Genomic DNA, 288,358 nt, shown 5'->3' on the forward strand with positions numbered 1-288,358 from the left:
TCAATTTACAGAAGCAAGGAGAACTTCAAAGAGCTAGTCAGGAAGCAGCAGGCGAGGGGCTGCCTGGTGTGATGCAAAGACAAACGTTGAAGTGAAAAGGACAACAAAAGGGTCAAGGACTGGAGATGGCGGCATTCCCAGTGACACACCACATCCTCGTTGCCACAGCAGGCCTCAAGTAGATCCTAGGCTTGAAAGAGAGGAGACATTCATGAGTACAGTGGAAAGAAAAAGTCACGATTCCAGAAAAACTCAAACGGTGGCTTGTTGATTACTGGGGCATAATTACCTGGCTAAAACAAGCTCCTTCGTCTATCTGTCAAGAAGAATGTGGATTCCATTCTAGTGCGAGCGTGTTTCCAAGCTTAACTCAATCTGAATTGATGCATCCCCATGAATGTAGGCCACCAGGACCACTGTCCATGCGAATGGCCAGCCAAGAATAATGGAGGGTTTACCATGCCCTAGTTCAGGGGACCTAGCTGACTTAGGTATCAAATCTGTGTCTCCTGTCACTCCTGCTCCAAAAACGGTTCTGTGCCGTCTGACACTTGAAGGACCAAGTTTATTGTCTCAATGGTCTTCCTCCTTGTGACAAAATATTGAGATCCTCAACAAAACAATGCAGGTCTGGATGCTGGGTCTTCTGCTGTTGCTGGCAAATCTTGACCAACTCTTACAGCTGGCGATGCCTGACAGCACATCTAACCCACAGCTAGGTCGGGGAGAGAGCAGACGCAGTCGTCAGGTCAGGTGGGAGAAGGAGGCAGAGGCAGCGCGAATCTCTTAACAACGGTGTAGAAGCAGGACAAGAGGCATAAATTCCCAGGAGGCCGGGAGAATGCTATGCTTTCGTGGGCCTCTTCTGTAGGAAATGAAGTAGCTAGAAGTTGCAATAGAAGACAACCAAATGACAAACCTCACATATTACAGTGGTTGGAATAGGTTCCAGAAAGCAGAGTCATCAAGCCCATGGCTATCAATTTACAGAAGCAAGGAGAACTTCAAAGAGCCAGTCAGGAAGCAGCAGGCAAGGGGCTGCCTGGTGCAACACAGCAGACAAACGTTGAAGTGAAAAGGACAATGAAAGAACCAAGGACTGGAGATGGCAACAGTCACAGTGAGACACCGCATCCTCGTTGCAACAGAAGGCCTCAAGCAGATCCTAGGCTTGAAAGACAGGAGACATTCATGAGTAGAGTGGAAAGTGAAATCATGATTCCTGAAAAACTCAAACGGTGGCTTGTAGATGACGGGGCCTTAAGTACCTGGCCAAAACAAGCTCCTTCATCCATCTGTCAGGAAGAATGTGGATTCCATTCTAGTGCGAGCCTGGTTCCAAGCATAATCACATCTGACTTGATGCATCCCCATGACCGTAGGCCACCAGGACCATCGGTCCATGCGATTCTCCAGGCAAGAATAATGGAGGGGTTTACCATGCCCTCGTCCAGGGGACCTTGCTGACCCAGGGATCAAACCTGAGTCTCCTGTCACTCCTGCTCCAAAAACGGTTGTGTGCCATCTGAGCCTTGGAGGGCCAAGTTTATTGTCTCAGTCGTCTTCCTCCTTGTGACGAAATATTGAGATCCTCAACAAAACACTGCAGGTCTGGGTCCTGGGCTGTCTCTGGACGCTAGCAAATGGGGCCCAACACATACAGCTGGCAATGCCTCATGGCGCATTTAACCCATAGCTTGGTCGGGGAGAGAGCAGACGCAGTAGTCAGGTCTGGTGGGAGAAGGAGTCGGCAGCAGCAGCGAATCTCTTATTAACGGTGCAGAAGCAGGACCGGGAGCATAAATTCCCAGGAGCCTGGGAGATGCTGTGCTTTCGTGGGCCTCTTCTTTAGGAAATGAAGTAGCTACAGGTTGCCATAGAAGACCACCAAATGTCATACTTCACACATTGCAGTGGTTGGAATAGGTTCCAGAAAGCAGAGGCCTCAAGCCTGTGGCTATCAATTTACAGAAGCAAGGAGAACTTCAAAGAGCCAGTCAGGAAGCAGCTGGCGAGGGGCTGCCTGGTGCGACACAGCAGACAAACGTTGAAGTGAAAAGGACAACGAAAGGACCGAAGACTGGAGATGGCGGCAGTCCCAGTGACACACCGCATCCTCCTTGCCACAGAAGGCCTCAAGTAGATCCTAGGCTTGAAAGAGAGGAATCATTCATGAGTACAGCTGAAAGTCAAATCACGATTCCTGAAAAACTCAAACGGTGGCTTGTTGATGACGGGGCCTTAAGTACCCGGCCAAAACAAGCTGCTTCATCTATCTGTCAGGAAGAATGTGGATTCCATTCTAGTGCGAGCCTGGTTCCAAGCTTAATCACATCTGACTTGATGCATCCCCATGACCGTAGGCCACCAGGACCCTCTGTCCATGCGATTCTCCAGGCAAGAATAATGGAGGGGTTTACCGTGCCTTCGTCCAGGGGACCTTGCTGACCCAGGGATCAAACCTGCGTCTCCTGTCACTCCTGCTCCAAAAACGGTTCTGTGCCATCTGAGCCTTGGAGGACCAAGTTTATTGTCTCAGTCGTCTTCCTCCTTGTGACGAAATATTGAGATCCTCAACAAAACACTGCAGGTCTGGGTCCTGGGCTGTCTCTGGACGCTAGCAAATGGGGCCCAAGACATAGAGCTGGCGATGCCTCACGGCGCATCTAACCCATAGCTTGGTCGAGGAGAGAGCAGACGCAGTAGTCAGGTCTGGTGGGAGAAGGAGTCGGCAGCAGCAGCGAATCTCTTATCAACGGTGCAGAAGCAGGACCGGGAGCATAAATTCCCAGGAGCCTGGGAGAGTGCTGTGCTTTCGTGGGCCTCTTCTTTAGGAAATGAAGTAGCTACAGGTTGCCATAGAAGACCATCAAATGTCATACTTCACACATTGCAGTGGTTGGAATGGGTTCCAGAAAGCAGAGGCCTCAAGCCCGTGGCTATCAATTTACAGAAGCAAGGAGAACTTCAAAGAGCCAGTCAGGAAGCAGCTGGCGAGGGGCTGCCTGGTGCGACACAGCAGACAAACGTTGAAGTGAAAAGGACAACGAAAGGACCGAAGACTGGAGATGGCGGCAGTCCCAGTGACACACCGCATCCTCCTTGCCACAGAAGGCCTCAAGTAGATCCTAGGCTTGAAAGAGAGGAATCATTCATGAGTACAGCTGAAAGTCAAATCACGATTCCTGAAAAACTCAAACGGTGGCTTGTTGATGACGGGGCCTTAAGTACCCGGCCAAAACAAGCTGCTTCATCTATCTGTCAGGAAGAATGTGGATTCCATTCTAGTGCAAGCCTGGTTCCAAGCTTAATCACATCTGACTTGATGCATCCCCATGACCGTAGGCCACCAGGACCCTCTGTCCATGCGATTCTCCAGGCAAGAATAATGGAGGGGTTTACCGTGCCTTCGTCCAGGGGACCTTGCTGACCCAGGGATCAAACCTGCGTCTCCTGTCACTCCTGCTCCAAAAACGGTTCTGTGCCATCTGAGCCTTGGAGGGCCAAGTTTATTGTCTCAGTCGTCTTCCTCCTTGTGACGAAATATTGAGATCCTCAACAAAACACTGCAGGTCTGGGTCCTGGGCTGTCTCTGGACGCTAGCAAATGGGGCCCAAGACATAGAGCTGGCGATGCCTCACGGCGCATCTAACCCATAGCTTGGTCGAGGAGAGAGCAGACGCAGTAGTCAGGTCTGGTGGGAGAAGGAGTCGGCAGCAGCAGCGAATCTCTTATCAACGGTGCAGAAGCAGGACCGGGAGCATAAATTCCCAGGAGCCTGGGAGAGTGCTGTGCTTTCGTGGGCCTCTTCTTTAGGAAATGAAGTAGCTACAGGTTGCCATAGAAGACCACCAAATGTCATACTTCACACATTGCAGTGGTTGGAATGGGTTCCAGAAGCAGAGGCCTCAAGCCTGTGGCTATCAATTTACAGAAGCAAGGAGAACTTCAAAGAGCCAGTCAGGAAGCAGCTGGCGAGGGGCTGCCTGGTGCGACACAGCAGACAAACGTTGAAGTGAAAAGGACAACGAAAGGACCGAAGACTGGAGATGGCGGCAGTCCCAGTGACACACCGCATCCTCCTTGCCACAGAAGGCCTCAAGTAGATCCTAGGCTTGAAAGAGAGGAATCATTCATGAGTACAGCTGAAAGTCAAATCACGATTCCTGAAAAACTCAAACGGTGGCCTGTAGATGACGGGGCCTTAAGTACCCGGCCAAAACAAGCTCCTTCATCTACCTGTCAAGAAGAATGTGGATTCCATTCTACTGCAAGCCTGGTTCCAAGCTTAAATCACTTCTGACTTGATGCATCCCCATGACCGTAGGCCACCAGAACCCTCTGTCCATGCGATTCTCCAGGCAAGAATAATGGAGGGGTTTACCATGTCCTCGTCCAGGGGACCTTGCTGACCCAGGAATCAAACCTGTGTCTCCTGTCACTCCTGCTCCAAAAACGGTTCTGTGCCATCTGAGCCTTGGAGGACCAAGTTTATTGTCTCAGTCGTCTTCCTCCTTGTGATGAAATATTGAGATCCTCAACAAAACACTGCAGGTCTGGGTACTGGGCTGTCTGCAGATGCTAGCAAATGGGGCCCAAGACGTACAGCTGGTGATGCCTCAAGGCGCATCTTACCCATAGCTTGGTCGGGGAGAGAGCAGACGCAGTAGTCAGGTCTGGTGGGAGAAGGAGTCGGCAGCAGCCGCGAATCTCTTATCAACGGTGCAGAAGCAGGACCGGGAGCATAAATTCCCAGGAGTCTGGGAGAGTGCTGTGGTTTTGTGGGCCTCTTCTTTAGGAAATGAAGTAGCTACAGGTTGCCATGGAAGACCACCAAATGACATACTTCACACATTGCAGTGGTTGGAATGGGTTCCAGAAAGCAGAGGCCTCAAGCCCGTGGCTATCAATTTACAGAAGCAAGGAGAACTTCAAAGAGCCAGCCAGGAAGCAGCAGGCGAGGGGCTGCCTGGTTGGATGAAGCAGACAAGCGTTGAAGTGAAAAGGACAAGGAAACGACCGAAGACTGGAGATGGCGGCAGTCCCAGTGAGATACCGCATCCTCGTTGCCACAGAAGGCCTCAAGTAGATCCTAGGCTTGAAAGAGGGGAGGCATTCACAAGTACAGCTGAAAGTCAAGTCACGATTCCTGAAAAACTCAAACAGTGGCTTGTTGATGACTAGGGCCTAAGTACCCAGCCAAAACAAGCTGCTTCATCTATCTGTCAAGAAGAATGTACATTCCATTCTAGTGTGAGCTCAGTTCCAAGCTTAAGTCGTATCAGACTTGATGCATCCCCATGACTGTAGGCCACCAGGACCCTCTGTCCATGGGATTCTCCAGGCAAGAATAATGGAGGGGTTTACCATGCCCTCGTCCAGGGGACCTTGCTGACCCAGGGATCAAACCTGTGTCTCCTGTCGCTCCGGCTCCAAAAACGGTGCTGTGCCGTCTGAGCCTTGGAGGACCAAGTTTATTGTCTCAGTCATCTTCCTCCTTCTGACGAAATTTTGAGGTCCTCAACAAAATATTGTAGGTCCAGATGCTGGGTGGTTGTGGTCGCTGTCAAATGGGGCCCAAGACGTACAGCTGGCAATGCCTGACGGCGAATCTAACCCACAGCTGGGTTGGGGAGAGAGTAGGGACAGTAGTCAGGTCTGGTGGGAGAAGGAGGTGGCAGATGCAGTGAATCTCTTATCAACAGTGCAAGAACAGGACCAGGAGCATAAATTCCCAGGAGGGTGAGAGACTGCTGTGCTAGCATGGGCCTCTTCTTTGAAATGAAGTAGTTACAAGTTGCCATAGAAGACAACCAAATGACATACTTCACACATTGCAGTGGTTGGAATGGGTTCCAGAAAGCAGAGTCCTCAAGCCTGTGGCTGTGAATTTGCAGCAGCAAGCAGAATTTCAAACAGACAGTCAAGAAGCAGCAGTCGAGGGGCTGCCCTGGCCAGAAGCCTGGTACGATGCAGCAGACAGAAGTTGAAAAGGACAAGAAAACAACTGAAGACTGGAGATGGCCACAGTCCCATTGAAACACCGCATCCTTGTTGCCGCAGAAGGGCTGAAGTGGATCCTATGCTTGACAGAGTGTAAACACTCATGAGTAGAGCTGAAGTCAAAGTCACGATTCCTAAAAACTCAAACGGTGGCTTGTTGATGACTGGGGCATAAGTACCCGGCCAATACAAGCTCCTTCATCTATCTGTCAAGAAGAATATGGATTCCAATGTAGTGCGAGAGTGTTTCGTAGCTTAAGTCACATCTGACTCGTTTCATCCCCATGAATGTAGGACACCAGGACCCTCTGTCCATGCGATTCTCCAGGCAAGAATAATGGAGGGGTTTACCATGCCCTTGTCCAGTGTACCTTGCTGACGTAGGGATCAAACCTATGTCTCCTGTCGCTCCTGCCCCCAAAATGTTTCTTTACTATCTGAGCCTTAAAGGTCCAAGTTTATTGTCTCAGTCTTCTTCCTCCTTCTACTGAAATATTGAGGTCCTCAACAAAATATTGTAGGTCTGGATGCTGGGTGGTGTGGGGCTGCTGGCAAATTGGGCACAAGACGTACAGCTGGCAATGCTGATGGCACATCTAACCCTCAGCTGGGTCCGGGAGCGAGTAGGGGGCAGTAGTCAAGGCTGGTGGGAGAAGGAGGCTGCAGCAGCAATTCTCTTATCAATGTTCTGGAAGCAGGACCCAGAGTCTAACTTCCCAGGAGATGAGAGAGTGCTGTGCTTGCATGGGCCCCTTCTTTATGAAATGAACTAGCTACAATTTGCCATAAAGACGAATGTTGATTCCATTTTAGTTCATGCATTGTATGTAGCTTCAGTAGTGTAAACTCTTTGCCACCCCTTGGACCATAACTCAACACGCTCCTCTCTGCATGGTATTCTCCCTGCAGGAATTCTAGAGTAGATTACACCATGCTCTGCTCCAGAGGATCTTTCTGACCCATGGATGGAACCTGTTTGTCCTCTAGCCCCTGCTTGAAGGCAGATTCTTTACTGCTAAGCCACCAGTTAAGCCCTCCATTTTACAGGATTATACAAAATACAGGAAATCTTGAAGAAGCATAGATAATAAGGAGTATGCAATCAATGAGTTTTGGCTGGGATAAAGATGTACTTCAATGTGATGCTGGACACTCAACTGCTCTACAAATTTGAGAGGCCACATATGCTGAGATCCTTGTCGACTGCCCTGATGCATCCATGTCCCAGGTGTACAGGGCCTCAAATCTCCTGAGATTGTTTGTAAGAATTGGAGCAGTGTTGGCCTATACATTTCTGGATGAGAAGAGCCTTGCTTTATTACTTAATGAATTATCTTCATGATTTCCTAAAATACCATGTAGAGAACTCTACAACTTTATTGCCACCAATTATGCAGTTGCTCTCCCTGAGTACCATTGGAAAGCTGTGTGAGGTGCTTAAACCCAACCACTTTTGATTCTCTTTAAATACATTTTGTGTCTTAATCCTCTCCTGTACAAACAATGTACTTTGTAAATGTTCATGTACAACAAAATTTGTTTGTTTTGTTTGATTTTAAATGTAGAAAATAAAAGGAGTTACAGCTCCTTTTGTCGTTTCAAAGTTTCTACCATTGTATTCAGTGATAGACAACAGAGAGACAAACTGTCGAGTGTTTTATTGCTTAGTTGAGAAAGCTGCTTTTGAACGCTGGCAGTTTCTATTCCTTTGACACTATGCACTTTTATAATATGTGCTAATGCTGTATGACATAATACTCTGATTCCTAGTGCCAAATGTTCAGTTCAGTGTATATAACTGAACACACTCATGTATTTCTGCTCTCCCCATTTTTTCTGGTGCTTAAAGTAAAAAGAGCCCATCCTTTGCGAGTCATCCATCCATGTTGTCTGTTAGGCATTTTATCTTTGCTCAGATTGTTGAAGAACACTGGCTTGTTTCATAGTTTATATATTTGTGCCTAATGCATATTTTAACATGATAGACTCAGTACATTGTGAAGCTACAGCTTTCTGGAAAACTTAATCTTTTAGAAACTGTTTTTCAGGCAGTCCTAAAATGGTGGAGGCATAGGATGGAGAGACCACTTTCTCCCCTACAAATTCATCAAAAGAACATTTGAACGCTGAGCAAATTCCACAAAACTACTTCTGAATGCTGGCAGAGGACATCAGGCACCCAGAAAGGCAGCCCATTGTCTTCGAAAGGAGGTAGGACAAAATATAAAAGATAAAAAGAGAGACAAGAGAGGTAGGGACGGACATCCGTCCTGGGAAGGGAGACTTAAAAAAGAGAGAAGTTTCCAAACACCAGGAAGCACTCTCTCTGGTGGGTCTGTGGCGAGCTTTGGAATCTCAGAGGGCAAATAACCGGGAGGAAAAATGAATAAATAATTAAAACCCACAGATTATGTGCCTAACAGCAACTCCCAGTGGAGCAGCAGCCCAGACGCTCACATCCATCACTAGCAAGTGGGGGCTGAACAGGGAGGCACGGGCTGCAGTGCTCTGGGTAAGGACTGGGCCTGAATACCCCAAGGATAATCTGAGGGAACTAGTCAGAGATAGCAACCCTGATTGTGAGATAACAATCCCGCGAAAAGGCTTAAACTAAGACACCGCCAGGATCCCTCACAGAACAAAGGACTGAGCAGAACTAGCCGGCTTAAGACTGGCCCATCCCCCACTGGAGACATGCAGGCGAGGAGAGCCAGAGCTGGAAGGGGGCAATCACAGCCCCAGAGAGGCATCCTATACCAAACCGCAAGCAGACTTCCTTGTAAAATCAAGACTTCTTGGGATTCTGGACAGTCAACATCCACCAGGAGGGTCTCAGGCAGAGATCAGCTCCCCAGAAGAGACACATGGTACACCTGAGAAGGCGTGCTTGTTGTACACCCAGAAAACCAAGGGACTGGGACGGGGGAGGCTATAAGCCGCAGCCTTCAACTGGGGGCAATTGTGCTAGCCAAGCACCTGGTCACCTTAGCTGCTCAGACCTGGGACGGGCACAAAACGCAGGCCCAACCAAGTCTGCACCTTTGTGGAGTACCCGAGAACCTGAGCGGCTTAGACCTGGGAAGTGCATGCAAACCAGGGCCTGCATCAGACAGTTCCCGGCAGAACAAGCTAGATGCTGAGCAGTGTAGACTGGGAAACCACACACGCCATGAGTGGGGGCAAACCCAATGCAGCTCAAACACTGTGAGCACATGCCAGTGATATTTGTTTGCAGTGTTCCTCCCTCCCCACAGCACGACTGAACAAGTCAGCCTAAAAAAGTGACCACCACTGTCCCTGTTGTGTCAGGGCAGAAATTAAGACACTGAAGAGACCAGCAAACAAGCTAAAATAAACAGAGGGAACCGTTCTCGAAGTGACAGGTGCAATAGATTAAAACCCTGTAGTTAGCACCAACTACATAGGAAGGGGCCTATAGACCTTGAGAAGTACAAGCCGGACCAAGGAACTATATGAAAATGAACTGACCCCACACGGTCCACAACAGCTACAGAAAAAGTCATAGATAATTTTTACTATTATCATTTTTTAAATTTAAAAAATATATATTTTTAAGTCCCCTATTACTCCATTAATTTTCACTTTATAACCTACTATTACCTTGCCAAAAAAAAGACCCTAAAAATTGATTTTCAGATCTAAAAATAAATTTTTTCTTTAAATTTCAATATATATATATATATATATATATATATATATATATATATTTTAGTCATCTAAACTCAGACATAAAGTTTAGGGATGATGAAGAGTAACACAGTCCATCCCATATTCAGTTCTCCTCTGACCTTCTCTGCATGATTAATAAACTAATGTATTCTTCACAGATATCCATAGCTTTGTTAATATAAAGTTATCTTACTACAAATGTTTCTAAAAATTATGTTTTAATGTTAGTCATATGATGTTTTGGGTTTCCCTCTAATTATGGTTTGTTCACCAATTAATTCTTTGCACAAATATTTCTAATATATGACTACTTTTCCCAATATTGGTACACTGAAGCTGGCAACCAGTGTCTCAGAGGACCAAGGCTACATCTACTGGAAGCTATTACTGGCAGAGTGATTTTCTGGGTGACAATACTGCATCAACAAACATGCATATTAAACAACTTTAGTTCAGAAGTCACTTGCGGATATATCACTATTCTACCATAAACTGGTGACTGTCTCAACATCCTTCTTATGGGGCAGAATTAGCTGGAAGTTAAAGCTATTAATGTATAATTTTAAGAATTAATTCTTCAACATCCTACTTTATGTGCAGAGTGACAAATTTCATTGTTGTAGAAAATTTTATCATATATTCAGTTCTGAACAGTTCATACGGAAGACAGGCATGAGTGACAAAATTTTTTTTTTTTTCATAGGGAGATCCTGTTTTGTTGTATTATCTGATCCTGAAACTCAGGGACCCTTGGTGGCAGCTGAGGCAGATAAATCTTTCAGAGAGATATGCTCCAGGTTCAAGGAAACCAAATGATCTCTGTCTCCTGGGCCAGTGTCATTACAGTATTGCTAAGTTCTGCCTGCTCACACCTCTTTCATATGAACTGTTCAGAACTGAATATATGATAAAATTTTCTACAACAATGAAATTTGTCACTCTGCCAGCTTGATAAATTGTAGTCCCAACTGGCAGAGCCATTTGCCTTGCAGTAAGCACAAGATGACAGAGTTCTTTTCTCCACATCCTCTTCAACACTTGTTATTTCCTACCTCTTTGATAATAGAATGCCAAAAGTTGTGAAGCAATAGCTCATTGTGGTTTTCATTTGTATTTCTCTAATAATTAAGGATGTTGAACATCCTTTCATTTGCCCAATGAACTATCATATGTCACCTTTGGAAAAATGTTTATTCAGGTCCTTTGTCCATTTTTAAAACTTGGGATTTTGTTGTTGTTTTTGTTATTCACTTAAATGTGTTCTTTATATATTTTGACCTTTGAGTTCAGTTCAGTTCAGTCGCTCAGTCATGTCCGACTCTTTGCGACCCCATGAATCGCAGCACGCCAGGCCTCCCTGTCCATCACCAACTCCCAGAGTTCACTCAAATTCACGTCCATCGAGTTGGTGATGCCATCCAGTCGTCCCCTTCTCCTCCTGCCTCCAATCCCTCCCAGCATCAGAGTCTTTTCCAATGAGTCAACTCTTTGCATGAGGTGGCCAAATTACTGGAGTTTCAGCTTTAGCATCATTCCTTCCAAAGAAATCCCAGGGCTGATCTCCTTCAGAATGGACTGGTTGGATCTCCTTGCAGTCCAAGGGACTCTCAAGAGTCTTCTCCAAAAACAGTTCAAAAGCAATCAATTTTTTGGCACTCAGCTTTCTTCCCAGTCCAACCCTCACATCCATACATGACCACTGGAAAAACCATAGCCTTGACTAGATGGACTTTTGTTGGCAAAGTAATGTCTCTGCTTTTTTAATATATTTTCTAGGTTGGTCATAACCTTCCTTCCAAGAAGTAAGTGTCTTTTAATTTCATGGCTGCAGTCATCATCTGCAGTGATTTTGGAGCCCCAAAAAATAAAGTCTGACACAGTTTCCACTGTTTCCCCATCTATTTCCCATGAAGTGATTTTTGCCATTAAATCTTATCAAATTTATGATTTGCAAGTATTTTCTTTTAGTAGGTTGTCTTTTGATTATGATTTGGTTTCCTGAGCTGTTGCAGAAACCATTTAATTTGCTGCAGGTTCCACTTATTTATTTTTGGTTTTGCTTCCTTTGCATGAGGAGACATCCAGAAAGGTACTGCTAAACTGATGTTAAAGAATGTACTCTTTATGCTTTCTGCTAGGAGTTTATGGTTTCATACGCCATATTCAAGTCTTTAGTTCACTTTGTGTATGGCATGAGGTAGCAGTCTTCTTGTTTTCTTATTACTCTATAACTCGTTTAATTTTGTGTTTTCTACCATTTTATGTTAGTAGTTTTCTATGTTTTTCTCGGTTTCCTCTTTTTTTGTGTGTCTGTGCTATAGATGTTATGTTTTGTGGTTGCCATGAGGTATTTTTAAGATGTCTCCTAGACAAAACAGTCCTTTTTCTGCTGATAGCATCTTATCTTTGTCTGATTTTCATCCTTTTTCTCTTCTCCCTTTTATGCTCTTATCTCACATTATGTATCCGTTTTTGTTTTGATTTTATCAAATTGCAGGTGTAATTATTTTTTACTGTCTTTTCTCTTTAACCTTCATGCTATAATTAACTGCTTAACAGCCCATTCTAATATGGAGTTGAAAATGTCCAATTCTATCACCTTATTCAAAGCTTTATGTGCCTTTGCCTTTTTGTTTCAGATAGAAGAGCTGGTTTCAACATGTCTTGTAAGGCAGGTCTAGGGGTTGAGAAACTCCCTCAGCTTTTGTTTTTCTGGGAAAGGATTTTATTTCTTCTTCATAGCTGAATGGCATCTTGCTAAATAGTGTATTGTTGGTTGACAATTTTTATCTTTTAGTATTTTGAGTACATCATTCCACTCTCTCCTTGACTATAGAGAAATCTGCTGATAGCCTAATAAGAGTTTCTTTGTAGGTTACCATTTTTCCCCCATGGCTGACTTTAAAATTCTGCCTTTGTCATTGACTTTTGATAGTTTTAATATATCTTGAGGAAGGTCTTTTTGCATTGAGGTAATTAGGTATTCTCTTGGTTTCGTGAAATTCTATATCCTGTTCCTTCCCCATATTTGGGAAGTTCTCACCTATTTTTTCTTTAAATGAATGCTGTTATACTACCTTCTACCTTTCTCCTTCTGGGATACCCATTATCTTAATTTTTCCCTTTTTAAGAGTTGGGTAGTTCTCATATTATTTCTTCATTTTTTTAGATTTTCTTTCTCTTGTTTTATGTGGGTCACTGCTAGAGTTCTACCTTTGAACTCACTGATTCTGTCTTCCACATGGTCTTTTCTATTTACAATGCTTTCTATGCATTATTCATCTCATTTTGGAGGGTTCTTCAACTTAATAATTTGGTACTTTTTTTTTTTTTTTTTTAGGGATTCACAGGCACCTCAGTGGTCAAGAATCCACCTGCCAATGCAGGAGACACAGGAGATGCAGGTACGATCCCTAGGTCAGGAAGATCCCCTAGAATAGGGAATAGAAACTCACTCCAGTATCCTTACCTGGGAAATCCCATGGACAGAGAAGACTTGTGGGATGCAGTCTATGGGGTCACAGAGTTGGACACAACTGAGCACAGTTCAGTTCAGTTCAATCACTCAGTTGTGTCTGACTCTTTGCGACCCCATGAATTCCAGCACACCAGGCCTCCCTGTCCATCACCAACTCTCGGAATTCACCCAAACTCATGTCCATCGAGTCGGTGATGCCATCCAGCCATCTCATACTTTTTTGTCCCCTTCTCCTCCTGCCCCCAATCCTTCCCAACATCAGAGTCTTTTCCAATGAGTCAACTTTTCGCATGAGGTGGCCAAAGTATTGGAGTTTAAGCTTCAGCATCAGTCCTTCCAGTGACTGATCTCCTTTAGGATGGACTGGTTGGATCCCCTTGAAGCCCAAAGGACTCCCAAGAGTCTTCTCCAACACCACAGTTCAAAAGCATCAATTCTTCAGTGCTCAGCTTTCCTCACAGTCCAACTCTCACATCCATACATGACCACTGGAAAAACCATAGCCTGGACTAAATGGACAACTGAGCACACATTCTGTTTAAGAGTTTCGGTTTCTCCTTCTGTTAATTTTATTCATGATCTGACTGAACTGCCTTTCTAGGTTTTCATTCTACGTTTTCTTGTATATCACTTAGTTTCTTCATGACAGTTACTTTGAATTCTGTTATCAGTTACTTGGCAAAATTCCATTTACACCGCTTCTTGGGAACTGTCATTTTCTTCTTGTGATACAATGTTAGTGTGGTTCTTCATTTTACTTGATGTTGTTCCTCTGCTGATGCATTTGAAGTAATGAACACCTTTCTTCCTTCTCTTCCTCTCCTCCTTTTTCTTCTTTCTTGATTCTAAGAATTCAACAAGTTAGTATACCTCTGGGTATACCTGAGAATTGAAGCTTTTCAACCTACAAGGACTCTTTCAGAGTTATCTCCCCTCAATGTTGCTGATTGTGCCTCTGGAGTCACAGATGCCTTGCCGCTACTGGTGTAACTGGCACTGCTGCCTGTGGCACCAGGATGGTGGGAACCTGTACTGGATCCAGTATCCTGTGTTGTATACTCTCCCATCATGAGGAGGGGTGGGGAACCAGTGTCAAAGGTGTCTCTGCCTTGACTAGGGTTGTTAGGTTCATGGCTGCCACCACTGTAGGTGGTATTGCAGAGCCAGAGTCATAGGTGCCTCTATGGCTGATGGGACAGGGTCACAGGTTTTACTGCCCTATGTTCAGTTAGTTCCCTGTGGCTGTGGACACCACTTCAGCTGAAAGGCTGGTTATCTGTGTGTTGCCTTCCCTGATGCTACTAGGTTCTCTGGGGCTACAGGCTCAGCCACTGCAGCTGGGGGCCCAGGATAACAGGCACTGTCTCAACTGCTCCACTTGTTCTACCTCTTCTATGTTTCCACTCCACCTACCTGTAGATGTACAGATGTGTAGAACTGTCCAGAATCCTGGGTAGAGGCATCTTTGTTGAGTTATAGCTGTTTTAATGGTTATAGACTGAAAAGGAGAGAAAAAGGGAGCATTTCATGATGCCATGATATTGACATTACTCAATAATTCTTTATTAATATTGGGTTAGACAAGAAGTTCATTTGGGTTTTTTCCATAAGATGTTAGTTAAATTCAAGCTTTTTCAAAAATTATCTTAAAATTCTAGCTTAAACTGAATACATTGTAAGTGAGAAACTTTCAAGTTACATTGATACTTTAATCACCTGCTTTCAATCACTATCGTTCCTAGTTCCTTCTAACTATAGACATAACTTCTTCATATTTACCTGAGGCCTCTCCAACGTGATTTGGACACCAACAATTCTCAGCCTTGTATTTTTCAGAATTTGCAAATCTCAGCTACTACAGGGAAGAAAATTATATTGTAAGAAAATAAGACTGTGTTTCTTTCTCAAGGCCCTGATTTCGTAACTATTTCATTCATCTAATAAGTGAAAATATATTTTCCAGAAAATGATCTTACACTTTGTTTTATAGCTAAATTTATATATAAGACCTCAGATTAATTTAAGCCCTCAGATTCATCTAATTTAAAAGCTGTTTTTTAGGTTAATAAACAAGTCTAAAGCAAACAAGTCAGGTAACAATAACAAAAAGACATGTAAATGCATTCAGTGAGGTATATTAATCTGTATTTATCTTTTATTTTTTGAGGTTTTGTGATTTTTATTTTTACTGAAGTACAGTTGATTTATATTAGTTTCACGTATATAACATTCAATATTTTTATAGATTATATTCCATTTACTGTTATAAAATATTAGCTAAATCCCATGCACTGTACAATATCTTTGTAGCTTATTTGTTTCGTACATATTAATTTGTATTTTTCAATCCCATATCCCTGTCTTGCCCCACTGTTAACTACTAGACTTTTCTCTATATCTGTGATTCTGCTTTTATTTTTTCATTTACTTCATTTTTTAGATTCCACATCAAATGATAACATACAGTATGTGTCTTTCTCTGACTTATTTCACTAAGCATAATACCCTTCAGGTCCATTCATATTATTGCAAATTTTCACTTTTTTAAGGCTGGGTAATATTCCAGTGTATAATCTTAATTATATAGATTCAAATTTTACATCTGCATATAACCTCATAATTACTACCCTTTTCAATTTATTATTCCATACAGTTCTCTTATGTCTCATTTTTATATTTTTTCTTTTAATATAAATTTATTTTAATTGGAGGTTAATTACTTTATAATACTGTATTGGTTTTGCCATACATCAACATGAATCCGCCACAGGTATACACGTGTTCCCCATCCTGAACCCCCCTCCCTCCTCCCTCCTCGTACCATCCTTCTGGGTCATCTCAGTGCACCAGACCCAAGCATCCAGTATCATGCATCGAACCTGGACTGGCAACTCTGTTCTATACATCTGTGTCTCTTTTGCTGTCTCACACACAGGGTTATTGTTACCATCTTTCTAAATTCCATATATATGTGTTAGTATACTGTATTGGTGTTTTTCTTTCTGGCTTACTTCACTCTGTATAATTGGATCCAGTTTCTCGGCTGTGCCTCACAGCTCGCAAGATCTTAGTCCTCCCAGTGTAAAGTCCTAACCACTGGACTGCCAGGGAATTCCCTCTTATGCCCCTTTTAAATCAATCACCCACTATACAGCCAACCACTGTTCTTATTTCTGTCACCATAAATTTGTTTTGCCTCTTCTTAAATATTATGTAAAAAGAAATCAGAGTATGTACTAATTTGTGCATAGTTTGTGTTTGGTTTCTGTCAAATAAGTTATCTATGATATTCACTGATAGTAGTATGTATAGCGGGAATTTTATCCTTTGTAATCGATGTGTTCATAGACCAGAATTTATTTAATTCTATTCTTGATAGGCATGTGGTTATTTCCAGTTTGGGTATATTATAAACTACTTTGCTATGAATTTCTTATACTTGCATTTCAAAGTACAGGCACGTAAGCACTTGTTTCTCTAGGGGTGGGATTGCTGTATTGCATCATAAATAGGAATATTGTTTGCTTCAGTATCTAGTGCCAAGATAGGTTTCCCTCCCAAAGTGTTTGTACTATTTCCAACAACCAAAACAGCATAATGAGAGTCCCAGTTTTTTTTACATCTTAACCAAGTTTGGAATTGTCAGCTTTCTTAATTTTAGCTATTTTGGTATGACTGTAAAGATACCTCACTTTGTTTTTATTTGCTTTCCCCTAGTGAAGAACAATGCTGGTCACCATTTTGGAAAAATGGAACCAGAAGCAATTAGATATCACTGCACACCTATTGAAATGGATAAAACTGTAAACAAGAAACTTAAAATACAAAGTTTTGGAGAGAATGCAGAAAAACAGAAATGTCACACACTGCTGGTAAGAATGTAAAATGTTATAATCATTTTAGAAAACAGTTTGGCAGATACTTATGAAGTTAAATAACCACATAACATATGTCTAGCAATCCAAATCCTAAGGATTTTCCAAGAGAAATGTAAATTATGTTAATACAAAAGCTTGGACATATATATAGAAGTTTTATTCAAAAATTTAACCGAACTGAAAGAACTTAGATGCCTTTCAAAAGGTGGATAGATAAGCCTTATTACATACATGGAATGGAATGTTCCTTAGCCATAAAAATAAGGAACTAGTAATTCATTCAATTTAGATAAATTTTAAATGTACTTTGATAAAAGAAGCCAGATCTAAAAAGACTATATGTGATATGATTCTATTTATATGACATCATACATGGCCATAAGACAAGTTATAAATTTATTATAAGTATACAGTCTGATTGCAATGGAATTTAATCTCCTACTAGGGGAAAAAATCCAAAAAATAGACAAACTTTAAAACTAAGGAACATACTTCTACATAACCCATAGATAAAGTCAGTAATCACAGTAAAATTAGATAAGTTATTTAAATGAGTAATAACGAAAGAAATGAGCATTCAGGAAAATAAATATCTAGAATAAATTATCTAAGTCTCCAACTTAAGAAGCTATAAAAATAATTGTTCAGAAATCTAAAGTAAGGAGATGGAAGGGGATAACAAACTACAATCAGAAATCAAAGAGGGACTTCCCTGACAGTCCAGTGGTTAAGAGTGTGCTAAATGTAGGGAGCATGGGTTCCATCTCTGGTCAGGGAACTAAGATCCTACATGCTGTCTGTAGAACACAGCCAAAAAAAGAAATAGGGAACAGTACAAAAAAGTTTTAAATTGAAAAAGTTTTTGAAAAGTTTAATAAATTGCCAAGAATCCACATGCAATGCAGAAGACCTGTTCGATGCTTGGGTTGAGATCCCCTGGAGAAGGGAAAGGCTACCCACTCCAGTATTCTGGCCTGGAGAATTCCATGGACTGTATAGTCCATGGGATCCCAAAGAGTCAGACATGACTGAGTGACTTTCACTTTCACCTCACAAATCCTTAAAAGAAGGACCAACACTTGAGTGAATGTGGATTTTCACTACAGATCTGGGATATATTAAAAGTATGGGTGGTCAGAAAAATGGGGTACTACAAATTTCCAAGACCTGTTCTCCCTCTGGAAAAACACAAAACAAGCAGGGCTCTCTGAGCCATCTTTCTCAGATTTCTGGAGAACACTCAAAGGTTTATAGAAACCAAGTGAACACTCAATCAGAAAAAAACATCCTCCAAAATTATAGAAAATTTTATTTGTATGTTTACTTTTCCCCACATTCTTCTGGTGTGGAGTCAGTTTTGGTCTTGAAGTGGGAGCATGCTAGTTTCCAGTTCCTTCTCTTAAACCAGAGAGAACTGGCTGATCTTATTTGCAGATTATTGTATACATCTGTTCTAACATGTTTAGGGGATACCTGAAGCAAAGCATTCATTTCTATTTCTCCCAACTCAGGTCACAGGTGGGATAAGTAGCAGGCACCTCTCATAAAAGCTGCAAGAGGACAATAAATCCACAGAAACCAGAGGCAAGATATTATGGGCAGAGACATACAACAGACCACCTAAGGAACTAGAGTGAGGCTTTTTGTGGAATTAGGATGTTCAACACCAGCCATATATATGGCTGAGAAAACTCGGAAAGCTGAGATACATGCTCAAAAAGGACTTGAGTAGACATCAAGCTTTCATGTTGGGCTCCAGAAAAGAGGCAATTTGCAAAGACTAGAAGAGGTAACTGAGTCTTTTTGTTTCTTTTTCTTTCTTTCTTTCTTTTTTTTTTTTGGTTTGTTCTGTTATAGCTTGTGGCATTAAAAAAAATTTTTACTAAAATATTCCCTAAATGTAAGTTATGAAAATAGAGACTTCAGTGATTACATTCAGTAAGAAATAGCCTTTGTAAAAATGGTCTAGCAAAGTCCCAAATGTTAATACCACAGTTTAAGTAATTTAAAAAATACCACAGAAAATCCTGGAGAACTGGATGTGAATTCCAGTGTTACCACAATGTAAGTGTCAAATTCCCAATCTGAAATAACACTTAATGCTGAGCAAAAGATGAAGAAACCATCCCTAAAAAAAATCCATACTTTAAGCCAGCCATTGTTGATTTAACCTTGATGAGTTCTAGAAACTTTTCTTTAAATTTCAAAAAAATCTCCACCTTCCTTCTGGTACATAGCTAAATTACCTGAAAACAATTTAATCTTTCAGGACTTAAAAAACCAGGACAGTGGTTAGTAATTAGTCATCAGATTAGTAATCAGAAATAGTAATCCAGACTTCAGCTGAACCCAATATCTGCTAGCCACAGATTTGTCAAACCCTGAGACTATAAAAGATCCCAAACCATTGTTGCCTTCAGAGTTCTGACCCTAGAGATTCGCTGCCATGCTGCTGAGTGACATCACCTATAAGCGCTCTGTTTCCCTCCCCTCTGTGAGTCCCCTATCCCTCTTCTTCTGAGCAATGATCCAAAAGTTTCTGGAAGGTTCCCTACTGTGAGAGACTTCCTATCATAAGAAATCTTATCAAACCACCACCCAAATAAATCTCTGCTACAGCTACCTCTTGTCTTTCCTAGGAATCATAAACTAATTGATATGACTACAGGTGTATATTGAACTGATTAGATTACATTTCATCAAATTTAAGACATTGTCTGCCACTATTTCTTCAGTAAGTTTTTTTGACATTTATCTCTGTTTTATCTTTGAGGATGTTAATTACACATGTAATTGACTTTTTGACCTTGCCCACAGCTCACTGATTTTCTCGTCATTTTATGGTTTATCTTCTCTTTTATAATTTGCATTGAATATCTCCACATTCACAAATCTTTCTGTATCATCTAATATGCCCTTAATCCATTCAGCATATTTTGGAGTTTTTATCTGTGTAAATTTGATTTATGCCATGCTTCCCTGGTGGCTCACCTGGTAAAGAATCCACCTGCAATGCATGAGACCTGGGTTCGACCCCTGGGTTGGGAAGATCCCGTGGAGAATGGAAAGGCTACCCACTCCAGTATTCTGGCCTGGAGAATTCCATGCACTGTATATAGTCCATGGGGTCACAAAGAGTTGTAAACAACTAAGTAACTTTCACATATCTTTCATGTCTCTAACTTCTTCAAGACTGAAATTATAATCATCATTATGTCCTTTTTTGCTAATTCTAAGCACTGTGTCATTGTGTCATTTCTGGATTGGTTTCTGTTTATTAATTTCTGTTCTCATTTGGGATATACCTTCCTGTTTAATGCTTTTTTTTTTAATGGCATGCCAGCCATTGTGGATTTAACCTTGTTGAGTTCTAGACACTTTTAATTCCAAAAAAATCTCCACCTTCCCTTACCTGAAAACAATTTAATCTTTCAGGACTTTCTTTTAAGATTTATTAGACAAAACCAGGACAGTGGTCAATCTTCGGCTAAGTATTTTCTCTCCTATGGAGGTAAGACTCATCATCTGTACTCTACCAGTGAGCCATGAATCTTCATGAAGCTTTCCAGTTTGGCTGAAAGAAACAGGCATTATTCCTGGCCCTGTATGAGTTCTAAATGCTGTTTCCTCTAATTATTTTGTATGGTTCACTTCTGGTCTTGGGTCACTTCCTCAGAAGCATATGCTCATGAGTTGACTGAGTTTAATAATTGAATGAGACCTTCTGCAGTGATCTGGAGTTGCTTTTCTGTGTTACTCTCTTCACTCTTGAATTGTGTCCTGCAAACTCTAGGCCTTTTGTGTCCCATTGCATAGCCTGTTTCATATACTCAGTGCAGAAGGTTCATTGGGCTTGTCTGACTTCTTTTTCCTCAGTTTCCTGGAAATCTTCTCCCAAAAGCTGGTACAAATATAGCAGTGTATACATGTCGATCTCCAGCTCCCAACATACCCCTTCTCAACGCCACCTTTCCTCCCTGGTAACAATAAGTCTGTTCTCTGAGTCTGTTTCTGTTTTTTAAGTAAGTTCATTTGTACCATTACTTTTTAGATTCCGCATATAAGGGATATATCATATTTCTCTTTCTCTGGCTTCACTCAGTATGACACATTCTAGGTCTTTCCATGTTGTTGCAAATGGCATTATTTCTGTCTTTTTAAGGGCTGAGTAATATTCCATTGTATATATGTCCCGCGTCTTCTTTATCCGTTGTTGTCAATGGACATTTAGTTTGCTTTCATGTCTTGGCTATTGTAAACAGTGCTGCAGTGAACACTGGTTTCCAATTATCCTTTCAGATCATGTTTTTCTCTGGATATATGCCCAGAACTGGGATTCCAAGACCATATGGTAGCTCTATTTTTCAGTTTTTTAAGGAATCACCATACTCTACCAACCTAGACAGCATATTAAAAAGCAGAGACATTACATACACTGCCAACAAAGGTCCTCAGTCTAGTCAAAGGTCTAGTCAAAGCTATGGTTTTTCCAGTAGTCATGTATGGATGTGAGAGTTGGACTATAAAGAAAGCTGAGTGCCAAAGAATTGATGCTTTTGAACTGTGGTGTTGGAAAAGGCTCTTGAGAGTCCCTTGGACAGCAAAGAGAACAAAGCAGTCCATCCTAAAGAAAATCAGTCCTGAATATTCATTGGAAGGACTGATGCTGAAGCTGAAACTCCAATACTTTGGCCACCTGATGCAAGGAACTGATTCATTGGAAGAGACACAGATGCTGGGAAAGATTGAAGGCAGGAGGAGAAGGGGATGACACATGATGAGATGGTTGGATGGCATCACCAACTTGATGGACATGATTTTGAGTAGTCTCCAGGAATTGGTGATGGACAGGGAAGGCTTGCCATGCTGCAGTCCATGAGGATGCAAAGAGTTGGACACAACTGAGCTACTGAACTGAAACTGTTCTCCATAGTGGCTGTACCAATTTACATTCTCACGACTAGTGTACAAGGGTTCCCTCCTCTCCACACCCTCTCCAGCATTTATTGCTTGTGGAATTTTGGAGAATAGCTATTTTGACTACTGTGAGGTAATTATCTCATTGTAGTTTTGATTTGCATGTCTCTCAAAATTAGTGATGTTGAACATCTTTTCATGTGCTTACAATCAGTTCAATGTCTTTTTTGGAGAAGTGTCTATTTAGGTCTTCTTCCTATTTTTTTAAAAGTATTTATTTATGGCTGTGTTGAGTCTTCATTGCTATGCATGGACTTTTCTCTAGTTGTGGCAACTGGGGTCTACTCCCTAGTTGTGGTGTGTGGGCTTCTTGTTTCACAGCACAGGCTCTAGGAACAAGGGCTTCAGTACTTGTGGCACATGGGCTTCACTGCTCTGTGGCACATGGGATCTTCCTAGACCAGGGATCAAATCAGTGTCCCCTGCATTGCAGGGCTGATTTTAACTACTGAACTACCAGGGAAGCACTTCTGCCAATTTTTTGATTGGGTTATTTGTTTTGATGATGTTAAGCCACATGTTTGTAACTTCCAGAGACTAATCTCTTGTTAGCCACATCATTTGAAAATATTTTCTCACAATTTGTGGGTTGCTTTTTCGTTTTGTTTACTGTTTCCTTTACTTTGCAAAAGTTTTTGAGTTTAAGTAGGTTCCATTTGTTTATCTTTGTTTTTACTTTCATTATTCTTGAAGATGGATCAAAAAAGATATTGCTATGATTTATGTCAGAGAGTATTCTGCCTATGTTTTCCTCTAGGAGTTTTATAGTGTTGAATCTCACATTTCTGTCTTTAATGAATTTTGAGCTTATTTTTTGTATATGATGGTAAAGATCATTTTTTTTTTTACATGTAGTTTTCCAGTTTTCCCAGCACGATTTGTTGAAAATACTGTCTTTCCATCACTGTGTAGTCATGCTCCCTTTGTAACTGATTAGTCGATCATAGGTGCCTGGGTTTATTTCTGAGCTTTCTATCCTGTTGCACTGATCTATATTTCTGGTTTTGTGCTGGTACCATACTATTTTGATGACTATAGCTTTGTAGCCTAGTCTGAAGTCAGGGAGCCTGATTCCTCCAACTCCCATTTTTTCCCCCCTCAATATTACTTTGGCTATTTGGGGTTTCTGTGCCTCCATATAGATTTTAAGATTTTTTTTTGTTCTAGTTCTGTGAAAAATGCCCTTGGTAATTTGATAGGTAATTTTCTTCTAGTTCAGATTTTATATACAGTGTTTTAATTATAGCTTCATTTGGATACTCAAATTTTCCTTATTATTTTTCATCCCATGAGTCATTTATATAAATGAGTGTTTTACATTTTTTGATTTTGGAAAATATGGCTGTATTTTGCTATCAGCTTCTAATTTAATGTGTTGTTGTCCATATGGTAACAAATCTGGTTTGAGTTTGCTCTGTGGCTACTAATGGAAGTGTTCTATGAATTCTAATTCTGTAAATGGCAGTTTCAGTTTCTGTATTAACTAAATTACAAATTTTATTATTTGTATTTTCCATAAACCTTGCTATTTTAAACTGCACAATGAATAAATCATTTGGAAATTCACATTAAATCTTCATATAATATTTGTAGATGTATAACTTCCTGTTCATAATCAATTTTATCTTTATATATTTTAAGCCTATATATATCACTGAATATAAACAAGTTCATAGTTTTAATAGCTTGTTAGCACTAATTAATAATCACATTCTGAGTAATGCTTTTCATTCATGTTTATTTTATCTGATATTAACATCAGGACCCTGTTTCTTGTTATTTGTAATTATTTGTTATGTGTTTTTATATAATTTCTTTCACATTTCTATGATCTCATAGTTTAAGTACGTGTATTTTAAATAATATGTGTGCTCAGTCACTTCACTTGTGTCTGACTCTTTGTGACCCCATGGACTGTAGCCCACCAGGTTCCTCTTTCCATGGGATTATCTCAGCAAGAATATTGGAGCAGGTTGCCATTTCCTCCTCCAGGGATTTTAAAACTCAGTTTGATATTTGTTGAGTTTCAGATACTGATTTGTTACTGTATAATTATCCTCTCCCCTTATTAAATTTTTAACCGAAGTTCTTTAAAAAAATTTTTTTTTATTGAAGTGTAGTTTATTTATAATGTCATGTATGCTTCAGGTAATACAGCACAGTATTTCAGTTGTATATATTTCTTTTATCAGATTCTTTTCCCTTAAAGGATTATTACATAATATGGAGTCTAGTTCCCCTATGGTATAGAGTAGGTCCTTGGTGGTCATCTATTTTATACAAAGTAGTGTTTATATGTTAACCTCAGCCAAATTACTTTATCTATTTAAGTATTCTACATTATATTTTTTTATCATTACTTTCAATATTTTAACAAGGATACTTTAATTCTTTTTACTGTATCTACCATCCCATTTACAATAGAAATACAATAGGATTTAACTCCAGGCATGTTCTACCTGCATCTTGTTTGTTATACTTGTCTAGATCAGAGATTCCCAAATGTTGTGCTTGGGAAAATGGTATGGTTAAGAAATCTATATAAATGTGTTGAGAGATCAATACCATAGGTACTCAGGGAGGCCAGAAACATTAAGAATCCCCAGCCAATCACCTCAGTTTATGAGAAACCTTGATGATTTACTACAGCATGACATATAGAAATTACCACTATCTACTGTTCAGGTGTGTGCAAAAATAATGTAGTTTATAGCATTGAATTTTACTTTTTCCATTAACCACTTATACTTGTCTTATCATTACTTACTTTTTATAGGCAAGACATATAACAAATCTACTCAATATATTTATTATTTGTACACCACTGTTTCTTGCATCCTAATAGATTTGCTTCCATTTTTATCCACCTGAAATATGTCTAATAGTTCTTTTAATGATAGCTTATGAATAATAATTTTTATACTGTCTATAAAATGTTTTGATTGATCCTAATTATTGTTTAGTTGCATACAAATTGTTGTTGAATAGGTCTTTTTCCTCAAAACCTTAAAATTAAAATTTTCTTCAGTCATTTATTTCAATTTTTCTGTAGTAAGGAGTTTGGAAATTAAAAGGAGCTGATTTTTCAAAATTTAGCTCTTAGTATGTTGCTTCTACCTAGTTCTCTCCATCTGCATCTTCTTTCAGTATATACTGACCTTTTTATTTATTTATCTACATCTCTTAAATATTCCTTCATATTATTTTTAAGCGCGTTGATTGTTTTTCATTTTAAGTAATTCTATTTTTCATTTTGCTGATTATATTTTCAGGTATGTCTAACCCAATATTTGACCAGTTTCTGTTGTTTTGTTTCCACAATTAACTATTTCAGTTCTATGATTTTTTATTCTTTTAAAAATTACAGTATCTAAGACCTTCTCTGAAACATTGGTAAAAGTGTTATTCTGATTTTTTCTAATTAATCTAATTCTTAGGGCTTGTTTCAGTTTTATCTATAAGCTTGTTTCTGTTTTACCTATAAGTTCATGTTTCTTATATCTTCATCTGTAAGTCTTTTTGAGCCCTATGTTGAAGCTGTGTTCCTCTAGATGAAATTTGCCTTTGTTTTAACCAGTTCCATGGGGGCAGTATCAAACTTGGACTTGTTTAGAATAAATTCTCTATTTTAGTTTTCTCAGACAAAACAAATGTTAATTCAAGACTGCATACTGGCATATGGCCTTGAATTAATTCTCTCTTGCTGCAAAACAAATCTCCCTAAAACTTAGTGGCTTAAAAAAACATGCATTCTTTATCTCAGAGTATATTCATGGTTTAGGAATCCAAGTACCCTGCAGGTGAGTCCTCTGTTTGAGAATTGCAGCCTCAGATTACAAGGCTGCAATCAAGGTGTCAGCAGGGGCTGCATTCTTATTTGATGATGTGATTGAGCAAAGATCCACTTACAAGTCCACTTACATAGTTCTTGGCAGGATTCAATTCCTCAAGAGTTGTTAAACTGATAGCTCCTCACATCTTTCCAGGCTGTTAGTCTGTACTTCCCAAGCCTTAGCATATTGGTTAGTAGATCTCAGTATATTGCTTAGTATATTGTCTGTTTGTCTCTCTACAAACACATACACTCTCTCTCTTAAGGCAGTGTTATTATGGAGAACTCTGGTACCATTTTTGGTACTGAGTTGTTCAAGAATGGAATTTGAGTTCTTTGACTTGAGAGTTTCTGGAATTGGATTCCTAACCTCAGTAGATTTATAGATGCTAATGACTATTTCTGGTAGTAAAGAGAGCACTGACAGTCTATGATCTAGCAATGCAGAACATTAGAACTGCTTGATCCTAATCAACCACTTAAAAGCAAGGAACTAGGTGAGTGTGTATATGATATTTTGAGCAGTTTTGACAAACTAATATAGGGAGACTGGCTGCTTACTCCTAATGTCTCTGAACAAATTTGGGAAAAAAAGAATGAGCTCAAGGATTTGAATTCTGAGTTCAAATGCCATATAATTCTACTGCTTGTATCTCTGAATCTTAAATCTTGTATCTCTTAAGGAGATATACATCCTGTAGTTGCTGGAAAGCAACCCCAGAATCTCATCTGCATCTAGCTGTATTATAACACAATTTAAACTCCCAGCCTCATAGGATGATTATGTTAAAGTGAGAGAATTGATGGGGAAGGACTAGGGCCTTGAAAGTTGGAATGCAGACATATAGGAGAACACTGATGGAGCTGGGGACATGGAGTCCTAAATCCTAATGAACCTTCTTTGCCATTGGGAGCACCTCTAGTGTAGTTATTCTATAAAACAATGCTGAATCTTCTCAAGACACCCGCACCACTCCTCTCTGCATCTAGATCTGTAACTAGACTCAAGTTCCACCAGGCTTCTGAAGGTAAGGTGTCAATACAAAGTATGACCCATAAGAATTTGTGCTATACTCCAACAGAACTGCTTGCATTTTCAAATTTGTGTAGTAATGGATACTAAGGAAGTGGAATAATGGTGGGAGGAACATGAAGTTGTACAGACTAAATTTATATATGTAAGCAGAATCACAAAGCAGAGATTCTGCATTTAATGGTGCAGTATCAAAATTTAGAAAGGGCTCTGTTTGGCTGAATCATGGATCAAAAGACGTCCCACCATGTTTGAGTTTGAAATGCTAAACATGACTTACCTTAATGTAGAGGAAGCAATTCAAAGGCATAGGGATATTGAAATGTTAGAATGGATTTGTCATATAAGAACTACTCATCTACAGTGGGAGGGTCTAAAAGGCATACCTTTCACCATGACTAAGAAAGAAACTTGGGAGGGGAGCCCAGTATCCTTGAAAAGTCCTGTGGTCTTCTCTGTAGGCCAGACCTTTCAGTGGGAAATGCAATCAGTGAATTGGGAAACCTAAGTGCAATGGGAGTACTAAGATCCCAGGGTGACAGTGTCATGTGGTGACACTTAACCACTAAAGGCAAGATGGTGTGGTTACCATACTGGACAGTTGAGTCAAAGCAGCAAACAATCATCTGATTTTCACAGACCCATGACACTGGCTAGTTGATCATGACTTCTGTAGACCTGTTAGGAAGGCTACTCAATTATTACTTGATCTTATAGTCATAAAAGTTCTAGATCAAGTAAGCAAAAGTCTAACTTAAATCATAAAACAGAGTCTTAACCTCAGGAGACCTGAAATGTCACTGTGGTCCACCAAAGAGTAGGGGTTTATGGAGGTAAAATAATTTTACCTCATTTCATCTTTTGGTGGGCTCAGTGATCCCTGAACTCATCCTGTTCTGGAATGCAGAATTGGAATAGAAAACTTCAGTAGCTGGAATAATCCCCATATTGGTTCCCTGACCTGTGCAGTGAGGGATGTTATAGTAGGAAAGGCCCAATGGGAGCCATTAGAACTGCCTCTATGCAGCAAAATAATAATGAAAAGCAATGCTGCACTCCTGAAAGGACTGAAGAAGTTGGTGCAACAATCAAGGACTTGAAAGATAAGAAGTGCTGATTCCTACCACATCCCCATTATACCTGCTTAATTATCCTGTGCAGAAGAGAGCTGATCTTAGAAAATGACAACAGATTATTTTAAGCTTAACTGGGTGGTGACTCCAACTGCAGCCTCTGTACCAGATGTGGTTTCATTGTTTGAGCAATTTATCATATCCCCTGGAACCTTGTATGCAGCTACTGATCTGGCAAATGCATTTTTATCCATCCCTGTCAATAAAGATCAGCACAAGTAGTTTGCATACAACTGGCAAGGCCAGAGATGTATCTTCTCTGTCCTAATGCAGGGGTATATCAACTATCCAGCCATATGTCATAATTTAGTTCACAGGGATATTGAATGCCTTTCCTTTCCCCAAGATGTAACACTGGTCCATTACATCAATGACATTATGCTGATGGGACCCAATGAGCAACCAAGAAGAACTATTCTAATCTTACTGTTCAAACATTTGTGTGTCAGAAGGTAAGGTTTAATCCCACAAAATTCAGTCTTTCTACCTCAGTAAAATTTCTAGGAATCCGGTGATGTGGAGCATGTCAAGAAGGATAAGTTGTTATATCTGACTCTCCTACAACCAAAAATGAGGTGCAATGCCTAATGGACCTCTTTGGATTTTGGAGAAGAAAGTCCTGATTGGAGTGTTTTTCTAACTTATTCAGTTCAAATCAGTTCAGTCGCTCAGTCGTGTCTGACTCTTTGCAACCCCATGAATCGCAGCATGCCAGGCCTCCCTGTCCATCACCAACTCCCGGAGATCACTCAGACTCACGTCCATCGAGTCAGTGATGCCATCCAGCCATCTCATCCTCTGTTGTCCCCTTCTCCTCCTGCCCCCAATCCCTCCCAGCATCAGAGGCTTTTCCAATGAGTCAACTCTTCACGTGAGGTGGCCAAAATACTGGAGTTTCAGCATCAGCATCATTCCTTCCAAAGAAATCCCAGGGCTGATCTCCTTCAGAATGGACTGGTTGGATCACCTTGCAGTCCAAGGGACTCTCAAGAATCTTCTCCAACACTACACTTCAAAAGCATCAATTCTTCAGCGCTCAGCCTTCTTCACAGTCCAACTCTCACATCCATACATGACCACAGGAAAAACGATAGCCTTGACTAGACAGACCTTTGTTGGCAAAGTAATGTCTCTGCTTTTCAATATGCTATCTAGGTTGGTCATAACTTTCCTTCCAAGGAGCAAGCGTCTTTTAATTTCATGGCTGCAGTCACCATCTGCAGTGATTTTGGAGCCCCCCAAAATAAAGTCTGACACTGTTTCCACTGTTTCCCCATCTATTTCCCATGAAGTGATGGGACCGGATGCCATGATCTTCGTTTCCTGAATGTTGAGCTTTTAAGCCAAATTTTTCACTCTCCACCCTAAAAGCTACTATATTTTTGTGCGGCTCTGAATAAAAGAAGGTTTTGCAACAGGTCCAGGCTGCTGTGCAAGCTGTTTTGCACTTTTGCAATATGATCCCTCAGGTCCAATGGTGCTTGAAGTGTCAGTGGAAGACAGGGAGGCTGTTAGGAGCCTCTAGTAGGCTACTATAGGTGAACTGCAGAGAAGATTCCTTGAATTTTGGAGCAAATGCCACCATTTTCTGTGGATAATTACTTCCCTTTTGAGGAGAAAGTTATGGGCCTGCTACAGGGCTTTAGTAGAAAATGAATACTTGGTCATTGGCCACTAAGTTACCGGATAACCTGAGCTGCCCATCTGAACTGGGTGTTATTTGACTCACTGCACTGTAAATTTGGGCATGCACATGAACACTCCTTCATCAGGTGGAAATCCTATATATAAGTCAAGCTAGGCAGGTCATCAAGGCACAAATAAGTTACATGAAGAAGTGTTTCAAATGCTTCTAGGACCCCATTTCTGCTATACTACCTTCTCTCTCTCTCTCTGCCTGCTTCTTGGTCTCATGGAGGTGTTTCCAATGGTCAGTGGACTAAGGAAGAGAAGACTTGGGCCTGATTTATAGATGTGTCCACATGATACACAGGCATCGCCTGTAAGAGGGCAGCTATAGTGCTTTCCTGAAGGATAGTAGTGAAAGGAAATTTTCTGATTGGGATGAACTTCTAGCATTTATTTCACCTAGTAACTTGCTTTTCTCAATAACAAAGTGAGCCCCAGTATCACATCAAAATCTTTGCTTCTTGTGACTTTATGCTCTGCTGGCCTAGAGTTCTTAGCTCCCAAGGGAGGAATGTTTCCACCAGGAGAAACAACAGTGTCCCCATTGAAATGAAAGTTAAGAATACCACCTGGTCATTTTTGTCTCCCTATGTGTCTGAATGAACAGGAAAAGGAGGGAGTAACTGCTAGCTGGGGTGATCCTTTCTGACTACCAAGGGGAAAATGGACTACTACTCCACAACAAAGGCAAGGAAGAATATGTCTGAATATGGGAGATCTTAGAGTATTTCTTAGTGTCACCATGCCTTGTGATTAATGTCAATAAAAAAACTATAATAACCCAATACAGGCAGAACTACTAATACCCAGAATCTCTTGGAATTATGGTTTGGCTCCCTCCCCTAAGTAAAGAACCATGGCTAGGTGAAAATTAAAGTGTTAGTTGCTCAGTTGTGTCTGACTTACCCTATAGACTATAGCCTGCCAGGCTCCTCCGTCCTTGTGATTCTCCAGGCAAGAATACTGAAGTGAGTTGCCATTCCCTTCTCGAGGAGATCTTTCCAAACCCAGGGATCAAACCCAATTCTTCTGCATTGCAGGCAGATTCTTTACAGTCTGAGCCACCAGTAAAGCCTATGACCAGGTGAAGGGCTTGCTAGAAGCATAGGGAATACATAATGGACACTGGAAAAATAAGGAGAAAATAGCCATGACAGTTAAAATCTGACAGTTAAAATCTTCACTTCTTCTTATTTTGTTAGGACACTTGTGTGTGTATCCTTATCTATCTAGCAATTGTTTTCTCTCTTTTATCTTCTTATGTTACACATAATATGTAGATTTTATCATAATATTTATAGTTATTTAAGTAACAGGATATCAAGGACATGAGTAACCATCACTCAGTAACTTTACCTCCCCTATTTGTGAAAGATTTTATATGTTTTCAGTTATACTCAAGATAAGTTATATCATATTAGGTTAAAGTATTACCTTGTATTTGTCTTTTGCATAGAGATTAAGTATGGTTTAAGGTTCTGAATAGGTGCCATATTGACAAGGGTTAAATTTGCCATGGTTAATTGTATGTGTCAACTTGACTAGGCCACAGGGTACCCATACATTTGCTCAAATAATAATATTCTGTGTTTGTCTCTGAGGATATATATATATATATATATATATATATATAAATATATTTGGAGATATATATATATATGTATTTGGAGATATATATATATATATATATATATTTGGCCATGTCATGGGGCTTGCAGGATCTTAGTTCCCCAACCAGTGATCAAACCTGGGCTACAATAGTCAAAGTGTTGATTCCTAACCACTGGAGCAGAAGGGAAATCCTTCTGAGGTTATTTCTGAATGAGATTAACACTGAATTAGTAGAGTTAGTAAAGCACATTGCCCTCCCTAATGTGTGTGAGCCTCATCCAACCAACTAAAGATCTCAATAGGACACAAAAGCTGAGTAAGAGTGATCCCATCATGCCTGTGCTGAGACATGGATCTTTTGTGCCTTCAGTCTAGAACTGAAAAATCCTGCTGACTTTCAAACTAGAATTTTTTTTTTTTAATTTTATTTTATTTTTAAACTTTACATAACTGTATTAGTTTTGCCAAATATCAAAATGAATCCACCACAGAGCATCAGCTCTCCTATTTAAATTTGTACTGGAATTACACAATCAGCTCTTCTGGGTCTCTAGCATGCCAAAAAAATAATCTGAGTATATATATTTCTCATTCATGTATGCTCAGATGCCCAGTTGTGCCTGACTCCTTGTGATCCCATAACTGTAGCCTGCCAGGCTCCTCTGTCCATGGGATGTTCCAGGCAAGAATACTGGAAAGTTGGGTTGCTAATACTGGGAGTGGGTTGCCATTCCCTTCTCCAGCGATCTTCCTGACCCAGGGATTGAACCCATGGCTCCTGCTTGGCAGGTGGATTCTTTACACCTGTGACACATTGTAAGCCATACATATATCACAGATATCTAGAGATATAGATATCTATAATATATATTACACTATAATTATATATTTATACTTGAATATGTGTGTATATAAACTGATTTTGACTTTGTTGAGTCTATTGACTCTAGTGTACACAGTGCACTTAAAAAAAGGCACTTGTTTCAGAAATCTGAAAAAGATAAAATTTAGGCAGACAAATGGGATTGATGAAATATTTTATGTGCTTGATTGTAATTATGGTGGGAGAGATACAAGCATGCTTAACAGTTGATGGCTGAGATAATACATAGAGAGTGATAAAAGAGAAAGGAAATGCATAGGATAATTAAATGTGTCAGATATCTAGAAGGAAGGATATCATGTCTCAACAGATATTGAGGGACACTACTTTTACCTTTAACAACTGGAAAATTGGAAATTACCATCAACATATAAGAAGCATTTACATGTATGTATGTATATATGTGTGTGTATATATATATATATATATATATATATATGTGTGTGTGTATATATATATATAGAGAGAGAGAGAGAGGAAGCCTAGGTATTGATAAAATGGCTGGATTAGGTTGGGAATTATTTGTAGTTATCTGCTTGTAGAATTGCACAATAATAAGTAAGCAGTGCATGGTGGAACTCCGTGATGGCTCAGAAGATAAAGAATCTGCCCGCAACGCAGGAGACCCAGGTTCGATCCCTGGGTCAGGAAGTTCCCCTGGAGAAGGGAATGGCTACCCAATCCAGTATTCTTACCTGGAGAATCCCACGGACAGAGGAGCCTTGCAGGCTACAGTCCATGGGGTTGCAAAGAGTCAGATATGCCTGTGTGACAAACACTCACTTCAAGCAGTGCGTGGTATGTAGTATTTCATCGATTCATCCATATTACTATTTCTATTAGTAGTTGGTTCCCTTTTATTGATAAGGAGTATCTATTGTATTCAATGGAGATAACACAATTGGGTCAACCATCTGTTGATAGATATTCAGAATCAGAGTATTAGAAATAAAACTGATATAAACATTCCTGTTGAGTCTTTATTAAATACCCAAAAGCATTATAAAAAACTGCCAAACTGCACCATCAGTGGCAGCAGCCATGTTATCATTTGTGGAAGATTCATTTTATGCTATAATGTTATACATTTTAAAGAAATATTTGGATTCAATCCTTGAGATAATTATTTGATTGATATTATCCTATTTTTCCAATAAGGAAACTCAGAGAAACAAGGTCATTGCCTAAGGTTACATAGTTGTGAAGCTGGGATATGATTCTAAGGTGCTTGGATTCTAGAATCTGTATTGTAACAAGAACATTCAACTAGTGGTGTTCCTGGCTTTAGCTTTTGATGTTTTCAAGATTTATTAGTAAATCTAGATATTAAATTTTTCTGGAGGCTGCTGGTTGGAACCAGTTACTTGGCAAATTACTGAGTCTAGGAAATTGTAATGACTGATTTTCTTTAGAAATAAAGTTGCTGGTGTAGAAAATTATTGTGTACGCTAGTTGCTTCAATCGTGTCTGACTTTGTGTGACCCTATGGACTGTACCCCACCAGGCTCTTCTATCCATGGGATTCTCCAGGCAAGAATACTGGAGTGGGTTGCTATGTCCTCCTCTAGGGAATCTTCCTGACCCAGGGATTGAACCTGAGTCTTCTGCATTGCAGGCAGAATCTTTACCACTGAGCCAATAATTATTATTAACTCTCTTCTATGTAGAGTTCAAGGAGTGAACTGGCATATTGCCTTAGAAACAACTACATAATACTGTATCTTCTTTTGAGAGCCAGTAACTCATTTAACTAGAATAAGAATAGCTGTGAGAACCACTAAATAATGAGGTCTACTCCGTGGTTTTCCACAATGATATACATGCACGGATTCAAACAGAAGAGAAGGGGGTCACCTTGTTCATAAGTGATCCATATACTTTGATCAAGAGCACAATGGTCACATGGGAATTTCTTGGTAAATCAAAGAGAAAATTTGTCTTCACAGTTAATTAACAGAACCTCCTAAGTAAAAATCGTTTATTTGGGTGATTTTTATCACTTGTTTACTGTGCTAGAAGTTTTTCAACTACATTTTGAAAATTTTAATATGAAGTAAAAATTTTGAGTACTAAATGAAATATTTTAAGTGCAGTTCCTTAAATTGCTCATTGCATTAGCATTATTACATTTTAATGAGAAAGAAATCAGTCACAAAGGAAAATGGCATATCAAAGCAATCTGCATTATTTGTTAATTCCCAAGCCAAATAATCATGAGTCCTTTTCCGCATTCTTTACAAAGTAATTAGAATGAGAAATTGCCTGTGTTTCTCAGCCTAGTTCACAATCTTACAGCAATCCAGATAGGATGATGATAATTATTTAATATGAATTAGAACCATTAGAGTGCTCAGATTTCTTAAACACTGTTGTTACATGAAATAGCCAGGAATAATGTTGTAATGCATCACTCCCCAAGAAAATGACCCAGCTCTTCTAAAGAAACCATCTCTGCATATGCCACTACTAAGTAGTTGGCAATCTAACATCTACCCCGTGTGGTTAGGTGACAGAGAGAAAATTTTTTAAAATATTTACTTATTTAGCTGTGTAGGATCTTAGCAGCAGCACATGAGGCCTTCACTGCATCATGCAAGATCTTTCACTGTGGTGCATGGACTGTCTAGTTGTGGCACAGGGGCTTGTAGTTGCAGTGTGCAGCCTTAGTCGCTCTGCAGCATGTGGGATCTCAGTTCCCAGACCAGGGATCAACCCTCATCCCTTGCAAAGCAGGGCAGACTCTTAACCACTGGACCATCAGGGAAGTCCCTAATCTTATTTTGTTTTTAATTTAAAAATGTGTACTGGAGTATAGCTAATTAACAATGATATGCTGTGTTACTTTCTGCTGTAAAGTGAATCAGTTATATATATATATTCACTCTTTTTAAGATTTTCTCATATAGGATGTTATAGAGTATTGAGTAGAGATTCCTTTGCTATACAGTAGGTTCTTATTAGTTATATATAGTAGTATACATATGTCAATCCCAATTTATCCCTACCCCTCCTTTTCCCCCTAGTAACCGTAAGTTTGGTGTCTACATCTATGACTACATTTTTGTTTTGTAAATAAGTTCAAGTCTACCATTTTTTAAAGGATTCCATTATGAGAAATATGTGATATTTGTCCTTCTCTGTCTGACTTCATTCAGCATAAGTACCAAGGTGTGGGGGTGGGGGACACATGGTTTGGGAGTTTGGGTTTAGTGGATGCAAACTATTGTATATAGAATGGATAAACAAGGTCCTACCATATAGCACAGAGAACTATATTCAATATTCTGTAATAAACTATAATGGAAAAGAATATAAAAAGTTTTGATTTGCGTTTTTCTAATAAGTAGTGATTCCCTAGAGAAGGAATAAATGGCAACCCACTCCAGTCTTCTTGCTTGGGAAATTCCACAGACAGAGGAGCCTGACAGGCTACAGTCCATAGACTCACAAGAGTCGGACACAACTTAGCGACTAAACAATATGTATATATATACACATGCAAAATATAAAAAGCTGAATCACTTTGCTGTATAGCAGAAGTTAATAACACTGAAAGTCGACTATTCTTTAAAAAATAACTTGAGAATTCCCTGAAGGTCCCAATGGTTAAGGCACCATGCTTCCATACTGCAATAGGCATGGGTTTAATCCCTGGTCAGGAAACTAAGATCCCACAGACTTACTACAATAAACAACAATATTTTATATACCATCTGTGTTGTGAGATCATTCTTTTTACCTTTTCAAAGAAAAATTTGCTTCTTTTGGGAACAATCCCCTTTTCTGACATCTACCCTATTCTCCATTGCAACAATTAAGCATACTAAAAATTAAGAGATGATTCTTTTTTTTTCTTTTCAAAACAATAAAATCAAAACAAAATCCTAACATTGATGGACCTTGAGTATATGATGCTAAGTGAAATAAGTGAGACAGAGAAAGAAAAATACGATATGGTTTCACTCCATAAGTGGAATATAAAACCAAACAAAAAATAAATGAAGAAACCAAACAAAAATAAACATGTAGATATAGAGAACAGAGTAATGGGTATCAGAAGGAAAGGGGTAGGATGAGTGTTGGATAAGTGGATAAAGGGTGTCAACTGTAGGGTGATAGATGATGGAAATGTTTTTGGTGGTGAGCACACTGTAGGGTATATATAAGTAGCAATATATATGTTGTATACATGAAACTTACATAATGTTATACACCTGTGTTATTTCAATAAAAAAATCTTTTGAAAGGTAGAGAAAATCTAAATATTACACAAAATGACTATGAAATCAAGCAAAACAGAAATGGCATTTTTTAAAAGAATAATAAGATGTGTAAATATATGCTAATCTATATCGAACATTTCCCATGAAAATGCAAATAGGCAAAGATTAGAAAGCCTGAATAAATGAATAGCCTAGAACACTTTTTTAAAATGATGAAATTAGGCTCAATGCATTTGACAAACTTTTTAAAACATGGGTGCTTCCAAAGTTTCAAAAGAGCAGGTTATTTCAATTCATGTTACTTATTTTTCAATGTTTCATTTTTTAACGTATTAAAAAAACAAATTTTGAGGTAGTTAAAACATGGCATATGAGCTCCACCCTTAGTTTTCAAGGCCCCCTGCCCTTCACAGTAATGCCACTGATCTCTTTTATTCTACTTAATAGATATCCAAAGTATTGTATAAACCTATCCTAACACAATAAAATTTTTTAGTGATCACTTTTTTAAAAAGTTAATTTCAAAACAATCTCAACTTATAAACGCCAAAATCTCAAAGTAAGCCCCAGAAAAATAAATATCGAAAGAAATTGAAAGAAATACTACAACACTGACTAGTACAAACTGAGGTGTTAAAAATAGTATTATATAATCCTTCACTTCATTAGATCAAGGAAGAAAATGGACAAACATATGGTCAGATATTAAATACTGAATAGGTATTTGATTAAAAACAGCACATTTCCCTCATTTAAAAAATGTCTGGGAATAATAAAAAGTAAACAAATAATAAAAGGGCTTTTACTATACTAAAACAGTACTTAATCTAGTACTAATAAAAGGATGTCTCTAATTTCTTCTATTATTTGTTATATTCTGTATATTGCCACCATGTTCAATAGCATTAGGTGATCAGTTCAAGATAGTGGACTGAGCATACACTTTCTCCAAAATGCTTCGTAATAATAATGAGGCATGAAAAATTAATAAATTGGTAACAGCACTATAGCATGAGGAATAGTATTATCAGCAGACTAGAAACTGAGGAATTTATCAAAAATATATGAGCCAGAAAATATTAGATGGTAAAAGAAACAAGTGTCAAAAGATGTATATATACACACTCACACACACACATATATATATACACACAGCATTTTACTAAAGACACACATAGTCTATTTTTTAAATGACAGCAGCAAAAATGGCAAATGATCAAAATCTGAAAGTCTACATCCTTCCGCAAATAAAGTGACAAAACTATCAAATTTTTTTGGATCTGTAGACTTTTAAACCAAACTTTTTTGGAACTGTAGATTCTAAACCAAAACTTTTAGCACAGAGGTGAACACTTAAGAAAATATAGCTGAATCTTAGCAAAAGAATTTCATGGTGTTCTCAGAGTATATGTCCAGTAGTGGGATTGTGGGATCATATGCAGTTTTATTCCTAGTTTTTAAAGGAATCTTCATACTGTTTTCCATAGTGGCTGTATCAATTTGCCTTCTCACCAACAGTGCAGGAGGGTTCCCTTTTCTCCACATCCTCTCCAGCATTTATTGTTTATAGATTTTTTGATGATGGCCTTTTTGATTGGTGTGAGGTAACCACACTGTTGTTGTAATTTGCATTTGGGTGATGTTGAGCATCTTTTCATGTGTTTACTGGCCATATTTATGTCTTATTTGGAGAGCAATTTTCCTCCAATTAAAAACTCGATTTAAAAAAAAAGAACTTCATGGTATTTTGACTCATCCTGGTAACCATCTCCATCTCTTCAGTATGGCAATGGACTCGAAGACAATAGCTGGGATTATCAGTACAGGTATAATCCCTGTACTGATTATACAAGGAAAATTATACAGGGATACTGAGAGACCAAAATGGACCATATTCTCAAAAAAAAAAAAATGTGATTGTTAGTTTTGACTCATTTTATGGGTCTCTGAAGGACTGTATCTATCACAGGACCTGTCTTTATTGTGCCTAACAAAACTTTTTAATGGCCAAAGCAGCTACCAAGGGGGAGGAGACATTTGTCAAAAATATTTAAAAGCAAATGTATTAGCTGTTACTTCTTGAGTTAACTAATACCAGTGTGGACAAAAACTAGCCAAAATCTTGAGCAATAAAGCTAGGGAAAAGAGAGGCTTTGGAATTAAGGACTTTGAAAGGTTTCACATATTCCTGGAAGTCTAAAAGGTCATATGTATGCCCAGGGCTGGGTACATGCTCATATGTGAGAAGGTTCTAAGCACCTACCTATTGGTAAACTTCAGGGCTTGTGCAAATATGAATTGATGGTTAAGACAGAATTGTAAACTCCTTGCTGAGCACTTAAAGTATGCCTCAACACTCATGCAGAGTCAAGCTCGAGACATTTAGAAAATCTCTGTTCAGTAATCAGCTCACCACTAATGGAAAAGGGGCTTCAGTAGTAAGATAAAACAAACAATCTAGAATTTATGAAATTTGTTCATAAAATCACAGAACAAAACAAAACACGACTGCAACAAGCATCAACAACAAACTAGAGAAGAGAGGAAAATCTGATTTCCAGAAGTGCCAGATTATCATAGTCAAAATACCCAGCTTTCAACCAAAATATAAATACTGCATGATTACAGTTTAATGAGGTATCTGAAGTAGTGAAATTCATAGAAAGTAGAATGATGCTCACCAGGGTTTGAGGGGAGTTTTTTTTCACTGAGTATACAATTTAAGATTTGCTATATGAAAATTTTCTGGAGATGTTTCACAACAATATGAATATACAATGCTACTGAACTTAAAAATCGTTAAGATGATAAATTTTGTTACGTGCTTTTCACCATAATAAACAAATTTAACCTTTATTAGGTGCTACAAAAACAGCAAACTAAACAAAGCAAGCAGAAGGATGGAAACAAAAAGTACTAGAATGTAGATAATTCAAATAAAAAATAATAAACAGCAGAGATAATCAAAACAACCAAAGATTAGATTTTTTAAAAGATTGCCAACATTAATAAACCATTAGATAAAGTGAAAAAGAAAAATGGAAAAGTATGGCATTACTAAAATTAATGGAACGAAGGTATGAATGTTACTACTGAATTAACAAAATGGATTACAAGGTAACATTATAAATATTTGTATGTTAATAGAGACAACCTAGATCAAAAGGAAAAACTAAACATGCAAACTACCAAAACTGACTCAAAAATAGAAAATCTGAATAGACCAGTAAAAAGTAGAGAGATTCAAGTAACAAAAATCTTCCAATATAGAAAAGCCCACGCCTATATCATTACATTTATAATTTCTACCAAACATTCACAGAAGAGTATATGCTAATTCTTCATGAAACTTTCCAGGAATTAAAAAGTGAATACTTGCCAGCTCTTACTATGAGGTTGTAATTACGCTGATACCAAAATTACACACAAATACCAAAAGAAAGTACAACAAAAGACTAATGTCTTATATAGATGCAAAATTCACCAACAATATACTAACAAACCAAACCTAGCAATATATAAAAGAATTAAGCACCGGGATCAAGTAGAATTTATCCCAAGAATACAAGATTGATTAAATATATGAAAATCAATTAATACACCAGAATAATCAATTAATCGATTAATAACAAGAATCAATTAATAACCAGAATACACTCAGAAACATATCTCGATAGAGACAGAAAAAGCACTTGACAAAAATCCAACATTCCTTTTGATAAAGAAAATCCTTTTAACTAGAATTAAAAAGAAACTTCTTTAACATGATAAACAGCATCTATGAACACTCAGTTAACATCACTGTAATGAAATAATTAAGATCCATTATAAGACATGGACGGAGAAGGCAATGGCAACCCACTCCAGTCCCCTTGCCTGGGAAAATCTCATGGACAGAGGAGCCCGGTGGGCTGCAGTCCATGGGGTCGCTATGAGTCAGACATGACTGAGCGACTTCACTTTCACTTTTCACTTTGATGCATTGGAGAAGGAAATGGCAACCCACTCCAGTGTTCTTGCCTGGAGAATCCGAGGGATGGGGAGCCTGGTGGGCTGCCATCTATGGGGTTGCACAGAGTCGACCATGACTGAAGCAACTTAGCAACAGCAGCAGCAGCATCAGTCATGGACGCCTGTTCTCACCACTTTAACAACATAGTAGAAGTCTAACCATAAAAATTATGGAAGAAATGAAATATATATAGGCTAAAAGAAAGGACTGAATGTACCTCTATTCACAGATGCAATGATCTTACATGTAGAAAATCCTAAAAACACAAAAATTAGGAGAGCTAATAAACAAGTTCAGCAAATTTGCATGGCACAGAATCCACATCTAAATATGAGTTGTATTTCTGTAGAAGAGCACTGAATAATTCAAACGTAAAGTTAAGGAGATGAATCCATTTACAATAGCATTGAAAATAATAAAATACTTGAATACTTTTAAACAAGGAGGTGTTAGGAGCTCAGCTGAGATGGAAAGAATTGATCTGTCAGTTTTCAGAGTAGCCATATAAAGCAATAGCTGAAATGAAAGTTAACAGTGAAATCTCACGTTGTGATGGAACAAGAACCTAGTCTAATAAAACACTGAATTTCCCCTGACTCTTTCTTCCCCATGGAATGGCACACTCATCAAGGCTCAGGTGGCCCAGCAAAGACAAAGGTGTGATCCCATTCTTGAGGGACCATGGCACAAAAGCATCCTTCAGTTTTGTGGAACCAATGGCCATGGGAAGGAAGAGAAGGATGGGTAGCAGTAAAAACATTCTGAGTACTGAGTTAGAATAAGGAAAAGTGTCTTTAAGGTTTTCTACTCTTTCCCTGATAAGGAGATCTTGATAGAGATACATATAGAAACCTCAGCCACTGGCCTCAGATAAAGATACACCTAGGAATGAGGACACTTGCCAGGGAATGCAAATATGCGAAGACCACTATCACAGGCCAGATGGACTTGAGTCTTTGACTGCAATTTCCCTCAGATTAATTCACTGGCTGTGCATGAAGTCTGGTGTGGGGAGGGCAGCATTCTCCCCATGAAAACTGCCCAATAAAACCTATGTAATTACTATGGTTGGTCATCAAAACTCACACAAAGGCTATTGGGCAAGAGCCAGACTCGTCAGGATGTTGAAGACATATATACTCAAAACAACAAAACATTACTGAAATAAACTAAAGAAGATAAATAAATAGAAAGCCATCCTATGTTCATTGCTTGGAAGAATTATTAGTAGTAGTACAGTGCTACTACTCAACAGAATAATCTTTAGATCAGTGGAATCCCTTTAAAAATACCACGTCCATATCTTTTCCATAAATGAGAAGCAGATGCTATGGGCCATGTGCCACAAGTAGAGAATCTCTGCACTTCAAGGAAAGATCCCACATAAAGCAACAAAGATCCTGCATGCCACAACTAAGACCCAACACAGCCAAATAAATAAATAAATAGAATAATCTCCTTTTCTCTCCATCTTTTCAAATCCTAATCATCTTTTAAAGATAAATTTGTATGTATGTGTTTATTATTATATGATGTAATTTCTTTCAGATATTCCTTACGATTTGCTTTAACTGGCCTTGTCTAACTCCTTTTGCTGTTGTCTACCCCTGCTCTGACTCTCAGGCCAAAAACTGACATTTATGGGACCTATATGCTCCTGGATACCCTTAACCTTGAAGGATGATGGTTCCTATCTCTGACCAGTTTCACATAGTAGTCATTCTTTTGGTCAAATTTCCTGTTTCATAGTGCTTTGTATTCTTTCTTATATGTGGAATTCCTAGGTTTAAAAATACTTTATAAATTCTGTCTCTCACACATACACAAACCCTCCTAACGCTCTTCTCCTTCACTCTCCTCCACATTCATGTTCTCTTCCCTCCTTCTCCCTTCCATCCCTCTCTTAAGAAAATAAAACGTTTAGGAATGGAAAGGGGGAAAATACAATACTTCCCCTCACCTGTCTCTCTCTCTTCTTCTCATTTTTGAAGGTTTTTCTTAGCAATTTGACAACTCTGCCTTAAAGCAAAGACTGAATCTGTTTATAGAGGGAAAAAGTCATGCAAATGTATTAGTAACGTTCCAACTTGCAATCTATGGCAGACAAAAATTATTCACTGTGTAAATATTTTTTGTGATTCTGAGAAAAGTATTTTTATAAGACATATTAAGGAACACTGAAAAAATGTAACCATACAGTCTGCACATATTTATGAAATCCAAGCACATAATGTCCTACTAACAGGCAACAACAACTGTATTAAATAGATAAGAGGAAATCAATTGAAGCAAATGAATTTTTTGTTGAAAATTGAACTGCCAACATGACCCACATTTGTACTATAATATAGATGTTCTATACATATAGTCATATTATTGTTACTCTGCTTTATTTCCATCTTAGCAGTTAACACTTTCATAATGTATAATTTGTATATCATCTGTTTCCCTGCTAAAATATAAGCTGTATGCATGCAAAGGATAGTTGTTCTTCACTGTTATATCCTCAAAACCTAGAAAAATGTCTGACTCATAGTTTCCACTCATTAAATAAATGTTGCATGACTGAAAAATGAAGGAGAAGAGGTAGTCCTTGAAAGTTAAGATATACTTTAAAAATCTTAAAAGTATCTTCTGATATGCTTTTATTAATTTTCAGAATACCTATCTGATACCTGTAATAATTAAAACACATATTTTTAATGGCACTGACAAACTACATTATGAATAATAAAACATGATGAACACAAATTTGCCTGCTTCTGGGCCACTCAAACTGGTACTTTATAATAATTATGATTTAGAGTAATTTAAACTAAATAAACCAGCATCATATGAATTATACCAACATTTGGGTGGTTACCCACTCCAGTATTCTGGCATGGAGAATTCCATGGACTATATAGTCCATGGGGTTGCAAAGAGTCAGACACAAGTGAGTGGTTTGCATTTTTACTTTGGGTTTATGAAGCAATAACACTAATAGATATTATTTTAATCACTTATTTTGAACTGCAGGGCAAAACATAACTTTCAAAGGTAGTTTTTTGGTTTTTCTAAGAAATTATTGAATAATTAAAACTTTCAGAGGCAATCCAAGAGAATGAAGCCAATTTTTCATACTATATAATAATACTTAATGCTTTTTTAAAAGTTCAAACTTGTAAGCATCCTACCATTGGAGGTAAATCTCTGCAGATGAAGTTGGAATTTTTGGTTGTAACTGTATATGTACATTATTAGAGCTTTGTTTGCTGTCAAACTGTGACCTTTTTATAATTCAGAGTCCTTTGATATAATTTTCAATTTATATGTAAAAACACTATGTTCTGATAGTAGATCAGTTCAGTTCAGTCGCTCAATCATGTCCAACTCTTTGCGACCCCATGGACTGCAGCACACCAGGCCTCCCTGTCCATCATCAACTCCCGGAGTTCACTCAAACTCATGTCCATTGAGTTGGTGATGCCATCCAACCATCTCATCCTCTGTCGTCCCCTTCTTCTCTCGCCTTCGATCTTTCCCAGCATCAGGGTCTTTTCAAATGAGTCAGCTCTTCGCATCAAGTGGCCAAAGTATTGGAGCTTCAGCTTCAACATCAGTCCTTCCAATGAACATTCAGGACTGATTTCCTTTAGGATAGACTGGTTCAATCTCCTTGCAGTCCAAGGGTCTCTCAAGAGTCTTCTCCAACACCACAGTTCAAAAGCATCAATTCTTTGCCACTCAGCTTCTTTTATAGTTCAACTCTCACATCCATACATGACTACAGGAAAAACCATAGCCTTGACTAGACGGACCTACCTTGATATAAATGAAGGAGTCTATAATCTATTTGCTTTAAAACTGTTACTTCAAATGAAAGTAATTTTAAATAATCTTCCATGATTTTTTAATCAGGTACTTCTACTTGAGATCATCAATAACTTACACATAAATAGTTATACTAGTAAATTGACAAAAATATAAGCAGCAAATATTTTTCAGGCATTTGAAAACAGTGCATGACTATGATCCATGAGAAAATCAAAACAAATGAGATGAGCCTTTCTATTGTCCTGATTTTCTGCCTCAGGGCATTTATTTGACTCTGGCTGAGAGAGGGGAAACTCAAGCAAAGGACTGATGTCTCATTGAGCAAAGGAGAGAAGAAACTGTAATTCACAGAATAACATCTGTGTAACACTAGATCACAATCAGGGGAAGATAAGAAAGGGAATTTGTGGCAAGGGCCAGCCTTCTCACACTGGTATACCGGGTTATGTATGCAGTATATCTGTGGAGATGTTGAGGCAGCAGGAAAATATGAATTTTTAAAATTTACGATAAAATATGTACATATTCTATTGGTTATTTAGAAACTGAACTCACTGTCTTGACAAAAATAGGTTAGAACAAGTGCTAAAATATATATATATATATATATATATATATATATATAATGTACGAAAAGCAGCGTAACAATCCACAGAGAGCAGAAAGAATTTGATTTACAAAGTTAACACATTAGAATAAGTACATTTTCAGCAAAAAATAATGAGACACTGAAAGAAAAGAAAGTGTCGCTCATTCACATATGTGTAAAAAATTAACAGAAACTATACCTCAGGAAGTCCACCCACTTAATAGATAAATAATTTAATTAGCTATTACAAATATATTCAAAGAACTAAAAGGAACTGTGAAAAGCATGTATCAACAAAGAGACAATATCAGTAAAGATACACTAATTATAAAGAAGAGCCAAACAGAGATTCTGGAGATGAAGTGTACAATAAGTAAAATAAAGAAGTTCACTACAGGGTGACAACAGACATCTGATCAGGCAGAAGAAAGAATCAGTGAACTTGAAGAAAGATCAAATGAGATTTAGCTGAGGAGCAAAAAAAAATAATGAAAATAAAACAGAGCCTAAAGATATCTGTGGAATACCACTGAGTATACCAACATGCACATAATGGGAGTTGCAGAAGAAGAAAGGGAGGAGAAAAGGTTAGAAGAACTATTTGAAGAAATAATGGCTAAAAGCTTCCCACATGAATCTATGGATAAATCTATACAAAGCTCAAAAACTCCAAAGGATAAACACAAAGAGATCCACACTGAGACACGTTATAATCAATCTGGCGAAAGAAAAAAACAAAGGAGAGAAGTTCAAAATTAGCAAGAAAGAAGACATTAGTTATATACAAGAATCCTCAGTAAGATTAACAGCCAATTTTTCATCAAAAACATGAAGGCTATGAAGAAGAAGGACGACATTTTTAAAGTGCTGAAAATAAAAACACCAATAACAAACCTGCCAGCCAAGAATTCTAGATATGGAAAAAGTATACTTTAAAAATTAAGGACAAATTATGACATTTCCCTATAAATGAAAGCTGAAGTTTGTTTCAGGTACCTCTGTACTGTAAGAAATCCTAAAGAGAATTCATCAGGCTTATGTGAAAGGAGACCAAACTTTAACTCAAAAGCATATAAAGAAATAAGAACTCTAATAATGGTAAAATCACAGGTAAATATAAAAGTCTGTGTTATTATGTTTTTGGCCTGTAACACCATTTTCTTTTCCTGTATTATTTAAAATGCAAACCAAACAATATTATAAATCTCTGTTAATAGAAATACAATGTATAAAGATGTAATTTATGGCAGTGACAACATGAAGCAAAAGAAGCTGTGTAGAAGCAGAGGTTTTGTATACTACTCAGGCTAAACTGCCATGAATACAAATTAGATTGTTATTAATTAAAAATGTTAAATGTGATCCCCAGAGTAATCACTATATACTTACAACATATACAGAATTAAATGCAAAGAGTAAAAACAATACACTTAAAATATCAACAGAATACAAAAGAGGGCAAAAATGGAGCAATTAACGAAAAGAAAAATATACAAGGTAAATAGAAAATAGCAAAATGGCAGAAGTAGTCCTTCCTTATCAGCAGTTATTTTAAGTGAATGGATTGAAAACATCCTTTGAAAGCCAGTGGTTGGTAAATAAACAATATCCTAGTCTATAAGACTTTCACTTTAGCTATAAAGGCACAAATAGACTGAAATTAGATTGAAAAAGATACCTAATGAAAACAGTAACTAAGACAGCTGTGGTGTCTTTACTAGTACCAGACAAAACTGAAAATAGACATTGAGATAAAAAATTGTTATGAGACAAAAATAGGACATTATATATTGATAAGAGTTGATCCTTCAAAATCACATACCAAGTATAAACTATATAAATTTAACAACAAAGCCTCAATATATATGAAGTTAAACTGACACCTGAATGGAGCAATAGAAAAGTTTCATTGGAGAAATCAATACCCACTTTCAGTAACGAACATAAGAACTAGACAGAATATCACTAGGTAAATAGAGGACTTGACCAATATTATATATCAACTAGACCTAACAGATACATATATACATGCACTCCCTCTTATCCTCAAATAGCAGAATATATATTCTTCAGTAGTGTACATTGACCTTTCTCCAGGGTAGATCATAAATTAAAACTCAAAATAAATATCAACAAGATTAAAAAATAGTGAAGTGAAAAAAAAAAATTTCTCTGACCTCAGATATGCAGATGACACCACCCTTATGGCAGAAAGTGAAGAGGAACTAAAAAGCCTCTTAATGAAAGTGAAAGAGGAGAGTGAAAAAGTTGCCTTAAAATTCAACATTCAGAAAACTAAGATCATGGCATCTGGTCCCATCACTTCATGGGAAATAGATGGGGAAACAGTAGAAACAGCGTCAGACTTTATTTTGAGGGGCTCCAAAATCACTGCAGATGGTGATTGCAGCCATGAAATAAAAGATGCTTACTCCTTGGAAGGAAAGTTATGACCAACCTAGACAGCATATTCAAAAGCAGAGACATTACTTTGTCAACAAAGGTCCTTCTAGTCAAGGCTATTGTTTTTCCAGTAGTCATGTATGGATGTGAGAGTTGGACTATGAAGAGAGCTGAGTGCTGAAGAATTGATGCTTTTGAACTGTGGTGCTGGAGAAGTCTCTTCAGAGTCCCTTGGACTGCAAGGAGATCCAACCAGTCCATTCTAAAGGACATCAGCCCTGGGTGTTCTTTGGAAGGAATGATGCTAAAGCTGAAACTCCAGTACTTTGGCCACCTCATGCGAAGAGTTGACTCATTGGAAAAGACTGATGCTGGGAGGGATTGGGGGCAGGAGGAGAAGGGGACGACAGAGGATGACATAGCTGGATGGCATCACCGACTCAATGGACCTCAGTTTGAGTGAACTCCTGGAGTTGGTGATGGACAGGGAGGCCTGGCGTGCTGCAATTCATGGGGTCGCAAAGAGTCGGACACGACTGAGCGACTGAACTGAACTGAACAATTGAATAACACTAGAAATAAAGGAAGAAAGCTGGAAAGTCTACAAATAGAACACAAATAACCAATTGGCCAAAGAAGTGAACACAAGACGAATTACAGAACACTTTGTAAAGAAAATAACAAAACCACAACACAGTAAAAATTATGGGATGCATCAAAATCAATGCTGATAATAAAACTTTTAGCTATAAAGGCCTACGTTAAAAAGGAAGAAAACTCTCAAATCAATGACCTAACTTTATACCTTAAGGAACTAGAAAACGAAGGGCAAACTAATTCACAGCTAGCAGAAAGAAGGAAATAATTTAAATTATAGTTATATAAATAAATAGGCAACAGGAAAACAACAGAGAAAAATCAATAAAACCAAGAGTTTTTAAAACATAAAATTAATTTTTAAGATATTTAGTGAAACTGACTACAAAAAGAGAGAGCCTCATATGACTAAAATCATCATACTAATGAAGTAAGTCAGAAAGAGAATGATAAATACCATATGATGTTACTTATATGGGGAATCTAAAATAAGACAGAAACGAAACTATCCACGAAATCAAAACAGAATCACAGAGAGAGCAGACATGTGGTTGCCAAGAGGGAGACTGAGTAGGGAAGGACAGATTGGGAGTCTGGGATTAGCAGATGCAAAGTATTATATATAGAATGGATAAACAACAAGGTGCTAGTGTACAGCACAGGAACTATATTCAAATTCCTATGATAAACCATAATGGGAAAAAAATTAAGAATATATGTGACAATCACTTTCCTGTCAGAAATTAACACATTATAAATCAAATATACTTCAGTTTAAAAAAAAAATAGTCACTACTATTGAACTTACAGGGAAAAAAAGGACTGTAAGAGAATGATAGTGACATATGTAAGCCAACAATTTTAAAAATAAATGAAATGTACAAATTCCTAGAAACACACAAACTACCACAATTGTATACACAATGTATATACTAAAACAGAAACAGACTCACAGATATAGAAACTAGTGGTTAAGAGTAGTGTGAGGGAAGTGAGAGGCACAAAATAGGTGTATTGGATTAAGAGACACAAACTACTGTGTTTAAAAAGTAAGGAACAAGAACATATTTGTACAGCTCAAGGGAATACAGCCATTATTTTATACTAACTTTAAATGGAGTATAATGTATCAAAAACTGAATCACTATGTTTTACACCTGAAACTAATATTTCAAATCAACTATGTTTCAATTAAAAAATACTTTAAAGTAAATGTAGGGGGGCAGGCTCAAGCTGCCTGAGGAATCGGACGGGAAGATCACTTCCCTCCCCCAGCAAATTCATCAAAAGATAATTTTAATGCTGAGCAAATTCCACAAAACAATTTCTGAACACTGACAGAGGACACCAGGCACCCAGAAAGGCAGCCCATTCTCTTTGAAAGGAGGTAGGACAAAATATAAAAGACTAAAAGAGAGACAAAATAATTAGGGACTGAGACCCATCCTGGGGAGGGAGTCCTGAAAGATGAGAAGTTGCCAAACAGCAGGAAATCCTCTCACAGGCCGGTCTGTGGGGAGTTTTGGAATCTCAGACGGTAACATAACCAGGAGGGAAAAAAAACCAAACACACAGTATAGCCGCCTAACCGCAACTCCTAGCGGAGAAGTAGTCCAAATGCTCACATCCGACACCAGCGATGAGAGGCTGGACAGGGAGGTGCGGGCTGCATGCTCAGGGTAAGAACCAGGCCTGAATGCCCTGAGAACAATCTGAGGGTACTAATGTGAGATAGCAACCCAAACTGTGGGATAGCTAGAGAGAAAAAAAAAAGAGAGAGAGAACTTCCCCGCAGCCTGGCCTGCTCACAGAACAAAGGATTGAGCAAATACCAAAGGAGAGCTAGCCTGCTGCATACAGGCCCCGCCCCCAGTCACCAGAGGCAGAGAGGCAGGAAGACACACTATAGACAGAACCAGAAGGCAAGGGGAAATCTCAGCCCCAGAGATTGGCATCCTCCACCAAACTGTAACAGGCTCCCAGTTGCTAGGTCTTCCTGGGATTCTGAATGGTTGACATCTGCCAGGAGGGTCAAAGCCTGAGATCTGCTCCCCAGAGGAGACACACAGCACACCTGAGACAGTGCTCTCACGGCACACCCAGGAAACTGAGTGGTGGGGACCGGGGAGGTGATTAAGACACATGGCGCACCTGGGACAGTGTGCTTGCCAAGCACCTCATCAGCTGAGCTGCTCGAACCTGGGAAGGGGACAAAACACATGCCCAACCCAGTCTGTGCCTTTGTGGAATGCCCAAGAACCTGAACCTGAGCAGCTCAGACCTGGGAAGTGCATGAAATACAGGGCCAACTTTTGACAGTACCCCTGCAGAACAACCTGGAGCCTGAGCAGTGTAGAATGGGAAAGCACAAGCCGCCATGAGCTGGGACTAACCCAGTGTGGCCCATACACTGCAAGCACTCTTCACACACGCCACTGATATTTGTTAGCAGTTTTCCTCCCTCCCCACAGCACAACTGAAAAAGTGAGCCTAAATAAGTGACCACCTTCGCCCCCTTCTGTCAGGGCAGAAATCAGATATTGAAAAGACTTGCAAACAGAGGAAGCCAAAATAAACAAAGAAGAAGGAACCTCTCTGGAAGTGACAGGTGCAAAAGATTAAAACCCTGTAGTTACTATTGACTAAGCACTGGAACAACAGACTGGTTCCAAGTAGGAAAAGGAGTATGTCAAGGCTGTATATTGTCACCCTGCTTATTTAACTTCTATGCAGAGTACATCATGAGAAAAGCTGGGCTGGAAGAAGCACAAGCTGGAATCAAGATTGCCGGGAGAAATATCAATAACCTCAGATATGCAGAGGACATGACCCTTAGGGCAGAAAGCAAAGAACTAGAGAGCCTCTTGATGAAAGTGAAAGAGGAGAATGAAAAAGTTGGCTTAAAACTCAACATTCAGAAAACTAAGATCATGGCATCTGGTCCCATCACTTCATAGCAAATAGATGGGTAAACGGTGGAAAAAGTGACAGACTTTATTTTTGAGCTCCAAAATCACTACAGATGGGGACTGCAGCCATGAACTTAAAAGACATTTGCTCCTTGGAAGAAAAGCTATGACCAACCTAAACAGCATATTAAAAAGTAGAGACATTACTTTGCCAATAAAGGTCTGTCTAGTCAAAGCTATGGTTTTTCCAGTAGTTATGTATGGATTTGAGAGTTGGACTATAAAGAATGCTGAGGGCTGAAGAATTGATGCTTTTGCACAGTGGTGTTAGGGAGGACTCCTCAGAGTCCCTTGGGCTGCAAGGAGATCCAACCAGTCCATCCTAAAGGAAATCAATCAGTCCTGAATACTAATTGGAAGGACTGATGCTGAAGCTGAAACTCCAATACTTTGGCCACCTGATGCAAAGAACTGACTCATTTGAATAGACCCTGTTGCTGGGAAAGATTGAAAGTGGGAAGAGAAGGGGACGACAGAGGATGAGATGGTTGGGATGGTGTCACTGACTCAATGGACGTGAATTTTAATAACTCCGGGAGTTGGCGATGGACAGGAAGGCCTGCTGTGCTGCAGTCCATGGGGTTGCAGAGTCAGATATGACTGTGACTGAACTGAACTGAAGCACTGGAAGGGGCCTATAAGACCTTGAGAAAAAGTACAAGCTGGAACAAGGAACTATCTGAAACTGAACTGACCCCCACATTGCCCACAACAGCTCCAGAGAAATTCCTAGATATATTTTTACTATTATCATTTTCTATTTTTTTAACTGTAGGTTCTTTTTGTTCTTTTAGAATTATTTAATTGGAGGTTAATTACTTTGCAATATTGTATTGGTTTTGCCATACATCAACATGAATCTGCCACAGGTATATACATGTTCCCCATCCTGAACTCCGCTCCCTCCTCCCTCCCCATACCATCCCTCTATTACTCTTTTAATTTCTTTTTTATAACATACTATTACCTTGCAAAAAAAAAGACTATTTTTAATCAAATTTCATATACATATTTTTAATAATTTTTGTTATTGATTTTGTTCTCTATTTTTAATATTTATATAATATTCTCTATTTTAATTTAATTTATTTTTTAAGAGTCTAACCTATGCTCTAGATTTTTAATCTTTGCTTCTTTGCATTTGTTATCAATTTTGCACTTTTAAGAATCTAATCTTCAGTATCCATTTTCACTTAGGGGTGTTATTTCTGGCTTGATTGCTCTCTCCCCTTTTGTCTCTCCCTTTTCTCCCCCAGGTCACTTCTATCTCTTCCCTCCCCCTTTTCTTCTCTACTAAACTCTGAATCTCTCTGGGTGTTCCTGGCTGTGGAGAACACTTAGTGAACTGATTACTGGCTAGATTCGGCTCTCCCCTTTTGGCTCCCCCCTTCTCGGCCTGGTCTCCTCTATCAATCCAAAACTTGAGAACACCAGAAAACTCCTGATTCCAGGGAACATTAATCAACAAGAGCTCATCCAAAAGCCTCCATACCTACACTGAAACCAAGCTCCACCCAAGAGCTAACAAGTTCCAGAGCAAAACATACCACGCTAATTCTCTAGCAACGCAGGATCAGAGCCCTGAGCATTAAAATACAGTCTGTCCAAAGTCATGCCAAACCCACAGACACCCCAAAACTCACTACTGGACACTTCATTGCACTCCAGAGGGAAGACATCCAGCTTCAACCACCAGAACACAGACGCAAGCTTCCCTAACCAGGAAACCTTGACAAGCCACTAGTCCAACCCCACCCACAGGAAGCAACCTCCACAATAAAGAGGAATCACGAACTTCCAGCCTGCAGAAAGGGCACCCCAAACAGCAATCTAAACAAAATGAAAAGGCAGAGTAATATTCAGCAGGTAAAGAAACATGATAAATGCCCACCAAACCAAAGAGGATGAGATAGAAGTCTACCTGAAAAAGAATTCAGAATAATGATAGTAAAGATGATACAAAATCTTGAAAACAAAATGGAGTTCCAGATAAACAGCCTGGAGACAAGGACTGAGAAGATGCAAGAAATGTTTAACAAGGACCTAGAAGAAATAAAAAAGTCAACCAGTAATGAATAATGCAATAACTGGGATCAAAAGCACTCTGGATTGAACCAACAGTAGAATAACTGAGGCAGAAGATAGGATAAATGATGTGGAAGATAGAATGGTGAATATAAATGAAGCTGAGAAGAAAAAAGAAAAAAGAATCAATAGAAATGAGGACAACCTCAGAGACCTCTGGGACAATCTTAAACGCCCCAACATTTGAATCATAGGAGTCCCAGAACAACACAAAAAGACCATAAGAAAATACTCGAGGAGATAATAATTGAAAACTTCCCTAAACTGGGGAAGGAAATAGCCACCCAAGTCCAAGAAAACCAGAGAGCCCCAAACAGGACAAATGCAAGGTGAAACACCCCAAGACATATATTAATCAGAACAACAAAGATCAAACACAAAGAGCAAATATTAAAAGACTCTGTTGGAGAGGGTGGGAAGATTTGGGAGAATGGCATTGAAACATGTAAAATATCATATATGAAACGAGTTGCCAGTCCAGGTTCGATGCACGATACTGGATGCTTGGGGCTGGTGCACTGGGTGGGTGGTGCACAGAGGGATGGGGAGCACATGTATACCTGTGGCAGATTCATTTCGATGTTTGGCAAAACTAATACAATATTGTAAAGTTTAAAAATAAAATAAAATTAAACTAAAAAAAAAAAAGAAAGGAAAAAAAATACTGAACATATAGTAAAAAAAAAAAAAAAAGCAGCAAGGGAAAAACAACAAATAACACACAAGGGAATCCCCACAAGGATAACAGCTGATCTTTCAATAGAAACTCTTCAGGCCAGAAGAAAATGGCAAGACATACTTAAAGTGATGAAAGAGAAAAACCTACAACCCAGGTTACTGTACTCAGCAAGGATCTCATTCAAATATGGAGGATAAATCAAAAGCTTTACAGACAAGCAAAAGCTGAGAGAATTTAAGCACCACCAAACCAGCTCTTCAACAAATGCTAAAGGATCTTCTCTAGACAGGAAACACAGAAAAGGTTTATAAACTCAAACCCAAAATAAAGTAAATGGCAATGGGATCATACATATCAATAATTACTTTAAATGTAAGTGGGTTGAATGCCCAAACCAAAAGACAAAGACTGGCTGAATGGATACAAAAACAAGACGCCTATATATGTTGTCTTCAGGATACCCACCTCGAAACAAGGGACACATACAGACTGAAAGTGAAGGCTTGGAAAAACATATTTCATGCAAATGGAGACCAAAAGAAAGCAAGAGTAGCAATACTCACATCAGATAAAATAGACTTTAAAGGCTGTGAAAAGAGACAAAGAAGGACATTACATAATGATCAAAGGATCAATCCAAGAAAATATAATAATTATAAATATATATTCACCCAACATAGGAGCACTGCAACATGTAAGGCAAATGCTAACAAGTATGAAAGGGGAAATTAACAGTAACACAATAATTGTTGGAGGCTTTAATAACCTACTCGCACTTACGGATAGATCAACTAAACAGAAAATTAGCAAGGAAACACTAGCTTTAAATGATACAATGGACCAGATAGACCTAATTGATATCTATAGGACATTTCAAAACAAACAATGAATTTCACCTTTTTCCCAAGTGCACATGGAACGTACTCCAGCATAGATCACATCCTGGGCCATAAATCTAGCTTTGGTAAATTCAAAAAAATTGAAATCATTCCAAGCATCTTTTCTGATCTCAATGCAGTAAGATTAGATGTCAATTACAGGAAAAAAAAAAACTACTAAAATTCAAACATATGGAGGCTAAACAACACACTTCTTAATAACCAACAAATCACATAAGAAATCAAAAAAGAAATCAAAATATGCACAGAAACAAATGAAGATGAAAACACAACAACCCAAAACCTATGGGATTCAGTAAGAAGCAGTGCTAAGGGTCATGTTCATAGCAATGCAAGCTTACCTCAAGAAACAAGAGAAAAATCAAATCACCTAAATTTACAACTAAAGCAACTAGAAAAAGAAGAAATGAAGAACCCCAGGGTTGGTACAAAAAAACAAATCACAAAAATCACAGCAAAAGTAAGTGAAAAAGAAACAAAGGAGACTATAGCAAAAATCAACAAAACTAAAAGCTGGTTCTTTAAGAAGAAAAATAAAATAGAGAAACCATTAACCAGACTCATTAAGGAAAAAAAGGGAGAAGATTCAAATCAACAAAATTAGAGATGAAAATGGAGAAATCACAACAGTCAACACAGAAATACAAAGGATAATAAGAGACTACTGTCAACAACTATATGCCAATAAAATGGACAACTTGGAAGAAATGGATGAATTCTTAGAAAAGCATAACCTTCCAAAACTGAACCAGCAAGAAATAGAAAATCTTAACAGACCCATCACAAGCATGGAAATCAAACTGAAATAAAAAGTCTCCAACAAACAAAAGTGCAGGACCAGACGGCTTCACAGCTGAATTCTATCAAAAATTAAGAGACAAGCTAAGACCAATCCTACTCAAACTCTTCCAGAAAATTGCAGACGAAGGTAAACTGCCAAACTGCTTCTATGAGGCCACCATCACCCTAATCCCAAAACCAGACAAAGATGCTACAAAAAAAGAAAACTATAGGCCAGTATCACTGATGAACATAGATGCAAAATCCTCAACAAAATTCTAGCAAACAGAATCCAATGATATATTAAAAAGCTCACATATCATGACCAAGTGGGCTTTATCCCAGGGATGCAAGGATTCTTCAATATTTGCAAATCAATGTGATATATACCACATTAACAAATTGAAAGATAAAAACCATATGATTATCTCAATAGATGCAGAGAAAGACTTTGACAAAACTCAACATCCATTTATGATAAAAACCCTCCAGAAATCAGGCACAGAAGGAACATACCTCAACATAATAAAAGCCATGTATGATAAATCCACAGCAAACATTATCCTCAATGGTAAAAAATTGAAAGCATTTCCCCTAAACTCAGGAATAAAACAATGGTGCCCACTCTCACCACTAGTATTCAACATAGTTTTGGAAGTTTTAGCCACAGCAATCAGAGAAGAAAAAGAAATATAAGGAATCCAGATTGGAAAAGAAAAAGTAAAACTGCCACTGTTTTCAGATGACATGATCCTCTACATAGAAAACTCTATAAAGACACCACCAGAAAATTACTAGAGCTAATCAATGAATATAGTAAAGTTGCAGGATAGAAAATTAACACACAGAAATCCTTTGCATTCCTATATACTAACAATGAGGAAACAGAGAAATTAAGGAAACAATTTCATTCACCATTACAATGAAAAGAATAAAATACTTAGGAATAAATCTACCTAAAGAAACAAAAGACCTATATATAGAAAAGTATGAAACACTGATGAAAGAAATCAAAGATGACACAAACAGATGGAGAAATATACCATGTTCATGGGTTGGAAGAATCTATGTAGTAAAAAACAGTATACTACCCAAAGCAATCTATAGATTCAATGCAATCCCTATCAAGCTGCTGCTGCTGCTAAGTCACTTCAATCGTGTCCGACTCTGTGTGACACCATAGACGGCAGCCCACCAGGCTCCCCCGTCCCTAGGATTCTCCAGGCAAGAGTACTGGAGTGGGGTGCCATTGCCTTCTCCCTCCTATCAAGCTACCAAAGGTATTTTTTTAGAGAATTTAACAAATAATGTCACAATTTGTATGGAAATACACAAAAACCTCAAATAGCCAAAGCAATCTTGAGAAAGAACAATGGAACTGGAGGAATCAACCTGGAGGACTTCAAACTATATTACAAAGTTGCAGTCATCAAGACAGTATGGTACTGGCACAAAGACAGAAGTATAGATCAGTGGAACAAAATAGAAAGCCCAGAGATAAATCCACACACCTATGGACACCTTATCTTTGACAAAGGAGGCAAGAATATACAATGGAGAAAAGACAATCCCTGTAACAAGTGATGCTGTGAAAACTGGTCAACCACTTGTAAAAGAATGAAACTAGAACACTTTCTAACACCATACACAAACATAAACTCAAAATGAATTAAAGATCTAAATGTAAGATCAGAAACTATAAAACTCCGAGAGGAAAATATAGGCAAAACACTCTCCAACATAAATCACAGCAGGATCCTCTATGACCCACCTCCCAGAATATTGGAAATAAAAGCAAAAATAAACATACAGGACCTAATTAAACTTAAAAACTTTTGCACAATGAAGGAAACTATAAGCAAGGTGAAAAGACAGCCTTCAGAATGGGGGAAAATAATAGCACACAAGGCAATTGACAAAGAATTAATCTCAAAAATATACAAACAGCTTATGTAGCTCCATACCAGAAAAATAAATAAATCAAATAAATAAAAAAATAAATAAATCAATCAAAAAATGCGCCATAGAACTAAACAGACATTTCTCCAAAGAAGACACACAGATGGCTAACAAACACATGAAATCACTCATTATCAGAGAAATGCAAATCAAAACAACAATGAGGTACCATCTCATGCCAGTGAGGATGTCTGCTATCCAAAAGACTACAAACAATAAATGCTGGAGAGGGTGCAGAGAAAAGGGAACCCTCTTACACTGTTTGTGGGAATGAAAACTAGTACAGCCACTATGGAGAACAGCGTGCATATTTCTTAAAAAATTGTAAATAGAACTGCCATACGACCCAGCAATCCCACTGCTGGGTGTACACACCAAGGAAACCAGAACTGAAAGAGAAACATGTACCCCAATATTCATCACAGCACTGTTTACAATAGCTAGTACATGGAAGCAACTTAGATCTCTATCGACAGGTGAATGGATAAGAAAGCTTTGGTACATAAACACAATGGAATATTACTCAGCTATTACAAAGAACACATTTGTATCAGTTCTAATGAGGTGGATGAAACTGGAGCCTATTATACAGTTATGTAATTCAGAAAAAATACACCAATACTGGATATTAATGCATATATATGGAATCCAGAAAGATGGTAATGATTAGCCTATGTGCAAGACAGCAAAAGAGACGCAGATATAAAGAGCAGATTTTTGGACTCTGCGAGAAGGCAAGGGTGGGATATTTGAGAGGATACCATTGAAACCTGTATATTACCATATGTGAAGTAGGTCCCCAGTCCAAGTTCGATGCATGAAACAGGGCACTCAAAGCCGGTGTGCTGGGACAATCCTGAGCGATGGGATGGGGATGGAGTGGGGTTCAGGATGAGGGACAAATATAAACCGATGGCCTATTCATGTCAGTGTATGACAAAAAACATTACAATACTGTAAATTAATTAAGCTCCAATGAAAATAAATTAATTTTTAAAAAGTAAATGTAATAAGGAGCACAGTAGAAAAATGGATGCTACATACTAAAGATTGAAATGGTGAAGCTGAAAAATACGAACTTAAATGAACCATTTCACTGCATAGACATAGCAGAACTACAGAAACTGTGAAAGCATAGATTAGTGGCCTTAACACAAGTCAATAAAAACTTCAACACTGAAGCACACAAAAAAATTAATGGGAATGAATTAACATATTTTCAGTAAATTGTGAGACAATATCGAGCAATCTAAAATAACAGGCAACTATAGTCACAAAAGAAGGGAATAATGATAATAATAAAATAAAAATAATCATATAATAATAATTTGTTCGTAATATATAAGAATACAAATGAAAATTGGACAAAGAAAGCTTTGGAATATTACAAGTTAAGTGGTAACCATCTCACATGAAGATAGACTGTCTAATGTGAGTGAAAGTCACTCAGTCATGTCTGACACTTTGAGACCCCATGGACCCTACCAGGCTCCTCTGTCCATGGATTTTCCAGGCAAGAATACTGGAGTGGGTAGCCATTCCCTTCTCCAAGGGATCCTCCCAACCCAGTGATCAAACCGCATTACAAGAGGATGGATTCTTTACCATCTGAGCCATCAGGGAAGTCCAACAATAATGGAGTGGGTAGCCTATCCTTTCTCCAAGGGATCTTCCCAACCCAGGAATTGAACTGGGATCTCCTGCATTGCAGGCAGATTCTTTACCAGCTGAACTAAACTTCAAGATGAATACTGCAAAGATTAAATAAATGATGATATATAAAAATAAGAAAACAGGAAATAAATGAAATGCCAAAAACACTCAAAGAATAATCAGGAAAGTAAGGAAATAATGGAAAATGAGGTCATAAATAAATAAGACACTGGATTAAAACAAACATTTCAACATTTAAATGATTCTGTAGAGTAAATGTCCTGAATATATGTGGTATAAAAGAAACATGGTAATTTTAAAGGCAAAGATTCCTTTAAAATAAATGGATCGAAAAATATACAGCATGAAAATACAGATCTACTAATCACAAGAGAGCAGAAATGGCTATAGGAATTACATTTCAGTATAAAGGATATTAACAGTCACAAAGAGGGACATTTCATAATGATGAAGGAATTCATAAAAATGACATTAAAAAACTAGAAGAGATGTACTTAATACCAGCTTAAAATTAACATAGAATAAGCTGACAAAACTGAAAATCCACATTTTGTACTTAGAGATGTCAATATTAACCCCTTGGGCTAACTGACAAAATTGACAAAATTAACTGACAGAAGATCAATTATGTCGATTCGTGTTGATGTATGGAAAAACCAATACAATATTGTAAAGTAATTAGCCTCCAATTAAAATAAATTAAAAAAGATCAATTATAAAAGAATTGTACAACATGACTTAATTCCCATTTATGAAATGTTCTCCTCAATTATATCAAAATAAGTATTATTTACAAGTGTATATGAAACATTGACCAAGACTGACCATATGTTACACCATAAACCTAGTCTCAATGACAAGAAAAGGACTGAAAGAGCAAATATTCTCCACTACAACGGACTCTAGTGAGAAATCAATAATAAAAAGATATTTGGAAAACCCCCAAACATTTGGAAATTACAAAGTATGAATCTAAGCAAGCACAGAAAAGGGGAAATATCAAAAAGAACTTAGAAATTATTATGAAATAAGTAATGAAAGCACAGCATACAAACATTTATCGGAGGCAGCTGGAGCAGGACTGAGAAAAAAGTATTAGGTTTAAATGTATATATTAGCATATGACAGTGTTTAAAACCAATAACCTTGACTTCTATAACTTAGGAAATTAGAGAACGGATAATAAATTCAACAAAACTAAGTAGATGAAAAGAGACAAACATTCAAGTGGAATTTAATAAAATAGAACATGGACAAAAAGTGGAGAAAACTGAAAAAACCAAAAGCTAATTATTTGAAAACAGTAATATTACAATTAATAAAACTTTATTGAAAAGATGATGTTAAAATGCTGTACTCAATATGACAGCAAATTTGGAAAACAGTGGCACTGGACTGGGAAGTCAGTTTATATTGCAATCCCAAAGAAAGGCAATGCCATAGAATGTTCAAACTACTGCACAACTGCACTCATTTCACATGCTAGCAAAATAGTGCTAAAAATCCTTCAAACTAGGCATCAGTGGTATGTGAACTGAGAACTTACAATTGTACAAGATTTAGAAAAAAAAGAGGAACCAGAATTAAATTTCCAATTTCTGTAATTTTTGGATCATAAAAAAGCAAGGGAATTCCAGAAAAACATCTACTTCTGCTTCACTGACTATGCTAAAGCCTTTGACTGAGTGTATCATAACAAACTGTGGAAAATTCTGAAACAGATGGGAATACCAGACTACCTTACCTGACTCCTGAGAAACCTGTATGCAGGTCAAGAAGCAACAGTTAGACCCGGACATGGAACAATGGACTGGTTGCAAATTGGGAAAGGAGTACACCAAGCCTGTATATGGTTACCTTGATTATTTAACTTCTTTGCAGAGTACATTGTGCAAAATGCTGGACTGGATAAATCACAAGCTAGAATCAGTATTTCCAGGAGAAATATTAATAACCTCAGATATGCAGGTGACACCACTCTAATGGCAGAAAGTTAAGAGGAACTAAAGAGCCTTTTGATGAGGGTGAAAGAGGAGAGTTAAAAAGCTGCCTTGAAACTCAACATTCTAACAGTTATGTTAAGTTTAAAAATAAAATAAAATTTAAAAAAAAAAAAGAAACTCAACATTCTAAAAACCAGGATCATGGCATCTTGTCCCATCACTTCACGGCATTCAGATGAGGAAAAACAGGAAACTGTGACAGATTTCCCCCCCCTCCTCCCTTGGGCTTCAAAATCATTGTGGGTGATGACTGTAGCCATGAAATTAAAAGGTGCTTGCTCCTTGGAAGGAAAGCTATGACAAACCTAGACAGTATACTAAAAAGCAGAGAGATCACTTTGCCAAAATAGGTCCATATAGCCAAAGCTATGATTTTTCTAGTAGTCATGTATCAATGTTAGACTTGGACCATAGAGAAGGCTGAGCACCAAAGAATCGATGCTTTAAAATTGTGGTGCTGGAGAAGACTCTTAAGAGTCCTCTGGACTGCAAGTTCAAACCAGGCAATCCTAAAAGAAATCAACCCTGAATATTCACTGGGAGGACTGAAGCCAAAACTGAAGTTCCATTATTTTGGCCATATAACGGAAAGAGTCGACTCATTAGAAAAGACCCTGATGCTGGGAAAGATTGAGGGCAGGAGGAAGAGGGCAACAGAGGATAAGATGTTTGGCTAGCTTCACTGACTCAACGGACATGAGTTTGAGCAAACTCTGGGAGATATTGAAGTATGGGAAAGCCTGGCATATTGCAGCCCATGGGATCGCAAAGACCCAAGTCTTTGTGGTCTCTGCGATTGGACTTAGTGATTGAACAATATATAGTTAAATTAGATATATGATCCAAATATGATCAATAAACAGAAAGGTAGTCAGACAATTGATACAGAGTGAGAAAGAATTCAACTTTACTATGTTACCATTATCAGGAATAAAACATGGGAAAAATTGTTTTATAAATTTCCCACTCTTAAAAGGAAAATAAGATACCACTATGAACAATAGTGGGACAATAAATTTGATGAGTTTCATTAAATAAACAAATTTTTTAAAAATACAGCTTACCAAAGTTCATCTAAATAAAAACTCTGGGATTTATATATTAAAAAAAATAATTTTTTATAAAAATCTTTCATATGTAGAAAACTCCAGGTCATGATGATTTTGCCAGTAAATTCTAGCAGATATTCATAGTTGCCATAATGTTAAATATTCCATAAATTCTTTCAGAAATTAGTTGAAGAGAAAATATTTCCCAATACTTTTTTAAGAGAAGATTTTCCTGATATAAATTCCAGACAAACAAGTAAGAAAAAGAAAACTACAGGCTATTATCCCTCATTAATAAAGTTGCAAATTGCCTTCCTATGTTATTATTTAACTGAATAAAAAAATTTTGAAAATACAATATATATGAGAATATAAGGTTAGCTTAATATGAAAAAATGTAACATACAATATTAACAGAGAAATAATACATTTTAATCAAATAATGCTTAAAAAGCACTCAATAAAATTCAAAATCTATTAACAATCAAGCAAAACAAAAACTTTCAACACATAGAAGAGCAACAGAAGAGATTTTCTCAGCCTGAAAAAGGGCATCTATAAAAAACTTATGGAAATTTCAAACTTGATGGCAAACACTGAATGCTCTTTCCCTAAGATCAGGACCAAGACTATGTTATCTGCTTTCACCATTTCCATTTAGCATTTTACTGAAGGGCCTCTTAGTGAAATAAGGTATGACAAAGAAATAAAAGGCATACTGCTAGAGAAGGAAAAGGTAAACTCTATTTATTCAGAGATGGTATGAGCACAAATATATAGACCATCCTAAGGATTCTACAATAATCTATAAAAGGTGGTAAGTAAATTTAGCAGAACAAGGCCAATATCAAATTTTATTTATATATGCTGTGAACAAAAGTTAAAACTTAAATTGTGATATACAATTTCATTAAAACCATCATCAGTTGGAAGACTCAGTGTTTATAAAATAAAATTGCCCCCAAATTGACCTACTGATTTAATGTGTTCTTGATTAAAATCACTGTGACTATTTCTGTAGAAATTTACAAGGTTATTCTAAAAGATATATGAAAATGTATATAATGAAAATCTATAATATTTATTAAAACAGGAGAAAAAATTTCCATCCTTGGTGAAACGATATTTCTTAGAAAAGAAACAACGAACATTAAAAAATTAAATTAGACCATAAAATTAAAAATTTATACTCTCCATAATCCACTACTAAGTAATTGGAAAAACAGTCAGAAACTGGGAGAAAATATTCATAAGTCTTACATATGACAAAAGATTTCTATACACAATGTATAAAGAGCTCAACAACTTAATAACAAAATCCAGTATTTGTTTAATGTCAAAATACTTGAAAAGACATTTCACAATATGCACGTGAAAAGACATTCCAATATGCATGTGAAAAATTCTCAATACTTTTAGAAATTACAAAGTGAAAATTCACGACAACAAAATACTCACTGAAATGGTGAAACTATAACCATTCCAACAGCACTGTATCCTCTGGGATGTGGAGCAATAGAACTCTCATTTACTGCAGAAGTACAACCTGCCAAAGTTGACTGAATATGAAGCAGAAAATCTAAGTAGCTCTGTATCTATTAAATAAATAAATTTTGTCATCAATATCTTCACACAAAGAAGACTCTAGGCCAAGATTATTTTACTCTAAATATTACACATTATGGAATGTGTAAAATGGGAATGTAAAACTTCAGAAAATATTTTTAGCAAATTCTTATAAAACCTCAGTATGTTACTGATTAAATTTAGAATTTAGTGTAATGTCCAAATTTCTTTCTTTTTAATATGACAACTTTATCTTCTGTCAAAATTTAGCTGGAAATTTTTGGAGCGGGGATTTTTCTTATAATAAATTCATAGCTGTTTTTGAATATTTTGGAATGGTATTTGTTGTTGTTTGGTCGCTAAGTTGTGTCTTACTCTTCAGTGACACTATGGACTGTAGCCTGCCAGGCTCCTCTGTCCATGGGATTTTCCAGGCAAGAATGCTTAGAGTGGGTTGCCATTTCCTTCTCTAGAGGATCTTACTGACCCAGGGATCGAACCTATGTCTCCTGCATTGACAGGTGTATTATTTACCACTGAGCCACCAGGGAAGCCCAGAATAGGTATCAGAGCCCTTAAAAAGAAAGTCAGTGTATACAGAAATTTGCAAATATACAAGAAATGCTTTGTGTATTCCCTACCCATGGATTCTATAATAAAATGCATGAACAAACCCATATTTTAAAGACTAGCCAAAAATAATCCATTGATTTTTTTAAATTTTTTGTTTAAAAAGTCACAAATAATTATTAAGAACACCAAATCAATGTTGGTATCCTTTCTTATGCTTAAGAAATATTTTATATCTCATTATCACAAAACATATCTCAATTCTTGACAAAAAGAAATGTGCTAATGTCCAAAAAGCCATATATTTTACAGGAAAAAACTGCTAATGGGTATGGATTTTTTTTTTTTTTACAATAAAGCAAATGTTCTGAAATTAGATAGAGGTGATAGTTGTACAACTCCGTGAATATACAGTTAACCCTTGAACAACATGGATTTGAATTGAACAAGTCCACTTATATATGGAATTTTTTTAATAAACAGGTGCTATAGAACTACACTATCCTTGATACAGAACCAGGGATACAGAAGGCCAATAGTAAAGTTATACTTGGATTTTCAACTTGGGGGAACATTCAGCAACCCTAACCCCAACATTGTTCAAGGGTCAATTGCAGTACTAAAAAATACTGAATCATCCACTTTAAAAGTTAATTGATGTTATGTGAATTACATCTTAATACAGCTGTTTTGTTAAAAAAAAAAAAAAAGAATTCTTCCCAAACTGAAAAAGATAAATGTGCTAATGTAAAACTGCTAATTGAATAAAACTATTATTTTTTTTAACAAAACAGCTGTATTAAGATGTAATTCACATGAGATGATGCAGTGAAAGTGCTGCACTCAATATGCCAGCAAATTTAGAAAACTCAGCAGTGGCTACAGGACTGGAAAACGTCAGTTTTCATTTCAATCCCAAAGAAAGGCAATGCCAAAGAATGCTCAAACTCTCACACAATTGCACACATCTCACACGCTAGTAAAGTAATGCTCAAAATCCTCCAAGGCAGGCTTCAGTAATACGTGAACTGTGAACTTCCTGATGTTCAAGCTGGTTTTAGAAAAGGCAGAGGAACCAGAAAACAAATTGAAGACATCCGCTGGATCATGGAAAAAGCAAGAGAGTTCCAGAAAAACATCTATTTCTGCTTTATTGACTATACCAAAGCCTTTGACTGTGTGGATCACAATAAACTGTGGAAAATTCTGAAAGAGATAGGAATACCAGACCACCTGACCTGCCTCTTGAGAAATCTGTATGCATGTCAGGAAGCAACAGTTAGAACTGGACATGGAACAACAGACTGGTTCCAAATAGGAAAAGGGAGTACGTCAAGGCTGCATATTGTCCCCCTGCTTATTTAACTTCTATGCAGAGTACATCATGAGAAACCCTGGGCTGGAAGAAGCACAAGCTGGAATCAAGATTGCCGGGAGAAATATCAATAACCTCAGATATGCAGATGACACCACCCTTATGGCAGAAAGTGAAGAGGAACTAAAGAGCCTCTTGATGAAAGTGAAAGTGGAGAGTGAAAAAGTTGGCTGAAAGCTCAACATTCAGAAAACTAAGATCATGGCATCTGGTCCCATTACTTCATGGGAAACAGATGGGGAAACAGTGGAAACAGTGTCAGACTTTATTTTTCTGGGCTCCAAAATCACTGCAGATGGTGACTGCAGCCATGAAATTAAAAAAACGCTTACTCCTTGTAAGGTAAGTTATGACCAACCTAGATAGCATATTCAAAAGCAGAGACATTACTTTGCCAACAAAGGTCCGTCTAGTCAAGGCTATGGTTTTTCCAGTGGTCATGTATGGATGTGAGAGTTGGACTGTGAAGAAGGCTGAGTGCCGAAGAATTGATGCTTTTTTTTTTTTATTTTTATAACTTTACAATATTGTATTGGTTTTGCCATATATCAGAATGAATCCACCACAGGTATACATGTGTTCCCCATCCTGAACCCTCCTCCCTCCTCCCTCTGCATATCATCCCTCTGGGTCGTCCCAGTGCACCAGCCCCATGCATCCAGTATCATGCATCGAACCTGGACTGGCGACTCGTTTCATACATGATATTATACATGTTTCAATGCCATTCTCCAAAATTATCCCACCCTCTCCCTCTCCAACTGAGTCCAAAAGACTGTGGTGTTGGAGAAGACTCTTGAGTGTCCCTTGGACTGCAAGGAGATCCAACCAGTCCATTCTGAAGGATATCAGCCCTGGGATTTCTTTGGAAGGAATGATGCTAAAGCTGAAACTCCAGTACTTTGGCCACCTCATGTGAAGAGTTGACTCATTGGAAAAGACTCTGATGCTGGGAGGGGTTGGGGGCAGGAGGAGAAGGGGACGACAGGGGATGAGATGGCTGGATGGAATCACTGACTTGATGGACGTGAGTCTGAGTGAACTCTGGGAGTTGGTGATGGACAGGGAGGCCTTGCGTGCTGCGATTCATGGGTTCGCAAAGAGTCAGACACGACTGAGTGACTGAACTGAACTGAACTGATTATCTCAAATTAGTAGCACAAAAATGACTCTTCGATTTAACCCCAAAGTAAGAAGTAAAGATCTCTACCTTCCATTTTATAATACAACAAAAGGATTTAACAACAGTGATGTTTTTTCAGATAAGAGTCCTAGCACTGAGTCAAAAACACTGGTAGATATTCAAAATATCACTTGTATGATTAAAGAAATATACACATTCTCTGAAAGAGGTTGAGTATAAGGCTCCTCACTCACTTAAGTGAGATAAATGATTTCTTGTTGTTTAAATGCTGAAAAGGAACAGTGACAGATGCAAGAGCCTAAAAAAAGAACTAAGTGATTGAGGCTAACTGGAAGCCTTTTAGATGCTTAACAAAGACAACTGACTGTGTAGCTAATACAAGTGAGTACATTAGTAGAATATGCTTATACATAGAACAAAATTGAAGGAGACCCCACTTTGATTCTTGGGTCGGGAAGATCTCTTGGAGAAGGGAAAGGCTACAACTCCAGTTATAGATTCACTGCATGGAAAAATATTTTCCAGAATTATGAATTAACTAACAGGCTAGAATTCTTTTTTTACATACTTATGAAGTATATAATGAAGGACTGCAGGGTATTTTGCATAGCTTTCATTACTTTACAATTGCTGCTTTCTAAAATTCTCTTGTTCTCACATTTTGTTGGGGAACCCAACTACTGATCAGTAGAGTCACCCAAGAAATAGCAATAGTTGGACATTTCTGAATTTTTCCATATTGCCTTTTTTGTTATATTTATACTTGATTTTGAAGGATTGCTTATCCTTGTGTCACTGCAAGCAATCAATACCCAGTCATTATGTAACACATCAGTTTAGTTCAGTCACTCAGTCGTGTCCGACTCTTTTGACACCCCATGAATCACAGCACTCCAGGCCTCCCTGTCCATCACCAACTCCCGGAGTTCACTCAAACTCACGTCCATCAAGTCAGTGATGCCATCCATCCATCTCATCCTCTGTCGTCCCCTTCTCCTCCTGCCCCCAATCCCTCCCAGGATCAGGGTCTTTTCAGTGAGTCAACTCTTCGCATGAGGTGGCCAAAGTATTGGAGTTTCAGCTTTAGCATCAGTCCTTCCAAAGAAATCCCAGGGCTGATCTCCTTCAGAATGGACTGGTTGGATCTCCTTGCAGTCCAAGGGACTTTCAAAAGTCTTCTCCAACACCACAGTTCAAAAGCATCAATTCTGTGGCGGATTCATTTTGATATTTGGCAAATCTAATACAGTTATGTTAAGTTTAAAAATAAAATAAAATTAAAAAAAAAACAAAAAACAAAAGCATCAATTCTTCGGCACTCAGCCCTCTTTATAGTCCAACTCTCACATCCATACATGACCACTGGAAAAACTATAGCCTTGAGTAGAAGGACCTTTGTTGTGTAACACATAATGGTATTTATTATACAACAAAGCCTGAGTTTTTACCAACTGTAAACTCCTAGAGTTAGGTGTCTCCCTATTAATCCATTCATCTATACCATGGCCTTTTCTCTCTACACTCAGCAGATTCATAAGGTTATTTCCCTTTCGTGATTTTACTTTCTTACAGTATGAAATGATGATAGTTTATAAAAGGAGACATTACATTTAAAAAATAATAATAAAGAACAGGAAATCAAAGCTAAAAGAAACAGCAGCTCTAATTTACTTCTCTGTGAGAGTCTCAGGTCTCCTTAAGTATTTTCCTGTTTTGGCTCTTCAAATCCAGCCTAAGCGAAAATGAAGAGGTATAGTAGATGTTGTTATTACACACATACATACCGTTTCCAAAGACTTCTGTAGGGTAAAGACCAAAAGGAAGCAAAACAAAAAGAAGATAAAAAGGGAGAGCTCGGTTCAATCCCTGGTTTGGGAAGATCACCTGAAGAAGGGAATGGCAACCCAGTCAAGTATTTTTGCCTGGAAAATCCCATGGACAGAGGAGGGCCTGGTGGGCTACAGTCCATGGGGTCGTAAAGAGTCAGACACAACTGAGTTACTTTCACTCACTCACTCAGAACAAAATATTCTCATTTATCTGCAATATATAAATTTCAGATTTACAGGAAGAAATAATTTTTCCTTTTCTGCTGAAAAATCACTGATATAACAGATGGATGGATAAACTTAGGAATCTTTTTATATAACTATATATCAATACCTACCTACTTCTCATATACATACCATATTATATACAACAGACAGAGATATCTATGCAACATACAGATATATGTATATAAATAGGCATACAGATACAGCAGTACATATATAGTTGTTATTACTGTTTTATAGAGTCTATTTCCGATAAACAAAATCAGATTACTTGGTAAAGGAAATAAAAGATAGCCAATGAAAGCATTATGTTACAAATTTAAAATGGAATACACATAAATGAATTTTTTAAATGCATGAATACAAAAATACATAAATATATACCTCTTTGTGAGTGTTAGTCTCTTAGTCAGGTCCAACTCTTTGTGACTCCATGGACTGTAGCCTGCCAGGCTCTTATGTCCATGAAATTCTTCAGGCAAGAATACTGGAGTGGGTTGCCATTCCCTTTCCCAGATCCACCTCTTAAATGTACACATACCGCCTGGCACAGTGCTGAGTATATAGTACATGGCTGTTGACACATTATGACACTTGCTATGTTTAACATCTTCTTAACACCCATGTATGACTCTTACTGTATATTATTTTGAGTTCTAAAGATGTACAGTTCTTACTGGATAGGTTAACTCCTTTTTGCCTTTAAAATGTCAAACAAAAAGGCCTGTTTCCTCTGGCCAAAGAACTTGCAAAGGGAAAGCATAGCAGGGATTTAATGGGAATACACATACCCAGCAGCAATGCTGTCACTGTGCCCAGAACATCAGCAATAACAGAAACTGTGCAGGTGAACTCATCCCCTGCTCCAAACCTGGCAGCAGCAGATTGACACCTGTTTCACTACCAGCAGCACCTGCAGACCTGGTGTCTCCTGATGCTCCAGCACCAGCAGAAGATGACCCAAGACAGAAGTCTCCTGAAGAAGAGAAATCACTCCATCACACACAGTGATGGAGAAATATCTAAACCCAGCATCTCTCAGGCTTCTACCCCATGGCAGTTAGCCAGTGTTGGGTACTCCCAACCTTCCACTAAGTAGCAGACACTGCTGCCTCCAACTTCTATCCTACAGCAAAATTTGACCCAGGAAGTTTCTTCTCTTCCCCAGAAGCATAAGTAAAAAGAGTGCTAAACCCATTATTACCAGATTTCTGAAACAGACTAGGGGAGAAACCTACCACTACAATATTTAGAATTTCTGAAAGGTCACCTAATATCACACAGCTGCTCAAAGAAGTGACTTCCATCACACAAGTTATCAACAGGAATCTAGCAGGAATTCAAGTGGAGTCAAAAGAATGAAACAAACCAAGGTAACATTGAAGGGCTGCTCAGTGGCACTGGAGTGGGTGGCTGTGCGGCAGTGCTGGAGCAGGGCAAGAGGAGAAGGGGACGACAGAAGGTTGGATGGCATCACCAACTGACTGGACATGAGTTTGAGTAAACTCTGGGACTTCTTGATGGACAGGAAAGCCTAGCATGTTGTACTACATAGAGTCATAACAATTCTGACAAGACTGAACTGAAACTATGGCCCCAGGTAAATAACAGGGAGGGAACACAGCTCTACCAATCAACAAAAAATACAGTTCAGTTCAGAAAATTGGATTAAAGATTTACTGAGCATGGCCCCGCCCTTCAGGACAAGAACCACTTTCACCCTCAGTCAGTCTCTCCTATCAGATAGCTTCCATAAGCTTCTTCTTCTTTTCCATCAGAGGGCAGACAGAATGAAAACCATAATGACAAAAACTAACCAATCTGATCATGTGCACCACAGCCTTGTCTAACTCAATGAAACTATGAGCCATGTCGGGTAGGGCCACCCAAGACGGACGAGTCATGGTGAAGAGTTCTGACAATACATGGTCCACTGGAGAAGGGAACGGGAAAACACTTCAGTATTCTTGCACTGAGACCCCCAAGAACAACATGAAAAGGCAAAAAGATAGGACACTGAAAGATGAACTCCCCACGTCGGTAGGAGCCCAGTATGCTACTGGAGATCAGTGGAGAAATAACTCCAGAAAGAATGAAGGGATAGAGCCAAAGCAAAAACAACACCCAGTTGTGGATGGGACTGGTGATGGAAGTAAAGTCTGATGCTGTAAAGAGCAATATTGCATAGGAACCTGGAACGTTCAGCCCATGAATCAAGGCAAATTGGAAGTGGTCAAACAGGAGACGGCAAGAGTGAAAGTCAACATTTTAGGAATTAGCAAACTAAAATGGACTGGAATGGGTGACTTTAACTGAGATGCCCATTATATCTACTACTGCGGGCAGGACTCCCTTAGAAGAAATGGAGTAGCCATCATGGTCAACAAGAGTCCAAAATGCATTACTTGGATGCAATCTCAAAAATGACAGAATGATCTCTGTTCATTTCCAAGGCAAACTATTCCATATCAGAGTAATCCAAGTCTATGCCTCGAACAGTAATGCTGAAGAAGCTCAAGTTTTATGGTTCTATGAAGACCTGCAAAACCTTCTAGAACACCCAAAAGTTATGTACTTTTCATTATAGGGGACTGGAATGCAAAAGGAAGAAGTCAAGAAATACCTGGAAAAACAGGCAAATTTGGCCTTGGAGTACAGTATGAAGCAGGGCAAAGGCTAAGAGAGTTTTGCAGAGAGAACACACTGGTCATACCAAACACCTTCTTCCAACAACACAAGAGAAGACTATACACATGGATACCGCCAGATCGTCAATAACGAAATAATATTGATTATATTCTTTGCAGCCAAAGATGGAGAAGCTCTATACAGTCAGCAAAAACAAGACGGGGAGATGACTGTGGCTCTAATCACAAACTCCTTATTGCCAAATTCAGACTTATATTGAAGAAAGTAGGGAAAAACATCAGACCATTCATGTATGACCTAAATCAAATCCATTACACTTATACAGTACATGTACGAAAGAGAGTCAAGGGATTATATCTGATAGACACAGGGCCTGAAGAACTATAGGCACAGTGCCTGAAGAACTATGGATGGAGGTTCGTGACATGGTACAGGAGGCAGGGACCAAGACCATCCCCAAGGAAAAGAAACACAAAAAGGCAAAATGGTTGTCTGAAGAGGCCTTACAAATAGTTGTGAAAAGAGAAGCAAAAGGCAAAGGGGAAAAGGAAACATATACCCATTTGAATGCAGAGTTCCAAAGGATAGCAAGAAGAGGTAAGAAAGCCTTCCTCAGTGATCAATGAAAAGAAATAGAGGAAAACAATACAATGAGAAAGACTAGAGATCTCTTCAAGAAAATTAGAGATACCAAGGGAACATTTCATGCAAAGATGGGCTTCATAAATGACAGAAATGGTATGGAACTAACAGAAGCAGAAGATATTAAGAAGAGGTGGAAGAATACACAGAAGAACTGTACAAAAAAGATCTTCATGGCCCACATAATCATGATGATATGATCAGTCACCTAAAGCCAGACATCCTGGAAAGTGAAGTAAAGTGGGCCTCAGGAAGCACCACTATGAACAAAGCTAGTGGAGATGATGGAATTCCAGTTGAGCTATTTCAAATCCTAAAAGATTATGCTATGAAAGTGCTGCACTCAGCACTGTTTATAATAGCCAGGACATGGAAGCAACCTAGATGTCCATTAGCAAACGAATGGGTAATAAAGTTGTGGTACATATACACAACAGAGTATTACTCAGCCATTAAAAAGAATACATTTGAACCAGTTCTAATGAGGTGGATGAAAAACTGCAGCCTATTATACAGAGTGAAGTAAGCCAGGAAGAAAAACACCAATACAGTATACTAACCCATATATATGGAATATAGAAAGATGGTAACGGTAACCCTGTATGAGAGACAGCAAAAGAGACACAGATGACTAGTCTTTTGGACTCTTATGGGAGAGGGAGAGGGTGGGATGATTTGAGAGAATGGCATTGAAACATGTATAATATCATATGTGAAACAAATCGCCAGTCCAGGTTCAATGTATGTTACAGGCTGCTTGGGGCTGGTGAACTGGGATGACCCAGAGGGATGGTATGGAAAGGCAGGTGGGAGGGGGGTTCAGGATGGGGAACACGTGTACACCTGTGGTGGATTCATGTTGGTGTATGGCAAAACCAATACAATATTGTAAAGTAATTAGCCTTCAATTAAAATAAATTTATATTAAAAAAAAGAAAGTGCTACACTCAATATGCCAGCAAATTTGGAAAACTCAGCAGTGGCCACAGGACTGGAAAAGGTCAGTTTTCATTCCTATCCCAAAGAAAGGCAATGCCAAAGAATGCTCAAACTCTCACACAATTGCACTCATCTCACACGCTAGTAAAGTCATACTCAAAATTCTCCAAGCCAGGCTTTAGCAATATGTGAACCGCGAACTTCCAGATGTTCAAGCTGGTTTTAGAAAAGCAAGAGGAACCAGAGGTCAAATTGCCAACACCCGTTGGATCACTGAAAAAGCAAGAGAGTTCCAGAAAAACATCTACTTATGCTTTATTGACTATGCCAAAGCCTTTGACTGTGTAGATCACAACAAACTGGAAAATTCTTCAAGAGATGGGAATACCAGACCAGCTGACCTGCCTCTTGAGAAATCTGTATGCAGGTTTCAACAGTTAGAACTGAACATTGAATAACAGATTGGTTCCAAATCAGGAAAGGAGTACATTAAGGCTGTATATTGTCATTCTACTTATTTAACTTAAATGCAGAGTACATCATGAGAAATGCTGGGCTGGATGAAGCACAAGCTGGAATCAAGATTGCCGGGAGAAATATGAATAACCTCAGACATGCAGATGACACCACCCTTATGTCAGAAAATGAAGAGGAATTAAAGAGCCTCTTGATGAAAGTGAAAGAGGAGAGTGAAAAAGCTGGCCTAAAACTCAACCTTCAAAAAACTAAGATCATGGCATCCAGTCTCATCACTCCAGGGCAAATAGATGGGGAAACAGTGACAGACTTTTTTCCTTGGGCTCCAAAATCACAGCAGATAGTGACTGCAGCCATGAAATTAAGAGACATTTGCTCCTCGGAAGAAAAGTTATGACTAAGCTCGACAGCATATTAAAATGCAGAGACATTACTTTACCAACAATGGTTCATCTAGTCAAAGTTATGGTTTTTCCAGTAGTCATGTATGGATGTATGGAGTTGGACTATAAAGAAAATTGAGTGCCATAGAATTGATGCTTTTGAATGGTGGTGTTGGAGAAGACTCTTGAGAGGCCCTTGGACTGAAAGGAGATCCAGCCAATCCATCCTAAACAAAATCACTCCCGAATATTCATTGAAAGGAGTGATGCTGAAGCCGAAACTCCAATACTTTGGCCACCTGATGCAAAGAACTAACTCCTTGGAAAAGACCCTGATGCTGGCAAAGATTGAAAGCAGGAGGAGAAGGGGACAGCAGAGGATGACACAGTTTTATTGCATCACCGACTCAATGAACATGAGTTTGAGCAAGCTTTTGGAGTTGGTGATGGACAGGGAAGCCTGGTGTGCTGCAGTCCATGGGGTTGCAAAGCATCGGACACGACTGAGCAACTGAACTAAACTGATTATTTAGTATTTCTCTAATATATCAAACATCTAGGTTTCTTCAGGGATAGTTTCTGTTGATTGCTTTTGTTTCTTATGTATGACATATTTTTATTTCTTTGCAGTCTTAAGCAAGTTTTTATGGAAAGCCAGGTATTTTGACTATTATAAAGCAGAACTCCTGTGGTGATAGTCTCTCTTCTACTCAAGCTCTGCTTTTGTTGCTTTTTGTTGTTTTGTAACTTTTTGAATTAATTCTGTAAGTCTTTACTCTTGGTTGGCCATAGAAGTCTTCAATTTATTAGCTTTCCAATCAACTTCAGATACTTCCTTAAGACTCCTGGAAGCAAAATCTCTCTTGGGTTTTGTGCAAAGGTTCTTTGTGCAAGCTGAGCCACTCTTTTAATGCTCAGCTGGGAAGTAACACCTCTGCCTCAATGTTCACTTCATGTTTGCACAGACCTTCAAGGTCAACCAGAGATGAGAGCTTAGAGTCTTCTCAAGTGTTTCCTAAGCATGTTCACAACCCTGGTCTTGTTATTATCCTCTAGATTCTCAGAAATATGTTAGAACTTTTAAAAGCCCTTATGTAATCTTTTTCCCCAACATTTCTTACAAAGTTTTTTGGTTACTCTGTTTTTCTCAGTTGTTATTCATCACTTTAAACATAGGTGATTCAAATATTTGTCTGCAAAAGTTTCAACAGACATCCCCATATAGTGATTGAGCACTGTATCAGCTCTGACTTGGGCAAAGTAATACTAATATTTTCATGTGGTCTTTCAGGGAACCACCAGCAAAATCAAATAAAAACAAATCTTTGAGACTAAGTTCCATTTTTCTCCCTCCAGTAATGTGACTGTGTGTTACTTTCAATGATACTTATGCGGAGTGTAGGATCAGACTAGACTGAATTTAAACTCTTTAAAGCTCACTGTTCTTACTGATAGTCATTTTTCTTAAATGGATCACTACAAGGTTTTGGTTAACATTCGAAAGTTAATTCTGTTTGCTTTGTTTATTTTCATTACTTTTAAGGATAGGCAGATTTTCAGAGTTCCTTATAGTACCATTTTCTCTGAAATATCCTTATAAAATGCATTGTTTATAGAAATGGAAAACTGACTAGCATGTGTTAAGGTAGGGTAGAGGAAAGGATGTATGTGTATGTGTTTGGTTATTAAAGGGCAACATCAGGGATCCTTGTATTCATGGAAACATTCTGTATTCATTGTGTTTGTAGGCAAAAAAAAAAAAAAACCTACGTAATTCTAAATATGAATACACATTAATATGTACTGGTAAAACAAGAAAATTTGAACAAGTCAGATGAATTTTATTTATGTCAATATAGTGGTTTTGGTATCGTACTATAGTTTTGCAAGATGTTATCACTGAGGGGAAGTGGGTAATGTGTGTTTCTATGTTTTATGGTGTCTATGTTTTATTTCTTAGAACTGTGTTAGAATATACAATTATCTAAGAATTCTTAAAAGTTTAAGTAAAAAGCTAATGAGGGAACTGAGCTGCAGGAAAGATAGACCAAAAAAAGATAGTTTTCTGAGGAAAGTAGTTTCCATCTTTTTTGGGAATGGTTAAATAAGTACACTTGCTGGATCTATGCTGTCCAGTACTTCAACTTCTGAATATATTCAATGGGTGATTTTATAAGGGAGCAACTGAAAATATATCAATGATGAACTCTTTCTTGGTATGTGATTATTCATTCACTTCACATAACACTTTCAATAAAAAATATATGGGAAGAAAAGCAAAAAATAAAGAGAAAAAGAAAAGGATAGCTATTACCAAAATTCTGTGAGGCAAATATACTAAATTGGTCAAAACGGAGAACAAGCACTGAAATAATTTAATGGTTTGCTTTAGTAATGTATTTTAAGTTCCTTTAAATGTTTTTCACTTATTGTTGGCTCTTTCCAATTAAGATTTTGTCTTCAGTATTAGGATTTGTCCTTATGTCTCAAGTGAAGAGTCTCACATACCCTGTTGACAAACAATGATCTTAGTCCTGTGGTTTCTGCTTATAGCTTTACTATTATTTTATTGGATAATTTCTACTAGTCATTTCAATTGTTCTTGCAAATTTCTTTGGAAGTATGCTTTTATTAGTTTGAAAGTTTTCTATCCCTTGCTGTGTGAAAATGACTCTTGCTGTGATTAAATGAGGAGCAAAATGTCACTCACGGCAGGTCTGGTGGCATTCAGTACCCTTTCATGCAGAGTAAATGGGACTGGTGGGCTTTCTACTGAACATTATTCCTGGACTCCTCAGAAAGAAGCAGACTGTGTGAACTCTACACAGATGGGCTCTTATGCCTTTTCAGAGAAGAAAGAGAATTACTTTCCCTTTGGTTGACAAAGTTGAATAGCTCCAAATTATTAACATTAGTCACTTTTACAGCTGTCCTAGTTTCTTCTGTGTGTACTCAAGCACAGATATTTCTTTCTTATGTTTGTCCTGTTATACCTTATGCTGAACCACAGCAACCAGAAAATTGATGGGAAGACTTGTAAGAGAAGGACAAGACCAGGAATGGTCTCATGGGATAAGAATTTATTTTTCTCTCTTTCTCACACACACAAGCTTGTGTACATGCTCATTGCTTTGTGTGTGTGTGTGTGTGTGTGTGTGTGTGTCTGCCAGTATAGTGCTATATATGACTGGATGTTTAGTAGTGGTGCTTTTTGTTTTTGCTATCAAACAGGAGGCTTTTTTAATATAAATTTATTTAATTGAAGGCTAATTACAATATTGTATTGGTTTTGCCAAACATTGACATGAATCCACCACGGGTGTACATGTGTTCCTCATCCTGAACACCCCACCCCCACCTCCCTCCCTATCCCATCCCTCAGGGTCCTGCCAGTGCACCAGCCCCGAGCACCCTGCATCATGCATTGAACCTGAACTGGAGATTCGTTTCACATATGATAATATACATGTTTCAGTGCCATTCTCCCAAACCATCCCACACTCACCCTCTCCCACAGAGTCCAAAAGACTGTTCTATACATCTGTGTCTCTTTTGCTGTCTCATATACAGGGATATTGTTACCATCTTTCTAAACTCCATATATATATATATATATATATATATATATATATATTAGTATACTGTATTGGTGTTCTTTCTGGCTTACTTCATTCTGTATAATAGGCTCCAGTCTCATCCATCTTATTAGAACTAATTCAAATGTATTTTTAATGGCTGAGTAATACTCCATTGTGTATATGTACCACAGCTTTCTTATCCATTCATCTGCTGATGGACATCTAGGTTGCTTCCATGTTCTGGCTATTATAAACAGTGCTCTGATGAACACTGGGGTACACGTGTCTCTTTCAATTCTGGTTTCCTCAGTATGTATGCCCAGAAGCGGGATTGCTGGGTCGTATGGCAGTTCTATTTCCAGTTTTTTAAGGAATCTCCACACTGTTCTCCAGAGTGGCTGTACTAGTTTGCATTCCCACCAACAGTGTAAGAGGGTTCCCTTTTCTCCACACCCTCTCCAGCATTTATTGCTTGTAGACTTTTGGACAGCAGCCATTCTGACTGGCGTGAAATGGTACCTCATTGTGGTTTTGATTAGCATTCCTCTGATAATGAGTGATGTTGAGCATCTTTTCATGTCTTTGTTAACCATCTGTATGTCTTCTTTGGAGAAATGTCTGTTTAGTTCTTTGGCCCATTTTTTGATTGGGTCGTTTATTTTTCTGGAATTGAGCTGCAGGAGTTGCTTGTATATTTTTGAGATTACTTCTTTGTTCATTGCTTCATTTGCTATTATTTTCTCCCATTCTGAAGGCTGTCTTTTCATCTTGCTTATAGTTCCCTTTGTTGTGCAGAAGCTTTTAATTTTAATTAGGTCCCATTTGTTTAGTTTTGCTTTTATTTCCAATACTCTGGGAGGTGGGTCATAGAGGATCCTGCTGTGATGTTTGTCAGAGAGTGTTTTGCCTATGTTTTCCTCTAGGAGTTTTATAGTTTCTGGTCTTACGTTTAGTTCTTTAATCCATTTTGAGTTTATTTTTGTGTATGGTGTTAGAAAGTATTCTAGTTTCTTTCTTTTACAAGTGGCTGACCAGTTTTCCCAGCACTACTTGTTAAAGAGATTGTCTTTTCTCCATTGTATATTCTTGCCTCCTTTGTCAAAGATAAGGTGTCCATAGGTGTGTGGATTTATCTCTGGGCATTCTATTTTGTTTTCCATTGATCTACATTTCTGTCTTTGTGCCAGTACCATACTGTCTTGATAACTGTGGCTTTGTAGTAGAGCCTGAAGTCAGGCAGGTTAATCAACCTCCAGTTCCATTCTTCTTTCTCAAGATTGCTTTGGCAATTCAAGGTTTTCTGTATTGCCATACAAATTGTGAAATTATTTGTTCTGGTTATGTGAAAAATACTGTTGGTAGCTTGATAGGGATTGCATTGAATCTATAGATTGCTTTGGGTAGTATACTCTTTTCATTATATTCATTCTTGCAATCCATGAACATGCTATATTTCTCCATCATATTTGTGTCCTCTGATTTCTTTCACCAGTGTTTTGTAGTTTCTATATATAGGTCTTTTGTTTCTTTAGGTAGATATATTCCTAAGTATTTTACTATTTTTGTTGCAATGTTGAATGGAATTGTTCCCTTAATTTCTCTTTGTTTTCTCATTATTAGTGTATAGGAATGCAAGGGATTTCTGGGTGTTGATTTTATATCCTGAAACTTTACTATATTCATTGATTAGCTCTAATAATTTTCTGGTGGTCTTTAGGGTTTTCTATGTAGAGGATCATGTCATCTGCAAACAGTGAGAGTTTTACTACTTCTTTTCCAATATGGATGCCTTTTATTTCTTTTTCTGCTCTGATTGCTGTGGCCAAAACTTTCAAAACTATGTTGAATAGTTTTAGAAGTGAGAGTGGGCACCCTTGTCTTGCTCCTGATTTAAGGGGAAATGCTTTCAATTTTTCACCATTGAGGATAATGTTTGCTGTGGGTTTGTCATTTATAGCTTTTATTTTGTTGAGGTATGTTCCTTCTATTCCTGCTTTCTGGAGGTTTTTTTTTTTTAAATCATAAATGGATGTTGAATTCTGTTAAAGGCTTTCTCTGCATCTATTGAGATAATCACATAGTTTTTATTTTTCAGTTTGTTAATGTGGTGTATTACATTGATTGATTTGCAGATATTGAAGAATCCTTGCATCCCTGGGATAAAGCCCACTTCACCATGATGTATGATTTTTTTAATGCGTTGTTGGATTCTGATTGCCAGAATTTTGTTAAGGATTTTTGCATCTGTGTTCATCAGTGATATTGGCCTGTAGTTTTCCTTTTTGTAGTAGTGGTGCTTTTAGTAAAAGGAAACCATGAAAGAGAAAAGTGGAAAAACTAATTCACTGTTACATCAAATGTTAAAGGATGACTAATGACTATAGGGTCATACCTAATTTCCAACTCCAAGTTTTATACACCATGTTATGATACATTCTGTCAAAACAGATCCAAGTGATAGTTGAGGAAAGCCATATAGTCTTGGGCACATTGTAAAATCAAAACCAAGTGAAATATTCAAGCAATATATTTGGATAAAGAGATAATACAATTTATCAATCAACTACTGCTTCAGATTTATTAACATTCATGTTTATCTAATTCTTAATGACATTTTCAAAATAGTCATATCAGCTGAATGGTCTAAAATGGTTTCTAATTTTGCAAAATTGTCTTTTCTAAATTAAAAAAAATTAGCTAAGAATTTAGTCAAAACAAAATATGTAAAACACACTACTCAAGAGGCTACAAGCTGAAAACTAATAGGTTTAAAAAGGGTTAAATATATTAATAAACGACAGTCCTTTTTTTCTTTTTAAGAAATATTTTTAATTTATTTGGCTGCACTGGGTCTTAGTTGTGGCATGTGGGATCAAGTTCCCTGACCAGGGACTGAACCCTGGTCCCCTGCATTAGGAGCCAGAGTCTTAGCCACTGGGCTACCAGGGAAGTACCTGATCAAAGTACTACCCAATCAATGATATTTCTGATGGTTAGCAAAGAAAAATATCTGTTGTTTATTCTTGACATTTGAATATAATGTCATAACTGGCAACTGAATAGTTATTCATTATCCATGTTATGGGATAAAAGTTAGGAATAAAGAGGTGTATGTTGGTGAAGTAATCTTTTGTAGCACATTGAACTAACATTCACTATCATTTCTTCCATGCTTGTTCTTGCCATGTATTCTCTGCCCTATTGAGTTTGGTCATGGCCATGCAGCAATTGCTGCATGTGAACAAAAGCTTTAAAACCCATTGTGGCCTGTGGCCTTCTTGCTTTCAATCATTAAAAGATATGGCCCTCAATCATTAGAATACGATGTCCAAGATAATGGATACATTAGTGCAAATTTCTGAATGGAGAAAAATGCAGAGACACGTGTTCTCAAACCTAACTGAGCCCAGCACAAAAGGCCCAGTAAAGTCTAATAAGGCCAACATATGCTAACAAAACTCCAGGGAGCGCAACAGAGTAACAAGGTACCTTAAACCCTAAAGTAACATAAATAAGAAATGCACATTTGTTTTTTTTTTAAGCCCTGAGTAACAAGGGGCTGTTTGTTAAGCCAAGCAACCCAAAGAAAACATGTAACAATAGCTGGACTAGGGCTTGTAGGGTCAATTCAGTCAGGCTGGTTCACGGATAATAATCAATTGTTACATTACAGGTCATCAAAATGGAAGAAAATCCAAAACTGATATGCTCATAAACAATTTTGTCAGGACACATTTAGATAACTATGAGAGAATTAATGAGTGACAGCACTTTGTCCCATACTTGTAATGGCCAAAGAGTAATCAATAAACTTGATGACAAAAAATTTGATAGAATAAGAAAAATATAGTTCATGAGCTGAGCCTATATTTGTTCTTAACTGTGAATTGTAGATTAGGACACAGGTAATATGCCAGACATACTGCTCTTAAGGAGTTAGAAACCAAGTTAACTTCATTTCTAAAGAAGGGTTGATACTTAAAGTCTAAAAGAGATGATGATTATCATTACAATTTTAGATACAATTTCTCAAGATTGATTATTCAAATATTCACAATTTCTAAAATTATTTATATTACAATAAGGCACTCAGTGTTTATGAAAAAATGAATTATTGGCATCTTTTATTTTTAAACTATATGAAGTTATTACAACTTTAATCTCTTTTCTTACATTTTTAAACATGCCATGCAGAGTGTCCAGAAACCATTCTAAATAAACAGCTTTAGAAATCACAAACACTGGGGAAAACAAACAAACAAAAAAAAGCAAGAAAACTACAATGATAATGAAAAGGTCAGTGTTTGGAAAGGCTGCTAAATAATAGGTGAATGGAAATTTAGCAACAGACTATGCCCAAAATCACAATGCTAATCTCTTATCAGTGTGTAGCCTTCAGGACTTTTAAAGTTAGAGATGAATGCACTCTTAGCAAGCAGTAGAAGGCTTATCAGGTTATCTAAAATCCATCAGTGCCATGTAACAATAACCTTTATTTTGGTATTTACTTTTTAAATCTGTCCCACACTGCTTCCTGGCTTTGAATTTACTTATGAATCCAACAGAGACTGTATCCAAAGCTGACTGTTACAGATAATTCTGCTTAAATGGACAGCGAGAGATTGAGAGACTTTCAACAACTATTATTGATACTGGACGAAATACTGATGAACCTCTATTTCAAAAGAATATTAAGAAATGTATATGTCTAAGACAAACAAGTGGGAAAATCCAAACCCAATCACAGAATCACACAAATACAAAGTCATAGATTGAACCTATAATTCGGTGACTCATTCATCCATTCATTTACAAAATAATTAAGACAGCCTGCCTCTTGAGAAATCTGTATACAGGTCAGGAAGCAACAGTTAGAACTGGACATGGAACAACAGAATGGTTCCAAATAGGAAAAGGAGTACGTCAAGGCTGTGTATTATCACCCTGCTTATTTAACTTCTATGCAGAGTACATCATGAGAAACGCTGGGCTGGAAGAAGCACAAGCTGGAATCAAGATTGCCAGGAGAAATATCAATAACCTCAGATATGCAGATGACACCACCCTTATGGCAGAAAGTGAAGAGGAACTAAAAAGCCTCTTGATGAAAGTGAAAGTGGAGAGTGAAAAAGTTGGCTTACAACTCAACATTCAGAAAACGAAGACCATGGCATCTGGTCCCATCACTTCATGGCAAATAGATGGGGAAACAGTGGAAAGAGTGGCAGGCAGACTATTTTTTTGGGCTCCAAAATCACTGCAGATGGCGACTGCAGCCATGAAATTAAAAGATCCTTACTACTTGGAAGGAAAGTTATGACCAACCTAGATAGCATATTCAAAAGCAGAGACATTACTTTGCCAACAAAGGTCCGTCTAGTCAAGGCTATGGTTTTTCCTGTGGTCATGTATGGATGTGAGAGTTGGACTGTGAAGAAGGCTGAGCGCCCAAGAATTGATGGTGTTGGAGAAGACTCCTGAGAGTCCCTTGGACTGCAAGGCGATCCAACCAGTCCATTCTGAAGGAGATCAGCCCTGGGATTTCTTTGGAGGGAATGATGCTAAAGCTGAAACTCCAGTACTTTGGCCACCTCATACGAAGAGTTGACTCATTGGAAAAGACTCTGATGCTGGGAGGAATTGGGGGCAGGAGGAGAAGGGGACGACAGAGGATGAGATGGCTGGATGGCATCACTGACTCGATGGACTCGCGTCTGAGTGAACTCCGGGAGTTGGTGATGGACAGGGAGGCCTGGCGTGCTGCGATTCATGGGGTCGCAAAGAGTCAGACACAACTGAGCGACTGAACTGAACTGAACTGAGTACTAGTCATTGTTTTAGATGAAAGGAATACAGAGGTTAAGAAGACAAACAAGTCCATGTTCCATGCAATACATTTCTAGTTTAAAAGACAGACACAAAAAGCAAACTAATTAACTGGCTGACAGTTGATAGCTGTAAGATTCAGTAAACAAAGCATGATGACTTAGGAAGTGAGTATGCTACCTAAAGACCAAAAAGTACTTTGATGTCTGGTCTCCAGTTCATCATGAAAGGAGTTTGGAAGTTATCACTCCATACTAACCAACAAATAAAAAGCTGAAAAACTGAAAACCAACAACTCTTTTCAGATCTAAGAACATCATAATTTTTCAAGCAGATATCCATGAGCAGAAACATAAATAAGAACCAGTACTAGGGTAGGAAAACTTAAACTCAAGTTTGAAAATGGCTGGAGGTTCACTGTAAGCAAATCTGAGAGTTGAAAGCTGCCAGTCTTAGGGGGGCATTCCCACACTTGAGTTTTACTGCCAGATCAGATCAGATCAGATCAGTCGCTCAGTCGTGTCCGACTCTTTGCGAGGGACTCTCCTAAATTCTCACAGTTATGATGAGAGAAAAATTTCCTCATGATTCTGGTGGGCAGAGGAGAAAATACATTTTTAGAAACATAACAAAGCATTCTTTTTTCTTAACAAAGCCTACCCTCAAAAGAGAAACTATTTTAGTAGAGTCCAATCTCTTGGAGTTTTATCAAAGCCTAACTGTGACTTCCCTGGTGGTCCAGTGGTTTAGACTCCACACTTCCAATGTAGGCGGCACAGGTTCGATCCCTGGCCAGGGAAGTTCTGCTTGCTGTACACTGTAGCTCCCCAAAAGAAAAGGATAGTAACAGCAACAACAACAACAAAAAAGCATAACTGACCTGGGGGAAAGGAAATATCCAACTCCAGAATCTTGCTTTGCAAGGGGGGAAAGGGAAATAATGCCAGCCCCATAATCCATTCCATTGAACTGCCTAAAGAGGTGGGAGAATGGAAGCACTTTTGAACTACACAGTCCAGGGGCACAAGCTTACTAAAAGACTGAGAGATAATCACAGGACTATAGAACACTTTCTTTCTCCCTGCACCTTACCAGCATTATTACTGAAAGTCCATTTACCACAATTTTTTAATATAAATTTATTTAATTGGAAGCTAATTACTTTACAATACTGTACTGGTTTCGCCACACATTGATATGAATCCACCACAGGTGTACATGTGTTCCCCATCCTGAAACTCCCTCCCACCTCCCTCCCCATACCATCCCTCTGGGTCATCCCAGTGCACCAGCCCCGAGCATCCTGTATCATGCATCGAACCTGCACTGGTGATTTATTTCACATATGATAATATACATGTTTCAATGCCATTCTCCCAAATCATCCCACCTTCGCCATCTCCCACAGAGTCCAAAAGACTGTTCTATACATCTGTGTCTCTTTTGCTGTCTCATATACAGGGATATTGTTACCATCTTTTTAAATTCCATATATATGCGTTAGTATACTGTATTGGTGTTTTTCTTTCTGGCTTACTTCACTGTGTATAATAGGCTCCAATTTCATCCACCTCATTAGAACTGATTCAAATGTATTCCTTTCAATGGCGGAGTAATAATCCATTGTGTATGTGTACCACAGCTTTCTTATCCATTCATCTGCTGATGGACATCTAGGTTGCTTCCATGTCCTGGCTATTATAAACAGTGCTGCGATGAACACTGGGGTACATGTGTCTCTTTCAATTCTGGTTTCCTCAGTGTGTATGCCCAGAAGTGGGATTGCTGGGTCATATGGCAGTTCTATTTCCAGTTTTTTAAGGAATCTCCACAGTGTTCTCCAGAGTGGCTGTACTAGTTTGCATTCCCACCAACAGTGTAAGAGGGTTCCCTTTTCTCCACACCCTCTCCAGCATTTATTGCTTGTAGACTTTTGGACAGCAGCCATTCTGACTGGCGTGAAATGGTACCTCATTGTGGTTTTGATTGGCATTCCTCTGATAATGAGTGATGCTGAGCATCTTTTCATGTGTTTGTTAGCCATCTGTATGTCTTCTTTGGAGAAATGTCTGTTTAGTTCTTTGCCAATTTTTTTTTTAATGTACTACATAATGTCCAGCTTTCTATAAACAACTACATACTAGAAGGCAAAAAACACAGTTTTAAGAAACAGAGCAAACATCAGGACCACAGACAAATATGAAAAGAATGTTGGAAATATCAGAGAAGCTATTTAAAATAACTATAATTAATATGCAAAGGTCTGTAATAGAAAAATTAGACAACACACAAGAGTAATTGAGTAATGTAAACAGAAAGATGGACATTCTAAGAAAGAATCAAATGCTAACACTATAACAAGAATGAACAATATCTTTGATACATTTATGATATTTATGGACACAGTAGTAAGAAGACTCTCAGAACCTTATGTCAACAGAATCTTAACAGAAAATCGAAAAGAAAATTGACTGAAAAAATGGAACAGAATATCCAAGAACTGTAGGAAAACTACCAAAGTTAAAAGATATGGGTAATAGGAAAACCTGAAAGAGAAGAAAGAAAGGAACAGAGGAAATATTTGAAGACATAAGAAATATTTAAATAGAGCTGATAATTTTCCCAAATTAATGTCAGAAACCAAACCATAGATCCAGGATGCTAAAAGAACACCAAACAAGAGAACTGCTTAAATAAACTACATCTAGGCATATCCACCGAGTGCATCATGAGAAACGCTGGGCTGGAAGAAGCACAAGCTGGAATCAAGATTGCTGGGAGAAATATCAATAACTTCAGATATGTAGATGACACCACCCTTGTGGCAGAAAGTGAAGAGGAACTAAAAAGCCTCTTGATGAAAGTGAAAGAGGAGAGTGAAGACGTTGGCTTAAAGCTCAACATTCAAAAAACAAAGATCGTGGCATCTGGTCCCATCACTTCATGGCAAATAGATGGGGAAACAATGAGAACAGTGTCAGACTTTATTTGCGGGGGGGGGGGGGGGGGGCTCCAAAATCACTGCAGATGGTGACTGCAGCCATGAAATTAAAAGATGCTTACTCCTTGGAAGGAAAGTTATGACCAACCTAGATAGCATGTTCAAAAGCAGAGACATTGCTTTGCCAACAAAGGTCCGTCTAGTCAAGGCTATGGTTTTTCCAGTGGTTCATGTATGGATGTGAGAGTTGGACTGTGAAGAAGGCTGAGCACCGAAGAATTGATGCTTTTGAACTGTGGTGTTGGAGAAGACTCCTGAGAGTCCCTTGGACTGCAAGGCGATCCAACCAGTCCATTCTGAAGGCTATCAGCCCTGGGTGTTCTTTGGAGGGAATGATGCTAAAGCTGAAGCTCCAGTACTTTGGCTACCTCGTGTGAAGAGTTGACTCATTGGAAAAGATGCTGATGCTGGGAGGGATTGAGGGCAGAAGGAAGAGGGGACAACAGAGGATGAGATGGCTGGATGGCATCACCGACTCAATGGACGTGAGTTTGATAGAACTCTGGGAGTTGGTGATGGACAGGGAGGCCTGGCATGCTGTGATTCATGGGGTCACAGAGTCAGACACGACTGAGCAACTGAACTGAACTGAACTGAGGCATATCCATGATATTCAAAACTTCAGAAAATCAATAATAAAACTCTTGAAAGAAACTGGGGTGGGAGTAGGGAAGAGTCCTTACCTAGAAGAACAAAAATAAGAATTATATCTCATTTCTCTTTGGGAATCATGCAAGCAAGAGAATGGAGTGGATATTTAAAGTTAAAAAAAAAAAGTCAGAATGCTGTATCCTGCAAAATTATCTTTCAAAGGTGAAGGAAGAATAAAGACATTCTCAGACAAGTAAATAATTAAGAAAATTCACTGCAGTACATTTGTTTCACAAGTGATGTTAAAAGAATTTTCTCAGAGAAAAAGAAAATAATATGAGTCAGAAACTTAGATCTACATAAAGATAGAGCACTAGAGAAAGTGAAGATAAATAAACTATTTCATTTTTCTTATTCTTAGTTAATCTTAGACAACAGTGTTTTCAAGATAATAATAGGCGGGATTTCCTGGCAGTCCAATGGTTAGGACCCCACACTTCCACTGCAGGAGGCACAGGTTTGATCCCTGATTGAAGAACGGTGATCCTGCATGTTTCATGGCCAAAAAAAATAAAGCAATAACAGCAACAAATTTAAATGAATTACAACAATAGTATAAGGGATGGAAGAAAGAAATAAATATGGTACTTGCACTACCTATTAAGCAGTGTATTTAAATTTTGAAATGGAATAGTCATAAATGTACATTTTAAATCTTGCACTATAAAAAAGTACTGTTAATATAAAAGAGATAAAGTGGAATTGTTCAAAGTACTTAGTTAAAATCACAAAAGACAGAAACAGTAAAGATAAAATAAGAAAGAAAAGATCAACAATAGAAAACAGTAACAAAACAGTAACATATGTTAAGAAATTAATCCAACTACATCAATAATCCCTTTAAATGTCAATGGTCTAATGCACCAAATAAAAAAGAGACTGTCAAAGTGTATTAAAAAACAAGGCTCAACTCTATGTTGTCTACAATAAACTCACTTTAAATACAGACACATACATTAAAAGTAAAAGGATGGAGAAAGATATATTGAATAGTAAGATACACCAATCAAAGGAAAGTTATAGTATCCATATTAATTTCAAATAGAGTTTCTTCAAAGCAAAAGAAATTATCAAGACTAAAGAATGACATTACTTAATGTTAAAGGATCAATTCTTCAGGAAGCCCGAACAATTTTTGATGTGTGTATCTACCTAAAAACAGCATCAGATGATATGAGGCAAAAACTGCTAGAACTGCAAGGAGAAATAGATGAAGTCACTCTTTTAATTGGAAACTTCAATACTTCTCTATCAGTAATGTACAGGTCTACCAGACAGAAAATCAGTAAGAACATAGTTGAACTGAACAGCAGTATGAGTTAACCAGATTTAATTAACATAGACTATTTCATCAAATGACAGTAGAATGCACATCCTTCTCAAGATCACATGGAACATTCACTATGATAGACCACATTCTGGGTTATAAAACATACCTTACCATATTTAAAGGCGTAAAAGTCCTACAACATATACTCTCAGGCAAAAACTGGAATTAAATTCAAAATGAAAACCACAAAGATAGCTGGAGAATCTCAAAATACTTGGAAATTAATCAACACAATTCCAAGTAACACGTGGATCACAGAATAAGAGTAATGTAAAAATTTGACCTAGACAGCATAAAGCAGAGACGTTACTTTGCCAACAAAAGTCCGGCTAGTCAAGGCTATGGTTTTTCCAGTAGTCATGTATGGATGTGAAAATTTGACTATAAAGAAAGCTGAGCGCCAAAGAACTCATGCTTTTGAACTTTGTTAGAGACTTTGGAGAGTCCCCTGGACTGCAGGGAGATCCAACCTGTCCATCCTAAAGGAGATCAGCGCTGAGTATTCATTGGAAGGACTGATGTTGAAGCTGAAACTCCAATACTTTGGCCACCTGATGTGAAAAACTGACTCATTTGAGAAGACCCTGATGCTGGAAGAGATTGAAGGCAGGAGAAGAAAGGGACAACAGAGGATGACATGGTTGGATGGCATCACCGACTCAATGGACATGAGTTTGGGTAAACTCCGGAGTTGGTGATGGACAGTGAGGCCTGGCGTGCTGCAGTCCATGGGGTCGCAAAGAGTCGGACACAACTGAGTGAATGAACTTAGAAAAATGAAAACATAACTCATCAAAATTTGTGTGAGGCAATGCTTAGAGGGGAATTCATAGAATTGGCTGTATATATTACAAAACAAGAATGAGCTTAAAAACCAGTAATCTAAGTTTCACCTTTAGGAAACTAGGCCAAGAAGAACAAATTATATCCAAAGTAAGGAGAAGAAAAGATTTAGTTAATAAATTAGTGAAATTTAAAACAGGAAGTCCATAGAGAAAATAAAACCAAGAGTTGACTCTCTGGAAAGATCAATAAAATTCATTCAACTCAGCCAGGTTAACTAAAAAAATAGAAGTACTATCTGAAATGAAAGGGAAGACTTCACTAAAAACTGCATGGACATTTAAAAGACATACAGGAATATGATCAATAATGCTATGGCCACAAATTTGATAACCTAGTTAAGTAGACCAATTCCTTTAAAGATAGAATCTACACTGGCAAAGACTGAAGTCAAAAGAAGAAGGGGACAACAGAGGATGAGATGGTTGGATGGCATCATCAACTCAATGGACATGAATTTGAGCAAATTCCAGGAGATACTGAAGGACAGGGAAGCCTGGCTAGCTGCAGTTAATGTGGTCACAAAGAGATACAACTTAGACACTGAACAACCAGAAAAGCTCACAAAAGAACTGCACAATCTGAATTGACCTGTATCTATTTAAAACTTCAATTAGTAAACAATAACCTTCCAAAACAAAACATCAGAGCTAGATGGGTTCACTGTTGAATTCTACCCAATATTTAAGGTGGAAATTCTAATACTCAGCAGTTTCTTCCAAAAGACAGAAGAGGGGCTACTTCCTAACTCATGTTATGAAAGCACCGTTACCTTAATATCAAAACCACAGAAGACAATACAGGAAAAGAAAAGTACATAGCAATAACTCTCATAAACACAGATGGAAACAAAAAAAAGAACCTCAACAAAATATTGGCATATCAAGCGCAACAATATATAAAAAATAGTTACATGTTATGATGAAGTTGGATTCATTACATTTGTGTAAGGCTGGCTTAACAAAGGTAAATTAATGTAATATTTCACAGTAACAAGCTAAAGAAGAAAAACCACATGGTTACATAAAAAAATTTTAAAAAATCACAACAAAGTCCAATGTATAAACTAGAAATAAAGGGGAACTTTCCCAACATGACAAAGAGTATCTCAAAATGACAATGAACATCTCAATATGCCAACATCCACAAACAGTTAATATATTGAATGGTGAGAAAATTGAAGCAAAACCAAGGCAAGGATGTCCTCATTTACCATTTTCAACATTGTCTAAGAAGATCTAGCTAATGCAGTTAGAAAAGGAAATAAAAGGTATATGGCAAGGAAGAAGCAAAACTTGTCTTTGTTCATAGTTGACAAAGAAGCAAAACTGTCTTTGTTCACAGTTGACATGACTGCCTATGTAGGAAATCTAAAAGAATTGACAAAAAACTAGAACTAAAAACAATTAATGTAATTTAGGGATATAAGGTTGATATACAGAGCTCAGTCATTATCCTAAATACCAGCAATAAACAAGTGGCATCTGAAATTAAAAACATAACAACACACTAAATCATCATTCTCCAAAATGAAATACTTGGTTATAAATGCAACAAAATAAATATAAGATCAATATGTGAATGGCAAGAACAAAATGAAAAATGAATTGAGAGATATTCTATGTTCATGACTAGGAAGACACAGTATCTTCAAGATGTCTTTCAAATTTTATCTATACATTCCATGAAATCCCAATCAAAATCCAAGGAAATAATTTTTTGGCTATTGACAAATTTATTTTAAAATTTACATGTAAAGACAAAAAGAAACAGAAAAGCCAACAAAATCTTGAAGAAAAACAAAATGAGAGTATTAACACTATACAACTTTAATACTTAAGTATAAAGTTATAATAATAAAGACAGAGTGGCACTGGTAAAAGAAGAGACAAAATATATCAATGGTATAGAAAAGAGTGCCCAGAAGTAGACTCTTAAAAATATGGTCAACTTACATTTGAAAAAGGAACAAAGGCAATGATAGAGGAAAGGTAGTCTTTTCAACAAATTTTGCTGAAACAACTGGATACCTACCAGCAAAATCATGAATCTAGACTCAGACATTACACCTTTTACAAAAATCAACTAATAATTACTCAGATATCTAAAATGCAAAAAGTATAAGACTTCTAGAAAATAACGAAAAAGTCTTGCTAACAGTGGAATTGGTTATAAATCCTTAGATACCACACCAAAGATGCAATCCAGGAAATCAAGTATTCAAAAAATGGGCTAAAAAAAAGATATACAACATCACAAGTTATTAGAGACATGCACATAGAACCCGTGACATATCAACTCATAGCAGTCAGAATGGCCATCATAAAAAAAATCTACAAACAGTAAATGCTGGAGAGGCTGTGGAGAAAAGGGAACCCTCCTATACTGTTGGTGGGAATGTAAATTGGTACAGCCAATATGGAAAACAGTACAAAGGTTCCTTACAAAACTAAAAACAGAACTATCATATGACCAAGCAATCCCACTCCTAAGCATGCACTGTGCTATGCATCGTCACTCAGTCATGTCCGACTCTTTGCAACCCCATGGACTATATATATAGCCCACCAGGCTCCTCTGTCCATGTGGATTCTCCAGGCAAGAATACTGGAGTGGGTTGCCATGCTCTCCTCATTCCAAGGCATATATCCAAAGAAAATCATAATTCAAAAAGATAAATGCACCCAAGTTTACTGCAGCACTATTTACAATAACCAGGACATGGCAGCAACCTACATTTCCATCAGCAGAGGAATGGATAAAAAGTATGTGGTACATATACACAATGGAATGTTACTCAGCCATTAAAAAGAATGGAATAATGCCATTTTACAGCAACATGGATGGACCTAGAGATTCTCATACTGAGTGAAGTAAGTCAGACACAGAAAGACAAACGTCATATGCTATTGCTTATATATGGAATACTAAAAGAATGGTATAAATAAACTTATTTACAAAGCAGAAGTAGAGTCATACAAGTAACTTATGGTCACCAGAGGATAAAGGAGGGGAGGGAAAAATTGGGATAGTTGGGCATATATTGGGATAGTCGGGCATATATATGTACTATCATATATAAAACAAATAACTAATAAGAACCCGTTGTATAGCACAGAGAACTGTACTCAATACTCTGTAATGGCCTATACAAATGGGAAAATAATATTTTTTTAAAAAGTGGATATATGTATATGTATATAACTGATTCACTTGCTTTACACCTGAAATGCACACATTGTAAATATACTATACTCCAAAAATTTTTAATAGGCAAAAAATATGAACAGGCAGCTAACCGAAGAAGATAGGTGACAAATAAGCATGTAAAAACATGTTCATAATCACACGTAATTAGAGAAATGAAAATTAAGACAACAATGTGAAATCACTAAGACTTATAAGAATGGTGAAAATTTAAGACACTGGTAACACCAAATGCTGGGGATGACATGGAGAGAAAGGAAGTCATTCATTCCTAATATGAACGCAAAATCCTACACCTACTGTGGAAGACAATATGGCAGTTTCTTATAAAACTAAATGTACTGTTACTATATGATCCAACAATCATAGTTCTTGATAATACTCAGTTCAGTTCAGTCGCTCAGTTGTGTCTGATCTTTGTGACACCACGGACTGCAACACGCCAGGCCTCCCTGTCCATCACTAACTGCTTGAGTTTACACAAACTCATGTCCATTGAGTCGGTGACGCCATCCAACCATATCATCCTCTGTTGTCCCTTTCTCCTCCTGCCTTCAATCTTTCCCAGCATCAGGGTCTTTTCAAATGAGTCAGTTCTTCACATCAGGTGGAGTTTCAGCTTCAACATCAGTCCTTCCAATGAACATTCAGGACTGATTTCCTTTAGATGGACTGGTTAGATTTCCTTTCAGGCCAAGAGTCTTCTCCAACACCATAGTTTAAAAGCATCAATTCTTTGGTACTCGGCTTTCTTTATAGTCCAACTCTCACATCCATACATGACTACTGGAAAAACCACACCATTGACTAGACGGACCTTTGTTGGCAAAGTAATGTCTCTGCTTTTTAACATGCTGTCTATGTTGGTGATAACTTTTCTTCCAAGGAGCAAGTCTCTTTTTATTTCATGGCTGCAGTCACCATCTGCAGTGATTTTAGAGCCCAAAAAAATAAAATCTGCCACTGTTTCCACTGTTTCTGCATCTATTTGTCATGAAGTGATGGGACCAGATGCCATGATCTTCGTTTTCTGAATGTTGAGCTTTAAGCCAACTTTTTCACTCTCCACTTTCACTTTCATCAAGAGGCTTTTTAGTTCCTCTTCACTTTCTGCCATAAGGATGGTGTCATCTGCATATCTGAGGTGATTGAGATTTCTCCCGGCAATCTTGATTCTAGCTTGTGCTTCTTCCAGCCCAGCGTTTCTCATGATGTACTCTGCATATAAATTAAATAAGCAGGGTGATAGTATACAGCCTTGATGTACTCCTTTTCCTATTTGGAACCAGTCTGTTGTTCCATATCCAGTTCTAACTGTTGCCTCCTGATCCGCATATAAGTTTCTCAAGAGGCATGTCCGGTGGTCTGGTATTCCATCTCTTTCAGAATTTTCCACAGTTTATTGTGATCCACCCAGTCAAAGGCTTTGGCATAGTCGATAAAGCAGAAATAGATGTTTTTCTGAACTCTTGTGCTTTTTCAATGATCCAGCAGATGTTGGTAATTTGATCTCTGGTTCCTCTGCCTTTTCTAAAACCAGCTTGAACATCTGGAAGTTCACGGTTCTTGCGTTGAGAACCCCATGAACAGTATGAAAAGGAAAAATGACAGAATACTGAAAGAGGAACTCCCCAGGTCAGTAGGTGCCCAATATGCTACTGGAGATCAGTGGAGAAATAACTCCAGAAAGAATGAAGGGATGGAGCCAGAGCAAAAACAACACCCAGTTGTGGATGGGACTGGTGACAGAAGCAAGGTCCAATGCTGTAAAGAGCAATATTGCACAGGAACCTGGAACGTTAGGTCCATGAATCAAGGCAAATTGGAAGTGGTCAACAGGAGATGGCAAGAGTAAAAGTCAACATTCTAGGAATCAGCAAACTAAAATGGAGTGGAATGGGTGAATTTAACTCAGATGACCATTATATCTACTACTGCGGGCAGGAATCCCTTAGAAGAAATGGAGTAGCCATCATGGTCAACAAAAGAGTCCGAAATGCAGTACTTGGATGCAATCTAAAAAATGACAGAATGATCTCTCTTCGTTTCCAAGGCAAACCATTCAATATCACAATAATCCAAGTCTATGCCCCAACCAGTAACATTGAAGAAGCTGAAGTGAAACGGTTCTATGAAGACCTCCAAGATCTTTTAGAACGAACACCCAAAAAAGATGTCCTTTCATTATAGGGGACTGAAATGCAAAAGTAGGAAATCAAGAAACACCTGGAGTAACAGGCACATTGGCCTTGGAGTACGGAATGAAGCAGGGCAAAAGCTAATAGAGTTTTGCCAAGAGAACGCACTGGTTATAGCAAACACCCTCTTTCAACAACACAAGAGAAGACTCTCACCAGACATCAAGATCAACTCTGTTCAAATTCAATTGGAAAAAAAGTATTGAATAACTTAAGCCCCAGGGTATTGTATTATTGAAAACAATAGGGCAAACCACTGGTAATTACTGGAGCTGGATTACTCCCAAACGAAACAGACCACTGAACAGAGGATACCAGGGACAAAGAGGCAGGGAGTCATACTAAAACAACGGTGCATCTCAGTGTGATTATGTGGGTCTCTCTCATGCCTGGGGGAAATATACATCATTGAAATGGTCCACCAAGTCATTAAATACATAATAAAACAGAAACAAAAACAAATTCTGGAAAGGAGTGGAGGGGAATTTTTATCCACAGTTGCTATATTATCTAAAATACCCAGTTTTCAATAAATTATGAGACAGGCAAAGAAAAAAGAAATCATGACTCAACAGAAACTGCCTGAAACAGTTATTTTAATAAATACTTCAAAGTAGCTAATTTAAATATATGCAAATAATTAAAGGGACTCATGCTTAAAAGATGTAAAGACAGTTTGGATAACGATGTTTCATCAAATAGAGACTTACCAATTAAGAGATGGATATTATAACAAAGGAACCAAATGGAAATCGTGGAGTTGGAAATTATAAGAATGAAATAAAAAATTAACTAAAAGGGCTCAATTGTAGAATCTGATTGTAAAAGAAAAATCAACAAATATAGATTGATAGCCATTATACTATCTAAAGAAGGGAGACCACAGGATGAAGAAAAATGAACAGAGTATCAGATAAATGAGGCAATAATACAAGAGAATAAATGTCCATTTCTTCTCTATTCTTAACTCATATAATAAACAAAATGTATACAACAATATATAATTATACTGTTGGACCTATAGCACATAGAAATGCAATATATGTGACAATACAGCAAAGGAGTAAATGAAGGCAAAGATGCAATAAGTAAGGAAATGATACTAAATGTTAACTTAAATACACAGGAACCAATAGAGAGAATCCAAAATGGTAAATAGTAAGTTAAATATAACAAGTCTTATAAATGTGTATCTCCTCTCCTTTATCATTTTCTTTAACAGACATGCAATTTTCAAAAGTAATAATATCCCAATATACATTTAGGTTTGTAACATATATAGATGTAATTTGTATAAAAATAAGCACAAAAAGGGGGAAAATGGAATGGAGCTAAATAAGAATGACTTTCTATATCCCACTGAAATTAAGTTAGTATAAACCTAAAGTAGATTTGAGAATTTAAAATGCATATGGCACAACGTAAAGCAACTATTTATAAAATATCATGTATGAAACGAGTTGCCAGTCCAGGTTTGATGCACGATACTGGATGCTTGGGGCTAGTGCACTGGGACGACCCAGAGGGATGGTATGGGGAGGGAGGAGGGAGGAGGGTTCAGGATAGGGAACACATGTATACCTGTGGCGAATTCATTTTGATATGTGGCAAAACTAATACAATTATGTAAAGTTTAAAAATAAAATTAAAAAAATAAAAAAGCCTCAAAAATATAGTCAAAGTTTTTAACGGAATCAAAATCTTTAAGTAGAAAATATTCACTTAATGCAAGAAAAGTACTGAAGGAGGAATATAACAACAAAAAAGACTTGAGATATAAAAAAAACAATTAAATGTTAAACATAAATTCAACTTACAAAGAACAAGATTAAATGAGAAAGTGAAAGTAGATTAAATGAGGCAAAAAAGATGGAGAATGTTAGACTATATTAAAAATTAAAAAAACATATTCAACTATATGACACTACTTAGACATTTTATCAAGACATATTGTAGCCAAAGATAAAATTGAGTTGGAAATAAAAAGGTGGAAAAATATGTATCCTGCAAAGAGAAACTATAAGAAAGCTGGAATGGCTAAACTAATTTTAAGTTAAAATAGATTTAAGAAACAAAATTATTATAGGAAATGAAAAAAAATTTATAATGAGAAAAGTGTCAATACATTAGAAAGTTATAATGATTATAAAAATATACACACTGAACAGTAGGGCACCAGAATACATAAAATAAAGGTTGACAATTGTGGGGAAAATAGACTGTTCAATAAAAGAGACCACCCCATTTTCAATAATGGATTAAAGAACAAGGCAGAAGATCAGTATGGATATAGAAGACTTAAACAATCAAGTAACAAGAACTAGACTTAACATGCACCTGTTGAGCACTCTACTCAACAACAGCAGAACATTCCTCTCAAGTGCACATAGAACATAGGGTAGATCATATGCTAAGCCATGAAACAAGTCACAGCAGAGTTAAACTGAAAATTAATAATACAAAGAGATTTGAGAAATTCATACATTTGTGGAAGCAAACATTCTACTCAGTAACAAACAGGACAAAAAAGAAACCATAATAAAAATTATAAAATGCTTTGAGATGAAGCAAAACAAATCACAACAAACCAAACCTTAAAGGATGCAGTTAACATAGTGCTCAAAGGTATATTTAGAGCTGTACTATATTAAAAACGAAGACAGATCTTAACAACGTAATCGGTCATCCTCAGACGTGTGAAGAGGAAGAGTGAGCTATACTCATAACAAGCAAAGGTAGAAAATAATAAGGATTAAAGTAGAAATTAAAGAAATAGATACCGGAGAAACAGTAGAGCAAACTAATGAAACCGAATCTTCGTAATTTGAAAGGACAAAAAAGATGTACAAACCTGCAGTTTGATCAAGAAACAAAGATAAAGACTCACAACTAAAACCATATATGAAAGAGAAGACAAAATAGTGACTTAATAAAAATACAAGATTATTATGAATTAACACTATGAATAACTGCATGCAACCAAATTTCACCAATGAGGTGAAATGGGAACATTCTTCAGTTGTCAGTTCAGTTGCTCAGTCATGTCCAACTCTTTGCGACCCCATGGACTACAGCACGCCTTCAATCTTTCCCAGCATCAGGGTCTTTCCCAATGAGTCAGTTCTTTGCATCAGATGGCTTAAGTGCTGGAGTTTCAGTTTCAGCATCCTTCTTAGAGAGGTATAAACTATGAATACTGACTTAAGAAAAACCAGAAAATCAGAATAAAATATAATGAGTAATGAGAATGAATTAGTAAAACTATTTTTTAATATGAATTCAGGCAGTACATCATCTTCTCTGAATCAAGCTGAAAGTAATTTTATGTTTTTCTAATTTTCACTTGTCACTTTGTTCATTTGCTTTGCAGAAAGTTTTATTTTTAAAAATGTAGCTGGAGTAACTAACGGAAGCATTGCTTAAAAGACAGATGATAAATACAAATGATTCTGTAAGGTACCAACAGTAACAGAAAAATCCTAAGATCTGTATCTACTAAAATGCACAATATAAAAATCTTTTTCTTAGCCCAATGTATGAATGCAATTTATATGCAATCATTTTCCTGTGGAGACTGGCTGCATTGTTTATTTGCAAACAATAGTGATGTGTATTCATCCCTTTCATCTGTGTTTTATTCATCTTTGTTTCTCTAAGTTAATACTGAACTGCCAATAAATATATTCAAGAAAACTGAAGTAATCTGTTTGCTGTCTATATATGTATGTTACTGAAATGTTAGAATAATGATATTCTCTCAGTTCTAACTTGTATACATTGTAGACACTTTGTAGCTGAAAAGACTTAAAATAGTGATGAATGAAACATGTCTATTCATATAGCTTAAGGGAGACAATCTAATATTATTGTCCAGTTGCATAATGGCCTTTACCCTTTGGAGCTACATAGGTTGGTCAGTTACAATTCACTCATTCTTCTCAGGTAACGATATTTTAGAATTATAAAAATAACTGTAAAACTTTTGTGACCCAGTAATTATATAATTAAATATTTAAAAGAAAGGAGTTATCCAAATCTACTTGTGCCTATGGCAGTCTATTAAACTCTTTTAATTTCAAGGTTAAAGCTTTAATAATCACAATCACATCAAACTTGTTCTCTAAATATAATTTAAGCATTCCAACAAGTCATAAGACCTTCATATTTTTTACAAAGCAAGTTCAACCAACATAATAATTTAGTGATATAAGCAACCGAAATAGTGAATTCAGTTTCCTCTTAGAATTATTTAATTGATTGAGAAATATACAGAGAAAAGCAAGCTATATAGTTTCATTGTTCTTGTGCGCTTTTCACATTTAGGACTCTAATATGGTAACTAAAAACATCGAGTAAATTTAGCAAACCATCACAAGTGGCATATTGATAAAAAGACACTGTCCTTGTTCATACAACACTTACAAATAAGCAATATGTTTGTTAATTCACTGACCTTAAAGAGGAGGTAAGAAAATATAATAATATTTGGATCACTTAGAGTGTAGAGTATAAGGTAAAAGATTTTTTTACTCCGTATCATTCTATATGTGATTCAGGTCTATATAAATGATCAAATAACCAATTTTATTTTACAGTTAAAGTGGTAACTGTACATCTTCTTAAAAGTGCTTTTCAGCAGCATGCAAACAAGCATTACTTTATTTTATTTAACCTGCCAAAATCTGACATTTACACTTCATTTCATTAATTTTTTTTCAACCTTTGGAATCAGAATAGAGAGGTTTAGTTGATTTCTAAGCTGCCTTCTTTTGTGAAGGCCTTTCTAACAAAGAAACCAAAAGTTTACAAAGATAACAGATGTAGCTAAGTGCCTTTTGTCCTGACATGCTAAAATTTTCTCTTCTGATCGCCTGGAAGCTGAAGACTTCAATAAAAAACAAACAACTGTTCTCATTTGATTTTGATTATAAATCTATGAACAGTAAATTATTCTATTCATTTCTCATTTATGATGATCAGTAAATTATCCTAACAACAATTACAATTCTATTTATTTTTCATTTGAGAATGATTAGGAGTGAGTGGCTATTAAAGAGCCTTTGGAAGGTGTCAAAAATGGAACTTATATAATTTTACTGTGTTTATTCTCATCTGCAATTACCTTAGGTATATCTGCTCTTATACACACACACACATATTATATATCTGCTGGGGTTATCACTTCAGTGAATATTGGCCCAACAGTCCTCATATAACAACAAAAAAATACCCTCATAAACTATCCATTTTAGGTTATTGTTGAACTAAGTACCAAGGAATGATCTCCAGTGGTTATTAGGTAGTTATGTGTCCAGCTCAATCTAATTTCTTACATTTTAGTATCAATTCTACCTTGGCAACAAATATCCAGCCAGCAAGTTGTGACCACTACTAGTTTTGTGTGGTCACAAGACTAGTTATCCCCAATGGCATCTGAGTAGAAGTGATCTGTGTCACTCCCAGGCCAAGGCCGTTAAGAAGCTAGTGTGTTTTCTCCATGTTCTTTTTTTCTTTCTGGCCACCTGAAAAGCAATCTCCTGGGTAACATTAGAAATTGAGTTATAGAAAAGGCAGAACTGACAAACCTGAAACTTTCCTGGACTCTTAGGTAAGCATGAAATGAACTACATATTTATTGAGCCAGTTCATATTTTAATATTTTACCATGGTCTATGGTGGTTTTTAAGTCACTAAGTAGTGTCCAACTCTTTATGACCCCATGGACTGTAGCCCACCAGGCTCCTCTGTCCATGGGATTTCCCAGGCAAGAATACTGGAGTGAGTTGCCATTTCTTCTCCAGGGCATCTTCCCGACTCAGGGATTGAATTCCTATGTCCTGCACTGACAGGTGGATTCTTTACCACTGAGCCACCAGGGAAGCCCTTCCATGATTTAGCCTACTCTAACATATGGCTCAAAAGGTTTTTTTTCCCCTTTAACCAAATTGAAGCTACAAAACACTATTCTCTCATCATCACCCATCTCACAATAGGTATTGTTTTCAGCCTATAGTCTTTTTCAATAGCCAGCTGCAATTTGTACTCAGTATAATGTGTAGGAAAGTATGTATTTCATGGTGTCAGGAGACTTCATTTTGAACCCCACTTTGCATCTTTCTAGTTCAGTAATTCTAAACCTTTGTGACTCAGTTTCCTTAACTGTTTAATAATATATAATTCACAACTGTATGTGAGTTTGTCTGTGTCTGTTGTGTGAAATAACTAAACAAGGTAGTATTTATGAAAGTTTCAAACACATATTAGATTACTTTCAAATATTTAATAATATTTTATTAATTGAATATGAAAATATTATTTAAATAGTATTAATATTTAACTTAATTTATTAATACTTAACGGATTTTAATAAGAAGATGGCAATAAAAATAAGCAGACATTAACCCAAGATTTAGATGGAGAAAATGAAATCCAGAGAATTTAACTCACCAGCATTGGTGAAATTAAGGGGAAACTGTCACTTTTACTTCACCTATGTTTTAGTAGTCCTTTTTCAGTGAAACTGAGTAATTATTAGGATTAAAGTAAAGACAATGTAAACACTTCTTGTAAATTAAAACATTGAACTATTCATTGATTAATGAAACTTGGGCAGCTTAACGAGCTATTTAAAGGGAAAACGGAATTTGTAATATTATAGGTTGGCAGTTGAAAGTAAAGATTCAGTTAGATGCATAACTCTGTTTTACCATTATCTGTGTAATTTTCAGTAAATTCTTTAACTCTCTAGATCTCAATTTCATGATCTGCAAAAAGCCCACTTCTGGGTATACATATGAAAGAAATTAAATCAGGATCTCAAAAAGTTATTACCACACCCATGTTCTTGCAGCATTAGTCACAGCATGCAAGACATGGAAAGTGTCCATCAGTGACAAATGGATAAAAAAATAGAATATATACGTACATGTACATATATACATATATATATGTGTACACATACAGTATATACATATATACACCAGACTATTATTCAGGAATAAGAAAGAAGAAAATCCTGCCTTTTGTGACAACATGGATGGTACTTGAGGGCATTATGCTACGTAAGTTAGAGAAAAACAAATACTATTGATCTTCCTTATATGCGGAATCTTAAAAAAAAAAAATTCTACAGCTCAAGTAGAACAATGGTGGAAGGGTGGGGGAAACAGGGAGATGTTGGCTAAAAGATACAAACTTCCAGTTATAAGCTGAGTAAGATATGAGAATCAAATGTACAGTACAGCAACTACAGTTAACAGTACTGTATTATATACTCGAGAAAGTTGCTAAGAGATTAAATCTTAAATGTTTTCACAACACATCAAGAACCTGTAACTATATGAAGGGATGGGTGTGTTAAGTAACCATATTCTGAAAATTATTTTGCAATAAATGTGTGTCAAATCATCACATTGTACACTTTAAAATTACACAGTGTTACATATAAATTATATCTCACCAAATCTGGGAAGGGGGGTCAATTTTCCACACAGTACCTAACAGTCAGCAAGCATTCATATTCATATAAAAAGCATTCTATTCTCATGTGCTTCTGCCATTTCCTTCTCCAATGCATGAAAGTGAAAAATGAAAGTCAAGTCACCCAGTCGTGTCCAACTCTTGATGACCCCATGGACTGCAGCCTACCAGGCTCCTCCACCCATGGGATTTTCCAGACAAGAGTACTGGAGTGGGTAGCCTTTTCCGCTAATGTGATGGGTCTCAGCCAATTTGTTAAAAGACTTACTGAAACAAAATGTTTGTGTGAGACAACTTGCTCTTTGGTTGTCACTAGGCTGGGACATTGATCTTCTCTGGCCTTGGACTCAGACTGGAACTTATACCATCAGTTGTACTGGTTCTCATATCTTCAGATTCAGACTGGAATTATACTATTGACTTTCCTGGGCCCCCATCACGTACTATAGATCTTGAGACTTCTCAGTCATCATGACAGCATAAGCTAATTCTTTATAATACATCTCTCTCCGTATATATATACAGAGAGATAGACATATAGATACATATATATAACAGATATAGAGATATAAATATATAATCTGTAATAAAAAGAACAGTAATTATCCATGGTGTGATCTGGCAGTAAAGACACACAAAATATAACCATTTGATATTCCTAGTCAACCAATTACAAGAAGCGAGAAGTTGGGTGACTATATATGATATTATAAAACATCTTTAGAAAATTAAAGAATAGAGCCAGATTGAGTGGCTTTTCCTGTCATTCTCTAATGTCAATATAGAGAATGGACAAAGAGACAAGGAAGAGTTCAGTGATTCAAACTTCAAGCTCAAGAATCACATAAATCAGGGGTCCCCAACCCCGGGGCCATGGTCCAATACCAGTCGGTGGCCTGTTAGGAACCAGACCATAAAGCAGGTGGTGAGCAGCAAGCCATTGAGTGAAGCTACATCTGCCACTCCCCATCACTTGCATTACATCTGAACCATTTCCGGGCCCCACCCTCATTCGTGGAAAAATTGTCTTCCAGGAAATTGGTCCCTAGTGCCAAAAAGACTGGGGACCGCTGACATAAATAATCTGAAATTTTCAATGTGTGCCCTGAGGTAAACCACTACTGCCTATAGCCTGAGGGCTAAGATTGCTAAAATTCAAAAACAGAACTTCACTCTGTGACTAGCTAAATTACAATGCAAATTGGACTACCACCTCACAGGGTTTTCTATTGTTAAAATGAAAACACTGGGATTGGGAAAGAACTGTGCTGTACCGGGACACTGATCTTCTCTGGTCTTGAACTCAGACTGGAACTTAAACATACCTTCATACTCAGACTGGAACTATACAATTGGCTTTTCTGGGCCCCCATCATGTACTATAGATATTGAGTCTTCTGACGTCATCATGACAGCATAAGCTAATTATTTATAATACATCTCTCTCTCCACACACACATATATATTAGATGGATAGACATATAGATATATATAATAGATACAAATACATATAGAATCTATAGTAAAGAGAACAGTGAATTCTTTAATTTAGAATGAAGATATATGGGAAAACTCATATGGATGAAACTCAGGACACTGAGACCCTAAATTTGGTTAAGTTTTTGCCAGTGGAAGAGGACTCCCCACTCTGACTATTGCAGGAAGGGGGACCCCTTCCAGGACCTGAAAAGTGGGCTCTTGTTTAACACTCAGAAATGAACTGTCCAAGGAAATACACATGCTGACATAGCAAGAGATTTTACTGGGAAACGGTGCCCAGGCAGAGAGCAGAAGGGTAAGGGAACCCAGGAGAACTGCTCTGCCATGTGGCTTGCAGTCTCAGAGTTTCCTGGTTGTTTTCAGCCAATCATTTTGCCTCAGAGTCCTTCCTGGTGGTCCATGCCTTGTTCAGCCAAGATGCCAGCGTGAAGGATTGTGTGAGGTAGTTGGACATGTGGTGTCACTTTTTGACCATTTCTCAACTCTCCCTGTTGGTGGTGGCTTATTAGTTCCATGGACCTCCTGTCATGAAACAACTCATGCAAATAAATAGTTACTATGGTGCTTGGTCATGGTGGGCAATTTCAGTCAGTGTGCTTCCCCTAAGACCGTAACAGTTTCCCCACTCCCATTGGGAGAGGTCTCTCCATCACTACCTGAGGGGATTAACTTCTCCTTGACTGAGGAAATTGCATTGGCCTCCTTTGAGACAGGTACCCTACAATACAATGCTTATTCTTCTCAGGATCCACCTTTACCAGCCCTCGCTGCCTCTAGACCTTTAACTAGACTCAAGTTTTAGCAGGTCACTAAAAGGGACGACAGAGGATGAGATGGCTGGATGGCATCACTGACTCGATGGACTTGAGTCTGAGTGAACTCCGGGAGTTGGTGATGGACAGGGAGGCCTGGTGTGCTGCAGTTCATGGGGTCACAAAGAGTCAGACACGACTGAGCGACTGAACTGAACTGAAAGATGAAGTGTACTTTGTGACCCATGAAGATGTGTGCTACACACCAAAAGCACTGCTTTTCTGATACATACTGACAGATCTCAGGGACATGTGTGAGAATGGATAGAATATAGAGGTGTGGGATGATGGAAGAAATTTAATATTGGATAAGGCAGGATTTATTAACATGGGCTCACTAAGTAGAAATTTTGCATTTGATGTTGTAGCTCAGGGAGTTAGAAAGGGCCCAACTGGTTAGTTGGTTGGCTGAAACACAGACCAAAAAATGGACCACACTGAGTGAATTAGAAAAGTCAGATCTGTCTTATTTTAATGTACAGAGAGGAATTCAAAGCTTTAGGGAGATTTGAATGTTAGAGTAGTTACTTAAGACCTACTTACCTACACAGGTAGGGTTGAGAAGACACACCTTTCATCAAAATGCTGAGAAGCAAATTTCTGAGGGGGGTTTCAGTATCCTTGAAGAGCTCTGTAATTGCTCTTCTATGTAGGCAAGACCTTTTCATCGGACTACAGTCACTGAATTGCTAATCTAAATAAAATGGAAGTAACTGGATGCCAGGTGGCAAGAGTCAACATGCAGCAGTTGGCCACCAAAGGCAAGGTAAGTATTGTTGCTATAATGGACAGTAGAGACAAAGCAGCAATCAAAATAGTCTGAATTATGCAGACCTATGATGCTGTCATGGTGCCTGTAGCATCAAAACAGCATCAAAATAGATTGAAGCCTACTAAATCAATCCAGCCACGTAGCAAAAAAATTCTAGGTTAAGTTAACAGAAGTCTAAACTGGATGATAAGAACAGAGTTGTGGTTCCTAAGTCAATTCCCAGTCTTGAGCTATTTTACATACCCAGAATTCCTTGAATGAAGAACAGGCCAGGTCCCCTTGGGGGAGGATACCAGTACACTACCAAAATTATATACCCTGTTTCTCCCTGCCCGTCCCAAAGGAACCAATGGCTTGTTACAGGGTAATTGAATCAAAACTTTTGTGGACTATAAGACCATAGGTCTCAAAGAACACTAATTTGTGGGGACGTAAATCATCACTGCAATTGACCATTCAGAGTACAGGATTATTATGATCAGCTGACCAGTGAAATTTTATCTCTGATCCATCTCACAGTGGGTCCCAGTGGATGCACAACTGGAATAAACACTCAACAGCTGGCAGAATCCTCATATTGATTTCCTGACCTGTAATATGAGGGCTACTGTGGTTCAGCTCAGTTCAGTTCAGTCGCTCAGTCGTGTCCGACTCTTTGGGACCCCATGAGTCACAGCACGCCAGGCCTCCCTGTCCATCACCAACTCCCGGAGTTCACTCAGACTCACGTCCGTCGAGTCGGCAATGCCATCCAGCCATCTCATCCTCTGTTGTCCCCTTCTCCTCCTGCCCCCAATCGCTCCCAGCATCAGAGTCTTTTCCAATGAGTCAACTCTTCGCATGAGGTGGCCAAAGTACTGGAGTTTCAGCTTTAGCATCATTCCTTCCAAAGAACACCCAGGGCTGATCTCCTTTAGAATGGACTGGTTGGATCTCCTTGCAGTCCAAGGGACTCTCAAGAGTCTTCTCCAACACCACAGTTCAAAAGCATCAATTCTTCAGCACCCAGCTTTCTTCACAGTCCAACTCTCACATCCATACATGACCACTGGAAGAACCATAGCCTTGACTAGACAGACCTTTGTTGGCAAAGTAATGTCTGTACTTTTCAATGTGCTATCTAGGTTGGTCATAACTTTCCTTCCAAGGAGTAAGCGTCTTTTAATTTCATGGCTGCAGTCACCATCTGCAGTGATTTTGGAGCCCAAAAAAATAAAGTCTGACACTGTTTTCACTGTTTCCACATCTATTTCCCATGAAGTGATGGGACCAGATGCCATGATCTTCGTTTTCTGAATGTTGAGTTGTAAGCCGACATTTTCACTCTCTTCTTTCGCCTTCAAGAGGCTTTTTAGTTCCTCTTCACTTTCTGCCATAAGGGTGGTGTCATCTGCATATCTGAGGTGATTGATATTTCTCCCAGCAATCTTGATTCCAGCTTGTGCTTCTTCTAGCCCAGCGTTTCTCATGATGTACTCTGCAAAGAAGTTAAATAAGCAGGGTGACAATATACAGCCTTGACGTACTCCTTTTCCTATTTGGAGCCAGTCTGTTGTTCCATGTCCAGTTCTAACTGTTGCTTCCTGACCTGCATACAGATTTCTCAGGAGGCAGGTCAGGTGGTCTGGTATTCCTATCTCTTTCAGAATTCTCCACAGTTTATTGTGATCCGCACAGTCAAAGGCTTTGGCATAGTCAATAAAGCAGAAATAGATGTCTTTCTGGAACTCTCTTGCTTTTTCCATGATCCAGCGGATGTTGGCAGTTTGATCTCTGGTTCCTCTGCCTTTTCTAAAACCAGCTTGAACATCTGGAAGTTCACGGTTCACATATTTCTGAAGCCTGGCTTGGAGAATTTTGAGCATTACTTTACTAGCATGTGAGATGAGTGCAATTGTGCGGTAGTTTGAGCATTCTTTGGCAAGAGTAAACGTCGACCTTCTATGAATCAGCAAACTAAAATGGAGTGGAATGGGTGAATTTAACTCAGATGACCATTATACCTACTACTGCGGGCAGGAGTCCCTTAGAAGAAATGGAGTAGCCATCATGGTCAACAAAAGAGTCCGAAATGCAGTACTTGGATGCAATCTCAAAAACGACAGAATGATCTCTGTTCATTTCCAAGGCAAACCATTCAGTATCACAGTAATCCAAGTCTATGCCCCAACCAGTAACACTGAAGAAGCTGAAGTTGAATGGTTCTATGAAGACCTACTAGACCTTTTAGAACTAACACCCCAAAAATATGTCCTTTTCATTATAGGGGACTGGAATGCAAAAGTAGCAAGTCAAGAAACACCTGGAGTAACAGGCAAATTTGGCCTTGGAATACGGAATGAAGCAGGGCAAAGACGAATAGAGTTTTGCCAAGAAAATGCACTGGTCATAGCAAACACCCTCTTCCAACAACACAAGAGAAGACTCTACACATGGACATCACCAGGTGGTCAACACCGAAATCAGATTGATTATATTCTTTGCGGCCAAAGATGGAGAAGCTCTGTACAGTCAACAAAAACAAGAGTGGGAGCTGACTGTGGCTCAGATCATGAATGCCTTATTGCCAAATTAAGACTGAAACTGAAGAAAGTAGGGAAAACCACTAGACTATTCAGGTATGACCTAAATCAAATCCCTTATGATTATACAGTAGAAGTGAGAAATAGATTTAAGGGACTAGATCTGATAGAGTGCCTGATGAACTGTGGATGGAGGTTTGTGATATTGTACAGGAGACAGGGATCAAGACCATCCCCATGGAAAAGAAATGCAAAAAAAACAAAATGGCTGTCTGGGGAGGCCTTACAAATAGCTGTGAAAAGAAGAGAAGAGAAGCAAAAACCAAAGAAGAAAAGGAAACACATAAGCATCTGAATGCAGACTTCCAAAGAATAGCAAGAAGAGATAAGAAAGCCTTCCTCGGTGACCAATGCAAAGAAATAGAGAAAAACAACAGAATGGGAAAGACTAGAGATCTCTTCAAGAAAATTAGAGATACCAAGGGAACATTTCATGCAAAGATGGGCTCGATAAAGGACAGAAATGGTATGGACCTAACAGAAGTAGAAGATATTAAGAAGAGGTGGCAGGAATACACAGAAGAATTGTACAAAAAAGATCTTCATGACCCAGATAATCACTATGGTGTGATCACTCCCCTAGAGCCAGACATCCTGGAATGTGAAGTCAAGTGGGGCTTAGAAATCATCACTACAAACAAAGCTAGTGGAGGTGATGGAATTCCAGTTCAGCTGTTTCAAATCCTGAAAGATGATGCTGTGAAAGTGCTGCACTCAATATGCCAGCAAATTTGGAAAACTCAGCAGTGGCCACAGAACTGGAAAAGGTCAGTTTCATTCCAATCCCGAAGAAAGGCAATGCCAAAGAATGTTCAAACTACGGCTACTGTGGTGGATTAGGCCAAATGGAAGTCACTAGAAGTAACTCTACCTAGCAAAATAGTGAGCCCTAAGCAATGCCACGTTCGTGGAGGAATTACAGAAATTAGTGCCACCATAAAAATTTGAAAGATGTAGGGGTAGTGATTTCCACCACATTTCCATTCAATTTTCCTATTTGGCTATACAAAAGTCATATGAATCTTGTAGAATGACAGTGGTCTATTGTAAGCTTTACCAGGTGGTGATTACAATTGCAGCTGCTGTGCCAGATGTAGTTTTATTGCTTGAGCAAATTAACACATCCCCTGGTACCTGGTTTGCAGCTACTAATTTGGAAAATGCCTTTTTATCCATCCCTGTCCATATAGTCCATCAGAAACAGTTTGCTTACAGCTGGCAAGACTAGCAATATACCTTTATGTTCTATTTCAGGGATATAGCAACTCCCTAGCCCTATGCCATAATTTAGTTCTCAGCGATCTTGATCACATTTTCCTCCAATAAGATAATGAAACAAGCAGGACCCTGTGGGGCTCCCGAGCACAAAAGCCTTTCTGGGTCCCCCATTTCTTAATTACAGGAAATAGGCTTCATTCAACTTTCAGGACCTCCTCTGAGGCATGTTCAAACAGTTGCTAATTAGAGAAGGGAGGGGATGTGGGACAAGTACAGCCTTGGGGGCAAGGTCCTGGTTCCCCAGCAAGGAATATACATAACAATATCTTTGAGCTGTTTTGCAAATACTGAAACCCCCACCAGGTGAGAGAGGTTAACTGTGTGCTGCCCACAAGCACACAGACCCCAAACAGGTTGGAACTAGAAGTTTGGTGATGCTGACTCCCACTTACCTCATTACCAACTCATCAGAACAATGTCCATGAGCTGATTATACCCTCTTTGAACCATTGATATAAAAAGTCCTACCTCCTTCAGGTTGGGGGAGACAGTTTTGAGGGCATTAGCCCACTGTGGCCCTTTTTACTTGGCAAAACAATAAAGCTATTCTTTTCTACTTCATCCAAAACTGTTTCTGAAATTTAAATTAGGTGTGGGGGTACAGAAGCCAGATTCAGCTTCAATATCACATCTATTCATGACATTGATGACATTATGCTTACTGGACAGAGTTATCAAGAATTAGCTATTTACTTAATGCTAAGATATTTGCATGTCAGAGAGTGGAAAATAAATCCAAAAAAATGTCAGGGCCTCTTTACCTCAGGGAAGAATCTAGGGCAGTGAGTTAACAGGCATGCTGAGACATCCCTTCTTTTTTTTTTTTTTTTTAAATTTTATTTTATTTTTAAACTTTACATAATTGTATTAGATTTGCCAAATATCAAAATGAATCCGCCACAGGTATACATGTGTTCCCCATCCTGAACCCTCTTCCCTCCTCCCTCCCCATTCCATCCCTCTGGGTCGTCCCAGTGCACCAGCCCCAAGCATCCAGTATCGTGCATCGAACCTGGACTGGCAACTCATTTCATACATGATATTTTACATGTTTCAATGCCATTCTCCCAAATCTTCCCACCCTCTCCCTCTCCCACAGAGTCCATAAGACTGTTCTATACATCAGTGTCTCTTTTGCTGTCTCGTACACAGGGTTATTTTGCTGTCTCGTACACAGGGTGAATCATTTATACTGAATATTTTGTCCTCTCAAAATTCGCATGTTGAAATCTAATCCCCAATGTGGTAATATTTGGAGGCAAGGTGATTAATAGCTGATTAGGTCATAAGGGTGGAAGCCTCATGAATGGGATTATTGTCCTTTTAAGAGAGACCCCAGAGAATTCCCTTGCCCCTTCTTCTCTGTGACAATACAGAGAGAAGATGGCTGACTATGAACCAGAAAGTGGGTTCTCAACAGACACCAAATCTTTCATCACCTTGAAGCTGGACTTAGCGTCCAGGGTAATGAGAAATAACTTTCTAATGCTGATAAGCCACAGAGTGTATACTAGTTTGTTATATAGCTGCCTGAACTATGACAGTGAAGGACAACTGTTGCATCTGACCCCTTCTATGACCAAAAAAGAGGCACAATGACGAGTAGGCCACTTTGGATTTTGGAGGCAAAATGTTCCCCATTCAGGTGTCTTACTCTGGCCCATTTGCCAAGGGACTTGGAAAGCTGATAGATTTTGAGTGGGGCTCAGAATGGAAGAGAAGTGGCACATAGCTTCCCAGTTGGTGCTAGTGATAAAGAACCCGCCTGCCTATGCAGAAGACAAAAGAGACATGGGCTCAATCCCTGGGTTGGGAAGATCCCTGGAGAAGGAAATGGCAACCCACTCTAGTATTCTTGCCTGAAGAATCCCATGGACAGAAGAGCCTGGTGGACTGCAGTCTGAGTGGTTGCAACACGTTGGACAAGACTGAAGAAACTTACCACTAGCACAGAACAAGAGCAGACTCTACAACAGGTCCATGGTTCTGTGCAAGTTGCTCTGCCACTTGGGCCATATGAGCCAACATATTCAATGGTGGCAGTGACAGATAGGGATGCTCTTAGGGGTTTTTGACAGGACCCTATAGGTGAATCATGAGGTAGGCTCTCAAAATTTTGGAGCGAAGTCCTGCCATAATTTGTGGATAACTACTCTCCTTTTGGAAACAAGTTCTTGACCTTTGCGACTGCACCTTAGTAAAACCTGATTGCTTAACTAAGATTCAACAAGTTACCATTCTAATTTAACTGCCCATCATGAACTAGGTGTTATTTGACCTATCAAGCCAAGAAGTTGGGAATGCATAGCAGCAATCCATCACTGAATGGAGATCAAATACAGGATTGGTCCAAGCACGCCTTGAAAGCATACATAAGTCACATGAAGAAGTAGCCCAAATGCCCATGATTTCCACTGTTGCTACACTGCCTTTTCTCTCCCAGTCTGAATCTATGTCTTCATGAGGAGTTCTCTACAATCAGCTGGAAGAGGACAGAAGACTAGAGTCTAAGTTACAGATGACTGCATGATATGCAAGTACTACCTTAAAGTGGACAGTCTTGGCATTACAGCCTTTTTCTGTGGTATCAATTGAGGAGAGTGGTGAAGGGAAATCCTCCAGTTGGGCAGAACTTCAATCATTACACCTAATTATTATGTGAATAAATATGAACTCATGGGCTGTGGCAAATGGTTTGCCTGAATGGTGTGTAACTTAAACACATTGGAAAATTAGTGACAAGAAACTCTGCAGAAAAGGTATGTGGATATACCTCTCTGAACAGGAAACAACGGGTGTGATGGTTAAAAATCTGTCTGCCAATGCAAGGAATATGGGTTAGACCCCTGACCTTGGAGGATACCACATGCTGTAGGCCAACTAAGCCTGTGCACCACAACTACTGAACCCACACTCTAGAACCCGTGAGCTCCAACTACAGAACCCACGAGGCACAACTACTGGAGCCTGTGCACCCCAGAGCCTGTGCTCCACAAGAAAAGCCACCTCAATGAGAAGCCTGTGCACCACAATGAACAGTAGCCCCTGCTCACTGCAACTCGAGAATGCAGCAATGAAGACCCAACACAGACAGAAACAAAAAAATTTAAGTGTCCATACCCATGTGCCATGTGAATTCTCACCAAAACATGACCTCAGCAGAGGAGAATTTTAATAATCAAATGGATATCATAACTCATTCTATGAATACCAGTTAGCTTTTTCTTCTAGTTACCCTGTCACTGTCCAATGGGCTCAATAACAAAGTAGCTATGGTGGCAGGATCAGGATGATAAGCATGCACCAAGGCTGTCCTGGCTATGGCCACTGATGTGTTTAATCTGCCAGCAACAGACCAAAACTGAGTCCTCAATGTGGCACCATGCTCTAAGGCATCAGCAAGCTACTTGGTGGTAAATTGATCACATTAGATTTCTTCCATCATGGAAGGGGCAGCAGGGCATACAATCATACAAAAAATTTGCTAGTGGGTCACTAGAAGTAATAGTCAATGGTACCATTTTCATCTTCTGATTCCTGGATCAATGAATCCTGCTTGAGAAAAACAGCACTATGTACTGGACGCCAATTCAAAACACATACACCACATCCTTGCCTCAGCCTTGCAATACTATCACCTCTCTAGTACTGTAACTGTGTCTTCAAAAGACTGTTCCACAGTTCTATTTCAGTTGCTTCAAGATGGTAGCGAACATGGTAGTATCAGTGAATTCCATGAGCATGGACAACTGCCACATTTCTTTTGCTAATAAATGAGTTCCTTGATTATAAGTAATGCCATTTAGAATACTACAATGCTGGATATGGCATTAGGTAAGTTCATTAATGGTTAAGTCTTTGGCAGAAGAATTATGTGCAGGGAAGGCAAATATATTTGTTCATGGTTATTCAATGACAGGAATCCTGCAGGAATCAGCCATTGATCACTTTTAATCTAGGACACATAAATATCCATGAAGAATACAGTTACACAGACACATAAATATCCATGAAGAATACAGTTACACAAACATTTTCAGATTCTACAGTGACTGGAATCATGGAATCAGTGGTCCTCAGCTGCTTTAGCTCTCTAGGCATATATATTTTTGTCTTCATCAATCAGCTCTCTGCCAGAGAAAATGTATGGTTACATTTTTACCCAAATTATCCCACTGTTTAAAAGGCAGCTATTTAAATAGCTTGATTTATGTTCAGTTTCAGGACTTCAGGGCATACTTTGAGCTGGGTACGTTACTATGTTAGTACTTTATTTTATGGAACTTTTCTCTGGGGCACATTCACCCAATCATCCTCTTGGAGAATCTGGAAGGAATTTGGATGCTGTTGTAGAGAATGCAGCAAGAACTAGTGTTATTCATGCTGCCTGCTTTTCACTTCAGTTGGTTCAGCTGCTGATTAAAAAAAATGTGAGTGGGACTTTGGAATAAAGACAAACTGAACATAAAGAAAGATGACTTATGTTGTTATTATTGTTTTGCAAGAGACACACATTTGCCTATTACTAAAACTACCTTAACTGAATAAAATATTTGCATTGGGTTGTGCCATTTAATAGAGTTTTTAATTGTAGTAGATGTATTTTATATCTCACATACTTCTCAAGCACAAGTTTGTACTATAAGCTCACAGAGTATATAAATACATAGGGTATTTCAATATAATCTTTATATTTTTGACTCATTTATAATTGTTAATGGAATCTGGGTCAATAAGACAGTTATGGAGAGAATGAATGCTGTGCTGTGGTTTTCTAAATTTGCATTGTTCTTTCTTGAAAACTGATCACTTCCTTAGTATAGCACTGAAATATTGTGGAACAAATTGAAAACAGTTGTTGGAATGCATAGCTCACTTAACCATCTGCCTTTGCCTGGTGGTGTGACTTTCCCACTTGACACAAATAATTAATAATTATTAATCTTTTACAAGCTTATAAGGACAAATTTAGGTATCATTATCCTCACTAATAGAGGAAACAGCCACAAACACATTGAAAGTAAAAGGATTAAAAATATATATCATGGGAAAACAGTCATAAGAAATCTGGATTGGCTATTTTAATACAAAAAAAAAAAAAAACCTGTAAAGGTTAGAGATAAAATGAGGCATTTTAGAATGATAAAGTTAATTAATCAGTAATATAAAACAATTACAAATATAAATGCACCCAATAAGAAAATACCAAAATGCATGAAGAAAAAAACTGCAAGAAAGGCAGAGGGAAATGAACAACTTAACAGTATTAGTAGGCTTCCCTGGTGGCTCAGCTGATAAAGAATCCACCTGCAATGCAGGAGATATGGGTTCGATCCCTGGGTTGGGAAGATCCTCTGGAGAAGGAAATGGCTACCCACTCCAGTATTCTGGCCTGGAGAATTCCATGGACTGTATAGTTCATGGGGTCACAGAGTCAGACACAACTGAGTGACTTTCACTTTCAGGAGACTTCAGCACCTATCTTTCAATAATCAATAGGACAACTATGCAGGATAAAACAAGGAAATAGAAGATTTTAACAAGACTATAAATCAACTAGACCTAACAGACATTATGGAACATACCACCCAATTATAGCAGAATACAGTAGCAGAATATATTCTTCGCAAGCACACATGGAACATTTTTACAGGATACAGCATATGCTAGGCAATAATATACACATTTTAAAAGAATAAAACAATACAAAGTATATTCCCTGACCACAATAGAATGAAATCAGAAGCCAGTAAAAGAAATTTGGCAAATTCACATGTATGTGGATATTAAACAACACACTCCAAACTAACCAATGGTCAAAGAAGAAATGAAATCAATATATACAGAACATTTTGTCCTCAAGGATAAGATATGAGAAAATATTTATATGCATATTTCATAAAAGAAGATTTTAAAAGCTCAGAAAAGCATAAGAGAATATGTTCAACATCAACAGCCATTAGGGAGATGTTTAAAATCACAATGAGATACCACTGCACATTAGAATCACTAAAATTAAAACACCTAATAATATCAAGTGTTGAAAACAATGGAGAATAACTGGAGCTCTCATACACTGCTGATCAATATGCAAAATGGTATAGTCACTTTGAAAAACATCACAGTATCTTAAGCCACTAAACATATACTCGACATGTATACACTTTATGTGCAGCATGTAAACATATACATGTGACCCAGAAATCACATTCTTCGTATTGCCCCAGAATAAGCATAAGTCCACACAAAAATTTATACACAGTATTTATAGCTGGAATAACCTCCTAAATAAAACAATCCAAAAATCCATCAGCTGCTAAGTGGATAAACAGACTGTGCTATATCCATATTAAAGAATACTGTTTAGTCAAAAGAAATAAAATATTAAAACACATAAAAGCATGGACGGATGTCAAGGACCTTATGCTTCATCAAATAAGTAAAATATAAAAGGCAAGATACTGTATGAATTCATTTATATAAAATTCTATAAGACAAAATTACAGTGAAAGAAAGCAGACAAGTGATTGTAAGAGATAATTAATCTGTATTTTGATTGCATTTGTGGCAGCCAGTTCTCTATTTTAATACATTGGGTTAATGCATGTAACTAATTTTTAGAAATGCATGAAGTGATTGGAAACAGACACCATCTTATTTTACATGTATTTGGAAGTCAATATGGAGCAATTTATACAACTCTCAGTCTGCAAAGTATTTCCTTACACACAGTGCTACATTTTATATGTATTTTATATAGAATCTATCACAGATTATATATATCACATGTATGTGTGATTTTTGCTTTATAAACAAAAATAAAATAAATACACTTGTAAATAATACTCAGCAAAGAAACGTAATATTGCCAGTATTTTAAAGACCCTTTTGTAACTGGGTCTGATGGGTTCCTCCATCATCCCATCAAGAATAATCACTGCCTGGAATTTTGTGTAACTTACTCCTTTTCCTTTCTTTATAGTTTTATGACAGTGTGACACAAACTTATGGTGATGATATCTTTAAACTATGTGTTGTTTAAATATATACTATTACTACTCTTTAAATGCTGACCACAAAAGTTTTCATATGCTTAAAAGTATATAAAATTAATATCTTTAAACTTTTTCTGACAAAATAGTTTTATTTCAATAATTCCAATTCCAAATTATATATTATTGCCCAGTGTTTCCTTTTTTTAACCTTAGAAGTAGAAATCGATAATACTACTTGATAATTTTAAGGACTGATGCTGAAGCGCCAATATTTTGGCCACCTGATGCAAAGAGCTGAATTATTGGAAAAGATCCTGATGCTGGGAAAGATTGAGGGCAGGAGAAGAAGGGGGCAACAGAGGATGAGATAGTTGGATGGCATCACTGACTCAATGGATGAGTCTGAGCAAACTCCGGGAGATAGTGAAGGACAGGGAAGTCTGGCATGCTGCAGTCCGTGGGGTTGCAAAGTGTAGAACATGACTTAGCAAATGAACAAAGATTTACCCATTTCTATGGTGGTTTTGCTTATTCTTTGTATACCTGTGGCGGATTCATTTTGATATTTGGCAGAACTAATACAATTATGTAAAGTTTAAAAATAAAAAAAAATAAAGTATCTTCTATGATTATTTTTCTTCTACTTGAAGAATGTTCCTTAAAAGTTTCAGTTTGTTACCTGAAAATCTTAATTTAATTTACCTTGATTTGTGAAAAATAGTTTCAATGCCTCTACAGCTCTAACTTGACAAGGTTATTGTCTTTCATTTTGATAAAGATATTATTTCATGTCCTTCTGGCTTCACTTACTGCTCTTGAAAAGTCAGCGTACTTGTCACTTTTTGTAAGTTATCTATATTCTCTCTGGCTATTTTTAAGATGCTATCTTTTTATTTTTTACTTTTAATGTGATACAGATTTATTTTATTCTTCTCCTAAACTGTAGTTTTCTGGCTCTTTAGATTGGTGTTATTGATACATTTTGGGAAATTCTCTGCCATCTTCTCTTGATGTTTCCTTGGCACTCTTTTTTCCCCTTCTGATACTCTTGATTTAATATGTCAAGTCATAATTTACCACTCTTCTAAGTTTTTCCTAAACTACCTTTCATATTTTTCTTTTTTTCTCTTACTGTGCTGATTTTTTTTTATAATTTCTTCAGACTTTATTTCATTTTAACAGTTTTCTCATCATTTGTGTTTAATCTACTTTGTAAGGCCTCCCTCCATAGTCTTTCTAAATTAAATGGGTTAATTTTTTCATTCTACAAATTCTTTTTGTTCTCCTTTCAAATTTGTTTCAGTGGCTTCTCTGGTGGTCCAGTGGTTAAGAATCCACCTTGCAATGCAGGGGATACCAGTCCAATCCTTGGTCTGGGAAGATCTGACATGCTGTGGGGCAACTAAGCCTGCAAAACTCAAATACTGAGCCCATGTGCAGCAACTACTGACACCTGCATGCCAATGGGTAGCCTTTCCTTTCTCCAGGGGATCTTCCCAACCAAAGGATAGAACCCAGGTCTGTCACATTGCAGGCAGATTCTTTGCCAGCTGAGCCACAAGAGAAGCCCAAGAATACTGGAGTGGGTAGCCTGTCCCTTCTCCAGCAGATCTTCCCAACCTAGGAATCAAACTGGGGTCTCCTGCATTGAATGCTGATTCTTTACCAATTGAGCTAAATTGACAGACCTCAAATAAAGTCAGAATTGAAAGAGAAGACATTACAATCAGTAACACAAAAATACAAGAGATCATAAAGAATACTGTGAATCAGTACATGCTAACAAATTAGACAACCTAGAAGAACTAGATAAATTTCTAGGAACATAATCTAAGACATAATCTTGAAAAAACAGAGCATCTTAAAAGACTGATTACTAGAAATGGAACTGAATCAGAAAACCTCTCAACAAATGAAAGTCCAAGGACAGGTGGCTTCACAGGCAAATGCTGTTAAGATATTTAAAAAGAGTTAATACCTACCCTTCTCAAATTATTCCTCAAAAATGAAGAGGAAGGAACACTTTCAAAATCATTTTCTGAAGCTAGGATTACCTTAATACCAAAAGAAGACAAAAATATCACCAAAAAAAGAATATTGCAGGCCAGTACCCTTGATGATCTTAATGCAAAAATCCTCAAAAAAATATGAGCAAACAGAATTCAACAATACATTAAAAGAATCATATATTACATGATTCTATAGACAGAAAACCTCCACTCCACCAAAAAATTATTAGAACCAAAAAATAAACTAAGTAAAGTTTCAGGAAAAAAATACACACACAGAAATCTGTTGCATTTCTATGTAGTATTAACACCTATGCTTCTCAGGTGGCACTAGAAGTAAAGAATCTGCCTGCCAATGCAGGAGAAGCAAGACACATGTGTTTGATCCATGGGTCAGGAAGACCCCTAGGAGAATGGCTACCCACTCCAGTATTCTTTCCTGGATGGAGGAGCCTGGCAGGCAATGGTCCACAATGTCATAAAGAGTCAGACATGACTGAGCACGCATGCACACACACACACACACACACACACACACACAGTAACATCTATCAGGAAACAAAATGAAAAAACAATCCAATTTACAATTGTTATCACAAAGAATAAAATAACCAGGAATAAATTTAACCAAGAATGTGAAAGACCTGTACTCTGAAAACTCTAAGACATTTACGAAAGAAATTAAAGACAATGTAAACAAAGATATACTGGATTTGAAGAATCAATATTGTTAAAGGGCCCAAACTACCTAAAGCAATCTACAGATTCAATTCAATCCCCATCAAAATTCCAATAGCACTTTTTCACAAAACTAGAATAATCTTAAAATATGAATAGAACCACAAAAGAAATTCTAAGAAAGAAGAACAAAGTTCGAAGTATCACGCACCCTGATTTTGTTCTATACTAGGAAGCTATAGCAAGAAGATACAAGAAAGCCTTCCTAAGTGATCAATGCAAAGAAATGGAGGAAAATAACAGAATGGGAAAGACTAGAGATCTCTTCAAGAAAATTAGAGATACCAAGGCAACATTTCATGCAAAGATGGGCTCGATAAAGGACAGAAATGGTATGGACCTAACAGAAGCAGAAGATATTAAAAAGAGGTGGAAAGAATACACAGAAGAACTGTACGAAAAAAGACTTTAACGACCAATGGTGTCATCACTCACCTAGAGCCAGACATCCTGGAATGTGAAGTCAAGTGGGCCTTAGAAAGTATCACTATGAACAAAGCTAGTGGAGGTGATGGAATTCCAGTTGAGCTATTTCAAATCCTGAAAGATACTGCTGTGAAAGTGCTACACTCAATAAATTTGGAAAACTCAGCATTGGCCACAGGACTGGAAAAGGTGAGTTTTCATTCCAATCCCAAAGAAAGACAATGCCGAAGAATGTTCAAACTACTGCACAATTGCGCTCATCTCACACCCTAGTAAACTAATGCTCAAAATTCTCCAAGGCAGGCTTCAGCAATATGTGAACCGTGAACTTCCAGATGTTCAAGCTGGTTTTAGAAAAGGCAGAGGAATCAGAGACCAAAGTGCCAACATCTGCTGGATCATGGAAAAAGCAAGGGAGTTCCAGAAAAACATCCATTTCTGCTTTACTGACTATACCAAAGCCTTTGACTGTGTGGATCACAATAAACTGTGGAGAATTATGAAAGAGATGGGAATACCAGACCACCTGACCTGCCTCCTGAGAAACCTATATGCAGGTCAGGAAGCAACAGTTAGAACTGGACATGGAATAACAGACTGGTCCAAATAGGAAAAGGAGTATGTCAAGGCTGTATATTGTCACCCTGCTTATTTAACTTCTATGCAGAGTACATCATGAGAAATGCTGGGCTGGAAGAAGCACAAGCTGGAATCAAGATTGCCGGGAGAAATATCAATAACCTCAGATATGCAGATGACACTACCCTTATGGCAGAAAAGGAAGAGGACCTAAAAAGCCTCTTGATGAAAGTCAAAGAGGAGAGTGAAAAAGTTGGCTTAAAGCTCAACATTCATAAAATGAAGATTATGACATCTGGTCCCATCACTTCATGGGAAATAGATGGGGAAACAGTGGAAATAGTGTCCGACTTTACTTTTTTGGTCTCCAAAATCAAATCACTGCAGATTGTGACTCCAGCCATGAAATTAAAAGACACTTACTCCTTGGAAGGAAAGTTATGACCAACCTAGACAGGATATTCAAAAGCAGAGACATTACTTTGCCAATAAAGGTCCATCTAGTCAAGGCTGTGGTTCTTCCAGTGGTCATGTATGCATGTGAGAGTTGGACTGTGAAGAAAGCTGAGCACCGAAGAATTGATGCTTTTGAACTGTAGTGTTGGAGAAGGCTCTTGAGAGTCCCTTGGACTGCAAGGAGATCCAACCAGTCCATCCTAAAGGAGATCAGGCCTGGGTGTTCTTTGGAAGGAATGATGCTAAAGCTGAAACTCCAGTACTTTGGCCACCTCATGCGAAGAGTTGACTCATTGGAAAAGACTCTGATGCTGGGACGGATTGGGGGCAGGAGGAGAAGGGGACGACAGAGGATGAGATGGCTGGATGGCATCACCGACTCGACGGACGTGAGTCTGAGTGAACTCCGGGAGTTGGTGATGGACAGGGAGGCCTGGCGTGCTGCAACTCATTGGATCGCAAAGAGTCGGACAAGACTGAGCAACTGAACTGAACTAATATTAATCAAAACAGTATGGCACTGGCACAAAAACAGACACACAGATCAATGGAAAAGAACAGACAACCTAAAAATAGACCCACATGCTTATGGTCAATTATTCTGCAACAAAGGACGCAAAAATAACAATGGGGGAAAGGCAGTCTCATTAATAAATAGTGCTGTATTTGTTTTTATACTACCTTAGAACTTGAAGAGGGTGACTGAAGAAGTGGCAAGGTCTTTTTGCCTTGCCACTGGGATTTGGGATTTGCTGTATTAGTTTTCTATTACTGTTATAACAAAATATCACAAAATGAGAAACTTAAATCAGAATACTTATGGGAAGAGTGGTGCACAGTGCAGTGAAGATTAAGGAAATTCACTGTGTATTTTTAACTTCCTGGGATTATTGCAATTAAATCATCTAGTTTGATTCTATTTGTAATTGGAAATATATGGCACAACCAAATTTTCAAAACTAGAAGTCAATAGAATTATCCGGATAATTACTAAGTTATAAAGTTAATTCTGTCTTTAAACTAGTAAGTTATAAAGTTAATTCTGTCTTTAAATTATAGGTAAGATCACAGAAACAGAATTATATAGAAGTAAAACTTCAAGAAACTTTGTGTAAGGCAATTTAATGAGTCAACATATTAAGATGAAAACAGGATCTGTTTATTATAGAGCCAACACTAAGGTTTGTGAGCAAATCCTCAACTTGGGACAGCTTTATTCCATTCCCTTCCATTTCATATATTCTGAATAAGCCATTCTTCTTCTTTGATCTGCTGTATCTCCCTCCTGTGATTGTTGTTTGTTATGAGCCTACTACCAAAAATGCATTTCTTGTTTTATCCCTTCAAAGTAGCCTTTCTGTCCAAAGAGAATATATGAAGACAAATTAGAAAAGGATGTTTTCTTTGATGCCCAAGTGCTTGTGAAGTTTTCACAGAAATACGACTTTCACCCAACACTTACTTTTTAACTTCTATTGGGTGTATTAAAATATCATCTACTTTAAACAAGAAATACTCAGTCACATGGTAATATGGTGTTTTCCGAGCTTAAAATCTCAAATTTAATAACTACTTTTATTCCTTTTACATTGTTATAATAAAATATAAGCAACTATTAAATGTAGGATGATAATTTGAAAAATCATTAATTTTTTATAAAGTTAACCTGGTTGAATTCATATTTTTACCAAGGGATATACATATATACCTAAATATTGAGACTATAATAAATTTCACTTCAATATCTGTTTACAAAATTTGTTTTAAATGTTTAGAATTGCATTTTCTAACTTTTAATTATCCATTTTTCTCAATTTTGTTAATCCCAGATTACAAAAAAGCACAGTGGTGCAGCAGCTCAGATTTGACAATATTCTTCCTTATATGGATTGTCTTACCAGCAGGATATATCCTTTAGATACTTTGGAGGCCAAATGACTCTATAGTAAAGGCATGCTGCATCTGCTCCTGTACTTTGTACCTCTGTACCTCCATAAAAATCTGTCTGGAATAAGTGAGTGAAAACTTATAATTTTTTATTGTGTTTGTGTGTGTGCGTGTGTGCATGTGACAAATTTCCAGCAATTATTAGAGCTTCACCATGATGTTCCAATAGTAATTACTTTCAACTACACTCTGCATATCTTCCTTTTTATTTTACACTACCAATTGGCCCTCTCTGATAATTCACAATTTTTTTCCTTACATTTTTGAACTTCACCTCATGGCACTCCATATTTGTTCCCTCATAACCATTTAGTAACATTTTTTTTTAATCACTAGCTGACAGCTTCCTTCTATGTTTTATCATTCAAGTTTCCAAAATAGGCTATGTGATTTTTTTGCAGTTGACCCAAACCAAACAATGGATCTGTCAGCTCTTGGGCTAATAGTCCCTTTCTTAGTCCAACTGGCTCTGGCCAAGATGGGATGAGCGTAGGGGGACATATAAATAATGACTCTCCAGGCATCAAAGGTTTTAAATGGAGCAGTTTCCATTACAAAGAAGTGTCAAAGTGGCAGAAAGTATGAGTGGCATATATAATGCAGGTGTAAATTATTTATTATGAATAGAGATGAGACTTCTCTTACTTAAATTTTATAGAATAAAAATATTTATATTAAAATCCTTATTTGTTAATTTATTTTTAACCCTAAGCTGAACAATGATTTGGTAAAATGTCATATCCTGAGTATGGAATTTATAGCATCTTTTCTAAGTCAAAATCCTCCCTTGCATTTACATAATGGCAGCTGCCAAAGACTTCAAAGCACTTGACAAGTATTTCTCAACAAGCCTTAATGGATTTTACAACTAAGTTAAGGAAGAGCATGTAGCATTGAACACATGCATGCTTATTCAATATTCGTTTCTCCTTGTCAGTGCCTTCTGCTCTTTTTAATGTTCTTACCCTTCACATTTTTAAAATTCACCCTTGAGTATTCGTCTGATGTATAACAATTACAATTGGATCCTATTATCTATTTATTTACCTGTCCATCTATTTATATTTATACCCATTATGGGTACTTCCTCCCCATAGGAACCTGTCAAATTAAACCGATTATAATCAAGTTGTAAAGAGCTGACCATACTCCCATTAAAATAAAATTCAACTGGGTGCCATAGTCACTTAGTTATTTTATCTTTTAAAGAGATTTATTATAGAGTTGTGATATGATCTAGCAATCCCACTCCTGGGCATATATTGGGACAAAACTGTAATTCACAGAGATACATGCACCACTATGTTCGTAGCAGCACTATTTATAACAGCCAAGACATGGACACAACCTAGATGTCCAGCAACAGATGAGTGGATTAAAAAGATATGGTATACATACACAATGGAATATTACCCAAACATAGAAAAGAATGAAATAAATGGCATTTTCAGCAACACGGATGGAACTACAAAATAATCATACTAAGTAAAGTCAGAAAGAGTAAGACAAATACCACATGATATCACTTATATGTGGAATTGAAAATATGACACAAATGAATTTATTTACAAAAAACAAACAGATTCACATAGAAGCTCTTGATAATCAATGATACATTCTGTGTTTGGTCTATGTTATGTTCTTCCTTTGTGGTTGCCAAGGAGGAAAGGGCAGGGGATGGATGTGGAGTTTCAGATTAGTAGATGCAAACAATTATATATACAATAGATAAACAAGAAAGTCCTATTGTACAGCACAGGGAAATATATTCAATATCATGTGATAAACTATAATGGAAGAGTATGAAAAAGGCTGTATATATATGTGTAACAGTCACTTTACTGTACATCAGAAATTAACACGGAATTTTAAATCAACTAAACCACAATATAAAACTAATTTTAAATGAGATATTTTACTGTTAAAATTAAGTCACTTCAGTTCAATCGCTCAGTAGTGTCCGACTCTTGCAACCCCATGAACTGCAACATGCCAGGCCTCCCTGTCCATCACCAACTCCTGGAGTCTACCCAAACCCCTGTCCATTGAGTCCATGATGCCATCCAACCATCTCATCCTCTGTCATCCCTTTCTCCTCCTGCCCTCAATCTTTCCCAGCATCAAGGTCTTTTCCAGTGAGTCAGCTCTTCTCATCAGGTGGCCAAAGTATTGGAGCTTCAGCTTCAACGTTACTCCTTCCAATGAACATTCAGGACTGATTTCCTTTAGGACAGACTGGTTGGATCTCCTAGCAGTCCAAGGGACTCTCAAGAGTCTCCTCCAACACCACAGTTCAAAAGCATCAATTCTTCGGTCCTCAGCCTTCTTTATAGTCCAACTCTCACATCCACCAACTCTCACAACCATACATGACCACTGGAGAAACCATACCTTTGCCTAGACGGACCTTTGTTGGCAAAGTAATGTCTCTGCTTTGTAATACGCTAAAAAACAGTGAGTGATCCGGCTAACCCAAGATATCTTGGAAAACATTATCTTAAAATGTTATTTTACTGCATGCAAAACCTCTTCAGTTTAAGAGTATCTGAAGGTTAAGTAAAAAGTTATGCACTTTACTTCTATTGTTTACAATTAAAATTATCTTAAGCTGTTCTTATTAAGACCTACAACCATACTCTTTCAAATATATATATATATATTTGCTTGTGTGTGTGTTTAACACACAAATATCTCCCACCTACAATAAAGAACCATTTGCTGGTCCAATATTTGTGCATCAGTGTTTCCTTTAGATTAATTTTTATCAGCATTCACTGCTCTTTAGAAATTCTAGACATTATTTTAAAACTCTCATGTTCAAGTTGAATCTCAGACCAATTCAATGATGTAGCACTCATATATAAGTTTTTTATAGAAGGACACTAAGTGAATCTAATGTGTATTTCACGTGGACAGAATAAGTAAAAGAAGTCTGCCATGCATTGTCCCTTCTTTGTATTCTCTATGACATTTGAAATGTCACCAAAGAGATGTACTAAAGCTTCCCAGGTGGTACTAGTGATTACAAATCCATCTGCCAATGCAAGTTTGAACCCTGGGAAGGGAAGATCCCCTGGAGAAAGAAATGGCAACACACTCTAGTATTCTTGCCTGGAAAATTCCATAGGCAGAGGAGCCTGGCCGGCTACAGTTCACGGAGATATAGAGTCAGATAAAACTGAGGTACTGAGCATGCGCCAAGAGATGTACTACTTCGATTTAACCAGAGATCTTAACCCTTTCTTGGGCACAGGAATTTGGTGGATGCCATGGATCCCTTCTAAGAATAACACTGTTTTTATAGGCAGCACTTCAGCCTTGAAAAGGTGCTGATAATCAATGATACAGCCTGTTTAGTTTATGCTATGTTCCTCCTTTGTGCAGGAACAATTCACATTAACTTGCCTATGCTGAGTAAATTTGAAACAGAGTCATTTGAGAATTCAGGGAATGAACACACTGCAATAATCACCTGAATTAAGATAAAAAGCAAAGATCCGAAGAAATGTGTACTGACATAAACTCTTCTTCACGTCTTAAACACAACCTCACACAGCCAAAAAATGTGTTGAATTTTGTGTCTCTAGGTGGATAAGGGGTGTTATTTCTCATTGATAGATCACATCAGAGACATTCTTTGAAGTGTTAAGAATAAATGACAATTCATGTGGAAAACATTTCGCTGGCCCACAACCGTGCGATTGCATGTGTATGTGAGCACCATATTGGCGATTCTTGGAATTTCCCTCCCCCGCTTTCCAGAGCTCAGCTGAGGAGGTTTTCAGGCTTTTATCTGTTTCCCCACATCCCAAGAACCAGTCTACCAGCTTCCAGAAAAATGGCCACTCCTCCCTCCCATGCACCTCAACTTCCCAAGGAAGGAAAATCTATTTCAAAACACTTGTAAAGAGTGGTGGTTTCTAAACCCAGCCAATCCACACTCACTTTTCAATGTGATAGTACTGTTAGCAGATCTTTGCAGGAAACTGCCCTCAGCTGGAAGCTCCCTCTTTTTAATCACTTTAGAAAAGATGTGTTTTAACAACAATTTAAACCAGCCCACCCAAAGTTGTACTCAATTCCTGCCCAAGCCCATCATTGCAAACTTTAATCACTCAAAAGAGGGTTCCAAGTGACAACAGAATAAGGAATCCACATGCCAATGAAGGAGAAAAAGGAGACCTGGGCTGGATTTCTGGGTGGGGAAGATACCCTAGAGAAGGAAACGGAAAGCCAATCCAGTATTCTTGCATGGGAAACCAACTGAAAACAGCAGCCTGGCATGCTGCAGTCCATGGGGTCGCAAAGAGGTGGGCACGACTGAGCATGAATCACCCAATACCTTGTCTACCTTGCTGGTTCTTTCCGTAAAGAAGTAGAAATGAACAGATGACCAGATCGCTTCCCTAGCTTCCCCTTCACTAACCTAAACAAATTATGCGACCAAACTGTGTGAACCAGACAATGTCTAGAACATCACAAGGAGCTGACCAGCCTGCAGAGAGGGGCGGTGACAACTCTGATCCCCTAATTCCAATGATGGACTGAGATCACTTCCTTGTTTCTCTTTAAAAACTTCCATGGTGAGCAGACAAGTTTCAGAGGTGGTTTTTGGGGGGAGGGAGGATGTGCCCGCCACCTCCCCAGACTGCTGGTTTTGTGCCTGAAGGCAACGTTCCTTTTTATCAACATCCGTGAGTAGTGGTTTTGTAAGCAGGGGGCAAACTTCTCTGCTGACACGCCTGCTCCTAATTATTATATCGGGGACCACATGGGGTACCCAGCAAGCACACGGATTTCCACTGGAACGCTTCTCTTCGCTCTCTGTGGGTTTTTATTACCTGGGCTGTCCCTGGGTTGGCTGCCTTCGCCATGTGCACATGCGCAGGGACGTGGCTACGCTCTGTGCCATGGCTGCCGGGCCGGCGCACGGGGCCTGGGAGGTCCCAACGCGTCTGGGGGAAGACCTCGCCCGGGAAGCTTCTGAAGACAGCCACTCCACTGGCACGCCTAAGAGAAACACTTTCCAACCACCAGCCTACCACAAGCTCAGCTCTCCTCAAAGCGCTACCTTACAGAGGCCGCGCACGCATTTGGGAGAAAGTTTCGCGGTCACGTCTTTGCTCCTGGTTTCTAAATACCGTTTTAGATACGGAGTTTGGAAACCCCGACCTCCGCGGTAAACAAGCGGTGACTTGAGGCGATGCTAAAACCAACCCCGTCCCAAACTCCAAGCCCACACGGCCAGCCTCAGGCGCAGTCAACTAGAGCTGGCCTCTACTCCTCCCCCCAGCTTTCCCAGGAGCGGGGGACCAGCGGACCCCAAGAGAAGCCTGGCGAAACCAATAAAAGAAACATTTAAGTACCTCTGAGCCACTGTTCGGCTGGGAGACCCTGGAGTTGCGGCCCCTGTGGAAGGAAGGATCCGGTTTTCGCCGCCTCGGCTGCCGGCAGGGTCCGACCGCAGCTGGGGGGAAACAAACGCCCCTAGGTTACCTGGGTTACGCACGTGACGCACGTCACGCACGTCACGCACGACAACGCACGTTACCCGGCGTGGCACGCGGCTGCACGCCCCCAGCGCGGGGGGCGGGGCCCTACGCGGACGTGGCATCTCTGCGCCTGGAAACCCCTCCCACAAGACCTGGCTGGGAGCTGGGGACAAAACCCTGTAAGTCTCCAAGATGCACTGTGTCCCCCACCAGGCACTTTGCTGGGTGGTCACCCTGGAGGAGCCACGATCCAAGTCGGGGAAACGGCCATGACGCACCTGGGGTGGGCCAGCGCTGGCCCGCCTCGGCCGACCCTCTCAGGTAGCTCTCCTGTCGCCCCAGCCTGCCTGAAAAAGCCTCGGTTGGAAGCTGCCTGGGGTCGGGGCTGGGGACCCTTTCCCTCCGATGTGTTTGCTAACCAGCCTTGGAGTAAAAGGCCCGGCGGTGCAGCCCTGAGGCCAGGTGGGGTGGGAGCGGGCCTCAGGACACAGAAGGTCGCCGGGCGACCACAGGAAGCTTTCCTGGGGACCAGGGACGAGTCATTGTGCCTGTGTTAGACTTCTTCCCGCGAGCGCATTTGTTTGAGTACATGCGCCCATACGTGTGTGTGTGTGTGTGTGTGTGTGTGCGCGCGTGTGTGTGTGTGAGAGAGAGAGAGGGGGGGGCAAGAATAATGTACAAATTCGTAAAATAAAATACATGGAATGGCAATGGAAGATAATTCTTGACATCCTTATCAAAATATTCAAAGATGTGACATAATGATAATGCATATATAGCAATTAACTTGCTCGAAAACCTGTAACAGTGAATCTACTGAAGTCAGCCCCCTGCATACGAGAGCGAGTTCCATTCTAAGGGTGATTTCGTTAAGTCCAACTTGTTCATAAGGACAACAGAGTTAGCCTAGATACCCTACTAACACAATCAAGCTGTATAGTTCTGTTACCGTAATTGGCTTATACTACTTTCCACGCAAATGCATACAAAACAAACTCTGAACTTTACAGTACCTGGGAGAGTAGAGTAGTACAGTGTAACTACATACTTTCACTGTGTGGATCACAACAGACTGTGGACAATTGTGAACGACAGGGGAATACCAGACCACCTGCCCTGCCTCCTGAGAAATCTGTATGCAGGTCAAGCAGCAACAGTTTGAACTGGACATGGAACAATGGACTGGTTCCAAATTGGGAACGGATTAAGTCACGGCTGTATACTGTCACCCTCCTTATTTAACTTAAATGCAGGGTACATCTTATGAAATGCCCGGCTGGATGAAGCACAAGCTGGAATCAAGCACAAGCCCGGAGAAATATCAATAACCTCAGATATGCAGATGACACCGCCCTTAAGGCAGAAAGGGAAGAGGAACTAAAGAGCCTCTCTGATGAAGGTGAGAGAAGAGAGTGAAACAGTTGGCTTAAAAGTCAACATTCAGAAAACTAAGATCACGGCACCCGGTCCCCATCGCTTCATGGCAAACAGATGGGGAAACAATGGCAACAGTGAGAGGCTTGATTTGCTTGGGCTCCGAAACCACTGCAGATGGTGACTGCAGCCATGGCAGTGAGAGACACTTGCCCCGAGGAAGAGAAGCTTGGACCAACCTAGAGAGCATGTTAAAAAGCAGAGACATTATTGCTTTGTCTAGCCAAAGCTGTGCTTTCTCCAGTAGCCACGTACGGATGTCAGGGTTGGACTGTCAAGAAAGCTGGGCAGCCGAGAATTGATGCTTTTGAACTGTGGTGTTGGAGAAGGCTCGTGCGAGTTCCTTGGCCTGCAAGGCGATCCAACCAGTCCGTCCTACACGAAGTAAGTTCTGAATATTCACTGGAAGGACTGAGGCTGAAGCTGAAACTCCAACACTCTGGCCACCTGATGCGAAGAACTGACTCCCTGGACAAGGCCCTGATGCTGGGAAAGATCGACGGCTGGAGGAGAAGGGGATGACAGAGCATGAGATGGTCGGATGGCATCACCGACTCGATGGACCTGAGTTTGAGCAAGGTCCGGGAGTTGGTGATGGACAGGGAAGCCTGGCATGCTGCAGTCCATGGGGTCGCAAAGAGGTGGGCACGACTGAGCGACTGAACTGATTTGATAATATAACAGCTGGCATACATGGGCTGGCATCAAGTGAACAGGCAAGAAGTGTTTCTGAATGGAGGCCAGAGAGGAGATGGAAATGATATAACTAACCGATCGTCAGCAATAATAGACAGAAGCCAAGGTCCAATTTCATTGGCACCTGATTTTCTTGGCCTAGGTTCTGGTTCTTTGCTGGATTTAATTCTATCTTCCCTCTTAAAAAAATAAATGATAACTGGGCATTTGCTCATTTTTGCTCATCATAGGTGACATGGTAGCACTGGGCTGCATTCTTAGTGGCTGTTGCAACCCTCATTAATGATTCTACATTTGGGTCCTGTATCTCAAAAATTAACAGTGCCTCCTTAAATAAAGAAAAGCCCCTTGCCATTTCCTGTGTCATGATTCTCTTTCGTTCTTTAGTTACTTCTTCCTCTTCTCTCTCTTCTTCCCTTCTCTGGGCCTCCAGTTACATCATTTTTTCATTAGCCTGCTCCTTCTTTGCATAGTAACCATGCTGTATAGTACAGTACACAAAATCCCAACCACTTGTAGAGCATGCGAGTACATAACAATGTATGCCAGACATGTGAACTAACTTACATAGCTGAACATGCAAACATACATTCACATCTGAAAGTTCGCAACTTGAAGATTTGTATTGTAGGGGACTTATTGTATTCAGAATTTTTAATAAGTGATTAATGTCAGTGGCATTTATCTGTAACAACTTCAATGAACCTGAACAATACTCATCTTTCTGTCACTGAGGCAATCCCAGTCCCAATAATGTGTTAGACTGTTGTCAATTTTTACAATAGAAGAAAATGCTATTTCTCAGTGCCTTTGCAGAGAAAATGGAGATTTAATTGTTCCCACCACCCAAGTTTATGAACATTCTGAATTTTATAAGAGATCTGTGAACCCTAATTAAGAACCCCTGGTGAAAGGTGTTTTCTTTGATAAACTGCCAATGTGTCTCAGTTACTATCACAAATAACATCTTAACACAGAAAGTGACATATAATTTTTTATCTAATTTGAGGTGCAGGACCTTATATCTATGAGACATAGAAAATTACTTTTAAGCAGCAAAAATGCTTAAACTTTCCAGCTTTATCTACAGCAAACAGATATTGGCAGAAACTTTTATTCGTTAGCTTTAAGGTACAATCAGGTGACATGATTACAAAGAAATTAAGAATTGAATGAGAAGTCAAGGATAGAAAGCAAGTTGACAAGACAATGAAAATAAACCTCCTGGTTTACAAATTTTGTTAAGGGTTGGTTGGACCAAGTCAAAGTGGTTTATTCTAGCAATTATGGCATAGTGTGTGAACACAGAATGGAGCTAGGTACAAAGGGGAAGTTTAGGGAAAACATCATACATTTATATCCACTCCTCTATATTAGAGGTTAGGAAAGGAAAAAGATAGATGGTAGAAGAAAAAATTGAGTGTGTTAATGAAACAGAGCAAGACACTATGGTCCTTGCCCTCCCACCCCTCCACCATATCCTCAGCCTGACTTTTGTTTGTGGAAAAACTTTAGCCAAAGAATAGTTTTAATCAGAGAACAGAGAAAATGCAGAAACAAAGGAGACCAAATAATAGTTTAATCAGTAAGCGTAGTCAAGGACTTTAGTTCCTTCTCAAGGACTATAGATAATATTCTGAGCCATATCCTGAGCTGTCTTATAGATACTGAAATCTTCAGCAGGTGGAAGAAGTTAACTACATGAAGACCAGACTGTAGCCATGACAAAAGTAGCCACAGTCCTGAGAATTGGCCTCAAAGATATAGCAACAAACCACCCCTGGAACTAGAGATTAACTCTACCTTAAGCAATCAAGATGATGTTGGTCATACCACCACATGACCAATTTCAAGTTGACTGTCAGAGCTGACTGTACTGTTTCTACATGTACCCCTTAACCCCCCTCCCTCCATCTATAAAACTCTTGTCCACAGATTGTTAGTGCGGGAGAAGTCGGCCTTTGGATAGGAGTCCCCCCTCCCCTGCCCACCATGCTGGCATTTGAAATAAAGCAAACTTTCCTTTCTATCAATCTTGTCTCTTTATTGGCTTTTGATCGGAGAACAGCCTGCCCCCTCCTTTTGGTTACAGTAATACTTACATTAAGCAATAAACTTAAATTCCTTTGATTTACTTTTTACTCCACTCTTATGAAGTGGTAAGTGTAAATCTTTTGTTGCATGCCTCAAATAGCAGCTTCCTCTTAAACATGGTTTAATGCCCTCTGCAGCTATTATTTGTCTTTCTATGACTTCAGGGCCAGGAGCAAAGATTTGCATGTCTGGCTTTAATATTTCACAGATTTATTAGCATATCTTTTCATTAATTCACAGATTTATTAAGATCTAACAGAATTTAGAAGCTAGTTGAATAGGGACAGTCACTGCTATTCTTTAAGTCTATTTTTTTGAGTCATTTAGAGGTATATTACCAAATTAATGTGTTTCTATGCAAAAATGCATGAATGACTTGTGTTTAAGTAGAAATAATGTAGGCTGGCTAGAATGATGTTGCTGATTGACTGATTAGCGAGTACAAGATTGAAGAGCATGATAAATGGAAATTTCAGATAAATTGAGGTTATGCTGAGTATTTTTTGGATAGCTTATTGGCATATCCAAAAGTGCCTTTTTGGTTTGTCCATTTCTGTTCCCCTCTAACCTTAAAAGAGCCTAATTATAGGAATGAGATCACTAAGCCATTGAAACTAACTCTGGAATTACGCTCTCCTGAATACATACCATGTGTTGTCTAACCTGTTGATTCTTTTCCTAGATAAAATGAAAGAATAGAGAATTAAGCAGTTTAAAAATGATTAGCTCTTGAATCTGCCTCCCACCTCCTGCCCATTCCCAGCCCTCTAGATTATTAGAGAGCCCCAGTTTGAGTTTCCTGTGTCAGAGGGGACATATGTACACCTAGGGTTAAGTCATGTTGATGTATGACAGAAATCAAACCAATATTGCAAACCAATCATCAACCAATCAAAAATAAATAAATTTTTTTAAATGACTAGCTGTCTAGTGACTGCAATAGCCCCACTAAGGAATCCTACAAGGCAAATCATGGAGACAAGATAACATCTGAAGAGAGAATCAGTCAGTCTTCACACAATGGAGAAGGATGCAGAACCCAACCTCCTGCCTTGATGATTCACTAAGAGTCTTCCTTCCACTTTTCATTTCACAAACTGTCAAGGCTGAGCAGAATCTTTGGAATTGGTCTTTGCACATGAGTCCACCTTCTCCCCAGATTGCTGGTTTCTGATTAAAGCACCTTTCTTTTCTACTGACATTTGAGTGGCAAGCAGCTGAACCTGGGTTCAGTCACAAATCAACCTTTTAGCAAAATCATATTGAATGCCAGCTTTGTGAGTTGGTATTTATTTCATTTCTTTTAGTCCTCTAAAATTGTATACAACTTCTCAGAATATATGAAATACCCCTAAAATGAGAGCAAAAAGAAAATTTATCAGACATTGGGTGATATTCTGTTACAGTCAATAATTGTATTTCATGCCACTTCATTATCTCTGTAAAGGACAGGCAACCCCAAATTCTAGAGGTATTATGTAAAAATGTTAATAATTGTACAGAATTTATCATTTTTATTAAAATGTATCATTTTAAATAAGAAAAATGTCTTACTCTGTATTTTTCACTCTAAAGCACATTGTTAATTTTTTAGTTCAGTTCCATACAACTTCACTGGTTAATTCTACCAAATGTTTGAAGAAGAAAAAAAAAAAAAACAGCCTTTGGAAACTCTTTCACAAAATAGAGGCAAGCAAGATATTTCCTAATTCATTCTACTGGGCCACTAATTGACTGATACCATCATAGGAAAAGGAAACCAAAGACCAATATCCCATTGAATTGGAAAATCCTCAAGAAAATGCTAGCAAACCAAATTAAGGATATGAAAAAGACTTAACACCATGAACAATTGGGATTAACCAAGAAATGCAAGTGTGTTTCAACATACAAAGCAAAATCAATGTAATATACTGTATTAATAGAACAAATTTAAAAATCATCTCAAAAGACACACAAAAATGCATTTGACAAGATCCTACACATTTAAATTGTAAAAAAACACTTAAAACATTGTGAATAGAAGGGTACTTTTTTAACCTCACAAAGGGCATCTATAAAAAACAGCTAACATCATATTCAATGGAGAAAGACTGAAATATTTCCCCCTAAGGTCAGAAAAAAGGACGGTGTCCACTTTCGCCACTTCTGTTCAACATTTTACTCAAAGTTCTAGCCAAAGCCATAAAGTAAGAACATGGAAAATAAGATTCAGATCAAAAATAAATAATTAAACTGTCTTTTTATAGAAGTAATGATCATATATATAGAAAACTAAAGATCACACACAATGTAGTAGATATAATAAACAATTTCAACAAAGCTATGGGATACAGGAAGAATATACACAAATCAGTTATATTTGTACACAATACCAATGAATAATCAGAAAAAAAACTTTTAAATCTATTTATAATCATATCTTTTTTAAAAGATACTTTAAAAAGTTTAAGTGTAAGAATTTTCCACTACAAACAACAAAGTCCTAAATAAATATAAAGATATTATATGTTCATGGACTGGGAGATTTAATATTATCAAGATGTCAATAAAGGGACTTTCCTGGTGGCCCAGTAGCCAAGACGCTGTGCTCCCAGTGCAGGAGGTCCAGGTTCAACCCCTGGACAAAGAATTAGATCCTGCATGCTGCAACTAGGAGTTCACAGTTCAGTTCAGTTCAGTCGCTCAGTCGTGTCCAACTCTGCGAACCCATGAATCACAGCATGCCAGGCCCCCCTGTCCATCACCAACTCCCGGAGTTCACTCAGACTCACGTCCATCGAGTCAGTGATACCATCCAGCCATGTCATCCTCTGTCGTCCCCTTCCTTCTGCCCCCAATCCCTCCCAGCATCAGAGTCTTTTCCAATGAGTCAACTCTTCGCATGAGGTGGCCAAAGTACTGGAGTTTCAGCTTTAGCATCATTCCTTCCAAAGAAATCCCAGGGCTGATCTCCTTCAGAATGGACCAGTTGGATCTCCTTGCAGGCCAAGGGACTCTCAAGACTCTTCACCAACACCACAGTTCAAAAGCATCCATTCCTCAGCGCTCAGCTTTCTTCACAGTCCAACTCTCAAATCCAAACATGACCACTGGAAAAATCATAGCCTTGACCAGATGGACCTTTGTTGGCAAAGTAATGTCTCTGCTTTCTAATGTGCTATCTAGGTTGGTCATAACTTGCTTCCAAGGAGTAAGCGTCTTTAAATTTCATGGCTGCAGTCACCATCTGCAGTGATTTTGGAGCCCCCAAAAATAAAGCCTGGCACTGTTTCCACTGTTTCCCCATCTATTTCCCATGAAGTGATGGGACCAGATGCCATGATCTTCGTTTTCTGAATGTTGAGTTTTAAGCCAACTTGTTCACTCTCCTCTTTCACTTTCATCAAGAGGCTTTTTAGTTCCTCTTCCCTTTCTGCCATAAGGGTGGTGTCATCTGCATATCTGAGGTTATTGATATTTCTCCGGGCAATCTTGATTCCAGCTTGTGCTTCTTCCAGCCCAGCGTTTCTCATGATGTACTCTGCATAGAAGTTAAATAAGAAGGGTGTCAATATACAGCCTTGACGTACTTCTATTCCTATTTGGAACCAGTCTGTTGTTCCATGTCCAGTTCTAACTGTTGCTTCCTGACCTGCATACAAATTTCTCAAGAGGCAGGTCAGGTGGTCTGGTGTTCCCATCTCTTTCAGAATTTTCCACAGTTTACTGTAATCTGCACAGTCAAAGGTTTTGGCATAGTCAATAAAGCAGAAATAGATGTTTTTCTGAAATTCTCTTGCTTCTTCGATGATCCATCGGATGTTAGCAATTTGATCTCTGGTTCCTCTGCCTTTTCTAAAACCAGCTTGAACACCTGGAAGTTTACAGTTCACGTACTGCTGAAGCCTGGCTTGGAGAATTTTGAGCATTACTTTACTAGCGTGTGAGATGAGTGCAATTGTGCAGTAGTTTGAACATTCTTTGGCACTGCCTTTCTTTGGGATTGGAATGAAAACTGACCTTTTCAGTCTTGTGGCCACTGCTGAGTTTTCCAAATTTGCTGACATATTGAGTGCAACACTTTCACAGCATCATCTTTCAGGATTTGAAATAGCTCAACTGGAAGTCCATCACCTCCACTAGCTTTGTTCGTAGTGATGCTTTCTAAGGCCCACTTGACTTCACATTCCAGGATGTCTGGCTCTAGGTGAGTGATCACACCATCGTGATTTTCTTGGTCGTGAAGATATTTTTTGTATAGTTCTTCTGTGTATTCCTGCCACCTCTTCTTAATATCTTCTGCTTCTGTTAGGTCTGTACCATTTCTGTCCTTTATTGAGCCCATCTTTGCATGAAATGTTCCCTTGGTATCTTGAATTTTCTTGAAGAGATCCCTAGTCTTTCCCATTCTGTTGTTTTCCACTATTTCTTTGCATTGATCACTGAGGAAGGATTTCTTATCTCTTCTTGCTATTCTTTGAAACTCTCCATTCAGATGCTTATATCTTGCCTTTTCTCCTTTGCTTTTCGCTTCTCTTCTTTTCACAGCTATTTGTAAGGCCTCCTCAGACAGCCATTTTGCTTTTTTGCATTTTCTTTCCATGGGGATGGTCTTGATCCGTCTCCTGTACAATGTCAAGAACCTCTGTCCATAATTCATCAGGCACTCTATCTATCAGATCTAGTCCCTTAAATCTATTTCTCACTTCCACTGTATAATCATAAGGGATTTGATTTAGGTCATACCTGAATGGTCTAGTGGTTTTCCCTACTTTCCTCAATTTTAAGTTTGAATTTGGCAATAAGGCGTTCATGATCTGAGCCACAGTCAGCTCCTGGTCTTGTTTTTGCTGACTGTATAGAGCTTCTCCATCTTTGGCTGCAAAGAATGTAATCAATCTGATTTCAGTGTTGACCATCTGGTGATGTCCATATGTAGAGTGTTCTCTTGTGTTGTTGGAAGAGGGTGTTTGCTATGACCAGTGCATTGTCTTGGCAAAACTCTATTCGTCTTTGCCCTACTTCATTCCGTATTCCAAGGCCAAATTTGCCTGTTGCTCCAGGTGTTTCTTGACTTCCTACTTTTGCATTCCAGTCCCCTATAATGAAAAGGACATCTTTTTTGGGTGTTAATTCTAAAAGGTCTTGTAGGTCTTCATAGAACTGTTCCCCTTTAGCTTCTTCAGTGTTACTGGTTGGGGCATAGACTTAGATTACTGTGATATTGAATGGTTTGCCTTCGAAATGAACAGAGATCATTCTGTCGTTTTTGAGATTGCCTCCAAGTACTGCATTTCAAACTCTTTTATTGACCACGATGGCTACTCCAATTCTTCTGAGGGATTCCTCCCTGCTGTAGTAGATATAATGGTCATCTGAGTTAAATTCACCCATTCCACTCCATTTTAGTTTGCTGATTCCTAGAATGTCAACGTTCACTCTTGCCATCTCTTGTTTGACCACTTCCAATTTGCCTTGATTCATGGACCTGACATTCCAGGTTCCTATGCAATATTGCTCTTTACAGCATCGGACCTTGCTTCTATCACCAGTCACATCCACAACTGGGTATTGTTTTTGCTTTGGCTCCATCCCTTCATTCTTTCTGGAGTTATTTCTCCACTGATCTCCAGGAGCATGTTCGGCCCCTACTGACCTGGGGAGTTCCTCTTTAAGTATCCTATCATTTTGCCTTTTCAGACAGAATGTGGTCCACTGGAGAACGGAATGGCAAACCACTTCAGTATTCTTGCCTTGAGAACCCCATGAACAGTATGAAGAGGCAAAACAGTTTGAAAAGGAGTTCACATGCCAGAACTAAAAATATGAGCCCACATGCTACCATAAGACCTGAAGCAGGCAAATAAATAAATATTTTTAAAAATATTTCAATACAGCTGAAAGCAATCTAAAAAAATATTTAAATTCCTGTATAAATTCCAGCTGAACTTTTTGCAGCAACAGAGAATCTAATCTTAAATTCACTGGGAATTTCAAGGTCCTTTATATGCAAAACCATCTTGAAAAATAAAAAAAGAACAAAGTCTATCCCATCTATTTACCATTCTCCACACAGCAGCCAAAGTTGCTTCTATGAAATACATATCATATTGGTTTTTTACACAGAAGCCCCAATGCATTACAAATTAACTCAGAACAAAACACAAAGTTTATGTTTTTGTGTTTAGTGTCCTACATAGTCTGGTCTTCCACTACCTCTATTACCTGATCTTTTACCATTCTTTCTATTGTTCACTTGACTCCAGTCACTAGCCTCCTTGAAATCCCTTGAATATACCTAGCCAGCTCTTCAGGGCCATTGTACATAATGCATTCTTTGCCTATGTCACTTTTTCTCACATTGCTTTAGGATTTGCTCTCTCACTTCAAGTAACTTCTCAAATATCACCTTTTCAGAAAGGACTTCCTATTTACTCTCTCAAAACTTGCACTCCCAATACCCATACCTTCCATTGGCAATCTGTTTCCTTTTTCCTGCCTTATCTTTCTTCATCATGATCTCACATATATTAAAATATTCAGTATTTATTTATCTTCATAAAATTTAAGCTTCATGAAAATGAGGAAATTCTCCATTTGTTTGTTGTTGTGTCACCAATGCCCAGACCAGTAAACAGCATATCTTAAGTACTCAATAAATATTTCAGAATAAATAAATGGATATTAGTAAATGAGGTGACGTTTACCTCTTCATACTTTGAAAAATATTAAAATTGTACAGCTGTCACTTTCCTCATCTCCTTTGCCAACTCATCCCCATTAATTCCCTTCTTCCTTATATAAGGTTAATAGACCTATAAAGTGTATATTTTAAAACTCTTTTAGGAATTGAAAGGAGCTTCGTATTGCTGTCACTTATGACTCAAATTGAATGCTTAATATTTATTTTCTCCAACATTGGAAATATAAATGTATATATTTAATGATGTATATATACATTTATATGTGTACAAATATATGCATGCAGTTGGCTCTATCTACAGGTTCCACAATCATGGATCCAATCAACTGTGGATCAAAATACTTCTTAAAAATTCCAGAAAATTCCAAAAAACAAAACTTTCAGTTGCAGTACACTGGCAAATATTTACATAGCATTTACATTGTATTTACAAATACTTACATAGCGTTTACATTGTATTAGGTATTATAAGTAATTTAGAGATGATTTAAAGTATACAGGAGAATGTGTCTAGGTTATATGCAAATACTTCACCATTTTATGCAAGAGACTCGAGCAATCATGGATTTTGGTATCCTTGGGGAGTCCTGAAAGAATCCCCCACAGATACCAAGGGACAACTGTATGTATATACAAACACACACAGATAAAAATGTATTTCTATTTCCTCAGGTTCTAAACTTGGATACTATGGTAATGAAGCTATCTTCTCTGATTTTATGTTCATTTTTATTGATTTACTTTGTTCAGAAAAAGGAAAGAAAAGCAAGGAAAACTGCTCAGCAGTTCCAGGTGGCCTACTTAACGTGGATCAGCCATCTCATATGTCTACATCGATTAAAAGAAGCAAAACCATATGGGTAGCTTAAAAGTAAACATTTTTCTAAGTCTCTCATTTACCATATCTGCAATCTCTATTAGCCACACAAGCAAAATTCACAGAACATTTTCTTACTTTGTAAACTTTTGTATTATTTATTCATGACATTTCTATATAAAAAGAGTGATATCCTTTCTCAATGAGATGTCACTAATCCTAGAATATACATTAATGATATGAGATAGAATTCAGTCCTGAATTCAAATAAGCACTGACTGACCTCGTCTACTCAGCAATTTTTCATCTTCCTCTGTTCCACTTTTATTTATTCATTTATTTTTAGGTATATTTTTTATTTATTCATTTATTTTAGGAAATCTGGCCATCTCTCTCCAATTGTAATCATACATTCCATAGTTGAAATTCTGAGAATCTGATATTTTGATGGACATCTAAAAAAAAAAGATTGAATATGGATCAGTGCCACAGCACAATTATGCTATTCTTAAGGTCTTTTAGGGATCTTCTCCCATCAGCAGCTTTTCAGTGTGGATCCCTTTGGTCTTCTCTTGGATGAGCTGTAGCCTTGCTCTTTAGTGCCAACCAATCTCTCTCTCTTTTTTTTTTTTTTTTTTTTTTTTAAGAGAGGAGGCACTTTGAAATCGGCAACCATTTAAAACCACTGATCAACGTATGCCATGGATTGTTTCCAATGAACCGCATCTGCATCTACGATCACTGGCTTCCAAGAGATATTTCCTAACACAGCAGCAAAACTGGCTCAGACACTGGTCACAGGTCAACTTCCCTCAGCTTTGCTCCTATGATGGTTTCTATCAAAGGCCATCAAGTGGTTTTCAATGGCACTTCAGCTTCTTTCATAACACAAGGAAAGTGGAAGTTCATCTTCTATAAATAACTGCATCTATTTAGCAAATCCTAAACTAACTACTTTTCAAGCCAAGCAATCCTAATATACGCCTGGTATATATCAAGTGGCTTTCTGATGTTGAAAAGTGATTCAAGAGAAAAATTACATATTTTCTGGAAAGAAACTGGTTTTCAAATTCAAATTAATGTGTTTATAGTTTATTTTAAGAGCTATTTAAAAATCCACAAAGTTTTAAATGGTGTTTCCGCTAAAATTGGGTTTCTAGGTTATTTGTTTGTTATTTTGATCAATGACCATTATTTCTATGATCAGTTGTCAGTCTCCATATCAGTATTGTAGATCAATTAACTTTTAGGAAGAACAAGTAAAAATCATGTATCAGTTTTCCATGATGAGAAAAATAATCAAGCAACAATGACTCTGAAAATGTAAAGTCTCTAGTAAAGAGAGTAAACAACCAGATAATAAATTAAATATGTGGGAAAATGGAGGTCATCTATAGGCATATTCTACATGTCTGCTTATGCTTGATATATACTCACCAAAGTAAATACAAACAGGAATGTAGATACCCTGTAACTCTGGAAAACAAATGATTAAGACACAGATGGGACTTCCCTGGTGCTCCAGTGGTTGGGAATCTGTCTTGTAGTGCAGGGGATGTGGGTTTGATCCCTGGTGGGGGAACTCGGATCCCACATGCTGCAGAGCTCTTGTGCCACAACCACTGCACCCATGTGCTCCAGAGCTGATGTGCCATGACTAGAGAGTCTGTGTACCACAACAAAAGATCCTGTGTGATGCAACAAAGATCCCACATGCCACAACTACAGCCAAATAAATACATTTTTTAAGCCATATATTCTGTTTTCATATAGATTTAAAATCCATATTGATATATTTTGAGCTCCAAGATCTCTACAGACATAGCATTTAAGTAGTTTTCTGCTGAAGAGTCATCCTGATTTTCAAAGTGATGATTCATTCTAATAAAATTATTTTAGAAGTCAATACACAAAGTAAAATATGTAAATAAAAATATATTTAAAATAATTCAAGCTTCAAAATATCCTGTCATAGTTCATCAACTGAAATACTTATGTCAAAAGCTCTATGTTTTAACACACAAGTAAGAAAAAAGTGATGAAAAGATTTTGGCTTTTGGTTTTTTATGGGTGGAATATTTCCCTTCAAAATTCATATTTTGAATCATTAACTCACAATTTTTGGTATTTGGAGATGGGAATTTAGGGAGGTTAGGTAAGATTAGACAAGATCATAAGTCTGGGACACTCGTGAGAGGATTAGTGTCCTTATAAGAAGAAACATCAAAGACCTAGCTTCCTCTGTGTGTGTGTGTGTGTGTGTCTCCCTGTCTCTTCTCCTCTCCTCTCCTTTCTCCTTTTCTCTTACAATTCCAGTGCATACATGTGCACACACATACACACACACACACACACACACACACACACTGAGAAAAGAGCATGTGAGAACACAGCAAAAAGGTGGCCATCTGGAAGCCATGAAGAAGCCAGAAAATATGAGAACGAATAAATGAATTCATCAAGGCTGCACAACAAGATTAATTTAGAGAAATCTTTTGCATTTCTCTGAACTAGTAATGAAATATCAGGAAGAGGAAGTAAAAAAAAAATCCTATTTATACATGCATCCAAAAAAGACTCTAAGAATAAACTTAACCAAGGTGAAAAAACCATATACTGAAAACTATAAAACATTGATGAAGGAAACTAAAAGTGAAAAGGGAAAAGATATCTCATGCTCTTAGACTGGAAGAAGTAATAGTATTAATATGGCCATACTGGAGAAAGAAATGGCAACTCACTCCAGTGTTCTTGCCTGGAGAATCCCAGGGATGGGGGAGCCTGGTGGGCTGCCATCTCTGGGGTCGCACAGAGTCAGACACGACTGAAGCGACTTAGCAGCAGCAGCAGCAGCATGGCCATACTACCCAAGCAATCTACAGATCTAATGTAATTCCTATCAAAATACAAAATACAAAACTAGGACAAATAATACTAAAATTTATTTCAAACCACAAAAGAACCCAAATGCCAAAGCAATCTTGAGAAAAAAGAGCAAAGCAGAGGATATAACTCTCTCAGACATCCATTCAGTTCATTCAGTCACTCAGTCGTGTCCAACTCTTTGTGACCCCATGAAACGCAGCACACCAGGCCTTTCTCTCCATCACCAACTCCTGAAGACCACCCAAACCTATGTCCATTGAGTCGGTGATGCCATCCAACATCTCATCCTCTGTCATCCCCTTCTCCTCCTGCCCTCAATCTTTCCCAGCATCAGGGTCTTTTCCAGTGAGTCAGCTCTTCACATCAGGTGGCCAAAGTATTGGAGTTTCAGCTTCAACATCAGTCCTTCCAATGAACACCCAGAACTGATCTCGTTTAGGATGGACTGGTTGGATCTCCTTGCAGTCCAAGGGACTCTCAAGAGTCTTCTCCAACACCACAGTTCAAAAGCATCAGTTCTTTGGCACTCAGCTTTCTTTGTAGTCCAACTCTCACACCAATACATGACCACTGGAAAAGCCATAGCCTTGACTAGATGGACCTTTGTTGGCAAAGTAATGTCTCTGCTTTCTAATGTGCTGTCTAGGTTGGTCATAACTTTGCTTCCAAGGAGTAAGTGTCTTTAAATTTCATGGCTGCAGTCACCATCTGCAGTGATTTTGGAGCCCCCAAAAATAAAGTCAGCCACTGTTCCCTCAGTTTCCCCATCTATTTGCCATGATCTTAGATTTCTGAATGTTGAGCTTTAAGCCAACTTTTTCACTCTCCTCTTTCACTTTCATCAAGAGGCTTTTTAGTTCTTCTTCACTTTCTGCCATAAGGGTGGTGTCATCTGCATATCTGAGGTTATTGATATTTCTCCTGGCAATCTTGATTCCAGCTTGTGCTTCTTCCAGTCCAGCATTTCTCATGATGTACTCTGCATAGAAGTTAAATAAGCAGAGTGACAATAAACAGCCTTGATGTACTCCTTTTCCTATTTGGAACCAGTCTGTTGTTCCATGTCCAATTCTAACTGTTGCTTCCTGACCTGCATACAGGTTTCTCAAGAGGCAGGTCAGGTGGTCTGGTATTCCCATCTCTTTCAGAATTTTCCACAGTTTACTGTGACCCACACAGTCAAAGGCTTTGGCATAGTCAGTAAAGCAAAAATAGATGTTTTTCTGGAACTTTCTTGCTTTTTTCGATGATCCAGTGGATGTTGGCAATTTGATCTCTGGTTCCTCTGCCTTTTCTAAAACCAGCTTGAACATCTGGAAGTTCACGGTTCACATATTGCTGAAGCCTGGCTTGGAGAATTTTCAGCATTACTTTACTAGCGTGTGAGATGAGTGCAATTGTGTGGTAGTTTGAGCATTCTTTGGCATTGCCTTTCTTTGGGATTGGAATGAAAACTGACCTTTTTCAGTCCTGTGGCCACTGCTGAGTGTTCCAAATTTGCTGACATATTGAGTGTAGCACTTTCACAGCATCATCTTTCAGGATTTGAAATAGCTCAACTGCAATTTCATCACCTCCACTAGCTTTGTTTGTTGTGATGCTTCCTAAGGCCCACTTGACTAGAGTAGCTTGTAAAACCATAGACCTAATAAATGAGAATCTGGAATACAATTTATGTTACCCAAAGCCCTGTTTTCTTTCCACCAAGCCATACTACCTCTCAAAGCATGCACACTATTTGTTAGTGCTCAATCTATCATCCCATTGAGAGATTTTGTGGGGCTTAATGTCTTCATCTTCTCTAAAATGAACAATAGATTTAAGTTGCCTTGGGACATTACTTTTCAAGTTTCATTGTATTGATTGTCAGTGACCCCAAGTTTATATTGTTTGAGAATTCTATAACTGCCATTTAACGTAATAGTTAAGAATAAGGACTGATACAGAGTTCCTGGGTTCAAATCTCAACTCTATATCTATTTAAATAATATTTTATCCCTCTTGGTTCACACCTATAAAAAGCCTAAAATAACAGTATATAACTCAGAGAATTTTTGTGAGGATTAAGGGAGGTATTATATCTATAGTATTTATAAGAGTGCCTGTTGGCCCAGGCATATAAAAACTAAAAAACTATAAAAGCTAGTCATTGTCATTATTATAAATGATCTAAAAGTTATTTCCTCTTCTTATAGAAAAGAGAAGATACCTATATGATTTTGAAATAGATGGATTTTATTTTTATTTATTTGACTGTATGGCATGGGAGATCACAGTTCCCCACCCAGTATTCAAACCCATGCACCCCATAATGGAAGAACAGAGTTTCACCCACTAGACTGCCAGGGAAGTCCCTAGATGCATTTTAAACAATGAATATTTTTATCTGAACTTCTTAGACTGGTTGGGGCAAACATAGTGTTGGTAATGTAAAGATTACATGTTCCTTGAAACTGAGTCCTTTATTGTCAATTTAGTTATTGCCTGCAATGCAAAATGAGATTTTTTTCAGTATTTCATTTCCAGGATCTCAAATAGTGCCTAGTATACTTGCATTTTTTAAAATTACTTTTATCAAAATGCTTGTTCTTATTACATGTAGATTTGTATGTGTGTCTCTGGGGTGGATAACTTGAAAATTGTTGAAGAGATCTCAAAAGTGGCTCTGCTCTTGGTTTTGTGTCTGTTTCTAAGCAAGTGGTTTAATGTGTGTAAGCCTCAGTTTAAGTAGAAATAACAGCTGTCTGTATTAAACATGTTTCTAAATTCTGTATTGGCTATTTGACATCAATTATTCCCAACCTCTCCATAAGTTCACTAGGTCACAGTGCCAGATTTAATGACAAAATTGTTAATATCTTCACTTTGAGGTGGAGCTGATGTAATGATAATAGAAATAAGTGTGTTAGTCAATCAATCATGTCCAATTCTTTGTGACTTCATGGACTATAGCTCGCCAGGCTCCTCTGTCCATGGGATTTTCCAGGCTAGAATACTGACTGGAGTGGGTTGCCCATTCCTTCTCCAACAGAAATAAAATGCACAACAAATGCGATGTATTTGAATCACCCCGAAACCACCCCTCCCACACCAGTCCATGGAAAATTGTCTTCCACAAAATCGGTCCCCAGTGCCAAAAAATATGGGGACTGCTGCAATGAGACGTCTCCACCTAGTCACATCATAAGGTCACATCATGAGTCACGTCATAGTCATAAGGCAGAATCCCAATTCCTCTACTTACTGACTCCTTCATATGATAAGTCTTGTGTGCTCCTGCATGGTCCGCTGTGTCTGTCATTTCTTAGGAAACTGTTTTTAAATTTTTCTTTCAATGGAATTAGCTTATGCCATCATTCAGTCACTTTTTAAAATTAAGATCCTGGTACAATACAGTATCCTCTGTTGTAAACATATCCCAGTTGTGTATTTAATGAGAAATGGAAGCACTTGATAAATGGTAAACAGCTTTGTTAATGTAAGTTGCTTATCAAATACCAGTTGAACTAATTTCCCAATCAAGAATGTATATTCCAATCTCTTTACTATATAAAACAAAATTAAAATTTATGATTTCTAAGAATTAACTCACTTTATACACACACACACACACACACACACATGGTATTTGCTGAAACCTCTTCAAAGTTTGTTAGAGGTTGCATTATTATATGTGTTTGCCAAAATTCATTGAATTATATCTAAAAAGAGTGAGCTTTCAGTTCAGTTCAGTTGCTCAGTCATGTCCAACTCTTTGCAACCCCACGGACTGCAGCATGCCAGGCTTCCCTGTCCATCACCAACTCCTGGAGCTTACTCAAACTCATGTCCATAGAGTCGGCGATACCATCCAACCATCTCATCCTCTGTCATCCCCTTCTCCTCCTGTCTTCAATGTTTCCCAGCATCAGGGTCTTTCCCAATGAGTCAGTTCTTCACGTCAGGTGGCCAAAATATTGGAGTTTCAGCTTTAGCATCAGTCCTTCCAATGAATATTCAGAACTTACTTCCTTTAGGATTGACTGGTTGGATCTCCTTGCAATCCAAGGAACTCTTACGAGTCTTCTCCAACACCACAGTTCAAAAGCATCAATTCTTTGCTGCCCAGCTTTCTTTACAGTCCAACCCTGACATCCATACGTGACTACTGGAAAAACCATAGCTTTGACTAGACGGACCTTTGTTGGCAAAATAATGTCTCTGCTTTTTAATATGCTGTCTAGGTTGGTCATAGCTTTTCTTCCAAGGAGCAAGTGTCTTTTAATTTCATGGCTGCAGTCACCATCTGCAGTGGTTTTTGAGCACCCAAAATAAAGTCTCTCACTGTTTCCATTGTTTCCTTGTCTATTTGCCATGAAGTGATGGGACTGGATGCCATGACCTTAGTTTTCTGAATGTTTAGTTTAAGCCAGCTTTTCACTTTTCATTCTTATTTTTCTTCACTCTTCAGCCTCTTAATTCTTATTTTAATAATAAATAATTATTAATACTATTATAACATTTTACAACTAATATTATAATAGTATTAAAGTTATTTTAGTACATTTTATCAAAACTCAGTTTATTGAAGTATAATTTACATGTACTAAAGCTCACTCTTCTTAGATATAATTCTATGAATCTTGACAAGCACATATAATAATGCAACCTCTAACATAGTCAAGATTTAGAACACTTTCATAATCACAAGTTGGTCTCTCTGCTACTTTGTAGTCAGCCCTCTCTTCCACGTACAACCTACATTTCCAGCCCCTGACCAGGATTGCTCTCCCTCAGGGAATAGACTTTCTGTCCTGGGTCCCTTTTTTGGGAAAGGTTTGTGTCTCTTTGGAATTCAGACCTCTTTGCCCTATTTTCCATGTTTGCCCTGTGTCATCAACTCTTTGATGAGATCAAGAAAATAAATGATATTTTAGATTATCTGAATTTTCTTATTTGTTAATTATGATAGCAGTAGTCCTTCTGCCTTATACATCTTACATGGAAACCAAACTATGTTACTTTTTTTGGACATACATAACCATGTTGGAAGGATGTAAATGAAATAATTCTAATACAGCATTTAATCTTCAGGAACTAACTCTAATCAACCAATCTTTTTCTTTTTATTGGTTTCCTATTTCTATCATGCATTCCAAGTTCAAATTTTCTTACAACTTTTTTTACATACTGCATATATTTGTCTCTTTATAGATTTGCAGCTTTAATATTTTTTTTGAGGTTTAAATGCACTGCATGAAAACACCAAATTTCCCTAATGATTTCAAGTTTAAAAAGATATATAAAAGGCTTTCCTGGTGGCCCAGTGGTTAAGAATCCACCTTGCAATGCAGAGGACACTGGTTTGATCCCTTTTCTGGCAAGATCCTACATGCCATGGGGTAACTAAGCCTGTGTACCACAACCTCTGAGCCCATGTGCACTAACTACTGAAGCCAGTGTGCCCTAGAATCTGTGTTCTTGTAACAAGAGAAGCCACCACAATAAGAAGCCCGTGCACTGCAACTAGAGAGTAGCCGCTGCTCTCTGCAACTAGAGGAAGCCTACATGCAGCAGTGAAGATCCATTGCAGACAAAATATATATATATATTAAAAAATATGTCAAAACCCTTTAAAAAACCCAGTTTAGCCTAGTGAATATTCAAAAAAAGAGAAAAAAAAGGAGAGTGGAGAGAGACAAAAAGGATGAGAGACTGAGAGATTGTAGTGCAAGATACATATTCATAAGGTAGCATATTAAAATTATTTTTTACAGCTACCACCTTTGCATGAGTTTAATCTTTTTAGAATTTCATGAATTTCTTTAATGTTTGTTTTAAAGTCCAGTTTCAAATTTGCAATGGATATGTCCTACTACTTACAAGATTACTCTACTTTTTTTTCTTTTTAGTCACTTAAGCCTGGCTTATATTTTTAGAACAATATTTTACCATAACAAAAATACTAAGAAAATGGCCACATGAAATTATTGCTCTTCCAAAATTGAATTTATTATGAGCTCTTGTATATAAACTCCATTAATTTAAGTTGTGAAGAATGAACCTAAAAAGGTATTTCCTTCAGCAAATAATACAGTTCTTTGGCAAACTGACTACCTTCCTAACATATAGCCATATGGTTCTCTTTTGTTCTAAAGAATAGAATGTCTTTTATTCCCTCTTTATTCTCTATCTTGATCATTGATCAAGGCTCTGAGATCACATTCTAAACATAAAAATTCTATTTTTTCTAAATATTTTTAAGTTTAATCACAGTCACCATGGGTATTAAATGAGCACTCATTATAATTATATAATTCATGGGTTAATTTTGTATTTGGTTTCCAGATAGGTCAGATTTAAAGCATAAATTTCTGTAAAGTAAATTTATTTATTTTTTTATCTTTTTTTTAAAATTTTATTTTATTTTTAAACTTTACATAATTGTATTAGTTTTGCCAAACATGAAAATGAATCCGCCACAGATATACATGTGTTCCCCATCCTGAACCCTCCTTCCTCCTCCCTCCCCATACCATCCCTCTGGTCGTCCCAGTGCACCAGCCCCAAGCATCCAGTATCGTGCATCGAACCTGGACTGGCAACTCGTTTCATACATGATATTTTACATGTTTCAATGCCATTCTCCCAAATCTTCCCACCCTCTCCCTCTCCCACAGAGTCCATAAGACTGTTCTATACATCAGTGTCTCTTTTGCTGTCTCGTACACAGGGTTATTGTTACCATCTTTCTAAATTCCATATATATGCATTAGTATACTGTATTGGTGTTTTTCTTTCTGGCTTACCTCACTCTGTATAATAGGCTCCAGTTTCATCCACCTCATTAGAACTCATTCAAATGTATTCTTTTTAATGGCTGAGTAATACTCCATTGTGTATATGTACCACAGCTTTCTTATCCATTCATCTGCTGATGGACATCTAGGTTGCTTCCATGTCCTGGCTATTATAAACAGTGCTGCGATGAACATTGGGGTACACGTGTCTCTTTCCCTTCTGGTTTCCTCAGTGTGTATGCCCAGCAGTGGGATTGCTGGATCATAAGGCAGGTCTATTTCCAGTTTTTTAAGGAATCTCCACACTGTTCTCCATAGTGGCTGTACTAGTTTGCATTCCCACCAACAGTGTAAGAGGGTTCCCTTTTCTCCACACCCTCTCCAGCATTTATTACTTGTAGACTTTTGGATCGCAGCCATTCTGACTGGTGTGAAATGGTACCTCATAGTGGTTTTGATTTGCATTTCTCTGATAATGAGTGATGTTGAGCATCTTTTCATGTGTTTGTTAGCCATCTGTATGTCTTCTTTGGAGAAATGTCTATTTAGTTCTTTGGCCCATTTTTTGATTGGGTCATTTATTTTTCTGGAGTTGAGCTGTAGGAGTTGCTTGTATATTCTCGAGATTAGTTGTTTGTCAGTTGCTTCATTTGCTATTATCTTCTCCCATTCTGAAGGCCGTCTTTTCACCTTGCTAATAGTTTCCTTTGATGTGCAGAAGCTTTTAAGGTTAATTAGGTCCCATTTGTTTATTTTTGCTTTTATTTCCAATATTCTGGGAGGTGGGTCATAGAGGATCCTGCTGTGATGTATGTCAGAGAGTGTTTTGCCTATGTTCTCCTCTAGGAGTTTTATAGTTTCTGGTCTTACGTTTAGATCTTTAATCCATTTTGAGTTTATTTTTGTGTATGGTGTTAGAAAGTGTTCTAGTTTCATTCTTTTGCAAGTGGTTGACCAGATTTCCCAGCACCACTTGCTAAAGAGATTGTCTTTAATCCATTGTATATTCTTGCCTCCTTTGTCAAAGATAAGGTGTCCATAGGTGTGTGGATTTATCTCTGGGCATTCTATTTTGTTTTCCATTGATCTACATTTCTGTCTTTGTGCCAGTACCATACTGTCTTGGTAACTGTGGCTTTGTAGTAGAGCCTGAAGTCAGGTAGGTTGATTCCTCCAGTTCCATTCTTCTTTCTCAAGATCACTTTGGCTATTCGAGGTTTTTTGTATTTCCATACAAATTGTGAAATTATTTGTTCTAGCTCTGTGAAGAATACTGTTGGTAGCTTGATAGGAATTTCATTGAATCTATAAATTGCTTTGGGTAGTATAAAGTAAATTTAAATCACATAAAATGGAAGAAATTTGTACTTTCTTCTGGTAATCTCTATTCTATAGAATGAAAATACGTAATAAATCCAAATGTTCCCATTATTTTCCCGTTCTCTAGATGATTTTTAAAATCATTGTTCATCAGCATATCTTTAATTCACTTAATGTCCATCTTGAAAACTACTCAATATTTTTACCTTTAAGTATACGTGGAATATGGAAAATGTGTGTTTAGCTATAAAATATTAAGTGTCAAGTAATTTATGGTAGTGCTGTGGGACCATTCATTTAAAACTGTTTATTTAAGCACACTGGGGCTTCCCTGGTGGCTCAACGGTAAAGAAACTGCCTGCCAATGCACGAGACGTAGCTTTGATCAATGGGTTGGGAAGATCCCCTGGAGAAGGAAATGCAACCCACTCCAGTATTCTTGCCTAGGAAATCCCATGGAGAGAGGAACCTGGTGGACTATAGTCCATGGGGTTGCAAAATAGTTGCAGTCACAACTTACTGATTAAACAAGAAATTTAAGCACACTTCTACAGTTAGCTAACAGAGTTGAGAATATAGTTTGGATGAAATGGGCTCCTGGTAGTAAATTCAGGACTTACAATTTAGCATACGCTTGTGAAATATAAAATTTTCTGGCTGAGACAACTGGACAAGTCACTTCTTCATTAAGCCTCAGCATTTTTATATCTAAAGATAATTTGGGACTTGATTATCTCTTGAAAAACTTTCTAGCCCTAACAGTCCTTAGAGTTAATCTACGGACTTAATTAGGTGAGTCTATCTGTAAAATGGTTCCTAAGGCAAGAATATTGAAGTGGTTTGCCATTCCCTTCTCCAGTGGACCACATTCTGTCAGACCTCTCCACCATGGCCCGTCCCTCTTGGGTGGCCCCACATGGCATGGCTTAGTTTCATTGAGTTAGACAAGGCTGTGGTCCATGTGATCAGACTGGCTAGTTGTCTGTGATTGTGGTTTCAGTCTGTCTGCCCTCTGATGCCCTCTGTCAGTGCCTACCGTCTTACTTGGTTTTCTCTTACCTTGAATGTGGGGTATCTCTTCACGGCTGCTCCTTACCTTGGAGGTGGAGTAGCTCTTCCTGGCAGCCACCCCTGACCTCAGGCGTGGGGTAGCTCCTCTCGGCCATGCTCATGCGCTGTCGCAGCCATGCGTGCTCATGTGCCATTGCAGAGACATTACTTTGCCAACAAAGGTCCGTCTGGTCAAGGCTATGGCTTTTCCAGTGGTCATGTATGGGTGTGAGAGTTGGACTACAAAAAAAGCTGAGCACTGAAGAATTGATGCTTTTGAACTGTGGTGTTGGAGAAGACTCTTGAGAGTCCCTTGGACTGCAAGGAGATCCAACCAGTCCATCCTAAATGAGATCAGTCCTGGGTGTTCATTGGAAGGACTGATGCTGAAGCTGAAACTCCAATACTTTGGCCACCTGATGCGAAGAGCTGACTCATTGGAAAAGACCCTGATGCTGGGAAAGATTGAGGGTGGGAGGAGAAGGGGACGACAGAGGATGAGATGTTGGATGGCATCACCTACTCAATGGACATGGGTTTGGGTGGACTCTGGGGGTTGGTGATGGACAGGGAGGCCTGGTCTGTTGTGGTTCATAGGGTCACAAAGAGTAGGACACGACTGAGCAACTGAACTGAACTGATCTGTAAAATTAGGCATAACATAGATTTGCTGATTCTTCTTTATTGTTATAGATACTTGAGTTTTAGAGATGATGTGTGGTAAAAACGATTGCAAGAACTCTACCTGCCACTCCTCAGTTTTATGAAAACCACTGAGTTGAGGCTAGCAGCATTCCCCGAGGAAATAAAGAAACTTGTATGACACTTTTCTGATTACTTCAGGCAAAAAAAGTTATTTCCTAGCTCTGTAAGAGAGACATTTACTTCATGACAGAACCAAAATCTTGCTTATAGGATATTTTTTTCTTCTACATGGTATAAGATTGGGCTATTTCTTACAAAAAGAAAGAAAAAAATGTTTACCTTTGGAGATGTACACATTTAATAGGCCAAATAATAAAATAACTATCCGGCTAAGAATTTTCACTTCTTGAGGTACTGAAAATAAAATAATCATTGAGGATCTCAGAAAGAACTACTAATGCCCATCCAGCTAAAGCCATCTGAGGATTATGGGATTACTGCTTGCTATGGTTTGGATGTCCGTGTCCCTACAAAATTTATATACTGAAATCTTAATGCCCAATATGATGGTATTTGGAAGCGGGGTCTTTGGGAGATGATTAGGTCATGAGAGTAGAGTCCTTATAAATGGGATTTGTGCTTCTATAAAAGGGGACCCTCTGAGCTCTCTAGCTCCTTCAGCCATGCAAGGACACAATGACAGGTCTAGAACCTGGAAAAAGGCCCTCACCCAATTACTCTGGCACCTTGACCTCAGACTTTCAGCCTTTAGAGCTGTGAGCAAAAAATTTGTGTTGTTTATAAGCCACCCAGTCTGTGTTATTTTGTTACAGTAGCCGGAACAGAGTAAGACATGATTAAAACCTCAAACTGTAGGATTTGGTCAGGATCAGAGACACTCTTTTCTGCCTCTGGAAAGGGGCAGGATTTTCTCCAGGATAGGGATAGTATTTATGACTGAAATACTTGAATAAAAGAATGCTTTGAAGATATGAGTACAACACTGAAAGGAGGAGAGCCACAGTTGGAGCGGAGAAAGTATTCATGGGAAAGGCTTTCACTGAGAAAGCATAAATTATTAGATATCTTCCCTTATGAACTTAGGGAACTTGGACAGGGAAGCCTGACATACTGCAGTCCATGGGATTACAAAAAGTTGGACATGACTGAGCGACTGAACAATGACATTGAACTGAAGGGGAAGTAAAAATGAGTACTTTCTTTTTCTCCCCATCCCATCATAATTTTGATATTAAATTTTCCTATTTATATTTATATATTAAAGAAATTGAAACAAGTGCATTAGTCTTATATAGGCTGAAAGGTCATTGTAGCAGAAGAAAGAAAGCCTGTTGTATCATATCCCATCTAAGTTCCTTTTGGGCAGAGTAATTTCCTATAAAGTTGTTACTTAAAATTACAAGTGGTGATGGAATATGTCAATGGTGTTAGGTAACCCTGGATAATTCCAATTCTAAGGCACATATAAGTGATAATTAAATCAACATAAATTATCTAAGGATTCTCCCTTAAGAATGAAAGGAGTAGCCTCAAAATTATTATGCATTACATTTTCTTGAGAATAGACACACTAAATGACCTTCATGGCAACTAGAATTATCAACCATAGTAAATGTATGTCATTCATGTTGAATGCTGACAAATTCTATGTATTTGGGGTTGTTCCACCTTATGATGCAGAATTTTCTCTTATTACAAACATTTTAATATTTATTGTTAATTTATCTTATTTGCATTAAAATAGTAAGAAGATATTTGATTCATCAGGATTTAATTTTGTTAACCTTCACTTTGCCTTGGCCTTCAGCTTTACCTTCACAGTCCAAGGTGTTAACACTGGTAGATTGTTTCTGCTTAAGCACAAACTTAATATTGCCAGTAACATGGGTACAGAAGGGGTCTCTTCTTAAATCTAAAAGCATTAACTCTCTCTGTTGATATGGGTTTCTTCTCATCCTCTTTGTTTTATTGCAGCTTCTAAAAGGGGCATTGTCCTCTACTGTCAGTTCTCACTTTTTTAAAAAGCTATCCTTAGCTTTCTATCAATCAGTAGTATACATGCTTTGGTAATATTTATTGTTTGACTGTAAACCCTGATCCAGATAGTTTAATGAAGGAAAGGATGTTGTTGCTGTTGTTGTTTAGTTGCTAAGTTGCATCTGACTCTTTTGCGACCCCATGGACTGTAGCCCACCAAGCTCCTCTGTCCATGGGATTTCCCAGGGAAGAATACTGGAGTCAGTTGCCATTTCCTTCTCCACGGAATCTTGCCTACCCAGGGATCAAACCCACATCTCCTTTATTGGCAGGCAGATTCTTTATCACTGAGCCACCTGGGAAGCCCAAATCAAAGAAGAGAACACAGAAAATCATGCACATATGTACAATGATGAGGATATCAGCAGCTGCAAATATACTTGTATCTTAGCTGTGATGAGATTAAGGATCATCTTCACTCTCCGGCCACAGAAGTACTATGAGCTCCAGGTCATGGAAGATTCTCATTTCAAAAAAAGGAAAAGATCTAACTCTTCTAATAAGAACTCTCCAAGGGGAAGAGTTATGGGCTTTGCACATTATGGAAAGCATACATCTAAAGCTACCCTAGGTACATGAATACTCAACGTATGTGAGTAACCAAATCTCAATTACACCATCAATTCATTTGGTGCTCTCTATAAGTCTCCTGAGTTGCTATTTCCTCATTTATCAAATGGAGATAACACAATCTACCATATACAAGGGTTACTTTAAGAGTAAAATGAGATCAGAGATGTTAAAATATTCTGAAATTCTTGAAAGCATTATATAAATGTAAGACACTACTACTACTAGAATCAGTGAAGGTTTGTACAGAGGGGAAAACAATGCAAATAGAATGCAATAAAATGAAGCTTCACTGATGCAAAACTACACACTACAATCATACTCAGTTCATGAAAATTTGGAAACTTTCTGGATTAGCTGTAGTGTGCTTTGGCTATTATTGGTGAGTTTTTAGTTTATGGCTTTTTGGTTTAGAAGGAGCAATTTGCTAAATGCAAGGCAACACAAATCCACACATACACACATATTTACATGGCTAATTTTTAGCCTACTACTGTATACAAATTATGCACTCGTGACTGTAAATTCATTCTATAACCTAAAACTTAGATAGTCCTCCTATATACTACCATCAGCATATTTGAATCTTAATATTTATTATATCCCACATATATTTCTTGTTTATTTCCAAGCAAATGATGACATGTGTGATTTCAGGGACTATGTCTGTTTTGCTCACAATAAATCTTTATTGTATTGTACAGTATCTGAACTATAGAAGACACTAAATAAATTTTAATGGAATAATGAAAGAAACAAATGAGTATTGTAATGCCTTTCTGCTGAGTAAGAAATCCCATGTTTAGCTTCAAATAAAAAGTTTAAAGAATTTTGGATACAGAGTTTGATTTCTTTTAAAGTCATCAACTAGCTTATAGAACATGAGGAACTATGTAGATTTTTTAGCATGATCAAAAATTATAAGTTATAGTTATGACATTGATTATTGTGATTACTGATAAAAATTATTGAGTAACTATAGAAACAACAAGATAGAAATTACACTTATCCTAATACATGTCTCATTTGAAAGTGATGACACTTATGGTAAATTACTGATAAAGATGGTGAAAAGAAACAGTAAGAGCATGAAGTATTGAGTAGGTGTAGAAACTACTGAAAGCTATAAACAAAGCTCAGCAGCATAGTGAAGAGAATACAAACAAGATTATAAATGATAGTTCATAAGCTCCCAGCAAAAAAAGCATGAAACTGAAAGAGTAAACCCTAAGGTGAATAGGCTGATGAATGCATTTAATTGAGTCTAAAGGTACATGGGAGAGACAGGAAACAAAAGACATTATTAAAATGCCAACAATGAATAATAAGAAAAGTGTATGAAATATTATTAAATTTTGTATCAAGCTGTCACAAAGGAGACTTTACTTTAGTCAATTAAATCTACATTGAAAACTACCTCCTGCTTTTCTACAACCAAATTTGGCTACCATTAATGAACTGTCCTTGCTTTGGATTATCTGTGGAGAAGAGAATTTCTATGTAATTGGATAAATGCCTGTGGATAAAACAGAGTTAATAATGTATGAGTCTATTAAAAATCAAAACCAATGTATGTTTGTGATTTTTCACTAAATCTTTTTCCCTGAATCCTCTGTTTGTGAAGATTACTTTTGTTCTATCTGATGTCTAGGAGCAAGCAAAAGTACAAGGTGGCATTTTAGGGTTTCTTCTAATGCCATGATTCAATAGCATATAAATCCAAATGCATATGTCTCATATTAGTTAGCAACCAACAAGCCAATGACAATGACAATGATAAAACAAATTTTGGAATTCATCAAGTGCTGGGAAAAGGTTTTGTAAAGTCGGAATGATTGCCAGAACAACTCTGAGAATTTACTGAGGTCTATTAGGAAATTTGCTGTCACAATAAACTATAAACACAGCATTTCTATCATTTATATCACCATCTACTCTACACTCATGATACAATAATATTATTTCAAATCTAGTCTTTATATACTATTTAAAAATTTTCCCAATAGATTTATTAAATAATTCAAACAGAATGCTATAAAGCAATGGTTGGTATTTAATGACTAAAAACAATTTCATGAACCCCAATTCTTTTCTTATAATTATTTATCTGGTTGCATAATATCACATATTTAATTTTTGAATAATTTAGTATTCCTCCCTCCCTGCTATCAAAGGGTCCAATTCATTTTGAAGATAACTGAGAAAACTCCTCAGACTTTTGCATAGAAATGGACTCAAAGTACACATCTCACTTTACACGGAACAGGAAGGATGCAGCATATGTCTTAGCAAGTACAGAGAAAATCTATGAAGGAGGTAGGCATCTCCTTGTCAAGTGATATAGAGGAATATTTGAAGGGAAATGCAGCAAGTAGGGTGGCATGCAGCCTTTGTGAATATATTTCTAGGATGTGATGGAGTAATGAAGTAGGTAAGAAGTTAGTAAAAAATTCAGACTGCTTCTCACTCCTAATTATGTATGAAATAAAGATTACATGCATTCCATATTATCTTACATAACAGAATTATGACAAAGTAATAGAATTTGAAGGGGAAAAACTTTCTGATAGCCTAAACTATCAAAAATAATAAGGATTTTTTTCAAGAGCTAATGAGTTTCCCTTCACTGGAAGTATTCAAGCTAAAGATGAATAATAAGGTGTGATAGTGTGTGGTAGTTTTTCATACACACACTTTAGTTCAGGGATGACTTAATTAAATCAAGAATTAGATACATAGTAGGAGTTGACTAACTCAAGAAACTTACTGACAATCAGTAATGTTTCCATACCACTGACAAAACTTGGATTTTGAATAGAGTGATTTTTAGGCAAGAATAGCTAAGGGTCCAGCAATTAGATGCAATAAAATCCTGTTGTTCACTTTCTTATGACTCATCTGAGCTATAAAATAAATAGTCTGCCATACATATTACATAGAAAACAAAGGTCATCTCACAAAAAAGTTATAAATAATACTAAGTCAACTGAAATGAGAAACCCATAATTTTTCATACTTCTATTTTATAATTGCTCTTAAGATGAGAAAAGTGATAATAAAAATGACACTAGGGGATTCAATGTTTTTCTTCAATGACTTTCATATAAAATTGTCTCAGTTTACTAGTAAAAGGATGATTGTCTCCCTAAATTGCAGTGCTAAAACCTTGATTTTTGAATCGCAATATCTATATTATTTCCTGCCTCAGAAAAACAACGAAATTCAGATTCCCATGCCTGAAATATAGCTCTCACTATTTAATTGAGGTAAAATTCACATAAGATTCACAATATTGAAGTGTATAATCCAAGTGACTTTTAGTATTTTCCAATGTTATGCAACTATTATCACATTCCAGAATAATTTTATGCCCCCCCAAAAAAAAAACAAAAACTATACTCATTAAGCAGACATTTTGCATTCATTCCTCCCTCCAACCTTGGTCACTAATTTGCTTTGTGTCTCTATGGATTTGCTTATTCTGGATATTTCACACAAATGGAATCATACATGTGACCTTTTGTGCCTGGCTTCCTTTACTTAACATAATAACACTTTGAAAGTTCATCTATATTCTAGCATGTATCAGTATTTAATTTCTTTATATGACTGAATAAAATTCCATTGTGTAGATATACCACATCTTTTTAATCCATTCATTGGTTTACTGACACTTACTACCTTTTGGTTATGGTAGATACTGCTGCTCTGAACATTCCATGCAAGCTTTTGTTTGAATATATGTTTTAAATTCTTGGGTGCTGTGTGAGTGTTCTAGGGTTGCTGTACTGTAAAAAAGTATTAAAAATTGTATGGCTTCAGCAAAAAAAAAAAAAAAAAATGTGTTGTCAGTTTTGAAGGCTAGAAGTCAGAGATCAAGATGTTACCAGAGTTGTTTTCTTTTGAAAAATAATGGCATTGAAACATGTGTAATATCATGTATGAAACAAGTTGCCAGTCCAGGTTCAATGCACAATACTGGATGCTTGGGGCTGGTGCACTGGGACGACCCAGAGGGATGGTGTGGGGAGGGAGGAGGGAGGAGGGTTTAGGATGGGAAGCACATGTATACCTGTGGCGGATTCGTTTCGATGTTTGGCAAAACTAATACAGTGTTTCAGGTTTAAAAATAAAATAAAAAAAAATAGAAACATCTATTCCATGACTCTACTTTAGTTTCTGGTGGCTTTCTGGTAATCTGTGGCATTCCTTAGCTTATAGAAGCATCACTCCTATCTCTGCCTTCATCTTCACATGTCATTTTCCCTATGTGCATGTCCATGTCCATGTTTCTCCTTCTCATAAGGGCACCAGTCATACTGGATTCAGGTCCACCCTAATGGCCTCATTTTTAACTTGGTTACCTCTGTAGACTGTTTCTTGAAATAAGGTCACATTTGGAGGTAATGGTGGTTAAGACTCCAACATAGGAAAGAAGAAGTGAAACTGCTGAGTCATGTGTAAATTCTGTGTTGAACTTATTGAGGATTCACTGGCAATATATGAAGGTTCCAGGTTCTCCATGTCTTTGCCAGCATCATTACTTTCCTTTTTCAAAACCTATAGCAATTCTATCTCTGTCACTTTTATAACATTATATACAGAATTATTTTCAAATACTCAGACAAATGATAGGGTTTGTATATTATCATCAACAGCGGAAATACTTAAAAACCAATGATGAATACTGCATTCTTCTTTGAACATCAATGCTTTTCAGACTTTCCTATATGTAGATTAGTGTGCAGAAAAATAGCCCTACACTTATTTACTTTCACAATAGTATAATTATATCGAGTGATTGAGAAATGATTACTAATAAATTTATTAGTCATTTAAAAATTATTCCAATGTCATTTCTTTCTTTGACTGGCAAAACTTATAACATGGAGCCTTCTACATGAAAATATGTCATTGATATGGATCTTTGAGTCTAAGATTTCTATCTATGTTTTATAAGGTACTCAGCAAGCCCAATTAAGTTCTCTCCTAGGTCTCATTTAAGCTGTATTATAGGACTCTTCTCTATTATACAAAATAGATACAAGCAATATGAAAATTAAGGGAATTCTTCTTTAATCCCTCTTGAATAAGAATTGTGATCACGGGGAAAAGCCAGTTGTTGTTTTTATTAACATAAATATTACCGTTAGAGTAGTGAAATAGAATGTTAATTTTCAGTGTGAGAAAGTAGACCAGTCAGAAGTTGATTCATGATTCTCAGCAATGTACCCTATTTTAGGCCCAGCTTCACATTTAACAAATAGATAATGTAATCTTTCAGCCCATATGGGGCAAACTTACTTTATGTTTTAAGTACAAACATACTTTGTACTTAAACTTAATTCATCCTTAAATGATGAAGAGGTGCAACATGGAAATGGGAACATTTGCTTCAATAAATTTGTCCAAAATACTTAACTTTGTGAGGGCTATGCTTTCCCCTTATACTGCACAAGTAGTTTGTGTCCGCATCAAAGGGATTGTCCAATATATGTAAAGGAAAGAATATAATTCTTCAAACATGGGGAACCTAGCAGGACAATCTCTATTGCCGAATTTCTGCACCACAATATGATTATTTATTAGAAGACATATCACCTCAGTATACAGGTAATATATCTTGCAAAATTCTAGGCAATTGAATTTTAGAGAATATTTTAAGTTATCTACAAGTTTATTGGAATTTTTACAATTATAATGGATTAAAAAGTTACACTGAATTTGGTAGATAAACTGAGTGAATTCATTATGAAAAGCAGTACATGCTTAGGAAAATTAACCAATATATATACTGCATGTAGAGCAATGGATCACTTAAGTCATGGAAGAAAATCTACCAGAAGAACTTTCAAGTTCTTTCCAAAAGCAAATCTGAAAAAACAACAATTTCCATTCAAGAGATACAATGCCTTTTTCATAAATGTGCATGAAACAATATTGAAAAAACATCATACTTGTTCATTTTCAGGACGCATAAGCACTTCCATTGCATCTATTTATTTTTTCAAAAGAATCAGGTAACATATAAGTTAAACAATAATATTCTCAATATCTAAATTCTTCTTTATTCTTACATCACTTTTTTCCTTTCAAGGAAGTGAAATATGTCCCATGTTTTCAACTTTGGCTTCCTCAAAGATAAAACTAATTTCACTATTTTACTTCCTATTGATCAATAATATAGATTGTGAAAGTCCATTCAGCCTAGTGAGTTCTTCATTACACTTTTATTAGCTAAACTTGCATGAGCTATTGGACAAAATATTTTACCTGATATGGCAAGTTTTTTAAAGAATAAAATGGGTCCCCCAAATGCCATAATTCAGCTTTTCTGCCTATTTTTTATGGCATTAAAACAGAGAACAGAAGAGCATCTATCAGACATAGTTACCAAAACATGAAGCTATTAAATCTCTCTATTTTATACCATTCCTCAATATTTCAAAATTTCTGTCATCTGAAACAGTAAAAATAAAAATAAAAAATTGATGATCTTCTTTTGAATATTTCCAATTGTTTGATAAGAAATATACTAGCATTACTTCTACCTTACTATATATTATTTTAGCAATTTAACATATTAAGATGGCACACCTACAGATAAAATAGGTATATGTGACCATATATATAAGTGTATCGGTCCATTGTTTCAGTTCAGTTCAGTTCAGTCGCTCAGTTGTGTCCCATTCTTTGCGATCCCATGAATTGCAGCGTGCCAGGCCTCCCTGTCCATCACCAACTCACGGAGTTCCCTCAAACCCATGTGCATTGAGTCCATGATGCCATCCAGCCATCTCATCCTCTGTCATCCCCTTCTCCTTCTGCCCTCAATCCCTCCCAGCATCAGAGTCTTTCCCAATGAGTCAACTCCTCGCATGAGGTGGCCAAAGTATTGGAGTTTCTGCTTTAGCATCAGTCCTTCCAATGACTTACATGATATTAATTGAAAAACTTCTTACAGATCTCACAAAGCTCCTCCATCACCCTACCTGGAGGTCTGCAATTGTCCCGATTATTAACATACTGTGACCAATTCATTAAAAACCACTGTTAAAAGTGCAACTAGTATATATGCTTTATTATTCAGTTAAACTTCAGTTGGAATGTATACATCAAATTAGTAATAAAGAGCACAAATTGATCAGTAGCCAAGAGAACCTAGATTTCAAGCAAATGAAGTCAAGGTATAGGAAAACTTCACAGATATTTAGCTATTCCTCAATAAATTAATGTCAAAGAAGACTAAAATTCATAGATATGGGATGATATATTGCCGGGGTCCAGCCCCGGCTGATCCAGGGTATCCGAAGCGGGGACGGCGTCGGCAAGGATCAGGATACAATAGCTTCAATTAGATATTAATTAGAGATGTAAAGAGTAATAGAATGAGGATAGCTCAGTAGGAAAATTCAGTGGAGAAAAGAGGCTGAGTAGCTTGGTTTACGCGGGAGACCAATAAAACTTCAAGACAAGAAGTTTGCACCACTTACGTAGGCTGCAGGCATCCTTCCCTTCTCCCGAAGGAGAGGAGACACTGAGGCCTCCCCGGTCGGATCTTAGAAGCCCAGGCATAATTAGTAAGCATGGTGGGTTCTGCACTCCAGATGGAGACTCAGCCAGAGTGAGAGAGAGAGCGACAATGGGGAGACCAGTATTTCGAGAAACTGATCCCAATTCTTTATTTTCCAAGGTCTACTTTTATACACTGAGATGTTATGCAAAAGTCACGCGGAGTCAGCAGTCCTGACTTTTATCAAAGTCAGGTGCTTCATACAAATATATACAGAGGTCTTAGGGGTGTTACATCATCTTCTGGCCAGGGGGCCTGCTGACAATTTATGACCCTCTCCTTGTGACAGCGGTCAGTCAACCAGGACACTTATTTCTCCAGGGGTGATTATTCTCAAAACAGACGCCACCCAAATAAAGTTACATTCCTATAGGGTGAGGGTGTAGTGGGTTTTAGTTAAGGAAAGAATATTCTTAGCCTAAGGTCTAATGTGATTAATATCAAAGGTTAATACTTATTTATTCTATATATTCATTAATGTGTGTAAGGGCAGGGGATGTGGAGACTTAGCAACAAACATTGGCTCAACAAATGAAAAACCCTTCATCAATACAATTTCTAATCAGCCCACTATACTTATACTAATAGTTTTCTAACTTCTCTAAAGAACCTGTTTTTAGAGGGTTCAAAGCATCTCGTGCCTCTCACAGTTGGGAGGCTGTGAGCAATCACATGTGGCCAGACAAGCCTGTCAGACAGGCTAGAGAAACTTCAAAGGAGTTTGTAGGTTAAAACACTCTTGTCACGCCCAGGAGTTTTTATTAACTGGAGCTCTAGGTTAACTCCTTCTCCAAAAGAGGTGGTGGGGGACAGCCCCCCGTAAAGTCAGAGGTGTAGGTGGGAGCACAAAGTAGTAAAGCAGGCAGGCTCTGGTTATGGGGGTAGATGCTCGAGGATTTCCAGGGGGACTCCTGAGGCTCCATCCCGCCTTTGCGTATGTCGAGCCTCCTTCCTCATGACCTTTGCCATGGGCGGAGTGCCTCACTCTGGCCCCCAACAATATATTCTCTTGACAAATCCACTTTATTATATCCCCTGGTTCTGGTATTTGTGAGTACCTTTGTATATATGGGCATATGTATATAGATATGCAAATATATATCCTATAGATGACTTTTTGATTGAATGCAGAAAATTTAGATTATCTCCATTATGAACACTCTGAAGACCAACCTTAATTGCAAATTTTTATTAACACGTTTATACATGATTTCGTTCAGGATTTTGTTAACTTTGCCACAATATGAAAGCTAGAACTAGGATTTGTAGGTGAGAGTTAATAATAATAAAAATAGCTAACATTTATTGGGTTGTAACTATTTTCATTGTCAACACCGAAACCAGATTGATTATATTCTTTGCAACCAAAGATGGAGAAGCTCTATACAGTCAGCAAAAACAAGACTGGGAGCTGACTGTAGCTCAGATCATGAACTTCTTATTGCCAAATTCAAACTTAAATTGAATAAAGTGGGGAAAACCACTGCACCATTAAGATACGACCTAAATCAAATCCCTTATGACTATACAGTGAAAGTGAGAAATAGATTTAAGGGACTAGATCTGATAGAGTGCCTGATGAACTATGGATGAAGGCTCATGACATTGTACAGGAGACAAGGATCAAGACCATCCCCAAGAAAAAGAAATGCAAAAAAGCAAAATGGCTGTTGAGGAGGCCTTACAAATAGCTGTGAAAAGAAGAGACGTAAAAAACAAAGGAGAAAAGGAAAAATATTCCCATTTGAATGCAGAGTTCCAAAGAATAGCAAGGAGAGATAAGAAAGCCTTCCTCAGTGATCAATGCAAAGAAATAGAGGAAAACAACAGAATGGGAAAGACTAGTGATCTCTTCAAGAAAATTAGAGATACCTAGGGAACATTTCATGCAAAGATGGGCTCGATAAAGGGCAGAAATGGTATGGACCTAAAAGAAGCAGAAGATATTAAGAAGAGGTGGCAAGAATACACAGAAGAAATATACAAAAAAGATCTTCATGACCCAGATAATCACAATTGTGTGATCACTCACCTAGAGCCAGACATCCTGGAATGTGAAGTCAAGTGGGCCTTAGAAAGCATCACTATGAACAAAGCTAGTGGAGGTGATGGAATTCCAGTTGAGCTATTATAAATCCTGAAAGATGATGCTGTGAAAGTGTTGCGCTCAATATGCCAGCAAATTTGGAAAACTCAGCAGTGGCCACAGGACTAGAAAAGGTCAGTTTTCATTCCATTCCCAAAGAAAGGCAATGCCAAAGAATTCTCAAACTACTGCACAATTGCATTCATCTCACACACTAGTAAAGTAATGCTCAAAATTCTCCAAGCCAGGCTTCAGCAGTACATGAACCGTGAACTTCCAGATGCTCAAGCTGGTTTTAGAAAAGGCAGAGGAACCAGAGATCAAATTGCCAACATCTGCTGGATCATGGAAAAAGCAAGAGAGTTCCAGAAAAACATCTCTTTCTGCTTTATTGACTATGACAAAGCCTTTGACTGTGTGGATCACAATAAACTGGAAAAATCTGAAAAAGATGGGAATACCAGACCACCTGACCTGCCTCTTGAGAAACATGTATGCAGGTCGGGAAGGAACTGTTAGAACTGGACATGGAACAACAGACTGGTTCCAAATAGGAAAAGGAGTACGTCAAAGCTGTATATTGTCACCCTGCTTATTTAAATTCTATGCAGAGTACATCATGAGAAACGCTGGGCTAGAAGAAGCACAAGCTGGAATCAAGATTGCCGGGAGAAATATCAATAACCTCAGATATGCAGATGACACCACCCTTAAGGCAGAAAGTGAAGAGGAACTAAATAGCCTCTTGATGAAAGTGAAAGAAGAGAATGAAAAAGTTGGCTTAAAGCTCAACATTCAGAAAACGAAGATCATGGCATCTGGTCCCATCACTTCATGGCAAATAGATGGGGAAACAGTGGAAATGGTGTCAGAGTTTATTTTGGGGGGCTCCAAAATCACTGCAGATGGTGATTGCAGCCATGAAATTAAAAGACGCTTACTCCTTGAAGGGAAAGTTATGACCAATCTAGATAGCATATTAAAAAGCAGAGATATTACTTTGCCAACAAAGGTCTGTATAGTCAAGGCTATGGTTTTTCCAGTGATCATGTACAGATGTGAGAGCTGGACTGTGTAGAAAGCCGAGTGCCAAAGAATTGATGCTTTTGAACTGTGGTGCTGGAGAAGACTATTGTGAGTCCCTTGCACTGCAAGGAGATCCAACGAGTCCATCCTAAAGGAGACCAGTCCTGGGTGTTCACTGGAAGGACTGATGCTGAGGCTGAAACTCCAATACTTTAGCCACCTCATGCAAAGAGTTGACTCATTGGAAAAGACCCTGATGCTGGGAGGGATTGGGGGCAGGAGGAGAAGGGGACAACAGAGGATCAGATGGCTGGATGGCATCACCGACTTGATGCACATGAGTTTGAGTGAACTCCGGGGTTTTGGTGATGGACAGGGAGGTCTGGCGCCCTGCAGTTCATGGGGTCGCAAAGAGTCAGACATGACTGAGTGACTGAACTGAACTATTTTTAAGTTACTTGAGCTTAGCTTTTGTGGGTACATTAGCTCACTGAATTGCCACAACTGTAGGAGGTAATGCTATTATTATTCCCATTTTGTGTAGAAGAAACTCAGCTCACAGAAAGTAAGCAACTTGTGTATCTTTGAGAGTTAACACTCATAACTAGGTTTTTCAGATTCTAGAACCAAAGCACTTAAATATGCTATGCAATCTGACTTTTCTCAACATAGAACAATTGACTTGTAGTCAGAAAGGTTCAAAGGAGTCCAAAGGGAGATAATGACCCTTATTACCTGAAATGTTACAACAGAGGTTTCCTGACTAGTTGACAGAAATGTAATGGCAATTAGAGCAGTATATGTGGTATTGTACAAATTGTGAGATTCTCTTGTACTGGACATGAAATCAGGTCCTGCATAAAGGAAAGGGCAAGAGAAGAGGCTGAGTGAAAAACAAAAGATGCAGAAGCTATATACTGATCTTTTTTTTTTTTTCTGTGTGAGATTGGTTTTTGGACTGCGTTGTCAGGAATTCCCAGAATCCATATTTGAACAGAAGAATAAAAGGCCCTTCCAGCACCAAATACAGTGTGAATGAACAACATTCATCATCCAATTTTATATGAGCCATCACTATCTTTCATTAACGCAGATAATTCAAAAATAAATAAATGAACAGTGCAAGAATAAATGAACAGTCCAAGAACAATAAAACAGTCACGTGAAATGCTATATCTTTCTATTACACACATATGCTAGGTGCTGCTTCCTTTAAATACACCAAATATGAGATGTTTATTTATAAAATTATGTTTTACATTTAAAATTTATAAATTCTCTGTTTCTTATTGGGAGAAAGGACTATAGCACATGCATAATTCAATTCTAAAAGCCACCTCTATGGGGATAATGCTACTTTATTTAGCAATCACTGTGTTGAAAACATTAATTGATCACAATGAACTAAAAAAAACTAATGGTGCACTGCTTGTACTGACTGGTTTCTTGGTGATAATAGCCTAAGTGTATTTTAAAAGTTGTATGCGTCTAAATAAGTCCTATGTATGCACAAAATTTGTAGCAAAATGAATACTGACTTTCATTCTTGAGTTACAAAGACAAATACAAAAACAAAAACCTTACTTCATAGTCCTATCACAAAACACACATAATTTTTTGTGTGGCTGTGCCCCGTGGTTTGTAGCATCTTAGGTCCCTGACCAGGGATCTAACCTGGGCCATGGTAGTAAAAGCACAAGAGTCATACCCACTGGTCCACTAGAGAATTTCCCTCACATAGTATTTTATTCTTAATTTTATTCACACATTAAATGGATTGCCCTCCTTTATATATGGTATAAATCTCTCTACAGTCATATGAATCAAAACAGTTACACTGCAAACATGATGTTAGACTCTTTAAGATGGATCATTCATAATAATGCATTAAATTACTATAAATTTTTTATATTAGTACTTGGGTGAGCTATCATGACTGTGTTTGAAATCTCACTTTTGAAAACAGGGATCTTATTAAGCTCAATTCAAAGACATTTTAACATAAAATAGCCACTCATTGTGAGAGGAAGCATAACTTTATTAATTTTTTTCACTTTCTTTTTTATTGATGTGTAGTATACAACATCATATACGTTACAAGTGCACAATATAGTAATTTACAATTCTTTTCTTGTCAGTCCCAAACTCCCTGTCTATCCCTCTACCCCACCATTCCCCTCTGGTGATGATAAGTTCTTTGTTCTCTAAGTCTGTTCCTGTTTTGTAAATAAGTTCATTTGTATCATTTTTTTTTACATTCCATTTTAGTAAATGCAGATTTAATAAATCTAAATCTAAATTTACTAAATCTAAACCTAAATCTAATACAGAAAGTGAAGGCTTGAGCAAAATTAAGTATACAAATCAAGTTAAATATGAGAAATAAGAAGAGAGCTAAGAAAAAAATGAATATCAAATTAAGAATTTTAATAAATTATTCACTATCTAAGAATTTTATAAATGAAGCCCAGTAAAATGAATAAATTCAAGAATGCCTTCCACATTCAAATCCCAATAGGTACAGGAAATGGAAAAAGCATACAGTGTTAAATATATACAGTAGAAATAGGGAAAGACATCGATTTTTTGTAAGAAAAACAACTGCCACTAAAGAAATTCAGTGCTGAAAAACTGTGAATGAAATACGTGTAACGTATTCAGAAAACAAAAACAATATGTTAAGTTGTAGCATGTCTGAGTACCCTCAGCCACTTTCACCTATTGTACAGAACAAAACATATGGTGATAGGTTTTATAAAAGCTATTGCAACAGTATTCCTAAATAAGCAGAACAGCTGTTTCTATAATTGCAAAACAGCTAATTTTTACTAATTTGGGACACGAGTTCATAGATAGGCAACAGCTGCAGTTTTGTCAGCTGCATCCTAATGTTCCACAGACCTCTGCTCAAGAAAATAGAAGTAGAGACTGCCTCCTTTTATTGCACTGCCTCCTCTCCTTTCCAATAAATATCCTGAAGGTCATTAGTAATGAAGTTTCCCCAAAGGCTTTTTCACTCAGGAACAGGTAGAGGACAGACACCAGATCTCTAGAAGTCAGCACTAGGATTTTAATAGAGAAATCATGGTTTAGAAAAATTAAAGAGGAGATAGAAAGGAATTTCTACCTGGTATAAGTTGCTACTTCCTTTCACAGCTTGGAACCCTAGTCATTGGCTCTTCCATTTAGTGGTTGAGATAACACTTATTTTATTTTTTCTAGTAGAAAATGGTAAAAAAAAAAAAAATGATTCTATTGGTTGTTGCCTTCTTAGAAAAGGGTTATTTTATTCTCCCCTTTCCTTATTCTCCGTCTGTCTTTTTTCTTGTCCCTATTTATTTTATCTTCCGTTTATAAAACTAGTTTAGATGGAGAGTAGCAGCGTTTTTATTCTGGCTTGGAGGATGCTCGTTTGTGTGATAACCGCTTGCTCCCTGCTACAGCTGGCAGGATGTGATGTGCATACTAAGGAAGGCGGCATTAGACAAGTCTTAGCCAAGCCAGATTTTCATTCTCAACCTTTTCTATCACAGAATGAGTGGACTTGCTTTGTAAAAAACTGGACTATTGTCCTGATACAAAATTGGCTCAGTGTTTTAATAACTGCATTTCTGAGTAACGTGTGTTTAGAATGTATTTGTATCCCATGAAAGCAGATCTGTCCATTCCCTTTCAACTCAGATATCAGTGTCTCAGTAAGGCAGACACTTACTTTTAAAAAATTTTGTTTATTTTTGGATGTTGAATTTTGTCAAAGGCTTTCTCTGCATCTATTGAGATAATCATATGGTTTTTATTTTTCAATTTGTTAATGTAGTGTATTACATTGATTGATTTGCAGATATTGAAGAATCCTTGCATCCCTGGGATAAAGCCCACTTGGTCATCATGTATGATCTTTTTAATGTGTTGTTGGATTCTGATTGCTAGAATTTTGTTAAGGATTTTTGCATCTATGTTCATCAGTGATATTGGCCTGTAGTTTTCTTTTTTTGTGGCATCTTTGTCAGGTTTTGGTATTAGGGTGATGGTGGCCTCATAGAATGAGTTTGGAAGTTTACCTTCCTCTGCAATTGGAGGATAATGGCTTTACAATATTGTGTTGGTTTCTGCCATATATCAGCATGAATCAGGCCATAGGGATATGTGTGTCCCATCCCTCTTGAACCTTCCTCATACCTCTCACCCTATCCCACCAGGGAACACTGCGTTTGAACTCTCTGCATCATACAGTAAATTTTCACTGGTTATCTAATTTTACATATGATAATGTATATGTTTCAATGCTACTCTCTGAATTTGTCCCACCCTCTCCTTCCCCGCCTGTGTCCACAAGTCTGTTCTCTATATCAGGCAGGTCCTTTCTAAAGCTCAAAGTGAAAGTAAAAGTCACTCAATCGTGTCTGGCTCTTGGCAACTCCATGGACTGTACAGTCCATGGAATTCTCCAGGCCAGAATACTGAAGTGGGTAGCCTTTCCCTGCTCCAGGGGATCTTCCCAACCCAGGGATCAAACCCGCATCTCCCACATTGCAGGCAGATTCTTTACCATCTGAGTCACTGGGGAAACCCTAATGCATAATATGAAATTGCACATTAAATATAATATAATGCATTATTTATGTATGAAAGTGAAAGTCACTCAGTCACATCCCACTCTTTGTGACCCCATGGACTGGACAGTCCATGGAATCCTCCAGGCCAGAATACTGGAGAGGGTAGCCTTTCCCTTCAGGGGATCTTCCCAACCCAGGGATCAAACCCAGGTCTCCCTCATTGCAGGTGGATTCTTTACCAGCTTAGCCACAAGGGAAGCCCAAGAATACTGGGGTGGGTAGCCTATCCTTTCTCCAGGGGATCTTCCTGACCCAGGAATTGAACTGGAGTCTCCTGCATTGCAGGCAGATTCTTTACCAACTGAGCTATCAGGGAAGCCCTATTTATGTATAATTATTATATATAACACATAATACATAACTCAGTCTTTCTTCTAACTTTGATAATATTATTAATGCAAAATAAGTATGTACCAAGGGAAGACGAATTAGAAAATATAGATGAGCAAAGGTAACAGAGTAAACAAAATAGGAAAATCTATTTTAATTCCAGTATCTAGGAATAACTGTTATTGTTTTGTGGTGTATTTTCTCTAATTCTTCTCTCTCTTTTACTTCCCACCTCTGGTATACTACACATGTAATTGTGTATCCTGGTCAATTTTCTCAATATCATATTATGATGTTTTTTCATATCAATAAAATTAGGTGTTATTCTTATATCTTTTCCATTACAGTCTTTTAATTTGATGTACCAATATATAACATCTTCTATTTTTGATATTTTAGTTTGCCCAAATTTTTCAAGTGAATACAGCTGTAATGCATATTTTGAGAGAGCTGAAAAAGTTATTCTGACATGTATCTCCTGGCTTTAAAGTACTGCTTTAGTCCATCAAGTACCTATTGAAGTAAAAAAAAAAATGAAGTAAACATACAGATGCAGTTATAGAAATTAAATGTATGTTTCCTAAATCACTATTTACCTTAAGATACTTGACTGGATAATAATTTTTTTTTCATTCCAATTTGGTATGCTCTATTTATGATATAATAAATAATTAACTTCTCTTTGTCCTTCTATAATTGCTGTTTTGTCCAGTTAATCTGTATGCTCATACTTACAGCAGTATAACACAATTTTTATTACAGCTTTATGCCAACTGATTTTACATTGTGCAGGCAATTGCTATAATTGTTGGTGTACATATTGTATCAGGAAAAATCAACCATGATCAACAGTTCATACATATGATATGTGAGTCAAGACTGGCAGTGTCCTGACAGCTGCACTGATAGCTAGCAAATCCATTTACTTTAATTCATATTGATGTGACGTTTTTACTGATGCTCTTTCTTTACACTGTTGTGTTACTTGGGCTGCTGTTCTCAATTAAGAATGACAAGCAGGAGTCTCCCTAGATGTAGAAATGCAGTTCTCTGGAGATAACTGTGACAGAGAATTAAAACCCAGTGAGTCAAGAACGTTGTTTTTTACTCACTAGTCAATCCAAGGGTAATTTGAGAAACTAGAACTCTTTAAATATTTCCTTATGAGGAACTTCCCTGTTTTGGGAATATAATAAATTTTAAGAGTAATGTTTCAGTTCAGTTCAGTTCAGTCGCTCAGTCATGTCCGATTCTTTGCGACCCCATGAATCGCAGCACACCAGGCCTCCCTGTCCATCACCATCTCCCGGAGTTCACTTAGACTCATGTCCATCAAGTCGATGATGCCATCCAGCCATCTCAGCCTCTGTTGTCCCCTTTTCCTCCTGCCCCCAATCCCTCCCAGCATCAGGGTCTTTTCCAATGAGTCAACTCTTTGCATGAAGTGGCTAAAGTAATGTTTAGCTTGGTGCAGAAGTATGGCATTCAAAGACACTCAGAAGTATTGAACAAAAAGTATTGTTTTGAACTTTGTCATTTATTCAGTCATAATAGAACATAGGAAGATGGATAATAAAAACAGAGGAATAATATGATGGTTCCATTACTCCATCATAGAAAAAGACACAGTGATTAAATAATTGAATTTTTTGTTTGTTTCTTGAATGTGGTCAAAAAAGCACAAAACTTAATAAGAAGGGATCTTAACATCTTTATCCATAAGGATAAACCAGAAATATACTGTGATCTCAGTTTTTTCATTAAAGAAATAAAGTCCTGAACCTAATTACAGCTTATATATTTGACTTTAAAATGAACTTTTCATCCCTTGGGATCCAGCAAAATTTGTTCAATGACAAAAAAGACAGCCAAATAAAGAATAATAAGGGAAAAATATCAGAGACATTATATTTGTCCTTGAAAAATTGGAGAAATATAGGTAATGAGCTAGCTTTTACTAGACACTTTTACATTGATTTTCTTAAATATAAAATGGTCTGTCATAAACCATTTTAGGTTTGAAACCCTATCGCTAATGCTTCACTGTAGCTTGGAGGATTTCTCAGTTCTTACTGCTTATTGGGGATTTGATAATAGGCCAAATTTATTCAAAAAGTAAATTGATCAACAATATCATTAGACAAAGTATACAAATGGGTAGAATTTAGACCAACTATACAAATTATGGGCATGCTTTTTTGAAAAAACAAAACATTAAAATTATAATATTAAGGTAACTAACCATGTATGAGTTCATGAAGTCATGCATTAATATTTCTTATTATACATAGCAGAATTCAAAAAAATATTACTTTTGAAAGATTGGTTTGGACCCTTGTCTGAAGAACTTCCCTTCTGGCTCAGCTGGTAAAGAATCTGCCTGCAATCCTGGAGACCTGGGTTCGATCCCTGGGTTGGGAAGATCCCCTGGAGAAGGGAAAGGCTACCCACTCAAGAATTCTGGCCTGGAGAATTCCATGGACTGTGTAGTCAATGGGGTCACAAAGAGTTGGACATGACTGAGCCACTTTTACTTTCATTTTCACTTCTGAAGAACTTCAGTTGTTAAGTACCTTATTTTTGTTATAAGCCAGGTTTTTACTGTCATTCTCGGCATATCAATAGTGACACTATTGGCTAGGAATGTTTGATGTACTTATGGGATCTCCCACAGATATCTTCCCAACCAAAGTCAGTGTTGTTGCTGGACAGGCTCTTGCAGTTCTTGTTTTGATTGCAAGATGCACATCAGCAAAAAAACCATCAAGGAACTTTTGGGAAAAAAGATAGGTATTACTCAGACAGGTCCTGGAAGGTACATGGAACACTCAAGGGCCACATAGCAAAGTCATGAGGAAAGAGAGAGAAAGCATGCCAACCTGGAGCTTTGCCTTTATTGGTGTCCAAAAGAGGGATGCCTAAGACTTCACACGTTCACTCTTTATTGGAGAATTTAAGCATAAGAGTGGGAATTAGAGCATGGGAAGGAAAAATAGAGATCACTCTCGGTAAACCTAGGTTACTCAAGGTTTTCTAAAAGGAAAACCTCATGGTGGGGCAGCCTGGTTTTTCATTTAGTTGAGCTATGTCATATAGCTGACAATATGTTTGAGATGGATGCCTTTGAAATGGATTCCTTGGCAATCAAAAACTTAATATCAGACACTTACATTACAATCAATAATTTTAAAAGTTTAATGTCAAGCGCTTACACTCCAGCAGTTATGTCAATGACACAGCATCACCTTTGCAAAATGGACATTAAGGACAAGGAAAAGGAAGGATATTGGTATTTTCAGAACACCTATTATTCTCCCCTATATTCCATAATTCCTATTACCACTGAAATTCTAAATTCAACTTTGATCATGTTTTCCACTGAGAACTCTCTTTTGTTGGCTTCTGATTGCCTAGAGAATAAAATTCAAACTCATCCTGATAGCATAAAATTTATACTCCAGTATCATGTAATATTTTTGATTACCTAAGAGTGCTTTTATTTTGATGCATTTATATTATTTTCTAGCTGTTCTGTATATCCAAAATGTCCTTCTTCCTTGTTAGCCTTGATTGAATTCAAATTAGGGTCAGACAACATTTCTATTCAAATGTCAAGGTTTATTAAACTCTTGATGCAGAAAGAAACCCTTTGGTTATGCTATCATAGTTTGCTATTTTTTAATACTTCTATGTTGAGTTCAACATAAGCTAAACTCATTATAATTTGCCATGACTATGCTTATCCTTGTCAATTGGATTGTGTGTGCATTGGGAAATAGACCACTTTGCATTCATCTTTGTAATTCTGCAAACAAATATAGATTTTTATACATAGAAGGAAATTATGTTTATTAAGTAAATGGTAAAGTTTATAATGCAATCAATTCTTACAATATGACAGGTTATAGTGTGGAATAAAATAAGACAATCTTTTACCTAATCCAAGTGTCCTTATAACAAAAGAAGTCTTAGTTGCCAAACCAAGGATTATAATTTATAATATATTATAAGCATAAAGTATGTTATACAATATTCTTATAACACCAGGACATAGAACAACGTTAAGAAGATAGAACAGGCATATCTTGTTTTAATGTACTTTGCTTTATCACTCTTCATAGATAGTGCTTTTTACATAATGAAGGTTTGTGGCAACCCTTCCTCAAGTAAGTGTATAGGACCATTTTTCCAACAGCAGTATTATTTTTATTGAAGTATAGTTAATTTACAACATTGTGTTATTTTTCAAGTATACAGCTAAGTGATTCAATTATACATATAACTTTTATTAAACATATTCTTTTTCAGAATCTTTTTCGTTATAGGTTATTATGGAAAACTGAGCATAGGTCCCTGTACTATACAGTGGGTCCTTCTTGGTTATATATTTTATATACAGTAGTGTGTATATATTATTCCAAAACTCTTAGTTTATCCTTCCCCCTCAGCATTACTTTAAAATTAAGGTATATAAATTTTTTACACATAATGCTATTGTATACCTAATAGACTATAGTACAGTATGAACATAACTTTTATATGCACTGGGAAGCCAAAAAAATTGTGTGACTCACTTTACTTAACTATTTGCTTTCTTATAGTGGTCTGAAACTAAACCTATAATACTCAGAGGCATGCCTGTAAATAGATGATCAATGAATGATACATGTAATTGTAATTTACATGTGCCCTAACATAAGCTGTGAAAGTATTAGTCAGTCGTGTCTGACTCTTTGTGACCCCACAGACCGCAACCTGTTAGGCTGCTCTGTCCATAGAATTCTCCAGGCAAGAATCCTGGAATGGGTAGCCATTCCCTTCTCCAGAGGATCTTCCAGACACAGAGATCAAACCCGTGTTTCCTGTGGCTCCTGCATTGCATGCAGATACTTTACCACTAAGACACCAGGGAAGCCCCAATGTAAGCTGATATAAGGATAAAAATGAACTTTAAAAACAATAAAAGCACATGTACTTGCTGAATTGAACAATTCACCTAAGAAAATGTAATTGGAGTAGTTATGCTTGCTAAAAATAGTTATTTCCTACAACATTATAATATTGAGACTATATCAGCATGATATGGGATATAAAAATCATTCTAGGTATTTCTTCTGAAAAGGGATTTAATACAAGGAATTAAGTGCTTAAAACCATTGCTAGGCTTGGAAGTCAGTTGCAGAGCACCAGCATCCTTCAGATTTACTAAAGCAAATTTTGATACTGTTCATGGGGTTCTAAAGGCAAGAATACTGAAGTGGTTTGCCATTGCCTTCTCCAGTGGGTCAAGTTTTGTGAAGGTCCCTCACCCTCAAGACTGTGAGGGTCCAGGAGTCTCTGGTAGAGGCACTTATCTCACATGCTAGCAAGTTCAGTTTAGTTGCTCAGTCGTGTCTGACACTTTGTGACCCCTTGAATCGCAGCATGCCAGACCTCCCTGTGCATCAACTCCCGGAGTTCACTCAGACTCACGTCCATCGAGTCAGTGATGCCGTCCAGCCGTCTCATGCTCTGTCATCCCCTTCTCCTCCTGCCCCCAATCCCTCCTAGCATGAGAGTCTTTTCCAATGAGTCAACTCTTTGCATGAGGTGGCCAAAGTACTGGAGTTTCACCTTTAGTATCATTCCTTCCAAAGAAATCCCAGAGCTGATCTCCTTCAGAATGGACTGGTTGGATCTCCTTGCAGTCCAAGGGACTCTCAAGACTCTTCTCCAACACCACAGTTCAAAAGCATCAATTCTTTGGCGCTCAGATTTCTTCACAGTCCAACTCTCACATCCATATATGACCACAGGAAAAACCGTAGACTTGACTAGACGGACCTTTGTTGGCAAAGTAATGTCTCTGCTTTTGAATATGCTATCTAGGTTGGTCATAACTTTTCTTCCAAGGAGTAAGCGTTTTTTAATTTCATGGCTACAGTCACTATCTGCAGTGATTTTGGAGCCCCCCAAAATAAAGTCTGACACTGTTTCCACTGTTTCCCCATCTATTTCCCATGAAGTGATAGGACCAGATGCCATGATCTTCATTTTCTGAATGTTGAGTTTTAAGCCAACTTTTTCACTGTCCACTTTCACCTTCATCAAGAGGCTTTTAGTTCCTCATCACTTTCTGCCATAAGGGTGGTGGTGTCATCTGCATATCTGAGGTTATTGATATTTCTCCCGACAATCTTGATTCCAGCTTGTGCTTCTTCCAGCCCAGCGTTTCTCATGATGTACTCTGCATATAAGTTAAATAATCAGGGTGACAATATACAGCCTTGACGTACTCTTTTCCTATTTGGAACCAGTCTGTTGTTCCATGTCCAGTTCTAACTGTTGCTTCCTGACCTGCCTACAAATTTCTCAAGAGGCAGGTCAGGTAGCCTGGTATTCCCATCTCTTTCAGAATTTTCCACAGTTTATTGTGACCCACACAGTCAAAGGCTTTGGCATAGTCAATAAAGCATAAATAGATGTTTTTCTGGAACTCTTTTGCTTTTTTGATGATCCAGTGGATGTTGGCAATTTGGTCTCTGGTTCCTCTGCCTTTTCTAAAACCAGCTTGAACATCTGGAAGTTCACAGTTCACGTATTGCTGAAGCCTGGCTTGGAGAATTTTGAGCATTACTTTACTAGCATGTGAGATGAGTGCAATTGTGCTGTAGTTTGAGCATTCTTTGGCATTGCCTTTCTTTGGGATCAGAATGAAAACTGATCTTTTCCAGTCCTGTGGCCACTGCTCAGTTTTCCAAATTTGCTGGCATATTGAGTGCAGCACAGTAATGCTCAAAATTCTCCAAGCCAGGCTTCAACAGTACATGAACTTCCAGATGTTCAAGCTGGATTTAGAAAAGGCAGAGGAACCAGAGATCAAATTGCCAACATCCGTTGGATCATAGAAAAAGCAAGAGAGTTCCAGAAAAATATCTACATTTGCTTTATTGACTATGCTAAAACCTTTGACTGTGTGGATCACAATAAACTGTGGAAAACTCTTGACCTGCCTCCTGAGAAATCTGTATGCAAGTCAAGAAGCAACAGTTAGAACTGGACATGGAACAACAGACTGGTTCCAAATAGAGAAAGGGGTACATCAAGGTTGTATATTGTCACCCTGCTTACTTAACTTATATGCAGAGAATATCATGTGAAATGCCAGGCTGGATGAAGCACAAGCTGGAATCAAGATTGTTGAGAGAAATATCAATAACCTCAGATAGGTAGATGACACCACCCTTATGGTAGAAAGTGAAGAAGAACTAAAGAACATCTTAATGAAAGTGAAAGAGGAAAAGTGAAAATCTTGGCTTAAAACTCAACATTCAGAAAATGAAGATCATGGCATCCAGTCCCATCACTTCATGGCAAATAAATGGGGAAACAATGGAAACAGTGAGAGACTTTATTTTCTTGGGCTCTAAAATCACTGCAGATAGTGACTGCAGCCATGACATTAAAACAGACTAGCTCCTTGGAAGAAAAGCTATGACCAACCTAGACCAGTATATTAAACAGCAGAGACATTACTTTGCCAACAAAGGTCTGTCTAGTCAAAGCTATGGTTTTACCAGTTGTCATCAGAGAAGGCAATGACAACCCACTCCAATACTCTTGACTGGAAAATCCCATGGACGGAGGAGTCTGGTAGGATGCAGTCCATGGGGTCACTAAGAGTCAGACACGACTGAGCGACTTCACTTTCACTTTTCACTTGCATGCATTGGAGAAGGAAGTGGCAACCCACTCCAGTGTTCTTGCCTGGAGAATCTCGGGGATGGGGGAGCCTGGTGGGCTGCCATCTATGGGGTCACACGGAGTTGGACATGACTGAAGTGACTTAGTAGCAGCAGCAGCAGCATGTATGGATGTGAGAATTGGACTATAAAGAAAGTTGAGTGCTGAAGAATTGATGCTTTTGAACTGTGGTGTTGGAGAAGACTCTTGAGAGTCCCTTGGACTGCAAGGAGATCCAACCAGTCTATCCTAAAAGGAATCAGTCCTGAATATTCATTGGAAAGACTGGTGCTGAAGCTGAAACTCCAATACTTTGGCCACCTGTTGTGAAGAGCTGACTCATTGGAAAGACCCTGATGCTGGGAAAGATTGAAGGCAGGAGGAGAACAGGACAGCAGAGGATGAGACAGTTTGATTGCATCACCGACTCAATGGGCATGAGTTTGAGCAAGCTTTTGGAGTTGGTGATGAACAGGGAAGCCTGGCTGCTGTAGTCCATGGGGTTGCAAAGAGTCGGACATGAATGAGTGACTGAACTGAAAATAAATTTGGTAAGGACAGTGTAGGAAACATCTGAAAATGTCATACTTTCCCTGGAGCTCTGACGTTTGTGACTTACAGGGAGGAAAGAACTCTTGCTGACTGTTACAATTAGTCATGTCTGGTGAATGCAATATCAACAGTCACTGCCTACTGCAATAAAGACAAACAACTTACTTTACTCTTCTGCTCTATAAGTCTATTTCTGGTGCAGCTCATTGTCAGAATCTAAATTATGTCTATAACCTTCATAGCAAAGATGTGAAAATGGCTCATTAGGGCAAACAGCGAGTCCTTGAATGACAGCGTTAGTGACAACTGTTTCACTGAAATTTGAAGAGCATGACCCCAGAAAGTCCTAGCAGCCCACATTGCTGCCTTGTTATCATAACAAACCAGGAGGAACCTCAGCTGCCACAGTTGGTCCTAGTCATCATCACAACCATGAACAGTGAGAGGCTGACCCAACAGCTGCCTGCTGCCCTGCCCTCAGCCCAGAGGACACAAACCATGTCAAATGGGCAGTTATGCAAGAAGCAGTGGCCTGGGCAGGCTCATATATCAGTGGCAACAAGGTCATCACAATGAAGGTTGAGGGAACTGTTAAATGATTCAAGGTAAGAAACAGATATGGTTTCACCAACAGGAATGCCACCAAGGAAAATGTATCAATATTAGTACAGCAAACCCCATGAAGAAAAATAGCCCCAGGAAGTAGCTTTGCAGAGTAGGAAATGGAGAGAGTGTGGAGTCTGATGTTGTTGAAGGAGAAAAGGTTGTGGAGGCAGCAGATGTTACTGGCCCTGGTGGAGTTCCATCACCAGGCGGTAAATATAGCAGACCATAACCATTAGGGAAGGTATCCATGTCCACCCAGTTATCTGCAGAATTAGCAGAACAGTGAGAAGGAGGAAGAGAATGAGAGATTGGAGAATGCTCCTGAATGCCAGGCCCTATGGCAGGCGAAGTTTCCCACTTTAGTACTTATGGAGACCCTATGGACAATGACTACAGTGTTCCAACCATCCTGTGCAGGGAGAAGTGATGGAGGGTGCTGACAACCAGGGTGCAAGAGAGCAAGGTAGACCAGTGAGACAGAATAAACTATGGGGTTATACCTAGATCACAATTCTACAGGGGCTGTCCTCGCCAAACACAGACCAGAGAGGACAGCAATGAAGAAAATATGGAAAATCAAGATGAGACCCAAGGTCAGCAGCCACCTCAACCTTGGTACTGCCGCAACCTCAGTTACTGATACAGACACTCAACCAGGAGATGGGAAAGAAACAGCACCTGTTAATAAAAGTCTTTAACAATTAAAAAGTCTTATTAATTAAAACATAATAGTGGAAATTTAAGGGGATAATATTGGGAAGTTAAAAATACATATAATTTTCAACCTAGCACACACAAACATGGAATATGTGTGTATTGGTGCATCCTTCATACAAGAAATGGAGATACAAGAGCAATGACCAAAGTTTTTGGGACCAAGGTATCTTTTGTTTAAGGAGAGATCCATGAATGAATATGAAGATTATCCTAGTGCTCAGGATTTTGCTCTCTAATGGGAAAGTCAAATCCTATTTAACTTGATAAATCTATAAAATAAAAAACATTGAACAAATCCAACAGTAAAACCATATACAGTAAGATCGATAGAACAAGAATAATGTGAACATTTTAGTTTGGAAAGTGTGTCCGACTCTGCGACCCCATGGACTGTAGCCCACCAGGCTCCTCTGTCCATGAAATTCTCCTGGAAAGAATACTGGAGTGAGTTGCCATTCCCTCTCCATGGGATCTTCCTGACCCAGGGATCGAACCCGGGTCTTCCGCATTGTGGGCAAATTCTTGACTGTCTAATCCACAAGACTATAACTTTTGGTTATCTTAAAATTTCCCTTTATATATAAGTACAATATGCATGTATAACACACAACATACAATATTTTATTGATGCATAAATCATAAGCATATAATTATATGAATTTTCAAAGTGAATACATGGATAACCATCATTCAAACCAAGAAATATAATATTTTCAACAGCATTGGAGCACACTTAACCATGAATGACCACTGTGTTTACTTTTAGCTTCACAGATTAGTTCCCCTTGGTTTCAAACTTTATATGCCTTTATATACATACAGTAGAATGAATACATAATCTTTAGTATATTCAAATAATAGAAACTACACAGCAATGAAAATTAATATACCAGGAATGAAATGGAAATCCTGGACTAGCGCGTTTACATATAGTCAACTATATTAGCTATTGTCAAAGTGAATGTACCAGTTTACTCTACCAGGAGTATACAGGAAATCAGATTGTCTTACATCTTAACAAAAACTTGACACTATCTATCTGCTTTTACCCGTGGCGGATTCATGTTGATGTATGGCAAAACCAATACAATATTGTAAAGTAATTAGCCTCTAACTAAAATAAATAAATTTAAATTAAAAAAATTGGCATTATTACAAGCATTTAATAGTTCCTCAATCTGATTTTAATTACCATGCCTTTGATAACTAATTGATGTTGACTACATATTAATATGTTTATTGGAGATTTGGAATCATCTATAGGGAAGAACCTGTTCAAGCTAATCTGACTTGAACAGTCTTATTAAACTGATTTGAAGAAGTTCGTTATATATTTTGGAAGGAAATCCTTGATTGGATATATGTATTGCTTCTTTTTATCAGAGCAAATAGTTCTACATCATACCTGTTTTATTGTTTTCTTGCCATCTGTGATGTGCTTGGTTGCTCAGTCTGGTCTTCCTCTGCAACCCATGGACTGTACCCTGCCAGGTTCCTCTGTCCATGGGGATTCTCCAGGCAATAACATTGGAGTGGGTTGCCATGCCCTCCTCCAGGGGAATCTTCATAACACAGGTTTCTTGCCATATGTGTTGTCAAATTTGAATTTCCTATCATCTCACATAGCTCTTAAATAAATCCATACTTTCCCAATTTCCAGGGCTTTACTTTTCACTTCTTTTGGTATAGCATTACAATTTTAGTCCTAATAAAATCTCATTTTCATCATTGCACTTTCCAGGTTAAGAATTTATAAGAGTCGTGTTATCCAAAGGGCAAGAAATTTTATTGCCATAAAGTCCTATGGGAGCATGGGGAAGTTGAGACAGGAAGCTAGAGAAGAGGGAAAGAACTGTTACTCTTCACTGCAAGTCTGGCCTTTTTGAAGGAAAGAATTAGCTATGAAGAGTCTCAGACTGCAACACAGTTTTAGGAAAATTAAGGTCAGGTTGATACAGTGTCCTGAGACCAAAGTTGCCCTGTGAGATTAGTCCTACATCTCATAGGAATGGATCTGCCTTAGTATCACTGTGGCATTCAGTCATTCACTGGCAGCCACCTTTAGGTGCTCCTGGAATCTTCTATTACATTCTCTGCAGTACGAGATCTTAGAGCTGTATTTTTATGATCGACCCAAGAGCTCATTATAAATGACCTGAACAAACCAAAAATCTCCAACAGTTCACAATATTGGCCCACTATTTTTTTTTAATCAAGCTTATCACATACTATCCCCTTCCACAAAATTCTTGTTCTAGTCTTCACTGTGCCTCTTTCTTATTCCCCATCTCCTTAGCTGCCATTTTCGTTGCTGTTCCTCTATTCCATGTTGTATACTCTGACTATAATATTCTTGCACTACACTTCCACTCACTGAAGGCCAACTCTTTCATCAGGGTCCTGCTCAAATTCTATTAGTTCACTGCTCCAGTGACCTTTATTTTTTTCAAAATCTTTTTAGCATTTATATTCCAAATCCTTTATAGTATTTGATTTCTTATTGTTGTGTTTGTATGCTAATACATATACAATTTACTTAACTTTATAGAACTTATTGAAGAAAAAATTGAAGGATTATATCTTCTACAGTGTTTTCATATTCTAGGAATTAGAATGCTTTAGATGTACACTCTCAGGAGTTTGCATATCTTCTACAATGGCATATACCAAACTGCATTAGATTTATTTGCTTATTTGATCTATTATACCCATCATGCATAACATGCTCAAAATATATTTATTGAATATATTGCTGAATGATTCTAACTTAGTTATTTTATTATTTCATCCTCTATGTACTTTGTGTTTTGGTAATATATGTTCAACTGTGACTTGATCTTTCTCAGATTTATGACTCATTTGGTGCTCAGCATTTTGGAGTGATATCACTAAATCAGGAAATACACCTTTGTTGATTAAACATATATCTCATATCTATTTTCATCATCATGCATTCAATGTAATTGATTATAGACATACCTGATTTTACAAAAATTGTTTTAGATTATTGTTAAACTGATAACATCAGTAAACTTTATACTTTGGATTAATAAAATGCAGGAAATAACTTAAGAAAAATATTTCAGTGAATCAATTTTGAGTATTTCCCATTATACTATAAGAAGAATATAAAATTCTATTAAATGATCAAACTCCATATTTACTGAAGTAAACCTAGTCCAGGAGTTTTTCAAATTCTACCTTTAAAAGATCACTAATGGATTCTTCAAAAACAAACCAACAAACTCATAGAAAAAGAGATCATATTTGTGATTTCCGGAAAGAGGGGTCAAGGAGTGGGAATTGGGTGAAGGTGATCAGAAAACACAAACTTCCAGGGATAAGATAAACAAGTACTTAGGGATGTAACCTACAACATGATGATTGCAGTTACCACTGCTGTATGGTACGTATGAAAATGGTTAAGAGAGTAAATCCTAAGAGTGAACATCACAAGGAAAATGTTTTTCTATTTCTTTAATCTTTTATCTATATGAGATGATAAATGTTCACTAAACATATTGTGGTTATCATTTCATAATGTATGTAAATTAAATCATTATGCTGTATACCCTAAACTTATTCAGTGCTATATGTCAGCTGTATCTCAATAAAACTGGAAGAAAAAATGGTATGTAATGGTATGAACTATAAAGCTATGAAAAATCAACAGCAACACCAGTAATAATTACATTTGCTTGAATAACATAAGATTACCATTAATAAGATCATGAAAATAAAAATAGAACAAAGAAACAAAAAATTCGGCCCATTTCCATTTCCATAGTCCAAGACAAACATTTGACTTTTCTTTTGCAAAAACTTTTATAATTAAAACCCCCAATATGACTTCTAAGTTATTATTTTAAAAACTTTTATTTGACTATTGTAAGAATAATATAATTAAATCAGTATAATCCAGTCAACATCCTTTGACTTATTTTCATTTCCAAGGAAAGAAAAATACTCTGCACATGAGTAAATATTAGCAAGTTGAGCACAAAGTTATACATGATGAAATCCAAATGTGATTAAAATTAATAAACAGTCTCTGCTTTCTTACAGAGAGAATAACACCAACATTGTACAGACACTTTAGAATTAAACTGCATAATAACTTTAATGGAAATTAAAGGCACCTTATTTTCTTATTATGAACATTGAACAGACTTATGAAAAATATGGGAAAATATGCATCTCTGATGAACAAAGGGTAATTCTACTTTCTATAGTGTGGTGGGCAGAATAGTTGTTCTCTCAAAACATCCAACTCCTATTCCCTTGAACTTAAATTAGGTAATTAAGGTTGCTTATCAAGTGACTTTGAGAGGGAAATGTTATACTTTTATATCAGGATGAAAGTGATATTACCAGGATGGGGTGGGGAGGCAATGTAACTACGAGGGTTCTTATATGCAAAAGCAGGAAAATCAGAGTCAGAGTCATATAGTATGAGGGAGACTCAATTATCCATTTTTTATTTTGAAGATGGAAAGGCACTATGAGACAAAGAACTCAGCATCCAAAAGCTGAAAAATATAAGAAAAAAATTGTGTCCATATTGGGATAAATGGTGGCCCCCAAAAAGACATGTCTATGTAAAATCCCTTTACAATGTGTAAACTAAATGTTACTTGGGAAATATAATTTTTCAGATGCAATTAAACTACAAAATTTGAGATCAGATTATCCTGCATTATCTGAGTGGTCTCCAATTCCAAAGACAAATGTTCTTATAAAGAAAAAAGGAGGGGCTTCAATTATGACTCAATGGATAAGAATCTGCTTGCCAAGGCAAGAGACATCGGTTCAATTCCAGATCTGGGAAGACCCCACATGCTGTGGAGCAATTAAGTCCATGTACCACAGCTACTGAGACCACGTGTTGCAACCGCTGAAGCTCACATACCCTACAGTCTGTGGTCTGCAACAAGAGAAGCCACTGCAATGAGAAACCTACACATCTCAACTAGAGAGTAGCCCCGTTTCACAACAACTAGAGAAAAGCCGTGCATGCATCAATGAAACTCCAGTACAACCAAAAATAAATAAAATTATTTAAAAAATAAAAATAGAAATTTAAAGAAAGAAACAGGGATATTTGAGACAGACAGAAGTATGGAAGACAGAGGAGAAAGCAATTAAGGATGAAGGCAAAGACTGGAGTGATATAGCTACAAGTCAAAGAACATGTTAACATACCAGAAGCTGAAAGAAGCAAGGAAGGATTTTCTCCTAGAGTTCCAAAGTGACGGTGGCCCTTTCGAACACCTTGATTTTGGATTTTTGGCATCCAGAATATAAAGGAAAAATTTCTCTCCTTTGTAAGACACTACAGTTCAGTTCAGTTGAGTTGCTCAGTCTTGTCTGACTCTTTGCGACCCAATGGACTGCAGCGTGTCAGGCCTCCCCATCCCAGAATTTACTCAAACTCATGTCCATTGAGTCAGTGATGCCATCAAACCATCTCTTCCTCTGTCGTCCCCTTCTCCTCCAGCCTTCAATGTTTTCCAGCATCAGGGTCTTTTCCAATGAGTCAGCTCTTTGCATCAGGTGGCCAAAGTATTGAAGTTTCAGCTTCAACATCAGTCCTTCCAATGAATCATTTCAGTCAGTTCAGTCGCTCAGTCGTGTCTGACTCTTTGCGACCCCATGAACCACAGCACGCCAGGCCTCCCTGTCCTTCACCAACTCCCAGAATTTACCTAAACTCATGTCCATTGAGTCGGTGATATCATCTAACCATCTCATCCTCTGTCCTCCCCTTCTCCTCCTACCTTCAATATTTCCGAACAACAGGGTCTTTTCGAATCAGTCAGCTCCTCGCAACAGATGGCCAAAATATTGGAGTTTCAGCTTCAACATCAGTCCTTCCAATGAACACCCGGGACTAATTTCCTTTAGGATGGACTGGTTGGATCTCCTTGCAGTCCAAGGGACTCGAAAGAGTCTTCTACAACGCCACAGTTCAAAAGCATCAATTCTTCTGTGCTCAGCTTTCTTTATAGTCCAACTCTTACAATCCATACATGACCACTGGAAAAACCATAGCCTTGACTAGACAGACCTTTGTTGGCAAAGTAATGTCTCTGCTTTTTAATATGCTGGCCAGGTTGGTCATAACTTTACTTCCAAGGAGTAAGCATCTTTTAATTTCATGGCTGCAGTCACCATCTGCAGGGATTTTGGAGCCCAGAAACATAAAGTCAGCCACTGTTTTCCCATTTGCCATGAAGTGATGGGACCAGATGCCATGATCTTAGCTTTCTGAACGTTGAGTTTTTTTTTTTTCTTTCATTTTTTTTTTTTTTTGGTTTTGCCATACATTGACTTGAATGTTGAGTTTTAAGCCAACTTATTCATTCTCCTCTTTCACTTTCATCAAGAGGCTCTCTAGTTCTTCTTGGCTTTCTGACATAAGGGTGGTGTCATCTGCATATCTGAGGTTATTGGTATTTCTCCTGGCAATGTTGACTCCAGCTTGTGCTTCATCCAGCCCAGCGTTTCTCATGATGTACTCTGCATAGAAGTTAAATAAGCATGGAGACAATATACAGCCTTGACGTACTCCTTTTCCTATTTGGAACCAGTCTGTTGTTCCATGTCCAGTTCTAACTGTTGCTTCCTGACCTGCATACAGGTTTCTCAAGAGGCAGGTCAGGTGGTCTGGTATTCCCATCTCTTTCAGAATTTTCCACAGTTTATTGTGATCCACACAGTCAAAGGCTTTGGCATAGTCAATAAAGCAGAAATAGATGTTTTTTTTTGGAACTCTCTTGCTTTTTCAATGATCCAGTGGATGTTGGCAATTTGATCTCTGGTTCCTCTGCCTTTTCTAAAACCAGCTTGAACATCTGGAAGTTCACCATTCACGTATTGCTGAAGCCTGGCTTGGAGAATTTTGAGCATTACTTTACTAGCGTGTGCTGCTGCTGCTGCTAAGTTGCTTCAGTCGTATCTGACTCTGTGCGACCCCATAGATGGCAGCCCACCAGGCTCCCCCATCCCTGGGATTCTCCAGGCAAAAATACTGGAGTGGGTTGCCATTTCATTCTCCAATGCATGAAAGTGAAAAGTGAAAGTGAAGTCACTCAGTCGTGTCTGACCCTTCATGACCCCATGGACTACAGCCTACCAGGCTCCTCTGTCCATGGGATTTTCCAGGCAAGAGTACTGGAGTGGGGTGCCATCACCTTCACGTGTGAGATGACTGCAATTGTGCCATAGTTTGAGCATTCTTGGACTTCCTTGGTGGCTCAGACAGTAAAGTGTCTGCCTACAATGTGGGAGACCTGGGTTCGATCCCTCAGTCAGGAATATCTCCTGTAGAAGGGAATGGCAACCCACTCCAATACTCTTGCCTGAAAAATTCCATGGATGGAGAATCCTGGTAGGCTACAGTCCATAGGGTGGCAAAGAGTTGAACACGACTGAGCGACTTCACTTTAACTTTCAGCATTCTTTGGCATTGCCTTTCTTTGGGATCGGAATGAAAACTGACCTTTTCCAGTCCTGTGGCCACTGCTGAGTTTTCCAAATTTGCTGGCATATTGAGTGCAGCAATTTCACAGCATCATCTTTCAGGATTTGAAATAGCTCAACTGGAATTCCATCACCTCCACTAGCTTTGTTCATAGTGATGCTTCCTGAGGCCCACTTGACTTCACATTCCAGGATGTCTGGCTCTAGGTGAGTGTTCACACCATTATGATTATCTGGGTCATGAAGATCTTTTTTTGTACAGTTCTTCTGTGTATTCTTGCCACCTCTTCTTAATATCTTCTGCTTCTGTTAGGTCTATACCATTTCTGTCCTTTATCAAGCCCATCTTTGCATGAAATGTTTCCTTGGTATCTCTAATTTTCTTGAAGAATCCCTAGTGTTTCCCATTCTATTGTTTTCCTCTATTTCTTTGCACTGATCACTGAGGAAGTCTTTCTTATCTCTCCTTGTATTCTTTGGAACTCTGCATTCAAATGGGTATATCTTTCCTTTTCTCCTTTGCTTTTTGCTTCTCTTCTTTTCACAGCTATTTGTAAGGCCTCCTCTGTCAGCCATTTTGCTTTTTTGCATTTCTTTTTCTTGGGGATTGTCTTGATCCCGGTCTCCTCTACAATGTCACGAACCTCTGTCCATAGTTCATCAGGCACACTTTCTATCAGATCTATCACTTAAATCTCTTTCTTACTTCCACTGTCGAATCAGGTGCACTTTGCTGGAGCAGCTGTGAAGATATACCCCACGTCCAAGGTCAGGAGCGGCAGCTGTTCTTCACTGGACTGGCCAAGTCCAAGGTCAGAGAAACCCCAGTAAGATGGTAGGCACTGGAGCGGCCGTGAGGAGATACCCCACATCCAAGGGCAAAGGCGAAGCCCCAGCAAGATGGTAGGAGGGGCGAATTCACATTTAGAATCAAACCCCATTCCCGCCACAGATGCTCAGAGGGCTCAAACAAACCTTGAGTGCACCAGGACCCAGGGACCCCACAGAGACTGACACAGAACTGTGTTTGAGTGTCTCCTGTGGAGGTATGTGTGGGCGGTGGTCTGCCACAGGGACAGAGGCTCTGGGTGCAGCACATTTGGGTATGGCATAAGCCCTCTTGGAGGAGGTCGCCATTAACCCCACCATAGAGCTGCCAGAACTTACACAGGACTGGGAAATAGACTCTCAGAGGGCACAACAGAACTTTGTGCATCAGGACCCAGAAGAAAGGAGCAGTGACCCCATAAGAGACTGTCCTGGACTTTCCTGTGGGTGTCCAGGAGTTTCCGGCAGAGGCGTGGGTTGGTGGAGGCCTGCTGCAAGGTTGGGGGTACTGAGCATAGCAGTACATGCATCTGATCTTTTGAGGGAGGTCACCAGTATTTTCATTATCTCCACCATAGTTTGGCCCCAGGTAAATAGCAGGGAGGGAACACAGCTTCACCCATCAACAGAAAATTGGATTAATGATTTACTGAGCATGGCCCCACCAATCAGAACAAGACCCAGTTTCCCCCGCAGTTAGTCTCTCTCACCAGGAAGCTTCCATAAGCCTCTTATCCTTCTTAATCAGAGGGCAGACAGACTGAAAACCACACTCACAGAAAACTAACCAAAGTAATCACATGGACCACAGCCTTGTCTAACTCAATGGAACTATGAGCCATGCTGTGTAGGGCCACCCAAGACAGATGGGTCATGGTGGAGAGTTCTGAGAAGATGTGGTCCACTGAAGAAGGGAATGGCAAACCACTTCAGTATTCCTGCCTTGAGAACCACATGAACAGTATGAAAAGGCAAATAGATAGGACACTGAAAGATGAACTCCTCCAATGGTAGGTGCCCACTATGCTTCTGGAGATCAGTGGAGAAATAACTCCAGAAAGAATAAAGGGACAGAGCCAAAGCAAAAACAACACCCAGTCGTGAATGTGACTGCTGATGGAAGCAAGGTCTGATGCTATAAAGAGCAATATTGCATAGGAACCTTGAATGTTAGGTCCATGAATCAAGGCAAATTGGAAGTGGTCAAACAGAAGATGGCAAGAGTGAACATCGACATTCTAGGAATCAGTGAATTAAAATGGACTGGAATGGGTGAATTTAACTCAGATGACCATTATATCTACTACTGCGGGCAAGAATCCCTTAGAAGAAATGGAGTAGCCATCATGGTCAACAAAAGAGTCTGAAATGCAGTACTTGGATGCAATCTCAAAAATGACAGAATGATCTCTGTTAGTTTCCAAAGCAAACCATTCAATATCACGGTAATCCAAGTCTATGCCCCTACGAGTAATGCTGTAAGCCACTAGGTTTGTGGTAATTTGTTATCACAGACTTAGAAATTTAATAAAAGCTCAGAAAGCCTCCAGGAAGGAATATGGCTCTGCTAAAACATTAATTTTAGCCCAGTGTGACCCATTCTCAACTTCTAACCTCCAGAACTGTGAGATAATATATTTGTATTGTTTTAAATCACTTACATTTGTGTTAATTTGTTATGGTAGCTATAGAAAACAAGGATGCATAGCTATATAAAATGTGGTGTTTAAGCACTTCTCTGAAAAGAACACAGACTTCAAGTGAGCCTTTGATACTCTCTGGAAAACCTACTAAGTATTTTTTACTAGTAAATTTCTGTAATATCTCTAATGACAATTTTACATGTTCTCCTTGCTAATCAAACTCACAGCACTTTTACTGTCTGACTTATTTCATTTAGCAAACTACCCTCAAAGTCTGTCTGTGTGTGTTAGTTGTTCAGTCCTATGTGACTCTTTGTGACCCCATGGGCTCTTCTGTCCATGGAATTCTCCAGGCAAGAATACTGGAGTGGGTTGCCATATCCTTTTCCAGGGCATATTCCTGACCCAGGGATCAAACCCAGGTCTCCTACATTGCAGGCAGATTCTTTACCATCTGAGCCCCAAGGCTGATTCAAAGTCTGTCTATCTTGTTGAAAATAACAGGATTTCCTTTTCTTAATGGATTAATAGTATCCTATTGTACATATATACCACATTTTCTTTGTATTCATCTGTTGATGGACATTTAAGTTGTTTCTGTCTTGGTTACTGTAAAAAGTAAATATGGGGGTGCTGGTGTCTCTGTGTCACAGAGATTTTGTTTCCTTCAGTATATACCCAGAAGTAGAATTGCTTGATAGTATAATAGCTCTGTTTTTAATTTTTTGAGGACCCTCCATACTGTTTTCCATAGTGGCTGCACCAACATACATCCCCATCAACAGTGCACAAGGGTTTTCTTTTCTCCACATCCTTGTCATCATTTGTTATCTCTTGTCTAACAGCCATTTTAATGAGTGTGAAGTGATGACTCATTGTGGTTTTAATTTGTATTTCCCTAATGATTGGTGAAAAAAGCTGAGCGCCAAAGAATTGATGCTTTTGAACTGTGGTGCTGGAGAAGAGTCTTGCGAGTCCCTTGCACTGCAAGGAGATCCAACCAGTCCATCCTAAAGGAGACCAGTCCTGGGTGTTCATTGGAAGGACTGATGCTGAGGCTGAAACTCCAATACTTTGGCCACCTCACGCAAAGAGTTGACTCATTGGAAAAGACCCTGATGTTGGGAGGGATTGGGGGCAGGAGGAGAAAGGGACGACAGAGGATGAGATGGCTGGATGGCATCATCAACTCAATGCACATGAGTTTGTGTGAACTCCGGGAGTTGGTGATGGACAGGGAGGCCTGGTGTGCTGTGATTCACGGGGTCGCAAGGAGTCGGACATGAGTGAGCGACTGAATTGAACTGAACTGAACTGAACTGAATGACTAGTGATGCTGAGCACCTTTTCATATGCCTGTTGGACATCTGAATATCTTATTTGGAAAAATGTCTACATGGGTCCTTTGCCCATTTAAACAAATGATTATTATTATCATTTTGTATAAGTTGTTTACATATTTTAGACATTAACTTCTTAGAAAATACATGATTTGCAAATACTTTCTCCCATTACATAGGTTTCCTTTCATTTTGTTTATGGTTTCTTTTACTCTGAAGAAGCATTTTAGTTTGGTATTGTCCTACTTGTTCGTTGCTTTTGTTGCTTGTGTTTTGGGTGTCACATCCAAAACATCTTTGCCAAGACCCATTTCAAGAAGCCTGACCTCTGTTTTCTTCTAGTTTTATGATTTCAGGTCTTATATTTAAGTCTTCAACCCATGTTGAGTTAATCTTTGTATATGATATAAGATAGGGGTCTACTTCCATTCTTTTACATATAAATATCCAACTTTCCCAGTGCCATTTATTTAGAAGACTGTTTTTACTTCACCAAGTGTTCTTGACTCCCATGTCAAATAGTTAACCATATATGCCTGGGTTGACTTTTGGACTCTCAACTCTGTTCCATTGATTAATGTATCTATTTTCATGCCAGTACCACACTGTTTTAGTTACTATAGCTTTAAAATATAGCTTAAAATCAGATCATGTAGTGCCTTAGCTTTTCATTTGGATAGTTTCAGTTGCTTTATCTTCAAGTTTACAGATTTTTTTGCTGTGTCTAAACTGCATAATCTCATACAATTATTTTCTAACTCCATAAATTGTATTTTTTATCTCTTGAAGTTTTATGTGGGTATTTATATATATTTCATGCATCTACTAAACATACTCGATCTTTCCCCTACCTTGTTGAACATATACTCAATATTAATTATTTTCATGTCCTTGTATATTAATTATATAATTTCCACCATTGATGAGACTGCTTCTATCAGTTTACCCTTTTTGGTGTTATATTTTCCTACTTCTTTTCATGCACTGCAACTTTTTATTAAATATCTGATATTGTGATTTTGTTTTGCCACTGAGTACTGGAAATCATTGTATTCCAATAAATATAGTTTAGCATTCATCTTGGACACCATTATGTTACTTGGAAATAGTTTCTCCTTTGGGGATTTGACTTTGAGTTTATTAGATAGGACCACAGAAACCTTTATCTAGTGTTAATTTTGTCTCCCTACTTAGAAAATACCCTTCTGAGTATTATTTCTAATGCCCCATATATTATGAGGTTTCCAATTTTGGTTTGTGGAAACAAGAACTATTCCCAAAGTGAATTAATAGTATTATTTCCCTGGCTCTTTTTGGTTGTTTATTTACTTGACCTCAGGTAGTTTCCTCACATGCATGCACTAAAATAGTACTCAGCAGAAAAACTTTAATTGTGTTAGTCTTCCCAGACTTGTGGCTCTATCTCCTCAACTCAAAGAGATTGCCAGGCTTTGTCTGGGTTTCTGATCCCTGCACTGAAACCTTTAAAGTGTTCCTAGGCAGTAATATGGGACAATTATAAGGTTCACCTTGTCTCCTTACCCTGTTTTTAGAAATCACTGTCCTGTTCTACTTGACCTGGAAATTATTGTTTCATATATTTTATCTGAATTTTAAATTATTTTAGGTGGGAAGGTAAGTCCAGTTCAATGTTGATCAGAAGTGAAATTCAGATATTTATTGTAATGGTGGTAGGAAGAATAATGGCCCCCAAATATGCACACATCCTAATCCTTAGTACCTGTGAATTTGCTAGGTTACATAGTAAAGGGGAATTAAGACTGCAGATGGAATTAATGTTGCTAGTCATTTGACCTTAGGACAGGATTATGCTAGTTTATCTGGATGGAACCAAATGAGGAGCATCCTTAAAAGCAGAAGAGGGAGGCAAAAGTATAGTTCGAAGTGATTTGATGTGAGAAGACCTCAACCCATAGTTGCTGGCTTTGAGGACAGGATAGAGGAAGATATCCATAAGTCAAGAAATGCAGACAGCCTCCAGCAGCTGGAAAAGAAAAGTAAATGGATTTGCCCCTAGAGCCTCCAGAAAAGAATGCAGTATTTAAAAAAACTTGATTTTAGCCCAGTGAGACCCATGTCAGAATTTTGAGGTATAGAGTGATAAAATATTTGCACAGTTTTAATTCACCAAGTTTGTGGCAATTTGTTGCAGCAACAATAGAAAATTAATATATATAGGTGAGAAAATAAGAATTGAACATTTCATAGTTCAGAGTTAGAGTTGGGTCATATGCCAAGATGAATTATATCAGGTCTTAGTAATTAGACTAAGATACAAGAAGTCAGAATCCAAGCAAGTAGTGTGAACAAGACCATCATCAAGAATAGAAATTTGATCTACACTAAAGAATTTTTGTTAAATTACTCAATGTATTTTTTTTTGATAAGTAAAGGAATTTGATGATGATTACAGTTATTTAAGAGGGAAAAAAAGAGTGAAGGCACAAAGCTAGGTTAAAACAATTGAGATAAATTCTGACAGTCCTGGTACAATGACTTTCAGGGTGTGTAAAAGTTAGTCTGCAGAAATGTTGCAAAGGCACTGATAGTCAGACATACTATTGCAATTATGGTAATCTCTAAATTATAATAAAATTTGGTAGTTTTAATTTAATATTTTTATTCTCAGTCATCATATGTGATTATCAGAACAGTAAAGAATATTTTACAAATTTGGGAAAGGGGAGAAATGGACACAAGTGTAATACTCTGTTTTAAAAAATGTTTATATAATGTGCTAATGTTCACAGATGCTTTTGAACTGTGGTATTGGAAAAGACTGGTGAGAGTCCCTTGGACTGCAAGGAGATCCAACCAGTCAATATTAAAGGAAATCAGCCCTGAATATTCATTGGAAGGACTGATGCTGATGCTCCAATACTTTGGCCTCCTGATGCGAAGAACTGTCTCATTGGAAAATACCCTGATGCTCGGAAAGATTGAAGACAGGAAGAGAAGGGGACGACAGAGGATGAGATGGTTGGATGGCATCACTGACTCAATGGACATGAGTTTGAACAAGCTCCAGGAGTTGGTGATAGACAGGGAAGCCTGGCGTGCCTCAGTCCATGAGTTGGCAAAGATTTGGACACAACTGAGAAATAGAACTGAATATTCACAGCTAGAACATCAGCTATCCATTAAATATTCTACTCAGTTTATATCAACCTAAGCATGATTGTTCACTAATGGATATTAATCTTATGGTTGCTAGAGGATTAAGAGATTGCCAGGGTAAATTATGACAACATCTGTCTCAGAAAATAGAAAACTATTTTTCCAAGAATCATCAACTTGGTATAATAACTACTGCCAATGAAAATAAATCCTCAGTGGCACATAAGTAATGATTTTAATTATTGACTTTACACTTTCTGTTTCTGTTTCCTGTTCAGCCTTCAAACAAACTCTTGTTTGTCCGTCATTTATTGTCAGCATGCAACTATGCCTCCAACTCAATGAATAGGATTGCAATTGTTAAAATGCAAGCCATTGTCTTATTAAACAGCAATGTTCAGGCTAATGCAAAATAAAATAGCCAGGCAATTAACCATTGTACCATACAACAATACCTAGAAAAACAATGAAAAGAGAATATTCCACTATTAATAAAGAATTTTTCCTTTATCAGAAAACAGCAGGGAACTGATTTTGCCTGCCTATACTAGTGTGTGGTTAATATGCAACTATGGAAATTGTAAGAATCCAGTTTTGAGAACAAAGTGGAGAAGATTTTACATGTTATGAATATGCATTTCAAAGTATTTTGAGTTGGTTTTCCAACAAAAAACTGCATACTTTAAAAAACACTGTTAAGTCAATGTCAGAAGGGACATATATGATTAGACAATTGAATCTTTCATTGAACGATTACGTTTCCTCCCAATATAATAATACATAGTTTTCTAGCTTATTTAATATCTCAGCTTTATTGAACACACAGCCATTCAAAGTAGCCCATTCCAACCCTACACAGCTTTAATTGATAAATATTTCTTCTTTAGGGGGACACTGTTTATGCCCCTAGCCACTTATTTCTGCTGGTACTCATGGAGTCCTTCAAATATGTGAAGTCAGCAAAATGTGCACCCCACCAAAAGACTCTTATTTTTAGACAAATATGACCAGGTTTTTCAAACATGTGCATAAATAAAAGTTATTGATATAACTGTAGCACTTTACATATATCGCTAATAAATTTGACTTGTGTTCAAGTCTATGAAGACGTATTTTTTGGTTTTTTGCTTATAGCAGCTTTACTTAGATTTGTAAAAACTTGAAAGCAACCGATGTGTCCTTCAATAGGTGTATGGATAAACACACTGTTATAAGTCCAGGCAATGGGATAATACTCAGTGCTAAAAAGAAATGAGCTATCAAACCATGAAAGATATGGTGGAACCTTAATGCTTATTACTAGTAAAAGAAGCCAATTTGAAAGGCTATATATTGTGTGACAGATAGTTTGATGGCATCACTGACTCAATGAACATGAGTTTGAGCAAACTACAGGAGATGGTGAAGGACAAGGAAAACCTGGCATACTGCAGTCCATGGGGTCGCAAAGAGTCAGACATGACTGAGCCACTGAACAACAGCAGCAACAACAGCATACTGTGTGACTTCAACTACATGACATTCTGGAAAAGGCAAAACTAGGGAGAAGTAATAAGATCAGGGATTGCCTGAGGTTGAAGGGAGGGTGAGAGGGAGGGATAAATCATTTGAAAGATTTTTTATGGTACTGAAAATATACAATATGATATTGCACTGGAGCATATATCTCACTATGTATTTTTTTTATACTTATAGAATGTACAGCACAAAATAGTAAATCCAAGGCTATGGTTTTTCCAGTGGTCATGTATGGATGTAAGAGTTGGACTGTGAAGAAAGCTGAGCTCCGAAGAATTGATGCTTTTGAACTGTGTTGTTGGAGAAGACTCTTGAGAGTCCCTTGGACTTCAAGGAGATCCAACCAGTCCATCCTAAACGAGATCAGTCCTGGGTGTTCATTGGAGGGCCTGATGCTGAAACTCCAATATTTTGGCCACCTCATCCAAAGAGTTGACTCATTGGAAAAGACCCTGATGCTGGGAGGGATTGGGGGAAGAAGGAAAAGGGGACAACAGAGGATGAGATGGCTGGATGGCATCATCGACTTGATGGACATGAGTTTGAGTGAACTCCGGGAGTTGGTGATGGACAGGAAGGCCTGGCGTGCTGTGGTTCATGGGGTCGCAAAGAGTCAAACATGACTGAGCGACTGAACTGAACTGAACTGAACAAGGCTTTTGGCAACAACTCAGCCAATGAAAAGCCATGAAGTGTTTGCTTACTACAGCCCTCCACACTTCCTTTCCTCTGTATAAGAGAGTTATCCTTATCTTTCCCTTGTCATGTGGGCACTCACAGGTGGCTCACCACGATTGCAGACCTCAAATTGCAATTCTCAGCTGATCAAATATAAACTCATTGTTTTGCTAGAGAAATAACTAGCAGTTTGTTTGTTTTAGGTCAACATTTTAGTGGCCAGTGCAGGCACCAGAAAAGACTTTCAGTTGCTCAAGAGCTGATGAGCAAATAGATGGTACCCACAACTGAACCCACTGTTGCTCACTGCTTTTCTCACTAACCCTGGAGTTTGAAGGCATATCTTTTTTTCTGGATTAAGTCTTCCCTTTTGCCTTTGAGGCTGTCCAGGCTTTATTCATCATCTATTTTAAGGTTTCATGTTTCTGGTTAAGGCTTTGTTCTGTATGCAAGTGCTTGTTTGGCACTTTAGTCTAATTTTGAAATCAGATCGTTTCAACTGAAACTGGCTGAAAAGCCTTTCACCCATTCTTTCAGGAAAAGGAGTTGCTTCACTGAAACTGCCAGTTCAGCCATGAGTCCATTTCTGTGGAAGAGGAGCTCTTCTTAGCAAGCTGACTGAGAAGCATGCCGCCTGACTCCTCCAGGACCAAGCTGTTCCCTTAGAACTGGCTAGTATTAAGACTGCAGGGTATTTGAGTTACAAGCTATTCAAATAGAGCTGTTTGAACTATAAGCTTTTTAAGCTGTTTGAATATTGCTATTTTAATCTAGAGGAAAAAAAATCTCTGAGAAATAGGATCCCAGATATCTAAACATTTTGAGGGCCCTCTCTCATAGGGACTCAAGTCAAATTTAAGTTTGAACACCTTAGATTTTCCTCAGGCACTTTTCTAACTGAATTAACAGATCTGCCCATAGCTAATTTAGAATATGGTCATTATGAAAAACTTTTGAAACTCCAAAACTCAATTTTCTTAAAATTGAATTGGATCGCTATAGCTCTAACATTTCTAACAGAAATGAGTGGTAAGCCAATTTTCCTTTTTTTAATTTTTTTATTTATTTATTTTTTAATTTTATTTTATTTTTGAACTTTACATAACTGTATTAGAGTGGTAAGCCAATTTTGATTAGTACTTTGAGGCTTCCAAATGTTACTGGTAGCTTCTCTGCAAAGTTTCTGCAGAGAAATCAAATGATAGCCTTATGGTGATACTCTTGTATATGATTCTTCATATACTATATCATTCTTTATATAATGTATGATTCTGTATTACTGCCTTCAGGATTCTCCTTTTATCTTTAATTTTGACATTTTAATTATCATATGTCTTGTTGCAGTTCTCTTTGAGCTCACTTTGGGAATTTTTGCTCCCTGTACCTGGATATCTGTTTTCTTTTCAGGTTTGGAAAATTTTCAGGCATAACTTCCTCAAATAGTTTTTGATTTCCCTTTCTCTCTTTTTCCTTCTGGAACTCCTGTAATGTGAATGTTGGGATGCTTAAGGTTATCCTAGAGAATCCTTATATTGTGTTCTTTTTTTATTTTTATTTACAATGTTCTTATTGAACGACTTCCATTATTCTACATTCCAGATCACTTATTCATTCTCCTGTATCACTAAGTCTGATATGTATTTATTCTTTTAAAATTCTAGCTATTGAATGATTCACTTCTGATTGGGTCTTTTGTAGATCTTCTAGTCCCTTTTTGGGGCTGCCCTGCTAGCTCAGGTGGTAAAAAATCCATCTGCAATGCAGGAGACCCTGGTTCAATTCCTGGGTCAGGAAGGCCAACTGGAGAAGGGATAGTATGCTACCCATTCAAGTATTCTTGGGCTTCCCTGGTGGCTCAGCTGGCAAAGAATCCACCTCCAATGCAGGAGACCATGTTCACTGTTCATATAAATTATTTTTCTTAATTAAGATAACATTTTTTATTACCAATATTTTGAATCCTTACCCAGTACATTGCTTATTTCTGTTTAAATTTTGCTTAACTTTCTCTTCCTCTATGAATTTAAGTTAAACAAGTACCCACTGAAGTTCTTAAGTGGTGTTCTTATGCAGAAGTGTTTCTATATTATATAGTCTGCATATTCCTAATACCTTTTTTGGGAGATATGGATTTGATGTGGACACAATATACTATTTCTTCAGGGTGCACTGGTAGCTATCACCTTGGTAAGGAGTGAACCTGGAGATGGAGGACCTAGAATTTACACCAACTCTGAGGTGGGATTTTTTCTCTGCTCAATAGCCAACTGTTCTATGAGGGGTATATTCCGTTCCCATATTGCTGGAGGAGAAACACTGAGGGTCAATGTGCTGCCTGTGTAGGCACCCACATCTCTGCTCAAACACAGCCTCTAGTGAAAGTCTCTTTTTCTCTCTTCACTTGCCAATGAGGGACTTACACATCATTCACTATACTTGCAGAGGCTAAATCATAATTCTCTGCTGATCCTGAGTAAGCCCATTTTGTTCAATTGCCAAGTTGTGTCTGATTCTTTGTGACCCCGTGGACTGAAGCACCCCAGGCTTCCCTGTCCTTCACCATCTCCCAGAGTTTGCTCAAACACATGTCCATTGAATCAGTGATGGCAGCCAACCATCTTGTCCTCTGTTGTCCCCTTCTCTTCTTGCCTTCAATCTTTCTCAGTGTCAGGACCTTTTCTAATGAGTTGGCTCTTAGCATCAGGTGGCCAAAGTACTGGAGCTTCAGCATCAGTCTTTCCAATGAATATTCAGGGTTGATTTCCTATAGGATTGACTGGTTGAATCTCCTTGCATTCCAAGGGACTCTCAAGAGTCTTCTCCAGCACTACAATTTAAAAGCATCAATTCTTTGATGCTCAGCCTTCTTTATGATCCAACTCTCACATCCATACATGGCTACTGGAAAAACCATAGCTGTGACTATATGGACCTTTGTAGGCAAAGTGATGCCTCTGCTTTTTAATACACTGTGTAGGTTTGTCATAGCTTTCCTTCCAAAAAGTAAGTGTCTTTTAATTTCATGGCTGCACTCACCATCCACAGGGATTTGGGGGCCCGAGAATATAAAATCTGTCATTGCTTGTACTTTTCCCCCTTCTTTTTGTCATAAAGTGATGGAACTGGATGCTATGATCTTAGTTTTTCAAAAGTTGGATTTTAAGCCAGCTTTTTCACCTTCATCAAAAGGCTCTTTAGTTCCTCTTCATTTTTGGCATTAGAATGGTATCATATGAATATCTGAGGTTACTAATATTTCTCCAGGCAATCTTGATTCTATCTTGTGATTCATCTAGCCTGGCATTTTGCATGATGTAATCTACATAGAAGTTAAATAAGCAGGGTGACAATATACAGCCTTGTCATACTCCTTGCCCAGTTGTGACCCAGTCAGTTGCTCCATGGTTCTGCTGATTCTTGATCCACATACAGGTTTCTCAGGAGACAGGTAAGGTGGTTTGGTATTCCCATCTCTATAAGAATTTTCCAGTTTGCAAAACCCATTTTGCTGGTAGTCTATTTATTTTAGGTCAACAGGAAGTGTACTGGAACTCTATATTCTCTGCAAACTTAAAACTGCTCTGGAGAATTAAGCATATTAACTATAAAAAATGCGAGAATTTGTAAGGGTTTATACTTTCTATAATTTGCATTAATAAATCTGTCCTTAAATAAATGAATAAATGGGCAGTCATTTATTTCCTCTCCTTTTATTTACTGTCCCTAGAGTTTCTCATTGTAAGACTCTGCAATTATTAAAATAAAAACAGAATTTCAGGGCACCAGATAAATCTGTTTCATGTATATAATTCTGAATGGATTCGCACTTTTAAAAAATTGCTTCGATTTTTGTGAAGTGAAGTGAAGTCGCTCAGTCGTGTCCGACTCTTTGCAACCCCATGGACTGTACCCTACTAGGCTCCTCCATCCGTGGGATTTTCGAGGCAAGAATTCTGGAGTGGGTTGCCATTTCCTTGACTTTTGTAGTAGTCCTCAAACTGGTTTTCTTAACTAAAGAAATGTCTTACTAGTCTTTTCTACCATCAGTGTTCCTTTTAAATTCCATATTCATTATTGCAAAATCTATGGTTGAAACATTTCACTATTTTTTACAATATAAATTTTTTCTTAGCATGGCATAAAATAATGAACACAATTTTACTCAATCTATATTTTATTCCTCATATTCTTATAATATACTTTTAATTTCCTGCTTATTATATACCCCCACACACACATATTTATGCACTACAATAATATTCACTCTTCCTTAAATATACTCTATTCTATTAAGTTTTCTGTGACTTTAATCATGATATTCCTTTTTTCTTATATCTCCCTCATGAATAGAGTTTCAAAAATTATTTAAAGTCTATCTAAATTTATGGCATTTCAAAATTTTGCCACATATTCCATGCTGAGTTGTCTGCTTTCTTCAAAAAAAATGTTTTCCTAGGCTCTTTTAACTCAAATGATTGATCATTTATTGGGTAGTCAAAAATTTCATTTGGGTTTTTCCATAAAATATTTTGAAAAACCTGAATGAACTTTTTGCTCAACCCAATATTTACATATTTATTTTCTATGTTTTCTTAGGATAACAGTTTCTTCTGGAAGGAGATAGTGCCTTTTCTTTTACTCAGAGCTCAGCATAATAACTTGCACTTAGACCGAATTCAACTTCTTATAAGCAATGTATATTGGTTAAATATTAAAAATAACCATTTGGGGGCTTCCCTGGTCACATACTGTAGTCATGTATGGATGTGAGAGTTGGACTATAAAGAAGGCTGAGTGCCCAAGAATTGATGCTTTTGAACTATGGTGTTGGAGAAGACTCTTGAGAGTTCCTTGGACTGCAAGGAGATCCAACCAGTCCATCCTAAAGGAGATGAGTCCTGGGTGTTCATTGGAAGGACTGATGTTGAAGCTGAAACTCCAATACTTTGGCCACCTGATGCAAAGAGCTGACTCATTTGAAAAACAACCCTGATGCTGCGAAGGATTGAAGGCAGGAGGAGAAGGTAGATGACAGAGGATGAGATGGTTGGATGGCATCACCGACTCAATGGACATGGGTTTGGGTGGCTCCAGCAGTTGGTGATGGACAAGGAAGCCTGGCGTGCTGTGGTTCATGGGGTCTCAAAGAGTCGGACAGGACTGAGTGACTGAACTGAACTGAACTGGTCACTCACAGGTAAAGAGTTGGCCTGCCAATGCAAAAGACATAGGTTTGATCTCTGATCCTGGAAGATACCACATGCTGTGGAGCAACTAAGCTTTATGTGCCATAAGTATTGAGCCTGTGATCTAGTACCCAGCAACTGCAACTACTGGGTCCACACACCACAGCTACTGAAGCCCGAGCACTCTAGAACCTGTGCTTCACAACAAGAGAATCCACCACAATGAGAAGCCCCTGTAGTGCAAGTGGAGAGTAATCCCTGCTCTCTGCAACTAGAGAAAAGCTATTGCAGCAAAGAAGCTTCAGCACAGCCAAATGAATAAATAAATAAAATTATGAAAAAGGTTAATTAAGAAATAATCAGTTTAAAAACAATGAATAGAATATTAATCTTTCAAAATATATTACTACTTCTTTAATCTTAAGACATTTACTGTAAATAAGTTATAGTTTTCTTTTTTCATCTTCTACAAGTAAGACTGGTCAGAAAATTTCTTTGAAAACTCTGAAGCAGAAGTACAGTGGGTTATTAGCCATGGTTTGTGTACTGCTTTATACCTGTATCTATAAATGTTATTTTCAGCTATTTCTCCAAATTATTTGAATAACCATACTAAATGTTATGCTCAATATCAAACATTTTCTACAATATTCCGCTAGATATTTTGCTATGCATGTATGATACTAGAATGATAAAAAAATCTGAGAAATTCAACTCCATTTTTAAATAGGTAGCATGACAGCATCTACAGTCTTTGCCCTCCACAAAGATTTTTTTTCTCCTTGCAAAAGACAAAGAAGCATAGTTAAGCCTGAGAAATTCTTTAGGAAGCTAATGGTGTGATGCTTCTGCAATAAGACAAGATGGGACTTTCCATTAGATTCAAGTATTTCACTGAAGTTTTAAGGAGGTTGTTAATTGTAAGCCAAGTGACCATTTCCAAATCTTCAATTTGCCATACTGAACTGCTTAAAAAGGTCACTGATGTATCATTTTGCATTTAAGCACTCATCACTTTATTAAGTTCAAAGGCTCTTATTAAAATGCTAGTATAAAGGTAAATAAGATTTTGTTACAAAAAGTCCACACTGTTATTCCTTTTTATTAACCAATACTTCTATTACTATATTCTCACTAGACAAATTCAAGCAATAGTGATTTTTACACATAAGTACATTAAATTTGAGCTTTTCCCCACTTTGTTAATACCACCTACAGTTAACTGCCCACAACACTCTTCTCTAGAAGTAATTTTTGGTAATATTCTAGTATACATTATTCTGTTTATATACATTATATCAATGGGTGTATATATATATATATATATATATATATATATATATATCTCCATGAGGTGAGGTGTAGTTTTTAAAACATATATAGTGTCCTGTGATTATTTTTATTGTGTTAAAATATACCTAAAGATTTTTGCATGTTATATACAGATTTATATTTTTCTTTTAATAATGAGATAGCATTACATGGAGCAGCAATATAGCAAAGTCATTAAGAGTGAGAACTCTGAAATCAGAATGTTTAGATTAGAATACTTGATAATTACTCATTACCTGTGTGGGTTATGGCAAGTTATTTAACCTCATTGAGACAGTTTTCATTCCTACATACTGGAGAATATGAATATGACAGGAAATTTCACTTTGGTGATCATGAGCACCGAATGAATTAATGCGTGTAAATCGTTTGTGTTTTAGGATTACAGTAAATCCCCGTTAAATTGTAGATGTAATTATTGCATAATGTCAGATGTTTGATAATTTAGTGAATTATTTCTCACATGTTTCTTGAAGCTTTTCATTGGTATAAACAATTCAACAGTGAATATCTTTCACTAATGTGCTAATATAACCTTAGCACTTGTCAAATATTACTAAAAATTAAATTGCTAGCTCAAAGCATATATGCATCTTAAATGTTATGTATGTTATCATACTGCTTTCTAAAAAGACTATTATTTCATTGATTTGTAGAAGACATTTATATTCTCTTGATAAGAACTATGTTCATACATGTATGCTCAGTTGTATCTGACTCTTTGTGGCCTCCCAGAATCCTCTGATCAGAGGATTATCCTGGCAAGAATACCGAAGTGGGTTGCCATTTCCTTCTCCAGGGGATCTTCTCAACCCAGGGATCCTGCAGCTTCCGCAATGGCAGGCAGATTCTATACTACTGAGCCACTTGGTAAGTCCTAAGAAGTATGTTCATCTATTATTAAATCTTCTTTTTTTATCAATATTTGCTCCAATTTTATAACTTTTTAAACTCTGACTTTATTATCATTTATCAAACATAATTTTAAAATTTTAATTAGATCAAGTTGTTTTGCTTTTTTCATGAATGACTCTTGGGTTTAAGATCTAGTGTCAGTGATTTTTTCCTCAGAAAGGTCAGATAGTAAATACTTCAGATATTGTTGGTCACATATGGTCATTGTAACATATTTTTCTTCTCTGATTTTTGTCTTTATACGACTTTTCAAAATATAAAAACCATTTTTCGCAAGCTGGATTTAGCTACAATTCAGATGTGAGCCATAATTTGCTGAATCTCCCCTTAAAAATGTTATAAAGGTATTCTACTATATTTCTACTAGTCTTTATAGTAGAAAAGTCAGTTTAAAATAAAAATGAAATTTAGCCCAAAGACAAAATACAGAACCCTTGACTCCATAAGAAAAAATATATTCACTGAGAAATTTTATGTAGACTATTCTCACATAGATGTGTAATTCAGGAGTATACTAGATATATATGGTATAATATACCTATAACCATCTTCCCTGGTGGCTCAGATGGTAAAGCATCTGCCTACAATGCGGGAGACCCAAGTTCGATCCCTGGGTTGGAAAGATACTCTGGAGAAGGAAATGGCAACCCACTCCTATACTCTTGCCTGGAAAATCCCATGGATGGAGGAGCGTTGTAGGCTACAGTCCATGGGGTCACAAAGAGTCAGACACGACTGAGTGACTTTACTTTACTTTACTTTCACTATACCTATAACCATCAAATAATTTAAAAATGTCTTGAGTTGATAGTACCCTAGGGAGATAGGTAAAAAACAAACAAACAAAACACTTAAAGGAATCAATCCCAGAAACTTGGGAATTCCTAATTTCCACAATCTAAATTTGCCCAAATATGAAGCACAATCAAAAATTACAAAACACAAAAGAAAGCAGTTCAAAACATGAAAAAGTCAATGAAAACAATCAAGAGCGAAGTCCCAAGTATACTGTTAGTTTTTACATTACCGAAAATAACACAACAAAAAATATTTTAAATGTTTAAAGAAATAAAAAAGAACATTGAAAACAAATTGAAAGAAAGTGAAAGTGTTAGTCATTTTGTCATGTCCAACTCTTTGTGATCCCATGGACTGTAGCCCACCAGGCTTCTCTGTCCATGGGATTCTTCAGGCAAGACTACTGGAGTGGGTTGCCATTTCCTTCTCCAGGGGATCTTCCCAGTCCAAAGATTGAATCCACGTCTCTTATGTCTCCTGCATTGGTTGACAGGTTCTTTATCACTAGTGCCACCTGAGTTAGTGTGGAAAACAGCCATGTAATAATAATAGAATAGGAAACAATATCACTGAAATTAAAAACTCTGTTAAGGCTGGCTTCTAATCAGAGATATAGAGAGTTTGAAAGAGCATCACTCACAAAAACATGGGCAAAGGGCAAATCTTTGATGTCTTGATCTTGTCTGACCACAGAAGTCTCAGGGAACTCAACCAAACTGATTTCTGAAATAATATAGGTACTATCAGGGAGAAACATGACTTGAGCACTTGCTTATCATGGACAGAAATCACTGACCTTCACATAAACCAGTAAGAAGATTCAGCTAGACAATTTTTAAATGTTGAAGTATAACTGACTTGCAATATTGTATTAGTTTCAAGAGCACAGCAAAGTGAGTCAGTTATTTTTATAAATTATATTCCATTATAGTTTGCTACAGAATGTTGAATATAATTCCCTGTGCCATACAGTAAATCTGTGATGCCTATCTATTTTATGTATAGTAGTTTTTATCTGTTAATCCCATGCTCCTAATTTATCCCTCCCCCGCTCTTTTCTCCATTGGTAAATAACGTGTTTTTTTTTTTCCACATCTGTAAGTCTTTTATCTATTTTGTATACAGATTCATATTTTATCTTTTTTATTACTAAATAAGTGATTTATTTAGTTATGAATATAAAAAGTCTGCTGTTCAACCAAAATATGACATTTAGTGTCCCAGGTTTCCCATCACATTTTTCAAGGGTACATTGAAAGACACATATGAGTTTAAGACTGAGGCATTGCTTTGAACTATTGTTAGATTTTATCTTTTTTTCAAATTTTATTTTATTTAACTTTACAATATTGTATTGGTTTTGCCATATATCAAAATGAATCTGCCACAGGTATACATGTGTGCATTCCAATGTTTATGGCAGCACTATTTATAACTGATAAGACATGGAAACAACCCAGGTGCCCATAAACAGACGATTGGTTAAGGAGACATGGTAGATAGATAGATACATAGATAGATATAGACATATTACTCAATCATTAAAAAGAATGAAATATTGCCATTTGCAGCAACATGAATAGGCCTAGAGAATACTATACTTAGTGAAGTAAGTCAGACTGAGAAAGATCAGTATTATATTTGCACCTCAGGATGAGGAACACACATATTTTATTATTTTTAGATACCACATATAAGTGCAAATATAATACTGATCTTTCTCAGTCTGACTTACTTCACTTAGTATTCTCTAGGCCTATCCATGTTGCTGCAAATGGCAATATTTCATTCTTTTTAATGGTTGAGTAATATGTCTATATCTATCTATGTATCTATCTATCTACCATGTCTCCTTAACCAATCATCTGTTTATGGGCACCTGGGTTGTTTCCATGTCTTATCAGTTATAAATAGTGCTGCCATAAACATTGGAATGTATGTATCTTTTCTGTTTAGAATTTTCATTTTGGGGGGTACATACCCAGGAGTGGAATTGCTGAATCAATATAGTAGCTGTATTTTTGCTTTTTTAAGGACCTTCCATACTGCATGGGTTTATTTCTGAGCTTTCTATTCAGTGCCATTGACCTATGTATCTGTTTTGTGTGTGTACCATGTACTGTTTTGATTAATATAACATTGTAGCATAGTCCAAGTCAAGGAATGTGATTCATTCAGCTCTCTTCTTTCTCAAGGTTGTTTTTGCTATTTGGGATTTCTTTTGTTTTCAAACAAGCTTATTATTTTTTTTAATTCCAGTTCAGTGAAAAATGCCAGACATATACCCCAAAGTTCATAGCAGCACTACTTACAATAGCCAAGACATGGCTAAATGTCCATCAACAGATGAATGTGTGTATATATATATATACATGCATATATATTGAATATATATATAAAACACATTATATATATGAATATATACATTATATAATACATACATAATGTATGTATTATATACATACATATATACAATGTATTATATAATACATACATTACAATTATACAATGTATGTATATAATATATACATTACAATTATACAATGTATGTATATAATACATACATTATATATGTATATATTATTGACTATTACTCAGTCAAAGGAATGAAATAATGCCATTTGCAACAACACAGATGGACCTAGAGATTATCATAATAATTGAGGTAAGCTTGACAGAGAAAGATAAATATCATTTAGTATCACTTATATGTGGAATCTAAAAAAATATATACAAGTGAACTTATTTGCAAAGCAGAAATAAACTCACAGACATAGAAAATAAACTTATGGTTACCAAATAGGAAAGAGGTAAGAGGGAAAAATTGGGAATTTGGGATAAGATATACACTGCTATATATAAAATAGATAAACAATAAAGACCTACTGTATAGCACAAGGTACTATATTTAATATCTTGTGATAACCTATACTGGAAAATAATCTGAAATAGAATGTATGTGTGTGTATGTGTGTAACTACTGAATCACTTTGCTGTATGCCAAATCAATGAAAATCACTTTTCATTGATATACAATGAAACATGGTAAATCAACTATACTTCAACAAAAAAATAAATTTATGTGGAAGACATATTTAAGAAAATTATTATTTAAACAAGGAAGAGTAAAGGAAGTGAAGGTTTCTGCACTTCACACAAAATAAGTAAAAATATACCAATAGATTATGAAAAATTATATACACATAATGTAATGCCAATAACAACTACTGAAAAAGCCATATAAGAGGTTAAACTCAAGGACAATAGACATTAATAAAAAACCAAACTCTAGAAAATGTTTAAGTAACCCACAAGTAGATAGAATTACAAAAGAGAAAAATGAAAAATAGAACAAACTTATTTGCAGAGACATACCTGATAAGGATTTGTATCTAAAATATACATAGAACTCTTAAATTTCAGCAATAAGAAAATAATCCCATTTTAAAATGTGGCAAAGACACCACACCAAATATATACAGATAACAAGCATATGGAAAGATAATCCAAATCCCATGTAAACAGGGAAATGTAAATTAAAACAACAATGAGATACAACCACAGATTAAAATGTCAAAAACCCAGAACTCTGACAAAATCAAATGCTAGTGAAGGTGTGGACCAATACTAGCTCATATTCTTTGCTGGTGGGAATGCAAAATGGTAGCTTCTTGGAAAATTAAACACTTTTACCATCTAATGCAGCAGTCTCAGCCTTTGGTATTTGCCCAACTTGGAAACTTATGTTCATATAGAAACATGCACACAGATGTTTATAGCGGCTTTAGTCATGACTGCTGAAAACTGCCAAAATTTGGATAAAATAGAGATTTTCTTTAGTAGGTGAATAGATAAATTGTGATACACCCAGACAATAGAATATTATTCAGCTCTAAAAAGAAATGAGCTAGCAAGCCATGGAAAGACATAGAGAACACTTAAGCAGATATTACTAAGTGAAAGAAGTCAGTATGAAAAAGCTACATACCAAAGAAAAGAATATTTTATTTACTTTCCATATTTCAACATTTTTGCAGTTATCATTTTTGAGATATAAAATCTAAATTCTATTAGTGATTAAAATTTCATTTTTCAACATGTTTGTCAATATTTAAATCCTTATTTATCAATTAAAAAATTAGATACATGAATCAAATTATACTTTCAGTACCTATGAAGTATTAATGTTAAAATTTTACATATCATTTTTAAATAAAAAAGTGAAAATAATATAAAATGATAGCTTATTCCATAGCCATAGAAATGAATAACTAAACAGATTAAGAAATTTTTCTATGCTTAAAATATTTTTAAAACTAGTTTAGAACTTACTATTCATAGAGCAAATCATGCACGAACCATAAAGTTTAAACTTTAACAATAGCTTTTAGAGATCTCTACCAAAATGTAAGTTTATTGAAAATACTTTTAATTTTTATGACTTAGCCAACATGTAATTGAAATTATTTCATCAAACAAAAACCAAACCTTAGAGTCATGACCAAATACAGCCATGGAACTTATAAACTGGTTATTATTCTCAAATAATTTTCAGCAAATGAAAAGAAGTTATAGTTCATAACAGAATTACTCACACACAAGGATTCAAAGCCTAGATTCTTAATCAAGCAAAATTGCTGCCTTGAAAACTATTTTGAGAAATACTTGACATTTAACACCTTTCTGTATTAAAAATGCAATGCATTTTCTACCTATTTTTTAGTAATAAACATGATATTTCAGAACATAAAGATCATAGATAGAAAAAGAAAGCTTTAACAAATCAGTTTTTAACATATTATGGCAAAGAATATTCAAAGCAGACTATTTTTATCCTTCCTGGACAAATTTAAAGAATGAAATGGGAAAGCCTAGTTTTACTGTTAACATGAAAGAATAAATGATTAGATCAAAAATTGTTCCTATGATGCTGAGAACAGGTACAGGAAATGAATAAAAGGAAATGACCAGAAGAAAATTCCCAGACAAATTCCACAGAGGCCTCTCCAGGTATGAAGAAGTGAGCACAACTTATTAGAGTTCTGAAAGAATAGAAAAAACAATTATTTCTTTAAGTAACATATTTCTCTTTTCCTTTCTATATAGTCTATTTTTATATCTCTCTTGTGGGGTTAGGATTCTTTGGGATGATTTGGATATGGGATAGAGGTATAGAATAGGTAGAACCAGAGTTACTACATGCAGGATTTGTTCGAACTTAAAACTATAGGATGCTTCAGAGTAACTGAGCTATAAATCAACATAGTTTTTAGTGTATTTGGAGAGGGAGAAAGTGCAATTTCCAGAGCTGTATTTTACTTCAGAATGGGAAGAAAGTAATAGCAAATGAAGCAACTCAAAAATATACAAGCAACTCCTACAGCTCAATACCAGAAAAATAAATGACCCAATCAAAAAATGGCCCAAAGAATTAAATAGACATTTCTCCAAAGAAGACATACAGATGGCTAACAAACACATGAAAAGATGCTCAACATCACTCATTATCAGAGAAATGCAAATCAAAACCACAATGAGGTACCATTTCACACCAGTCAGAATGGCTGCGATCCAAAAGTCTACAAGCAATAAATGCTGGAGAGGGTGTGGAGAAAAGGGAACCCTCTTACACTGTTGGCGGGAATGCAAACTAGTACAGCCACTCTGGAGAACATTGTGGAGATTCCTTAAAAAACTGGAAATAAAACTACCATACAACCCAGCAATCCCACTGCTGGGCATGCACACCAAGGAAACCAGAAGGGAAAGAGACACGTGTACCCCAATGTTCATTGCAGCACTGTTTATAATAGGCAGGACATGGAAGCAACCTAGATGTCCATCAGCAGACGAATGGATTAGGAAGTTGTGGTACCTATACACAAAGGAGTATTACTCAGCCATTAAAAAGAATACATTTGAATCAGTTCTAATGAGGTGGATGAAACTGGAGCCTATTATACAGAGTGAAGTAAGCCAGAAAGAAAAACACCAATACAGTATACTAACACATATATATGGAATTTAGAAAGATGGTAACGATAACCCTGTATGCGAGACAGCAAAAGAGACACAGATGTATAGAACAGTCTTTTGGACTTCGTGGGAGAGGGCAAGGGTGGGATGATTTGGGAGAATGGCATTGAAACATGTATAATACCATATAAGAAAAGAATCGCCAGTCCAGGTTCGATGCAGGATACAGGATGCTTGGGGCTGGTGCACTGGGATGACCCAGAGGGATGGTATGTGGAGGGAGGTAGGAGGGGTGTTCAGGACTGGGAACACATGTACACCCGTGGTGGATTCATGTTGATGTATGTCAAAACCAATACAATATTGTAATTAGCCTCCAATTAAAATAAAATAAAAAAATAAATACATTCATTTAACAGTAATATGCATGGAAAGTATGTTGAGTGGATGAGGGTTACTTAAATCAGAATCAAACTTGTAGAGAAATTTGTATCTCCCTTTTCTATTCAAGAATTAGTATTCCCCTTTCCCCCACCCCCCAGGCTCCTAACACAGACTTCTTTGACATTTTGCATTGCAGGCAGATTCTTTACCAACTGAGCTATCAGGGAAACCCTTAACTCTTCTTACAATGTACCAACTAGGGGACTGTTGATTACATCAGTTCCTTTCAGTCAGTCACTCTCTGAGATTCAGTACACACAATTAATTTTAAAGTATCCTTTAGAAAGTCTCCCAAGGAAGAAATTACATAGTATTTATTATCTAAATAGAGAATGGCATTGGTGTACTTAACCTCAAAGTAAATTTAGGAAGAGAATCACAGATATCAGCCAGTTCTCTAAATGCACTTTTTAATGTTAGAGGGCTAATAAAATTCTAGAATTTTGAATTTACACTAGACAAGACAGTCTTTCATCATATACCTTAGGGGTACCAATTGTCTTGGTTTTCCCAGGACTGTCCCAATTTTAAAACGCAAATTTCTGCATTCCATAAAACTCCTAAGTTTTGAGCAAATTGGTATAGTTGATTAGCCTATGCATGCTGGGTACGTGTGTGCTAAGTCCCTTCAGTCATATCCTACTCTGTGAGACCCTGTGGACTGTAGGCCACCAGGTTCCTCTGTCCACAGGATTCTCCAGGCAAGAATACTGGAGTGGGTCGCCATGCCCTCCTCCAGGGGATCTTCCCAACCCAGGGATTGAACCCCCGTGTCTTGTTCCTCATCTTAGAGGTAGTGATTTCAGTTTTTCACCAGTGAGTATGATACTAGCTGTAGTTTGCTATATATGGTCTTCATTATGTTGAGCAATGTTCCCTCTATGCCCTTTCTGGAGAATTTTTATCATAAATGGGTGCTGAAATTTGTCAGAGGCTTTTTCTGCATCTACTGAGATGATCATATGGCTTTTATTCTTCAATTTGTTATATCACACTGATTTATTTGCAATGTTGAAAAAACCTTGAATCCCTGGGATGAATCCCACTTGATCATGATATGTGATCCTTTTAATGTATTATTAGATTGGCTTCCTAGTATTTTGTTGAGGATTTTTGTGTCTATGTTCATTACTGATACTGGCATGTAATTTTCTTTTTTGTGTTACCATTTCTGATTTTAGTATCAGGGTGATGGTGGCCTCATTGAGAATGAGTTTGGTCATGCTCCTTCCTCTGCAATATTTTGGAAGAGTTTCAGAAGGATAGGTGTTAACTCTTTTCTAAATGTTTGATAGAATTTGCCTGTGAAGCCATCTGGTTCTGTACTTTTGTGTGTTGGAAGTTTTAAAGTCAGTTTCTATTTCAATATTTGTGACTGGTCTGTTCATATTTTCTATCTCTTCCTGGTTTAGTCTTGGAAGGTTGTACCTTTCTAAGAATTTGTTCATTTACTCTAGATTGCCCATTTTATTGGTGTATAGTTTTTTATAATAGTCTCTTATCATCCTTTGTATTTCTGTGAAGTCCATTTTAACTTTTACTTTTTCATTTCTAATTTTGTTGATTTGAGTCCTATCCTTTCTTTTTTTTTTTCCTTGATGAGTCTGGCTAAAGGTTTATCAATTTCAACAACAATTTTTTTTTTTGTATGTAAAGATCCTGAATAGTCAAAGCAATCCTGAGAAAGAAAAATGAAGCTGGAGGAATCAGAGTACCTGACTTCACACCATACTACAAAGTCATCAAAATAGTACAGTACTGGCACAAAAACAGAAATGAAGATCAATGGAACTTGATAGAAAGCCAGAAATAAACCCATGAACCTATGATCATTTAATCTACAACAAAGGAGGCAAGAGTATACAATGGAAAAAAGATAGTAACTTGAATAAATGGTGCTGGGATAACTGGACAACTACATGTAAAACAAATGAGAACATTCTTTAACACCATATATAAATATAAACTCAAAATGGATTAAAGATATAAATGTAAGACCAGATACTATAAAACTCTTAGGGGAAAACACAGGCAGAACATTCTTTGACATAAATTGCAGCAATATATTTTTCAATCTCCTGGAATAATGGAAATAAAAAGAAAAATAAACAAATGGGACCTAAATAAACTCAAAACCTTTTGCACAGCAAAGGAAATCATAAACAAAACAAAAGATACCTCACAGAATAGTAGAAAATATTTGTAAACAATGTGACTGACAAGGGATTACTCTCCAAAATTTACAAACTGCTCATGTGGCTCAATATATATATGTATATATATAAACCAATAAAAAAATGGGCAGAAGACCTAAATAGACATTTTTTCCAAAGAAGATATATAGATAGCCAAGACATACATGAAAATATGCTCAATGACACGACTTATTAGAGAAATGCAAATCAAAGCTACAATGAGGTATTGCCCCACACCAGTCAGAATGTGTGTGTTAGTCCCTCAGTCGTGTCTGACTCTTTGCAACCCCATGGACTGTGGCCCACCAGTCTCCTCTGTCCAAGGAGTTCTCAAGGCAAGAATACTGGAGTGGGTTGCCATGCCCTTCTCCAGGGGATCTTCTCAACCCAGGGAACAAACCTGTGTCTCTAGCATTGCAGGCAGATTCTTTACAGACTGAGCCATTAGGGAAGCCCTCCAGTCAGAATAGCCATCATCAAAAAGTCTACAAACAATAAATGTTGGAGAGGGTATGAATAACAGGATACCCTCCTACACTGTTGGTGGGAATGTAAGTTGGTACAACCACTATGGAGAACAGTATTGAAGTTCCTTAAAAAACTAAAACTAAAAAAAAAATAAAAATAAAAAATAAAAATACAGCTACCATATGAACCAGCAATTCCCCTCTTGGGCATATATCTGGAGAAAACCATGGTTTGAAAGGATACATACATCCCAATGATCATTGCAGCTTTGTTTACAATAGCCAAGATATGGGAGCAATCTAAATGTCCATCAACTGCTGAACAGATAAGGAAGTGACACATATACAATTGAATATTACTCAGTCATAAAAAAGAATAAAATAAAGCAATTTCCAGCAACATGGATGGACCTGGAAATTATCATACTAAGGGAAGTAAGTCAGACAGAGAAAGAGAAATTTGATATTGTTTATATATGGAATATAAAGAAAAATGATACAATGTAGCTTATTTACAAAATAAAAAAAGACTCATAGACTTAGAGAACAAACCAGGGGGATGGGTTGGGGGGATGGATAGTTTAGGAGGTTGGGATTCACATACATACACTGGTATTTTTAAAACAGATAAGCAACCACCACAATATTGTAAATAAATTATCCTCCAATTAAAATAATTAAAATAAATTATTTAAAAATAATTAATTAAAAAAAACAGATAAGCAACAAGTACCTACCATAGAGCACATAGAACTCTGCTTAATATTGTGGCAGCTTGGATGGGAGGGGAGTTTGGCAGAGAATAGATACATGTATATGGATACATGCATATGTATGGCTGAGTCCCTTCACCATTCACTTGAAACGATCACAACATTGTTAATCGGCTATACTCTAATACAAAATAAAAAGCTTTTAAACAACAAGGGAACTATACTCAATATCTTGCTTTAAGCCAAAATGGAAAAGAATTTGAAAAAGAATATATATATATATATATATATATATATATATATATATATATCAGTGATTCACTTTGTTGTACATTTGAAACTAACACAATGTTGTAAATCAGTGATACTTCAATTTAAAAAATTTTAAAACTCATATAAAATATAAAAAATAAAATAGATAACCAACAAGGACCTACTGAATAGCACAGGGAACTCTGCTTAATATTCTGTAATAACTTAAATGGGAAAAGAACTTGAAAAACAATAGATACATGTGTATATACATTATATACTGCCTTATGATCCAGCAATCCCACTGCTGGGCATACACACTGAGGAAACCAGAAGGGAAAGAGACACGTGTACCCCAATGTTCATCACAGCACTGTTTACAATAGCCAGGACATGGAAGCAACCTAGATGTCCATCAGCAGATGAATGGATAAGAAAGCTGTGGTACATATACACAATGGAGTATTACTCAGCCATTAAAAAGAATGCATTTGAATCAGTTCTAATGAGGTGGATGAAACTGGAGCCTATTATACAGAGTGAAGTAAGCCAGAAAGAAAAACACCAATACAGTATACTAACGCATATATATGGAATTTAGAAAGATGGTAACAATAACCCTGTATACGAGACAGCAAAAGAGACACTGATGTATAGAACAGTCTTTTGGACTCTGTGGGAGAGGGAGAGGGTGGGATGATTTGGGAGAATGGCATTGAAACATGTATAATATCATATATGAAACAAGTCACCAGTCCAGGTTCGATGCACGATACTGGATGCTTGGGGCTGGTGCACTGGGACGACCCAGAGGGATGGTATGGGGAGGGAGGAAGGAGGAGGGTTCAGGATGGGGAACACATGTATACCTGTGGCAGATTCATTTCAATATTTGGCAAAACCAATGCAATATTGTAAAGTTTAAAAATAAAATAAAATTTAAAAAAAAGATATGTTTTGATTTGTCTAGTGTATCAGTGGACTTTTCTTGAGCTCAGTTAATTTGCATGGGGCACTGGCAGGTTTAGGGAACATTATAAAGGAAGAGATAGAGCAATAAGCTTAACTTTTACCAAACCTTAGCTATCTGAAGGCCTATGGTTTTGAGAAGAGAACAGTTCTTATCATGAGGTTTCTGTGTTTGATTTACTATCTAATGTCACATTGGCCTAAATCCCATGGAGATGTAGTAGAGTGGAGAAAAGAAAGTGAAGTCACTCAGTCATGTCTGACTCTTTGCGACCCCATTGACTGTAGCCTGCCAGGCTCCTCCGTCCATGGGATTTTCCAAGCAAGGGTGCTGGAGTGGGTTGCCATTTTCTTCTCCAGGGGATCTTTCCAACCAAGGGATTGAACCCGGGTCTCCTGCATTGTGGGCAAATGCTTTACCATATGAGCCACCAGGGAAGAGTGGAGAAGTTCAGCATAAAATTTTAAAAAAGAAAAACTATCTTTGAAAGCACTCAAAATTGGGAAAGGAGTATATCAAGGCTGTATATTGTCACTCTGCTTATTAACTTATATGCAGAGTATATCATGTGAAATGCCGGACTGGATGAAGCACAAGCTGGAATCAAGATTTCCGGGAGAAATGTCAATAACCTCAGATACACAGATGACACCACCCTAATGGCCGAAGGAGAAGAGGAACTAGAGAGCCTCTTGATGAAGGTCAAGAGGAGAGTGAAAAAGTTGGCTTAAAACTCAACATTCAAAAAATTAAGATCATGGCACCTTGTCCCATCACTTCATGACAAATAGACGGGGAAACAATGGAAATGGTGACAGATTTCATTTTATTGGGCTTCAAAATCACTGTGGACAGTGGCTGTAGCCATGAAATTAAAAGACACTTGTTCCTTGGAAGAAAAGCTATGACAAACCTAGACAGAGTATTAAAAATCAGAGACATCACTTTGCTGACAAAGGTCTGTATAGCCAAAGCTATGGTTTTTCCATAAGCCAGGTACGGATGAGAGAGTTGGACCATAAAGAAGGCTAAGAGCCAAAGAATTGATGCTTTCAAACTGTGGTGCTGGAGAAGACTCTTGAGAGACCTTTGGACTGCAAGAAAATCAAACCAGTCAATCCTAAAGGAAATCAACCCTGAATATTCATTGAAAGGATTGATGTGGAAGCTGAACCTCCAATACTTTGGCCACCTGATGTGAAGAGCTGACTCATTAGAAAAAACCCTGATGCTGTGAAAGATTGAGTACAGAAGGAGAAGGGGGCAACAGAGGATGAGATGATTGGATGGTATCACTGACTCAATGGATATGAGTTTGAGCAAACTCGGAGATAGTAAAGTACAGGGAAGCCTGGCATTCTGCAGTTCATGGGGTTGGGACATGACTTAGCAACTGAACAACAACAAACCACTTATAAAAGAGATTGCAAACTGGTAGCAATAAGGGTAAATCTAGGACACAGAATTGTTTTGGACCACACATGTTTTAACAAATGGTTAAGTAAGCAAAAGGGAGAGTTGTGGTTGCTGATGGAACACTTCTGTGTCTTGATCATGGTCGTGGTTACATGAATGGACATGTGAGAAAATTACATTAAACTATAAACACACATATATAGATGCCTAAATGAGGGCATGTAAAAATGGTAAAATATAAATAAGCTTTCTGGATTTTAGTAGTGTCAATTTCCATGTTTTGATATTATAGTTTGCAAGATATTATCATTGAGAGAATTGGATGAAGATTACATGGGGCCTCCCTGTACATTCATCTATAACTTCCTGTGAACCTACAATTATTTAAAAATTAAAAAAAGAAATTAAAATCTATGTTGCAGAAAAGATTTGAAATACCAATTGATATACTACCTCTACCCATCTGGATACTAAATTTTCCCATTCTATCCAATATGTTTCCTAGCCCCCACCAAAGTTCTACATTGAGAATCGAGCAAAACAATATAAAAACAAGAAACAAAATACTCAACATCTTAAGTATTAAGTTTAAAATTCACTGTTCTAAGTGAGAGAATCTGCATATATTTTTATAGAATACATTCTCTTTCTGAAAAATAGTCATCATAAGCTTGGTGGGAGGATCACACAAACAAGAAAATCTGAGACCTAGGAAGAATAATCCTCAATTAATCAAATAAATCTAGTGTTCCTCATTAGGATGCCAGATAAAAATGGACTCAATGTCCTGTTATCTTTTCTATTACTACCTGTTAAGGACATGTATCAGTGAGACCTAAACAGGAGTTACACTCTTCTTTTTTTTTTTAAACACTGCTTAACCTCCTGCCTTTGAGATGAAAGACCCTATGTTGACAACAGTTGTTTCTACAGCTTGGGGTACAAAAGTCCTGTAGAATAGAGATATGCAAGACTCCTCAAAAGACATTGGTGATGTGAAGGGAAGTGAAAGGATTAAGATTTCCAAAGTGAATTCTTAAAAAGCAGATCCAGAAAAAAATTCACGTGGGATCTCCCATGGTCCTATTAAAGTGCTGCAAATCTTACAGCCAAGATTTCAAAATTTATCTGTATCTTCAACAAATAACTTTTGAAGGACTATCATCTACCAGGCACTGTTTTAAGCACGGGTAGTAAAGCAGTGAAGAGTCAACAATAATTCTTGCTCTTATGGAGCTTACATTCTAACACACACACACACACACACACACACGCACATATATATATATATATATATATATATATATATATATATATGTGGGTGAGTGTGCACTTGTGCATATATTCATGCAAATATAGCTGGGAGAGGAACAGTTTGATAGACCATTAATAATGAGATAAGTAAAATATGTAGTATATTAGATCATGATAAACGTTCTTGAGCAAAATGGAATAGTGAAGGAGACAGAAAGTATCTGAAGCATGGTAAAGAGGCAAGCAAGTTTAATTTTATAGGCTTCTTAGTAAAGTGCTCAGGACAGGCTTTATATATCGAGCAGAAATTTTTGTGTAAAAAATGAAGATGAAGGGATGAGGCATGTTAACAACTAGGGGAAGCACATTCTAGATACAGCAAGTGCAAAGACCCTGAAGTGTGATTTGTCTGGTGTGGTGTAGGTACATAAAGAATATCACTGTGGCTCTATTTAAGTAATGAGAGGACAGTAGTAAAAGATGGAGCGAAAGAGATAATGGGGATTTGTGAGGTTAATTGTACCCATTCAGGTCCAGTTTCCAGAGCAGACAAAATGTATCCACATCTGTAAGTCAGTTTTTTCCTTGTGATGAGAACTAGAATTTACTCTCTTAACAACTTTATGTATAACATATAGCAGTGTTAATTTGCAAATTAAATTACATATATGTATTTATAAATAGCATATGTATATATATTTATAAATCTCCATAAACAGTAAAGGTTGGAGGCACATGTGTAGTCTTGGTTAAAGAAAATTTAGTCATATGCCACCATATCTCCTAGAGCCCCTATACTGTTTCTAGTTCAGGGGGAAGTGGGGTTCATTTACCTGTACCAGAAAACAGGATTTGGGTCTTCAGAAAGATTCTCTTTTTTTCATGTTTAGTTACAGCATAGAAGCAATCTAATGCCTATTGTACTGTATCTGAAATTTAAATGAATCGTAACAGAATGACCTTATATTTAAGAGAAGCTCCCTTCTCCCCTCCTTTGGACAAATTTTTTCTGGAAAACCTTGCACTTCTATCACAGTATAATTTTTTGTCTCAGTTTTTTGGCCACACTGGTGTCAGACATTTTGGTAGATGAACAATGGGAGGGATCACCTGGTATGAATGTTGTCTCATCCTCAACTTGTATGTTGCTGTCTCCCTTGTAGCACTAATCTAGAGGAAGTCTGCTTGGCTCCCAGGACCTGAGAGCCTGAAATCCCCACCCCTACCCTACTCCAGGCCCTGCCTGAGAGAAGGAGGCAGACAGCCCTACCATCCTGGTTAGCTCACTTTGGCTCAGGACAGGGACTTTCACATATGAATATAGCTGATAATTTCCAGACCTGACACTACAGATTAGATTAATGGGAAATTCACCCACTTCAGACTGGGGCTTTCCAATCTGTCTCTGCAGGGGAATCTGACCTTTCACAGTATTAGGGAATATGCAGTAACGCCCAGCAGCAGCAATACTCAGAAGCAAAAAGCAACATCTTAGGCAACAAACAGTGGTTCAACTGAGAGGTCTGGGAGAAGTTAGTCAGCTGCTGCTGCTGCTGCTAAGTCGCTTCAGTCGTGTCCGACTCTGTGCGACCCCATAGACGGCAGCCTACCAGGCTCCCCCGTCCCTGGGATTCTCCAGGCAAGAACACTGGAGTGGGTTGCCATTTCCTTCTCCAATGCATGAAAGTGAAAAGTGAAAGGGAAGTCAGCTAGTTGCAGCTAAAGAATTTGTGTGAGGGTACAAAGGTGGTTTCCTCAGCATTCGAGCTCCCACTGTTGTAAACAAACAGAACCTTATGGGGCCTCCTGGGACTGACTCCCTCCGCTAAGTTCTCTGCCTGCCTCTTGTTTGCATAAAAACGTAAGCTTCCAAGGCCTTTCCAGAGTTCCAAATAATTCATTTAATCAGAGCAATGAGAAATGGCTCTCATTCAAACAAAGGAAACAAAGGAACAACAAGAATAAAGGAAAACAGTTAAGCAAGACAAAATAATAATAGTTGAGCCATTAAACACAGTCAAGGACTTTTAGTTCCTCCTCAAGAGCTATAGGTAATATTCTGAGCCATGTCCTTTGAGCTGTTTTGCAGATCATAAAAGCTCCAACAGATGGAAGGAGTTAACTGCATGCTGACCACAAACACATGTAGATGCCAGACCAGTTGGAACAAGAAGGTCTATTTTGTTGATTCTCAATTACCTCACCAACAACTAATCAGAAGAATTCGGAGTTCTGATATTTTGAGCATTAACTGCCTAGACTCCTAGTTTGGTGCCTGTAATAAATGCTGCAGTAAATGTTTCACCACAATTGGTGTCAGTAGATTGGCTTTACTCTCTGAGAATGAACAGACTCATATTCGGTTCAGTAACACTTTGCGGAAATGAAAACCCCAGGGCTGTTTTGATGAAAGGTAGTTTTTCGAGTAGTCATGAATGGATGTGAGAGTTGGACTATAAAGAAAGCTGAGTGCTGAAGAATTGATGCTTTTGAACTGTGGTGTTGTTGAAGACTCTTGAGAGTCCCTTGGACTGCAAGGAGATCCAACCAGTCCATCCTAAAGGAAATCAGTCCTGAGTATTCATCAGAAGGACTGATGCTGAAGCTGAAGCTGCAATACTTTGGCCACCTGATGCAAAGAACTGACTCATTGGAAAAGACCCTGATGCTGGGAAAGATTGAAGGCAAGAGTAGAAGGGGACACCAGAGGATGAGATGGTTGGATGGCATCACTGACTCCATGAACATGAGTTTGAGTAAACTCTGGGAGTTGGTGATGGACAGGGAGGCCTGGTGTGCTGCAGTCCCTGGGGTCGCAAAGAGTTGGACACGACTGAGTGACTGAACTGAACTGAACAGGTTCAGTACACCCACATAAAGAGAGTAAAGTCGCAAGATTTATTACTTACAAAAATCTCAGAATAATGGGGAAGGTAGGAAGAAATGGAGAGGAAATAAGCCAGGGGAAAGGGAGTCTCCCATCCCACATCAACAATGAGCAGGAAATGGAGAGCAGGGTAGCAATCACCTATTACTTATAAGGTAGTTGGGACACAGATCACTAACTTTTGGGGGGCTCAACCCTAAATGGTTGTTTAAAGGTGCCTCGGGAAAATCAAAGCCGGAATATGTGATGGGAATCCTAAGCTCAGGTCCTTTCTAAATGCCAGGTTCTGGGTGTAAGCAGGGTTGTCATACTGTTAAATGCATAGGCAACAACTCAAAATAGCTGTTTTCTTATCACAGCAATTTGCTCCTGATAATGTCATTATTGGATTTTCAAAAATTACTAATTTGATCTCTTTGTTTTTTTATTTTCTACTTGTTAGTCTCTTTGGATAGCGTATGTCTTTCTCAGAACTTTCCTATTTGATTTATTTTTTTTAATTTTATTTTATTTTTAAACTTTACATAATTGTATTAGTTTTGCCAAATATCAAAATAAATCCGCCACAGGTAAATGATCTAAATTTCTGGAATGCAGTTGTTTAAACCATTCCTTTATATCCATTTTACTTCCGTAAGGTCATTACAGCAGTGAATGTCCCCTCTTTCATTCCTGATTTTAGTAATTTGGTATGAGTCTAGTTCTTTCTCCCTTCTTTTGGTCAGTCTATGTAAAGTGTGTAAATTTTGTAAAGCTGTTCAATATGCCAAATTTTGGTTTGATTGACTATATTTTCTATTTCATTTATTCCCACTCAAATATTTATCATTTCCTTCCTTTTCCTTGCTTTTGCTTAAGTTTGATTTTCTTTGTTTCCTTAAGATGGAAGGTTAGATTATTTATTTCATATCTTTCTTCATTTTTATGTGTTTACAAATATAATTTTCCCTCTAAACTATTTTAGCTGCATTTCAGAAGTTTTGGGGTGTAATGTTTTCATTTTTACTTTTCTCAAATTATTTTCTAACTTTTCTCTTGACTTTTTCTTTGATTAATTGGCTATTTAGAAGTAGCTTTACAATTTTCTACATATTTGTAATTTTCCCTAAGTTTTTGTTGTTGACTTATAATTTAGTTTCATTGTTGGCTGGAGAACATATTTCATTGATTTCAAATCATTTAAATTATTTTCAGGATAATATTAGAGTCTAGCATATTTCTATCCTTTAGAAAGTTTCATGTGGCCTGAGAAGAATGTGTATACTGCTGTTATTTGGTAGAACATTGAATAAACATCTGTTAGTGTTGTTCAAGTTTTCTATTTCTTTGTTGATCTTCAGCCTAGGTTTCCACCCATTATTACGGAATTCTCCAACTATTATTGTTGATGTTTCTATTTATTCCTTCAATTCTGTCAGTTTTTGTTTCATGTATTTTGGGATTTTGTTGTTAGGTACATAATATGTTCATAATTATATTTTATTGGTGGATTGATTCTCTTATCATTATATGCCATTAACTTTCTGTAACAAATATATTTGTTTTCAAGTCAATTTTGATTGGTATTAGTTTAGCCATTCTAGCTCTCTTATAAAGACTGCATAGTACATATCTTTCTATTATTTTTGTTTTAACATTTTTTTAAAACTTATGTTTCTTTCAACATCAATATATCATATAATGATTATTTCATGAAATTGCTTTTAAAAGTTGCAAGGGAAGAAAAATAGTACCAGCAAAACATACGTGTATGTTGTCTAATTTACCTATGTAGTTACCTATACTATTTCACTTTATTTCTTTATATGGTTCTGAGTTAAAGCCCACTGTCCTTTCATTGCAGCCTGAAGAATTCTCTTTAGTATTTCTGGTAAGGCAGCTCTGCTAGTGACAGATTCTTTCAGCTTTTGTTTACCAAGAAATGTATTAATTTATCTTCATTTTTGAAAGAAATTTAAGCTGGGTATAGAATTCTTGACTAAAAATCTTTTCCTTTAAATACCTTGAATATCATGCCACTGCCTTATTTCATTGTTCAGTCACTAAGTTGTGTCTGACTCTTCTCGACCCCATGAGCTGCAGCACACCAGGAGTCCCTGTCCTTCACTATTCCCCATAGTATGCTCAAACTCATGACCATTGACTTGATGATGCCATCCAACCATCTCATCCTCTGTCGTCCCCTTCTCCTCCCACCTTCAATCTTTCCTGGCATCAGAGTCTTTTCAAATGAGTCAGGTCTTTGCTTCAGGTGGCCAAAGTATTGGAGCTTCAGCTTCAGCATCAGTCCTTCCAATGAATATTCAGGGTTGATTTCCTTTAGGATTGACTGGTTGGATCTGCCTTCTGGTCTCCATGTTTTCTCATAAGAATTCACCTGCTAATCTTATTAAAGGATCTATTTCACATGATAGTTTTTTTCTCTTGCTACTTCAAGATTTTCTCTTCATCTATGATTTTCATTAATCTGTGATGTGTCTAGGTGTGGATCTATAAGTTTTTATTCCTTAGAGATCATTAAGCTTCTGGAATGTGTGACTTAATAGTTTACTTAAAATTTAGAAATTTTTCATACATTTTTTCTTTAAGTATTTTTTCTGTCCTGTTCAATTTATTTTTTCCTTCTGTGAATTACCTGTACTTTATTATGCTTGATGATATCCCACAGGTTTCTGAGGCTCCCTTCATTCCTGAAATCCTTTTTTTTTTTCTTCTTTGATCTTCAGACTGCATACTCTCTATTGGCCAATTTTCAAGTTTGATGATTTTTTATCTGCCAGTTCATATCTATTTTTAAACCCCTCTAGTACATTTTTATTTCAACTCCAGAATGTATCATTTATTCTTTTATTTATAATATCTATCCTTTTATTGATATTTTCTATTTGGTAATACTTTGTTCCTATACATAACCTTGAATTCTTTAGACATGATTTCTGTTAGTTCTTTGAAAATATTTATAGTAGCTGATATAGTCTTATTTACTTAGTACAAAATCTGGGTCCTTCAGGGACTTTTCCTACTGGTTACTTTTTTCTTTTTTTATGTAACATACTTTCCTGTTTCTTTTTTGTGTGTGTGGGGTGGCCATGTCTCAATAAAACTTTATTGTCAAAAATGGGTGACAGTCATATTTGGGCCATGGGTCATAGTTTGTCAGCCTGTACTCTATACAACTGCCAGAAATAAAATGAAAAACATGGAATATACCAAAAAAAAAAAAAGAGAGAGAGAGAGAGAGAGAGAAAAATGAGGTGAATTTAACAAACTTGCTCAAAGTCCCAGGATATCTTTGTGGCAGAGCTGTGTCCTGAATCCATGTTTCTTGCTTCCTGACTTAATGTTCTTTCCACTACGACCAACCTCCCTCATTAACCACTATGGCGGAAACAGAAAACAATCTCGGGCTCATGTATTTGCCATTTGTTCCTTCCAACTGCAAACATTGGTCACTGTTCAGTGTTCACTCCCGATAACTTTCTTCCTCAGAAACCTACACAAGTACAGACGCTTTGCTCAGTTGCATTGTCTCTTTCCTGAAGAGATGAATCTAGAAGCCAGAATAGACAGGGTCCCTGATCTACAACACACCCAAGTGGTTAAGAATACAGATCTGGAGCCAGGCAGGTGAGGTGGGAATAACAGCTCTGATACTTACTAGCTGGGTGACTTCGGGTGCCTCAGGATTTTCATTGGTAAAATAAGGAGAGTAATTGTCCCCGCCTGAGGGCTGTTGGATGAGGGTTGAAACAGTTCAAGTGCAAAGTGCTTAGAAGAGTGTCTGCCTATAGATGTATAGAACAGTCTTTTGGACTCTGTGGAAGAAGGTGAGAGTGGTCCTGTTTCTTTAAGTGTTTTTTATTTATTGGCTGAAAACTAGATATTTTAAATAATATATTATTACAAGCCTATATCAAGTTTTTCCACCTGCCCGCCTCTAAATGTGTTGTTGTTGCTGGTTTGTTCTTGTTTTCTACTTTCTTACTGCTGCTTATTAGCTAAGCAACAATAAACAATATTGGGCTATTAAAGTATATTATGTATTCCTGACAGTGTGTAGCCATTGAGTGCCCTGTCAGTTCTTCTGTAAATTTCTTGTTTTATTTTTAAGTGTGGGTTTCTTAAAGACCACACTTGTCTCAGCAAAATTTAGCAATAAGGCATGAATGAATCATGTTTGCTTAAATACCTTTCCCTTATATCTTCTACTTTTTTCCCAAGGGGATGTATCTGAGAGAGAGCACTCATAAACTTCAAGAAGTTTTCAAGACACTTAAATTTCACTTCCTGCTTGCACAGGGTCTCAAGATCATCCAGAGGTGAGTGACTGAGAAATTTTTCCTTCATAGGATTTTACTAGGTATGTGCAGAGCTTTCTGCATAAGTGAATCCTACTAGATTGCCAGAAATATGTCAGAGCTTCCCAACGTTCTCTGTCGTTATTAGTTTTCCAGTACATCCTTTTAAACTTCTGTCGAGGTTCTATTTTGCCCTATCAGAAATCAGTCAGGCAGCCAGGATGTTCCCAGATTTTGTTACTGTTTGGATAACTGAATCAAATAAAACAGTAACCAGAATTTGAGAATGCTGACTTTCCAGGGAGCAATGATTTTGTATGAAATATTTATTTTGCTCTAGGGATGGTGCTTTTAAGAGAACTTCAAAAGAGGTCGGATCTCTCCATTGTCTGAAGCTTTTGGCTACTGCACCAGTTGACCTAGGAAGGATAAGTAAAAGAAATAGACATAAATTAAAATGTCAGATCTTGCTGTCTTACTGAGAGTCAATAGTTTATACTGGACAGACCATGTCTGTTTGTTCTGTGGCTTTGGTTAATCATCAGAGTTAAGAAATAGTCTTGTTTCATTTGTTTTAGCCATATTTTCAATTTTTTTAGATGAGAACAAGTACATCAGGGTTTTTACTTAACGATTTTGAAAGTTGATTCATAAAGTGAATTTTTAACTGGGTAAAATACTTGAATAGAGAACCACTCTGCTGTCTTTGAACTCTGAGATTCCATTCTTCTGTGACTTTAAATATACTCCTGTGAAAATAAATTTTTTAATCTACAGAAAACCTCCTTCCATATACATAAGGCTGGGGAATTGTTTGTATTAACTTATAAAAGAATGAATATAAATGTTTTCCATTTTGGACAAAACTATTTTGGAGTTGTGATGAAAATAATCTTCATTTAAATGAATTTACCTTTTTTTAACTACCATTATGATTCTGCCAATATGATGTTTAAAACTTTGAAGAGAATAATTAATCATTGCTGCACATGATACTAGATTTAGAATCATAGAAACAAAACACTGTACCACATTTGTGTGTATAGATAGATAGAAGGGAAATTAACACACAATAACCTATGAGGGATAAACAGGAGGCCACATCCCTGAAATTTCCTCAGTTTCAATATGCAGAAGATAGTTCCACATACAAGATGGAGAAAATGATATTTTCCACTTAGTGATAAAATATGATTTGAATTTAATGGAAATAGAGTATGTTTATCTGACCAAAAACAGAAAACTAAAAGTAAAAAAGAGATGTAATATTAATTTTTGATGTCCTTTTTTTATTATTTTTTATTGAAGTATAGTTGCTGTGAAATATTATATGTTACAGGTGTATAATATAGTGATTCACAAGTTGTTATGTTTATACTCCATCTATAATTATAAAACATTGGCTATATTCCCAATGTTGTACAATATATCCTGTAGCTTATTTTCTACCTAATAGTTTATATCCCTACCCCTATATTGCCCTTCCTCCCTTTCCTCTCCCCACTGGTAACCACTAGTTTGTTCTCTATGTATGTGAATTTGCTTCTTTTTAGTTGTATTCAATAGTATTTTGTAATTTTTTACAATCCATGTTTAAGTGATATCATACAGTATTTGTCTTTCTCTTTTTGACTTATTACACTAGCAAAATACCCTCCAAGTCCACCCATGTTTCTGTAAATGGCAGAATTTTGTTCCTCTTTATGGCTTAGTACTACTCCATGGTGTATGTATGTAAGTACATATACATACTACATCTTTTTTATTCATTCATTTGTTTATGGACACTTAGGGTGCTTCCATATCTTGGCAGTTGTAAATATTGCTGCTGTGAAGGTAGCATGAATGGTTTCAAATTAATATTTATGCTTTTTTTTTTCATATATCCAGGAGTGGAATTGTTGGGTCATATGGTAGTTCTATTTTTAGTTTTCTGAAAAACCTTCATGCTATTTGCCATAATGACTGCACCTATTTATAGTCTTACCAAAAGTGAAGGAGGGTTATTGTTTCTCCACACCCTCACCAACATGTTATTTGTGTTCTTTCTGATGATAGCCATGCTGACAGGTGTGAGGTAATATTTCATTGTGGTTTTGATTTGCATTTTCCTGATGATTAGCAATTTTGAACATTTTTTCATGTCTCTGGTGGCCATCTGCATTTTCTCTTTGGAAAAATGCCCATTCAGTTCTTCTGCCCATTTTTTAAATGGGTTGTTTGTTTTTCTAAATACTAATTTATATGAGCTGTTTGTATACTATGTAAATTGACCCCTTGTTCATCACAGTATTTGCAAATATTTTCTCACATTCCATAGGCTGTCTTTTTGTTTTGTTTACATCTTTATTCTTTATAAAGCCAAAAGTATTGTGTATAAAGTTAAAAGCCAAAGTAATAGGGCTGAATGGAATTCTTACATGTATTGATCAAAAACAAAACCCCCTCAAGAAACAAAACATAGATCAATTAAATTACTATAAGAATATCATTATGAAAAGACAGCCTTCAAAATACTGAACGAATACTATACACAAAGTAAAGTTTTTACATTGATGAAGATGATAAAAAATACTCTCCAAAAAGGATTAAATATTTCCAAATCCACTTCAATCAATTTCCCTCAACACCATTTCAAACATCACATGGTCTGTTCAGAGTTTTTTGATGCCTCATGGACATTTTGTTGGAAAAGTAGTGTGTGCATTTATGCGCATATGTGTGAGTATGTATAATGGTCCTTGTAATGTAGTGACTTTAGTCCAGTCAGCTAATAATCCACTCAGGAGTTTATGTGATTCCACTCCATTGAACTATATAACCCACTTTAGAGCTTGGCTAGCAACTCAGCTCTTTTCTAGAGATAGAGATGCAGAGAATTCATACAACAGTGCATTCTATCAAGAAAGCCTCCTTCCCTTGGGATCTTTATAAAGCAAATTTTTAGTAGCTCTATATCTACCTTTTTCACCACTAATGAATCCAAAATGGGAGAGAAAAGAGTGCTCTATAAAATTCTCATACTCCAAGACAAATTGTGATACACAGTTATGGAATTATGACCACACGTGTCAGCACCAGAAGAAGTTATGTTGTTTCCCTTTAAACTTCAATATTACTGAAATAGTTATTTGGCCAACATTTTCAATATGTTTTATCTATTCAATTCACCTATATCATTAGAATCAGTTCGGTTCAGTCACTCAGTCATGTCCAACCCTTTGGGACTCCATGAATCACAGCATGCCATGCCTCCCTGTCCTTCCCCAACTGTCCACCAAACTGTCATCACCCTGTCCACCCAAACCCATGTCCATTGAGTCCATTCTCAGAAATAAATTGAACATAATATTACTTTTTAAAAGTACCTATTCTTAGAATAGTACATAATTATATAAATAGCTATAATATAGTAAAAATAATTTGATAATTTGGATATCTGAAATATATCTTATTTCTTTAAAACTTGGGAGGGGGAGTATTGATTAGAGAGGGTTCAGTTCAGTTCAGTCACTCAGTCGTGTCCGACTCTTTGTGACCCCATGAATCGCAGCACGCCAGGCCTCCCTGTCCATCACCAACTCCTGGAGTTCACTCAGACTCACGTCCATTGAGTCAGTGATGCCATCCAGCCATCTCATCCTCTGTCATCCCCTTCTCCTCCTGCCCCCAATCCCTCCCAGCATCAGACTCTTTTCCAATGAGTCAACTCTTTGCATGTTGTGGCCAAAGTACTGGAGTTTCAGCTTTAGCATTATTCCTTCCAAAGAAATCCCAGGGCTGATCTCCTTCAGAATGGACCGGATGGACCTCCTTGCAGTCCAAGGGACTCTCAAGAGTCTTCTCCAACACCACAGTTCAAAAGCATCAATTCTTCAGCACTCAGCCTTCTTCACAGTCCAACTCTCACATCCATACATGACCACAGGAAAAACCATAGCCTTGACTAGACGGACCTTTGTTGGCAAAGTAATGTCTCTGCTTTTGAATATGCTATCTAGGTTGGTCATAACTTTCCTTCCAGGAGTAAGCGTCTTTTAATTTCATGGCTACAGTCACCATCTGCAGTGATTTGGGAGCCCAGAAAAATAAAGTCTGACACTGTTTCCACTGTTTCCCCATCTATTTCCCATGAAGTGATGGGTCCAGATGCCATGATCTTCGTTTTCTGAATGTTGAGCTTTAGCCAACTCTTTCACTCTTCACTTTTACTTTCATCAAGAGGCTCTTTAGTCCCTCTTCACTTTCTGCCATAAGGGTGGTGTCATCTACATATCTGAGATTATTGATATTTCTCCGGGCAATCTTGATTCCAGCTTGTGTTTCTTCCAGTCCAGCATTTCTCATGATGTACTCTGTATATGTTAAATAAGCAGGGTGACAATATACAGCCTTGACGTACTCTTTTTCCTATTTCGAACCAGTCTGTTGTTCCATGTCCAGTTCTAACTGTTGCTTCCTGACCTGCACACAGGTTTCTCAAGAGGCAGGTCAGGTGGTCTGGTATTCCCATCTCTTTCAGAATTTCCCACAGTTTATTGTGATCCACACAGTCAAAGGCTTTTTTGGCATAGTCAATACAGCAGAAATAGATTTTATTTTTTTGGAACTCTCTTGCTTCTTCAACGATCCAGTGAATGCTGGCAATTTGATCTCTGGTTCCTCTGTCTTTTCTTAAAGCAGCTTGAACATCTGGAAGTTCATGGTTCACGTATTGCTGAAGCCTGGCTTGGAGAATTTTGAGTATTACTTTTCTAGCGTGTGAGATGAGTGCAATTGTGCAGTAATTTGAGCCATCTTTGGCACTGCCTTTCTTTGGGATTGGAATGAAAACTGACCTTTTCTAGTCCTGTGGCCACTGTTGAGTTTTCCAAATTTGCTGGCATATTGAGTGTAGCACTTTCACAGCATCATCTTTCAGGATTTGAAATAGCTCAACTGGAATTCCATCACCTCCACTAGCTTTGTTCATTGTGATGCTTCCTAAGGCCCACTTGACTTCACATTCCAGGATGTCTGGTTCTAGGTGAGTGATCACACAATTGTGATTATCTGAGTCATGAAGATCTTTTTTGTACAGTTCTTCTGTGTATTCTTGCCACCTCTTCTTAATATCTTCTGCTTCTTTTAGGTCCCTACCATTTCTGTCCTTTATTGAGTGCATCTTTGCATGAAATGTTCCCTTGGTATCTCTAATTTTCTTGAAGAGATCTCTAGTCTTTCCCATTCTATTGTTTTCCTCTATTTCTTTGCATTGATCACTGAGGAAGGCTTTCTTATCTCCTTGCTATTCTTTGGAACTCTGCATTCAAATGTGTATATGTTTTCTTTCTTCCTTTGCTTTTCACTTCCCTTCTTTTCACAACTATTTTTAAGGCCTCCTCAGATAGCCATTTTGCTTTTTTGCATTTCTTTTTCTTGGCGATGGTCTTGATTACTGTCTCCTGTACAGTGTCATGAACCTCCATATATAGTTCATCAGGCACTCTATCTATCAGATCTAGTCCCTTAAATCTATTTCTCACTTTCACTGTATAGTCATAAGGGATTTGATTTAGGTCATACATGAATTGTGAATGGTTTTCTCCACTTTCTTCAATTTAAGTCTGAATTTGGCAATAAGGAGTTCATGATCTGAGCTACAGTCAGCTCCTGGTCTTGTTCTTGCTGACTGTATAGAGCTTCACCATCTTTGGCTGCAAAGAATATAATCAATCTGATTTCAGTGTTGACCATCTGGTGATGGCCATGTGTAGAGTCTTCTCTTGTGTTGTTGGAAGAGGGTGTTTGCTATGACCAGTGCATTCTCTTGGCAGAACTCTATTAGCCTTTGGCCTGTTTCATTCCGTACTCCAAGGCCAAATTTGCCTGTTACTCCAGGTGTTTCTTGACTTCCTACTTTTGCATTCCAGTCCCCTATAATGAAAAGGACATCTTTTTTGGGTGTTAGTTCTAGAAGATCTTGTAGGTCTTCATAGAACTGTTAAACTTCAGCTTCTTCAGCATTACTGGTTGGGGCACAGACTTGGATCACCATGATACTGAATGGTTTGCCTTGGAAACAGAGATCATTGTGTCGTTTTTGAGATTGCATCCAAGTACTGCATTTCGGACTCTTTTATTAACTATGATGGCTACTCCATTTCTTCTAATGGATTCCTGCCCACAGTAGTAGATATAATGGTCATCTGAGCATAAATTCACCCATTCCAGTCCATCTTAGTTCGCTAATTCCTAGAATGTCAATGTTCACTCTTGCCATCTCCTGTTTAACCACTTTCAGTTTGCCTTGATTCATGGACCTAACATTCCAGGTTCCTATACAATATTGCTCTTTACGGCATCGAATCTTGTTTCCATCACCAGTCCCATCCACAACTGGTTGTTGTTTTTGCTTTGGCTGCATCCCTTCATTCTTTCTGGAGTTATTTCTCCACTGAACATCAGTAGCATATTGGGCGCCTACTGACCTGGGGAGTTCATCTTTCAGTGTCCTATCTTTTTGCCTTTTCATACTGTTCATGGGGTTCTCAAGGCAAGAATACTGAAGTGGTTTGCCATTCCCTTCTCCAGTGGACCACATTCTGTCAGACCTCTCTACCATGATCCATCATTAGAATATATAACATAAAATTATCAGTATAATAGGCCACTGTTATAACAGGTGGGACAGGAAAGATCATTTTTTTGCAAATCAGTAACTAATTTCTTCAAAATTATGCAAGAATGATCTCACCTAATCAATGTAACTTATAATCAAATGAATATTAAAGAGGATCTCACAACAAGTCAGGCTTTATTAAATTAAAACCACTACCTATATCCTCTGGCACACAGAAAAGTCCTTCATGTACCTTAGGAAGTAAATGGAAAGACATCCCATGCTCATGAATTAGAAGACTTAATATTGTTAAGATATTAACACCACACAAAGCTATCTATATATTCAATATAATTCTTATTAAGATCCCAGGAACATTTTTGCAGAAATAGAAAATTCATCCTAAAATTTATATGTGATTGCAAAGGACCCAAAATAGCCAGTACCATCCTGAAAGAAATAACCAACTAAGAGGTCTCACATTCCTGATTTCAAATCTTATCACAAAACTACAGTAACCAAAACACTGTAGTACTGGCATAAACAGAGATGTATAAACCAATAAGATACAATACAGAACCCGCAACTAAACTCTTATATGTATTGTCAAATGACAGAGGTTCCAAGAACATTCCACGGGGATATGACAGTCTTTTCAATAAAAGATGCTGGGAAAACTGGATACCCACATGAAAAAGAATAGTTAGACACTTTCCTTGCATGATATACAAAAATTGAATCAAAATAGATCATAGGGATTAAGGTAAGAACTAAAACTATAAATCTCTTAGAGGAAAACTCAGGCAAAAGTTTCAGAACTTTAGAGTTTGGTAATGATTTTTTGGATATGATAGCTAAAGCAGAGATGACAAAAGAATAATTAGATAAATTACAATTAATCACAATGAAAAACTTTTCTTGATCAAGAAACCCTACCTTTAGAGGGAAAAAATCACCTACAAAATGGGAGAAAATGTTTACCAGTAATAGCTGATAATTAATATCCTGAGTATGTAAAGAAATCTTACAAATTAACACAAAGAAAAAAGCTATCTAAAATGGGTAAAAGACATAAATAGTCATTTATCCAAAGAAGATACACAGATGCAAAATACACATATGAAAGATGTTCAACATCAGCTATCATTAGGGACACACAAGTCAAAACCTTAATGAGATGCCCCTTTACACCCATTAGGGCTGCTATTATCAAAAGCAAACAAAGAGACAAACAAGTAACAAAAAATACCCCCAAAGTAGCAGGCTTTGTCAAGGATGTAGAGAAATTGGAATCCCAATGTTTTGCTTATAGCAATGTAGAATGGTACAGCCACTGTGAAGAGCTTTGTGACGTTCCCAAAATAAGTAAACATAAAATTATCCTATGATTTAGCTATTCCATTTCTGTTTATTTATTTCAAAACAATTGGAAGCAAGGACTTGACATATATCTGTACATCAATGTTAATACCAGTCTAATTTAGTCAAAACAGGAAAATGATGCACATGTTCACTGACAGATAATAAACTAAACATGATATACATACAATGGAATAGTATTCAGTCTTAAAAGAAAGGACTGAAGTTCTGATATACTGCTACAACATAGATAAACCTTAACCATGAAATAAGCCAAACCCAAGAGGCCAGGTATACAATTCTTATACCTTATATAAGGTACCTTATGTAGTCAAATTCATAAAGACAGTTGGTATTTGTCAGCACCTGGGTGGAGGAATTTAAGAGGAGTTAATACTCTGTGTGGTAGTCCATGGGGTTGCAAAGAGTCAGACACAACTGAGTAACTGAACTAATATTTAATGGACATGGAGTTTCAGTGTGGAAAGGTGATAAAGTTTGAGAGTGATAATGAAATGAAAGCAGTTAATGCCACTGAATGATATAATTTAAATTGTTTAAATGGTGAATTATATTATATATATTTTACCAGAATAAAAAATTCTAGTAAAATAGGTTTGTCATTATTATATCAATATCAACAAAGCAGTATGAAATCTATAATAAAAATGTTTTTAAAATTATACTTGTCATTACTGCTATTATCATTACTATTTTTCTGTACTATTAGAAAAATTTTTGCATACTTATTACTTAGCACATAATTCAACTTGTCTGAAATCTCTTCTATCATTCACAGCATTTGAGAGTCAGACTCCCTGTAACTGTGTGTCTCCCTAGGCCCTCAACCATGACTAGTTGAACTGGGAGTAAACAGATGATCTAGTCTGAGCCAATTACATTCTCACTCCCAGGAACTAAGAAGAGACAGAGAGATACTCAGCCAGAGTTACCAGATGACCAGAATTAAAGTATGGGAACTATGAGACATATATATTTTTCTCTGCAGATGAACATGGGGAAGACAATGGCACTCCAATCCAGTACTCTTGCCTGGAAAAATCCCATGGATGGAGTAGCCTGGTGAGCTACAGTCCATGAGGTCACTGAGTCAGACACGACTGAGCGATTACACTTTCACTTTTCACTTTCAAGCACTGGAAAAGGAAATGGCAACCCACTCCAGTGTTCTTGCCTGGAGAATCCCAGGGACAGGGGAGCCTGGTGGGCTGCCGTCTATGGGGTTGCACAGAGTTGGACACGACTGAAGCGACTTAGCAGCAGCAGCAGCAGATGAACAAGCAAAGAAAACTAACCTACAGCAAGAATTCTTTTTCTCAAAATATTATCATATCCTTAATCTTAGATGTATAAGACAACTCATATTATCTATAACTCATACATCTACAACTCATAACATCTATATCTTTAGATTTAGAATTCTCCCCCAGTCTGGCACCTAAACACTAAATCTCCAAGTTAACATGAAAAAAGAAAACCGTTTTGAATAATGGTGTGAGTGGAGGCAAATGCAATATCCTATGAGTATACCCCTGTTAATTCTATTTGGCTAATTCTTCACATAATATATCACTACATTTGCCAACACCAAACATGCAGTTCTTGTTTAGTCACTCTGTCATGTCTGACCATTTGTGGGCTGCAGCAGGCCAGGCTTCCCTGCCCTTCACTATCTCCTAGAGTTTACTCAGATTCATGTTAGTTGAGTCAGTGATGCCATCCAACCATTTTATCCTCTATTGCCCCCTCTTCCACCTGCCCTCAATCTTTCCCAGCATTATTTTTTTCCCAATGAATTGGCCAAAGATTATTGGAGCTTAAGCTTGAGCATCTGTCCTTACAATGAATATTCAGGGTTAATTTCCTTTAGGATTGACTGGTTTGATCTTCTTGCTGTCCAAGGGACTCTCAAGAGTCTTCTCCATCACCACAGTTCAAAAGCATAAATTCTTTAGTGCTCAGCCTTCTTTATGGTCCAACTCTCACATCTGTACATGAGTACTGGAAAAACCATAGCTTTGACTATATGGACATTTGTCAACAAAGTTATGTCTCTGTTTTTTAGTAGGCTGTCTAAGTTTGCTATAGCTTTTCTTCAAAGGAACAAGCATCTTAATTTTGTGGCTGCAGTCACCACCCACAGTGTTTATGGACACTAAGAATATAAAATCTGTCACTGCTTCCATTTTTTCACCCTTCTATTTGCCATGAAGTGATGGGACTGGATGCCATGATCTTAGTTTTTTGACTGTTGAGTTTTAAGTCAGCTTTTTCATGCTCCTCTTTCACCTTCTTCAAGAGGCTGTTTAGTTCCTCTTCACTGTCTGCCCTTAGAGTGATATCATCTGCATATCTGGGGTTGTTGATATTTCTCCTGGTAGTCTTGATTCCAGCTTGTGATTCATGCAGCCTGGCATTTCACATGATGTCCTCTGCATAGAAGTTAAATAAGCAGTGTAATAATGCACAGCCTTGATGTTTCTTTTCCAAATTTTGAACCAGTGTGTTTTTCCACATCCAGTTCTAACCATTGTTGATCCTAACGCTGGATCTTGCTAATTACCAGAGCAAGTAAAGTTTTGTTTCTTTAGAAAATGAGAGGGGAGAACAACTCGAAAAAACTTCAATGCGTATTTTTCTTTCATTTATATTTGGATGAGGCACTACTGAATATTTTACCAAAGTTCCAAGGCTTAGAATTAAACGAATGTGTATATCTCCATAAAGGAGCTTCTCAGGTGGCTCAGTGGTAAGGAATCTGACTGCCAATGTGGAAGACACAGGTTTAATCCCTGCGTCAGGAAGATACTCTGGAGAAGGAAATGGCAACCCACTCCAGTATTCTTGCCTGGCAAATCCCATGGACAGAGGAGCCTGGAGGGCTACAGTCCATGGGGTTGCAAAAAGTCAGACATGACTGAGTGACTGAACACACATACACACGCACATATATTTCCATGCTTATGGAGAACATAAGGTCTAATACAGCCATTGCAAACAACAATAAGTTTTGTAACACTACTAAAGCTGGAATATAAAGTTAGACTTTGAATTCTTATTTTTTACCCTTTAGCATGGGAAAGAGGTCTATTAATCTATGCAGAAGAGGTCATGGAACAAATATTTCAAAATAAATATATATACTGAAGGAAATGGCTCTGACTCTCTTCCTACTCTATTAGTTACTTGGATCTCTGAAATTCTACCACAGGGAAGGCCAAACTAAGCAAATATGAAGATAATAACATGATAAAAAAACTGCTTTTTTCCCCATTAAGAGTTAAAGAGAAGTGCTTTCAATTTAATATCACTGATTCCATCTTTGCATATGCAAAGTGGAATATAAATGGGAATTTAAGCCACTATTTTATATAATTTTCTTAAAATGGAATTTTGTCATTTAAAGTGTGTAATTAACTATAATAAAAGAGAATTCACTCTAAAGGACACAATTGTTTTCTTCAAAGGTAACAACTGTTTTCTCCAAAGGTAAAGTGGAGAGACAAAATCACGTGACTCTTTTGAGGTTTGTTTTGTCTGATTTCTGCATATAAAAATTAATCATTCTATTCCACTCTTTATGGATGACCTAATTTTCATGCACTTTTAAAGATGAAATCACAAATACTTACTAATGAGTTAAACACTGGCAAGAAAAGCAGATTAAAACCACTAATTGTCTACTTTTTCAGAGAATAGATGCATTAATTCTTTGGGAAGAAAGGTATTGTGTTAATGCAGATTCTATCCGAATCACATATATTAAAAACTCCAATATAAATATTTGACTCTTGACTACAATTTAATAAATATCATATAGCAAATTTGCCAAATGTGAAACCCACAACATCAGTGTCTGAGAGAGACAATAACATTAACAGAAAGCATGAGTACTTAAAAAAACCACATAGAAATCTATATTCTAATGTGTATAATAAAATATAATATGAATTTCCTACAATGGTTTTAGGGAAAAAGAGCTCATATTTTTCACACATCCTATTCAATTTTATCTCCACATCTCTCACCATGTTACTTTCCTCCATGTGACCGGGCTTTCTACTCCTCAATCTGATGCAAATCATATTTACCCTTCTTGAAGCAACTCATAGTCAATCTTGTTCTTTACTGTTTCCTTTTATTGTGCACACATAGCACATAAAAGAATGAAAAGTCAATGAAATAGCTATTTTTGGATAATAACTTTATAACAGTCCTTTAAATCATTTTAGCACATATTTTAAAGTTATTTTAAATGTATTGTTTTAAATGCTGGATTACCTTAATGAAGAAATAGGTGTTAAGAGAATGAGTTGTATCCATTATACAAAATTTAAAGATATTATTTCTGTTTTCTAATTGAGCTTTCTAGCCTAAATGGGTTTGTCCATTAAAATTTACATAGTTTTTAAACAGAAGTGCCAAGTGGTGTTTAAAAATTATAAGTGAAGAAAGAGAAGGGAAACATTGGTAACTGATACCTTAGCATTCAGAGGAAGTTCAAGACCAGAATAATCCTCAGGACTTAGAAGAACTTGACTAACTTCTTTCTGCTAGCGCATGTTCCCCTAAAAGTAATTACACAGATTAGAAGGAAATTAAGTCAATATGCTAGGAAATTGTTCAATAAAATAAAATGAGCATGAATCAATACTGCTTACAGCATAATACCCAAGGAATCATTTGTACCTATTAAGAAAATACATATATCAAAGACTTGAAATCTAAACTTTATTGATATTCCAAGTCTGGTTCTGTCCATATGTACTAGGGTTTTTTCAACGTTGACTAATAAACGTGGAATGAACTAAGGTATAATAGGATGCATGAAATTAAATCTTAAATAAACCTAAATGGAAAGGTAGTCATTTATAAGGAAAACAGCTAAAAATAAATTTGGTTACTTTAAAATAAAATATATGTACCCTCTCTAACAGAAGCAGAAGATATTAAGAAGAGGTGGCAAGAATATACAGAAGAACTGTACAAAAAGATCTTCACTACAAAGATAATCATGATGGTGTGATCACTGACCTAGAGCCAGACATCCTGGAATGTGAAGTCAAGTGGGCCTTAGAAAGCATCACCATGAACAAAGCTAGTGGAGGTGATGGAATTGCAGTTGAGCTATTTCAAATCCTGAAAGATGATGCTGTGAAAGTGCTACACTCAATATGCCAGAAAATTTGGAAAACTCAGCAGTGGCCACAGGACTGGAAAAGGTCAGTTTTCATTTCAATCCTAAAGAAAGGCAATGCCAAAGAATGCTCAAACTACCGCATAATCTCAGATGCTAGTAAAGTAATGCTCAAAATTCTCCAAGCCAGGCTTCAGCAATATGTGAACCGTGAACTTCCAGATGTTCAAGCTGGTTTCAGAAAAGGCAGAGGAACCAGAGATCAAATTGCCCACATGCGCTGGATCATGGAAAAAGTAAAAGAGTTCCAGAAAAACATTTATTTCTGCTTTATTGACTATGCCAAAGCCTTTGACTGTGTGGATCACAATAAACTGTGGAAAATTCTGAAAGAGATGGGAATTCCAGACCACCTGATCTGCCTCTTGAGAAATCTGTATGCAGGTCAGGAAGCAACAGTTAGAACTGGACATGGAACAACAGACTGGTTCCAAATAGGAAAAGGAGTACGTCAAGGCTGTATATTGTCACCCTTCTTATTTAACTTCTATGCAGAGTACATCATGAGAAACGCTGGACTGGAAGAAACACAAGCTGGAATCAAGATTGCCGGGAGAAATATCAATCACCTCAGATATGCAGATGACACCACCCTTATGGCAGAAAGTGAAGAGGAACTAAAAAGCTTCTTGATGAAAGTTAAAGTGGAGAGTGAAAAAGTTGACTTAAAACTCAACATTCAGAAAACGAAGATCATGGCATCTGGTCCCATCACTTCATGAGAAATAGATGGGGAAACAGTGGAAACAGTGTCAGACTTTATTTTTCTGGGCTCCAAAATCACTGCAGATAGTGATTGCAGCCATGAAATTAAAAGACACTTACTCCTTGGAAGGAAAGTTATGATCAACCTAGATAGCATATTCAAAAGCAGACCTTTGCCAACAAAGGTCCGTCTAGTCAAGGCTATGGTTTTTTCCAGTGGTCATGTGTGGATGTGAGAGTTGGATTGTGAAGAAGGCTGAGAGCCGAAGAATTGATGCTTTTGAACTGTGGTGTTGGAGAAGACTCTTGAGAGTCCCTTGGAGTACAAGGAGATCCAACCAGTCCATTCTGAAGGAGATCAGCCCTGGGATTTCTTTGGAAGGAATGATGCTAAAGCTGAAACTCCAGTACTTTGGCCACCTCATGTGAAGAGTTGACTCATTGGAAAAGACTCTGATGCTGGGAGGGATTGGGGGCAGGAGGAGAAGGGGATGACAGAGGATGAGATGGCTGGATGGCATCACTGACTCGATGGACGTGAGTCTGAGTGAACTCTGGGAGTTGGTAATGGACAGGGAGGCCTGGTGTGCTGCGATTCATGGGGTCGCAAAGAGTCGGACATGACTGAGCGACTGAACTGAACTGAACCCTCTCTACTCAAGACTCCCCCGTCACAGTTTTAAAGAAATAAGATACATTTCAAATATCCAAATTATCAAATTATTATTACTATATTATAGCTATTTATATAATTATGTACTATTTTAAGAATAGGTACTTTTAAAAAGTAATATTATGTTCAATTTATTTCTGAGAACCAGAGGATACAAGTCCTTGATGGGAAAATCAATGTGAAATTATTTCCATAAAATGTTGAAAAATATTAAACAAGAAAAAAAATTTAAAAACAACTGTTGCTTCAAATTCACATACAACTGTCTTAAGAGCAGGGAAAAAGTTTTTATGTAACCCAACAGCCAGGGTACTTCACATGAGTTATTTGAATTCTTTGAAATTACAAAAGAAAAATTTGCAAATAATTCTTGACTGAATATTGCCGGCAGTTGTTTTGATAATGTGCAATTCAATTATTTCTCCTCTGAATAGTTTAGAGTGGAATTCTTTAAAGAAGTAAGAAAAGTTATCCACTATTGCAGAGGATTATACCAAAGGTCTATCCATAATCATGTTTTTCGTGAGTGGTTTAAAATGGGTGAAACTGTTTTTATTACTTTATCAGTAGCTCACATATAATGTATAAAATTATGATTGGCATTTATTTCTCATTTAGCTTCCAAAAGCACTTTCCAATGATCACCTCCCTAATCCAACTGTGAGGTAAATAGATGGCAAATATGATTAACCTTATCCCTAGAGGGATATCAGCAGTGCAGAGGGGTAAATTACTTGCTTAAGGTCACCTAGGGGGTCAGCAACAAAGCCAAAAAAATTTTAAACTCCTACTCTGAATCTGATAGTGACATGCAGATGTACTTTCATGAAACCAATTTGTAATAATTTTTCTGGAAAATTAAAAATTATTTTGTTCCATAAGAAACAAATACAATAAATGAAATGTAACATAAGTATGATTTTTCCACTCATTTTCTTTTTAGCTAAACTGTTTCAAAGAATGCAAAATTACCCTGAAGTAGATATTACATTAAAAGATGTTTTCTCATATGCTCTTTGTCTCCTGAACTGTGTCATTAAGTGTAAAATTGCCGACTATATAATGCACACATATACCAGACACAAAAGTATAAGTGACATTTAACTAACAAAATATCCATGAATACAGACAAATAACAATTAGTGAAATTTTTGAATTACAAATTTCTATATAATTCATTTTATTTCTTCTCAATATATAGGGTAAATCTATCTATTTTAATATTACAAACTCCAGGAGAGAATCTTAATTTCAGCAAAATATAAGCAATTTTGGGCTTCCCTGGTGGTCCAATGGTTAAGAATCCACCTTACAATAAGGGGACACAAGTTTGATCCCTAGACTGGGAGGATCCCACATGCCATGGGGCAGCTAACCCCCTGAGCCACAACTACTAAGCCCTCATGCTGCAACTACTGGAAGCCTGTGCACCCTACAGCCTGTGCTTCACAAAAAGAGAAGCCACTGCAATAAGAAGCCTGTGTGCCACAACTAGAGAGTAGCCCCCACTCGCCACAACTAGAGAAAGCCCACATGGAGCAACTAACACCCAGCACAGCCAAAAATAAATAAATGAATGAAAATATAAGCAGTTTATCATAATTAGTTCAAATTTTGATGAACCTCTGTCCAAATTATATTAAATTATCAAGTATGAAATTTCCTACTAATGAGTGTTTGGCGTATTGAATGCCAAGAGAAAATGTTTCTCAAGGTTAAAAGAAGTCAAAATCTACAAACTTAATCACGTTGGGGTCTGTTTCTTATTTTTGATATTTAGTAGTTTTTACATACAGTTTTTGGAGAAGGAAATGGCAACCCACTCCAGTATTCTTGCCTAGAGAATCCCATGGACAGAGGAGCCCGGCAGGCTGCAGTCCATGGGGTCGCAAGAGTCAGACACGACTTAGTGACTAAACCACCACCACCACCACAAACAGTTATTAAAATTGGACTAGAAAGGAATCTGTAGATATGTGATGTTATCTCTACTGTGTAAATATTCAGATTTTTCAAGTAGAAAAATGGCTTTCCCTCAGTATGCTCAATATTCAGGTATTTATTCAACCAGAAAATGTCTCAGATCAACGTAATAGATGATAGAATATTAGGGAATATGTAAACCTCTCTAATTAGCAAGGCATTCTTCCATGCTTGTCACAGAAAATCAAACACATGCTCATCTCACATAAGAGGAATGGGGTTTAAAAAAGCAAATGTAAGTGGTGACCTTTACAAAGTACTAATTCAAGTTGCTCTATAAAGCATTTAAAAACATGAAAAATAGGCACTAGTTCAGGGACATAGATGTGACAGAAGCAAGGTTTCTTGGTTTAGCTTATATTACTATTACTCACAGAACTTTCCCATTGATGGGGTTAAAAGAATCGGTTCCCTACTTGCTGGTCAGAAAGTAAGGTGTGCTTTCTCATGGTATCCCATTAAAAATTAGTCCACCTTCTCTACTGCTTTATCTTGTGGAATTATTGATGTTTTGATGACAGTATATGACAAACTATGATTGCACAGAAAGACAGGAAAAAATATAATGTTGATTAATAGACAAACATTGATTCAAAAAAATGAGGGCACATTCAGGGATCTGGAATCAAAAAATGTCAGCATAGGGAAGGAGAGAAACTCATCAATGAATATGCAGTTCTTTAGAAGGAACACTAAAAAGCTTTACAGAGCAGAATGAAAAAAGGCTTTAATAATTGAAGAAATATGCTATGGACAAATTTAGCACTTAAAAATTGCATATATATTTGCCCCCTAATTGTATATGCATTTCAAGAAAAATAATAAATACTAAAGAATATTAAGACATAGTATGACTTCTATTTGAACATGAACATAGCAGTATACAATTTTCTATTTCTCTCAGAAATCACTAGGAAACAGCAAAAAAAAAAAAAAAAAAAAAGAACAAGGAAACATATGGGAACACAAATGCACAAGGTCTAAAAATGCTGCTGAAAGCAGTGGAGTTCTAGCAGAGGTACAAAAGAAGTCAGGTTGAGAAACTGCTGATGGCTGTTGATGTAAGAAATAAATAGTAATATATTTTTGCCCAAAGTGGGGGTACATGTGGAATGTAGAATCAAAATATATTTTTATACAGCGATGGGAAAAGAACTCATCACTTGATGATGGAGTTTTCCAATGGCAAAAATTCTTTGCTTGACCAAACTCTGGTCAGACTCTTAAGCCTTCTCCTAGGCCCATCTTTGCAATTCATTGTAAAATCTAGTTTGAGGAAGAATCCTTCTAAGTCATTTTTTCCAGAACCTCCTACCCTTGATATCTGATCATCATTGATACCTGATCTGGATCCTAATTCTCTACCATATTTCGAGGGATTTCTGATCAACCTAGCCAATGCTTAGCAAGAAACCTATTGAGTTGGATTAGCCAGAACCCCCTTACTCTTGATGTTTCCTCTTAGTAATTTTCCAATAACTACCCTGCAGCCTGCTGCTCACCTGTAAATTCCCACTTACCCATGCCCATGTAATGGGATTTGAACCCAATTTTTCTCCTCTATTGTAAAATCCCACTGCAGTGGTCTCCATTAATAGTCCTGAATAAAATCTGCCTTACTACCTTTAACAAGTGGCTTGAATATTATTTTTCTTCAACACCAACCACACACTTTGATTTCATGAAAAGAAAACAGGCTTGAACACACAAGAGTCAAATTTTCAAAAGCTGCCTGTTCTTATGAACCATCCTAGATATTGTGAACCATTCAAGATGCTTGCAGAGAACTAACATCTAAATTACTGCACACACACACAAACAAACATGAGTCTAGATAACAAGAAAAAAGTACTAAAAACCTGGAACACCATCCATTCTCTTTTACAAGGAAAACCTCTAGTCAACAGCTGACCCTGAAAAACTCAATATATTCAAAACGGTAGTACAAGATAAATTTAAATATAAGAGAAAAGGATGAAATGAATGTATTTTTAAACATAATTTATGAACAAAAGTCTTGGAACTTCTAATGGAAAGTACAAATAATGTCCCAGAAAAATATTTACACAGCATGTATAAATATAGATCTGTAGATCAATATGTATTTTTATCATGTATATACAAAATATTGTATTATATACAATATTTGTATTATTTACAAAATATAGAATTGAATTCATTATTCAATTTTTATACAATTTATGATATATTTATGAACTACAATGCCTATGTTACATGTAAACTATATTATGTATTAAGTGGGTAGTATCCTATATATGCATAGTATTTTATAATCTCTATATCATGATATGCAAAATATTATCTATTTAATACTTTATATAGTTTATATGTAACATATACATTATAGTTCATATATATATAATAAATTATATACAAGTTAAATAATATATAGGATATATTATGTGTATATATTATATATGTATAGTACATTATAGTTTGTGTATATATTTTACATCAAATACATTATAAATAATATATATTCCTAAAAATACTGAACTTTAAGTAATAAGGAAAAATTCTTCATTCCATCAAACAAAGAAAAACCAAGCCTTCTATAGTGATTTAAAAAAAAAAATCAGACCTGACCTCATAATTCTTCACATACTGGTCAATAACCAGGAGAAAGCACAGGCACACACATACACACACACCCCAAATTAGAAAATCCCTAGGGAAATGTTTCACACATTTATGATATGTACTTACATAAACTTTCAAGTATAAAATCAAGATGGCAAAAAAGCATAAGGAATAGCAATCATGACTGAATCAAACTAGAGAACTAAACTTTGCAATAGGGTTAAAATTACAGGGCTGGAGAGAGGAAGGAAATGGTAGTGACTGCTAATAGATACGAGGTTCTTTTCCACTGTGACAGAAATGTTCTCAAAATGATTGTGGTGATGGTTGTATAATTCTGTGAATATACTAAACAACACTGAACACTTTAAAAGGATGAATTATATGGTACATGAATTATGTTTCACTAAAGCAGTATAAACTCATCCTATGTGTCACACAACTTCTGAGATGTAATATTTCAATTCACATTCAAAGCATTTTTTAGATGGGAAGATAATGTCATCAAGATGTCCAGCCGTTGCTCCCACCCCCACAGAGACATCAATATAACAATTATCCATGGGCAAAATTGTTGAGTTGGCCCTAAAGTTGGTTTGAGATTTTCTGGAAAAATCCAAGTGAACTTTTGGCCAACCAAACTTCAGAGCACTTCAGAGTTCGGTTAAAAGGTCCTAGCACACTCAGTTCAGTTCATTCGCTCAGTTGTGTCTGACTCTTTGCGACCCCATGAACCGCAGCACGCCAGGCCTCCCTGTCCATCACCAACTCCCGGAGTCCACCCAAACTCATGTCCATTGAGTCGGTGACGCCATCCAACCATCTCATCCTCTGTTGTCTCCTCCTCCTGCCCTCAATCGTTCCCAGCATCAGGGTCTTTTCAAATGAGTCAGCTCTTCGCATCAGGTGGCCAAAGTATTGGAGTTTCAGCCTCAACATCAGTCCTTCCAGTGAACACCCAGGACTGATCTCCTTTAGGATGGACTGGTTGGATCTCCTTGCAGTCCAAGGGACTCGCAAGAGTCTTCTCCAACACCACAGTTCAAAAGCATCAATTTTTCTGGGCTCAGCTCTCTTTATAGTTCAACTCTCATATCCATACATGACCACTGGAAAAACCATAACCTTGACTAGACGGACCTTTGTTGGAAAAGTAATGTCTCTGCTTTTTAATATGCTGTCTAGGTTGGCAATAAATTTCCATCCAAGGAGTAAGCATCTTTTAATTTCATGGCTGCAGTCACCATCTGCAGTGATTTTGGAGCCCCCAAAAATAAAGTCTGACACTGTTTCTCCATCTTTCTTCCTGTAGAAGAATTGGAGTAGCCATCATAATAAAAAAAAAAAAAAAAATGCAATGCTGCTGCTGCTGCTGCTAAGTCGCTTCAGTCATGTCCGACTCTGTGCGACCCCATAGACGGCAGCCCACCAGGCTCCCCCATCCCTGGGATTCTCTATAGGATTCTTCTATAGGATTTTTGCCCACAGCAGTAGATATAATGGTTATTTGAATTAAATTCACCCCTTCTGGTCCATTTTAGTTCACAGATTCATAAAATGTTGATGTTCACTCTTGCCATCTCCTTTTTGACCACTTCCAATCTACCTTGGTTTATGGAGCTAAATGCAATATTTAGGGTCAATCTCAAAAATGACAGAATGACCTCTGTTCATTTCCAAGGAAAACCATTCCATTTCACAGTAATCCAAGTTTATGCCCCAACCAGTAATGCTGAAGAAGATGAAGTTGAACGGTTCAATGATGACCTACAAGACCTTCTAGAACTAACACCAAAAATAGATGTCCCTTTCATTATAGGGCACTGGGATGCAAAAGTAGGGTGTCAAGAGATACCTGGAGTAACAGGCAAATTTGGCCTTGGAGTACAAAATGAAGCAGGTCAAAGGCTAACAGAGTTTTGCAAACAGAATGCACTGGTCATAGCAAACACCCACTTCCAACAACACAAGAGATGACTCTACACATGGACATCACCAGATGGTCAATGTCAAAATTAGATTGATTATATTCTTTGCAGTTGAAGATGGAGAAGCTCTATACAGTCAGCAAAAACAAGACTGGGAGCTGACTGTGGCACAGATGATGAACTCCCTATTGCAAAATTCAGAATTAAATTGAAGAAAGTAGAGAAAACCATAGGATCATTCAGGTATGACCTAAATCGAATTCCTTACAATTATACAGTGGAAGTGACAAACAGATTCAAGGGATTAGATCTGATAGAGAGTGCCTGAAGAACTATAGATGGAGGTTCATGACTGTACACAAGAGGAGATGATCAAAACCATTCCCAAGGAAAAGAAATGCAAAAAGGCAAAATGGTTGTCTGAGGAGGCCTTACAAATAGCTGAGAAAAGAAGAGAAGCAAAAGGCAAAGAAGAAAAGGAAAGATATATCCATCTAAATGGAGAGTTCCAAAGAATAGCAAGGAGATAAGAAAATCTTCCTCAGTGATCAATGCAAAGAAATAGAGGAAAACAATAGAATGGGAAAGACTAGAGATCTTTTCAAGAAAATTAGAGATACCAAGGGAACATTTCATGCAAAGATGGGCTTGATAAAGGACAGAAATAGTATGGACCTAACAAAAGCAGAAGATATTAAGAAGAGGTGGCAAGCACACACAGAAGAACTATACAAAAGAGATTTTCATGACCCAAATATCCATGATGGCATGATCACCCACCTAGAGCCATACATCCTGGAAGGTGAAGTCAAATGAGCCTTAGGAAGCAATACTATGAACAAAGTTAGTGGAGGTGATGGAATTCCAGCAGAGCTATTTCAAATCCCCAAAGATGATGCTGTTAAAGTGTTGCACTCAATATGTCAGCAAATTTGGAAAACTCAGCAGTGGCCACAAGACTGGAAAAGGTCAGTCTTCATTTCAGTCCTAAAGAAAGGCAATGCCAAAGAATTTTAAAACTACCGAACAATTGCACTCATCTCACATGCTAGTAAAGTAATGCTGAAAATTCTCCAAGCAAGGCTTCAACAATAAGTGAACTGAGAACTTTGAGATATTCAAGCTGGCTTTAGAAAAGGCAAAGGAAGAGAGATCAAATTGCCAACACCTGTTGGATCATTGAAAAAAGTAAGAGAGTTCCAGAAAAACATCTACTTCTGCTTTACTGACTTCTCCAAAGCCTTTCACTGTGTGGATCACAGCAAACTGTGGAAAATGTTTAAAGAGATGGGGATAGCAGGCCATCTACCTGCCTCCTGAGAAATCTGTTTGCATGTCAAGAAGCAACACTTAGAACCTGACATGCAACAATGGACTGGTTCCAAATTGGGTAAAGAGTACATCAAGGCTGTGTATTGTCACCTTGCTTATTTAACTTATATGCAAAGTACATCATGCTAAATGCTTGGCTGGATGAAGTACAAGCTGGAATCAAAATTGAAGGGTGAAATATCAATGACCTCAGATATGCAGAGGACACCACCCTTATGGCAGAAAGCAAAGAAGAACTAAAGAGCCTCTTGATGAAAGTGAAAGAGGAGAGTGCTGGCTTAAAACTTAACATCCATAAAACTAAGATAATGGCATCTGGTCCCATCACTTCATGGCAAATAGATGGGGAAACAATGGAAACAGTGAGAGACTTTATTTTTTTGGACTCCAGAATCACTGAAGATGGTGACTGTAGATGTGAAATTAAATGATGCTTCCTCGTTGGAAGAAAAGTTATGACAAACCTAGACAGCCTTTCAAAAGCAGAGACATTACTTTGCCAAAAAAGGTCCATAAAGCCAAAGCTATGGTTTTTCATGTATGGATGTGAGAGTTGGACCATAAGGAAGGTTGATCACCGAAGAATTGATGCTTTTGTACTGTCGTGTTAGAGAAGCCTCTTGAGAGTCTCTTGGACTGCAAGGAGATCCAACCAATCAATGCTAATTAGATAAACCCTGAATATTCACTGGAAGGACTGATGGTGAAGCTGAAGCTCCAATACTTTGGCCACCTGATGTGAATAACTTACTCATTGGAAGAGACCCTGATGCTGAGAAAGATTTAAGGCAGGAGAATAAAAGGATGACAGAGGATGAGATGGTTGGATGGCATCACCGACTCAATGGTTCTGAATTTGAGCAAGCTCTGGTAGTTGGTGATGGACAGGGAAGCCTGGTGTGCTGCAGTTCATGGGGTTTCAAATAGTTGGACATGACTGAGCAACTGAACTGAACTGACCTGACTATGTCACCATATAGTAAAAAAATAGTAATCTTTTTCTTTGTTCTTTTTCTGATAAAGTCACCAGCCATCTCACTATAAGGTCCCACTCTCATGATCACATCTGCCTCTAATTACCTGCCAAAGGCCCCATCTCTACTATCCCACCAATGGTTAGGACTTCAACATATAAATTTGGGGGAGATACAATTCAGCCTACAGCAATACTAAACTCAGTTCATATTTTAGAGGAAGAAATATTCTCTCTACCCTCATGTGGTAGAGGCTTGATAACTGGGTCTATGAAATAAGGTCTATGAAAGATGGGCCCCAAGCTGAATAGCTAAAGTTTGTCCCCCATAGACAGATACTTCAAAACAAAGAAGAGGAGAAGCTGAGGCCTAATAAAAGAGATCACATACTTCTCATTCTTGAGATCAAGGAGACCTTCCCGACTACACATGGAGAGACAAACTTGGAGTGATGGCAACCTACCCATAGGCCTCTTCACTGAAATCCATCTTGTCTAAGAGATGCACATGTGCACACAGTGGAGAACCCTGAGGTAAACCTAATACAGACTCAGAATCACCCAAAGCAAGACAATTGGCCAGGGGAAACCTAGCAGAAATGCCCCATATAAGTGATTTAAACTATCAGGGGGGTGTGACTCTCTAAGTCTGCCCGTCTGTCTATCCACATGAACTCTTTCCCTCCTAATAAACAATTTTCTTGTTTCACTACTTTCCATCTCTTTGAGGAAAATTATTTCTACAAAGCTTACAGACCAGGGCCTTATCATGGCCTTTGTCCCCAGTGGTCTAGTGGCTAGGATTCAGGGCTCTCTCTGCCGCAGCCTGACTTCAGTCTCTGGCCAGGAACCGAAATCCAACTTCAAGCCGCTGCAGGGTAAGGCCACCCAAGATCAATAACAGGCAGATTAATAGGAGAAAAGAGGTACATATTTATAATTTTGTAATATTACATTCACAGGGGCATCACAGGAAAATAAGTGAATACACCCCCCCCCAAAGAAAGTGGTGATATTTAAAAGCCTATATATTGCCTTAAAAGGGGAAGGAAGGGACAGGAGAAGGGGACTATAATCCAATTAAAAGGAGAGTAAATTGTTTTTAAGAAAGATGAGTGGGCCCATAGAAGAATGATACTTTGTCTCTGTGGTGTCAGCTTCTGGTCTCTTCTCTTAAAAGTCAGTCTTCCCTGACTTCCAGGGAGAGGATTTATAAACATTTAGTTCCTTTGGAAGATTTGTCTTTAGGCAGATAAAGGGAGTTGAGAGAAATTCTCTCCCTACATTTGTATCTTTCAAGGGACTTCAACTCAGAATAATCAGCATACCAAAGCTGCATGCCTTGGGGTACTACATGCCTAACTCCTTCAATGTCATCTGATCACATTTGTGTAAAATACAAAACAGCTAAAATTCATGGACATTGTTACAAGTCACAGTGTTGGTTACCTTTGTAGGAGGTTAGTGATTGGTAGGGAGTAGCGACCCACTCCAGTACTCTTGCCTGGAAAATCCCATGGGCAGAGGAGCCTGGTAGGGTACAGTCCATGGGGTCGCTAAGAGTCGGACATGACTGAGCGACTTCACTTTCACTTTTCACTTTCATGCATTGGAGAAGGCAATGGAAACCCACTCCAATGTTCTTGCCTGGAGAATCCCAAGGACGGGGGAGCCTGGTGGGCTGCCGTCTGTGAGGTTGCACAGAGACGGACATGACTGATGCGACTTAGCAGCAGCAGCAGCAGCAGGGAGTATAATACTTCTGGACTACTCTTGATGTGTTTGTTGATCTGGGAGTTGGTTATACAAGTGTGTTCCATTTTTGAAAATTCTGCATGGTATACTTATAACATGCACTTTTCCATATGTATATTGTACTTCAATAAGAATATCAGTGCACTATTGTTGTTGTTCAGTCGCCAAGTTGTGTCCAACTCTTTGCAACTTCCTGGACTGTAGCCCACTGGGCTCCTATGTCCATGGGATTCTCCAAGCAAGAATACTAGAGTGGGTTGCCATTCCCTTTTCCAGGGGATCTTCCCGACCCAGGGCTTGAACCAGAGTCTCCTGTGCCTTCTGCACTGGCAGGCAGATTCCCTACCACTGAACCAACTGGGAAGCCCATACAAAATATACTTCATCTTATTTTCTGCTGTTACAATAATAAGTGATTAGAAAGATTTTGTCTATCTTATACTAATTTTCCATTAATGAGTCTAAATATTTCTAAGGTTTGTTTTCTGTCCAGTTGTGCTATTTATTCTCATCAACTTCAAACCAATATACTTTGATTATCATGACATTATAATATGAATTATTATATGGTAAGCCATGAATACACACTTACTTGTTCAAAATTGTCTTTTGGGGGATAATTTATATTTCCTGATAATTTTCCAGTATGGTGTTTTCCCGTGGACAGGTGTCCCTGTTGGGATTATTTTTTCCTATTGCAGTATTAGATCAATTTTACAAAATTGTCTTCCCTTCTAAAAATAGTCTTCCCATAGTTTACATGCCTTATTTTAGGCTCTTTGCTAATATTTTATAACATTCTGAAGAAACATCTTGTATCAGTTCACTTCAGTTGCTCAGTCATGTCTGACTCTGTGACCCAGTGGACTGCAACATGCCAGGCTTCCCTGTTCATCAACTCCCAGAGCCTACTCAAACTTATGTCCATCGCATTGGTGATGCCATCCAACCATCTCAGCCTCTGTTGTCCCCTTTTCCTCCTGCTTTCAATCTTTCCCACATTAGGGTCTTTTCAAATGAGTCAGTTCTTTGCATTTGCTGGCCAAAGTATTGGAGTTTCAGCTTCAGCATCAGTCCCTTCAATGAATATTCAGGACTGACTTCCTTTAGGATGGACTGGTTGGATCTCCTTGCAGTCTAAGGGATTCTCAAGAGTCTTCTCCAACACCAAAGTTCAAAAGCAGTCTTCTCCAAAACCACAGTTAAATGCATCAATTCTTTCGCACTCAGCTTTCTTTATAGTCCAACTCTCACATCCATACATGACCACTGGAAAAACCATAGCCTTGACTAGACGGACCTTTGTTGGCAAAGTAATGTCACTGCTTTTTAGTATACTGTCCAGTTTAGTCATAGCTTTATTCCAAGGAGCAAGCATCTTTTAATTTCATGGCTTCAGTTACCATTTGCAGTGATTTTGGAACCCCCCAAAATAAAATCTCTCACTGTTTCCATTGTTTCCGCATCTATTTGCCATGAAATGATGGGACTGGATGCCATGATCTTAGTTTTTGGAATGTTGAATTTGAAGCCAACTTTTTCACTTTCCTCTTTCACTTTCATCAAGAGGCTCTTTAGTTTCTCTCCACTTTCTGCCATAAGGGTGGTGTCATCTGTGTATCTGAGGTTATTGATATTTCTCTGGGCAATCTTGATTCCAGCTTGTGCTTCATACAGCCTGGCATTTCACACAATATACTGTGCATATAAGTTAAATTAGCAGGGTGACAATACAGCCTTGACATACTCCTTTCTCAATTTGGAACCAGTCTGTTGTTCCATGTCCAGTTCTAACATCTTGTATAAAGTTAGGTTAATTTCTGGACAGTGCTGGATAGAATAGGCTTTCTTGAGATTTCTTTGATTACCATAGGGAGGTATTGTAGAAATACTGGAAACACTTTTTTTTTCACTCTTTTGGTTTCCAGTTCCTATAACATTGCTATAGTAGCAACAATCAACGGGTTCCAGTTTTCATCTTTCAGTTTCTCCAAGATTAGCCTTGGAATGTACCTTCACAGTTTCTTGCAACAGTCAGCTCTTATTCTTTGGCAGTCAGAGAATAGCCTCCTGTGTTCCCTCATACCCTGTGCCAGGCCCTAATGTTGTCCAAGCACTCATTAAGCCACACTCTCCTTAGTAATATGACCACCTGTTAACACATAATCTCTTCTTGGTTAACAAGTGCCAAAATTTCAGAGTTCTTCCTCTAAGCTCTTAAGTTCTAATACAATCATTTTTTATTCTTTTTTTCTCCCCATTCTTATAAGTGGTAACTGTTTCTTATGTTACTGACTTTGGGGTTATCTTATCATCCCTTTATTGCCTTCCCTTACCTGGGGGAATAGTTCCTTATGTTAAACCACATATATTTGAAATGTCCAGCTTGTTATCTGAACTAGATTCTTAGTGATACAAATGATAAGTTTGTTGTTCAGTCACTAAGTCATGTTGGAGTCTTTGTGACCCTATGGACTGTAGTATGCCAACCTTCCCTGTCCTTCACTATCTTCCTGAGTTTCCCCGTTTCATGTACATTGAGTTGCTGATGCCATCCAACCATCTCTTCCTCTGTCACTCCCTTCTCCTGCTCTCATTCCTTCCCAGCATCAGGGTCTTTTCCAATGAGATGGTTTTTCCATCAGGTGGCCAAAGTATTGGAGTTTCAGTTTCAGCATCAATCCTTCCAATGAATATTCAGGGTTGATTTCTTTAGGATTGACTGATTTGATCTCCTTGCTGTCCAAGGGACTCTCAAGAGTCTTCTCCAACACTGCAGTTCAAAATCATCAATTCTTCGGCACTCAGCCTTCTTTATTGTCCAAATCTCACATCTGTATGTAACTAATGGAATAACCATAGCTTTGACTATAGAGACCTTTTTTGGCAAAATGATATCTCTGCTTTTTAATATGCTGCCTAGGTTTGTCATAGATTTTCTTCTAAGGAGCAAGCATCTTTTTATTTCATGGCTGCAGTCACCATATGCAGTGATTTGGGAGCACAAGAAAATAATGTCTGTCACTGTTTCCATTTTTTCCCCATCTATTTGGCATCACATATATGTGAACAGTTATTATGATGAAATTTTCAAAATTATCTTTGCATTCTGGTTTTGCATGATTATGTATTTGCTTTTGATCATTTTGTTTGAAAATATCTTATGGAAACTATCAAAAATGATTGAAAAGTATATGCAGGAATATAAAAAAGGATTAAGTAATCAAGGTAAAAATTTTTAACAACATACATCATTTTTGCAGGTATATTTTTCGAAAAGCATTTAAAAAGCACCAACGGTTTGAAGAAACCACTGACATAACATTGATGCTACAAATATGGATGGGATTATTTATGTTTTGGTGTGATAAAATAATCTGTTGTCCTATAAAAGCAGTCTTTAATTACTGAGCTTGTTTAAAGAAAATATTTATGATAATGAGAAATATTTTTATATGGATATACAACAGGTAACAGAAAAAAGTATACAGTATAACAAATGGATCTCTTTTTCAATGCCTGCTGTATGTGTCTGGTATCTAGTGTCAGGAATATCTGATTACATAATTTTAAGCAGCTAATTTTAGTAAATCAAAATACATGGAAAGTGGGAAATGCACAGAAATTCCTTGAGAAATGAAACACCAAACCATAGGCACCAGTGACATTTTTTTTTTCAATTTAAAAATTAGAATATACACTTTAAGGTCTGAAACTCTATTAGGTGATAAAAATTAGATAATATATGATTAACAAAAAAATGAAAGGTGAGGATATTAGGCTTTATATTCAAATTACTCAACCCCTAATATCTAGGCAAAACCAACTCCTTTGGTCTTACAAACAGATGAAAATCTGCTAATGCTACTAATTCTCAAGCAAAGATTTTCAATATGGTAATTTAGGTTAGTTGGATGACTTTCCTAAAATTCTACTGAAATTATATATATATGTGTGTATACACACACACACACACACACACACACAGGATAGTTGTCTTGAACAAGCTGTGGCTCTGCATATGAAGAGGCACGGAAAGGAAAACTGAGCATATTTCTCACTGCCAGCCCCACTGGTGTTCAGTTCATAATGCTGGGGTGTCACTCAGAATGAAGTTCATCATTGACTCCAACCCTAACTCCAGAGTCTTGATTCAAAGATTTTCCCTGGTGGAAAAGCAGAGAACTTGAGAAGATACAGAGTCAAAAAGGGGCCTGCCCAAACCACTGATATACAGGGTGACTGTAGGTACAACAAAAATTACACCCCTCTGAGGAGCAACATCAGAAGCTTAACACTGTAGGAGGAAAATATATGGCAAAAATAATCTGCCAAACCACTAAATTTAAACAGCAAAAAACAGTAACAAAGCCCAGAGATTTTGAGGAGCCAGTCCTCAAAGTTACTATATTATCTAAAGGTTCACTATAGAGGAGTGATATTTATATATCCCACTGGAATTTTTAGTATAAATTTGAAACTCACTGTGATAAGTTAAAGTATATATTGCACTAGCGAAAATGTTCATCTGAGTTTTTCCATAAGGTGCTACAAAAAATATTTGGCCAACCTAATATAATGTAAGCCACAGAAAAACCACTATGTAGATAATTCAAATAAAATAGTGAACAAAATCATTAAGGATTTTAAATGCCACACTAGAAAACAGTGACGAAGTATTAGAGGGACAAAAAATGTATGAATGAAATAGAAAATATATATATATATATATAATGGCAGACAATATCAAAGTCTGTCAACAAAATTTGAGATGTAAATATATTATTCAATCCAATTAAAAGACATTGTTAGACTAGATAAAACATGATGATCCTATATGATATCCAAGAAGAGAGACTGAGATTTAAAGACAATGATTGAAAGTAAAAGGACAGAAAAAGATGTGATGCAAACAGTAACCTCAATAAAGTTGCTTCTATATTAATATTAGATAAAATTTTTAAAAAGTTACTAGAGATAAAAGATATTTTTAGAACTATAAAAAGGCTGATACATCAGAAATCTTTAACAACTATGTAAATACATAAATCTAAAGGGGATAAAAATGGAAAACAGATAATTACAAATACAACTGGAGATTTCAATCCTGAACTTTCAATAACAGGACAAAGGTAGAAGTTCATCAGAGAAATAGGGGACTAGAATGGGAAAGAATAGAGATCTCTTCAAGAAACTTAGAGATAAAAAGGGAAATTTTCATGCAAAGATGGGCACAATAAAGGACAGAAATGGTGTGGACCTAACAGAAGCAGAAGATATTAAGAAGAGATGGCAAGCACACACAGAAGAACTGTACAAAAAGATCTTCACCACCCAGATAATCACGATGGTGTGATCACTCACCTAGAGCCAGACATCCTGGAATGTGAAGTCAAGTGGGCCTTAGAAAGCAACACTATGGATAAAGCTAGTGGAGGTGATAGAATTCCAGCTGAGCTATTTCAAATCCCAAAAGATGATGCTGTGAAAGTGCTGCACTCAATATGCCAGCAAATTTGGAAAACTCAGCAATGGCCACAGGGCTGGAAACGGTCAGTTTTCATTCCAATCCAAAAGAAAGGCAATGCCAAAGAATGCTCAAACAACAACACAATTGCACTCATCTCGCACGATAGCAAAGTAATGTTCAAAATTCTCCAAGCCAGGATTCAACAGTACTTGAACCATGAACTTCCAAATGTTTGAGCTGGATTATGGATGTGAGAGTTGGACTGTGTAGAAGGTTGAGTGCCAAAGAATTGATGCTTTTGAACTGTGGTGTTGGAGAAGACTCTTGAGAGTCCCTTGGACTGCAAGGAGATCCAACTGAATTCTGAAGGAGATCAGCCCTGGGATTTCTTTGGAAGGAATGATGCTAAAGCTGAAACTCCAGTACTATGGCAACCTCATGCGAAGAGTTGACTCATTGGAAAAGACTCTGATGCTGGGAGGGATTGGGGGCAGGAGGAGAAGGGGACGACAGAGGATGAGATGGCTGGATGGCATCACTGACTCGATGGACATGAGTCTGAGTGAACTCTGGGTGTTGGTGATGGACAGGGAGGCCTGGTGTGCTGCAATTCATGGGGTCGCAAAGAGTCAGACACGACTGAGCCACTGAACTGACTGCACTGAACTGAGAGGAACCAGAGATCAAATTGCCATCATTCACTGGATCATTGAAAAAGCAAGAGAGTTCCAGAAAAACATCTACGTCTGCTTTATTGACTACACCAAAAATATGACTGTGGAAAATTCTTCAATAGATAGGAATACCAGACCATGTTACCTGCCTCCTGAGAAATTTGTATGCAGGTCAAGAAGCAACAGTTAACTAGACGTGGAACAGCGGACTGGTTCCAAATTGGGAAAGAAGTACATCAAGGCTGTATATTGCCACCCTGCTTATTTAACTTATATGCAGAGTACATCATGAGATATGCTGGACTGGATGAAGGACAAGCTGGAATCAAATTTTCCGGGAGAAATATCAATAACCTCAGATATGCAGATGACACCACCCTTATGGCAGAAAGCAAAAAAGAACTAAAGAACCTCTTGATGAAAGTGAAAGAGGAAGGTGAAAAGTTGGCTTAAAGCTCAACACTCAGAAAACTAAGATAATGGCATCTGGTCCCATCACTTCATGGAAAATAGACGGGAAACAGTGACAGACTTTATTTTGGGGGGGGGGTCGGGCTCCAAAATCACTTCAGATGGTGACTGCAGCCATGAAATTAAAAGACGCTTACTCTTTTGAAGAAAAGTTATGACCAACCTAGACAGAACATTAAAAAGCAGAGACATTACTTTGCCAACAAAGGTCCATCTAGTCAAGGCTATGGTTTTTCCAGTAGTCATGTATGGATGTGAGAGTTGGGACTATAAAAAAAGCTGAGCACTGAAGAATTGATGCTTTTGAACTGTGGTATTGGAGAAGACTCTCGAGAGTCCCTTGGACTGCAAGGAGATCCAACCAGTCCATCCTAAAGGGAATCAGTCCTGAATATTCATTGGAAGGACTGATGCTAAAGCTGAAACTCCAATACTTTGGCCACCTGATGTGAAGAACTGACTTATTGGAAAAGATCCTGATGATGGGAAAGATTGAAGGCAGGAGGAGAAGGGGACAACAGAGGATGAGATAGCTGGATGGCATCATCGATTCAATGGACATGATTTTGAGTAAACTCCAGGAGTTGATTATGGACAGGTGTGCTGCAGTCCATTAGGTCTCAAAGAGTCAGACAGGACTGAGCCACTGAACTGAACTGAGTGACACAATAAACCAACTAGGCCTAATAGATATCTAATAAAACATTTCATTCAACAACAGCATCATATACATTTTTATCAAGTACACATGAAACATTCTCCAGGAGAGAAAATATTCTAGGCCATGAAATAAACAATAATTTTTTAAAAGGAAATAAGCAATACAAAACATGTTTTTTTATCCCAATGAAATGATAAATTCATTGGTAAATATAAATATATCAATTCAGAATGCTCTAATTCTGTAATCATGGTAGGTGAATCAATTTTAGCTCTGGCATAAAAGACAAAAGGATTAAAAATAACTGTAGATGAAATAATTTGTTAATGCATACATCACTTCAGTTAGGTTCATTGGCTCAGTCATGTCTGACTATTTGCAACCCCATAGACTGCAGCACACCAGGCTTCCCTGTCCATTGCTAACTCCTGGAGCTTACTCAAACTCATGTCCATCGAGTCAGTGATGCTATCCAACCATCTCATCCTCTGGAGTTTCGGCTTCAGCATCAGTCCCTCCAGTGAATATTCAGGACTGATTCCCTTTAGGATGGACTGGTTGGATCTCCTTGCAGTCCAAGGGACACTCAAGAGTCTTCTCCAACACCACAGTTCAAAAGCATCAATTTTTTGGCACTCAGCTTTCTTTATAGTCCAACTCACATGCATACATGACTACTGGAAAAACCATAGCTTTGACTAGACGGACCTATGTTGGCAAAGTAATGTCTCTGCTTTTTAGTGCACTGTATAGGTTGGTCATAGCTTTTCTTCCAAGAAACAAGCGTATTTTAATTTCATGGCTGCAGTCACCAGCTGCTGTGATTTTGGAAGCCCCCCAAAATAAAATGTCTCACTGTTTCCATTGTTTCCCCATGTATTTGCCATGATGTGATGGGACCGCATGCCATGATCTTAGTTTTTGGAATGTTGAGTTTTAAGCCAACTTTTTCACTTTCTTCTTTCACTTTCATCAAGAGGCTCTTTAGTTCTTTTCACTTTCTGCCATAACTGTGGTGTCATCTGCATATCTGAGGTTATTGATATTTCTCCCAGCAATCTTGATTCCAGCTTGTACTTCACACAGCCCACCATTTTGCATGATGTACTCTGCATATGTTAAATAAGCAGTTAAATAAATCAAGACCATCCCCCAAAAAAAGAAATGAAAAAGGCAAAATCGTTGCCTGAGGATGCCTTACAAATAGCTGAGAAAAGAAGAGACGCTAAAGGTAAAGGAGGAAAGGAAAGATATACCCATCTGAATGCAGAGCTCCAAAGAGCAGCAAGGAGAGATAAGAAAGTCTTGGCTATTGTAAACAGTGCTGTGATGAACACTGGGGTACATGTGTCCCTTTCAATTCTGGTTTCTTCGGTGCATATGCCCAGCAGTGAGATTGCTGGGTCGTATGGCAGTTCTATTTCGTTTTTTAAGGAATATCCACACTGTTCTCCATAGTGGCTGTACTAGTTTGCATTCCCACCAACAGTGTAAGAGGGTTCACTTTTCTCTGCACACTCTCTAGCATTTATTGTTTGTAGACTTTTTGATAGCAGCATTCTGACCGGCGTGAGATGGTACCTCATTGTGGTTTTGATTTGCATTTCTCTGATAATGAGTGATACTGAACATCTTTTCATGTGTTTGTTAGCCATCTGTTTGTCTTCTTTGGAGAAATGGAAGCAACCTAGATGTCCATTGGCAGACAAATGGATAAGAAAGCTGTGGTACATATACACAATGGAATGTTACTCAGCTATTAAAAAGAATGGATTTGAATCAGTTCTAATTATGTGGATGAAATTGGAATCTATTATAAAGAGTGAGGTAAGTCAGAAAGAAAAACACCAATACAGTATATTAACACATATATATGGAATTTAGAAAGATGGTAACGATGACCCTATATATGCAAGACAGCAAAAGAGACACAGATGTAAAGAATAGACTTTTGGACTCTGTGGGAGAAGGTGAGGGTGAGATGATTTGAGAGAATAGCATTGAAACATGTATATTATCATATGTGAAAGAGATCACCAGTCCAGGTTTGATGCATGAGACAGGGTGCTCAAGGCTGGTGCACTGGAATGCCCTGAGGGATAGGATGGGGGAGGGAGGTGGGAGGTGGGTTCAGGATGGGGAACACATATACACCCATGGCTGATTCATGTCAATGTATGGCAAAAACCACTACAATATTGTAAAGTAATTAGCCTCCAATTAAAATAAATTAATTAATTTAAAAAATAATAAAATAAAAAAGAAAGTCTTCCTCAGTGATCAGTGCAAAGAAATACATCACATGTGTAGATGGAAAACACAACATCAGTAGAATAAAACCTGGACAAAGAGAAGAAAAATGTAGAGTTTTTGTTTGCAATTGAAGTTAATTTGCTACTGTTATAACTATGAGATGTTGGATATAAGTCTCACAGTAATCTCTACTAGACACACAATAGTTAAAGAATTTGGCAAATCTAATACAGTTATGTAAAGTTTAAAAATAAAATAAAATTAAAAAAAAAAAAAAAAAAAAAAAAAGAAAAGGAAACCAAAGCATTCCACTACAAATAGTCAACAAATCACAAAAGGAAGACAGCAAGAGAGAAAGGAACAAAGAAACAACAAAACAGAAAATAGTGAGTCCTTATATATTAATATCATTAATTACTTAAAATGTAAGTGAATTCAGTTATCTAATCCAAAGATATGGAGTAAATTAATGGATTTAAAAAAATCCCTACTGTGTGTGGCCCTACTTATCTTTAGGGAACCATAGCCTGAGAGTGAAGCAACAGAAAAAAAAAAAAATTCCATGCAAAAGATAACCAAAGAGAGCAGAATTGGGTATACTTGCTGTGCTCTACTTAGTCACTCAGTCGTGTCTGACTCTGCAACTCCATGGACAGTAGCCCACCAGGTTCCTCTGTCCATGGGATTCTCTAGGCAATACTGGACTGGGTTGCCATGCCCTCCTCCAGGGAATCTCCCCAACCCAGGGATCAAACTCAGGTCTCCCACATTTCAGGCAGATTCTTTGGAGCCACCAGGGAAGTCAATGAATACTGGAGTGGGTAGCCTATCCCTTCTCTAGGGGATCTTCCCAATCCAGGAATCGAACCAGTGTCTCTTTCACTGCAGGCAGATTGTTTACCAGCTGAGCTACCAGAGAAGCCCCAACTTCCATTTGATCTGATGTATCAAATGGACTCTCAGTCAAAATTGGTTACAAGAATCAGAGGGTCACTATGAAGTGAAGGTCAATTCATAAAGAGGATATAACAAGCGTAAATGTATATATACCCAACATTGGAGAAACTAAATATTTAGAGCAAATATTAGCAGAATTGATGGGAGAAATAGACAGCAATACAGTAATAGTAGGGCACTTCAGTATCTCACTTTTAATTGTAGATAAATTATTTAGGCAGAAAATTAGTAAGGAGACAACTGTGTTAAACAACAGTATAGTCCAATTGGAACAAACAGAGAAGCAAAGACTGTTCCATTCAGTAGCATCAGAACATACTCTATTAACTACACACAGACTATTCTCCAGGATAGATAATGTAACCTTGTATGTAAGAGTTTATTTCTTGACTCTCTATTCTATACCATTTGTCTAGTCTTTATGTCAGTAACACACTTTTGATTACTGTATATTTGTAAAAAAATTGAAATTAAGTGCAATATCTCCAAATCTGGCATTTTCAAGTTTGTTTTAGCTATTCATGGTCCCTTGAGATGTCATGTGAATTTTAGAATGAATTTTTCTATTTCTGAAAAATAATGTCATTAGATTTTGATAGGGATTGCATTGCATCTGTATATCACTTTGGACAGTATTGTCATCTTAAAAATACTATGTCTTCCAATTCATGAATACAGATTTTCTTTCCTTTTCTTTGTATCTTATTAATTTCTTTCAGCAGTTTTCTGAATAGATTCACATCAATGTATGGCAAAACCAATACAATATTTTAAAGTAATTAGCCTCCAATTAAAATAAATAAATTTATATTAAAAATAAAAATTCAAATGTAAGAACAGGCAGTTCATATGAAAGGAAATCTGAATAATGAAATAATATATGAAAATTTGTTAACTGGTGAATTGGAATTGCAATTAGATTTATATTTATTACCCTGGCCTTCTTTTCAGTTCAGTTCAGTTCAGTTCAGTCCAACTCTTTTACTGAACAATTAAAATATAAAAGTATTAAGTAGTACAGAGCAATGTAGTAGTTGGAGTAGGTGGACTGAGGTGAGAAGACATAATGTAGAGTATTAGAGTATCAGGGCTCTGATCAAGGTAAAGAGAACATTCATGTGAGTGCCAATGCAGAGAAGAGATTTAACATATTATATCCCGAGTAGGTTATGGAGGGTATTAATGTTGAAAGTACAGACTGACATATATTTTCAGCATCTAAGAATCTCATGAGTTTCAACATATACACATAGAAACTAAAATAAACATATATGTGATATGCATTTGTATGTATGCATGTGTATGATTCCCTAGTTCTGCCCCTTGATTTTTTGTGTTTATGTAACAGAATATCCTTGTTTGCTTCACATGTGCACAACATTTTCAGAAATGATGAAACAGGTTGACAACTTACAAGTGGTTTTAAAAAATAAAAGTGATTTGTACTACATGTATAAATGCTCTCTAAGTTTGTGATTCTTTGGCTGCAAAATAAAATAATAAAGCAAACCTGAATTTATCTGTTTTCTTAGACATGAATTTCAGGAAAATACACATGCTTAAGAACATAGAGCATGGGTACAAAGGTGGAAAAAATGAATCTCTTATATGATTATGAAGGATTTAAACTGGTTTACTTTGGAGAATATATTTGAAGACAGAGTGGCCAATGAATCAGTCGTTTCTCTCTGAGCTATGTACAATGGAGAAATACTAAGCATGGAATATTATACAGCAGTAAAAAGGAATGGACTAAATCAATCAGGAGTCAGCAAACCACAGACTATAGGCTAAATTTATTTTATTGTCTATTTTTACATAGTACACAACAAAGGATGTTCTAAACATTTTAAATGGTGACAAAAAACACAGAGCAGTATTTTGTGATGTGTGAAAATTATGTGAAATTCAAATTATAGTGCCCATGAAATTCTGAAGTTTCAAAACAGACCATCTGTCTTGTAAAGCCTAAAATTGAGTATCTGGCCCTTTACCAAAAAAGTTTGATAGCTTCTAGATCTATATGTATCCATTCATCTAAGTCCCTCCATAAATATTGCATGAAATAAGCAAAATCTGAAATGTGATAAAATGTCTACATAACCAATAGGGTATTTTTCACCAGCCTCCCCAAAATCCTGTAGAATGAACTATTCTTTATTGGTTTTACATAGGTTTTAATCTGTACCAATGAAATCACATCTATTTCTCTACTTTATATTTATTGTACACATCTTATATTCTCTAGAAATGTAGAAAACACTTGTAGAAAATTTCCTACAGGATTGATTCACCTGTGTAACTCTTATGGAACAAAGAAAAATGCTTTGAATTAGGAGGTATCAATGGTTATTCATAAATATGAATAAATTAAATTTTTCTGTAGTAATTTTTAGTAATATGAAGATATGGGAGGACTCCTATTGAATTACCTCCTATGCCAAACAGTGTCATGAAAAGCAATAGAGAATAAAATTATCATTGAATAAATATTTTTAAGATTGATTTTCTCTAAAATTCTTCACTGTATTTGTGAAAAAAATGCTCATCTTATTTTATGAAAGATAAATTAAAATCCAAAATTCTTAGCAAGGCATTAAATGTCCTTTTAAATTCTAGCCTTACATTTTTCTACTTGCCCATACAAATAACTGACTAAAGCCAAACTGAATTCCTCACCATTTTTTCACATCTTTTGTGGTCTTCTTTTCCCCTTCTCATCTCTGCTTTGTGAAAGACTAGTCGTCCTTCAAGTTTCAATAATATAAATATCATATACTAAATATCCCAGGAAGAATCATTGTTCAATATGACATATTATTACCTGTTAAAACCCTGAGTACACTGGAAAGTACTATACATATTTCTATTATATCTACCACTTGACTGTGAATTTCTGATGGCATCAGTGTCTTTAATATGTAGAATTTCCAGTGTCTGACCCAGGATTTGAATTTCCAATAAATATTTTTTTAATGAATGAATTAAAATCTGTTTGATGCACTCAATAAACAAGAGTAATAACTTCACAAGCATATAATGTTTTATTTTTTTAAATCATGTATAATTTGACATCCTTTATTTTATTCAAGCAACAAATCTGCAGGGTAAGTAGAGATTCATGTCACATGGAGGGTAAGCATTTGTAAAAATTATTAAGAAATGAAGCTTATTTTCTGCATCATCTTGTCTCTATTTCATCATGCTCCTACTTGCCTGACACTTCTATCAATTTTACCCTGTGTCCATGTATCTGGCCAAGTTCTTCCTATGATGGAACTTCACATAGTTTGACAAGACCAACCATATGAAAATATACCTGCCTTTTCTTTTTTCATTTCTGAGTAATTTTTCCTCAAATCATCATCATCATAATCATCATCATTGTCATCATCATTATCATCAAATAAAAGATTTAAAAAACATAACTTTCCTAGAGCCCTCCACATAATATTTTAGTCTGATTTTGGAAGCTCTCTCTGGCATCACTGAATCAATGGACATGAATTTGAGCAAACTCAGGGAGATAGTGAAAGACAGGGAAGCCTGGAGTGCTGCAGTTCATATGGTCACAAAGAGTTGGATGCAACTTAGTGACTGAACAACAACAATCTGGTATACAAGAATCAACTCTCTATTGGAGATCACTCACTTTACCTAACATAATCCTACTCTTGCACATAGCACTAAGTTCTGGTTGAAAAAATGAAATACAGCAGTTTAGCACCCATTAGCATTTATAATATGAAATAGACAGAAATTTGTGTAATTTGTCCTTCCATGGTTAAAAGAGTTAGTGGCCTATTAATAATTTACACATCATATTCTTTGTACATCTATTTTACTAACTGAAACTGATAAAATTATACAGTGAAACAATTTCTTTTGTTTATCATGATGAAAGTCTAAAACTGAATCTGAGTAGTGTTTCATAATTTTAAATCCCCAAACATGTGTTTAAATAGCAATATGATTATTCACAGAACAATATTGAAGTAATTAGAATTAAATATGGATGGACTAATTATTACATCAGGTGAACACACCAATATTTATCAAAACATTTGAATGCTTGCTTTTAATGATTCAAAGAATCATTCCACCAGTGATTATACAATTTTAGAATAGCTTCATTTGTCAACAATACCTTGATCAGAGCATAATATTCCTATATACAAATAGAAAATAAATATTGAAAAATTAAAATTTCTCACATAAATAAATCTGTCACACTAATTCTCTTTAGAAACATATCCCACCATCTTATTCATGGCTATTAAAAAGAGAATGTCTCTTCCCTGGTGGCTCAGTGGTAAAGAATCTGCTTGCCAATGAAGGAGATGTGGGTTCCATCCCTGATCCGAGAAGATCCCACAAGCTGCAGAGCAACTAAGCCCAGTCTGCCATAACTATTGAGCCTGTACTCTAGAGCCTGGAAGCTGCAACTTCTGAGTCCACATGTTGCAGACAGTGAAGACCACGCGCCCTAGAGCCCATGCTCTGCAATGAGAGACCACCACAATGAGAAGCCCACACACCACAGCTAGAGAATAGGCCCCTGCTCGCCACAACTAGAGAAAAGCCCATGCACCAATGAAGATCTAGCACAGCCAAAAATAAATTTTGAAAAAAGGGAATGTCTCTGTTGTATATTATTACATAATACTATTTTAAAACTTTATGGCTTAAAATGAACACTTTTCTCACAATTTTCTGGGTTGCCTAAAATCAACTGGGCTGTTTACATGCTGTATGTTTTCATCTGGAGCTGTATTTATCTGTGAGTTGAGTTGGGTTTGGGATGCCTAGAACAATTTTACTCACCTATATGGCAAGTCAGCTAGGGTAGCTAGAATAGATATCAGCCAGTTATCCTTTGTATCTTTGTGTTGTCTCACCATCCAGTAGTTTTACTTGAGTTCTGTTACATGGTGCTGAATCTCAATGGGTAGAAAATGGAAGCTACAAGATCATTTCTAGGGACTGGGTTTGGAAATCTCAGAGCATAATTTTCATATTTTATTGGTCAAAGCAAGTCACAAGAGCAAGCCCACACTTTAGGGAAAAGCAAAGAGAATGTATCTTTTGAGAGAGAGGGAGAAGAAATGTAAAAATATGGGAAGAAATATTAGTGGCAGCTTTGCAAACATCCCAATACACCCTCAGGACACAATAATCCACATATCTCCCTGATGCAAAATACACTAATTCCTATTCTCCACTCCATCCAATATCATTTCTTGCTATGACATCAGTACAAAATCGAAGGTTTCATTATCAGCATTATGTTCAGAAGTAGATAAAGCTCTTTAAGCAAGAAAAGTCTTGTTCTGGAAACCTACGAACTAAAACAAGTATTTGGCCCCTGACACCCAACATACTAACGTAACACACAGCTAAAATAATAATGATCACAGTTTAATGTACATGATTTGAATAAAGTCACACTGGTACACTGGTCTGTTCAAAAGATAGGAAATTATGCCAGGGACATATAATGAATTTCCCCTTCTTGTTGACAGAAGATGTTCCTTGATTAAGGTCCACTTGTAATTTTATGGAAATAGTTTCTTAATCCACTGTTCTTAGTAGTTCTTGGCTCTACTCTTTAAGTCTTTATTTTTCCATAAGGTATGATCTATGTTAGCAAATGAATAATTCCTTCCATCTTTTTATTGCCAATAGAAAATTTGTAGACAGGGTCTTATTTTGAACTATCTCTATACTTTTAGTCCAGGATGCTGTTTCAAGTATAATTCTCTTAAAACTTTTGTGGGTTTTCAGTGAAGCTTATTTCAAATCATCTTATGCCACAATCATAATTCTTTCTTAGATTTACTTCTCTCTACTGTGAAAGTGGCAGGCTGCTGTGGGACAACATTGGAAAATTTATCTAAGGAAGGGGAGCAAACAAATATTGTCGAAGTCTTGACAAAGATTTTTACAGCTATACAATTTGATTTTATCTTGATTTTTAAGCTAAGTTTTACTGGTCTCACTGTGACCTGTGTCATTTGGCATTTCTTACTAAGAAAATTTTTTGCCTGCTTTAGAGATTGTTCTGGGTCATAATTAATTTTCCTTACTTAGTTTACCTTTCTTTTGTAAGACTTTATCATACTCTCTTAAAGTAAGATATTTGACAATTTCAAATTTCTGATCAGTAATCTCCTCAGCCAGCATAACAAAACACTTAACACATCATGACTTAAAATTCAGAAGAATATTATTTCTAATGATTCTGTGAGCCCCCGCTCGCCACAACTTTGTCTTTGTTGTGCACTTTTTTAAATTTTATTAAATTAAAGAATAGTTGATTTACAACTTTGGGCCAATCTTGTTGTACACTTCTTGACAACATGTGTGTAGATGTACTTCTGCAAATTGAATTCATCCAGGGTCTTCACTGAAGCCAACATCTAAGATGAATTCACTCAAAGTTATGGCAACTTTGCTAGGATGGCTAGAACAACTAAAATTTGGATAGGCTTCTTTCTCACATATGTTTCCTCCACTCAGTTATCCAGATATCTTTTTAGGGTAACTAGTTTTTAAGAGAGAAAATGAAAATTCTTAAGGACTTCTTAAGGCCTAGGCCCAGACATCGCATAACATCAATTCTACCATATTCAGTTGTTCACAGTATGTCACACACCCATTCCAGATTCATGTGAAAAGGAAATAGACTACATTTTCATGAGAGAAGTGGCATGCACTTAGAGGAATAGGAAGAATTAGAAGGCCACTTTTGCATATGATGGGCATCCCTGATAGCTCAGTTGGTAAAGAATCTGCCTGCAAAGCAGGACACCCTGGTTCAATTCCTAGGTTGGGAAGATCCATGGAAAGTGGATAGGCTACCCACACCAGTATTCTTGGGCTTACATTGTGGCTCAGCTGGTAAAGAATCCACCTTCAATGTGAGAGACCTGGTTTCGATACCTGGGTTGGTAAGATACCCTGGAGAAAGGAAAGGCTAACCACTCCAGTATTCTGGCCTAGAGAATTTCATGGACTATATAGGCCATGGGGTCACAAAGAGTCAGACATGACTGAGCAACTTTCACTTTCACTTTCACTTTGCATATGATCCACCAGAGGTATTGCTTTATCCTATGTAACACAAAAGAACGACTGATGGGTTATGATTTTGATGTTGTTATTAGGGGGCTACACTTCACACAACTTAGATATTTTTAGCTGTACTAATATAAATTAGCTAGAATCCAGTTCACTGTAACTCTCAAATAATCAGGATTTGTGACATTTCAACCTATCTGGAAGATACTACTGATAGCATGTTAATGACAAAAAATACAATTTATAGGTAACTTTCAGGAGATGCTCCAGATTTAGTATACAGATGGTTTAGTCTTTGTGGCTTTAACATATAAACTCATCCACACTATGAACTGCTATGCTAACAGATGACCCTGAAGCACTGTAGTGTTTTAAAAGAGAGATTTCGTTAAAATCGCTTTAATATAGTAGGTAAAAACAAAGTAGACACAGATATTTTATAAAACTTTTAAATAATAAAATGTAAAACAATGGTTTTTTTGCATAATTGTCACTTCAGTAGAGCATTTAAACAGTATTTCTTAGGCATCTATTAATCAAGGTTTTAATATATTTTGTGAACTCAAAGTTTTAAAGTTAGTTCTATTCGAAGTGCTTTATGTATTCTAGAATCTCAAATAAGAATTAGAGATACAATAAACTGAAGGATTTCAAAAGCATATTTTTAAAACTTAGAATGATGAGTTAGATACAATCATAATTGAATCTAATTGAAGGCAAATTAAATTGATCAGAGTAGAGGAACAATTCTCATACACTGAAAAGAAGTCTTTATTCAGGATAGAATATTAAATGAAAAAAATTCTATTCAAAATCCTTGAAGTAAGCAATATTTCTTCATAAAATTTAAACTATAATAACCTCTATCTCTTGATACTTATTCAGAGATTTAAAAACATTAAAAATGGGAGATGGATTTCTTTATTTCACCTTCAGAGTCTTAAAGAAGTTAATCTCTTGTAATTTTTCATACTGTATTTAAACATTGATAGAAGAAATATGTAAATCATGGGATTTATATTTTTGTTTCAGAACAACAGAAAAGAATGGTTCAAATAAGGAAATATACATGGTATCACAATAAAGAATATTCTTATATTTGTTATTCCATTTAGAGATTATAATTATTATAGTACTGTGGATGAAAGTATGAGTATGAAACAAAAGAATACCAACAGAAATAATAAAGAAATGTATATATACAGCAAGTATGTGTCATGACATCAAATATGATTTTTTGTTACAAAATTTCAATGCATTTCAGCTATTTTTAACTTGGAATACATTTCTCCCATAGAACCAATGCTATAATTGAAGGTAATTCTCAGGTAATACAATATATACAACAAATTTGTTGTCCTACTCTAAGACTTTGAGGAAATTTTTACTTTCTCCAATATATTTGGAGCAGACTAAAAACATTGAGATTAAGAAAAGAATCTGTGTCTTATCTCTCAGAAGTCAGTCAATACTATATTCTAATGTCTCATATTTTATAGCTATAATTTCTCTGCTCTAATTTTTAGTAAATAACTTCAAATCTTTCAGTTCATTAATTTTTTGTTCTGCTTTGTTTAGTCTGTTATTTAATTCAGTCATTATATTTTGGTGTGAGATAGATGTTGATTTATAGATATTTACATACATTCATGGACTTCCCTGGTGGCTCAGATGGTAAAGCGTCTGCCTACAATGTAGGAGACCCGGGTTCAATCCCTGGGTCAGGAAGATCTCCTGGAGAAGGAAATGGCTACCCACTCCAGTATTCTTGCCTGGAAAATCCCAAGGACGGAGAAGCCTGGTAGGCTACAGTCCATGCGGTCGCAAAGAGTCAGACATGACTGAGTGACTTCACTTTCACTTTCACATATATTCATATCATTTTTATATATACATATATTTATTTACTTATAGAAAATCTATTTGCTTTTTTTAAAAATATAAATTTATTTATTTTAATTGGAAGCAAATTACTTTACATATTTGCTTTTTTTAAGAATCACATTCACTTGTCTTTATAGCGGTTCTAGTTGAGGAACTAGTCAGGAGGGGATATAGGGGTGATGAAAATGTCTTACATCTTGATTATAGCAATGGTTTCACTACTTACACATTGAATTCTACACTTAAAAAGAGTGGATTTTATTATATACAAATTATTCCTTAATAAAGTTGAATCTAAATTATAGCTAGAATTAACTTCACCATTGCAAGTTTTATTTTGAAAATTATATCTGACATTGATAGTCAGTAATTCTTAACTAAACAGAAATCTAATAGTAGTTATTTCTTTGGAACTACTAAGAGAGTCGTGAATATGTTCCATCCAATAATCCAGGATTGATCTCTTACAACATTAATCCAATTATTCTGTATACTTATTATTTTCTGTACTATATTTTAGTTATTAACAGCAATCGTGAAAAGAAATTCAAACATTTTATTTAAAACAGGGGAATATGCTTCCTTAATTCAGCTGATATTTTCAACCATTTAAGCACTTTTTAAAACTTGCCTGTATGTTCCTAAAATATATACAGATTTTCGCTGTTTCCACTACACTGAATAAAGATTAATTGGTTAAATAGTTATAAGAAACCAAGCCATACTTTCCTCATTGAAAGAATAAAACAACCATGGTTAAAAGAGGAAACATCAGAAAATGGTGAGTTTCTTGTAAATTAGTCAAGTATAGATTGGTTGGATAACAATGTAGAGATCTATCAAGTTAAACTGAATCACATTGTAGGGGAGGCGAACATCTACCTTTAGTTTATCAGAGTTTTTTTTCACGGGGCCTGAGAATTAAATTGACATAAAACACATCAACAGGAGAAAAGAATATGAGTTTATTTAATGTAAATTCTATATAATATGGGAGCCATCATAAAGGATGAAGACCCAAGGATGAAGTAAAATCTGCTTCCTTTTATATTAGGTTGAACAAAGAAAGGCAATTGTGCAAAAGTGAGTACTAAACTATGTGTGAAGGCTAAAGGAAGATAACAATTCTTTTAACAAGATCTCTAAACAATTTTCTCAGTTTCAACACCTCATCCTTGATGATAATAATGTCATTATCTTTCTGGTATAGGGAAAACATTTTTTTTCAAATGGAATGTTACCTCCTACTATAAGAAGAAGAAGGAAGGTCAGAGCTTTTTTGTATTTGCTAATTTTCAAGTGACTTTAACTCAAAATAGTTCAATATGCCAGAGTGGCATATTTTGGGGTGTGGTGTTCTCAATTCCTTCAGTATTTACAAATCCTTATTTCAAATATTGACATCCTGTTAATATAATTGGCCTAGATTTGTGCCATCTGCCGATTTGATTAGCACACTATATAACTGGATTCACATCATCAATAAAACAGAATACAGCATCCATTTGTCTGACTACTTCCTTTATCAAGGCTTAAATCAATATATTAATCATTACAGTTTAGAAAAATTTATATATTTATTTATCTGTCAATGTGATATCATTGTATTATTATTAGTGGTTCTAATGACCACTATTCTCATAAAAAATTACACATTCAATAATCCAACCTAGGATTTTGGTTGGATATTTATCAAAAACTGTATGTGGCAATAGATAATTGTGAAAGCTCTGAAATCAGACAGATATGTGAATTCTGTCTGCCACTTATAAACTCCGTAATGTAGGGCAAGGTACTTAACTTTTCTGAATTTTTACATGAAATAAGTTGGGACCTATTTTTGTCTACCTCTGCTAACCTGAATGAATTTCCTATCTGTGGTTAGTGCTTTTCTGTTGGAATTAAAAGCAAGCTTTGCTGTTATATTCTTAGCAATTTATAATTGTAGGAATGATCTCATTTGCATTTTAGAATTAAAGATTTTTTTCTGATTTGATTTTTTTTTAAATAGAATAACTTGCCTCTCCATTGAGTCTTCAGATATTGTCAGCAGTGTTTCTCTCCATATTCTGAAATATCAATATCCCTGCATATAACATCAGTTAACAAGGAGGCTTGAATTCATTTGGAACACACAATTTCTCACTTAGAGTCTCATATTAATAGTCTCCTATTCTAATTTTTTACTCAATGTACTAATATATTCCATCTTCACCAGAGTTAAGTTGATCCTCCTTAATAGAGAAAATAGCAAAACAGGAGGTGAGTAAATTTGCTTTATTTTTATTTTCAGTTACCAATAAATGTGTCTCAAACAGTAGCCTTATATTTTCTTGGATATATTGGCTTTTTAATATGTTTTGTTTTATTGTACCCAAAAATATTGCTTATATTTTCCTTGGGACAGGTACATCACCAGAACTATTTTACTTGTTAACTATGCTATGTGTCTTTTTTGATGTTTTCAAGATAGGTAGTGGGAGGTAAAATCTTGGGTAAGTGGAATTTACTTGTAGTGGTCAAGCAATATATGTAAGTAACATTATATATTGAAGATTAATATATTGTCTCAAGTAGAATGATTTAAAGGAAGCAGAATACATCATCCCAAAATATGCCTTTTGTCATAAAAATTATTTTGAGTGAAGGCAATTAAGCAGCAGTAAGTGCAGAAAAAGCTCCTTATTTTACACCTAAAGGCAGGAAATAAAATCTCCTTTTACTGGTGATGGACTCTTAGCCAAGAGATAGCATCAAAGGAATCTAGAAATAAATCTTGTTAAACTCACCCTTATCTTCTTACTTGATTCTTTATCATTTACTAACACTAACACAAATCACAAAGGCTGAGAGTTGAGGAAAGCACGTACATTTTTGTTCTATGATTGTCACAAAAGTGGAAAATCGACACAGAAATTCCTGTGTCTTCTGAGAAAGTTTTAATCCCAGCAAACAGTGAATGATCAAAGAAACTGAATAAATGAAAAGTCTCTGGTACATAAGTAATATAAATTGTTATCATCAAGAGAAAGGAGAAAATTTAAGCGTCTATTTTACAGCCTGGAACAGAAGGTGGGCTATGTTGCAGGCATGCCAAATAATTCTGAAATCCAGTTACAAGGCGATGTCACTTGATGACAGCTTTCAGCAGATGGACGCTAGCATATGTGCACTGTTAAGTCTGATTAATTGAATGACCACCAATTAGGTTTCTCAGAATTTCTTTGTAAAGGGGAGAAAGAAATCTGTGAAGCCACATCCTGACAAATTTAAGGCCTGTACGCTTTTTAAAGCACTATACATTGTATATAGATCATGCTTCCAAAAAAAAAAAAAAAAGTCATTATGATTAGTTTTAAAGAGTTCAGCAAATACTTGATTTCTTTGACAAAATAAAGTTTTTTATTCCTTTAACTTAAAATTTCTGTCTATATTTTTCTCACTCATAAGGGTGCTAATGACTGTCACAATAATATGGGCATACTACCATTGAACTCTCAGAGGAATTGTGTTGTAACTATCAGAATTATCTTTACATTTCCTTGTAAAAAAGAGGATCACTACTCTTCTTTCTATATCCAGATTCATATCAGTGTCATATGATAATGTATAACCATGCTAATGGATAATGAAAATCCTGTTAAGAATGGCTAACAGAAGTGACTGGTAGATTTTTGACTGAAGCATAGCTGCCCCTGGACACTTTGTTCTGCTGACTATGAAAATGGGGAAAGAATCATTCACATTTCCAATGCTGTCCTTTAAATAAAGTGAAAATCATTAATCCAGAAAAAAATGAGCTCATTTGTACTCATTTTCAAAATCTTAATAGATGTCATTGCTTATATAATGCTATTTTAGCCTAGGTATAAGCAAAAATTCTGGAAATATCAAATATATTCTGAAGATATACAATTATAATTTTGAGTAAACCTATTATGCATTTACTTTTTTAATTTTTTTGCCATATAACACAAATTTCATACATTTCCTGTATTATTGTTGAATGGTGACCAAGTGATACCTGACTCTCTTGTCACCTCATGGATTGCAGCCCACCTATGTCCATGAGATTTTCCAGGCAAGAATAATGGAGTGGGTTGCCATTTCCTTCTCCAGGGGATCTTCTCAACCCAGGGACTGAACCCATGATTCCTGTACTGGAAGGTGGATTCTTCTCTTAATGTGCCACCAGGGAAGCCCTCCCTATGTTATACATTTACACAAAATGTCAATAGTTATATATTCACTTGAATTCCTTCTATGTACAATTTGTTGTGAATTTGTATCATGAATTTCATCATATGCTTTCTTTTGATTCTATTCAGACGACCATACATTTTTTTTTGTCTTTTATACTCCTAATGTGGTATATTACATTTACTGATTTGCACATGTTAAACTATTCTTGCATCTTTGGGATAAATCCCACTTGGCCATGGTGTATAAGCCTTTTAATGATTTCTTGAATTCGGTCTACTAATATTTTTTTTAAATGTTTGCATCTATATTCATCAGGGATATTGGTCTGCTGTTTCTTTTTCTTATAGTATCCTTATATGGATTTGGTATCAGGGTAATACTGGCTTCATAAAATAAATCTGGGAGTATTCTCTCCTCAAAAATTTGGAAAATATTTTGGAAGAATTAGAGTTAATTCTTTTATAAATATTTGGTAGAATTCACCAGTGAGACCATGTAGTCCTAAAATTTTCCTTGTTTGGAGCATTTTTATTACCAATTAAATATCCTTACTGAATATTGGTGTCCAGATTATCTATTTCTTCATTATTCAGCCTTATTTCTAGGAGTTTATTCATTTTTTCTAGGTTGTCCAAGTTATTGGTATATTATTCAGATTAGTCTCATAGTCCTTTGTATTTCTTTTGTATCAGTTGAAACAAAACAATATTGAGAGCTAAGAAATATATATATGTATGCATATATCATCAACTAATATTTGACAAGGGCATGAAGAATACTCAATGAGCAGTGTCAGTCTATTTAATAAATGGTACTGAGGAAACTAGAATCACATGCAAAAAAATGAACTAGACCCCTATCTTGCATCATTCACAAAAATCAACTTGAAATGGAGTAATAATTTAAATATAAAACTTGAACCATAAAACTCTTTTGAAGAAAACACAGGGGAAATGCTCTTTGACATGGGTTCTGGCCATAATTTTCTAGATAAGACACAAAGCACAAGCCACAAGAACAAAAATAAACAAGTGGGACAACATCAAAGTAAAAAGCTTCTACATAGCAAAAGAAACAATCAACAAAATCAAAAGACAATTTATGGAATGGTAGAAAATGTCTGCAAACCACATATCTGATAAGAGGGTAACATCAAAAATACATGAGGAATTCACATAACTCAAGAGTAAAAAACTAAAACCCTGTGAATATTCAAGTATAAAAATGGACAAAGCACTTGAACAGATATTTTCACAAAGAATATATTTAAATGGCAAACAGATGCATGAAAATATATTCAACATCACTAATCATCATAGAAATATAAATATTAATAAACATCAGAAGATCACCTTATATCTGTTTAAATGGCTATTATCAAAAATATAAGACTTAGCAAGTGGTGACCAGGATATAGAGAAAAGGAACTTTTTATACACTGCTACTGGAAAAGTAAAATGATAAAGTCACTCTGGAAAACTGTACAGAGGTTCTTCAAATAATAACAAAGAAAGCTACCATACAATGCAGCAATTCCATGTCTGGGAATATATTTGAAAGAAATACAGTCACTATCCTGATGAGATCCATACTACCTCATGTTCACTGCAGCATTGTTTATAATAGCCAAAACATGAAAACAACCTAAGTGTTCATTCACATATAAACAGTTCAGTTAAGTTCAGTCACTCAGTCGTGTCTGACTCTTTAAGACCCCACGAACGACAGCACACCAGGCCTCCTTGTCCATTACCAACTACCGGAGTCTACACAAACCCATGTCCACTGAGTCGGTGATGCCATCCAACCATCTCATCCTCTGTCGTCCCCTTCTCCACTTGCCCTCAATCTTTCCCAGCATCAGGGTCTTTTCAAATGAGTAAGCTCTTCGCATCAGCTGGCCAAAGTATTGGACTTTCAGCTTCAACATCAATCCTTCCAAAGAACACCCAGGACTGATCTCCTTTAGGATGGACTGATTGGATCTTCTTGCAGTCCAAGGGACTCTCAAGAGTCCAACACCACAGTTCAAAAGAATCAATTCTTCAGCGCTCAGCTTTCTTTATAGTCCAACTCTCATACCCATACATGACTACTGGAAAAACCATAACCTTGACTAGTCGGACCTTTGTTGCCAAAGTAATGTCTCTGCTATTTAATATGCTGTCTAGGTTGATCATAACTTCCCTTCCAAGGAGTAAGTGTCTTTTAATTTCATGACTGCAATCACCATCTGCAGTGATTTTGGAACCCAAAAAAATAAAGTCTGACACTGTTTCCACTGTTTCCCCATCTATTTCCCATGAAGTGATGGGACCAGATGCAATGATATTAGTTTTCTGAATGTTGAGCTTTAAGCCAACTTTTTCACTCTCCTCTTTCACTTTCATCAAGAGGCTCATTAGTTCCTCTTCACTTTCTGCCATAAGGGTGGTGTCATCTGCATATCTGAGGTTATTGATATTTCTCCTGGCAATCTTGATTCCATCTTGTGCTTCCTCCAGCTCAGCGTTTCTCATGATGCATATAAGTTAAATAAGCATGGAGACAATATACAGCCTTGATATTACTCCTTTTCCTATTTTGAACCAGTCTGTTATTCCATGTCCAGTTCTAACTGTTGCTTCCTGACCAGCATACAGATTTCTCAAGAGGCAGGTCAGGTGGTCTGGTATTCCCATCTCTTTCAGAATTTTCCACAGTTTATTGTAATCCACACAGTCAAAGGCTTTGGCATAGTCAACAAAGCAGAAATAGATGTTTTTCTGGAACTCTCTTGGTTTCTCAATGATCTAGAAGATGTTGGCAATTTGATCTCTGATTCGTCTGCCTTTTCTAAAACCAGCTTGAACATCTGGAAGTTCACGGTTCATGTATTGCTGAAGCCTGGCTTGGAGAATTTTGAGCATTATTTTACTGGTGTGTGAGATGAGTGCAATTTGGCATTGCCTTTCTTTGGGATTGGAATGAAAACTGACCTTTTCCAGTCCTGTGGCCACTGCTGAATGTTCCAAATTTGCTGACATATTGAGCGCAGCACTTTCACAGCATCATCTTTCAGGATTTGAAATAGCTCAACTGGAATTATATCACCTGCCCTAGCTTTGTTCATAGTGATACTTCTTAAGGCCCACTTGACATCACATTCCAGGATGTCTGACTCTAGGTTAATGTGAGCAATCACACCAACATGATTATCTGGGTTGTGAAGATCTTTTTTGTACAGTTCTTCTGTGTATTCTTGCCACCTCTTCTTAATATCTTCTGCTTCTGTTAGGTCCATGCCATTTTTGTCCTTTATTGAGCCAAACTTTGCATGAAATTTTCCTTGGTATCTCTAATTTTCATGAAGAGATCTCTTGTCTTTCCCATTCTATTGTTTTCCTCTATTTCTTGGCATTGATCACTGAGGAAGGTTTTCTTATCTCCTTGCTATTCTTTGGAATTCTGCATTCAAATGGGTATATCTTTCCTTTTCTCCTTTGCTTTTCACTTTTCTTCTTTTCACAGCTATTTGTAAGGCCCCCTCAGACAGCCATTTTGCTATTTTTCATTTCTTTTTCTTGGGGATGGTCTTAATCCCTGTTTCCTGTACAATATCACGAACCTCTGTCCATAGTTCAGGCACTCTGTCTCTCAGATCTAGTCCCTTAAACCTATTTCTCACTTTCACTGTATAGTCAAAAGGGATTTGATTTAGGTCATACCTGAATGGTCTAGTGGTTTTCCCTACTTTCTTCAATTTCAGTCTGAATTTGGCAATAAGGAGTTCACGATCTGAGCCACAGTCAGCTCCCAGTCTTGTTCTTGCTGACTGTATAGAGCTTCTCCATCTTTGGCTGCAAAGAATATAATCAATCTGATTTCGGTGTTGACCATCTGGTGATGTCCATGTGTAGAGTCTTCTCTTGTGTTGTTGTAAGAGGGTGTTTGCTATGACCAATGCGTTCTCTTGTCAGAACTCTATTAGCCTTTGTCCTGCTTCATTCTGTACTCCAAGGCCAAATTTGCCTGTTACTCCAGGTGTTTCTTGACTTCCTACTTTTGCATTCCTGTCCCCTATAATGAAAAGAACATCTTTTTTTGGACGTTAGTTCTAGAAGGTCTTGGAGGTCTTCATAGAACTGTTCAACTTCAACTTCTTCAGCATTACTGGTTGGGGCATAGACTTGGGTTACTGTGATATTGAATGGTTTTCCTTGGAAACAAACAGAGATCATTCTGTCATTTTTGAGATTGCATCCAATTACTGCATTTCAGACTCTTTTGTTGACCATGATGGCTACTCCATTTCTTCTAAGGGATTTTGCCCACAGTATTAGTTATAATGGTCATCTGAGTTAAATTCACCCATTCCCATCCATTTAAGTTCACTGATTCCTAGAATGTTGATGTTCACTCTTGCCATCTACTGTTTGACCACTTCCAATTTGCCTTGATTCATGGACCTAACATTCCAGGTTCCTATGCAATATTGCTCTTTACAGCATTGGACCTTGCTTCTATCACCAGTCCCATCCACAACTGAGTGTTGTTTTTGCTTTGGATCCATCCCTTCATTCTTTCTGGATTTATTTCTCCAGTGATCTCCAGTAGCTTATTGGGCACTTACCGACCTTGGGTGTTCATCTTCCAGTGTCTTATCTTTTTGCCTTTTCATATTCTTCATGGGATTCTCAGGGCAAGAATATTGAAGTGGTTTGCCATTCCTGTCTCCAGTGGACCACATTCTGTCAGACCTCTCCACCATGACCCATCCGTCTTGGGTGGCCCCATGCTGCATGGCTTAGTTTCATTGAGTTATACAAGGCTGTGCTCCGTGTGATCAGATTGTCTAGTTGTCTGTGATTGCGTTTCAGTCTGTCTGCCCTCTGATGCCCTCTCTTAGAGCCTACCATCTTACTTGGGTTTGTCTTACATTGGATGTGGGGTATAGATACAATGTAGAATAGTGGACTATTTAGAATGTATCATAATGGACTATGTATTATTAATAATGATTTTACCAGGCTTCAGTTCAGTTCAGTTCAGTCGCTCAGTCATGTCCGACTCTTTGCAACCCCATGAATCGCAGCACACCAGGCTTCCTTGTCCAACACCAACTCCAGGAGTTCACTCAAACTCATGTCCATTGAGTCGGTGATGACATCCAGCCATCTCATCCTCTGTTGCCCCCTTTTCCTCCTGCCCCCAATCCCTCCCAGCATAAGAGTCTTTTCCAATGAGTCAAGGTATTGGAGTTTCAGCTTTAGCATCAGTCCTTCAAAAGAAATCCCAGGGCTGATCTCCTTTAGAATGGACTGTTTGGATCTCCTTGCAGTCCAAGGGACTCTCAAGAGTCTTCTCCAACACCCCAGTTGAAAAGTATCAATTCTTCAGCGCTCAGCTTTCTTCACAGTCCAACTCTCACATCCATACATGACCACTGGAAAAACCATAGCCTTGACTAGACGGACCTTTGTTGGCAAAGTAATGTCTCTGCTTTTGAATATGCTATCTAGGTTGGTCATAACTTTCCTTCCAAGGAGTAAGCGGCTTTTAATTTCATGGCTGCAATCACCATCTGTAGTGCTTTTGGAGCCCCCAGAAATAAAGTCTGACACTGTGTCCACTGTTTTTCCATCTATTTCCCATGAAGTGATGGGACCAGATGCCATGATCTTAGTTTTCTGAACATTGAGCTTTAAGCCAATTTTTTCATTCTCTTAAAAAGAATAAAACAAAACCTGTCACATGCAACAACATGCATGAAACTTGAGGTCATTATGCTAAATGAAAAAAGTGAGAAAGACAATGATAAATACTTACCTCTTATTTGACCTCATGGAAACAGGTCAGATTGGTGGTTATCCAGGGAGGGGATTGGGTAGTGGAGGAAATGGAGTAAGTTTGGCTAATGGATAGAAACCTCCAGTCATAAGCTGAAAAAGTTCTGGATATGTAACGTAACTATTGTTAAATGTATTGAATATTTGAAGGTTTCTAAGAATAGATAATGAAACATCTCACCACAAAAATAACTGTAAGTATGTGAGGTGATGGAAGTGTTAACTAATCTTTTTGCAGTACCGTTTTACAGCATATACATTTATAAAATTACCACATCATACATCTCAAACTTGTATAATATTCAAAGTCAATTATATCTTAATAGGCCTGGGGAAAAAAAACGAATGTGCAGGTGTTCAATATGGTATTAAGAGTTTTCTAATGAATCAGTAGATCATTATATGGTCTATAATGAATCAGATCAATAACCTCAGATATGCAGATGGCACCACCCTTATGGCAGAAAGTGAAGAACTAAAGAGCCTCTTGATGAACGTGAAAGAGGAGAGTGAAAAAGTTGGCTTGAGACTCAACATTCAGAAAACTAAGATCATGGCATCTGGTCCCATCATTTCATGGCAGATAGATGGGGAAACAGCGGAAAGAGTGACAGACTTTATTTTTTTGGGCTCCCAAATCACTGAAGATGGTGACTGCAGCCATGAAATTAAAAGATGCTTGCTCCTTGGAAGAAAAGTTATGACCAAGCCAGACAGCACATTAAAAAGCAGAGACATTACTTTGCCAACAAATCCATCTAGTCAAAGCTATGGTTTTTCCAGTAGTCATGTATGGATGTGAGAATTGGACTGTGAAGAAAGCTGAGCGCCAAAGAATTGATGGTTTTGAACTGGGGTGTTGGAGAAGACTCTTGAGAGTCCCTTGGACTGCAACGAGATCCAACCAGTCCATCCTAAACGAGATCAGTCCTGGGTGTTCATTGGAAGGACTGATGCTGAAGCAGAAACTCCAATACTTTGGCCACCTGATGTGAAGAACTGACTCATTGGAAAAGACCCTGATGCTGGGAAAGACTTAAGGCAGGAGGAGAAGAGGATGAAAGAGGATGAGATGGTTGGATGGGATCACCAACTCAATGGACATGGCTTTGAGTAAACTCTGGGAGCTGGTGATGGACAGGGAGACCTGGCGTGCTGCAGTCCATGGAGTTGCAAAGAGTCGGACATGACTGAGTGACTAAACTGAACTGAATGAATCATAGCACCAAAACTTCTCTTTTTCTGCTTGACTTCCTAAACTTATTCCCAGTTCCCAATCTATGTCCCTCTATTTTTTTTCTGCATTCTGATATAGCCATTTTAAAGCTTCTGGCCCAGACACTTCCACATGTAAACAACCAAGCATCCTTGGTACTAGGCTCTCCAGATATATATACTTCTTTTTCATGATGTAAGAAAGAAAAAAACCTTGTATATTTCTTGCCAGTCAAATCATACACAGTGTGTTTGCTGACCATATTTTCACAATGGATAAAGATTAAAATCCCCACTGTTATCATAATAACACACCAGGTGAAGTAGACATTTTTTAAATGCATGGAGAGAAGAAGTTTTTAAAGATTGTGCTGAACAGTACAATAGCATAGACTGTTTTCAACAATAAAAGTGAATACACCAGATGGTGGGAGAAAATTAGTTCTTAATCCACCTTGGCCCACATGGCTTTCCAACTATTATACAATCCATCCAAATCTATCTATCTAAATATTAGGCCCAATAGCTCAAAAGATGATACATTTTCTAACTTAAACTCTTGGTGGATTAATGTTCAAAAGCTCCTTATTTGGAGTCTATTATTCACTAATCTTTCTAAGCCTTACACATGCATGAGAATGAATTTTAACTGTGCGTTTTATTGCCCTGATGAGAGTGGAGAAGTAAAGTTAGAAGGGCTAATTTAGCCTACTTTACTTAAAATATTGCCTTCTAGAAAAGATAAAAAGTAATTGAAAAATGAAAGTTTTGAAAAGCTTCCCTATATTCAGAGGATATTTCCAATGGAAAAAGGTTATAGTGTCAATATTGTACTGAATAGATTATCCATCTCAGGTGAGAAGCAGAGGAGTATATTATTTGTAGCTCAGAGGTACATTAATTGATATTGGACCGTTATGGTGGTAAGTATCCCTGTGACACTATTGCAATTAGTTTGACAGTCAATAACATAGACATGGTTATGCTACTTCAACAACTTCTATATTTCAGTGTGTTAGGACAATGAAGACTTATGTCTCACTTATGAGAAGCCATAGATTTTTTTTTAAAAAGGTAAAAAGGGAATAGAACATTAGATTTTAAATTCTTCCAGAAAAAAAAGTGATGTATATCAACCCTACTTGTGTTTATTGAACAAAGCAAGCTGCATGGTCATGCCTATCTTTAAAAGGGAGGATGGTGGGCATAAGTCCTCCTATGTGCCTGGATGAAGAGGAGATCCAAAACTGTTGATGAACCTGAATAAAATTTGTAATAATATTCTTGGAGGATATTGCATTACAAAATGTGGCAGTTACTAGGCAAATAGATTTTTACAAGAAGTGAGTGTTATGTTGCATATTTGTCAGAAGTGCAGGGTAGACACTTAAGACAGCTTTACTTTTATTCAGAATTGGTGGCAACTTACATATATGATAAAAAAAAAACCTACTGAAGAACTCTTTTATTACCAATTTCATCTTCTGACTCAATGGAAAAGAATATTATGTCCAGACACTTCTTTGGCTATTCATTGTTCCTGTTATCTCAATTATGATAAAATTTTATTGATCATGTGTTACCTTACAGAAAATGGCACAGTTTTACATATATGCATCCTGATAGTAACCATACTAGTCATTTATTGTCCCCGTTTGCAAATAAGAAGTTGAAGTTTAGAGAAGTTAACTTGTTAAGCTTCTCACAGCTAGCAAGTGGTGGAACTATAATTGGAGGTGAATCCCCTCTGGCTCCAAACAGAGCACCAAACTTAATCACAGATAAAATTCAAATTACTTTCTTGGGTAAAGTAAAATAGTAAATCATTAGTACACAAACAAATGAATGGAACTGTGATGTCATTCCTTAATAAAACTGCCATTATTACTCACCTTCCAATGTAATCCAAATGCTACAATTCCCATTTCTTTTAAAATTATTTAGTTTAGCAGCTCTTAAACATTTTGGTTCCAGCACTTACTGAAAATTATTGGGGATGCAAAATTATATGAGTCATATTAGTGATATTGTAATATATGTTAAATGAATTACATAAAATATTTATTTAATAAACTTATTATATGTAAGCATAAAACATTTTATGAAAAATAGTTATATTTACAGAAAATAGCATTAGTGTGGGATTTTTTTGCATTTTTATAAATCTTAATGTATAGTTTAATAGAAGACAATTGGATCCTCTTATCTGTATCTGCATTTAGTCTTTCATGATATGCTGATTTAGCTGAGTTATATAAAGGTAATTTGGACTCTCACAGGCCTTGTAAATCCCCTGAAAGGAGTCAGGTAACACAATAAGAACTATCAGTCCAGGGGAATGGCTGAAGGAAGCATATTAGTCAATGAAACAAACACTGAATCAAACATCAAGATACTGGTGGCTATACAATAATTCCATCTAATTTTTCCCCATGGAAAGACCATGAGATTTGCTTTGGCTAATAACATGTGAGTAGAAAAACAGTGTACCAATACTGAGCAAAATGTAAAGTCATTCCTTGCTTTGCCTTGTTCTCTTTGGCTTATCTAACAGTGAATAACACTAGTCCACTTAGTTGCTGATTCAGCCTATGAGACTCCATTATGTTCTTGCTAGTGATCTGAAACAGTCTTCTAGTGTTTTATGATGGAAGAACATTTTAAGTTTTAAAGGCACTGGGACTGGTCTTACTTGATATTATCCTACAGGCCACTAATATTCTTTTTTCAGTATTATTGTTGTTCACTATGCTTCACTTTGCAAACTTTCTGTTGATTGGGTTTTAAGTTCATAGTTTTTTTTTTTTTTTCCAGTACTACAATTTCCATTTCTTCTCCTGTGGAGTTTTCACATCACTCTTTATAGATCTTATATGTTCTTCCATTATATTCATTTTTTACTGTAAAGTCCCTATAATCAATATGTTTTCTCAAGCATTTCTAAACTTCTTGACTACTAATTCCAATATCTATGTCATATGGTTTTTTCAGGAATCATGTATGGATGTGAGAGTTGGACCATAAAGAAAAGGCTGAGAACCAAATAATTGATGCTCTTGAACTGTAGAGTTGGAGAAGACTCTTGATAGTCCCTTGGGCTGCAAGGAGATCAAATCAGTCAATCTTGAAAGAAATCAGTCCTGAATATTCATTGAAAAGACTGATGCTGAAGTTTCAATACTTTGGCTACCTGATGCGAGGAACTGACTCATTGGAAAAGACCCTGATGCTGGGAAAGATTGAAGGTGAGAGGAGAACTGGTGGACAGAGGATGAGATGCTTGAATGGCATCACCAATGCAATGGACATGAGTTTGAGGAGGCTCCAGGAGTTGGTGATAGACAGGGAAGCCTGGTGTGCTGCAGTCCATGGGGTTGCAAAGAGTCGGACACAACTGAGTGACTGAACTGACTGACTGATGCGAAGAGGGGACTCATTAGAAAAGACCCGATGGTGGGAAAGATTGAAGTCAGGAGGGGAAGGGGACAGAGGATGAGATGGTTGGATGGCATCACTGACTCAGTGGACATGAATTTGAGCAAGCTCTGGGAGATGGTGAATGACATGGAATTATGGCATGCTGCAGTCCATGGGATCACAAAGAGTCAGACATAACTGAGCAAGTGAACGACAACAGTGTCATATGTGGTTCTGCTTTTGTTACCATTTTTTATTTCACAATTTTCTACTTTATTACAATTCTTAGGTTTTGCTTCTATGCGGGCCATTGTCTACTGAAGAACAGTAGAGACTGAATTATAACATATTTGTTTGTTAACTAGAAAATGAAAACTCTTTTCTCTGTCAAGCAACTAGGGTAAGAGAATGATCATTTAAGTTCAAAAAGTGTGCCGAGCAGGCTCTAGGCTACTGTTTCAACTAGATAGTGTTTCCTTGTGGTTTTAAATGAGGTTAAGGAGTTCTCTCATTGCCCTTAAATCCAACATACAACTTCCCCTGCTGAGAAGCTGATGTTTGATCTTGTCAGTATTTGAGCTTGTAATAAGTTCAGTGATAACTTCAGTTTTGACTCAAATTTAGATTCAACTTCAGCAAGGCCCTGGAATATAAGTATTACTAAATTGCCCAATATTATAACATGTTTATTTGATTTTACACTTTACTCCCAGTAAAATTTACTTAGCAAAATTCCCAGTATGAGATGGAGAATGGTTGAACTGCTAGACTAAGCAGTGTTTGTGTTTGAAAATCATTTTGATTCCAATTATATCAGCATATACTGAAATGTTGGACTGTTTTTTTTCTCTACCTTATAAACTCTTTTTATATATGACACACTTACCACTTCTATACCCCCCAAACCCCTAGAAACATACTAAATTTAGAGTGTTACATGACTGAGAGAAGTCACTGCTATTTGGTCACATATGAAGGGCCCAGATCTCTTTGGAATTAAATTCATTAAGACATTTTTGCATCTGTTTTTCTTTCATAGAGTTGAAGAAAATATGGTTATTATCTTGTCCATCATTCTTTGCTGTCAGCATGGCTATGACTGGAATTTCATCCTTCCACAATAGCAACCAAAATAAAATTTAACCTTACCCATTCATGTTGATGACAAAAATTTGATGAAATACTAAAACATAAAATTCAAATGTTTATCAAAAATAATACAAAATACAGTTTAAATGTATACCAAAAATGATATAAAATGTAGCAAAATTGGAAACATCATTGATTTTTATAAATGTATTTCATTATTACAATAAAAATATATTATTATATAAATAAATGCCAAAAAACCTTTTCATAAAATCCCCTGACATCACTAAAATAAGTCTAACTCAAATAAATATAAAAGGCACAGTTAAAATTATAAAGGTTACACAATAAAAAATAAACAATCAAACTTTATTATAAATGTTGAATTTCTGAGGTAATTTCCATTAAAAATTAAGAACAACTTAGAGGTACCCTCTATGATCACTATAATTCAACATTAGTTGGAAGATCTTACAAATGCAGTAAGAAAATACAATTAAATATTATGTATAAATATTGGAAGAGAAGAGATACAATTATGTTTATTTGCAGATAATATGGTGCATCAAGTGAAAAATCCAAGGGACTATGTAAAAAGACTATGAAAATTAAGTAACTTTCTAGTTTATAAGATTAAAATATAGAATAATTGTTTTTTTCTATTCATGAAAATCAGTTAAAAACTGATATGAACAGATCATCCACAACAATGACAAAAAGTAACAATGACAAAAAATACAAAGATTAGATTTGACATAAAAGGTAGATGATCTGAAGAGGTAAACTATAACAGCTTATTTAAGGACACAAGATCAGAAAAACTTAAAATATTCCACATGTCTGGATGAGAAAACACAATAAACTTCATTTCTTCCTTTTCTGAACATCTGAGAATGATTGTAAAATTCGTATGAAAGAATATTTATTATAAAGGAGAAAAAAATTTAAAAAGAATAGAAATATCATATCATTAACTGAACTTTGACAAAGGAACAAAGGCCACACAATGGGAACACAACAGAATTTTCAACAAATGGTGATGGAAAAACTGCATGCAACCATTCAGACAATGAATTGAAATACAGATCTTACACCTTTCACAAAAATTAACTCAAAATAGATCACAGTCCTAAATTTAAAATGCAAAACTATAACACTCTTAGAAGATAACATAAGAAAAAAATCTAGATGGCCTTGGATGAGGTAATTACTTCTTGAAAACAAAGAAGCAAAATCTGTGGGAAAAAAATGATACACTGAACTTCATTAAAGTCGAACTTCATTAAACTTCATGAAAATGTCTTCTCTGTGAAAGACACTGTTAAGACAATGAAAATACAAGCCACAGACTGGGAGAAATTATTTTCAAAAGACATATCTAGTAATGGAATGCTATCCAAAATATAAAAAAGAACTCTTAAAACTCAACAAAATGAAAACAAAAAACTCAATTAAAAACGGGCAGAAGATTGGAACAGACATATGTCCAATGTCCAAAGAAGATAAACAGATGATAAATAAGCATATGTAAAGATGGTTAACATGTGTCATCAGGAAATTTAAAATAAAACAACAGTGAGATACCACTATGGGTCTGTTAAAACATCCAAAATCCAGAATACTGACAATACCAAATGCTGGCAAGGATATGTAGCAATAGAAAATAATTAATAATAATTGTAATAATAATGGTACTAATTCATTGCAGGTGGTAATGTAAAATGATGCACCTTTGGAAGACAGTGTGACAGTTTCTTAAAATACTAATCATACTACTTGGTATGAGTTGAAAACTTATGACCACACAAATACCAGGCTGTTAATGTTTAGAGCAACTTTATCCATAATTGGAAAAACTTGGAAGCTACCAAGATGTTCTTCAATGGATGAGTGGAGAATACCACAGTGGTACATTTGTACAAAAAATATTATTCAGCACTAAAAGTAAATCAACTATCATGAAGACAAGAAGGATCTTTAATACATATTGCTAATGAAAGAAGTTAATCTGAAAAGACTACATTCTGTGTAATTCCAGCTATATGGCATTCCATAATAGGTAAAATTATGAGGGAAGAAGAAAGATTACTAATTCTTAAGGGTTTGCACGGAGAGAGGAAGGGATACTAAAGGGAAGGGGGGAGGGTAGAAGAGGTAAATTAGGGATGCAGGATTAGCAGAAATAAATTACATGTGTAAAATAGATAAATAGCAAGGATATACTGTATAGTATGAGTAGGTATGGGGCTTCCCTGGTGGCTCTAACCATTATCTTGTAATAACCTATAATGGAGTATAATCTGCAAAAGTAATGAATATTGGAACTTCCCTGGCAGTCCAGTAGTTAAGACTCCATGTTCCCAATGCAAGGGGCAAGGATTCAATCCCTGGTCAGGGAACTAGATCCTGCATAACTGTAGGGTGTGGCCTAAAAAAAAAATCTACTCTCTTAAAAATACTGAATACAGCTGAATGTCTACGCTGTACACCTAAAACACAATCAGATCAGATTAGATCATTCGCTCAGTCGTGTCTGACTCTTTGCGACCCCATGAATCGCAGCACGCCAGGCCTCCCTGTCCATCACCAACTCC

At 37.3% G+C, this 288,358-nt stretch overlaps 1 protein-coding gene, 1 non-coding gene and 3 pseudogenes across 6 annotated transcripts; 4 read left to right on the forward strand and 1 right to left on the reverse strand.

Moving 5' to 3' along the window:
* Positions 1-3,335: 3,335 nt before the first annotated feature.
* Positions 3,336-4,453, forward strand: LOC123331703 (annotated as a pseudogene).
* Positions 4,454-5,570: 1,117 nt separating this feature from the next.
* LOC112582049 lies at positions 5,571-7,607 on the forward strand (annotated as a pseudogene).
* Positions 7,608-13,894: 6,287 nt separating this feature from the next.
* LOC123331720 lies at positions 13,895-128,598 on the reverse strand. Of its 5 annotated transcripts, XR_006640605.1 has the most exons (5): positions 127,317-128,598; positions 30,620-30,838; positions 14,951-15,026; positions 14,585-14,669; positions 13,895-14,016 (listed from the first exon to the last, which is right to left on the reverse strand). XR_006640605.1 is itself a non-coding variant. In XM_045164392.1 (2 exons), the coding sequence occupies exons 1-2, from the start codon at positions 127,562-127,564 to the stop codon at positions 33,091-33,093; spliced, it is 279 nt and encodes a 92-aa protein (XP_045020327.1). In that variant the 5' UTR covers positions 127,565-128,596; the 3' UTR covers positions 33,068-33,090. The 5 variants fall into 5 exon arrangements, 3 of the variants coding, with proteins under 3 accessions (XP_045020327.1, XP_045020326.1, XP_045020328.1); XR_006640606.1 differs by lacking the exon at positions 30,620-30,838; XM_045164392.1 differs by lacking the exons at positions 13,895-14,016; positions 14,585-14,669; positions 14,951-15,026; positions 30,620-30,838 and adding an exon at positions 33,068-33,121 and having other exon boundaries at positions 127,317-128,596.
* On the forward strand, positions 83,875-83,947 carry TRNAG-UCC. The gene has a single exon. It is a non-coding gene; the product is annotated as a tRNA-Gly (tRNA).
* A 50,298-nt stretch (positions 128,599-178,896) lies between the features above and the next one.
* Positions 178,897-179,627, forward strand: LOC102391956 (annotated as a pseudogene).
* Positions 179,628-288,358: the final 108,731 nt, after the last annotated feature.

This window comes from Bubalus bubalis, chromosome X (genome assembly GCF_019923935.1).
Source record: "Bubalus bubalis isolate 160015118507 breed Murrah chromosome X, NDDB_SH_1, whole genome shotgun sequence".
NCBI classification, from domain to species: domain Eukaryota; kingdom Metazoa; phylum Chordata; class Mammalia; order Artiodactyla; family Bovidae; genus Bubalus; species Bubalus bubalis.

Coding starts and splice junctions, on each gene's coding strand:
- LOC123331720 (XM_045164391.1), bottom strand. CDS start 127,564: ATGCCACGTCCGCGTAGGGCCCCGCCCCCCGCGCTGGGGGCGTGCAGC. Junction 112,931..127,316: donor AGCCGAACAGTGGCTCAGAG/GTACTTAAATGT, acceptor TTTCTCTGGCAG/AGAGCTGATTGATGAAGACA.